The 288,358-nt window shown below is 37.6% G+C and overlaps 7 protein-coding genes and 3 long non-coding RNA genes across 16 annotated transcripts; 6 read left to right on the top strand and 4 right to left on the bottom strand.

Moving 5' to 3' along the window:
* Nucleotides 1–39,794: 39,794 nt before the first annotated feature.
* Nucleotides 39,795–40,599, bottom strand: LOC140884370 (uncharacterized). Its single transcript, XR_012150636.1, has 3 exons — nucleotides 40,433–40,599; nucleotides 39,989–40,081; nucleotides 39,795–39,875 (listed from the first exon to the last, which is right to left on the bottom strand). It is a non-coding gene; the product is annotated as an uncharacterized lncRNA (long non-coding RNA).
* A 2,303-nt stretch (nucleotides 40,600–42,902) lies between these two features.
* On the bottom strand, nucleotides 42,903–43,831 carry LOC140885531 (uncharacterized). The gene is made up of 3 exons (XR_012150985.1): nucleotides 43,780–43,831; nucleotides 43,253–43,314; nucleotides 42,903–43,149 (listed from the first exon to the last, which is right to left on the bottom strand). It is a non-coding gene; the product is annotated as an uncharacterized lncRNA (long non-coding RNA).
* A 6,803-nt stretch (nucleotides 43,832–50,634) lies between these two features.
* LOC140878377 (uncharacterized) lies at nucleotides 50,635–51,786 on the bottom strand. The gene has a single exon (XM_073281977.1). The coding sequence runs from the start codon at nucleotides 51,784–51,786 to the stop codon at nucleotides 50,635–50,637; it is 1,152 nt and encodes a 383-aa protein (XP_073138078.1).
* Nucleotides 51,787–60,852: 9,066 nt separating this feature from the next.
* Nucleotides 60,853–132,046, top strand: LOC140878378 (uncharacterized). The gene is made up of 7 exons (XM_073281978.1): nucleotides 60,853–60,895; nucleotides 130,858–130,893; nucleotides 131,034–131,133; nucleotides 131,362–131,535; nucleotides 131,618–131,773; nucleotides 131,874–131,965; nucleotides 132,037–132,046. The coding sequence occupies exons 2-7, from the start codon at nucleotides 130,886–130,888 to the stop codon at nucleotides 132,044–132,046; spliced, it is 540 nt and encodes a 179-aa protein (XP_073138079.1). The 5' UTR covers nucleotides 60,853–60,895; nucleotides 130,858–130,885.
* On the top strand, nucleotides 62,327–65,779 carry LOC140882467 (uncharacterized). Its single transcript, XM_073288492.1, has 10 exons — nucleotides 62,327–62,415; nucleotides 63,361–63,420; nucleotides 63,668–63,724; nucleotides 63,977–64,036; nucleotides 64,275–64,377; nucleotides 64,579–64,630; nucleotides 64,697–64,758; nucleotides 64,861–65,019; nucleotides 65,182–65,273; nucleotides 65,686–65,779. Exons 1-10 carry the CDS (start codon nucleotides 62,390–62,392, stop codon nucleotides 65,777–65,779), a joined length of 765 nt encoding a protein of 254 aa, XP_073144593.1. The 5' UTR covers nucleotides 62,327–62,389.
* A 105-nt stretch (nucleotides 132,047–132,151) lies between the features above and the next one.
* On the top strand, nucleotides 132,152–134,787 carry LOC140878379 (uncharacterized). Its single transcript, XM_073281979.1, has 8 exons — nucleotides 132,152–132,249; nucleotides 133,199–133,258; nucleotides 133,508–133,564; nucleotides 133,809–133,868; nucleotides 134,107–134,209; nucleotides 134,411–134,590; nucleotides 134,693–134,716; nucleotides 134,767–134,787. The coding sequence occupies exons 1-8, from the start codon at nucleotides 132,224–132,226 to the stop codon at nucleotides 134,785–134,787; spliced, it is 531 nt and encodes a 176-aa protein (XP_073138080.1). The 5' UTR covers nucleotides 132,152–132,223.
* A 10-nt stretch (nucleotides 134,788–134,797) lies between these two features.
* LOC140885448 (uncharacterized) lies at nucleotides 134,798–135,855 on the top strand. The gene is made up of 3 exons (XR_012150947.1): nucleotides 134,798–134,851; nucleotides 135,011–135,102; nucleotides 135,517–135,855. It is a non-coding gene; the product is annotated as an uncharacterized lncRNA (long non-coding RNA).
* Nucleotides 135,856–149,571: 13,716 nt separating this feature from the next.
* On the top strand, nucleotides 149,572–154,146 carry LOC140884545 (uncharacterized). 3 transcript variants are annotated; one of them, XR_012150663.1, is made up of 12 exons: nucleotides 149,572–149,739; nucleotides 149,822–149,977; nucleotides 150,173–150,264; nucleotides 151,488–151,547; nucleotides 151,795–151,851; nucleotides 152,098–152,157; nucleotides 152,394–152,496; nucleotides 152,698–152,749; nucleotides 152,816–152,877; nucleotides 152,980–153,112; nucleotides 153,301–153,392; nucleotides 153,808–153,854. XR_012150663.1 is itself a non-coding variant. In XM_073291327.1 (12 exons), the coding sequence occupies exons 1-12, from the start codon at nucleotides 149,641–149,643 to the stop codon at nucleotides 153,899–153,901; spliced, it is 1,086 nt and encodes a 361-aa protein (XP_073147428.1). In that variant the 5' UTR covers nucleotides 149,572–149,640; the 3' UTR covers nucleotides 153,902–154,146. The 3 variants fall into 3 exon arrangements, 2 of the variants coding, with proteins under 2 accessions (XP_073147428.1, XP_073147429.1); XM_073291327.1 differs by having other exon boundaries at nucleotides 152,980–153,138; nucleotides 153,808–154,146; XM_073291328.1 differs by lacking the exon at nucleotides 152,098–152,157 and having other exon boundaries at nucleotides 152,980–153,138; nucleotides 153,808–154,146.
* Nucleotides 154,147–175,097: 20,951 nt separating this feature from the next.
* Nucleotides 175,098–177,788, top strand: LOC140884546 (uncharacterized). 3 transcript variants are annotated; one of them, XM_073291331.1, is made up of 9 exons: nucleotides 175,098–175,187; nucleotides 175,437–175,493; nucleotides 175,740–175,799; nucleotides 176,036–176,138; nucleotides 176,340–176,391; nucleotides 176,458–176,519; nucleotides 176,622–176,780; nucleotides 176,943–177,034; nucleotides 177,450–177,788. In XM_073291331.1, exons 1-9 carry the CDS (start codon nucleotides 175,183–175,185, stop codon nucleotides 177,541–177,543), a joined length of 684 nt encoding a protein of 227 aa, XP_073147432.1. In that variant the 5' UTR covers nucleotides 175,098–175,182; the 3' UTR covers nucleotides 177,544–177,788. The 3 variants fall into 3 exon arrangements, with proteins under 3 accessions (XP_073147432.1, XP_073147430.1, XP_073147431.1); XM_073291329.1 differs by having other exon boundaries at nucleotides 176,340–176,519; XM_073291330.1 differs by lacking the exon at nucleotides 175,740–175,799 and having other exon boundaries at nucleotides 175,126–175,187; nucleotides 176,340–176,519.
* A 24,393-nt stretch (nucleotides 177,789–202,181) lies between these two features.
* On the bottom strand, nucleotides 202,182–241,591 carry LOC140884248 (uncharacterized). 3 transcript variants are annotated; one of them, XM_073290944.1, is made up of 9 exons: nucleotides 208,182–208,327; nucleotides 207,167–207,237; nucleotides 206,290–206,692; nucleotides 206,070–206,195; nucleotides 205,697–205,996; nucleotides 205,534–205,625; nucleotides 204,568–204,664; nucleotides 202,661–202,823; nucleotides 202,182–202,551 (listed from the first exon to the last, which is right to left on the bottom strand). In XM_073290944.1, exons 2-5 carry the CDS (start codon nucleotides 207,172–207,174, stop codon nucleotides 205,769–205,771), a joined length of 765 nt encoding a protein of 254 aa, XP_073147045.1. In that variant the 5' UTR covers nucleotides 207,175–207,237; nucleotides 208,182–208,327; the 3' UTR covers nucleotides 202,182–202,551; nucleotides 202,661–202,823; nucleotides 204,568–204,664; nucleotides 205,534–205,625; nucleotides 205,697–205,768. The 3 variants fall into 3 exon arrangements, with proteins under 3 accessions (XP_073147045.1, XP_073147044.1, XP_073147046.1); XM_073290943.1 differs by lacking the exons at nucleotides 202,182–202,551; nucleotides 202,661–202,823; nucleotides 208,182–208,327 and adding exons at nucleotides 203,736–203,947; nucleotides 241,522–241,591; XM_073290945.1 differs by lacking the exons at nucleotides 202,182–202,551; nucleotides 202,661–202,823 and adding an exon at nucleotides 203,736–203,947 and having other exon boundaries at nucleotides 206,290–206,458.
* Nucleotides 241,592–288,358: the final 46,767 nt, after the last annotated feature.

The following is a 288,358-nucleotide window of genomic DNA, read 5'->3' on the forward strand; positions in this document are numbered from 1 at the left end:
TAAGTCGATAGAGGAGTAATTGATTTTGATCACTCTAACAATTGACACATGATAAAACCAACTAGAAATAGTATTCAGTTTCAGTGTGCGGTTTTAGGTGAAAACTAAATTCTCATAGTTCTTCATGCATTTGAATTTGATTAGAATTAATCCGTCAATATTTGAATAGGATTGATTGTTCTAGAAATAGACATTTGAAGAAGTTCGGAGAATTCACTGTAATATAAGATTAAATCTGAGTCCAGAATCGACTACATGTTACATGCATGATTTGTTCGGTACCTGCGTGTGTCTTGGTTAGGGGTGCAAATGAACCGAATCGAGCCGAATAATGGTAAAATTTTAAGGCTCAAATTCGGATCGATAAGAGTATATTCGAGTTCGAGCTTGATTCGAAGTTCGATAATTTCAAATAATTTGGCTCGAGCTCGGCTCGAAATGAAGTTCGAGTTCGGTTCGAAATATTTGAACCTATTCGTGAAATATTCGGATATTATGGTTCGAAAAGCTCAAAATGTATATATATTTATTATATAATTATATTATATTAATTAAATATTAATGCTTGCGAACTATTCGCGAACTATCGAACAGAGTAATTTCGGCTCGAGCTCGGCTCGAAAAAAAGTTTGAACATGTTCGAGTTCGGCTCGAGTCCGATAAGCTCGAATACGAATCAAATATTTATCGTGCAGGAACGTAAAGCTCACGAACATATTCGGTTCGTTTGCACCCCTAGTCTTGGTTGTTTCGTTTTAATTAAATTTTCTTTTCAACTATTTTAATTCTTATTTTTTAAGAAGTTTTTATTTTAAATTCTTATTGTATTTAAATCAAATTGATTTTTATGATTTTGTCTAGATTAAGTAAAATAATTAATTCTTGAGAATTTAAAACAGTCCATGTGAGATCGATACTTGGACTCTCTGTCCACTTTACTATTACTTGACTTAGTGCACTTGCTAGTAAATACCGAATTAAGCGGTCAAGTTTTTGGCGCCGTTGCCGGGGATTGTTTAGTTAATATTAGGATAGATTATTTACTTGGTACTAGACGTTTTATTATTGTTATTTATTTATTTATTATTATTAATTTTAATTTTTCTTACTTTGTGAGGTATGACCGCTTAATTTGGTATTAAAAATAATTATTGGCAAGTGTACCAGGTCAAGTTATAGAGAGTGTACAAAGGTCCAGATGTCAAAATTGAGTTGTAAAATGTTGAAAATTAGTGTGTTATGATGTAGATGATTATGTAATAATTTTTGGACTAATCTCAAATGTGAATCTATAAATAAATTTTCATTTGTGATGAAAAATAAAATTGAATTGAGAGAGAAAAATTTGTGAAGTGTAGAGTTTGATATATTTTGAGTTTTGGAATTTTTAATTTTTACCATAAATTATTTATTTTTTCACATGTTATCAGCACGATCGCTCGGAGGTTCTCTATAATTTCCAAAGCTCCAAAACACAAGGAAAATGCAAAAATATTCAACAAGTAAGAATACTTATTTTACTGTTTATATATTTTTATTGTGTATATATTAATATATAATTTCAAGTTATTATATAAAAGGATGTTTATGACACCGACCTTATAATAACTTGATATGATATATATTTTACCGTGTATATATTAATATATAATTTCATGTTATTATATAAAAGGATCTATGAAACCGACCTTATAATAACGTGATATGATATATATTTTTATTGTGTATTTATATACTAACCATATTCGTATAATTTCATGTTATTATATAAAAGGATGTCTATGACACCGATCTTATAATAATGTGATATGATATACTATAACTGACTCTATACTAACTAATTATATAAAAGGATTTCTATGACACCGATCTTATAATAACATGATATGATATACATAATTACTTAATTATGATTACCATTATATGCATCACATGATTATTACAAATTTTTATGCAACACATAATCATTTTTTTCTTACCCCCAACGGTCACAAATGGTAATAAGCGGCTAGTTTTTTCCCTATAAATATGATCACTCGAATACATTTTCAATTACACAAAACTCACTCTTTCTCTCGATTATTTTTCCTCAATTTTTTGAAGAAAATGAAGATGGCATTTTGAAGCTATTTTTTATAACTTTTATGATTATCATAGTCACGAGTCTTGTATTTACCGGTGAATATCCACCACGCATGTTTTCTCTGTTTTTATACACACTTGTACTCATTGTTCTTCCATTATTTTGTATTGTCATATTAATGAAAATTAACTAATAAAATGCATTGTTATTTTTCTAGTACCACCATGTCAAATTTGGCAAAGCTTGAATTTGTTGCGCTCGATATTACCGGGAAAATTATATGCCATGGACTCTCGATGTAGAAATGAATCTTGAGTCATTAGGTCTAAGTGATACCATCAAAGAAAATAATATATCAACCTCACAAGATAAAGCAAAGGCTATGACTTTCTTATGCCGACATATTGATGAAGGGTTGAAATGTGAGTATCTCACAGAAAAAAACCCAATGATTTTATGGAAAGAGTTAAAAGAAAGATTTGAGCATATAAAGGAAATTATACTTCTGACCACCCGTGATGAATGTAATACATTGATATTTCAAGACTTTACAAAAGTCAGTGATTATAGTTCTGCAATGTCTTGAATAGTCTCTCAATTGAAATTTTGTGGACATGTTGTTACTGTAATGGAAATTTTAACGTCCCAATTTCTACAACCGGAACGTTACTCAATACATACATATTTAACTTATAATTTTTTTTTATTTTTTTATGAAAATAAACACTTTGCGGAAGCATCATCTTTTATTAAATAAGCGAATTAAAATGTGCACAAAATGAAGAATTAAATATTTAGAAGACTTTGCCAAACATGGCCATCAACATAAAAATAAACATGTTTCCCATCAAAACATAAAACTTAGCTTGATCTCTCTCATAACAACACTCACATTCATGCATCACCCATTGGACCGACCTCTGCCTCTTCTTCATGTCCAACCATGTAATCATCAATGAATGCATCAACATCATCGTTACATACACCATTCAAATATAGTGAGTCTAAAGACTAAACAAGGAAAAATGCATAGTAAAAAGGATTTCTTTTGTAAACTAAAAAATGAGAAATATAATTTTCATAAACTTCCTTGCTAAACATAAACATGAATAAATAATAATGGATCCATGACATAAACATTTAGGTTGATAAAATATGTGAATTGTGGTGACCGTCATAACGAGCCATTCATAGGTTCATGTTGTAAAACAATCATATGTCATTACGCCGAAAAATTTAATTCTTTGGATAGCCGCTTCGGAGCTCATTCCGAAGTGCATACCCCGTATAACTGATAAGTGCATTTTGTGCACATAATTTGTATATGGTTTTACTTGACTTTTGATATTTATTGATAGATATTGCGTGAAGTTGTTGTTGTTTTTGTGTTTATAGGAAGTTATGGACTTTGATGTGTTTAAGTGGAAATAAGCCTAAAAGTTGGAAGTTTAAAGGGAGATTCAAGAGTTGGAAAAGAGAAGAAAAAGGCTGATTTTGAACTGAAGGGGCGCCCGCCCTATTCAAGGCGCGCCCGCGCTGTTAGTAAGGAATTTAGGCAGAAAACTCGAGCTGGAGGCGCGCCCGCGCTGCTGAAGGAATTTCTGAAGGATTGTTGTGCGAATTGGAGGCGCGCCCGCGTCGTCGTCTGTATGGAAAATTAGAGTCCGATTGTTTATGGAAACTTTGGGGTTTTCTTGGGTTTATTTTGGACGATTGTTAGGTCATATAAAAGAGATTTTTCAGAGTCGATAAGCTATCTATCAGCCGCCAATACACAAGATTCTAGAGAGCACTTCTGTGAGTTTTTGAGTTGAAGAATTGAAGACGAGGACTTTTCGACCGGACACGGAAGAAAGACTACGGCTTTGTTTCTTCTTTGTTTCTAGATTTGAATGTCTTTTTAATTTACTGGCCATAAATTGAGTTGTTATATTTACTTAGAATCATTGCTCGGGAGAGGGGATTTTGAGTATGATCAATAGGAACTACACTATTAATTGTTTATATAGCTCGGGAGAGTATATAGCTTTAATAGAACCATTAATGAACATTGTTTTACACATATCGTTACATCTAGATTTTTGATAGGAATATTGAAATCAAACTGTAGTTGATACACTCTATTTGTTGCTCGGGAGAGGGAAATAGAATAATCTAAGTGTTGGTTATTAATCGAAGGAAATTCATAAAATAGATTAATTAGGATTTAATATTGTCGAGACCAAGTGAAATCAAAACCTCTGGACTATTTTTCTCTGATTGATAATTCTTAAAAATTTGTGTGTGTGTGAGCTTGATAATTCCTCATTATTGATTTAAGTTTTCAGCAAATTTTCCAAAGTTTGATTTTTCTAGATAAAATTAAGACTATTTTAATTACAAGTATTGAATATTTTCAAATTATTCCCTATGGGATCGACACTCTTTCTTTCACTATACTAAAACTTGACACTCGTACGCTTGTGAGTATTTTTCATAACAAGTTTTTGGCGCCGTTGCCGGGGATTAATTTTTATTTTGTTTAGTCTTGTTACCAATTAGTCGAAGTTTTAATTTAGAGCTTTTTTTCATTTTAATTTAAGTACTAATAAATTGCTGTTGTTCTTAACTGCAGTTTATGCGAAGATCTCAAAGTGCAAATTCTTTGCTCTTTGATCCAGAGATTGAACGAACTGCACGCGCTTTGAGAAGAGCAAGGAGAGAAGAACAACTAAACATGGCTGAAGAAGATGTTAATGAATTGCCCTTGGTGCCCATTAGAGATCATTTCAGGCCGACGATCCAGGCTCACTATTCTGGAATCGCTCGAGGGACAATAAATGCCAAAAACTTTGAGTTGAAGCCAGCATTAATCAACATGGTTCAGCAGAACCAATTCAATGGAACTGCCACAGCTGACCCTCACTTACATTTGCGCACCTTTTTAGAGATTACTAATACGGTAAAGATAAATGGTGTTTCTGAGGATATAATACGCTTACGTTTGTTTCCTTTTTCTCTTAGGGACAAGGCATGGAGTTGGCTGCAGGCATTGCCGCTAGGACGCATAACAACGTGGGAAGACATGGCTGTGAAATTTTTAGAGAAGTTCTTTCCACCATCCAAGGCAACCCAGCTGAAGATTGAGATCAGTACCTTTCAACAGCATGATGCAGAACAGCTATACGAGGCATGGAAAAGGTACAAAGATTTGTTATGGCGTTGTCCTAATCATAATTTTGTAGATTGGGAAGAAATAGAATTTTTCTACAATGGGTTGAATACACCTACAAGAATGTCTGTGGATTCGGCTACTGGCGGTACCGTATTCGCCAAGGACCCCACTCAGGATTATGATATGCTGGAACAGAAGACTATCAATAGCTATCAATGGCCATCAAAATGTATGGGAGTCAAGAAAGGAGTGTACAGTGTGGATCCTCTTACATCCATTACTGCACAACTATCTACGTTGAGTACACAAGTTGCTTCTCTGAACAAGGTGAATATCGCAGAACCTGCAGGTGTGTCGGTCGCCATAGAAGAATCTCATCCACCTGAGGAAGATCAATATATCAATCCCAGAGGCTATGGAAATTATCGAGGTAACCCTCCTCCTAATACTTATTATCCTGGTTTACGTAACCATGAAAATTTTTTATATGCCAACAAAAAAAATGTGTTGAAACCCCCTCAGGAATTCAATACAAATCAAGGGGAAGGTAAAGCGTCTTTGGAGGATGTTGTGTCTACATTTGTTACTGAATCGAACAAGAGAATGTCGAGGACTAAAACTCGAATGGATAGCATGGAGACACACATGTGCAATTTGGGAGCTATGATGAAATCCATGGAGACAGATTGGACATCTTGCACATTCTCTGAAGGATCAAAACAGAGGACAGTTTCCCAGCAATACTGAAGTGAATCCAAAAGAACAATGCAAAGCAGTTGAATTAAGAAGTGGGAAGAAGTTATAAGCTGAGGATAAGAGCAGAGCAAAAGAAGTAGTTGATCCAGTGGTTGAAGAAATTGTGGTTGAAGAGCCCAAGAAGGAATCTGAATCTAAACAGATTTACAAGCCACAACTTCCTTATCCACAGCGGTTTAAGAAGAAGGCACTTGATGAACAATTTTCCAAGTTTCTAGACATCTTCAAGAAGATACACATCAATATTCCATTTGAAGATGCCTTGGAACAAATGCCCAACTATGAAAAGTTCATCAAAGATGTAATGTCCAAGAAGAGAAGATTGCAAGACAATGAAATGGTGAATCTGACCGAAGAGTGTAGTGCAATACTGCAGAAAAAGTTGCCACAAAAGCTCAAGGATCCAGGGAGTTTTACTATCCCTTGTTTTATTGGTGGTTCTAAGGTAAATAGAACTTTATGTGATTTAGGAGCAAGTATAAATTTAATTCCTTTTTCTGTATACAGGACTTTGGAGCTTGGAGAAGTCAGGGCAACCACCATTACATTACAACTAGCAGATCGAAGTCTCACATATCCACGGGGTATTGTGGAGGATGTTTTGGTGAAGGTTGATAAGTTCATATTTCCAGCAGACTTCGTGATTTTGGACAATGATGAAGATGAAGAAACTCCCTTGATTTTTGGGAGACCTTTTCTAGCTACTGCACGCGCATTGATTGATGTCCACAAAGGAGAACTCACACTTCGAGTTGGTGGTGAAGGAGTAATTTTTAATATTTATCACACCATGAAGGGACCAAACGAGGTAAGTACATATAAAAGTATTGAAATTATTGATTCTCATAATTCCTTTTCATGTGCAGGAAGTACCGATCCACTCGAAATATGTTTGGTGGTAGATGAGGTGGTTGATAAGGAAGAAGATTGGGAGTTAAATGAGCAACAAGCAATCCTTGACAGCACTCCAAAAGAAAAAAGGTGAGTCCGAAGGAATCTGAGGCGTTGGAAAATAGTGCACCAGAGGTATCTACTGAAACTCATGATTTGAAAGAATTGCCTGCGTACTTATGCTATGAATTCCTTGGTGAAAATTCTACTTGTCCTGTGATAATATCTGCTCATCTGTCTGCTGTAGAAAAAGATAAGTTGTTGAGAGTTCTGAGAAATTTTAAAAATGCTTTAGGATGGTCAATTTCTGACATTAAGGGTATTAGTCCAACAATTTGCATGCATCAAATTTTGATGGAAAAGTCTTATACTCCTTATGTTGATCATCAGAGACGGTTGAATCCCGCCATGAAAGAGGTAGTTAAGAAAGAAGTTCTAAAACTGTTGAATGCGGGAGTGATTTATGCTATTTCTGACAGTAGTTGGGTATCTCCTGTTCAAGTGGTGCCTAAGAAGGGTGGGATTACTGTGGTTAAAAACGAAAATAATGAGTTAATCTCCACACGTACAGTAACTGGCTGGCGAGTATGTATAGATTATAGAAAGTTGAACAAAGCTACTCGTAAGGATCATTTTCCACTTCCTTTCATTGATCAAATGCTTGATAGACTTGCTGGTTATTGCTATTACTGCTTCTTAGATGGGTATTCAGGTTATAATCAAATTGCTATAGCATCGGAATATTAGGAGAAGATTACTTTTACGTGTCCCTATGGCACGTTTGCTTTCAGGAGGATGCCGTTTGGACTGTGTAATGCACCTGCAACTTTTCAGCGGTGTATGATTGCGATTTTTGCAGATATGGTGGAGGACGTGATGGAAGTTTTTATGGATGACTTCTCCGTATTTGGTACCTCTTTTGATCATTGCTTGCATAATTTGTCTCTTGTTTTGCAGAGGTGCCAGGAAAAGAATTTAGTTCTTAACTGGGAGAAATGTCACTTTATGGTTCAAGAGGGCATTGTCCTTGGACATAAAGTGTCATCCAATGGATTAGAGGTGGATCGAGCTAAAGTGGTTGCAATTGAGAAGCTTCCACCTCCAAAGAATATCAAGGGCATCAGAAGTTTCCTAGGCCATGCGGGGTTCTATAGGCGTTTCATTAAGGATTTTTCTAAAATCACAAAACCCCTTTGTAATTTGCTTGAAAAAGACTCTACATTCATTTTTTATGATGATTGTTTGCAGGCCTTTGAAAAGATCAAGACAACGTTGACCACAACACCCATCATGATTGTGTCGGATTGGAAGGAGCCCTTTGAACTTATGTGCGATGCTAGTGACTATGCAGTGGGCGCTGTATTAGGCCAGCGGAGAGATAAGATGTTTCGAGCCATATATTACGCCAGTCGCACCATGGATGCAGCGTAGCAAAACTACACCACTACAGAAAAAGAGATGCTTGCAGTAGTTTTTGCTTTTGATAAATTTGGCCCATATTTAATTGGTACTAAAGTAGTTGTTTATACTGACCATTCAGCGATTCGCTACTTGTTTGCCAAAAAGGACGCCAAGCCACGCTTGATAAGGTGGATTCTACTTTTACAAGAGTTTGATTTTGAGATCAAGGACAAGAAGGGTAGTGAAAATCAAGTGGCTGATCACTTGTCGAGATTGAAGCTAGAAGACGTGAGGAGGAGGAGAGCATAAAGTAATTGTTTCCGGATGAACAAATCTTTGAGGTAAGTTTCTTTATTCCATGGTTTGCTGATATTGCGAATTTCTTGTCTTGTGGTGCCATGCCTCCAGAATTGAACCGAAATCAGAAAAAGAAATTTTTCCATGACGTTAAGTTCTACTTGTGGGATGATCCCTATGTTTTCAAACGTTGTGCCGATCAAGTGATTCGGAGATGTGTGGCGGGGCAAGAGGCAAATTAAATTTTGGAACAATGTCATTCATCCCCCTATGGAGGACATTTTGGAGCCACCCGAACTGCTGCTAAGGTATTACAATCTGGTTTTTATTGGCCTACGTTGTTTAAAGATAGTTATACCTTGGTGAAATCTTGTGATAAGTGTCAAAGAACGGGAAATATTTCAAGAAGGCATGAATTACCCCTCACAAATATTTTAGAAGTAGAATTATTTGATGTGTGGGGTATTGATTTTATGGGTCCCTTTCCCCCTTCTTTTGGGTACACTTATATTTTATTAGCAGTTGATTACGTTTCAAAATGGGTGGAAGCCATTGCCACCTCGACTAATGACGCTCGTGTTGTAGTAAAATTTTTGCAAAAGAATATCTTTACGAGGTTTGGAACTCCACGAGCAATAATTAGTGATGAAGGTACGCACTTCTGCAATAAGATTTTTAATATCTTGCTCACTAAGTATGGTGTCAGGAATAAGGTGGCGTGTGCATACCATCCTCAAACAAATGGCCAGGCAGAGATCTCTAACCGGGAAATCAAGCAAATCTTGGAGAAAACGGTTAAGACAAATCGGAAATATTGGGCAATCAAGTTAGATGACGCCATTTGGGCCTACCGCACTGCATTCAAAACACCCATTGGGATGTCTCCCTACAGGCTGGTTTTTGATAAGGCATGTCATCTACCCTTGTAGTTGGAGCACAGGGCGTTTTGGGTTATAAAGAAGCTAAACATGGATCTCAAAGCATCCGGGGAGTTGCGAAAACTACAGTTGAATGAATTGGAGGAATTTCGAAGTGAAGCATATGAGAATGCCAAGCTATACAAAGAGCAAACAAAGAAGTGTCATGATAAAAATATTGTGCATAGGGAATTCGAAACGGGTCAGAAAGTTTTGTTATTTAATTCTCGTTTGAAATTATTTCCAGGAAAGTTGAAGTCGCGATGGTCCGGGCCGTTTCTAGTGGAGACAGTTTATCCACATGGTTCCATTGAATTGTGGTGTACAGATGGAAGAACTTTCAAGGTTAATGGGCAGAGAGTCAAGCACTAATTTAGCAACGAAATACCACCCGCATCCAGCGCATTACTTGATGACCCCAACTAAAGACTGGTGCAAGTCGGGCTGATGACTTTAAACCAAGCGTTTTTTGGGAGGCAACCCAAACCTTTTAGTTTATGTCTTTATTTTCTTGTTTTATTTTTGCTTTTTAGTTTTTACTATTAATTTTGTTTTTTTGGAAGTAATTTGAATTTTTTGTTTTGTTTTTCAGGATTTTGGAGCCGCAAATCGAGCCTAAGGGGCGCCCGCTCCACTAAAGGCGCGCCCGCACCGCTCCTGCATTCAAATGGTGATATTTTTTCGAGCTTAAGGCGCGCCCGCCCTGCAATAAAGCGCGCCCGCGCAGTTTTGTGCTCTGTTAAAAAATCGTTTTTTCGAGACGAAGGCGTGCCTGACCTTCTTTCCGCGCGCCCGCGCCGCTCCTGATGCTATATTTGTGAAAAATTTTCGACTCGAAGGCGCGCCCGCTCTTCTACATAGAGCGCTCGCCCTGATAGCTCAAACTTTCCTCGAACTGAAGGCGCGTCCGCCCCTCTTGCCACGCGCCCACCCCGCCCCTGCTAAAATAAATCCACATCCAGCGAATCGGAGGCGCGCCCGCTCCTCTTCATAGTGCGCCTGCCCCGCCCACGATTTCTTCCATATATCATAATATTTTCTTTCCTTTCTCCCAAATCTTTTCCCTAATTTCTCTTCGACCTTCCTCCTCATGATTCTTTCCCTTATTCTACTATTATAATCGGATCTTCTATCTCCTAATCTCCAACCTACTCAATCTAATTTCTTTCATCATCATCTCTTTGACGCGGGAAGGGTGTACCAACATTGTCAAGGGCACGCCTCGATTCATATTTCGGAGGATTCTACAAAGGAGAAACTTTTGCTTATCTACTCTTATCGGTCTACTTTGGAGTAAGTTCGTTGTTTTTGGTGCTTCTAAACGTGATTTGGGTGGTGAGTATTCCAAAATTCTATCTCTTGCGATTCGTGGGTTTTGACGTCTTATGTGATTAATCAATCTTTGGAGTTTGGATTTTATTGGATTGTCGTTGAGGCGATTGTTGTGTGTGGTTTGTGAATTCAAGTCAAGTTTGGGGGAGTTGTGATTGTGGCAAATTGGTTCATTGTTGTGATTATTGGGTTGCATACTAAGTGTTTGATACATGGCACCAAAGAAGAAACTCAAATCTGTTGCATCATCTTCTACTGCCGCTCCGGAGCCTGAGCCGCAGCGTTTCTGGAATGAGATTGCTGAGGAGCACTATCAAAGATGTTTAGGGAAAACGATACTACCGGAGCGTGGGTTTGATACGACATCGGGATTTGAGAATGATGAGTTTTTTAGTACAATTGGTCGGGCTGTCAATGGTCGTCAATGGTTAAATTTTGTTAAGCCACCTTAGGATGCGGTTGTCCCATTAGTTCGTGAATTTTATGCGAACTTTAAGGTCAAGCACATGCAACTTAAAGTGCTTGTCCGCGGAAATATGGTGCCTTTTGATGGCCACACTATTAACACCCTGTACAACCTCCCGCCAGTGTTTAACGATGAGTATGAGGACTACCGAGCTAATCACGTGGATTACGCGGCGATTCTGAGCCGTATATGTGTTCCGGGTGCGGAATGGCGCATGGGACGTGATCATTTGCCTTCTAAATTGAAGAAGACCGAGCTAATTTCTGATTCCAAGTTGTGGTATAACTCTTTGTGTGTGCTCGCCTTAAACCGACTGACCACGAGCATGAGGTGACACGAGAACGTGTGATTCTTGTGTATTGTTTTTTGGAGGGCAAAGCAATCGATTTGGGACAGATTTGTCAAGCAACAATTCAGGGAGTGGCGTCCGATAAGACGACTGGCGGATTTGCATTGCCCGCCCTTATCACTGATCTTTGTGAAGCGGTTGGAGTTGAGTGGGGCCAGAATGAAGAATTGTTGAAAGCTACTGCCCCTATTGTGTGTCATACTCCTTTTCGTATGATACCGACTTCTGAACACCGAACTCGCGCTGAGAGGCGATATTTTAATGAGCGAGCAGCTGCAAGAAGTGGCCCTGCATCCCGACCTCAGGCTTCCCATGTTGCGCCTGACCGTATTGCTATTGTGGAGGAGGAATTGCGCTTGCACCGACAAGAGTTTCGGACATTTCAGCAGACCCATGGTGTCTTTATGGACTACATGATGGATTTTACAGATGCTCTGCGACATCAGTTTCCACAGGCTGCTAGTTCGACTCATCCATTTCCTCCGTATCCACAATGGCCACCCACTTTTGGCTCTTCCGGTCCTGCCCATGATGATGTTGCTGGTGATGGCGACGACCACTGACGGTCGTCGTATGTGGTACATGTCCTTTATGCTTTCTTGTTTTAATTCCTTGAGTACAATGAATGTACTAAGTTTGGGGGGAGTTGTGTCAGTTCTGCCTTTTATCGTTTTGTTTATTTTTTTTTTGATTTTGTTTTTGTTTTTTTTTTGTTTTCTTAGTTGGTGTTTAGAAGTTGTGTTGTGTTGGTTTGTGGCTAAATCTGAGAAATTCATGTAATTGTGGTTTTTGGTGAATGATGTTGAGAAATCATGAATGAAATGGATTGATGGCCAATGATGTTAATTTTTGTTTTGTAATGGAAATCCATGACTATCTGCGTAGCTGACAAAATTTTTGAATAAACTGAACCAAATGAACAATTGAACTCCTATATACTATGTGATTTTGATTGAATCTGAATCTTGAGACAGACAAACATAAAAATGATTGAAGCATTGTTTGGATTTTTTGGGCCTGAATTTGATTGAATAATTTATCCTTAGTTGCCCAGTTGAGCCTACACGTATATTATTACTTCGAGGTACGAGAATTCTGAAATGTGTTGTGAAAATCATCGTTTACTGCTGATGATTATTCCTTTCTGCACTGATTGAGATTTGTATGATTTAATTGTGGATTGAGATTTGTCTAGAACTAGTTCGGACATCCCTTGAGGCGAAATACGGGTAAAACTGTGATTAGGAATGATTTAGGCAATTTTTCTGAAGTCGTTTGAGCCTTTCAAGCTACCTATTTATTTATTTTATCTATAATACCTTGTTTGAGCCTATTGAAAATTGAATGGCATGCGTGTAAATGTGTGATTAAACCCCCATTCGTCATTATTTCAAGGTCCTACATTGACTACCTGAATATCCTATACACTAATTCCTACCTTTAAGGGAGTAATTTGAATGCTAAAATGTTTTATGCTCCTAATTGATATTTGTGAATATGGAATGGTGTGATGGTGAATTGAAACGAAAAAAAAATGAAGAAGGTAGTAGAAAAAAAAAAGGAGATGAAAAAATTATGAAAGAAGTGGTTGAAAAGTTGAAAATTCAATGAAGTGAAGAGAAAAAGTGTGAAATTGTGAATGAAAAAGGAGTCGTAATTAGAGTTTGATGAATATAAATTACTCCTTATTTTGAATTCTTATCCTTCATTTGTAGCCATGAGCCAGGCCTTACAATATAAGCTTATTAAGTCCTATTGACCGAGTCACAGTTGCCCAATATACTAGTGGAGAGGGGTTGCGAGAATTTAGCATATGGACTGTTGATTGAAACTTTAATGATTATGAATTCTTGATTGATACACGCACACACTATGTTTCTTTGAATTAACCCGATTGAGAGTCGGTGTGATAATATTTCCTTGAATTTGATCATGTGCTACCATGAAAGTTCTCATGATTTGTGAATGTTTGAATTGAGTTAAGAGAAGAGTATTTTGAACTGTGAGTTGCGGAGTTTATGAGTTTATGAGGTTGAATTATTTTTCTGGCTAACTTATTTTTCAAAGTGTTAGTAGGATAGATATGATTGGATTTATATTGTTTTGGAATTTCAAACTGAGGTCATTGATCCATAGTAATTCCTGATGGTTGTTGTTCAAGTATGTGTGTTGTGTTGTGTTAGTTTTGCTCGAGACGAACAAAAGTTCAAGTTTGGGGGAATTTGATAAGTGCATTTTGTGCACGTAATTTGTATATGGTTTTACTTGACTTTTGATATTTATTGATAGATATTGCGTGAAGTTGTTGTTGTTTTTGTGTTTGTAGAAAGTTATGGACTTTGATGTGTTTAAGTGGAAATAATCCTAAAAATGGAAGTTTAAAGGGAGATTCAAGAGTTGGAAAAGAGAAGAAAAAGGATGATTTCGAACTGAAGGGGTGCCCGCCCTATTCAAGGTGCGCCCGCGCTGTTAGTAAGGAATTTAGGCAGAAAACTCAAGCTGGAGGCGCGCCCGCGCTGGTTATGGCGCGCCCGCGCCGTCGTCTGTATGGAAAATTAGAGTCCGATTGTTTATGGAAACTTTGGGGTTTTCTTGGGTTTATTTTGGACGATTGTTAGGTCATATAAAAGAGATTTTTTTAGAGGATAAGCTATCTATCAGCCGCCAATACACACAAGATTCTAGAGAGCACTTCTGTGAGTTTTGAGTTGAAGAATTGAAGATTGCTTGGAACGAAGACGTAGACTTTTTGACCGGACACGGAAGAAAGACTACGGCTTTGTTTCTTCTTTTTATTTTCTTTTGATTTGTGGATTATGTTTGAGATATTAAACATGATTTGGTTTTTATTGAATTTGAGCATGAACTAAACTTTTCTAGTCTAGAGGTTGACGTAGCTTGGTTGAGACATATTCATGAATCTTTGATTTTAATGAAATGAATTTATATAGATTAATTGTGTTTCTAGATTTGAATGTCTTCTTAATTTACTGGCCATAAATTGAGTTGTTATATTTACTTAGAATCATTGCTCGGGAGAGGGGATTTTGAGTAGGATCAATAGGAACTACACTATTAATTGTTTATATAGCTCGGGAGAGTATATAGCTTTAATAGAACCATTAATGAACATTGTTTTACACATATCATTACATCTAGATTTTTGATAGGAATATTGAAATCGAACTGTAGTTGATACACTCTATTTGTTTCTCGGGAGAGGAAAATAGAATAATCTAAGTGTTCTTGGTTATTAATCGAAGGAAATTCATAAAATAGATTAATTAGGATTGAATATTGTCGAGACCAAGTGAAATCAAAACCTCTGGGCTATTTTTCTCTGATTGATAATTCTTAAAAATTTGTGTGTGTGTGAGCTTGATAATTCCTCATTATTGATTTAAGTTTTCAACAAATTTTCCAAAGTTTGATTTTTCTAGATAAAATTAAGACTATTTTAATTACAAGTATTGAATATTTTCAAATTATTCCCTGTGGGATCGACACTCTTTCTTTCACTATACTAAAACTTGACACCCGTACGCTTGCGAGTATTTTTCACAACAATAACCATCCCTTGAGCCATGTTTGGATAGCCGCTCCGGAGCTCATCCCTAAGTGCATACCCCATGTAATCACCAAAAGACACATAAATCATAAAAATATTTTCCGTACATCATAACGTTCGTCTTATCATATCATGCTTTATGCACATCATCATTATTCTTTCAAACGTAACTTTCATAAAACAACGTCGTGCATGCATAAACCAATTTGAGAATAATTCATGCATAAAATACTTCCTACATTTCATGATTTTCAATGAAAAATTGGTTTCCATGAAGGTTGAAACATAAACATGCATTACCTAGTATAATCGGTCCGCGTGAGTCGTTTCGTCCGTCCCAGACGATTCATTTCGAAACTTTCCTCAATAGAATGTCTTAAAAACACATAAAAGAGTTTAAAAGGTCATAAAAAATAAATTTTGGACTTCAAATGCGAAAGCATAAAAAATCTGGACATAACATTTTCAGCTTATGCGGTAAAAAATTTCCTCCTAGGCGGTATAAAAATCCCGCCTAGGCGTGAAGCGTGCTGCCTGGAAGTTCCAGGCAGTCCAACGCTGCGCGAACTGAACGAAAAACTCAGCCATTTCAACCTCTTTCGAACCCTTTTTGATATAAATACACACCCACGCCTTTTAAAATAAAATTGCACTCCACAAAACTTCAAAAACGTGAAAATAATCCATAACAATTCATCTCTTCAAGAGTTTGAATCAAAACTCCCTACACACACACCAACATTCTAAAACCTTTCTTCTAGATCCATGAAAACATCAATAAAGTTACACCAAAGACATCAGGAACACATCACGCATCACGATTATAAATCATACTCATGAACCTTACAAAAACATGCATATATCATTATAGAAACCACTTAGGGTTAAAACTTCAAAATAGATATAGCCTTGAATGGGTTTCAAAGCAGTAAAAAATTGCCTGAATCGATTGCTTGGAATTAACCTAGCTGCGGAACGATCTAGCCTTGAGAAGTCGAAGAACCCTTGAAGTGACCCTGCAAGAAATCACCTACTAACTGGTAACTAATAGCATGAATTAAACTTAATATATCAAAATACTTAACAGAGTAAAACGTGCGGAAACATAAACCATAATTTACATATTAGCTTAGTAATAAATCCAGGCTTAATACTATAGTGATACAACCAAATCGAAATAACTAAAAATTAAAAATTATACAGCTATATCGAATCCTGCTGTATAATTAATTCCTCAAGTCTCCTGCTCCCTAATCCTGCCTTGAACTACCAGCTCCGTCCATCCTGCGACCTGCCTCGTGGAATAGGTTGTCCAAGATAACAACTAGGACGTGAGCGCTAACACCCAGTACATAAACATGAGTACAAGAATATATATGATGCATTCAACATGATGACTGGTAAAGGGTCATCTGAAAAGTCATGCTCAGTACCGGCGCCACATGAGTGCTGCCACCGCACGGATCAACCTCTGGGTGCAACCACACTCGTCTAGTACACCAAAGTAGTCAGACATACATGTCTCCACTGTCGCGGTACTCTTAGTGACAAACTATTGAGTATAGAGTTGAGCGGCTCTATAATCAGGTATATCAAGGTATAGGCTCAACGTGTATGTGCACATGATATGTGAGTATAGAAAACGGTAAAACATACATCATGCCACATAATAATGCCAAATAAATGCAACATATGAATATGTATACTCGCTGGCAATCTCAGTCAATGTGTAAGTACCTCTAGGCTAGTTCAAGTATAGAAGATCCTAGGTTCAAGCCTATATTCAAAAGTTCGCCGTATCACTACACAAGTTCTATAAGCCTTAACTAAGCTAATAAGTACTCCCAAAACTTAAATAGATTCCCGGACCATACCTTCGTCCATAGTAAGCCCTTTGATGTCCTAGTCCCGGATGACTATAACCACACCTTGGTTATTCCAGAACCTCTATTATAATCGATAGGGCCCTCAAGTGTATAACTCACACTATATAACTGAAGAAGGAAACTCGAAAATTTGTATTTGAAAATGAACTCTGGAGACCCCTATTTATAGGCCAAGACCCGGCCTAGGTTCGGATCCTCCGAACTCATGTTCAGAGCATCCGTTCCAGCTCAATGCATGCATGCAAGCCGCGTCGGGTTTGGAGCCTCCGAACTCAGGTTCGGACCGTTCGAACTATTCTACATCCGACACTTGTCAAAACTCAAGGCTTAGTCATCATGCATTGCGGGCTGAAGGAGTTCGGACCGTCTGAACTGGGCTTCGGATCGTCCGAAGCTGCCTTAACCCCGAAGTCATCAAGCTCAACTTCGGAGCCCCCAGTTGCTGAGTTCGGACCGTCCGAAGTCCTCTTCGGATCGTCCGAACTGACTAAAATATTTAAAGTTCAAACCTTGATTATGAAGTTCAATTAAGCCCCAAAATTGGTTAATTACTAAGCCTTTAATCATGTTTAACATATCATTATATTAAAATGGAATCTGGGTTACTACATTCTCCCCACCTTTAGATATTTTGTCCACCAAATAAAATCTAAAGACAAATCAAAATAACAATATGAAACATTGAACCATGTATTAATACAACAACTAGTGTAATTACTTCTTTACATGGTAATCAAAGTACAAAGCAAATAACTCAGGATATTCTGCTCGCATATGGCTCTCGGTTTCCCAAGTTGCTTCTTCAACGCCTCGGCGCTGCCACCGTACCATCACAAGTGGTATAGTCTTGTTCCGAAGAAATTTTTCCTTCCTATCTAGGATACGGAGTGGTCGTTCAACATACGACAGATCTGACTCTAGCTGAACATCAGTAGATTGAATAATATGAGATTCATCAGCTATGTACTGTCGAAGTAACGACACATGAAAAACATTATGTATACTGGAAAGAGATGGCAGTAATGCCAACCGATAAGCAACATCTCCGATCTTCTCCAGTATCTGGAAAGGCCCAATGTAACGAGGTGACAATTTGCCTTCCACACTGAATCTCATCACCTTCCTGAAAGGTGACACTCGTAAGAATACATACTCACCAGGCTCGAACTGAAGTGGCCTGCGATGAATATTAGCATAACTGGCTTGTCTATCTTGAGCAGCTTTGATTCTCTACTTGATCAAATCTACCTTGTCTACAATATTCTGCACCAACTCAGGACCCTCGACTTGTCGTTCTCCGACTTCATCCCAGAATAACGGAGTACGACACCGTCGACCATACAATTCCTCAAAAGGTGCCATATCAATACTACGATGATAACTGTTATTGTAGGAAAATTCGATCAAAGGTAATTGATCCTGCCAAGATAAACCAAAGTCCATAACAGAAGAACGTAGCATATCCTCCAGCGTACTAATAGTGCGCTCTGACTGCCCATCAGTCTCCGGATGATATGAAGTGCTCAAACTCAGAGTGGTACCCAACGCCTGCTGAAAACTACCCCAAAAACATGAGGTAAATCGTGGGTTTCTATCACTAACTATGCTCACTTGACTCCCATGTAATCGCACTATCTCCTGGATATATAAGCGTGACATGCGATCATAAGAATACTCCCGATTGTAAGGAATGAAATGTGCTGATTTTGTCAAACGGTCAACAACGACCCAGATAGCATCACATTGACGTGAAGTCATAGGCAAGTGGGTGACAAAATCCATAGTTACATTCTCCCACTTCCATTCGGGAATCTCAAGATTCTGCAGTAATCCACCTGGTCGTCGGTGTTCATCCTTGACCTGTTGACAAATCAAACATCTTGAAACAAATTGATATACACTCCGCTTCATCCCTTTCCACCAGAATCTAGTTCGCAAGTCCTTATACATTTTCATGCTTCCAGGATGAACTGACAATCGACTCCTGTGAGCTTGAGAAAGAATATCATTCCTGAGCTCCGCAACATTAGGTACAACCACTCGATTCGATAAGCACAATAAACCATCAGTCTGATAATGGAATCCAGATGTATTAACCCCATTGGCTAGACGTGCCAAACGCTGAGTCTTAACATCAGATATCTGAGCATCTCTGATCCGAGAATACAATGCTGGCTCAGATAGAATAGTATACAATCGAATTCCATTCCTCCCTTTCTTGTGCTTGAGCGTAAAACTCAATGAACAACACTCTTGAACCAAATGAGATATTTCACTAGTCTGAAGTGCAGAAAGTCTCACCTGCCGACTTAAGGCATCAGCAGTAAGATTAACAGAACCTGGATGATATTTGATTTCACAATCATAATCCTTCAAAAGATCCATCCAGCGTCTCTGTCGCATATTCAAATCCGTCTGTGTGAATAAATACTTCAGACTCTTGTGGTCCGTGAATATCTCAAATTTCTCGCCATAAAGATGATGCCTCCAGATCTTGAGCGCAAATACAATGGCATCTAACTCGAGATCATGCACTGGATAATTATTCTCATGCGTCTTCAACTGTCGGGAAGCATAGGCAATAACATGTCCATGCTATGTTAGAACACATCCTAACCCCTGACCAAAGGCATCAGTATAGACAACATAACCTCCCGATCCAGAAGGTAGAGCTAGCATAGGTGCAGTAGTAAGACGTCTACGCAGCTTGTGAAATGACTCCTCACAATCCGAGGACCATATGAAGGTAACATCTTTCCGTGTAAGCTGTGTCAAAGGCCTGGCCAACTGTGCAAAATTCTCGATGAACTGACGGTAATAACCAGCTAGACCCAAGAAACTACGAATCTCAGCAACCATCATCGAACGAGACCAGTTCAGCACTGCCTCTATCTTACTAGGATCAACAGATATTACTTCACTAGAAATCACATGACCGAGAAACACTACCCGATCAAGCCAAAATTCACACTTGCTCAATTTCGCATACAACTGCTTCTCTCTTAACGTCTGTAAAACAATCCTCATATGTTGTGCATGCTCATTCTTGTCATGAGAATAGACAAGAATATCATCAATGAAGACGATGACAAATCTATCCAGATATTCTCGAAATACCTGATTCATCAGATTCATAAATACTGTCGGGTGCATTCGTCAAACCGAATGGCATTACCAGAAATTCATAATGCCCGTATCTGGTGGTATCCAGATCTCATATCTATCTTTGAGTAAACAGAAGTACCCTGTAGTTGATCAAACAAATCATCAATTCGTGGCAAAGGATACTTATTCTTTATGGTGACACGATTCAACTGTCTGTAGTCAATACATAATCGCATCGATCCATCCTTCTTCTTGACAAACAACACAGGTGCTCCCCACGGAGAAACACTCGGATGAATATATCCCTTATCTAGCAGATCCTGCAACTTCTGTTTCAATTCCCTCATCTCTGACGGTGCCAGACGATAAGGTGCTCGGGATATAGGCGTCGTTCCTGGTACTAGATCAATACCAAATTCAACTTCTAGAACCGGAGGAAAACCAGGAATCTCATCAGGGAATAAATCAGGAAACTCGCTGACAACTGGTAACTGATCAATAACCGGATCGTGGACATATCAACAGCATAGATTGTTGGAGAACGCGGCGATCAGATCAATTAGGATTGATACCCGGTGCAGCGGAAGTTTAAAATTTTTATATGGAACGATTCCATAATGGGTATCAACCTTACGATTAAATTGTGTGTGTAAAAATTAAATAACTATTATAAAATTTTTACCTTTAATCTCGAATCGAGATTTTGGACACCAACAGATTTCTCTGCTCTTGTTGTATATCCCTGGAACTGATGGACGAACTGTTCTTCAATCAGGTCCACGAACGGATATTTAATCCCTCTGATAGATTGCACTAGAAAATCTATCAGAAGTTTCTATGAAGAGAATTAACGAATTTGATCCGTTAAACCAGACTGTAATTCAAAATTCACAGGCTGGATTTTTCGAGCAGAGGGAGGGAGGGGGCGGCCACTTATTAAAAACGCAGCTAGGGTTTTAAAAATATTTTGTGACCTGTTGTATGTAATTTCTGTACTGCAATAACTTATTTATAATGTAGGCCACTAACAGCTTAGGGCCCATTAGTCATAAGTTCAAGCCCGACAAGCAAAGCCCGCATGTTCAGAAATTAATATAAAATTCATTGTGACTCCGATTGATAAACCGATTTCACCAATGTGCACAGAAACCATTTCTGCACCTTTTAAAGTCAAGATAAATTTTTCTGAATCCGAATTCAGTGGTTTCCAAAAATGCCCATCCCTATGTCATTTTAGGAAATCTTACTCCTCTACTCATAATTAAGAAGTCCAACTCCTTTGTTCATTAAATTTAACTCTTTAAATTTAACTATCTCAATGGGGATTAAAAATCCATTACACTGTGTGACCCTCAATGGTTCAGGGATACAGCTAGCCGTGGGCTCACAACTCCTTGTGACTCGGAACAACGATTTCCGACTAGCCCATCAAATCATGGTAAGAGCGCCTAGCAACATCGCCCCATGATTCCCTAGGTATCACTGATAGTGCCTACAAGAACCAATAGATTTTGGTTAGCGTATAGTACGGTCCCTTCATCCATATATCCCGATCGAATCAACAACCATTGGTATATCGAGAGTCGTTTGAGATTCGATAACTATGCAATACATCTTGAAGATCAAATAGTGACATCGCATGTGCTACTAAGAAACCATTTCTTAAATCACATCATGTACTCTGGCCAGAGATTCGTCACACTAATATCTCCTCAGATCGCATAGGATATCCACACTCGCAAGTATGTGGTGAATCCTTGACAACAAAGCATCGACTCCTATATGTGTTGTAACTGTACCCAATCCCGACACCTGATGACCCCAATAGAGTCGGTAAACGAGTCAAAGCACAGTACTAGCATATAGAGTCTCAATGATGTTTCAAGTAGTAAGGACTAATGGTGTACAACCAAAACCGCGGACTTTATCCACTCGATAAGTGATAACCACTTGGAAAGTCCGGATAGGGTAGTAGTTCGATCATTCATCGTATGAATATCCATTTGCATGCTTCGAACATCTCCATGTTCCTTACCAATGAAACGTGGTACTCTGCATCGCAAATGCTAGTCTCAAACTCGAGCGATCCTTATCCTTATTATCGGACGGCTCAATCGACTAGGAACAGTTTAGAATATACAGTGACTATAAGATGTGTTTCATGATAGACATCCCCATGTTCTACCACATCTTACATACACTATAGTATATTCAAGGTCTTTATCAAAACAACAATAGTATATCACAATATAACAATATGAAGAAAGATAAAGTCATTGCCATTAATAAAAGTGTAAATAATATTAAACAAAAGATTGTTTATACAAAGAGTCATCAAATCCCTTAGCCACAAGTTGGCTCACCGGGCACCCACTCTTTCAATCTCCCACTTGCCCTAAAGCCAACTAGTCATACTACGTAGACCCATTGCTTCGCGATGTCTGTCAAATAATGGTCCTGGCAAGGGCTTAGTAAGTGGATCAGCGATATTGTCTGCAGAGGCCACTCTTTCGACAGTGATGTCTCCTCTTTCCACAATCTCCCGGATGATGTGGTATTTCCTCAGTACGTGTTTGGATCTTTGATGAGACCTTGGTTCCTTTGCCTGAGCAAAGTCACCCGTGTTGTCACAGTACACCGGGACTGGACCAACAACTTCAGGAATGACGCCCAACTCTTGGACGAAATTCCTCATCCAAACGGCCTCTTTAGCAGCAGCTGATGCTGCAATGTATTCTGCCTCAGTGGTGGAATCCGCTGTGGTGTCCTGCTTGGAACTCTTCCAAGAGATAGCACCACCATTGAGCATGAACACAAATCCAGAGGTTGACTTCGAGTCATCCACGTCACTTTGGAAGCTAGAGTCGGTATAGCCTTCCAATTTTAGTTCTCTTCCTCCATATACCATGAACATATTCTTAGTCCTTCGTAAGTACTTAAGAATGTCCTTCACGGCTTTCCAATGCATTTGACCGGGATTAGCTTGATATCTGCTCGTGACACTCAGAGCAAATGCTACATCCAGTCTGGTAGATATCATCCCATACATGATACTACCTATGGCTGACGCATATGGTACATGTGTCATTTTCTCTATCTCTTCATCAGTCTTGGGACACATAGACTTGGATAGAGAAACTCCATGACACATGGGTAGATGTCCTCTCTTGGACCCATCCATTGAAAACCGTTTCAATATGGTGTCGATGTAGGTTGATTGAGTGAGTCCTATCATTCTCTTAGATCTATCTCTATAGATCTGTATCCCTAGAATATAGGATGCCTCACCCAAATCCTTCATCGAGAATCTACCTGATAACCATATCTTTGTTGACTGCAACATCCCTACGTCATTCCCAATGAGTAGGATGTCATCAACATAAAGTACTAAGAATGTCACAGCATCCTTAACTACTTTCTTGTACACGCATGGTTCCTCCGGGTTCTTGATGAAACCAAAATCCTTTATTGTTTCATCAAATTTCTGGTTCCAACTTCTTGATGCTTGTTTTAGACCATAGATTGATCTCTGAAGCTTGCATACCTTATGCTCGCTTCCCATGGATGTGTACCCCTCAGGCTGCTTCATATAGATTTCTTCCTTAATGTCTCCATTAAGAAAAGCAGTCTTCACATCCATTTGCCATATCTCATAGTCATACCAAGCAGCTATGGCAATAAGGATTCTTATGGACTTGAACATTGCAACTGGTGAAAAAGTTTCATCATAGTCAACTTCTTGTCTTTGAGTATAACCTTTTGCCACCAATCGCGCCTTGTAGGTCAATACCTTACCATCAGGCCCAAGCTTTCTCTTGTAGATCCATTTACACCCTATTGGAACAATTCCATCGGGAGGATCTACTAAAGACCAAACTTGGTTTGTATGCATCGAATCTATTTCCGACTGCATAGCTTCAAGCCATAAATTTGAATCCGCATCAGAAATTGCTTCCTTGAAGTTTCTTGGATCACATCCAACATCGGGTTCATCTTGATCCCCTTCAAGAAGAAGACCATATCGAATAGGAGGTCTAGAAGTCCTCTCGGATCTTCTAGGTATAGGTGTGTCTATCAATGGTTCCTGAGGTGTAGGATCGTTATTTTGTATTTCGGGTTCTTCTCGAATTTCTTCGAGTTCCATCATCTCGCCTTTCTTATCCAATAAGAACTCCTTCTCCAAGAAGGTGGCATTCCTTGAAACAAACACCTTTGTTTCAGCAGGATAATAGAAATAATATCCGATTGAATTCTTCGGATACCCTACAAAATAACATAAGCTGGATCGACTATCCAACTTATCTCCCACTGTCCGCTTCACGTAAGCAGGACATCCCCAAATCCTCAAGTACGAATACTTAGGAGCTTTGCCATTCCATAACTCGTATGGTGTTTTGTCCACTGCTTTAGTGTGGACGTTGTTCAACAACAATACCGCCGTTTCAAGCGCATAGCCCCAAAACGAAGGTGGAAGCTCAGTGAAGCTCATCATGGACCGAACCATGTCCAACAAAGTTCGATTACGACGCTCCGATACACCATTAAGCTGTGGTGTCATAGGAGGAGTCCACTGAGAGAGAATCTCATTCTCTTTTAGATAGTCCAAAAACTCGGTACTTAAGTATTCTCCACCTCGATCCGATCGAAGTGCTTTAATACTTTTACCTGGCTTGTTTTCTACTTCAGCCTTGAATTCTTTGAACTTTTCAAATGCTTCAGACTTATATTTCATTAAATATAAATACCCATACCTCGAATAATCATCAGTAAAGGTAATGAAGAGGTGTGGCCATATTGAGTACCAACTCTAAATGGACCACAAACATCTGAATGGATCAAATCCAACAGATTTTGACTACGCTCAGGTTTCCCCTTAAAAAGAGATTTAGTCATTTTTTCTTTCAGGCAGGACTCACAAGTAGGTAGAGAGTTAATATCAGACATATCAAACATGCCCTCTCCCACTAGCTTGTTCATCCTCCTTGAGGAAATATGACCTAGCCTAGCATGCCAAAGGTTTGCCGGGTTTTGACTATCGATTTTCCTTTTGTTCGTTGTTACCGGTTTATCAACATAATTTATTGGAACGTCTTTTAATTTTAAGTTATATAGATCGTTTTCAAGTTGTCCATTTCCAATCAAACATTCATTCTTGTAAATATTGCAAATCCCATTCACAAAATTGCAAGAATAACCATCTCTATCAAGCATAGAAACAGAAATAATGTTTTTAATCAAATCTGGAACAAATAAAACATCTCTCAAAAATAACTTAAAATTGTTCTGCAAAAATAAATGTCTCCTATAGCTTTGGATTTATCTCTGGAACCATTCCCGAGCCTTGACTGGGTCTCACCCATCCTTAGCCTATTACTTCTTGTCATCATTTGCAACTCATTGCAAATATGAGATCTACATCTGGTATCCAATACCCAAGAAGTAGTATTAAGAAAAACATTTATTTTAATGTAAAACATACGCTTTGCAGTTCGCAACTGCTTGAGGTATTCCTTGCAGTTACGTTTCCAATGACCGGGTTTCTTGCAGTGATGGCAAACTTGTTTAGACTTGTCCAATTTTGCATGTAACATTTGGCCTTGAGATCATGGTCCAACCATTTCTCTAGTTCGGCCAACCTTTCGGCAGTTACATCAGCCGGGGCTGTTTTCGGAGAAGCCTTTTCTAACACTTAGAAAATCTTTTCCGAACTTAGGACAATCTTAACTTATGGAATCATTCTGTATTGTTTGCGCCAGTAAGTTTGTTTTGTTGGAGAATAGAAGCATGTGGATTACGAAGATTCATCATAATGAAATACTGAGATGAAACAGACAAATATCGATGATTGTTTAATTAATTTACTAAGACATAAAATAGGCGAAATTTATTTTATGAATCTCACTCCCACTATTTTAACGATTTCACTACCCTCTAGTGAAAACGGAAAACTGTTTTCCTTAGTGAGAACATGGAGTCCAATTGACAAACTATGGTCCCGAATAATATCATCCAACCATAATTTTCAAAAGGTAGAGCCCAATTGCTTCCAAAGCAACCTCCATGTTTTTACCTCATGTCCAATAAGGGCCCAATAATATGACGCCGTTTATTGTGACATGTCAAGATGACCCATCAATATTAAGTTGTGATGGACGGTCGCCATGTGGATCCCCCAATAATATGAGCCGATCCCATGGGAGTTCCTCCCAACTTACAACATGTGTTGATCCAATGTACAGCTTTCCGACGAACGGGCCCCCCCAATAATATGAGCCGGACCGTATCCGCGGGTAGCATCTCATACATTGATCGTTGATGGAAGGTAGGAACATTTAAACAAATTTAAATTTCCTTTATTTATCTTGATATCAATTTTAAATCATATTTAAAATGAGGGATTTTAATTATAAAAATTTGTCTCATCATTTTTAAAATTTTGTATGCTTGTCGGATTCACACAATTTTGTCTAAAACATGCATACAACAATAATATCATATATTATATAGGATGATCGATTTCATTTCTAATCGACCCGTGGTTGCCAATCACGAGTCTTAGTCCAATCCTAGGTAATATGCAGTATGCAATGCAATCCTATTACATTTTGCTTCCAATTTACATTTCTTCTGTCTTTATTGTCTGCTGGGCCCACCTCCATCTTCAAATCTTCATCTCCCACTAAATCTAATGTATTTACAATAAATAACAATGACAAGTAGGGGATACATTTTTAAGGGGGGGGGGGGGGGGACGGGCCATAAACCAAACCCACTTTTATTACATATGACAATTCATATTGGGCCATAAACCAGGCCCATTAATAAATCCAACAACAATAAAAGACAAATGTAAATTCCTAACATACACCTACAAAATTGGTCATGGCAATCGATCATCCTTATCCAATAACATTTAATTCAAAATTAATTTATTGGATAACATGCAATGGCAATTTAAATTTAAAAGGATAAAATCATATTTCATATATAAAATCTTATTTTACATACAAAATCATATTTTATCTTTTTATCAAATAAAATCATATTTTATCTATAAAATCCAATTTTATACATAAAATCATATTTTATCAATATATTCATAAGATCATATCTTATCATCAATTGTACCAAAAATAATTAATTTCAAAATTCAATTTAACGGATAAAATATTTAAATTTTCCAAAAATTCAAATTTATCCAAAAATCAATTTTAAAATTTTCGGACTCGAACAATTCGATCCGATGCCTCGTGGACCAATCAAAAACAATTTTCGATCGGACCAAAAATAGAATTTTAACATATTAAAATTTAATTTAAAATTAAAAATTTAATTTTTCCGCGGGCCGCCCGGGACATTCCCGGGCTGCCCGCGCCCTAACGGGCTCGGGCCGGGCAACGCTCCTGCGCAGCGCCGTGCGCCGCCCTGTGCAGCGCCGTGCGCTGCCCGGGTTTTTGCCCGAAATTTTTTTTTTTTTATTTTTAAATATTTATTTTGTTTCAAAAACCGAGGCTCAAAAAATTTTTGTACAATCGATTAATTTAATCGCTTGATCTGAGCAACCTGGCTCTGATACCACTGTTGAAGAACGCGGCAATCAGATCAATTAGGATTGATACCCGGTGCAGCGGAAGTTTAAAATTTTTATATGGAACGATTCCATAATGGGTATCAACCTTACGATTAAATTGTGTGTGTAAAAATTAAATAACTATTATAAAATTTTTACCTTTAATCTCGAATCGAGATTTTGGACACCAACAGATTTCTCTGCTCTTGTTGTATATCCCTGGAACTGATGGACGAACTGTTCTTCAATCAGGTCCACGAACGGATATTTAATCCCTCTGATAGATTGGACTAGAAAATCTATCAGAAGTTTCTACGAAGAGAATTAACGAATTTGATCCGTTAAACCAGACTGTAATTCAAAATTCACAGGCTGGATTTTTCGAGCAGAGGGAGGGAGGGGGCGACCACTTATTAAAAATGCAGCAAGGGTTTTAAAAATATTTTGTGACCTGTTGTATGTAATTTCTGTACTGCAATAACTTATTTATAATTTAGGCCACTAACAGCTTAGGGCCCATTAGTCATAAGTTCAAGCCCGACAAGCAAAGCCCGCATGTTCAGAAATTAATATAAAATTCATCGTGACTCCGATTGATAAACCAATTTCACCAATGTGCACAGAAACCATTTCTGCACCTTTTAAAGTCAAGATAAATTTTTCTGAATCCGAATTCAGTGGTTTCCAAAAATGCCCATCCCTATGTCATTTTAGGAAATCTTACTCCTCTACTCATAATTAAGAAGTCCAACTCCAATGTTCATTAAATTTAACTCTTTAAATTTAACTATCTCAACGGGGATTAAAAATCCATTACACTGTGTGACCCTCAATGGTTCAGGGATACAGCTAGCCGTGGGCTCACAACTCCTTGTGACTCGGAACAACGATTTCCGACTAGCCCATCGAATCATGGTAAGAGCGCCTAGCAACATCGCCCCATGATTCCCTAGGTATCACTGATAGTGCCTACAAGAACCAATAGATTTTGGTTAGCGTACAGTACGGTCCCTTCATCCATATATCCCGATCGAATCAACAACCATTGGTATATCGAGAGTCGTTCGAGATTCGATAACTATGCAATACATCTTGAAGATCAAATAGTGACATCGCATGTGCTACTAAGAAACCATTTCTTAAATCACAACATGTACTCTGGCCAGAGATTCGTCACACTAATATCTCCTCAGATCGCATAGGATATCCACACTCGCAAGTATGTGGTGAATCCTTGACAACAAAGCATCGACTCCTATATGTGTTGTAACTGTACCCAATCCCGACACCTGATGACCCCAATAGAGTCGGTAAACGAGTCAAAGCACAGTACTAGCATATAGAGTCTCAATGATGTTTCAAGTAGTAAGGACTAATGGTGTACAACCAAAACCGCGGACTTTATCCACTCGATAAGTGATAACCACTTGGAAAGTTCGGATATGGTAGTTCGATCATTCATCGTATGAATATCCATTTGCATGCTTCGAACATCTCCATGTTCCTTACCAATGAAACGTGGTACTCTGCATCACAAATGCTAGTCTCAAACTCGAGCAATCCTTATCCTTATTATCGGACGGCTCAATCGACTAGGAACAGTTTAGAATATACAGTGACTATAAGATGTGTTTCATAATAGACATCCCCATGTTCTACCACATCTTACATACACTATAGTATATTCAAGGTCTTTATCAAAACAACAATAGTATATCACAATATAACAATATGAAGAAAGATAAAGTCATTGCCATTAATAAAAGTGTAAATAATATTAAATAAAAGATTGTTTATACAAAGAGTCATCAAAGCCCTTAGCCACAAGTTGGCTCACCGGGCACCCACTCTTTCATAGATGAGGTAGCCCTCCCCACCTGACTCCAAAACATGACATGCCTTCAGAGCCTATACAAGTGGCATCGGAGGTCGTGCACCCTCACCATAAAAGTACCAGCTATCACCCTCAGCAGGATGAAAATTTACCAGACGCTGATAACAATCCACAGTAGCGTGATACAATGTTAGCATATCTATTCCCAAAATACAGTCAAAATCTGCCATCGCTAATATCAGCAAATTAGCCGATAATTACCCTCAAACTCTAGAAGGCAACCCCTCACTAGACTCTTAGTCACTACCTCCTGCTCCAGCGGAGTAGATACAACTAAATCCATATCTAATTATACATAAGGTAATCTATGTCTCTTAAGATGTCGGATCATCACAGACAACAACTTGTGAGTAGATATCTTGATTCAAGCCTTACAGAAAGATATCATACTTAGACGCATCACTGTCACTGATATGAGGACTGAAAGGTAGCAGATCAAGAAATCGTTGCTGATATTGATCAATAGTCATTGATCCTTGCCTCAGAGTCAGCAACTCCATAGATCGTGCCTATCGAACAGCTGGAGTAAAATACAGTTTCTGAAATTGCTGACAAAAATCCCCCCAAGTCACATGTCCCCTATCAGTACGTGCTTGAGAAACTTTGGCATCCCACCATAAGCGTTCTCGATCTTCTAGAACGAATTCTAAAACTTCCAGTTTCTGCTCATCAGTACACTCGAAAGCTCAAAACGCACTCTCGAGTTTAGACATCCAACCTCTTGCTTGTTCAGGATTCTCGCCTCCCACCAAAGGTTTCGGTCCTACTTGCATGAACTTATTGATATAGTAGCGACGTCTACCCTCATGAGGACGATATCTATCATCATGATGGCGATGGTAAAGATTATGATGACCACCTCCCTGGCCAACACTACCGTGACTCTCGTCAGCCAGATCCTAAAAAGAATTGCACATTAAAACCCCAAATGCGCAATAATTACTCAAGACTAGACTAAATCCCAAGTACTAATGCCCAAAATCTATGCATGCTCTGATACCAAAAAATGTAGTGACCCTGCAAGGAATCACCTACTAACTGGCAACTAATAGCATGCATTAAACTTAATACAGCAAAATACTTAACAGAGTAAAACGTGCGGAAACATAAACCATAATTTACATATCAGCTTAGTAATAAATCCAGGCTTAATATACAACCAAATCAAAATAACTAAAAATTAAACATTATACAGCTATATCGAATCCTGCTGTATAATTAACTCCTCAATTCTCCTGCTCCCTATTCCTGCCTTGAACTACCAGCTCCGTCCATCCTGCGACCTGACCCGTGGAATAGGTTGTCCAAGATAACAACTAGGACGTGAGCGCTAACACCCAGTACATAAACATGAGTACAAGAATATATATGATGCATTCAACACGATGACTGGTAAAGGGTCATCTGAAAAGTCATGCTCAGTACCGGCGCCACATGAGTGCTGCCACCGCACGGATCAACCTCTGGGTGCAACCACACTCGTCTAGTACACCAAAGTAGTCAGACATACATGTCCCCTCCGTCGCGGTACTCTCAGTGACAAACTATTGAGTATAGAGTTGAGCGGCTCTATAATCAGGTATAACAAGGTATAGGCTCAACGTGTATGTGCACATGATATGTGAGTATAGAAAATGGTAAAACATACATCATGCCACATAATAATGCCAAATAAATGCAACATATAAACATGTATACTCGCTGGCAATCTCAGTCAATGTGTACGTACCTCTAGGCTAGTTCAAGTATAGAAGATCCTAGGTTCAAGCCTATATTCAAAAGTTCACCTTATCACTACACAAGTTCTATAAGTCTTAACTAAGCTAATAAGTACTCCCAAAACTTAAATAGATTCCCAGACCATACCTTTGTCCGTAGTAAGCCCTTTGATGTCGCTAGTCCCGGATGACTATACCCATACCTTGGTTATTCCAGAACCTCTATTATAATCGATAGGGCCCTCAAGTGTATAACTCACACTATATAACTGAAGAAGGAAACTCGGGAATTTGTATTTGAAAATGAACTCTGGAAACCCCTATTTATAGGCCAAGACCCGGCCTAGATTCGGATACTCCGAACTCAGGTTCGGAGTGTAGTGACCCTTACCGAGATCACCTACTAAACAGAACTTAGGCATGAAATTAACTTAATTAAACAAATATCAAAATTAAACTGCGGAAACCATAAACATAAAACAATCCCAAGGAAAGGAATCTGTAAATACCCAAATATTTATACAACCAAATCGAACGCTGTATCAACCCAATAAAACAGAAATAAAAACCTAGACGAAGCTCCAGCTGGCCAACCACTGACTAGCCCCTCTTGGATCCACCCGCCTCGTCCAATCGCAAATTTGCCCCATGGAATAGGGTGTCCAGAAACGCAGAGTATGAGACGTGAGCATAAAACGCTCAGTACGAGAGTATGATTATACATGCATGCAAAGTGAACTCCCTATAACTCGAGGTCAAGGATCAGAGAACAAAGACAGACCGGGCCCTGGTATGTAGCACGTTGTGCCGTCGCTTCAGGAGGTGGCTCCCATACCAAAATACCAGTGTATACGCCGGACCCAATTCGATGGAAGTCCATCCACTAACAGGATAGGGTACAACCCTACTAATAGACATCTCGAAGGAGATAGCTCAATATGCAAATGAATGCAGCATAAAGTCATGGCATATAAATCATGCAGTCACATAATACATGCATACTCAGTCAGGATATCTCGAACAGTACTTTCGTACCTCAAATACTAGGCGCGCTCTACTAGCTCTAGGTCTACGCCTACAATCCGCACTACACTGCCAAATGATACTAATATCATTAAAGTGCTCTAAAAGCCTTAACTAAGCTATTGCATACTCATAAATATTTTTAGGAAGCAAAATCTATACCTTCGTCCGTCGTTAGCCCTTTGCTATCGATTGCCTCAAAACTAGGCCACAGCTCCGCTACGACGCCTGGACTGCTATGCCACTTTTGGATTTCCAAAGGGACGCCTGGAATGCCCTAGATCTAAGCTGAAAGACTGAAGAAATGAGAGAGAAGGGGTGATCAGTGTACTCAAATCTGAATCTCGGTCCTCCTATTTATAGACGGAGTTCGGATCATCCAAACTGGACTTCGGAGCATCCTAACACGATCAGACCTTCTGATCTCGACTTTGGGTCGTCCGAACCCAATAATAAGTCATTGCTTACGTCAGCACAATGACGTCATCAATGACGACTATTGACAGCTCGTTCGGACCATCCGAACCAATCTTTGGATCGTCCAAAACCTGACTTCGGACCTTCCGAACCCTAACTTCGGAGCCTCCGAACTCGACGACCCTCAAACCATTTTCAAGTGTTCCGAATCCAATTCCAGACTCCGATAACCCATTTATAGTTCCTTTAATCATGTTTACTCTTAATTAATAGTATTAATGATTTGATTAACACTTAATCACTGATTTTGGGTACGGGATACTACATTCTCCCCCACTTAAGATGTTTCGTCCTCGAACACATATCTTAAGTACCGAATGTAAAGTAACATGCAGAAACATTCTTTTATTTCAAAATCAGAGTTTACAACTGAATACAATGCGAAATGAAATCAAAATAACTCAGGATTTTCTGCACGCATCCTGTCCTCAAGCTCCCAAGTACTCGGCGCTGCCAGTGAACTAAAACTAGAGGAATGACTTTATTCCACAAGACCTTATGTAGCACCAAAACTTCTGAAATTTGAATTTCATGCCTAAAATTATTTTCAGTATTTATATTTTTAATTTCTTGAAGTTAATTGTTTAAGTTTTAGTTAAAAATAGAATTTTCTTGATTTATTTGGATTAAATGCCTTGAATTGTTTGGTCTAGTAAGTTTCTGTCCCGACAGGCGACGATGGTGGGTTTTGGTGGCATATTTTCCAGACTTTCACTTTTAAGATTTTAATTTAGAGGAAAAATGGGGGTTTTGGCCGGAAATGTAAATTTTAAACTTATAAGTTTTAGAGGTGCAAAAGTTTTGAGGTGAAAAGCTAATTTAGTGAAAGTAGCACTTTTATTTGTCTTTTAGCACTTTTTGGTACAAGATTCTCTCACACACACACACCAAAACCCTACACTCTCATTATTTTTCCCACTTAAAATTTCACTCCCATTATTTTTCCCCCTAGATATAAATCATTTACACTACAATTTAAAACCCTAGCCCCCAACTTAACCCTTGTAGCCGCCCCTCCCCTCCCATGGAGATTTTACCACGGCTCCCCCTCTCCTCCACCTCCTAGACGCCGCCGCCACCTTCCACCACCGCCCATCCACCGGAGAAGCTTCCCAAGGAGCTTAGCTTGGAGTTTGACCTAGAGTTCTTCCCTCCATCTCCCTTATTTTCGAAATTTTTGGGTAAAAGATTGAAAGGCAAGTATAAATTGTTCTTGGGCTTTCATTCAAGCAATATCTATCCCCACCCTTAAGTTTCTTTTGCAAAATTTCAAAATGCATGATGTATATGTATGTTTTTGCATGATTTAGTGGAGGTAGGGCTGTTTTTTTTAAGTAAAGCATTTGAGTTGTGTTTATGTGATTAAATGATGGATTTAGAAGCTATGGCATGGATTTTTATGATTGTATATGCATAATTTCGAAAAATCCAGAAGTTGTGTGCCCTAAATTTCGAGTTGTTGCATGTATAAGGACTGGAATTTTGTATGATGTTGAAGCATTTATTGGATTTGCATTGGTCTTGATTGATTAGTCATTACATTGAGACTTTTCATGCTTAAAAGTTGATGTTTTTGAAATGTGAAGTGAAAGTGTGGTTGAGTGTTGTCCAAGAGCTTGGGAAAAGTCCTAAGTGATGTTATTTGAGGTGTATTGATGTTTGGTATGGAGAAAAGTTAAGGAAAGAGGATTAGAGGGGTTGAATTCTTGAGTTAGAAGCAAGTTGAATGTTGTGAGTGTGCAGGGCAGCACTGTTCACGGGACAGGGCAGGGTCGTGGCTGAGGTCTGGGCAGGGGTAGGCTATTCCATGGTAAAGTTCATGACGTTGTGGTCATGTCGGTATAAAATGGGCGCATTTCGGATAAGTATTGAGTAAGTTATGAGTCTTTTAAGTTTGTGGTGTAAGTGCAGAATTTTTAGAGGCTAAGGGGCTGTCCGGGAATGCTTATGGTTTGGGATGCTTGGGAGGTCCTTGGAGGTTACAACCTGGTCCTAGAGGTATTTTGAAGTGTTTATTAAGTGTCGGTTCAAGCGGGACGGGTTTTGGTTAAGACATGATAGAGTTAAGGGTTTTACGGTTTGTTTGCTCGAATTAAGTCAAGTTTGAGGAAAGTGTTGAGTGAATTGTTTCTTTTGACTTAGGGGCAGCCACTCATCCACCTTTCACCCACATTTTTGAGTTGAGTCTCATGTCTTAAAGGTTTCTTATTCGTGTGCATATGTCATGTTCTTGAATTTCATAAAGTGAAAGGAAGTTTCTTTTTGTATTGCATGCTATCAAAGTGTGAGTCGAGTCTTAGTGAATGAAAAAGAAAAGAAAGTAATTTTTGAAGGAAGTGAATTGTTTGTGACGAGACGTGCAATGTTGGGTCGGGGAATGCCCTGATTCACTTGCCAAATGTGACGTGTAGTACGAGGTCGAGAGACATCTCGGGTTCCCTACCAATTAAAGGAAAGTAAAGGGGCAATGTGGGGTCGAGAGAAATCTCGGCTTCCTTGCCGGCATAGTGCACTGCAGCCATGATCATGATCGAAACAGAGGGTCACAATTCAATGATCTTATTTCAAAAGAAAAGAAAAAGGAAAGTGAAGGAAAAGTGAAGTTTCAAAGTATCAGTTGACTCGTCTTACGTATATGTCAGTCAGTCAGTCATGCATAAAGTTAAGTAAAGTATGAGGTTTAGGTTAAGAAAGTTGAAAGTCTTCTATAGCGTGAGTTCATCAGTGCATGTTTCTATACCTTCTAGTTTCATGCATATTACAGTTATAGTTGAGCTATTTCATCACGTATTTTAAACCCTTGTTATTATACTGTTTATGCTTGTTGAGTCTTTAGACTCACTATGCTTGAATGTTTGCAGGTGAGGAGTCTGATGTCGAGACGGAGGGGCGTGATCTACTGGGATGAGGCCATCGGCAGTGTAAGGCCCAGTGACCGTTGCTTATGAATGTTTACGTTTTTCCGCACATTACTCTGTTATGTAATAATGAAGAGTTATTTGAGTACTTTCAGTATTTATAGCCAGGATGTGCATTCCCTGTGCTTCATTTGATGATTTGTAGTATGGCTACGCCTAAGGATGTTTATGATTATTGCAAACTTTTATATGTCTTAGTTTACTTTATGCTGTAACCGGGAGGTGGTTACTAGGATTGCATGTTTATGTTTATCGCGAGATCTTATATGTCTTAGTTTACTTTATGCTGTAACCGGGAGGTGGTTACTAGGATTGCATGTTTATGTTTAACGCACTTAAGTTTTACGCCAGTTGCTTTTCCTTACTTGGACTGCTGTTTGGGTTTGATGGCTTGTTTGCTTTGCAAACAAGTCATGGCAAAAATTTTTTAAAATCCGCATTTTTTTTCCTTTAATTTAATTAAAGCTTAGAGGTTAGGGTCGTTTCAGTTGGTATCAGAGCACGGTCTTGGTTTGGGCTTAGCCTACTGCCGGTTGCGGAAACTCAGGGGATCTCGCCTCAAAGTTTGTAAGATTTAAGTTTAATGTCTTCTATCTGTTTAAGTTTTGATGCATTAGCTTCTTGAGTTATTGAAAAATTTAAATTTGAAGTAAAAATATTTTCTATGGCATGGGATTTGAATGTTGGATTTTCTCAATGCGTTTAGATGGCACCTCGTCGTGAGCACCGTGCAGTTACGCCTCCTCCACCGCCTCCACCACCACCTCCTCCACCGCCGCCGTCGGTGGATGTAGGAGGACAGGTGTTAGCGGGATTGTCCCGCATCCTCGAGCGTCATGTGGATGCTCCTAGGGCTGGAGTGGGGACTGTCTATGAGCAATTCCGGAAGATGAATCCGAAGGACTTCGCTGGCACTACTGATCCGTTGATGGCGGAGGGTTGGATTTGTTAGCTTGAGATGATCTTTCGCTATATGCAGCTGGGAGATCTAGATAGGGTGAGGTGTGCTGTGTTTCTTCTCCAGGATGATGCCGCCCTCTGGTGGGAGGGAGTGGAGAGGACTGTGGACCCAGCTACCCTACCTTGGACTGAGTTCAAGAAATTGTTCTTTGAGAAGTATTTCACCGCTGATGTGAGAACCCGTTTGAAGACGGAGTTTATGAGCTTACGACAGGGAGATTTGTCGGTGGCACAGTTTGTGGTGAAGTTTGAGAGGGGCTGCCATTTTGTGCCCCTGATTGGAGAGGATGAGAAAGAGAAGCTCGAGCACTTTCTTGTGGGGCTTCGACCTACCATTCGTAGGGACGTACTTATGGCGGAGCCGGCTGATTATGCTTTAGCGCTGAGGCGGGCCTTGAGGTCCGAGCAGACACTGCGAGATATTAGCGCGGAGGCGCATGGCAAGAGGCCCTTCCCTCATCAGGGCCACTCTCAGCAGCAACAGCACGGCAAGAAGCCGTATCATGGACCACCGAGGCAGCAGGTACCTCAGGGGTGTCAGGCCCAGAGACAGGCTCCTCCCAAGGCTGGGGAGAAGCCTATTTGTCGTGATTGCCACCGCCCACACTTTGGTAAATGCTTGATGAATGCTGGAGTTTGCTTCAAGTTCAAGAAGTCGGGGCCATCTCTAGGTACTCCTATAAATGATGAAGGTAATATTATGTGTTTTCCAACATCAATACCCATTTGACACCCTTGTGTAATACCATCCATTAAACCTTTGTATACTTTGTTTTGCAACCGATTTTGCATGTCCTTAGTTTTGAAAAAGTCTAATCTCGGTGTTTCAATTTTTATGTACATATCTACTATATATTGCTGCAAAAGCCTACCAATATGCAGTAAGAAAGATTTATAATTCTCTCTTATTTGTAGCTTATAACAATAATACTCACGGCATGACACCGTTGACCTTTTGTTTTTATTCTTCTCGAAATCTTCAGTGTGTGAAGTAATTTTCATTTGCGGGATTTCGGATGTCGTATATAGTTTGACCACCACATGTTGGTGTAGGAATCATTATTTTTTGTCTTTGATTAATTTTTCAATTTGTCGATGCCAACCAGGTTCTCCATTTGGAAATATAAGAGGATATTGCATAAGATCATAACAAGCAAAGTAATGTTTAATTATCTGAGGATGGCTGTCTTTTGGATACACTTGTATGTGTTGACTTGTATATTGCTCGTTTTCGTTATATTCTAGCCATATTCCAGCAATTTGAGACACAGTGGGCTTATTAAAGACACACTGGTCAATGTTAGGATCAGCTTGTAAAACAATTTTATATTTGTGTAGGTTTTGAATACTATTGAGACTCCGGAAGAAATTTGCATTTGGATTTATTGTTAAAATATGAGTTAATTTATCTACTAGAGTTTCCCTGAATTTTGAACTAATACTCATTCGATTGAAGATCTCATGTTCGGTATCAAAAAAATACATTTGAAGATTTTTAGGCTTTTTGTTATTTGATGGTATTAATTGATCCATGAAATGATAAACTTGACCTTGTACACGAAAAGTATAAATTCCATCATTTCTTGTAGCTAAAGATTTGTCACAATGTACACCGATTGATGTAAATGCAAACATGTTATTGTAACTACGAACACAATTATTGAATTCTTTAGCATATTCACCATTCCCAAGATACAACTGTATTAACTCAGCAGGCATTTCTGTGGGTAAAAGATTTATTTCTCCTGGTGAACAACAAAACATTGGTGGTTCTAGGTAAATACGTTTTGCTCCACAAAATTCACAGTTTTGTACATTAGGTAATGAATCTGGGCTGCTGACTATATAGCTTAATGGGTCAACCTCAACATTTTCATTGTCAATGGTATTTAGGATTGTTATTTGCCTTTGTTCTTTTCGTCGTATATTTTTTGTCAATATACGGTTTTCTAAGCAAACATATTTCCTTTTCTGAGATTTCATTAGCTTATTAGCGTCTAAGACATTCCCTTCACCACTTTCTGACATTATCGCCAATTTCAAGTATGAAACTAAACAAGGTAAAATAGTAAAACCTAAATATTTGCAAGTTAATCTTGGTGAAAACAGCTGAATAAAACACACTATGGTATAGAAATAAGTTTAGTAGTTGAGTACTTATTAAAGGTAAAGAAAAAGGTAAAGGATAAAACAGTGTACCTAAATATTCGTCAGTTTAATCTTCTTCGAAGCTACACAGCAGCACTATAAATCTGTTATTTTAATAGAAAGGCAAAAGTAAAGACCACAAGTGTAATTCGTGGGTCCATGAATAAAAAATGAACATACTGATATGATGTCTCGTGTTTTTTATTTATAATTTATAATTTTAAAATTTTAACATCTTTTTTTTATATATATTTGTTCGGGAAGTTATAAATCAAATTCTTATTCGCATTAATGATACTTTAATTTTAAAATTCTTCAAAGGGTTGCTATAAATATCTATCGCACACTGGTTATTCTTCGAGGATTGCTAACATACATTATACACTAATAATATTCGAAAATTATCTGTTTCATATATAACCAACATTATGAAAAAAATTCCGTTGATTGTTGGGATTAATGGAGGACATAGAGGAGACAAATGAATCAAAAGCATAAACGTAACAAATTAACTCAATACCCAAGCTTTATATTTACTACATGACATATCTAAGTTGACAAAACTATAAAGACAATCTTACAACCTCCATTCAAAAATCATATGAATCAGCAAAAACCACAGGCAAAAAATTCTTATTATAACCGAAAATATTGATTTTTTTTTCAACTCTCGGCTAAAAAAAATCATTCTATTTTCCAATCTTCATCTCTGGCTATTCATTTTCTTTTCCAGTGTAAGCCAAAGAAAACGTTAATCTAAGAAAATAGATCGTAACAAACCGCAAACAATTCACGGGATACTATTCGAAAGATTCCAAGCTAAAGAAATTGTAAAAAATTAAAGAAATTGCAGAAGATGAGAAAATGTGAAGACCGATGCAGAATAAGTTAATTACCTATCTTATAAGTTGATCACCTATCTTATGAGCCGCTTCCTTTTTTACGAGTTTTTTCTCTTGCAGCTGTGGAAAAAATAGACGTTAGACCATTTGAAAACAAACAACAAGAACACGTTTGCTAGTTATAACAGAAACCGATGCATCTTCAAACAGGGAAAAAGGCTACGAGAACAAACCCGTATGAAAAGTTACTAGTCCAAACCAGATATCACAAAACAAAAAAATATCGGATGATATAGGACGCTGAACACTTGGTTAATGCTAAACACCTGTTAAAAAAACATGCATCTTAAATTAGTAAAAATATCTAGGCATAACATTGTCTTTGTAGGCATAAGATCTTTTATAGGTAAACAAAAACGCATCTTTAAAAACCAAAAAACAACACATCTATGTGAAAATATTTACGTAAAACATCCTCTAAGTGCTTGATATTTTTCGAACATACAAAATATCAGATCTCGAAAATAAAAACGCGTATGAAAATAGACAAAGAAATAAGAAGACGACGTAATAAAAACTCAGATCTAGAAAAAAAAAAAATACATATCTATATGTAAAAGCAAGACTGAACGATTTACGACATTTGGGTTAAAAAAAATCGATGAGAACAAACCTACAAGAAGATTTGAAATCCCAAGCAGAAGGTAGAAGCTGATACGTTAGCAGAGAAAGATGTAAGAATGATAGACACTTGATTTACGAAAGAAAAGGCAATGAAATGCGGCAACCGGGAGAAACGGTAATCACCGTTTCCCTCTACCACTCATCCTTCAACATGTTTGTTCCGTCGGCGGTGGCTATAGAAAATCATAGACGCGTGTTTTTTTAACCTGTCAAGGTATGAAAATAGACAAAGAAATAAGAAGACGAAGCAATAAAAACTCAAATCTAGAAAAAAAAAAATACAGATCTATATGTAAAAGCAATACTGAAGGATTTACGACATTTGGGTTTAAAAAAATCGATGAGAACAAACCTACAAGAAGATTTGAAATCTCAAGCAGAAGGTAGAAGCTGATACGTGAGCAGAGAAATATAGAAGAATGAGTAGACACTTGATTTACGAAAGAAAAGGCAATGAAATGCGGCAATCGGGAAAAACGGTAATCACTGTTTCCCTCTACCACTCATCCTTCAACATGTAAGTTCATCCATGAGATTGATTATTTAATATTTTTTAAGGTATTTTTCGTTAAACGTTTTCATCATATGATAATTATTTAGTACTTTGCAAGATGATGGATTCTTGCCGGAATTTTATGGTAATACTTCCTTCATCCCATATATATTGTCTTCTTTGGATTTTCACACAGATTAAGAAAAATGTATTGAGAAAGAAAATTTTATATAAACTTCTTATTTTATCCCTATTCAACGTATTAAAAAATGATTACACAATTTTTAAGGTGTAGTTAATATGGGTATATTAGTAAAGAAGTGTAAAAAAATATTACTAAATATGGTATATAACTATATATTTGGGACCAAAAAAAAAAAAGAAAACGTGGACAATATAATTGGAACGGAGGGAGTATCTGTCAATTTCATTCATCCCTTTTTGTTTTTTAGCTTAATTAAAATTTTGTCCTATAAGACTTTTCTACTTAACAAATAACTTTAGAAATTGATTATTAGTTTTAAATGTTCTACCACTCATTATAATGTATTATTATAGTGTTAATTTAACTTGCACACAACATGAAATATAAATTTTTCAATGTTTATATCATTACATGTAGCGCAAATCAACATACTTACATGATAACTCATGTTTTGAATTTATAATTGAAAAATTGTCACTTAACACTTGTCAGTAGTCACCGTTGAGTCACTAAGCTATCATTGAATGTATAAAACACAACACAAATAATGTCATAATCATCTATGACTCATCATATTTGATACAATATATTATACTTTTTTAAGTTGAGTATCATTTACTTTATATATACCTATGTACGAAGAGTGCTTCATATGGAACCAAAGCTTTATGCAATTATGTAGGTGATATTAAAATAGAGGTAGATTTCAATAATATGCATTGAATTCAACGTGTATATAGTAAATAAATAAAAGGAAAGTTTTCTTAGATAAGAAATACTTGGCTGTAAAATATTAATATAAAATGACTGATAAATTATATTCTTACAGTATTTATGAAACTGAACCTTGTAAAATAAATATATGGTAATAGTTCGCAATTTTCATCTTAATGAGAATTTATATAAAATTACTTTTTTTATTGTTCATCCCTAAACTCGGTATAAGTTCCGCGGTACATGTTATTTCTACTTGTGAAATATAATATTGAATCTACTTGTGAAATATAATATTGAATCCAAGTACATCATAGGATTTAAATTTGGTGGATTGGATTTTGTTTAGTCTTAGTTTAATTTGAATGCAAGATGAACAATCCAAATATGAATAATAGTAAAAAAAAAAAAAAAAAACATTTCAGTCGAGCGACATTAGCATATGATCAGACAAACTTCGTTAAAATCAGAAGAATAATTTATTATAAACAATTTACTTGCATGAAACATTTGGACACAAACTTTAATTGGATAACAAAGCAATCAGAAATTAACTTTTGTTTTTAATGTTTGCGTTCACATAATAACACGAAAGATTTAAACATTTTTTAACTTCCTATGCTTATATTCATAAAAAAATATATATGAGCCATGCTTGAACCTAATTTATTTTATTTTTTCCCCAAGCTTAAAATAAAATTCGACGATTCCTCATTTTAAAGAGATTGCAATGGAAATCAAAAGCTTAAAACAAAATTCGTTGATTCCTCATTTTAAAGAGACTGCAGTGGAAATCAAAAGGTTGAACATTAATTGAAAATCCATATGTGGGAAAACTTTAGTCAAATACAATATTTGAAAGATCTCTGAGGACCAAGAAACATGGTTTCAATTCTCAAGTCTACTAAAGTCAATGTCTGACATTTTAAAACAGTAAACATGAGTTAAAAAGTCGGGAGGAAAACAAAAACCTTCTGAACTCATGTAAACAAAGTAATAGATATAAAGCAAACACGCTTAAAACGCATAAAACAGCTCAGGGCTGTTACTCTCGTCATTAAATTATCAACATAATCGTTAGTTAAGCACAACTAAAGTACAATTAGTATAACACACGCACTCTATACAAACGCTGTCGAACTCGAACTTAAGAGAGCTCGGTTCGAAAAATACAGTAAAAATCACACACAAGTTTCACAAAAAATAAAGTTTTACACCTGTTAGCAAAACACATACAAGAATTCCGACTAAATCCTTAGTCGGAGTAACATCCAAAGTACGCAAGATCACAGAAGAACCTACAAATCAAGCGTAACAACAAAAATTAAAATCTCGTTCTCTGAAATCTCAGATCAGACAGATTATAATGTTTATAAAGGAGACAAAAAGAAGAATCTTCACCTGGAGAAGATTTCTACAGCAAAAAGCAGCAGACAACCAGAAGGAGAACAACAACGCGGAGACTAATGAAAACAAAAGGCAACAAAGCTGTTCAATACGTGAAAAAAGATGACAAAAATCATAATCAAATGTTTAAAAAAGATCGAGAAAGAAAATATCAGTAAGAGCCTGTTACCGCCTATGTATGAAAAAAACACAAATCTAAAAAACACACAGATCTGCAGAGCATATTCAATGTACGATTTAGGTATTTATCCGACAAATAAAAGCAAAGATGTAAAAATAAAATAAACAGATCTATACGACTAAAACACTGATCTATGTCGATCCTCTTCTTTGGAACACAGATCTAAAAAAAACAGATCTTGGCAGAAAAAAGATGTCGTGACACCATTCAAAGTCAGCAAGTTGAAGACTTTAGTTAAATACGAAGCTGATAAAAGATGCAAATATATACAAAGCATTTAAACGTAGTTAAATTCATGTGAAAGAATGAACATGTACACCGGTCGAGTAGAAGAACTTGCCATTTCTTGTGTTATCCAATTTTCGGTGAATGTTTTCCGTACAATTTTAAAGAACAAGTGTTACTAATAAAAAAAAACCAGGAATATCATTGGAAGAAATGATAAAGGTAATATATAATTGGAAACTGGAGGTTAATAGTATTAGTAGTCAGATTTAAGCAACTTAATGAAACATAGGATACAAAATCAGTCTGATTGTATTTATTTCGTAGTCCCTTTAATTTCAGACTTCAGAAGTGACTAATAAAAGAGACAATTATTAAGTATTTATATTTTATCGTAATCTTAAATAACAAACCAGTTAATGGTTCGGTCTGTGACAGTCCTTTGATTCTAGATTGGAAAAATGATAAGTGAAGACACCGTAAAATGATAGCTGAATATTCCATATACATGTGTGGTTATGTTGTATTTAAAAACAATGTAAGTTACAGACAAAATAAGTAATCGAGAGTACTTTAATTAAGTTACATGGAAATAAGAGAAATGACAAACCAAAGTATTTCAAGTCAGAAAATGAGAGAAAAAAAAAGATACAAGATAAATGACATAACCCAAGCTGTTTGAAGTCAAAAAACCCACCACTGAGCAGATCGCTATCGTAACCTGGAGAAAAAAGAATTAGCTTGCAGTAAAGAAAATACAAGTAAATGTAAACCAAGCGAATCAAAATCGGAAGACTTACAAGTGAGCAGATCCGTGTCGTAAACACAGTCGGAAAACTAACCAGATAGCAGATCGGAGCAAATCGATGTCGTAACCTAAACAAGAAAGATTCCGATGCTAAGTGTAGAGAATAGAACACAACTAAATTCGTAAAACCAGAAGAAACCTAGCGTTTTGGAGGATGAGAACCCGACAGTGAGCGGATCGTGAAAAGCAGCAGGAGAGGCGAAGAATACAGTAAAAAACAAAAGATAAGCGATTGAAGAACGGAAGAGATTTGATGCGTACAACCGGTTGTCGCTTCACATCCCAACGAATAAGATCGAACCATAATTTTGTGTGAAGCAGTGGAGAAGTAGGACAGATGACACGTGTATTTGTGCAAAGAGGAAAGCTAAACGCGTGTAATTGGGGCAATTGGGAGACTGGGAGTAAACTGGGGCAAATGGGAGACCGGGAGTAAACTGGTCATTTTAAGAAATAGCACGCTTTCATATTTGTATATATATATATATATATATATACAGGGCCGATCCTAAAGGTTTTTAGGCCTGAGTCGATATTTTTTAAAAAAGGCCCTTAAATGACTTAATTAAGAATAATATGTGTTAACATTTTTTTAGTTCCATGTTAATCTTTTCAATTTAAATCAACACATTTAAGAGAATATAAATAACTAAACAATACTAATTTAAACTATTTTTTTTGAAACAAAGTACTTGTTGATATTTTCAGCTTGACTTAGAATTTGTTCTTCAATATTTAGCGTTCTTTTTCTTTTTTGAAACCCCGACATGTACTTAGGAGGCATCATAAACCTAAGAATTTAACAATTCAATGAAAATTTTAATAAATAAATCACACAGAGAAATTATATACACCTCTTCTTCATTGAAAATTTAGAAAAAATAAATCATAATTTCCAACTCACATCAGATTTCCTAACTATCATTTATATCATGTGATTAGAAAATTAATCAGAAGTTGAACTAAAATACCACAACTATTCTTCAATTTCCTTTGTGACAGCGTATTACCGAGGAAGAAAGAAAAGAAACATATCAAATCTTGTCAATGACTTCTTTTGGAATCTGAGTGACTATATGGTATATATGGACAATCAAATTCACAGTTTTCAATTATCATATTTTTTTATGAAAAATATATTAATCATTGTTATCATAAAACTAATTCAAACATTTCATCAAACAATTTACGTACAATAATTCAAACGTTTCATTCAAATAATTATACATTAATCCATTAAAATATCTCTATATCTAAATCTAGTTATGAAATAATCAAATAAACAAAAAAAATTAGGAAAATATAAAGCACGAGAGAATTGAGAAAAAAACCTTCGAAAGAAATCTAATTCCTGTCGTGAAATTTGAATATCTAATTTTTTTCTACCGAATCGCCGACTTCCGTTTAGCTTTGGAAAAGGCTGGATAAATAAATTTTAATTGGACTATAATAGTTCTCTCTATATTACTAGATTTTTAAAAAAATTTATGGGCCCCCAAATTTATCGGGCCTGAGTCAATGGACTTTTTTTACTCGCTAAAGGAACGGCCCTATATATATATATATATATATATATATATTATATATATATATATATATATAAAGTAAATTCAAAATTGTTATTTGGAATAAGGGATCTGGTTTCTTATCTTAAACTAGTAAAAAATGCACACACTTTGTGTGTGTAAAAAAAAGTTTTTTTAAAAAAACAAATCATGGAGTTAGTGAGAAGTTTTTAGTAAAATAATGGTTAGAAAAGAATAATTTTGAAATAAATTATTTTGGTGTCCCCAAGGTAATTATTCTAACGTACACATATTTTATATATATAGATATAGATAGATATAGATAGAGAGATAGATAAGAGGGTTAGATCCTAAACAAAACAAAAGAAAGGTTGTCTCCTAAAGCCGCCTCTCTTCGAAAACATTAGGTATTCTCTTGGATCTTTAGCTGATTTTTTAGATTTCTTCTTTTAGGTGGCAACCCATGGTCTACCTATGATCTACCCAAAGCTGGGTAAACCATAGGTTGACCATGGGTATGGTCTACCCAAAAATCTCTTGATCAAAACTTGGTAGAAGATGGATATGGGCAGCTCATGGTCTACCTATGATCTATCCAAAACTGGGTAAACCATAGGTAGACCACCCATGGACTACCAAAAATCTCTTGGTCGATCATGAGATTTTTAGGTAGATCATATTTATGGTCTACCCAGGACTGGGTAGACCATACCAAGGTTTACCTATGGTCTACCCAAAACTAGGTAGACCATGGGCTTCCCATCTCCATGGTCTACCCATAAATCTCATGGTCTATCAAGAGATTTTTGTATAAAACATGCTCATGTAGACCATGGGCATGGTCTACCCAGAACTGAGATTTAGATCATGATCTATCAAAAGATTGGGTCGACCATAAACCTTAAGTGCTTGTGTCGACCATAGCATACATATATGCTTGGGTCGACCCAAACACATATGCTTGGGTTGACCCAAACACTCAAGGTTTATGGTCGACCCAACTCAAGCATTTTAGGTCGACCCAAGCATATGCTTGGTCGACCCAAACAAAAGCTGGGTCGACCCAAACATTTTTTGGGTCGACCCAAGTCAAGTTAGTTGGGTTGAACCAAGCTTGTGCTGGGTTGACCAGACACAATTGGTATTTGGGTTGACCAAAGTCAATATTATTGTGAAATTAGCGGATTCATATGTTAATATATGTATAATTATATAACATACCTGTCATATTATTGGATTCATATGTTAAAACATGTATCATTGTAGGACATAATCGTGAAGTTAACGGATTCTTATGTTAAAACATATATCATTATAGAATATATTGGTAAAATTAGCCGATTCATGTATTAAAACACGTACGATTATATCACATACTTGTCAAATTAGCGGATTCATATGTTAATATATGTACGATTATATAATATAGTTGTGAAATAATTGGATTCATATATTAAAAAATGTATCATTATAGAACATACTTGTTATATTAGCAAATTAATATGTTAAAACATGTACGATTATATAACATATTTGTGAAATAAACGGATTCATATGTTAAAAGTACGATTATATAACATATTTATGAAATTAACGGATTCATATGTTAAAATATATATGATTCTAGGTCAACATATGCTACAACTTAAATTGTAATTCACTCAAGTGTAGGTTGTCTGCAAGTAATATACTCGTAAGTACGAGATCAATCCACGGAAAGGTTTATTTAAGATTGTTTAACAAAATAAATAAAAGAAACTAAAATAAGAATAAACTAACAAATAAATAAAATAAACTAAAATAAGAATAAACATATTTTAAAACATTTAAATATAAACACATAACACTTAAAACAATATAAATTTATAATTTTAATAAAACTTAAATCTTAAAACACATTTTTTAACATATAAATAATTACTAATTTTAAGTTTCATCAACATACTTGTGGTATTAGTGGATTCATATATTAAAACATTTACGATTATAGAACATACTTGTTAGATTATTGGATTCATATGTTAAAACATATATCATTGTAGAAAATAGTCGTGAAATTAACAGATTCGTATCTTAAAGCATATATCATTATAGAATATATTTGTGACATTAGCAGATTCATATGTTAAAACATGCATCATTATATAACATACTTGTGACATTAACAGATTAATATGTTAAAACTTGTACGATTACATAACATATTTGTCAAATTAACGGATTCGTATGTTAAAATATATACGATTACAGGTCAACATATTTGTGGCATTAGCGGATTCATAAGTTAAAAAATTTACGCTTTTAGAACATTCTTGTGAAATTAGCGAATTCATGTATTAAAACATATACGATTATAGAACATACTCGTGAAATCAGTAGATAAATTGTTAAAACATGTACAATTATCAATGAACATTGAAAAAATGGTGTTATAGAGGATAAATTTTTATAGTGGAAAAAACAATGAACAATTATCAATTATCAATGAACATTGATCGATTAATATGTTACAATATTTATAATCATACAACATAATCTTGAAAAATAATGGATATATATATATATATATATATATATATATATATATTATACTAACTAATGTTATAGTTTGTGAAATAACTGGATTCATATAACTAAACATGTATGATTATATAATATATTTGTGACATTAGCGGATTTATATGTTAAAACATGTACGATGATACATATTTGTGAAAGTAGTGAATTCATATGTTAAAACATGTACGATTATAGGTCAAAATACTTGTGAAATTATCGGATTCATGTGCTAAAATATGTACGATTATAGAACATACGTTTAAAATTAGTGGGTTCATATGTTAAAACATGTACGATTATAGGTCAAAATACTTGTGAAATTATCGGATTTATGTGCTAAAACATGTATGATTATAGAATATACATGTAAAATTAGTGGGTTCATATGTTAAAACATGTACGATTATCGGTCAACATTAGTGGATAAAAACATGCATGTGAAATTTGCGGTTTCATACGTTAATATGTACGAATATAAAACATACTCGTGAAATTAGTGGATAAATTGTTAAAAAATGTACAATTGTCAATAAACATTAAACACAATTGTGTAATTACATGTCAAAATTATGTAATTATCGGTCAAACTTATGAAATTAATTAATTCATATGTTAAAATATGTACGATTATAGAAAAAACTTGTGAAATTAGTGGATCAATATGTTGGAACATATACAATTATATGTCAAAATTATGTAAATTTTGATCAAAATTGTTAAATTACCAACGAAAAATTATTTAAATGCCTAATTTTTTTACAAATAGAAATGTTAAAAATACAAATAAATGTGTTACAAACAAAAATGTATTATGGAATTGATAATCAGCATAGTCCCTTATGTATGACATCCTAAATTTAATGAAATATGTTTTTTTCGCGACACGCAAAGCTTCGTTCCGCAGCGCGCATTTGCGCGCTGCGGAAAGGGTTTTCCACAGCACATGGGTGAAGCTCTTCGTGGATTACTCGAGATTCAGCTACGACATCCTGAATTGATGTCACCAAATGTGTCGCTAATGGATAGGAATTTCTATGTGTCGATGTCTGTAGTGGCTGAAGATGAAAATCGAATTCTCAAAACAAATGTGGTGGGGGTGGTGAAAGGGATTGATCCAAATTGGCCATGTGTCTCTTGGGGAAAGGCACGAATAATTCTCATCCCAGTCCACACAGATGGACGCTGGTTTTTACTAAAACTCGTGGCAGGGGTCAATAAGTGCACTATATATGACTTGAAGCGAAAGCACGATCCTAAGTGGAAAGATCTGGATGAGGACATAGGGCCTATACTTATCAACGTTGCTCGTCTACTATCTTTTGTTGGGAACAACCCACACCCTGAGAGGTCATGGTCTATAAAGATGTATGATGAATTCAAAGCCCAGATTAAACAATATGTTATCATATCTCTAATGTGTAATATGTTTACCATTGACAAATGACTAATAATTTCATAACTTTTGTAATTTTACAGTGAGGATTCAGGAGCATTTGTCCTCGCCGTTGCTGGATATGCTTTATCCAAGAAAAGTGATCACCTAGTATTAAAGTTAGATGACAGACTTGTAACTGAGTTTAGATATTTTTTACTCTGTAATATGTTTGATAATCAATGGACAATTCATTGATCTTTAACGATTTTGATATGTAAACTTGCAAGTTATAACATATGTATCCGCTATTTTCACGACTATCCTATATAATGATACATGTTTTAACGGTTGAATTCACTGGTTTAACGATTTTGATATATAATATTGCAAGTTATAACATATGTATCCGCTATTTTTACGATTATTATATATAATGATACATGTTTTAACGATTGAATCCACTAGTTTAACCATATTGATATATAATCTTGCAAGAGTTTATGTGTCAACCCCAAGAGAAGCTTGGGTCGACCCAGGAACTCTCTTGGTCAACCCAAGAGTTTTTGGGTCAACCCAACAAGCTTCTCTTGGGGTTGACCCAGTAACTCTTGGGTTGACCAAGAGAGATTCTTGGTCGACCCAAGTTGTTTTGGGCAATATGTAATTTTTCCCCGTAATTACAGAACACAAAGACTGCTTCTTCTACCTTCTGCTAAATTCTCCAATCCAAGGAATTCTATTTTGTTTTTTTCTACCCACTCTCTTTTCTACACAAGGAGGTAATACCACTGAAAAAATAATGTTACGTGGCCATTCACTTTCTTCGAGAACTGGATAGACAGTCTCTGAGTAAGCCATGAACCATGTCATCATAGAATAATACTCTGAACACAATTGATACAAGTCAATATTCGCCAACCAACTAGCTGCAATGGCATGGGCACATGTGAATCTATCCATATCAAAAACTCGGCAAGTGCATCTTTTAGATTCCAGGTCCACAATGGCCGAGTGTCGACCACTCCAAACATCAAACTCAAGACGGCCCAATTTAAAAAATTTCATTCCTTGGGCATCAGTGAACCGGCTACGAAGAATTCCCTCGATGGTAGGGGTCAGATTAGTGTTAGCTGCAATTGATGCGTTGCGATATCGGACAAACCAAGATGATGTCAGTCTCTGCAAAGAATCTAAAAGTGAAGTTATAGAAAGCTTTCTCTCTTCAAGTAGTCGAGCATTAATCGATTCAACCCCGTTTGTCGTCATAATATTGTAACGGGTATTTGGGCAATATGCTCGAGTCCATCGATCAAGTGTATCTCTCTCGTCCAAAAACTGCGCAGCCTCAGGATATCTCTTTCTAAAATCACTGTATGCAACATCAAACTTGTTTTGCTTATATATTTTTGCAATTTGCAGAAAAATTTCCGTTGCACCCTTCTTTTTGCACCTGGTTTTCAAGTTTTGGGATAAATGCCACGTACAATGGCCATGATGCGCATTTCTATAAACACTAGAAACCACATTAATTATTCCCTGATGTCTGTCTGAAATTATCACCAGTCCAGTCTCGTCTGGTACTACTTCTAACAACTTCGTCAAAAACCAACTCCACGAAGAAGTAGACTCAACATCGACGACTCCCCATGCCAAAGGATATTGGTGATAATTTCCATCCTGTGCGGATGCCACGAGTAAAACACCATTGTACTTTCCCTTCAACCATGTACCATCAATTGATACACATTTTCGCATGCTTCGATATCCCTTGACACATGCACCAAAAGCAAGAAACATATACTTGAATCGAATTTCCTCATCAACACATATGTCTGTTATGCTTCCTTGATTCATCTTCTCAACCATGTGCAAATAATAAGGCAATATCCGCATTTGAAACCGCATTTGCAACCACAATTGCCTCATTACTTGCAAGCACAATTGCCTCATTACTTGAAATCACAATTGTCTCGCTATCAATATCCACATTTGCAACCACATCTGCCTCATTTCTTGCAATCACAACTGCCTCATTACTTGTAATCACAATTGGCTCGCTATCAATATCCACATTTGCAACCACAACTCCCTCATTATTTTCAACCACATATGCCTCGTCAAAAGCCTCACTGATATTATTACGATCCAAAGAAACAATATTCAAATCAAAATAATCATCATAAGAGCTTTGGTATTTATAATCACTATTGCCTTCATCAATACCAACTTCATGCACACTATCAGAAACATCCAAAAAACCAACAACATGTTCAATTTCAACTTTAAGCACCGGACTCGTTTTGGGACAACCAAAATACAGATATGCTTTCAAATCTTGGTCATTCTCTATATAAATCGGTTGAATGTTGCACGGCAACTCTAGAAGGTAACTCAACCTCAGGTTGGCAAACTCTTCTATTTTCCCAGTTCTATATAGTTCACGATTTAAAGTTTCAAAAAGAAAAATTCATCATCTATTGGAATAGCAGCAAACTTTGAATTGGGCTCTGGATTCCATTTATATATGTTATCTTCACTCGTTTTTCATCTACCATCGAAATGAACAACGATAACTGTAGGCATAACCTACAAAATTCACAAAAAATTATTTTAATCACAAAAATTAACAAGAACTCTCCATGGTCTGCCATGGTCTACCCATGGTCGACCAAGAGAGTTTATGGTCGACCATGAGAGTTGTGGGTATACCATGGTTGACCCAGAACTCTCTTGGTCGACCATGAACTCTGGGTCAACCATAGTCGACCCAAAAATCTTTGGGTCAACCAAAAATTTCCTCATGCGCAGATAAAATCAAACCCAGCTTATTCCAACACATCACATAATTTTTTTACTGACAATTGCTGAATGAAAAAAAAATATAACTTAAATAGGATTAATGCTTACAATGCTTGCATTCAACAATAATGGAGAAAACTTACTTGCGCTTGTACTGAGATAAGTTTTTGTTTTTCTTCAAATACAGATGAATGAGCAATAAACGATGTGATGTTTGAAATACATTAGGTCTGCTTCACAGCTCAAGGATAGAAATGGATCTAATATAGGAGCAGCCACGTGAAAGATGAATGAAGAAGATGACTGGTTTTTCTTGCGGGAAAATAGGTTAGGCAAATTGGAAGATGGGTGGGAATTTTGAGAATTAAAAAATTTGTGAGAAGGAATAGATTTAGGTTTTAATAAAAAATTTTAAAAAGTTAAATACAAGGATATATTAAAAATTTAAATAATGAATCATTTTTTTTAAATACCATACAAAGGACGGAAGATTTAGAAAAATAAGCCTCTTCAAAAATTCAATTAATCCAATAGCCTTCATCTAACTTAATAAGTATTTAGTGTATCAATTTACTTATATACCCTTCACAAGTTCTATTAAAGAAAACGTCCAAAATAAAAAAATAAAAAAAATGAGAGAATGGACTCTAACTCTAAAAACAAAACAAATCCAAATAGTATTTATATAAAAATTCAAATTAAAATTAAAGAGCATAAACCATATCATATACATGCTTATGTAGATACATGATCAAGTATGTGTCTAGCAAGTAAACACATACTCCCAAATCATTATTGGAAGAAATACGATAAAGGATTAAAAGTTCGGATAGGAGATGGATCAATAATCATGCTTAATACAGTAGCAGAAAAATTAAAAATAGAAATTGAGGAAACAAATTTGTAATACTCATTATATACCAAATAGAATCAGGAATGGACATTATAATAGGAAATAACTTTTTAAGAGAATATCTTCCTTTTACACAGTTTGAAGATCACATAACTTTAAACAAAGGATCATCAATGATTTACATTCCTAAAATTCGAACAGCATTTCGTGTAGGAAATGAAAAATTTACAAAGAATTTTCATAAACGAAATACAAATCCAATAGAACTAAAAATAGAAAATATTTTAACGATTAATCCTGAAAAAGAAATCATGAAGAAATTTCATGATATTTGTTCTGAAAATCCTCAGGACAAAATTAAGAAAAAAAAAACAATTCATTGCTTCAATAAAACTCAAAGACCCTAATATCACAATTCGTGAAGCACCAAGAAGATGTAACATGGATGACGTAAAAATATTTGAAAAAGAGGTTCAAAAATTATTAAAACTTAAGATAATCATCCCTAGTAAGAGTCCACACTCTTCACCAGCCTTTTATGTCAGTAAGAAAGATACAAATAAGAAAAGAATGGTAATTGATTATTGAAAAATGAATAATGCAACAATTATGGATGGATACTACATCCCAAACAATAATGATTTACTATCTTATATAGGATGAATGAAATATTTCTCCAGTCTAGATTGTAAATCAGGATTCTGGCAAATCCATCTAGAACCACAAACACAATTACTTACAGCATTCAGTTGTCCAAAAGGACAGTATCAATGGACTGTATTACCTTTCGGACTCAAACAAGCACCAGGTATCTTTCAAAGATATATGGATGAATCTTTTAAATCATATGTAGATTTTTGCTGTGTTTACTAGATGACATATTAATTTACTCAAAAACACTAGATCAACATTATAAAGACCTCATGACTGTATTAGATATTTGTCATAAAGATGGAATTATACTTTCTGAAAAGAAAGCACAATTGTTTAAAACAAAAATAAATTATTTAGGACTACAAATAGAAGACGGAAAACATTGTTTACAACAGCATATACTTAAGAAAATTCACGATTTTCCTAGTGAAATCAAGGATAAAGATCAATTAAGAAGATTCTTAGGATTATTAACTTATTCTGGAAATTACATTAAGAAACTTGCAGAAATTAGAAAACCTCTTCAGGTAAACTTAAACAAGACTATAAGTGAAAATGGTCTAAAGAAGATACTAATTATATTGATACTATTAAAAAGAAAATGATTAGCAATCTTCCTGAGTTATATTTTCCTTCAAATAAAGATATAATAATAATTGAAACAGATGCTTCAGACGAATACAGAGGAGCATGTTTAAAAGCTTATACAAGAGAAAGAAATTTAGAAAAACTTATCAAAACAGCTACCAGAAATAATGAAGAATTATGTAATTATACATCGGGAACTTTTCAAAGTGCACAACTAAATTATCATTCAAACGAAAAAGAATTATTGGCTTTAATATTTACAATAAGAACTTATGAAATTTATCTTATTCCTAAACCGTTTTTAGTAAAAACAGATAATATGAATTTAACATATTTCAAGACAAGACAAATATCAAGAAATGCAGGGAGAAATGCAGCAAGACTAATCAGATGGCAATTGGAACTAAACCATTACCAGTTTGAGATCCAACATGTCAAAGGAACGGATAATTCATTACCCGATGCATTAACCAGAGAACTTCATCCAAATTATACTATCTGAAGTAACGTAATACCAAAAGAGATCCTAAGTGATCCAAAAAATGACTACGAGTCATCCGAACATGCCTCAGAAAGCATGGAGAATATAAATTGATGAAATGAGATTTATATTCAAAAAAATGAATTATTTATGGCGTTAAGTCATCCGAACATGCATCAGAAAGCATGGGGAATATAAATTGATGAAAAAATATTTATATTCAAAAACATAAATTACTCTATGAGTAAAACAATCAATCTCAGATTGGTTCAATTTTTGCAAAAGAATTTATAAATGCAATGATACGCATAATAAAACTACCCGAGTTACTCACGATAAAGAGTTAAATTTCTAACCAATTATCTATATATATATATATATATATATATATGTTTTTGCAGGATGGACACATTAAATCAATTAGAAGAAGTATTGATCGATATACAGGAAGAAATTCAAATTCTTCAACAGAAAGAAAAAAATGTAAAAGGAAAAATTCAAAGAATAAAAGAAAAGATGACAACCTCATCATCATCATCCTCACCAAGAACACCAATCAAGTTAGAAACTCCATTTGATAAAATAATGGAGATGAATGAAAAGCAATCAGTGGTCACAGCCAACACTGATAACAATGAAAAAAAAGAAGAAAGAACCGGTGATCACAGCCAGCACCGAGAAAAATAGAAAAGAAGAAAGGACATTTAAAAGCGCTCTTGAAACAAGAGAAAGAAATATGGTCAACCAATTTTTGAAAAAACAAAATTTTCAGAAAAACTCAAGACTGAATTTTTTGGAACACTAAACTATTTGAGAATAGCCAAACCATCTGCAGGATCTTGGCTACAAACTTGTGACACACAGAGCATATCAAGAGCAAGAACACTGCAAGGTGATCCAGTACATGAAGTTGCAAGATTCTTTTCAAATGGATTATTAAGTGGATTGGAAGTCAGTCCCAACAATCAAGAAATAGAACTATTTCCATATCAGTTGAGAAATAGTATCATCCAGTTCAAGAAAGCATTCTTTAAGGACGATCCAGTATTAACATTGAGTATTCATTCAACCCTTCCAGATTGGGAAAATGACAAATTCTATCAACCGATGATATACATTCAATGTCGAAAAAATAAAGACAAGTTCTTATTTGAAGGATCAAATGAAGAGAAACCAGTAATGGATATCTCAACACTTCATGAGATAAGAATAAAGACATTGATTGACATGATCTCAAAGACGGGAAAGATTGATGAAAACTCGAAGGTTAAAATAAATTTTGCAACTAGTAAAATTTTATTAACCACTGGACACAATGAGACAATCCAAAAGAAAGAACAAGCCATATTAGCTCAATTCGAAGCTCTAATCTATGAAGCAAGAGTTGACATGACCCGAGAAACCCAACAAATGCTATGTCAAAGACTAAGAACAATGATTTCCACTCACAAATGTGGACATTGCCAACCCATTCAGACAGAGGAAGCAGCTGTCAAAGAAGACAAACCAGCTGACAAAGAAAACAAACCAATAAAGAAATGGTCTGAATGTACCAGTGATTCAGAAAGTGACACAATGTAAAAACAAATAAAATAGTGGACCACACCACATGTGAAAGGCATCCACTCAGATGTAAAATGAGTTGTTTTCTATTATGTAGTGTCGGGTGGTCCCCCTATTTCTTTTATTTTAAATCTGTACGCGTTTCTCCACGCCTATAAAATGAGATGTTTGTGTTGTAAATAAGAGAGTTGAAGTTGGAGTATCTCTCTCTCTTCTTAAGTTTCTTACAATCTGGTTCTTACAAAACGTATGAAAACTATCAGAAACTAAGAAACATAAAATCAGAAACAAAATTAAGCCTTATGGATAATAAATAAACAAGCAGGGCATAAGGAGGATAAGGATGGAAGCCAACCATTGAAGATTCATGGTTAGAGTAACCTGGAAATCCGTAGAGCAAGTACCATCTGATCAAGGTGATCTTTAAGGGAACGCAAGGATTTGGCCTCTGCTCAAAACAAAATCAAGAATCAATCAATCAAGGTAACCTTCCTGAACCTCCTGTTGCCCTTAATTTAAAATTTATTTGAAACATTATCATGCCTGGAATGACTCTCAAGCAAGAAGTAATCATACTAAATAAGAAGTTTCGAAATTTGAGAAATACAATTCAAAATTTAGAAAGTACAGATCCAGAATATACTCAGATCTATAACGAGATGAATACAATAAATAAACAATTATTCATTATAGAAAATTATATAATTGTTCGATTCGGTGAGCATATTATGCAAGAAATATATAATGAAATTGACAATGAAAATAATAACGAAAATATTTAAAGTTTATTAACCATGTCACTATCCTTTATAAGAAATGGAAAATTAATAATTAAAAACTGGTTTGAAAAAGAAGATGATCATGAATATGATACATTTCATGAATTACATATAAATAATTTTGATTTAACCATTATTGAATCAATTTATCAATTAAAATTTATAATAATAACGAATGAATGAAACCAAATTGGATTCAAATCATTCATCTGTTACAAATGAATAACCTACTAGTTCTGAATAATCTACTAGTTCCGCAATCTGGTATCAAAGCCATTTAATTGATTAAATAGATCTATTAAATAGATCATGGCATCAGGATCAAAGAAGTCAAAATCACGTCTAGGAAAAGAATTTGAACAAACGTTTAAAGAAACAAATATGTTTATAAGATCTGGAAATGAGATTGAAGAACAAAAATACTGGATTAATAAACGATGTACTTCAGTACGATCAAAATATAAATTTAGCATATTCAATCTGACAACTAAGAATATTAGTTTCAGAATAGATATGACTAAGGAACAATTAAAGGCTCATGAAAGAGCCCTGAATCACTCTTCTAAGCTTGAAGAAGATGATTTAATAATTCAAGATATAGTAGATCTTGAACAAAAACTTATAAATCTTGAAAAGAAAAGATCTTCTGTTATTTATTGATGGCAGATCTTGTTATGTTTAAAAATAATCTTTGTTATCGAAATCCGATCAACAGAAACAAAATAGTAAGAATAACATTTTTTACTAAATGGAAAATATATGAAAATACAAAAATAAATATTTTTAATTTATATTCTCAAAATATAAATTTTGATATAGAAAATTGTGAAAACAATTTAAAACATCTTAAGAATTGTCAATCTTCAACTGATAGTTTCGAATAATTCCAGAATTTATTAGAACAAATAGATTCAACAAAAAGACTTTTAATAGCTTTAAAAAAATTAAGAAGTTCTATCATCTGTTAAAATGACAGAAGTAACAATTCCAAATCAAAACAGCCAAATTGACGAATCTGAAGAAAACCAAGAGTATAATTTGAATATTATATTTAATCAAAGTAAGTTTGCTGAAATACAGAAAACATAATTTTCTAATTCAAAAACTAATATAATAAATCAACCGGGAATATTAAGTAAGATTTCAAATTTTATTAATCCTAGGAAAAATTTAATTTATTATTCAATTCGTACAAAAGTCGACCATGTAAAATAAATAACGAATTAAGGTCTAATACTCTGAAGTTATTAACAACTCAAGATATTGATACCATCATGGCAAAAGCCAGTGAAAAAGAACAATCTGAACTAAAATATGTTCATATCGGAGGAATTGAAATAATAGTATCAGCTCACTACCGAGAAGGAATAGATACACCAATTGAAATCACAGTTCGTGACAAAAGGATACACAATTTTGAAGATTCTATCATTGGAAAAATTGAAGGAAACTTATGTTACAAAAAGATGAAATATTGTATTTATCCACAATACAATATATCTCTTTTTGATAAAAACATAAATGACGTCTTAACATTAGATTATTACTTTTATAGAAATAATCTTATGTTAACAGGAAACCATCCGAGCAATATAAATTATGTTGTTGGTTTAGCAATAAATAATAATTCTCAAACAGGAATAATTTCAACAAAACCAACTATTTCTGTTGAAAGAATGTTTGAAAATATTACAAGAATTGAACACCCTCGAAAAACATTTATTGAAGAAATAAATCCCTATAAAAGATGGAGTTCCGATGACCTCCAAATCACAAAACAATCTGTACCAAGAAGATCATTATCATTTGCTAGAAATGATGAAGATATTCTTGAAAAGATTGGAACCATGAATCAAAATATTCTTAAAATTAAACAAGCTATTGTTAATGAGTCAACCTCATCACAATGACGTCCTTAATAAAATTAAAAAAAGATCTAGGAGATTTAGAAAATAATATTAATAAGATCAAACTATCAATACAAGAATTAGAGAAGAATTTCAAAGAATATATTGATTTAGCAACGACTAGATTAATAATTGAACAAGAAAGACATAGTAATGAAATATTAAACTATCTTAAAGTTCTTCCAATAGATAAAGGAAAAAGGAAAATGGAAGAAGAACCAGCATTCAAAATTGAATCATGGTATAGAAATCCCCTTAGTTATGGCAAACATAAGTATGAAGATGTTTAGTGAAACAGACCAATCTGATTTTGAACAAATAGGAGTAAATACAGAAGAATTATATCATTCACATCAGGAATCAGAACAATACAGAGATATGAATATTTCAGAATCAGAATCTGAAGATAATTCTAGACCACGATTAAATCTACGAACGAATGTAGAAGGTAGTGGTGGAAGGGATGATGAAGAATTTAAATATAACAGAGACCAATACTCTGGATCTTATAAAGATGTTAGAGATATTCTTAGATAATCAAAAACATCAGGATTTGTGAAACAGAATATCTTAGATTTAGGTTGTTCAACAATTAAAGAAAGAAAATCAAAGATAGATCATTGGGCAAATGAACTATCAGTACAAATTCAATTAACACCATTATTAGATAAAAGTGAGAATATTCAAGTTTTAAATCATGTGATGATAAAAATGACATTGGTTAGAGCAGTAAGAACTTGAGCTGAAAACCTAGTAATTACTAATCTACCACAAGAAATGACAGGACATCGATATTTCGAACTATTTGTTGATGCCTTGTACCAAGAATTTTAGGAGTTTCTAATAATGACGCTAATTTAGTAGCCAAAAATATAGAACAAAATAGAGCAATCTTTATTCTGGATAATATAAAATTATGCAAATGAATGTCCAAAACGTAACGAAAAGAAAAACAAAATTAAACTTTTAGAAGAACTATACACTATTGGATTTTATCCAGTTGAAACAATGGAATATTCATCCGAAGATGAAAATAGTTATTATCTTACAGAATCAAGTGAATCTACTTTTGAATCAGATTCTACATTTGATGATATTATTTAAAGAGAAGGGCATTTATGTCATTAACAAATCAAATTTAAATAAGAAATACTATAAAAATCCAAAGGGCCTTGGACTTAAATGCATTTTGTAAGAAGGCCAATTTTGCAACTCACCCCAGCAAGGGACTCCTTCTACCTAATTTGCCGAGAGATAGACAAGAGGGTTAGATCCTAAACAAAACAAAACAAAACAAACAAAAGGTTCTCCTAGAGCCGCCTCTCTTCGAAAACATTAGGTATTCTCTTGGATCTTTAGCTGATTTTTTAGATTTATTTTTTTAGGTGGAAATCCGAGAATGAAAAGGTTGTTATACTTTTAATACACTTTTTTTGTGGTTTTATGTATTAATCGTTGTATGATTTTAGACGATTGTTTGAGTTTGTAAAACTGAGGATCGGTGATTTTTTATTATAATTCTGATTTTGGTTAATCTGAAATGTGCAGCGCTATGAAGCCCAGCCGCAAAAAAGCCTACGATTCAAAGTATCTAGCACTGTCAAAATCTCATCGAGTCCAGGGGATGTCGTTGTCTTAATTGCACAGCGTATGAAATTTGTTCCTTTTGCAGTCCATTTTATTGTATCATTTTGGATTATATAGATTTTTCCCATTAGGAAAATGGGAGAAACAAGACTTGCTTATTCTTTGGAAACTCATTTAACAGCTTAACTCTTGAATTTGCCTTGAATATTGGGTGGTTAACATCTTTATTATTGAAGACCGTGTTAAAATTGAATGTCAGAGACTAAAGTTTGGTTAAACTTGTTGACAGATGTGTGATGAATGTATTGCCGAAGTCAAACATGAAAATGTGGACGAAGGAAGTGATACTGAGTTTCAGCCGGAAATGCCGGTTGGTGGAGGGAGCACACACATAAATGCAGACAAAAATGCCACTCTGAGAAATCTGGCGGAAATAGCATTGGAATTTTACAATGACACCAAAGTTAGAAAAGTTATTTGATATATCTACATATCATTATCACCGCTATTATTATTTTTTTAACATTCTGTTCTGCATTTTTCAGTCCAAGAAGTTCAAGCTTGTGAAGATTTGTAAGGTCAACACTATTGCATTTAGATATAGCGGGGTGATTTTCAGGGCACGAGAAGATGGAAGTGAGGAGTCTCCTCTTTTTCGAGCTGTTGTCTTTTTGTGTAAGCCCTTGTTTTGTGAAATAAAGGTACCATATTCTTCTCATTCTCGACCTCAATTTATTTATTTTAATTGCAACTATTTTCTAGTTGAATGAGGAATTAAGTTAAGAATTTTGGAGTAGACTCTGAATATGCAATTGCGAATGACCATAATTGTATCACCAGAAGTCCAACATTTTGTCAGCGAAGAAGTTTAGCAGTTGGTGTTTGTTGTTTTTTAGGAGGATAATGAAGTCACACTTCTGCCCAATGACGATGATTATGCTGGTCCAAAGCGAGCATGTTAAATTGAAGATTTCCCCCTTTCCATTTGGTAAGATATCTCGAAAAATTATATTAAATGCCTTTCCGCTTATAAATTTTCACTTCTTGTGAATTTTTAAGGTGGTCGTAGTCGTGAAGGAAGGGATCTAATTATGTTATTCATTACTATATTATGTGATTAGTTGGACGCGATAATTTTGAAACATTATCCTATTCAGTCTTGAGGATATTGCTTGTGATGGCACTGATTCCGACAGCGCTACCGGTTATATTTATGTGAGTCCTTACCTCAATGAGACAATTCTAGATGTTCCGTGAGCATTTTATTCCTCTGTATGTCCTGCACTTGGTTATTCTTTTCTAAATCATTAGATATGATGTGTCTCGATTTATTGAACAGCCTTCTTTCAAATGAGATACGTTTTATGGTTTGGAGACGTTTTTCATGCTTATAAAGTAATTTTCTTATGAATATTTATTTGTTGAAATTTAATGGTTCAACACAAATCTTTAAACCATACAACTCAAACACCACGTTCTACTATTCGATTGCTTTACCTAGCACGCATAATCAACAATCTCCCTCTCAATAATTGCATTCGCTGCAATCAACGAGAATCATACTCGTCGCTCTATCAAAAACTATAGTCATTTGTAACATTGCAACTCATATTTCTTTATATATTGAAATTGAGAAAAAGAAAATGTGAATACAAATTGAATTTAAATTATTAAAATACAGATTTGTGGTTGCAATCTCTAAATGGTCTCTTGCTTCTTCTCTAAGGAAATTTCTTGATGATATCACTTACATACTCTTTAATTATATAAAGTAAAATTAGTTTCCAAGGATATCATTATTGAAAGGACTTGAAATCTATTTTATTTAACATTAAATATTGTATATTGTATACATATGAAAGAGGTGGATTTAAAACATATGATCATATTTATCTAAGCAACAAAAACAAGTTTAAATACTTTTGAAATTTATTTCTATGAAATCCTTCCATCAGAGCACATCCTTGCATCTTTAGTTGATCTTTTAGAATTTTCTTTTTCTTTTTCTTTTTGGAAATCTAAGAATGAAAAGGTTGATATATTGTATTATTGTTGATAAACATTGTTTCAGTTTTGATGTATTAATCGGCGCTTAAGTACCTTGTATGTGTGTGTGTGAGAGAGAGAGAGAGATTTTGGGCGATTGTTTGAGTTTGTATACTGAGGATCAGTGGTTCTTTATTGACTTCTGATTTGGTGTTAGTCTAAAACGTGCAGCGCTGTAGAGCCCGGTGAAAAAAAATCCAATGATGATTCAAAGTATCCTGAAGGAATGAGGCATTATCTTCTTTCTTTCTCTGATCTTTTAGATTTTTTCCCTTATTTTATTATTTTATTTTGAAATCAAAGAATAAAAAGGTTGATATACATTTGATACATAAATATTGTTTTGGTTTTGATGTCGTATTAATCGGCGTTTAAAGTACCCCATATATATGTGTGTGTGTGTGATTGGTTGAGTAATCCTTTAAGGATCGGTGATTGTTCATTGTCTTATGATCTCGTGTTAATCTTAAACATGTAGCGCTATGGCGTACATGATACAATCCTACTATGATTCAAAGTATCCTAAAAATACGAGGTACTCACCTGTTTCTCTCTCTCTCTCTCTCTCTCTCTGATTTTTTAGATTTCTTCTTATTTTGTTGGGAAATCAGAGAATGGAAAGGTTGATATACATTTGAAATGTGTTGTTTTTGTTTTGATGTCTCATTGGTCGGTGTTTGCATCACCTTATATATATGTGTGTGTGTGGGCGATTGGTTGAGTTTGTAAACTGAGGATCGATGATTGTTTATTGTTATATGATTTTGTGTTAATAAAAAATGTACAGCGCTGTAGAGCCCAGCGACATAAAATCCCTCAATGATTCAAAGTGTCCTGCAAAAACGAGGTATTATCTTGTTTTCTTTGCTGATTTTTTAGATTTGTTTTTATTTTGCTGGGAAATCAAAGAATGAAAAGGTTGATATACGTTTGATGCATGTAGTTTGGTTTTGGCGTTGGATTAATCGGCATTTGAACTACTGTTTTTATGTGTGTCTGACTTTGGGTGATTGGTTGAGTTTGTAAACTGAGGATAAGGGATTCTGCATTGTCTTCTGATTTGATGTTAATCTAAAACTGTGCAGCGCTATAGAGGCCAGGGACATAAAACCCTACGATGATTCAAAGTATCCTACACTGTCAAAATCTCATCGAGTCCAGGGGATATCATTGTCTAGGTTGCGGGAAGTACGGGATTTGTTCCTTTATATTTCATGTTACTTTATCTTTTCGATCGTATAGATACTTCCCATTTGGAAAATTGTTCTTCGGAACCCTTCAAACTCTTGAATTAGACATGGACACATTGGGCGGCTTAACTTCTAAATTATCAAAGACCATATTAAACATAAATGCCATGAACTAAAGTTTGGTTAAACTTGCTGACAGATGTGCGATTTATGTATGGAGATCCCACGTTATTGTCTGACCCGTAGAGCAGGTAGGTTAGATCCGAGAGATCTGCAGGGTTTACCCGCCGGTGGGACTTTGACACTTGTAAATGCAGGCAAACGAGCCGGTCTGATAAATCTGGCGGACATAGCATTGACATTTTACAACGACACCAAAGTTAGACAATTTATTTGTTGTATCTACATATCACCGCTATTATTATCATTATTGTTATTATTATTTTAACATTCTGTTCTGCATTTTTCCTACTGGTTACAGTCAATGAATTTCAAGCTTGTGAAGGTTTGTAAGGTCAACACCATTGCAGTTAATTATAGCGCCCTGACTTTCAGGGCACAGGAAGATGGGAGTGAAGAGTCTCTCCTTTTTCGAGGTGTTGTCTTTGGGATGCGTAAGCCCTTGTTTTGTGAAATCAAGGTTCCATATTCTTTGCTTTCTTGACCTCAGTTTATTTTAATATCTTTTCTAGACTTAAACGAGGAATTAAGTTAAGAATTTTGTTGTTTAGCTCAATTGCATCTTTGAGAGGTAGTAGTTCTCAGTGAAGAAGTTCAGCAGTTGGTTTTGTTGTTGTTTTAGGAGGATGATGAAGTTACACTCCTGCCATGGGATGATGATTATATCAGTTCAGAACTAGGGCGTGAAATTGAAGATATTCCATCTTCCATACGGTAAAATATCTCCAGAAATTATATTTAACAGCTTTCGTTTATAAATTTTGTCATGCACTGTGCATACCCATATTGTCGCATTGTAAAGGAATCTAATTTATGATATTCAATTTTTTGCTATTTTTCCAAATTAAGTCTTGAGGTGTGCTTGTGGTGGTTCTGAACCTGAGAATGCTTCTAGTTTTGTGATTCCTTTCCTCAACGAGATAACGTTAGATGTTTCCTGAGCATTTCACGCCTCTGTAGTTCCACCATTTGTCATTTTTTTTAAAATCATATAATGTATCTAGATTCGTTGAATGACCACCTTTCAGATGAGATATTGTGGTATGTGGTTTGTTGTGGTTTGGAGACTCTTCATGCTCAGAAAGTAATATTCTCATGGATATTTATTTGTTGAAATGAAATGCAGTAAAAATTATTCTGGAGATGGCTCCGCAACCGGTTCTGGAGATGTTGCAGGAAAAAGTAAGAGACAGAAAACTGATGTTTCACCAAGCATTTGAGAGGTTCAGAGTTAACATGGAAATCTGACAAGGGTTGCGGAGATCTCAGTAGGAAACAATAGTCGGATATAGTTAAACATGAATGTGGTAGATTCCCTGGGTTAAAATGTACAAATTTATGGAATCCATTCTACGAGAATATGGTGCACATACCAAACACGTTAATTTAGTATGCTTATATTTTATCAAATATGTTGTCTATATTACAAATTTAGAGAGGATATTTGTGTAAAAGCTTTTAGTAACGCTAAGTCGTGTCAGACCCAAATTACTCAACTCGAATCAGAGAAATAAAATATTCAGTAGTGCGAGTAGGGATCCTTTTCACGAGTAAAGTTAAATTTAGTATGTTCTAAAATAAAATAAAAGGGTTTTGAGGTATCAAATTAACTACTAAAAAGTAACAGCACTTAAATTCAAATTTTTATTACTAACATGCAAGATTAAAAATTATACTGAAGAAATCAATGAGAAACAAGCCTTGGTATAGTTCGACTACACCATATCTTTAATTCGATCATTGATTCTTTGAAAATAATCAATTATATCGAATATTTATAATTGAAAATTAAATTCTTGTTCTTAATCTTAGTTAACTAGACACAACGTTCTAAATTAACTCTTACCAATGAATTAACTCAATACAAGCGATTAGATTTAAATCCACGATAGCAAGCAAACTAGTGAAAATAATGAATCTAGACAACACATACACAAGCGAATGTATTTAATCTAGTCAATTGTTGTCCATACAATTTAATAGATTCACAAGCGAAAAATATCAATCGTAGTGCTTCATAAATTATTTGATTCTAACAATTACGGATTTGAATTCTAATCTAGAAGTAGATTATATTGCGAAATCCTAGAGTGATCAATCCGAAAATTTCACATACAAGCATGAAATAAATCAGAACTTTTGATACTCAATAATAATTAAACACTAAAATTCGAATATCACAAACAAATAAAATCAAGGGCTTGTCTTCCTCAACCAAGTTCTAAAGTCTAGCTAGAGCGATTCATGAAAAACGAAAGAAAAATCAAAAGAAAAAAAGAAATCTTAAGAAAAGATAAATAAAACCTAGCCTCTCAGAGAGTTTTTCAAGCTTTCTGCGTCTAAGAGATAATAATAATAATGAGAAAAATGGAATAAAAGACTAGAGTCCAAAATAAAAGAGTTTCCAAAAATAAAAATTTCTTCCCGAACAGCCCGTCTCGCTCGATCCGTAAATTTTGACGGATCGAGAGAGAATTTCTCAGTCTCGATCTGTCAATTTTCTTCATACGGCCGCTCGATCGGTAAAGTTTAACCGATCGAGCGTCCAACTCTCTGTCTTCAAATTAGCTCTTCTATATGGTGCCCGCTCGATCGGTAGAAGTTGGCAGATGGAGCGGCCGAATTCTGTTCTTCAAATTTTCCATCCAAAATGTTATATCCTTCACAATAAACCCGAAAATATGCAATGAAGATACGATAAATGAAAAACGAACAAAATACTAAATTAAAACACAGAAATGCATGCAAAACAACAACAAAATGATGTTAAAATATGCAACACAAACAACTATCAAATTCCCCCACACTTAAACCTTGCTCGCCCTCGAGCAGGTCAAGCAAAAAAAAAAAGCAAACAAAAGATCAAGAAATACTATGGAGCAATGACCTCGGCAATAATTTTAAAAATTTTCACATCCATCCATATCCAACCTACTAACACTCTATTGAAAATTTTAAATCACAGACTGGCTTCACCGCACAAACTTATAAACTCCGCAACTCACGTTTCAAAACACTCACTCCAAATTCAATTCACACATTCATAGATCATGAGGACTTTTCAAGGTATCACATGATCAAAATGAATGGGCAATCAATTCAACACACTCACAATCGGTTAAATGCAAAGAATACTAGTGTGTGCGTGTTTTGATTAAAAATTCATACTCATCAAAAGTGTCAATCGACAGTCCATAGGGAAAATTCTTGCAACCCCTCTCCACTAGTATATTGGGCGACTGTGACTCGGTCAATAGGTCTTGATCAGCTTATAATGTTAGGCTTGGCTTATGGTTACAACCGAAGGAATAAGAATTCAAAAGAGGGAGTAAATTATGATCTATCTCTAATTTTCACTCATTTTCATTCAAATCACTCATTTTCTTCATCTCATATAGATTTTTTTTCTTTTCTATCTTTTTCAACACTTTACTTTCCACCAACATTTTTTTCTTTTTCACCATCTTTTCATTTTCTACCCCTTTCACTACTACCTCTTTCTTTGCAATTCTTTCACCACACCATTCCATATTCACAATACAAATTAGGAGCATATAAAATTCTATCATTCAAATTACTTCCTTAAAGTTAGGAATTATTATTTAGGCTATTCACAGGTAGTAATTGTAGGACCTTGAAACAATGTCGAATGAGGGTTTATCACACGTTTGCACGCATGCCATTCGTTTTTTTAATCTGGCTCAAACAAGGTACTAGGGATAATTAATTCAGTGGGTGACTCGAAAGGCTCAAAAAATATTCAGAAAGATTGCCTACATCACTCCTAAGTCACAGTTTCGCCCGTATTTTGCCTCTAAGGGTGTTTGAACTAGTTTTAGACATGTCTCAATTCACAGTCAAATCATACAAATTTCAATCTGTGCAAAAATGAAGAATCATCAGCAGTAAACGGAGACTTTGCACAAAATTTAAAGTATGACCTAATGTGCTCATGTATAACGTGAAAGCTCAACGGGGCAACTAAGAATAATTCATTCAAGAAAAATTTAGGCCCAAAGAATCCAAACAATGCCTCAATCCTATCCATGCTTGTGTAACGCCTAGAATTTTCTATTTCATTGACCGTAATGCATAATTAGGATAATTAATATTTTCATTAGAATAAAATAATTATTTTAAGGTTTATTTCGTTGGAAAAATTTAGGTATTATATATATAAATATTTTAAAGTTCATTTTTCACTTTTTCGGGTCATTTTAAGGGTTTTTAGCATGTTTTTGAATTTGGGCCTGATTTAATTTCGAAAAATTTCATAAATATATATATATATATATATTTATAGATGGGCTAAAGTCCATAATTATTTACTTAGCCCATGTTTTGTTCTTGTTTTTTTTTTGGGCCCAATATCCATTCTATTTCATGTCTAACCGATGGAAGCCCTACTCGGTCATCTCCTTCACCGATTCTCTCTCAGAAACAAGACCTTCGTGCCGTCTCTCTCACTCGCACACACTGCACGAAAACTTTGTCCAAATTTCAATATTTTTGCGGATTCTTGATCACCACGTCACGAGCTTCGTTTCCATACCCTTATTTATCGATTTAGGCATGTTCGATTTTTTCCTTGCTATCGCCATTTAGATCGTTATATGTGATTTTGGGGTTTAAAAATCGTGTTTATGCTTGTGTGTGTGGTTTGAGCTCATGATTTTTACGATTTATGCACTTGTTTACATTGTTTTCTTTTCTTTCGATGGCTGGTTCGATTTGGGTGCTGGTTGGGTGGCTGCGTAGTGACCTCGCAGGGGGAGGGGGGGGGTTTCGAAGGAGAAAGGGTTTCACGTTGGTCTTGGACGGGGTTAGGGTCAGCAGGGGGCGCACATTGGTCTTGGGCGGGATTAGCTCCAGTAGGATGGAGTTGGCTCGGGTGGTTGTGCGAGGGGAGTGAGGATTTTTCAGAGCCACGGCTCGGCCCTGCGAGCCGTAGCTAAGGCCTTGGCTGGGTGAGGCTAGTTTGGCAGGACCCTGGGCGGTGCTGCCGGTGTGGCTCCGGCCATGGCTGACCGGAGCAGTTTAGGCGATGGGGAGGAAGTGGGCGACGCACAGATGGGCTCGAGGAGAGGAGATGATGTTGGGCCGTGTGTTGGGCTTGGGCAGCTGGGCTGGTGACTTGGGCTCGGTCCTGGTGGGATGGGTCCGATTCGGGTCCGGGTCTGGGTAGTGGTCCAAGTCATAGGTTAAGGATTTGGGCCTGGGTCAAATTATTTTGGGTCCGGGGCAGTTTATGCTATTTTGGGTCGGGTTAATTTATTAGGGCCCAATAGTTATTGGGTCAAATATCCTTGTTGGGCCTTACTAGATTTAATTGGACTTGACTCATTTTATTTTATGGGCTTAAGTCATTGAGCTGGGCTTAATTATTATTATATGGGCTTAAGTAGTAATTGAGTTTAAATTATTATTTGGGTCTATAGTGTCATAGTGGGCTTAAATAAATACTTGGGCTTAGGATAATATTAGGACTTTGGGCTTCTAAGAAAAATAAATATTAATTGGGTCAGACTTAGTTCAAGGTTTAAGTTAAGGGGCAGCAACTCGAACCAGCCACGCCAAATCAAATAGTCCGTAAATATATATTTAATAGACGTATATGTAATATTTTGATATGAATATTATTTTATAAAATGAATTAAATATATATTTACGGGCAAAATTTTAAGAAAATGATATTTCTAAGTTCATGATTCATGCATGTATTTTATGATGAGATAACGGGCATGTAAATAAAAATAATTTTGGGATAATTGATGTGATTTGTGACAAACACGGGACTGGAGGTCGGGATACCGGGCCCGATGACTTTTCCACTTACGATTATGAGCCTATGGATCCCCAAAGGTTGAGTGAAGTGGCATAGGGCGTTAGGGGTTACACCCCACAGGCCGCCACCACGTACGTTGGATTTAGATTGATCAATCGAATTAGGTTACACTTCACTAATATGACCCACAGCAAAGGTTTTTATGATTATGACATGCCATATTTATCTTATGTAATTATGATATGATTATGTTACGATTTATTATTACGCTTATGATTTTACGTTCATGCATGCATTAAACCCTCAGGTTATTTTTATATGCGACTTGTGCTTGCATGTGGTTTTATTTAGTAGTACTTGTTATGTATATTATAGAGCATTCTGGGCCTCTAGGCTCACTAGATCTAAATGGTGCAGGTGAGTCTGATTTCGTAGCTGATGTGGTCCCAACTGGCGGCGAGGACCTTTGAGCATCCACTGCTAGCTGGCTTGCCCGTGACCATTGCAGTATTTATTTCCGTACTTTTATGAGTTTATTCTGAGAATTGTATTGAACTATTTTCAGTGCATGTTTGTTATTTTACCACTCACGTTATGATTTGTCTATGTTTGGGTATTTTTAAACTATGCACTTCCGCATTTTGCGATATCGTATTTCGCGCGCTAGCATTTATTTTGAATTATTCAAACATTTTAAACTACTAGAGTTAAATCAATTTATATATATTATATCACGTGGAATAAAATTAATTTTAGTAATGACGCATATATGTATGGGCATATATGTGGTGTTTAAATTTTTATATATATAAAAAAAATCCCCCGAGTTTTCGAACGTTACAACTTGGTATCAGAGCATGGTCCTTGGAGGGTAAGCTAGCCTGCAACGTGGAGCTCAGAAGTCGCATCGCCAGTTTGTGAGTTTAAATGTTTTAAGTTTATGTTTATGATTGAGACCCATTAGTTAAATTTCACTGAAAGTTATTTTATAAGTGTTTAAATTAAATACTTAGTTATGCAATACGGTTACATGAGGATTTTTGGGAATTGCAGTATGGCTTCGAGGCGCATTTTGAGACAGGAGGACCCCGGGGGTGTGGGCCAGGGTGGTGATCAGCGGGAGCCACCTCCACCACCTCCACCAGCTCCGCCACTTACAATATTTGAGAGAGCTAGCGTGGACATGCTAGCAGGCATCACTAGGCTATTGGAGCACCAAACCGTTCAGCCTAGAAGGACTCGCGAGGAGGACATTGCGGAGAGGTTCCGCAAGCAGGATCCCAAGGAGTTTGCAGGGACCACTGATCCGTTAGTTGCTGAGGAGTGGATCCGATCCTTGGAGATGATTTTTGCTTATATGGGGATTCTAGATGCTGACCGAGTTCGTTGTGCCATCTACATGCTGAAAGATGACGCAACCCTTTGGTGGGAGGGCGCCGTGATTGGATTGGATGTGGCAGGGATGACTTGGAGGGACTTCAGGACCGTGTTATTCGAGAAGTACTTCACGGAGGATGCTCGCAGTCGACTGGTCCGCGATTTTCTGACTCAGGGAGACCGCTCTGTGGCCAAGTATGTGAGGCAGTTTGAGCGTGGGTGCCACTTTGTACCCATGATAGCCGAGGATGAGAGAGAGAGGCTTCGACACTTCACCGACGGCTTGAGGCCCGACATCAAGCATGATGTATTTATGGCCGATGTGGCGACATATAAGGCAGCGGTGAACAGGGCGTATCGGTCGGAGATAGGGAGGAGGGAGATGCAGGCCGAGTATCAGAGGAAGAGGCATTTCCAGCAGCTATCTCGGGGACAGTCTCAGCATCCTGCGAAGAGATCTTATCTTGGGGCATCTAAGGCCCCAAATCCTCCGAGACCGCAGCAGCCCCAGCAGCAGAGGCCACAGGGCCAGCCCAGAAAGCAGCAGCAGCAGGGGGCGGTTGCCCCTAACCCTGGAGGAGTGCCCGTCTGTAGGTCGTGTCAGAGGCCCCACTCCGGACAGTGTATGGCAAGTTCAGGCAGGTGCTATCACTGCGGGGAGCCGGGTCACATTTCGAAGAACTGTCCGAGGAGGAAGCAGACGACGGGGCGCCTGTTTGTGATGCAGGCTGAGGAGGCTGATCCCGACACTTCTCTTATCATAGGTAATTCTCATTTATGATTAGCCGCCACTCTTGAGTTGTTTAGTTAATGCTTTGCTTGGGATATTACTCTATCGCTTGTATTTGCGACATAGGATTGCATGCTTAAGTTTTGTTGGAATTGTTGAATTTGTGAATTTACGTTGCTGGGTTGGATCTTGTTGGTGACTGGGATGAATTATTATTCTTATTGGTATAGTCTATATATGTTTGGAAACTTTTCTGCGTGCAGGGAAATTAGAATTAGAGGGGTTGCGACCTTTGCGTTGTTAGATTCTGGAGCGACGCACTCTTTTATCTCTCAGTCTTTTGTTGAGAGGGCAGGTATTGTACCCGAGGTGTCTAGCTCGGGATATGATATTACCGTGCCTTCGGGTGAGGTTATTTCCACCACCAGTATTTTTAGTGGATTGGAGTTGGAATTTGAAGGGGTTGTGGTTAGAGCTGATCTAGTGGTTATGCCGATGACAGGGTTTGATCTTATTTTGGGTATGGACTGGTTGACAGTCAATGGAGCTTCGATTAATTTTCGAGAGAGGACAGTAGCATTGAAGTCATTGAGTGGGGATCCGATTCTCTTTCGTGCAGCCCACAGCAGTGGAGTTCCGCACGTCATCTGTTGCGTACGTGCGAGGAAGTTGTTACGTAGGGGTTGACATGGATTTCTCGCTAGTGTGGTTGTAGCGGCAGAGCCATATTTGGGATCAGTGGAGGATGTGGATGTTGTTCGTGATTATCCGGATGTTTTCCCAGAGGATGTTGCCGGGATTTCGCCAGTCCGGGAGGTCGAGTCCGGCATTGAGTTGCTTCCAGGTACTGTGCCTATCTCTAAGGCACCGTATCGTTTTGCTCCTACCGAGATGAAAGAATTGAAGGAACAGATTCAGGAATTGCTTGAGAAGGGCTTTATCCGCCCTAGTTTCTCACCTTGGGGTGCACGTGCTCTTCGTTAAGAAGAAGGATAGAAGTATGAGACTTTGCATTGACTATCGTGAGCTTAATCGGGTGACGGTGAAGAACAAGTATCCGTTGCCGAGGATTGATGATCTGTTTGATCAGTTACAGGGAGCTTCGGTATTCTCTAAGATCGATTTGCGGTCTGGATACCATCAGTTGAGGGTTAGGGAGGAGGATGTGTCCAAGACTGCATTTAGGACACGATACGATCATTATGAGTTTATGGTGATGCCTTTTGGTTTGACGAACGCCCCAGCGATTTTCATGGATCTCATGAACCGAGTGTTTCAGCCGTATCTTGATCAGTTTTTTATTGTCTTCATCGATGATATTTTGATCTGCTCGAGGAGCGTGGAGGATCATAGACAGCATTTGCAGACAGTCTTGCAGATTTTGAAGGAGCGGCAGTTGTATGCCAAGTTCAGTAAGTGTCAGTTTTGGCTGGATAGCGTGGCATTTCTAGGCCACATTGTTTCTAGAGATGAGATAGATGTTGACCCATCGAAGGTGGAAGCCGTTCAGAGTTGGAGGATCCCGAAGAATGCTTCGGAGATTCGCAGTTTCTTGGGTCTAGCGGGTTATTACCGGAAATTCATCAAGGGCTTTTCTTCTATTTCAGGGCCCTTGACTGATTTGACCAGGAAGAATGCAAAGTATTATTGGAGCTCGGAGTGTCAGCGGAGCTTTGATCGGTTGAAAGAAGCTCTTACTTCTGCGCCAGTTTTGGCAATGCCGGTGGATCATGAGGAGTTCGTGGTTTACACCGATGCGTCTCAGTTGGGTTTAGGCGCTGTTTTGATGCAGTGTGACAGTGTGATTGCCTATGCGTCGAGACAGCTGAAGATTCATGAGCAGAATTATCCGACGCATGATTTAGAGCTTGCTGCAGTAGCGTTCGCACTCAATTTGTGGAGGCACTACTTGTATGGTGAGAAATGTAAGATTTTCACTGATCACAAAAGCCTCAAGTACTTCTTCACGCAGAAGGAGTTGGATATGAGACAGCGCAGATGGTTGGAGTTGGTGAAGGACTACGACTGCGACATTAGCTACCACCCGGGGAAGGCTAATGTGGTGGCTGACGCATTGAGTCGGAAGACTTTAGTAGTAGCTTGTTTGTCTGTGCAGCGACCTCTCCAGGCGGAGATAGAGGTTTGATTTGGAGGTTTACTCGTGTGGTCTTGTGCCGAGTTTGTCCACTCTGACAGTACAGCCTACCTTACGAGATCGGATTAGAGATGGACAGTTATCTGATGAGCAGTTGGTTTTTTTGAGGCAGAGGGATGAGGCCAAGGGAGGCCTAATTTATACAGTCGATGATGGCATTGTACGATACAGAGGTCGGATGTGGGTTCCAAGTTTGGGACATTTGAGGACTGAGATTATGACCGAGGCACACGCGTCTCCGTAATCCATCCATCCTGGGAGTACGAAGATGTATCGAGACTTGCAGGCATTGTATTGGTGGCCAGGGATGAAGTAAGACATTAGTCGCTTCGTATCCGAGTGTTTGACCTGTCAACGGGTCAAAGCAGAGCATCAGCGACCAGCCGGGTTGCTTCGACCACTCCCTATCCCTGAGTGGAAATGGGAGAACATTACTATGGATTTCGTGGTTGGTTTGCCGAGGAGCTCCAGAGGATGCACAACGATCAGGGTGATTGTCGATCGACTCACCAAGTCGGCACATTTCTTGCCGGTGAGGACTACTTTCACCATGTTGCAGTATGCAGAGTTGTATATCCGAGATATTGTCAGACCTCATGGGATTCCTGTCTCGATTGTGTCAGACAGAGATCCGAGGTTTACTTCTTCTTTTTGGAAGAGTCTTCATGCAGCTTTAGGGACGAGGCTGCAGTTCAGTACTGCTTTTCACCCCCAGACTGATGGACAGTCGGAGCGCATTATCCAGGTCCTTGAGGATTTGTTGAGAGCCTGTGTGATCGACTTTCAGGGCTCATGGGAGTCGAGGCTACCTCTAATGGAGTTTACCTATAACAACAGTTACCAAACATCTATTGGTATGGCTCCGTATGAGGCTCTTTATGGGAGAAAGTGTAGATCTCCCATGCACTGGGATGAGGTTGGTGAGAGGATTCTCTTAGGGCCTGAGTTGGTGCAGCAGACTGCATATATTGTGCTGCGGATTCGAGACAGGATGAGGACCGCACAGAATCGTCAGAAGAGTTATGCTGATCGACGACGTCGCGACCTTGAGTTTGCTATAGGAGACCATGTATTCGTGAGAATCGCGCCCATGAAGGGCGTGATGCGTTTTGTTAAGAAAGGCAAGCTCAGTCCGAGGTTTATCGGTCCATTTGAGATTTTGGAGAGGATTGGTACCTTGGCTTATCGTGTAGCGCTGCCTCCTAGTCTGGCAGTGGTGCACAATGTATTCCATGTCTCGATGTTGAGAAAGTATATCTCAAACCCATCGCACATTTTGGATTTTGAGCCTCTTAAGCTGGCGTCAGATTTGTCGTTCGAGGAGCGACCGGTGGATATTTTGGCGCATGAGGAGCGGAGGCTGAGGAGGCGAGTTATTTCCATGGTCAAGGTCCGGTGGCTAAATCATTCTGAGGAGGAGGCCACCTGGGAGGCTGAGACCGACATGCGGACACGTTATCCGGATCTTTTCGGTACGTATCTCAATTTCGAGGACAAAATTTCTTTTAAGGGGGGAAGAATTGTAACGCCTAGAATTTCCTATTTCATTGACCGTAATGCATAATTAGGATAATTAATATTTTCATTAGAATAAAATAATTATTTTAAGGTTTATTTCGTTGGAAAAATTTAGGTATTATATATATAAATATTTTAAAGTTCATTTTTCACTTTTTCGGGTCATTTTAAGGGTTTTTAGCATGTTTTTGAATTTGGGCCTGATTTAATTTCGAAAAATTTCATATATATATATATATATATATATATATATATGGATGGGCTAAAGTCCATAATTATTTACTTAGCCCATGTTTTGTTCTTGTTTTTTTTTTTTGGGGCCCAAGATCCATTCTATTTCATGTCTAACCGATGGAAGCCCTACTCGGTCATCTCCTTCACCGATTCTCTCTCAGAAACAAGACCTTCGTGCCGTCTCTCTCACTCGCACACACTGCACGAAAACTTTGTCCAAATTTCAAGATTTTTGCGGATTCTTGATCACCACGTCACGAGCTTCGTTTCCATACCCTTATTTATCGATTTAGGCATGTTCGATTTTTCCTTGCTATCGACATTTAGATCGTTATATGTGCTTTTGGGGTTTAAAAATCGTGTTTATGCTTGTGTGTGTGGTTTGAGCTCATGATTTTTACGATTTATGCACTTGTTTACATTGTTTTCTTTTCTTTCGATGGCTGGTTCGATTTGGGTGCTGGTTGGGTGGCTGCGTAGTGACCTCGCAGGGGGGGTGGTTACGAAGGAGGAAGGGTTTCACCTTGGTCTTGAACGGGGTAAGGGTCAGCAGGGGGCGCACATTGGTCTTGGGCGGGATTAGCTCTAGTAGGATGGAGTTGGCTCGGGTGGTTGTGTGAGGGGAGTGAGGATTTTTCAGAGCCACGGCTCGGCCCTGCGAGCCCTAGCTCAGGCCTTGGCTGGGTGAGGCTAGTTCGGCAGGACCCTGGGCGGTGCTGCCGGTGTGGCTCCAGCCATGGCTGGTCGGAGCAGTTTAGGCGATGGGGGGGAAGTGGGCGACGCACAGATGGGCTCGAGGAGAGGAGATGATGTTGGGCTGTGTGTTGGGCTTGGGCAGCTGGGCTGGTGACTTGGGCTCGGTCCTGGTGGGATGGGTCCGAGTCGGGTCCGGGTCTGGGTAGTGGTCCAAGTCATAGGTTAATGATTTGGGCCTGGGTCAAATTATTTTGGGTCCGGGGCAGTTTATGCTATTTTGGGTCGGGTAGGGGGCTTAAGTCATTGAGCTGGGCTTAATTATTATTATCTGGGCTTAAGTAGTAATTGAGTTTAAATTATTATTTGGGTCTATAGTGTCATAGTGGGCTTAAATAAATACTTGGGCTTAGGATAATATTAGGACTTTGGGCTTCTAAGGAAAATAAATATTAATTGGGTCAGACTTAGTTCAAGGTTTAAGTTAAGGGGCAGCAACTCGAACCAGCCACGCCAAATCAAATAGTCCGTAAATATATATTTAATAGACGTATATGTAATATTTTGATGTGAATATTATTTTATAAAATGAATTAAATATATATTTACGGGCAAAATTTTAAGAAAATGATATTTCTAAGTTCATGATTCATGCATGTATTTTATGATGAGATAACGGGCATGTAAATAAAAATAATTTTGAGATAATTGATGTGATTTGTGACAAACACGGGACTGGAGGTCGGGATACCGGGCCCGATGACCTTTCCACTTACGATTATGAGCCTATGGATCCCCAAAGGTTGGGTGAAGTGGCATAGGGCGTTAGGGGTTACACCCCACAGGCCGCCACCACGTACGTTGGATTTAGATTGATCAATCGAATTAGGTTATACTTCACTGATATGACCCACAACAAAGGTTTTTTTGATTATGAAATGTCATATTTATCTTATGTAATTATGATATGATTATGTTACGATTTATTATTACGCTTATGATTTTACGTTCATGCATGCATTAAACCCTCAGGTTATTTTTATATGCGTCTTGTGCTTGCATGTGGTTTTATTTAGTAGTACTTGTTATGTATATTATAGAGCATGTCGGGCCTCTAGGCTCACTAGATCTAAATGGTGCAGGTGAGTCTGATTTCGTAGCTGATGTGGTCCCGACTGGCGGCGAGGACCTTTGAGCATCCACTATTAGCTGACTTGCCCGTGACCATTGCAGTATTTATTTCCGCACTTTTATGAGTTTATTCTGAGGATTGTATTGAACTATTTTCAGTGCATGTTTGCTATTTTACCACTCATGTTATGATTTGTCTATGTTTGAGTATTTTTAAACTATGCACTTCCGCATTTTGCGATATTGTATTTTGCGCGCTAGCATTTATTTTCAATTATGCACACATTTGAAACTACTAGAGTTAAATCAATTTATATATATTATATCACGTGGAATAAAATTACTTTTAGTAATGACGCATATATGTATGGGCATATATGTGGTGTTTAAATTTTTATATAAAAAAAATAAAAAATCCCCCGAGTTTTCGGACGTTACAGCTTGTATGTTTCAAAATTCAGATTTAAGGATAAATCACAGAGTATATGAGAGTTCAATCGTCTAATTTGTTCCATCAGTTCAAAATTTGGTCAGATAGGCTCGAAAATCAGTTAGTGAACAACACAAACATGAACTATATGCACATACACAACAAAAAATAGATGCAAAATAAATTACTAAACACTGAATTCCCCCCCCCCCCCCCCCCACCACTTAGCATTGCCCTCAATGCTTCAGAACATAAAAAAATAACTAACACAACAACACAATAAACAAAATGACAATGCAATGCAAATGTAAAACAAAACTCCCCTGGTTTACTGGTTGGCTTCGTCCTCCTCTTCATGCTTAGGAGGGGGAACAGGACTAGCGTACTGAAACGGAAAGGGTGGAGGGTAGGGCAAAGCAGAAGGAACAGCGGCCGTATCCATGCCTAGATGCAGAGATATACCCCGAATGAGAGAGTCTAGAGCTTGAGAGTTATGAGCAGCTACAGTATTGAACTCGTTCTGGCGATGAGCAAAAGCAGTGAGCTCACGAATGGAATCAGCTTGGGAGAAACGAGAAGGCGGAGGGGGCCTTGGAGGGTCCTGACGAAGAACAAATCGGTCGTCCTGCACAAAGTGTTTGATCCAGTAAGCTCTCTTGGCATCAATGGCAGCTTCGTCCACGGGCCGCATGGGTTGCAACCATTCTTCATCGGGACGAGTGGGAATGCCGACGTGGATACACAGTGCTGTAATAATAATAGGGAAGTAGAGACCTAAGGCGGTGGAAGTAATCGACCGACGGATCTCGCTGTGAATCATGCGTCCCAAATTTACCGTCCAACCCACATCGAGAGCGTAAAGAAGTAAGGCATGCTCAATATTAACTTCACTCATGTGCAATATTGGCATCAGATGCCGAGTCAGGAATATATATCAGGTGGCCAAAACCAAGTGCAAATTACGTTCCTTAAAATTCATGGAAGAAACATGGTCAATCCACGAAGCTCCTGGGTAGGCCAGTTGGCCTATTACCTCATCCAAATCGGGTCGATTTTGAGGCTTTGATACAGAGAGTCATCGACATCCGGCATTTCAAGCAAAGAATTCAATTCATTTGGTGCAAAAGAGATTATTTTCCCTCGGACAAACGCTTTCCCATGAGTCCTCTCCGCAACATTTGCATAAAATTCACGCACAATAGGGACGATCGCGGCTGGAGGTTGTTTACAAAATACTTCCCAACCACGTTGAACAATCATAGGCATAATATCGAGATTAAATTCATCATGTTCAAAGCCGCGTTCGGGAATAGGAGAGCAGTTTACCTTGGCGTGATCGTATCGATCACGGGCGGTTTGGCTAACAAATTTCCCTGTGATCTATTTTGAAGAACATTATGCGGCGGCTCCTTGAGAAGACGATTCCCCGGTGTAACGAACTCTCTTTGGTCCCATAGTGTATCAGAAGTAGAAACGTAGAAAATACCAGTGAGCTTGGAGTGATCGGAGAATACTAAAGCTAGCGGCGTAGCAGAGAGATCGGCCGGAGGCAGAGCAGGGAATCGGCTGGCGAAATAGGGCGAGAGAGAGATGGCGGCTGGAGATCCTTTGAGATGAAGGAGATTACCGGAGATAAATCGGTGCGGCGGTCGGGTGTGGCCCTGCGATTCAGATGAAAATTGGGTGAGAATTTAGAGGTGAAGGTTTGGGGGTTTAGGGATTTAGAAAATATAAAGAGAGAATGAGAGAGAGGAGATGGGAATCGCGATTATATTCGCGATATAAGGGTATCGCTCGATCGGTTAAATATGACCGATCGAGCGGGACATAAAATAACATGTAAATAAATTTTCGGAGGATTTCTCGCTCGATCGGTTAAAGTCTACCGATCGAGCGAGCCAAAACCGCAAACCATTCTGCCTTTCCAGATGGATTCTCGCTTGATCGATAGAGTTTAACCAATCAATCGAGCTTAAAAACCAAAAAAATATTTTTGTACTTTTCTAATTTCCGAAAAAAAACAATAAAAACAAGAAATGAACAAGAACTAAAAAAATAAACTAAGGGAAATGAAACGAAGAAAACTGCGTTGCCTCCTAGACAACGCTAAATTTTCAGTCTATAGCTTGACTGTATGCTGCGATTTACTCAATTTCTGACGGAGCCTCGAGTGTTAAATCATGTGCATCCTCTCCATCATTCGCTTGGACCCCTGCATAATAATGTTTCAATCTCTATCCATTGACATTGAATATTTTCGAGGTCTCCAAGAACTGAATCTCGACTGTACCATTAGGAAAGACATTAGTAATAACAAACGGGCCAATCCATCTAGAACGCAACTTACCTGGGAATAATCGAAGTTGTGAGTGATATAGCAGAACTTTTTGACCGACTTCGAACTACCTTATAGAAATCATCTTGTCATGGAAGGCCTTTGTTTTTTCCTTGTAGATTTTTGAGCTGGCATATGCATCATTGCGTATCTTTTCCAATTCTTGCAACTGCAACTTTCGATGCTCGCCACTCTCATCCATCTGCATGTTAAATTTCTTGATAGTCCAGTAGGCTCTATGCTCCAATTCCACAGGCAGATGACATGGTTTCCCCAAAATCAGACGATATGAGGACATTTCAATTGGTGTCTTGAACACGGTTCTGTAGGCCCACAAAGCATCATCCAATTGCAAGCTCCAGTCCTTCCTTGTAGGATTCACTGTTTTCTATAGAATAAATTTGATCTCTCGATTCGAAACTTCAGCTTGGCCATTCGATTGTGGATGATATGCAGTGGAGATCTTGTGCGTCACATGATATTTTTTCAGCAAACTCGCCACAGTTCCGTTGCAAAAATGCGTTCCTCTATCACTAATGATGGCTCTTGGAACCCCAAACCTAGAGAAAATATTATTCTTGATAAAATCTGCAACTACTTAAGAATCGTCAGTACGGGTGGCCTTAGCTTCCACCCATTTTGAGACATAATCCACAACAAGTAATATATATATAAATCCAATTGAACTGGGAAAGGGTCCCATGAAGTCGATGCCCCACACATCGAAAATTTCAAAAATTAAATAAGATGTTGAGGCATCTCCTTTCGCTGGGATATATTACCTGTCTTCTGGCATTGAGCGCATGACTTACAGAAATCGTAAGCGTCTTGAAATATGGATAGCCAGAAAAATCCACAGTCTAACACCTTCCTCGCTGTTCTTTTCTCCCAAAGTGACCAACACAAGCATATGAGTGACAAAATGTGAGAATATGTTTTACCTCGCTGGGATCGGCGCAGCGTTTTCATAAGTATGGGTCATCCCACACAAAGTACTTAGCATCGATTCAAACCTTATCTCTATGCGCCTTGGAAAATTCAGAGGAAAACCCATTAGTAACTAAATAATTCACAATAAGCGCCTATCAGGGTAATACTGTGCTCGCTAAAAATAGTTGTTCATCGGGAAATTCTTCTCGCAAGCTCAGCTCCTCATCATTATGAACCAGACGGCTCAAGTGGTCAGCCACTCGATTTTCTGTTCCTTTTTTATCTTTGATTTCCACATCAAATTTGCTCAATAGTAGTATCCATCTTATTAATCTTGGCTTCGTCTCCTTCTTCGCCTTCAGAAAACGAAGAGCTGCATGATCAGAATAAACAACAACTTTAGCGCCAAGTAAATAAGAACGAAATTTTTCTAAAGCAAAAACTACAGCCAAAAGCTCATTTTCTGTGGTAGAATAATTTTGTTGATCATCGTTCAGAATACGCGAGGCGTATTAGATAGCATGCGATACTTTCCCAATTTTCTGTCCCAAAACCGCTCCTACAGCATAATCGCTGACATCACACATGATTTCAAACGGTTTCCTCCAGTCCGATGGTTGAATGATTGGTGCCAAAATCAATGAGTCCTTAAGTTTGTCGAAAGATGTTTTGCATGACTCATCAATTCAAATGGCACATATTTTTGCAACAGTTTGCACATAGGAGATGCGATCTTGGCGAAGTCCTGAATGTATCTCCTGTAAAAACCTGTATGGCCAAGAAAAGAACGCACTTCCCGCACACAAGTGGGATAAGGTAGAGACTGAATAATATCAATTTTATCTTTGTATACCTCTATCCCTTTAGATGAGACGACATGACCCAAAACAATACCTTGCCCAACCATAAAATGACATTTTTCAGAATTTAATACTAGGTTGGTTTCGACACACCGCTTAAGGACTAGAGCAAGATTAGAAAGACATTTTTCAAATGAATCACCATAGACAGTAAAATCACCCATAAATACTTCTAAGATATGCTCAATAAAGTCAGAAAAAATACTAACCATACATCTTTGGAATGTGGCCGGTGCATTGCAGAGTCCAAAGGGCATACGTCGGTACGCGAAGGTGCCGAACAGAAAAGTGAATGTCGTCTTTTCCTGATCTTCTAGTGCAATCACGATCTGAAAATAACCAAAATATCCATCAATAAAACAGTAATAAGAATGACATGCTAACCTTTCGAGTTCCAGCATTTAACTTCCTATAGTTTATACAAACCCTCCACCCATTTTGAATTTGGGTGGGAACCAATTCGTCATCCTTGTTCTTCACCACAGTAATCCAGGTTTTCTTGGGAACCATTTAGACCGGACTGACCCACTGACTGTCATAAATTGGGTAGATGACTCCAACTTCAAGGAGTTTGAGAATTTCAGCCTTCACCACCTCCATCATAGGTGGGTTCAACTTTCTTTGCGGCTGACTCAAGGGGTTTGCTCTTTATTCCATCAAGATCCTATTATTGCACGTAGAAGGGCTGATTCCCTTGATATCAGCTATGGTCCACCCAATAGCAGTCTTGTGCTCCTTTAAAACTTTGACAAGTTGCTCCTCTTGTTCGGCCTCCAAACTGTTGGAGATGATAACTGGAAATATTTCTCCTTCCCCAAGGAAAACATACTTAAGATTTTTGGGAAATTTTTTCAGTTCAACAACGGGTGCCTGCAAAACAGATGGAAGACGCTGAGTATTAGATATTGGTAAAGAGAGATAAGCGATGTTACCTGATTGAGGTAGCGCAGGTGAACTGTTCAACGTGTTCAAAATTTCTTTCATCTCTCCATTGCAACAAATCTCATCATGCTGAATGGGTGCTGTGATAACCACCTCTAGCTCATCTTTTCCTGCATGCTCACAATGCTCTTGTGCCAAATAATCCACAATATCAACATAATAAACACAATCATCACTGTCAGGAAATTTCATGACATCATAAATATTAAACTTTACCATCTCACCATCAAATTCCATAGTAAGTGTGCCACTGTGAACATCAATTTTAGTCATCGACGTTTTCAAAAATGGTCTGCCTAACAGAATTGGACTATTATGATCACCATTTTCCATGTCGAGCACATAAAAATCAGCAGAAAATACTAAATCATTCACTTGCACTAACACATCTTCCACTATTTCTCTAGGGCATGTATTATACCTATCAGCTAACTGTATGACAATTCCAGTTTTATTCAAAGGACCAAGTTTCAAGGACGCATAAATAGAAGCATAACATTGATCGATGCTCCTAGATCTAACATGACATTTTCCAGTCTAACATTCACTATAGTGCATGAGATAGAAAACATACCTGGATCCTTGCATTTGGAAGGAAATTTCCTTTCGATCACAGCAGATACATTCTCACCTAACTCCACTTTCTGACATCCCTTCAATGTATGTTTCCTCTTTGCAGTACACAACTCCTTCAAGAACTTCTCATAGCAAGGTACCTTCTTAATGGCATCTAGCAATGGAATGTTTACTTCACATCTACGAAACATTTTGTAGAGTTCTTTGATCCTGTCATCCTTCCTAGATTCCCTAAGTGCTGCAGAAAAAGGGGATGCGGGCTTATAGTCAGAGAGAGGAGGGAATTACCTTTGTGCGCTTCACCCTGAGTTGCTTTTTGGTCCTCTACCTTAAGCTCTTCATTCTCATATTTCTCAGGTGAAACTTCAACCACCTTCTCCTTGACTTTAAGCTCCTTCCTATTCCTTAGTGTAATTGCACTTGCATTCTCCCTTGGGTTCGGAATTGTTTGAGATGGCAAAGCATTGTAATGTTGTGCTTCCAACTTGTTGATTGCCGTGACGAGCTGTCCCATATGGTTATTCAAGTTCTGGATACTTGCTTGGGTTTCTTTTTGAAAAGACAGAGTATTAGTTGCAATATCCTTAACTATGTTTTCAAGAAACTCACCAGGCGTAGGAATTTGAGGACGCTGATGTTGTGGAGGATACGGTGGCCTATAAGTTTGATTATGTTTTTGGTTCCGAGGTTCAGATTGATTCGCCGGAGGATTTCCGTATCTAAAATTTGGATGATCCTTCCAAACTGGATGGTATGTGTTGGAATACGAATCATACTTCCGCTGTGGTGGACCAGGAAATCTGTCAGTAGCATTCACCTGTTCAACTGACTCCTTTTGAAGTGTAGGACATATGTCAGTTGCATGTCCAACTGCAGTGCAAATTCCACATGTATTTTCAGTCTGTACATTCCCTACAGTCATTTGACACACAAGACACGCCATTTCAATCAGTTGTTGTTCAGGGGAAGAGACATTTACCTCATTATTTTTTTTTGGCGCATGGTCACTTCTGTTGGTGCCAAATTGCTGAGAATTGGCAGCCATGTTCTCAATAAAATTCCTTGCTCGTACTGGAGTTTTATCCACAAAAACTCCTCCACTGGCCGCATCTAACATACTCATGTCATGAGGTACAAACCTTCGTAGCAATATTTAATTAACAAGTTTTCACTTATCTGATGTTGCGGAAAATTAGCACACAACATTTTGAACCGCTCCCAGTATTCATGAAGTAATTCCCCTGTAAATTGCTTGATTCCATATATTTCCTTTCTGATATTTGCTGCTTTAGAAGTTGAGAAACATTTCTCCAAAAAAATCCTCTTCATCTCAGTCCAGGTCGTGATGGATCCAGAGGGTAAATAATATAGCCAATCCTTAGCATCACTCTACAAAGAGAAAGAAAAGGCTCCGAGTTGGATCTGCTCCTTGGTCAATCCATGAGGTTTCATGCTCGTGCATACCACATGGAATTCCATCAAGTGCTTGTGAAGATCCTCACCTGCGAGACCATGAAAAGAAGGTAGTTAGTGAATTAGTCCAGATTTAAGCTCAAATGTAGCATCATTTTCTAGAGTAGGAAAATTAATGCATAAAGACTGTTGATTTGGATCAGGAGTACCCAATTGTCTCAGGCTCATATTTGCGTTGGCAGTCATCTCTTTCTCAGGAATTTTAGTTCGAGTCTCGTCCTCTTCTTGTCTTCTACGAGCTTCTCTCCTTTTCTTGTGCAAAGTTCTTTCAATATCCGGGTCGTAAGGGAATTCTTCTTCAGAAGAGTCACCTGAAAGCATGAAAGACGGGAGAAGTACTAGAAACAAAGGAAATGAAAGAAAATGAGTAGAGATCGTTCTCACGAGAAAAGTGAAATTTAGTTTGTTCTAAAATAAAATAAAGGGGTTTTGAGGTTTCAAATTAAATACTAAAAAGTAACAGCACTTAAATTCAATTTTTTATTACTAACATGCAAGATTGAAAATTATACTGAAGAAATCAATGAGAAACAAGTCTTGGTATCGGTTGACTACACCCTTGATATCATTCATTCGCTCATCGATTCTCTAAAAATAATCAATTTTATCGACTATTCATCATTGAAAATTAAATTCCTGTTTTACTTTAATCTTAGTTAACTAGACACAAGCGTTCTAAATTAACCCTTATCAATGAATTAACCCAATACAAGCGATTAGATTTACACGATAGCATGCAAACTAGTGTAATAATGAATCTAGAAAACACATACACAGGCATATGTATTTAATCTAGTCAATTGTTGTCCCTACAATTTAATAGTTTCACAAGCGGAAAATATCAATCGTAGTTGCTTCGCAAATTAGTTGATTCAAACAATTACGGATTTGAATTCTAATCTAACAGTAGATTGCATAGCAAAATCCTAGGGTGATAAATCCGAAAATCTCACATACAAGCATGAAATAAATTAGAACAACTTTTGATACCCAATAATAATTAAACACTGAAAATTCGAATCTCACAAACAAATAAAATCAAGGCTTGTCTTTCTCAACCAAGTTCTAAAGTCTAGCCACAACGATTCATGAAAAACGAAAGAAAAATCAAAAGAAAATAAGAAATCTTAAGAAAAGATAAATAAAACCTAGCCTCCCAGAGAGTTCTTCAAGCTTTATGCGTCCAAGAGATAATAATAATAACAAGAAAAACGGAATAAAAGCCTAATAAAATACTAAATTTCAAAATAAAAGAGTTTCCAAAAATATAAATTTCTTCCCGAACAACCCGTCTCGCTCGATCCGTAAAGTTTGACGGATCAAGTGAGAAGTTATCTGTCTCGATTTGTCAATTTTCTTCATACGGCCGCTCGATCGGTAAAGTTTAACCGATCGAGCGGTCAAATCTCTGTCTTTAAATTAGCTCTTCTAAATGGTGCGTGCTTGATCGGTAGAAGTTGGCAGATCGAGCGACCAAATTATGTTCTTCAGATTTTTCATCCAAAATGCTATATCCTGCACAATAAACCCAGAAACATGCAATGAAGATACGATAAATGAAAAACCAACAAAATACTAAATTAAAACACACAAATGGATGCAAAACAACAACAGAATGATGTTAAAATATTTAACACAAACACAACTATCAGCTTTATTTATTGATGATACCCACACATCTAAATTTATATTTATCTGTTTCACAAGTAGTGGAATTTTGATAAAGAACAAAGGAGAAATAATATTCCTTTTCATAAGTTAGATATAGCTTGCTTCTCTACAATAGAAGAGAGAAGCTATTCACTAATATAAAGTGTCAATTTTCTCAATTAAAAAAAGCTATTCTTTCTTCTTCGGTGGAACATAGGCATGGGATAGCAATCATCAGTCCATCATATCCATCCATCTTCTAGATTGATATGTAATGTACCAACAGCATAATGGATATTCTTTGTTTTTTTGCCAAACTATTGTTTGGGTAATACCCTCAAAGTAGGAGAAAATAAATCTCAAACATGTATATCATAAAATTAAAAATTAGATATCGTGGGAGGGGAATAACCACAATTAATTGATCAATTTATTTATATTAAATTATTATCGATAGTTGAGTGGAAGAATTAAAATGAATGTATTTTCATTTTAAATAAATATTTTCATATTAAAAGTCTACATATGTATTTTTTTATTATTGTTTGATCAATAGAGATGAATTGTTTATTTTGTCTTGCCAAAAATAGAAAAAAATGCATTTCATCCATATTTTAGTAGAGATATTGATGTTCCTAAACAAATATGGGTTTGATCCGACCCATACCCAATAATTCATGTTTTTGGAAGCGTAATTTGCAGCCCATCAAACCTTATTTTATGAGCCCGAGCTGGAATAGTCCAGCTAGGGTAAAAAGCGATGGTTTGAAGATCAAGCCTTAAACATAAAGGCCCGTTGGGCCGATTTCTATCTAGGCAGGGCAAATTCCCAACCTGGGACTAACAAGAGGTCTAAAGGTGGGGAAAGGCCCAATCAATTATCCAGGGTGATTCATGGTACACCGCCTTAGTTGCCGAACCCATTGGCTTAAGCCAGAATTGGGTAGCATAGAGTCCCGACCCGGGCCCACCATCTGGAAGCTTAAATCATTTGAAATATCTGAAGATCTTTAACAGATAAGGATAAGATCCAACAAATATGTGGTTTGATACGGTTTGTAGGTTGGTTCAAGACTCCTAATTGCCATGGCGACTGAGTTCTTCTTGATCTAGTGGTAGCGTTTAGTCGTATCACGCCCAAATTAACCCAACTCAGATTAACTAAATAAACATGCAGTAGCGAGAGTAGGGATCATTCCCACGAGAAAAGTGAAATTTATTTGTGTTCTTAAAAATACTGGAATTAAATTAAAGGAGATTTTAGATTTTAAAGACTACTATGCAAGAATTAAAATAAGGAAGATCAATAAATTAACAAGACTTGGTATCAGTCGACTACACCCTTGAAATTATTAATTCGATCATAGATTCCCTAAAAATAATTAATTCACATTGAATATTCATCATTGGAAATTTAATTCATGTTTCACCTTAATTTTATTTAACTAGACATCACCGTTCTAAGTTAACCCTTACCCCATAAATTAATCCGATAACAACAATCTAGATTTAAATTTACGATAGCATTCAAATGAGAAAAACTAATGAAGCTAGACAACACAAACACCAGCGGTTGTATTTAGACTAGTCAATTGTTGTTCCTACGATTTAACAAATTCAACATCAGAAAATATTAAACGCAGTTGCTTCACAAATTAGATGATTCAAACAATTACGGATTTGAATTCTAATTTAGCAATAGATTGTATGAAAGAATTATCAGGTGATCAATCTAATAATCAAACAAACAAGCATGAAATAAACCAGAACAACTCTTGATACTCGATAAAAATCAAACAATGAAAATCTGAATCTCACAAGATAAATAAATTCAAGGGTTCGTCTTCCTCAACCAAGAATAAAAACTAGAAGAATTAAAATCTAAGAACAAGAAAGATAAAACTTAGCCGCCAGATGAATTCTCTGTATGTAGCCGTCTAAAGATCTTCAAAATTCATCAAAAGATAGTAATTTTTGAGTTATATGATGTATTTAGAGACTAGAGTCCTTCACAAGAAATTTTCCTAATTAAAACAGATTTCTCGGAAAATTCGGTGCGCTCGAGCGCACGAATTGGTAGGATCGAGCGCGCCTATTTATGCCTACTTTCTGTCCAGCTTTTCTTTCTGCGCCCGCTTGATCGCGTGAGTTCATCGGATCGAGCGCGCAGATTTTTTTCCAGCGAGCAGCAATTTTGAAAAATTCATATCCGAAGATCTAGCCGTTGGATTGAGCTGAAATTTGGACATATGATTCAAAACATCTTGAACTTTATTCTGAACGTGGAGATTGGATTTTAACTTCTCTAAAATTAAATATGATTTTCTGATTATTGCTGATTCGTAATTCTTCTCTTATGCGGCTCTTTCTTCCATCTTTAGCTCTATTTATTCTCTTTTCCTATATCAAATCACATACAATGATTAGAAACTATAACATGAATTTAGCCAATAAAAATACACCTAATCATCACAAATTAACTCAATAAAACATAGAAAATACCATCACATCAAACTCCCCCTACTTAAACCTTGCTCGCCCTCGAGCAACTCAAAACATAAACACAAAATAATGAAATCACAGCCTCGAAGAAGTTTGTACATACAAAACAAAATTATGAATACACTCGATTTTCCGTAATACACCATCAGTCAAGCGTGAACGTGTGTGTGTGCCATGTTATTCTAGCAACATGAAACTTCAAAAGAGTCAGTTTTAAGACTGTTCGCTGACGTATGACAAATTAGTGTGAGTATCCCCATCAAGAGCCCTTTCCTCCCAACAATCTTCAAACAAAAACACAACTCTCTTGAGATAAAATTACACACCCACTACTACAAAAAAGCAAAAAGACTACGGTGAAAAAACGTAGTTAATTGGGGGTGTAAAACCGATGTTAAAAGCCATGTAGTTAAAAGTACGGTCATAGACTACGGTTTAAAACAATATTCAAGCGTGAACGTGTGTGTGTGTGTGCCATGTTATTCCAGCTACATGCAACTTCAAAAGAGTCAGTATTAAGACTGTTCGCCGACCTATGACAAATTAGTGTGAGTATCCCCATGAAGAGCCCTTTCCTCCCAACAATCTTCAAACAAAAACACAACTCTCTTGAGATAAAATTACACAGTACCTCGGGATTTTGCACCCGGTATTTCTTTAGCCCCAATAATTACCCGTAAACTTAGCTATAACTAAGATAGGATTAGAATTTCAATCCCGTCATCTATAGCCCTGATGGAGCATCAACCCCATTTAAAGACATGCATATCATATTAATTATTGAACTTCTTGAATGTCATATCATGATATTGATATGCTATTTGATATTGTATGTCTTGTTGCTTTTACTGAGATTTATCATCACCGGAGTTATCTGGCTGTTGCTTTGTTTTGTATGTTTACTTGGCGACAGGTGGGACAGGATCGAGTCAGAGACGATAGGGTTAGAACGAGATCGAGGAATAGAAGTGGGACTTTGGTTTAGGAATTTCTAGCTTGTCGAACTTTTGATGTATTTGAAGCATGCCAATCTAGTTTATGTTTTGAGAGCATTTCTAGACTCGAATTGTATTTGATTTTGTTGTGTCGAATAGTCGATTATGGATTTTGAATATTGATGTTTGCATGTTGTTGAATTCGGATTCGAGCTCGCTATATTTTTATTAGATGGTTGAATGGGAGTTGAAGCATGTCCTGTTTTTCTGATCTTTTCTAGACACAGGGTGCGCTCGATCGCACGATTTGGCACTCAAGTGATTGTTCAAGTGTGGCTCAAGCCCAAGCTTTGAGCATGCGTTGTTTACAACTGAAAACTAATTTTGAGACCAAACAGTGCAGTGAACCTCTATTTCCCAACTAATGTTGAGCTTCTGTTGCTCGAGCTCAAGCCTCTTTTTAAATGCATGGAAAAAACTTGATTTTGAATACCCAGATAAATAATAGATTTGGCCAAGAACATAAGACTGGTCCAACTCGACATGTACATGCATTCTAATACCCAACTAATATTAGCAGCAACCATGTAGGTGACCATGACACATGGAAAAATGGGGTACTTTCATGAGATATGGCTGAAAGTTCATTTATAAAGCTGATTTCTATGGGTGAGACTATGTCGCACCTGGAGTTCTTATCCAGGTGCAGCATAGCCCTTGGATCAATAGGACCCACATTTTATCATGTGGGCCCTCCCTTGATCTAAGGTATTAGCTCCACCAGGTATAGCACACCTGGTGGAGCATAGTCTCACCCGATTTCTATGGTCAATTTTGTGGAAAATGATAAAATATTTCCCATCAAGAGTTGACAAAACTTTACGCTTGGGCGATCGACCTTGAAAATTCTCCAGAATCAGCATCAACGTTCCGAGCCACAATGATAGAATTGATTCCAAAAATTTTTGGTTTGTCTTTCAGGAAATAAATTTGTCTTTTGAGAATCAGTCCATTTACAATATCATTTTCTAAGCTCAGCTTCTCAGATTCTATAGGCTGCTCCAGTTCCTGTCTGTGTAACAAGAATGTTATTATATGACAGTTAAAACATCAAATATTTTCTCGTAGTTGACAGAATATTACTAATGTCATTATATGACAGTTAAAACATCAAATTTTTTCTCGTAGTTGACAGAATATTCCTCATATCAATCAGCAGATCTGTACACCAAGCCAGTATATTCTTCATACCCATTAATTTCAACTCGAATATATAGCCATTGAAATTCTGTGAAAAAACAAGTCTAATTATAATATTTAGTACACAAATATTAGAAAGTTTAAATCAAATAAAACTACAATCCTACCACGCTAGCATGAACAATACTTCAAGCGATACGCAGGTTATAGGCATTAGTTTACTTGAAGTAAGGTGTTCCATGGAAATAATTCTACCGCCAACCCATGGTATGACCTATCAGCAATTGGGAATTTAGTTTAGTGGTATGATTCTCAATTTGGGTGCAAGAGGTCTTTAGTTCAAATCTCGGAATGCCTTAGCTCAACGTAGAATGCAAAAATTAACTTTCACATAAGATGATCAGCTTGTATCAATTAATTTCATAATCTTTCAAGATATTATATTTTCAGCTATGGTAGATATTCACATTAATCTGTTGCACACCCAGGCTTATGGTATCTGTTTGATTTTATATTTACTAATTTCCATAAATTTACAGATTTTTTTGTCACTCTCAAGATTCTTTTTATCATTGACCAAGTAATGCACTGCTATGATGGTACTTGGTCAATGTCAACGGAATCTAATTAGTTATTACCCAAGGGAAAATATCCAAATATCTTTGATCTTTCTTTCTTTGTACAATACATATAGTAGTACTATAACAAGGACAGTCAATCACTTGAATTACTTCAACCCAAAGAAGAAAATGTCTTTAATTTTTGGATTTCTTGAAGGTTAAAATTATATTTACTTGTAATTAAGGTTAGAATATTATGACAGTAGTAGTTTTTTTCTTATTAACCATATTGGTAATCAATTAAGGAATATTTTTTGGTGACATTTTAGGTTTTTTTTGTGGGTGATATTCTTCATCTAATCCAGTTAGGTTGTATAGTAGTACTATAATAAGGACAGTCAATCACTTGAATTACTTCAACCCAAAGAATAAAATGTCTTTAATTTTTGGATTGATATAAGGTTAAAATTATATTTACTTGTAATTTAGGTTAGAATATTATGACATTAGTAGTTTGTTTCTTATTAACCATATTGTTAATCAATTAAGGAATATGTTTTGGTGACATTTGAGGTTTTTTGTGGGTGATATTCTTCATCTAATCCAGTTAGGTAGCGATCATAATAAATATATATTTCAGAAGTAATAATTAGAAACAAACATAAAATATTTCTAAAATAGTAAGAATTAATTTTAAAAGCTGTACAATGACATAATAGAGGTTTTCAATTACCATAAATTTAACTCCTCAGCTGCTTGTATTGGAGAATCAAATAGAATTATACTATTTGGTATCGTTCTCCCGATGGACAACCCTATAATAATATGTTTTTATGAGAAAAGTTGCATGTATTATAATATAATAATATCATTCAATTTATGTTCAGTTTCCTTTACATAATAAAGGAAGAAGGAAAAATATTTGACCGTAGAAAGTATTGACTGAAAGTCTCGTTCCTAAAATTACACGCATGTTATAAACATTTTCAGTCAAATAAGGCATACCTTACTTTGTAGGAATTCTTCCCATAATGTAAATATCAAAAGCCTATACCTGTATCCACATAAAAATTCGATATAATTGGATAGACTTTGAAGTGTATAACAAAATAGTATGTTCTGCAATAAAATGGCTTACTTTTCATTGACAATCACGAAATCTTGCAAATTTGTTTTAGTTTTTTCAACAAATCATGGTGGGAACACATATAACAGCACAAAGCAAATCTGGAGGAAAAATAAAGCTCAGGAATAAAATAAGCAACAATAGTACATATTTTAATTACAAAGAGATAAGGAGATTTGGAGAAGAACTTGGCTTATTTATATATTTGTCATATCTGCCAAGTGTGGAAACTATTTAACAGGATCTTAAATGTAAAATTATAATAAATGGAAAGAGAATAAGACAAGGATTTACCTGTATTAATGAGTACTCGCAGCTTTCAGAACATCGTGATATACAACATTTTTTGTATAGTTAGTACTTTGGGTTAATGGTGTTGATGGTCTAATAAGCACTTTTAATTGATCTATACTTTTCGCTCTTGACAATGCAACATAAAGTTGACCATGTGAGAAAACAGGTTCTTTCAAATAGACACCAACAAAATCTGAAGTTTGACCTTGTGCTTTTTTAATTGTCATTGCATAACATAACCGTACTGGAAATTGTTTTCTTTTAAATGGAATAGATGAGAAATTATCATGTGGAGCTTCTAATGTTATACGAGGAATAAATACAGGTTTTCTTGCATGGACGCCAACTGAAATTTCAGCGTAAATAATATTCGCACTAAAACCTTTGCAAAGTACCCGTGTACCATTACAAAGTCCTTCGGTAGGATTAATGTTTCTTAGTAATATGATTGGTGCATTTATTTTCAAAGTTAGTTTATGAGGAGGAAGTCCTTGAGGAGTTAAAGAATGAAACAATTCTTCTTGATCTGGTACAATACAAGTACTTGTGATTTCATCACAACTAAAATATGTGGTCTTTTCGCCAGGAAATCTATTAATTAGGACATCGTTTATTTCGTGAACAAACTCATTTCTTGTGGTAAGTATGGCTCGATTAACAAATAAAGATAAATCCAAACTGCAATCATCAATATTTGGAAATACCATGTCTACTAATGTATTCAAGGGCATTATATCATCTGCAAATGGAATGTTTGCTATAGAAGATATTTCAATTTCATCTTTTTCATTAGTATCTTCAACTCCATCACCAATTTTCAGCAAGTAAGTAGAGAAATTATGATCGAGTATTGCTCGCATATTTTGCTTAAGGTTTATTTTATCAAATTGATTCCATAAAGGTGACATGACAATCAAAGAATCAATAATATCATCTTTGGTACCTTTGAGAATTACTGGTAAAGTTTGACGAAAATCTCCACCAAATACAATAATTTTACCACCAAATATTATGTTTGAATTCATTATGTCTCTAAACATTTTGTCCAATTTTTCAATAATAATACGTTTAGCCATTGTAGCTTCATCCCAAATAATTAATTTTGAGAGCTTAATTATATGAGCTAATGTGCTTTGTTTACTTATGCTACAAGGTTTGGAATCATGTTCATATAAAGGAATATTAAATCTTGAATGAGAAGTACGTCCTCCTGGAAGTAAAGATGCTGCCACTCCTGAAGTGGCTGTAGCAAGTGCTATATGACCGGCTGAGCGAATTGTAGCAAGCAATGCTTTATATAAAAATGTTTTTCCAGTACGTCCAGGACCATCGACAAAGAAAACATTTGGTAAATTATTGTTGACATGATATAATATTCTATTGTATGCAAATTTTTGTTCTTCATTTAATTGATTGACAGCCAAAAGATCTTCATCAGGTATAATTATATCCCGTTCAGTTTGTAATTATTTTGTTAAATTATCATGAGAACTTATAATCACATCATCGTTCATAAAGAAAAAGTCCTCCAATCTTTTTCCCATCGAGTAAAGATAATAAGCAAGAATTTTTAAAACTTTATGTCTAATTACACAAGGAGTAAGAGTTGTTTCCTGCTCAAAATCTTGTGACAAGAAAGATTCAAACATCGACCACAATTGTTTTGGATTTTTAGGATTACAGTAAACAAGGATTGTTGCAAATAATTTTCGTAAGGCAGCAGACATCAGATAAGCATCGGATTCTTGGATACACAACTCAGCAGTACTATCATTTTCCATTAATTCTAACATTTGTGCAGCTTATCTAAATGTAGTAAAAGATTTCCCATTGATTGTTCTCAATTCTCTAAAGGAAGTTGGTTTTCTAATGTGCATTAGCAACAATTTGAGATAAAACTTCTTACCATCTGATGGGTGGAAACTAAAAATTCGACCTATGACTTCATGTTTTTTACGTGGTTCCATTCTTTTGATTCATTGTGCCATGTAAAGTGTTCAGGAAATTCGATATATAAGCAGTTCATTTTTTTGGCATATTCATTGTATTTGTTCATGTAGAAAAATTTGTGTTAGCATCGTTTTTCTAATTGTAAGGTTGTTAGCAATGTTGCATAGTGATTGATTAGCATGGAAAGTTACTAATTGCTCATTCTCTAAATGAATTGGTAAACATATTACATATGGATGCACAAAATTGAGATCAAATTTGAAAATTCGCCAAATTGTTTCAGGTGATGAAATTCATCTTGCACTTTGGAAATTTTTGATTTCATCAAGTATGAAGTCTCCTTTATCCGAAACTAATGTATATAAAATCTTGTCATGTCCTTTATAAATATATTTATATATATATATTATAGCTTGAATAGTTGAACATTTTTCAACATTAATGTGAAATTAAATTTAGCCAAAAGATATCGATTATAAGGCACAACCCACCAATTATCAAGCTCAAAACCCCTAATAATAACAACATGATTATTGTTTCGACGCCGATATATTGGATATGAGTTTGTTCCATATTTAGTATTTTCTGAGAATTCTTTAGGGTAATTGAATTTACAGGAACCTTTTTTCATACAAGGACATGTAGGATTAAGTAAACCACAAGGTCCATGCATCATATGCTTAATTACCAACGAAAATAAGTATGGATCAGTATGTGGATTAGGTAATTCTTCACAAAAAATTCTATCAAATGCTTCAGGGTGAAACATTTTTTATGCATGGTTTAAAATAAGCAAGAAATGAGCATGTGGTAAACCTCTTCTTTGGAATTCTATTACATAAGTGTAAGCAATAACAGGGCCAAAAATTTCATTATTGAACAATTCAGTTTTTAAGTCTTGAAGCTTCGCACGAAATATCCTTGCAATTAAATCAGGTCTATTTTGTATTTCATCAGAAGGTAAACACAAAGCTTTTATCTCTGACCAATTTGGATTTGAAGTTATTGTCAAAAAAATATCAGGTTTTCCATAACGTTGAACTAAAGTTATATCATCCATATACCTTTTACGCATATATCTAGGTCCTCCGATAAAATGATGAAGGTAATATTATGTGTTTTCCAACATCAATACCTGTAGTGACCCTGCATGTAATCACCTACTAACTGGCAACTAATAGCATGCATTAAACTTAATACAGCAAAATACTTAACAGAGTAAAACGTGCGAAAACAAAATCCATAATTTACATATCAGCTTAGTAAAACAAGTCCAGACTTAGTACTGTAGTGATACAACCATATCGAAAAACTTAAAAAATAAACATTATACAGCTATAACGAATCCTGTTGTATAACTAACTCTTCAAGGCCCCTGCTCCCTAGTCCTGCCTTGAACTACCAGCTCCGTCCATCCTGCGACCTGCCCCGTGAAATAGGGTGTCCAAGATAACAACTAGGACGTGAGCGCTAACGCCCAGTACATAAACATGAGTAAACATATGTATATAATCATGCAACATGATGACTGAAAAAGGGTCATCTGAAAAGTCATGCTCAGTACCGGCGCCACATGAGTGCTGCCACCGCACGGATCAACCTCTGGGTGCAACCATACTCGTCTAATACACCAGAGTAGTCAGACATAAATGTCCCCGCCGTCGCAGTACTCTCAGTGACAGACTATCGAGTATAGAGCTGAGCGGCTCTATAATCAGGTATATCAAGGTATAGGCTCAACGTGTATATGCCCATGTCATAGGAGTATAGAAAGCGATAAATCATATATCATGTCATATAATAATGCCAAATAAATGCAACATATAAACATGCATACTCTCTGGAAATCTCAGTCAATGTGTACGTACCTCTAGGCTAGTTCAAGTATAGTAGATCCTAGGTTCCAAGCCTATATTCAAAAGTTCACCGTATCACTACACAAGTTCTATAAGCCTTAACTAAGCTAATAAGTACTCCCAAAACTTAAATAGATTCATGGACAAGTTCTATTTATAGGAAATATTCTCAGCCACGATCGGAACTACCGAACTTGGATCGGAGCTTCCGATCCGTGCATGCGTGACACGTCGGGATCAGAACTTCCGATCGGGCGATCGAAGCTTCCGATCTGCTCTACGTTCAACACTTCTCAAAACTCATGGCTGAGTCATCGAACATTGCTGGCAGCTGGAGATCGAAACTTTCGTTCCTGGATCGGAGCTTCCGATCTCTGTGCTTCCGATCGGCTTCCGAAGTGGCTGGGATCGGAGCTTCCGATCTGGGTTCGGAGCTTCCGATCCGGCCCAAAATTCAAAAGCCCAATTTTTCTTCTGAATTCCAATTACACTCCGGGATTGGTTAATTACTAACCCTTAATCATGTTTAAAATATTATTATCTTAAAATGGATTCTGGGTTACGACATTCTCCCCACCTTTAGACATTTCGTCCGCGAAATAACATCTAAAGACAAATCAAGATAACAATATGAAACATCAAACCATGTTTTATTACAACAACTGTAATTACATCTTACATGGTAATCAAAAGTACAAAGCAAACAACTCAGTCTATTCCGCTTGCATATGACTCTCAGTTTCCCAAGTTGCTTCTTCAACGCCTCGGCGCTGCCACTGTACCATCACAAGTGGTATAGTCTTGTTCCGAAGAACTTTCTCCTTCCTGTTTAGGATACGGAGTGGTCGTTCAACAAAAGACAGATCTGGCTCTAGCTGAATATCAGTAGACTTAATCACATGAGATTCATCAGCTATATACTGTCGAAGTAACGACACATGAAAAACATTATGTATACTGGAAAGAGATGGCGGTAAAGCCAAACGATAAGCAACATCTCTGATCTTGTCCAGTATCTGGAAAGGCCCAATGAAACGAGGAGATAACTTGCCTTTCACACCGAATCTCATCACCTTCCTGAAAGGTGATACTCGTAGGAATACATATTCACCAGGCTCAAACTGAAGTGACCTGCGGCGAATATTAGCATAACTGGCTTGTCTATCTTGAGCAACTTTGATCCTATGATTGATGAAATCTACCTTGTCTACAATCTGTTGCACCAACTCATGACCCTCAACTTGTCGTTCCCCGACTTCATCCCAGAATAACGGAGTACGTCATCGTCGACCATACAATGCCTCGAAAGGTGCCATATCAATACTACGATGATAACTTTTATTGTAGGAAAATTCGATCAAAGGTAATTGATCCTGCCAAGATAAGCCAAAGTCCATGACAGAAGAACGTAGCATATCCTCCAATGTATGAATCGTCCGCTCTGACTGCCCGTCAGTCTCCGGATGATATGAAATGCTCAAAATCAAAGTGGTACCTATCGCCTGCTGAAAAATACCCCAGAAATGTGATGTAAATCGCGGGTCTCTATCACTGACTATGCTCACTGGAATCCCATGTAATCGCACTATCTCCTGGACATATAAGTGTGTCATGCGATCATAAGAATACTCCCGGTTGTAAGGAATAAAGTGTGCTGATTTCGTCAAATGATCAACAACGACCCAGATAGCATCACACTGACATGAAGTCATAAGCAAGTGGGTGATAAAATCCATAGTCACGTGCTCCCACTTTCATTCGGGAATCTCAAGATTCTGCAGTAATCCACCTGGTCGTCGGTGTTCAGCCTTGACCTGTTGAAAAACCAAACATCTCGAAACAAATTGATACACACTTCGCTTCATCCCTTTCCACCAGAATCTAGTTCGCAAGTCCTTATACATTTTCATACTTCCAGGATGAACTGATAATCGACTCCTGTGAGCTTGAAAAAGAATATCGTTCCTGAGCTCCGCAATATTAGGTACTACCACCCGATTTGATAAGCACAATAAACCATCTTCCTGAAAATGGAATCCAGATGTATTAACCCCATTGGATAGACGTGCCAAATGCTGAGTCTTAACATCATATATCTGAGTATCTCTGATCCGAGAATACAATGTTGGCTCAGATAGAATAGTATACAATCTAATCTCATTTCTCCCTTTCCTGTGCTTGAGCGTAAAACTCAATGAACAACACTCTTGTATCATATGAGATATTTCATTAGTCTGAAGTGCAGACAGTCTCACCTACCGACTCAAGGCATCAGCAGCAAGATTAGTAGAACCTGGATGATATTTGATTTCACAATCATAATCCTTCAGAAGATCCATCCAGCGTCTCTGTCGCATATTCAACTCCGCCTGAGTGAATAAATACTTCAAATTCTTGTGATCCGTAAATATCTCAAATTTCTCGCCATAAAGATAATGCCTCCAGATCTTGAGCGCAAATACAATGGCGGCTAACTCGAGATCATGCACTGGATAATTATTCTCATGTGTCTTCAACTGTCGAGAAGCATAGGCAATAACATGTCCATGCTGTGTCAGAACACATCCTAACCCCTGACCAGAGGCATCAGTGTAGACAACATAACCTCCTGATCCGGAAGGTAGAGCTAGCACATGTGCAGTAGTAAGACGTCTACGCAGCTCGTGAAATGACTCCTCACAATCCGAGGACCATATGAAGGAAACATCTTTCCGAGTAAGATGAGTCAAAGGCCTGACCAACTGTGAAAAATTCTCGATGAACCGACGGTAATATCCAGCTAGACCCAAGAAACTACGAATCTCAGCAACCGTCGTCGGACAAAACCAGTTCAGTACTGCTTGTATCTTACTAGGATCAACAGATATCCCTTCACTAGAAATCACATGACCGAGAAACACGACCGGATCAAGCCAGAATTCACACTTCCTCAATTTCGCATACAACTGCTTATCTCGTAACGTCTGCAAAACAATCCTTAGATGTTGTGCATGCTCATCCTTGTCATGAGAATAGACAAGAATATCATCAATGAAGATGATGACAAATCTATCCAGATATTCTCGAAATACTTGATTCATCATATTCATAAAGACTGCCGGTGCATTCGTCAAACCGAATGGCATCACCAGAAATTCATAATGCCCATATCTGGTCCTAAAAGCAGTCGTAGAAATATCTGAGTCTCGTACCCGCATCTAGTGGTATCCAGATCTCAGATCTATCTTTGAGTAAACAGAAGTACCCTGTAATTGATCGAACAGATCATCAATTCGCGGCAAAGGATACTTATTCTTGATGGTGACATGATTCAACTGCATGTAATCAATACATAATCGCATCGATCCATCCTTCTTCTTGACAAATAATGCAGGTGCTCCCCACGGAGAAACACTCGGACGAATGTATCCCTTATCAAGCAGATCCTGCAACTTCTATTTCAATTCCCTCATCTCTGACGGTGTTAGACGATAAGGTGCTCGGGATATAGGCGTAGTTCCTGGTACTAGATCAATACCAAATTCAACCTCTCGAACCGGAGGAAAACTAGGAATCTCATCAGGGAATACATCAGGAAACTCGCTGACAACCGGTAACTGATCGAAACGCAGACTACTCGTGGACATATCAAGTGCATAGATGAGGTAGCCCTCCCCACCTGACTCTAAGACATGACATGCCTTCAGAGCCGAAACAAGTGGCATCAGAGGTCGCGCACCCTCACCATAAAAGTACCAGATATCACCCTCAACAGGATGAAACTGTACCAAATGCTGATAACAAACCACGGTAGCGTGATACAAAGTCAGCATATCTATTCCCAAATTACAATCAAAATCTGTCATCGCTAGAATCATCAGATTAGCAGACAACACGTGACCCTCAAACTCTAGAAGGCAACCCATCACTAGACGCTTAGTTACTACCTCCTGCTCCAGCGGAGTAGATACAACTAAATCCATATCTAATGATACATAAGGTAATCTATGTCTCTTAACAAAACGACTAGAAATAAAGGAATGTGATGCTCCAGTATCAATTAAAACAAGTGCAGGAATACCACATAACAAAAAGGTACCCGCCAACATGCGATCGCTTCCCTCAGTAGCCTGGTCTTGAGACAGAGCAAACACGTGCCCTTGAGTCTGTGGACGGTAACCAGAAGAACTCTGTGGTGCTGGCTGCTGACGTGGAAAAGTAGAAGCCTGAGATCCAACCTGTGATACATATCCACTAGCAGAACTCATACGCTGAGGACAATCTCTCCGCAGATGTCCATGCTCACTAAAAATATAACAAGCACCAGTAGCCCTCCTACATGAAGCTGCAGGATTCTTCCCACCACGGTGGCTGCAAAATTCTTCCTCCTCCTTCTTCTTCCCGAAATGGAAAGTACCTCGTGAACCACGAGAACCAGACGAAGTAGTAGGAGTAGAAGAAGACATAGGTAAAGATTGCACAACAGATTGAGCTCTAGGCTCAAAATATCCAATAGGTTGTGCTGGCATCAACAACTGTGCCCCCGCCTGTTGCTGGTCTCCACAAGACGGCAACGGTTCACCAAAGTCTCATAAGATGTTGGATCATCACAGACGAAAACTTGTGAGTAGATATCTTGGTTCAAGCCTTGCAGAAAAATATCATACTTCGATGCATCATTGTCACTGATATGAGTACTGAAAGGTAGCAGATCAAGAAATTGTTGCTGATATTGATCAATAGTCATTGATCCTTGCCTCAGAGTAAGAAACTCCATCGATCTTGTCTGGCGAACAGCTGGAGGAAAATACAGTTTCTGAAACTGCTGACAGAAATCTCCCTAAGTCACCTGTCCTCTCTCAGTACGTGCCTGAGCAGCCTTGGCATCCCACCAAAAACGTGCTCGATCCTCTAGAACGAATTCTAGAACTTCCAATTTCTGCTCCTCAGTGCAATCGAAAGCTCGAAAAGCACTCTCGAGTTTGGACATCCAGCTTCTTGGCTGTTCAAGATTCTTGCCTCCCACCAAGGGTTTCGGTCCTACTTGCATGAAATTATTGATAGTGTAGCGACGTCTACCCTCATGAGGACGATAAGGATCATCACGATGGCGATGATGACGATGATGACCACCTCCCTGGCCAACACTACCGTGACTCTCGTCAGCCATATGCTGAAAAGAATTGCACATTAAAATCCCAAATGTGCAAGAATTACTCAAGACTAAACTAACTCCCAAGTACTAATTCCCAAAATCTATGCATGCACTGATACCAAAAATGTAGTGACCCTGCATGGAATCACCTACTAACTGGAAACTAATAGCATGCATTAAACTTAATACAGCAAAATACTTAACAGAGTAAAACGTGCGGAAACAAAATCCATAATTTACATATCAGCTTAGTAAAACAAGTCCAGACTTAGTACTGTAGTGATACAACCATATCGAAAAACTTAAAAAATAGACATTATACAACTATAACGAATCCTGCTGTATAACTAACTCTTCAAGGCCCCTGCTCCCTAGTCCTGCCTTGAACTACTAGCTCCGTCCATCCTGCGACCTGCCCCGTGAAATAGGGTGTCCAAGATAACAACTAGGACGTGAGCGCTAACGCCCAGTACATAAACATGAGTAAACATATGTATATAATGCATGCAACATGATGACTGACAAAGGGTCATCTGAAAAGTCATGCTTAGTACCGGCGCCACATGAGTGCTGCCACCACACGGATCAACCTCTGGGTGCAACCACACTCGTCTAATACACCAAAGTAGTCAGACATAAATGTCCCCGCCGTAGCGGTACTCTCAGTGACAGACTATCGAGTATAGATCTGAGCGGCTCTATAATCAGGTATATCAAGGTATAGGCTCAACGTGTATATGCACATGACATATGAGTATAGAAAGCGTTAAATCATATATCATGCCATATAATAATGCCAAATAAATGCAACATATAAACATGCATACTCGCTGGCAATTTCAGTCAATGTGTACGTACCTCTAGGCTAGTTCAAGTATAGTAGATCCTAGGTTCCAAGACTATATTCAAAAGTTCATCGTATCACTACACAAGTTCTACAAGCCTTAACTAAGCTAATAAGTACTCCCAAAACTTAAATAGATTCTCGGACCATACCTTCGTCCGTAGATAGCTCTTTGAAGTCGCTAGTCCCGGATGACTATAACCACACCTTGGTTATTTCAGAACCTCTATTATAACCGATAGGGCCCTTAAGTGTATAACTCACACTATATAACTGAAGAAGGAAACTCGAAATTCATAATTCAAAATTAACTTCGGAGACCCCTATTTATAGAAAAAATTCTCGGCCACGATCGGAACTACCGAACTTGGATCGGAGCTTCCGATCCGTGCATGCGTGACACGTTTGGATCGGAACTTCCGATCGGGCGATCGAAGCTTCCGATCTGCTCTACGTTCAACACTTGTCAAAACTCATGACTGAGTCATCGAACATTGCTAGCAGCTGGAGATTGGAACTTTCGTTCATGGATCGGAGCTTCCGATCTCTGTGCTTCCGATCGGCTTCCGAAGTGGCTCGGATCGGAGCTTCTGATCTGGGTTCAGAGCTTCCGATCCGGCCCAAAAGTCAAAAGCCCATTTTTTCTTCTAAATTCCAATTACACTTCGAGATTGGTTAATTACTAACCCTTAATCATGTTTAACATATTATTATCTTAAAATGGATTCTGGGTTACTACAATACCCATTTGACACCCTTGTGTAATACCATCCATTAAACCTTTGTATACTTTGTTTCGCAACCGATTTTGCATGTCCTTAGTTTTGAAAAAGTCAAATCTCGGTGTTTCAATTTTTATGTACATATCTACTATATATTGCTGCAAGAGCCTACATGTGGGGACCTGGTTTGCTCATCTTATCTTAGGGCAATTTATAATAAATAACAATACAACAAGTACTCAAAGGCAATAAATATCCAAGTGCTAAAATAAAATTTTTTTTTTTTTAAAAGCTACAGTGTCTCGCTCAATCGGGTAAACTTGCCCGATCGAGCTAGCTCAAAAGAAAAGCTCTCGGGTTCAAAAATAATTGGCCTTGCTAGATCGGTGAACTTCACCCGATCGAGCGGGCACAAAACTAAAATTCTTTGTTTTGCACAAACAGGCCTCGCTCGATCGGGTGAACTCACCCGATCGAGCGGGCTTCAATTTCTGAAAATTCTGCTGCTAACAAAGTGTTTTCAAAGTTAAAACAATAAACCAACAAGTCTTGTACAAGCTACAAAAATATATACATGTTATCTCATAACATCTTATAATCTTCCATACGCAAGATATCTAAACTAACATGTATTCCACAACATTATACAATGTTCTTATATTATTTCTAGCATGGTTCATCAACTCAAAGTACAAGACATTCTGCTACAACCCGAGTTCTCACGTGCTATGACTTTATCTCGAGCTAGCATTGTCTCTTCTGACTAGCTCCTGCCCCACCTATTTCCATGCACACATACAAAACAAATCAATAGCCGGATACCTTCGGTGAGAATAAAATCCCAGTATAAACCACATAAAGCGCGAGATAATAAACGTGAATGCAATGCATATGACAAAAGAGGCTATCAAGCTGATATCAATAGGACATAAGTTCTTGGGATCACGAGGAAATAAAATCTTCAACTAACACCAACTCACCCAGTCGAGGTGAAGTCAAATAATTTATTTCCTCTGACTTTGGTGCAACTATAGTGAGTCTTCTGGCTCTGGAAGTAAGTCTACATTCTGTGCCACTCAACTACAGTCCGCCAAACGTCATACGCACTCTAGGCCTTTCATCCCTCTGTGCTTTTCAGGCTGGAGTTAAAGATGAATGCAACATGTTTTGTATGCATTAAATGCTATAAAACATCTTGAACACTTAATCAAATAAACAAGCAAAGAAGTCAAATCATCTAATCACATAAAACGCATAAACAACCAAGTATGTGATTAACAAGGGAATACTCGAAACAATAGCTATTTCGAGCGTTCTATCCCATCTGGATTAGCTGTCATTTATACATTTCAATAGCACGTCTGAAAGTACTTAAAATCTACAATTACATGACATGATGAACATATATCAAAATCTGCTCGAATTCGTTGCAATTTAATTAATCAAACTACTTCAAACCTCAAGCTTTTTCTATTCCGATTCGAACGTTGAATTCCCGAGTTTCGAACACTTCAAACCAAATCTGAAAATGAAGTTTCACAAGCTCAAAGATCAGTTTATCATTCAATCTCAAGCATAGCCAACTCAACAAGATCGAAAGTGTATCAATTCGGAAATCGTCGGCGTAACGGCTAAAAACCTGCAACCGAATCAATATCACAATCAATCCAACAAGCAATATAACTCATAATCTCTAATATATCATCTCAATACCATCAAAATTAGTATCATTCAAACATGGTAGTGTTCGAATTATTCTTCCCAACTTCATATAAAATCCGAACGACAGTCTTTTTCCGAATCGTCTGCGAATACACAATCGGTACAACTCATATATGACTATATCTTAAAATCATAAAATTCCATCTTCAACATAAAAATAAAGTCTGATAAAAATGAATGAAACTTGTACCAAAACGTATCTCTCAAAACGATGATCGCAGATATATATTTATCTGGAATTTCTGACAACCGGAGCACGAGATATCGAAGCTTTTACGGAGCAAAAATGGCGTGGGAAGGGTTCAGCCGAGTTTATGCCTTTTATTTTCTGATCTTCACGTGTAAAATGGCTGAATAATGTATAAGTGTAGATAAATATTAGCCAAATTGTAGTTTAGTCCCTGAACTTTTGGCTATTTGCAATTCAGTCCCCGAAAAAGCGATTTAATTCAATTTCAATCCTTATTCATTTAAGAATATTAGAATTTAATTCTAAACTCCAAATATTCCCAAATTAAATAGTCTTGGATTAAAATTAAATAATCTCGGGCCTTACATTTCTCCCCCACTAAGGCATGAGTTTGTCCTCGAAATCATAAGCAAGCTGTATAGACAATCTGTATATACATAAGATAATGAAACAACACAAAGTAGAATAAGAACTCACATCAATGAAACAACTCTGGAAATCTTTGTCTCATATCTGACTCAGTCTCCCAAGTTGCTTCTTCAGTGCCATGTCGACTCCACTGAACCTTGACTAGCTGAATTGTCTTATTTCTGAGCTGTTTATCTTTGCGATCAAGAATCTGAATAGGTAGCTCAAAATAACTGAGAGTCTCGTCAAGTTCAGCTTCATCAGGTTGAAGAATATGGGAAGGATCAGGCTGATACTTTCGCAGCATAGAGACATGGAATACATCATGAATACCAGACAAAGATGGAGGAAGAGCGAGTCGATAAGCAAGATCGCCTATCTTCTCGATAATCTCATATGGACCGATAAAACGCGGAGATAACTTTCCTCTCTTGCCAAATCTGACTGTACCTCTAAACGGAGAAATCTTCAAGAAAACTATGTCTCCTTGATCAAAATATAGAGGTCGCCGTCTGATATTTGCATACTTTGCTTGTCTGTCTTGAGCTATTTTCATTCTTTTCTGTATAAGATTTACCTTGTCAGTCATTTCTCTGATCAAATCTGGCCCAACATCAGGAACTTCTAAGATATCATCCTAATATAACGGTGATCTGCATTTATTTCCGTACAGTGCTTCAAAAGGAGCCATCTCAATACTGGTCTGATAGTTGTTATTATAAGAAAATTCTGCAAGTGGTAATGAATCTTTCCAACTAGTACCAAAATCTAGTACTACAGCTCTCAGCATATCCTCAAGTGTCTGGATAGTCCGCTCTGACTGTCCATCTGTTTGAGGATGATAAGCTATACTCAGATGCAATTGAGTACCAAGAGCTTGTTGCAAGCTATGCCAAAAGTGTGATGTAAATCTAGGATCTCGATCTGAAACAATAGATTTAGGCACACCATGTAATCTTACCACTTATCTGACGTAAATCTCTGCCATCTGATCATGTCTGTACGTCATTCTGTACGGAATGAAACATGCTGATTTCGTCAAACGATCAATAATCACCCAAATGGCATCATACCCTCTGGATGAACGTGGTAGATGTGTAACGAAATCCATGGAAATGTGATCCCATTTCCATTCTGGAACTGATAGACTCTGTAATAGACCACCTGGCTTCTTTCGTTCAGCTTTCACCTGTTGGCAATTCAAACATCTGGATACAAATTCAGTCACATCTGACTTCACCTGTTTCCATCAATACTGCATTTTCAGATCATTATACATTTTTCTGCCACCAGGATGAATACTGAATCGACTGTTGTGAGCCTCTTTCAGTATCTGGTGTTTTAAATCTGAAATATCTGGAACAAAAAGTCTGTTATTCACATGTAACACATCATCAGCACTGACCTGATATTCAGATTGATGTCCAGATCTGACAATAGCAATCTAATTTTGAATATTCTGATTCTCTTTCTGTGCTTCTTTGATTCTCATTGACAGTTCTGGCTCAGCTTTTATAGCACAAACACGAATAGGTCGCATATCTATTTCAAATACTAATCCAGAAATACAACAATCTTCCACCAATTGAGATACACCTATCGTAGACAAGGATAAAGAACATACCTTTCTACGATGTCTCATATTCAATTCTGATTGCGAAAATAGATATTTCAAACTTTTGTGATCAGAAAAGATGTCAAACTTCTCACCATAAAGATAATGTCGCCATATCTTCAATGCAAAGACGATAGAGGCAAGCTCCAAATTATGGATAGGATACCGAGTCTCGTGTGGCTTCAACTGTCTTGAAGCATAAGCGATAACATGTCCTCGCTGCATGAGCACACAACCCAGACCCTTGTGAGAAGCATCACAATATACAACAAAATCACCTGTATATGATGGAATTGTCAAGACAGGTGCACTTGTAAGCCTTTTCTTCAATTCCAAGAAACTCGTTTCACAAGCTTCAGTCCAGACATACGGTATATTTTTCTGAGTTAATTGCGTAATAGGCTTCGCAATGCTGGAGAAATCTCTGATAAAGCGTCTATAATACCCTGCCAAGCCCATAAAACTCCGTATTTCTGGCACTGACGTAGGTCTAGGCCAATTCAGTACAACCTCTACCTTGCTTGGATCCACTGAAATCCCATCACCTGAAATAATATGCCCAAAAAACACAAATTTCTGCAACCAAAACTCACATTTCGATAACTTGGCATATAATTTCTCATTTCTCAAAGTCTGTAAAATGATTCTGAGATGTTCAGCATGATCATCCACATTCTTGGAATATATCAAGATATCATCGATAAAAATAATGACAAAGTCATCCAAGTATTTCTGAAATACCCGATTCATCAATCCCATAAACACTGCAGGAGCATTGGTTAACCCAAAAGGCATGACGATGAATTCATAATGTTCATACCTTGTTCTAAAAGCAGTTTTTGGGATATCTTCATCTCGTACTCTCAACTGATGATATCCGGATCGCAAATCAATCTTAGAATAGATAGCTGAACCCTGTAGCTAGTCAAATAAATCATCTATTATAGGCAGTGGATATTTATTCTTGATTGTTACCTTGTTCAATTGACGATAATCAATACATAAGCGCATTGAACCATCTTTCTTTCGTACAAACAGTACCGGAGCGCCCCAAGGTGAAACGCTCGGCCTAATGTACCCCTTGGCCAACAAATCTTCCAGATGATCCTTCAACTCCTTCAATTCAATAGGTGCCATTCTGTAAGGAGTTTTGGATATTGGTTGTGTACCTGGAATTAAATCAATGCTGAAATCTATCTCTCGGACTGGAGGTAAACCAGGAATTTCATCAGGAAATACATCAAAAAATTCATGTACAACTGGAATATCTATTACAGCTGGACTGGATTTCAATACATCAACTGCATAAATTAGAAATCCATCTACACCTCTCTGCAATAAATGGTTCATAGATAACACAGATATCAAAGGGATCTTGGCTCGAGAACCCTTACCGTAGAATTTCCATTCAGATGCCATTTCTGGTCTAAATCTTACCACTTTCTGGAAACAATCTACAGTCGCCCTGTACTTGGTTAACATGTCTATACCAACAATACAATCGAAATCTGATAATCCAAGTACTATACAATCTATATCAATCACATTCTCGTCATATTGCAAAGCACAATTTCGAATCATTCTAACAGAGATAATACCTTCACCCAAAGGTGAAGAAATAGAAACAACAGTAGGCAATGGCTCAGACAATAAAGAATGCATCATAGCAAATTTTTCAGATATGAATGTATGTGATGCACCTGTATCTATCAAAACATAGGCAGTATAACCATAAATAGAGCAGTTACCTACTATGACATCGTCAGGTGCTGCCTGAGCCTGCTCCTCAGTAAGTGCAAATACTCGAGCCTGTTGCCTAGGAGGTTGAGTCACAGTCTGGCTTCCTCCTACTTTGGTCTGTTGCTGAGGTTGGAATGAATGCACTGATTGCCTTTTTGCCTGAGGTGCTGGTCGAGAAGAACTTTCACCAATAGCTCGTTGGAGACATACCTTGGCATAATGACCTGGTTGGCGACAAATATTACAATTTCCTGACACACCTCTACACTGTTCAATAGCGTCGTCCACCACACTTACCACAAAATACTCCTGACTCACCAGTTCTCTGCCCTGTACCAAACTGTATCTGTCCACTAGAACTGGAAGAACTACTGCCTGCCCTCTTGAATTGCTTCCCTTTAGGCCTGAATCTTGAATCCTTTCTACCACTGCTTCCTCCCTCAAATCTGGGAGATGGTTGTTGAAACTATGGCAGATTCTGTGGAACTGATGCTGATACAGGCTGTGGCAATGGCTGTGGAATAAACAGTGCTCCTCTTTGTCGCAATAATCCCGCTTCTGCTCCCTTAGCTTTATTCAAGGCGTCAGCAAAAGTATTGGGTCGTCCACTATTCACCAACGTAAACGCATATTGATTAAGGCCATTGATAAACTGATCTGCAATTGCTTCGTCAGTCGCTGCTATATGTGGAGCAAAATTCAAAAGACTTGAAAATTTGGCCACATATTCTTCAATATTCAAATTGCCTTGCCTTAGATTGGCAAATTCAGCACCCTTATCCTTCTTGTAAGAGACTGGAAAGAAACATTGATAGAACTCAGTTTTAAATACAGTTCATGTGATAATCGTACCTCGTTGTTCCAACGCCCGTTTTGTTGTAATCCACCAACTTTTGGCAACTTCATGGAGTTGATGTATAACTAATCTGATACGACGGTCATTTGAATAGTCGAGCGCTCAAACAGCTGTTCAATATCTTCAATCCAATTTTCACAATCAACTGAGTTTTCTGTTCCTTTCAGTTTTGGTGGTTTGAATGATTGAAATCGTTTCAGCAAAGTCTCCATTGGAGTTGCAGTAGGATCCATAGGATCAGCAGATGTACTACCTTGTGCATTCTGAGGTTCAGCAACTGGCGGTGGTACTGGTGCTGGTTCAGCCTGAGGAACCACTAATGGATGTCTAACGGCCGGTGCATTACGAGGAGGCATATCTTATTGTCAAACAGATTAGTGCATAAACAATATCATATGCAGCAATTTATTCCATCCTTCTCTGATAAGCATTCTCATGCATTCTCATGAGAATTCAGGTTCTGACTGAGGATAATCTGGAATACGATTGCATATATAGCATGCAATAGCAATAAAAGCACATAATCATGCAATCACATAATTATTGCAATATAAAGCATCCTAGCATATAATGCACATAATCAGATACAACATGTCATCTCATGTAATATCAAACAGTCAGACAGACTCAATCTTATCTTATCTTAGGGCAATTTATAATTAATAACAATACAACAAGTACTCAAAGGCAATAAATATCCAAGAGCTAAAATAAAAAAAAATTTAAAAGTTACAGTGTCTCGCTTGATCGGATAAACTTTCCCGATCGAGCGAGCTCAAAAGAAAAGCTCTCGGGTTCAAAAATAATTGGCCTCGCTCGATCGGTGAACTTCACCCGATCGAGCGGGCACAAAACTAAAATTCTCTGTTTTGAACAAACAGGCCTCGCTCGATCGGTGGAGTTCACCCGATCGAGCAGGCTTCAATTTCTGAAAATTCTGCTGCTAACAAAGTGCTGTCAAACAAGCTACAAAAATATATACATGCTATCTCATAACATCTTATAATCTTCCATACACAAGAGATCTAAGCTAACATGTATTCCACAACATTATACAATGTTCTTATATTATTTCTAGCATGGTTCATCAACTCAAAGTACAAGACATTCTGCTACAACCCGAGTTCTCACGTGCTATGACTTTCTCTCGAGCTATCACTGTCTCTTCTGACTAGCTCCTGCCTCACCTATTGCCATGCACACATACAAAACAAAGCAATAGCCGGATAACTTCGGTGAGAATAAAATCCCAGTATAAACCACATAAAGTGCGAGATAATAAACGTGAATGCAATGCATATGACAAAAGAGGCTATCAAGCTGATATCAATAGGACATAAGTTCTTGGGATCCCGAGGAAATAAAATCTTCAACTAACACCAACTCACCCAGTCGATGTGAAGTCAAATACTTTATTTCCTCTGACTTTGGTGCAACTATAGTGAGTCTTCTGGCTCTGGAAGTAAGTCTACATTCCGTGCCACTCAACTACAGTCCGCCAAACGTCATACGCACTCTAGGCCTTTCAACCCTCTGTGCTTTTCAGGTTGGAGTTCAATATGAATGCAACATGTTCTGTATGCATTAAATGCTATAAAACATCTTGAACACTTAATTAAATAAACAAGCAAAGAAGTCAAATCATCTAATACATAAAACACATAAACAACCAAGTATGTGATTAACAAGGGAATACTCGAAACAATAGCTATTTCGAGCGTTCTATCCCATCTGGATTAGCTGTCATTTATACCTTTCAATAGCACGTCTGAAAGTACTTCAAATCTGCAATTACATGACATGATGAACATATATCAAAATCTGCTCAAAGTCGTTGCAATTTAATCAATCAAACTACTTCAAACCTCAAGCTTTTTCTATTCCGATTTGAACGTTGAATTACCGAGTTTCAAACACTTCAAACCAAATCTGAAAATGAAGTTTCACAAGCTCAAAGATCAGCTTATCATTCAATCTCAAGCATAGCCAACTCAATAAGATCAAAAGTGTATCAATTCGGAAATCGTCGGCGTAACGGCTAAAAACCGACAACCGAATCAATATCACAATCAATCTAACAAGAAATATAACTCATAATCTCTAATATATCATCTCAATACCATCAAAATCAGTATCATTCAAACATGGTAGCACAATCGGTACACCTCATATATGACTATATCTTAAAATCATAAAATTGTAAAATGGCTGAATAATGTATAAGTGTAGATAAATATTAGCCAAATTGTAGTTTAGTCCCTGAACTTTTGGCTATTTTCAATTCAGTCCTCGGAAAAGCGATTTAATTCAATTTCAATCCTTATTCATTTAAGAATATTAGAATTTAATTCTAAACTCCAAATATTCCCAAATTAAATAGTCTTGGATTAAAATTAAATAATCCCGGGCCTTACACTACCAATATGCAGTAAGAAAGATTTATCATTCTCTCTTATTTGTAGCTTATAACAATAATACTCGCGGCATGACACCGTTGACCTTTTGTTTTTATTCTTCTCGAAATCTTCAGTGTGTGTGAAGTAATTTTCATTTGCAGGATTTCGAATGTCGTATATAGTTTGACCACCACATGTTGGTGTAGGAGTCATTCTTTTTTGTCTTTGATTTAATTTTTCAATTTGTCGATGCCAACCAGGTTCTCCATTTGGAAATATAAGAGGATATTGCATAGGATCATAACAAGCAAAGTAATGTTTAATTATCTGAGGATAGCTGTCTTTTGGATACACTTGTATGTGTTGACTTGTATATTGCTCGTTTTCGTTAGATTCTAGCCATATTCCAACAATTTGAGACACAGTGGGATTATTAAAGACACGCTGGTCAATGTTAGGATCAGCTTGTAAAACAATTTTATATTTGTGTAGGTTTTGAATACTATTGAGACTCCAGAAGAAATTTGCATATGGATTTATTGTTAAAATATGAGTTAATTTATCTACAAGAGTTTCCCTGAATTTTGAACTAATACTCATTCGATTGAAGATCTCATGTTCGGTATCAAAAAAATACATTTGAAGATTTTTAGGCTTTTCGTTATTTGATGGTATTAATTGATCCATGAAATGATAAACTTGACCTTGTACACGAAAAGTATAAATTCCAGCATTTCTTGTAGCTAAAGATTTGTCACAATGTACACCGATTGATGTAAATGCAAACATGTTATTGTAACTACGAACACAATTATTGAATTCTTTAGCATATTCACCATTCCCAAGATACAACTGTACTAACTCAGCAGGCATTTCTGTGGGTAAAATATTATTTCTCCTGGTAAACAACAAAACATTGGTGGTTCTAGGTAAATACGTTTTGCTCCACAAAATTCACAGTTTTGTACATTAGGTAATGAATCTGGGCTGCTGACTATATAGCTTAATGGGTCAACCTCAACATTTTCATTGTCAATGGTATTTAGGATTGCTATTTGCCTTTGTTCTTTTCGTCGTATATTTTTTTTCCAATCTACGGTTTTCTAAGCAAGCATATTTCCTTTTCTGAGATTTCATTAGCTTATTAGCGTCTAAGACATTCCCTTCTCCACTTTCTGACATTATCGCCAATTTCAAGTATGAAACTAAACAAGGTAAAATAGTAAAACCTAAATATTTGCAAGTTAATCTTGGTGAAAACAGCTGAATAAAACACACTATGGTATAGAAATAAGTTTAGTAGTTGAGTACTTATTAAAGGTAAAGAAAAAGGTAAAGGATAAAACAGTGTACCTAAATATTCGTCAGTTTAATCTTCTTCGAAGCTACACATCAGCACTATAAATCTGTTATTTTAATAGAAAGGCAAAAGTAAAGACCACAAGTGTAATTCGTGGGTCCATGAATAAAAAATGAACATACTGATATGATGCCTCGTGTTTTTTATTTATAATTTATAATTTTAAAATTTTAACATCTTTTTTTTATATATATTTGTTCGGGAAGTTATAAATCAAATTCTTATTCGCATTCATGATACTTTAATTTTAAAATTCTTCAAAGGGTTGTTATAAATATCTATCGCACACTGGTTATTCTTCGAGGATTGCTAACATATACATTATACACTAATAATATTTGAAAATTATCTGTTTCATATATAACCAACATTTTGAAAAAAAATTCTGTTGATTGTTGGGATTAATGGAGGACATAGAGGAGACAAATGAATCAAAAGCATAAACGTAACAAATTAACTCAATACCCAAGATTTATATTTACTACAGGACATATCTTAGTTGACAAAACAATAAAGACAATCTTACAACCTCCATTCAAAAATCATATGAATCAGCAAAAACCACAGGCAAAAAATTCTTATTATAACCGAAAATATTGAATTTTTTTTTCAACTCTCGGCTAAAAAAATTCATTCTATTTTCCAATCTTCATCTCTGGCTATTCATTTTATTTTCCAGTGTAAGCCAAAGAAAACGTTAATCTAAGAAAATAGATCGTAACAAACAGCAAACAATTCACGAGATACTATTCGAAAGATTCCAAGCTAAGGAAATTGTAAAAAATTAAAGAAATTGGAGAAGATGAGAAAATGTGAAGACCGATGCAGAATAAATTAATTACCTATCTTATAAGTTGATCACCTATCTTATGAGCCGCTTCCTTTTTTACGAATTTTTTCTCTTGTAGCTGTGGAAAAAATAGACGTTAGATCATTTGAAAAAAAAAACAACAAGAACACGTTTGCTAGTTAGAACAGAAACCGATGCATCTTCAAATAGGGAAAAAGGCTACGAGAACAAACCCGTATGAAAAGTTACAAGTCCAAACCAGATACCACAAAACAAAAAAATATTGGATGATACAGGAGAACACTTGGTTAATGCTAAACACCTCTTAAAAAAACACACATCTTAAATCAGTAAAAAGATCTATGCATAACATTGTCTTTGTAGGCATAAGATCTTTTATAGGTAAACAAAAACACATCTTTTGTAACGCCCCAAAATTATCTTAATGAACTTTATTTTAGATAATCAGAGATTTTAGAAGTCGAGGGCCGATTCGTTTTTGATCAGGGACTAGAATGCAATTTTTGGAAATTTCAGGGACTAAAACGCAATAAATGGATTTATTAGATATTTAAGAACCTTTTGACTTTCTTTTCCACTCCATCTTCCCCTCCATCTCGCCTTCCTCCATTTTAGGCGTGAGAAAAGCTTTCCAAGCTTTTGTGATTTCGGTTCTAGCTCAATCCGTCCGATAGAATTTATTTCTGACTGGATATCTGCGATCACAGCGACGAGTGCTCCGTTTAGAAGTAAGTTTATCTTATTTCTGAGATGTTTGAATTTTTGGATGTCTTTAGTTTTGATTTATATTCGGAGAGGATGATTATGTGATAGCTGTGATAGTATATCTAAGACGGTTCGAAGATCTGACGACGATTGGAATTGATATAAATTTTCTAGTCATTTTCAAAAATTGGAGTTTTGTGATGTGTTGGGATTGTGATGGAATTGATGTTTGAAGATTGAATTGAGTATATTGAGTTGTTTTTTTTATGTCTGCATTTCCCGTTTGATCAGTTTATAGCTGTTATGCCGTCAGTTTGAGTTTTGTAAATCGTTTCGATGTTTTGATCGTATCGAGTTTGATTGAGATTTTAGATGTCGATATTGATCCTTTTGACTCCTTCTGATAGATTGAAGTGAAGTCAACAGAGTTGCGAGATAGCAGCTGTGGTCAGTTTGGAAGATTGAAGTCGGTACAGTATCGATTTTCTTATTTATCGATTTAAGAAGTTGATTGATTTTCGAATGAAATTGTTGGATATTGACTATTATCCTTATTATTGTTGTTTCATATTTCAGTACCTTCGAAGAGAATAAGGTAAAAGATGACTTAGAATTGAATGGAACGATTAACTCGAATTAGACTTTATTCGAGTGTTCCGAAGAAATCACATACTTGAATGATTGAATGCTTATTTGAAATCATTTTTGAATGTTTATTTGAATGCATAAGATTATATATGCCTTTATAATTATGAAATCATGTTTGAATGATTATTTGAATTGATTAATGAAAGCATGATTGAATGTTAACATGAACTGATGATTGAAATGATATTAGAATGCATGAGATGACATATGCATTCATATTGAGCCTTGATTCATTTCAATTTGATTAGACGATCTAGAGATTGTAGTTGAGTGACTTGGTTGGAGATTTTATACCTTGTCAAATAAAACTCTCTATAATGCTCTGGAGTCTAGAGGATTAAAATATGCCTCGTCCACCTCGAGAGGGGAGTTCGGTGTGATTGTTGGATATTTTAACCTCGGGATCCCAAACCGAAGAAAGAAAGAAAGAAGAATTCCCTTTGATTATCTGAGTCTGATAGTCCAGAAGTTTTAAAGACATACATATCATTTTAATTTAGTACTTGAATGAATTACTCGAATTATATCTGAAGTTTATATATGACTTGGATTGATTGCATGTATTGATTTATATGTTTAATTGATATGCATGATAGTCTCTCTTTTATTGGGAATTATATTCTCACCGGATTATCCGGCTGTTGTCTTGTTTTTGGATGTGTGCATGGCAACAGGTGGGGCAGGATCGAGTCAGAGACGACGGGGATAGAACGAGAATGAAGATTAGAAGTGAGACTTCGAAATAGAAATTGGAAATGCATGTCAATCTAGTTTATGTTTTGGAAGCATGTTCTAATAGTTGGTTGAATGTATAATGTTAGAACTACCTGGTATTGTTATTGCATGTTGATCGAATTTATACATGTGGTTGGTGTATATGTTGGAAGAGTTGAGGATTTATTTTGAAGAAGATAAAAACCAGAGTTTTCTGGGCAGTTGGTCTCGCTCGATCGGCAATATATTGCGGATCGAGCGAGCACCCATTTCAGCGAGGCAGAGGTTTGATTATGTTGTTCTCGCCCGATCGGTAAAGTTTTACCGATCGAGCGAGCACCTCCCGAGCTGAGGCAGAAGCTATTTGTTTTTGTTCTCGCTCGATCCGCATGATCTTGCGGATCGAGCGAGCACTGTTCCTTTTTTAAAAAAATTAAAAATTTATTTAGTCTTTTAATTAGTTGCTTACCTTATGGATCGTGTATGTTTAGTGATGAGATTAGCACTTGATTAGATGATTAGAATCGGGGTCTCACATCTTTAAAAACCAAAAAACAACACATCTATGTGAAAATATTTACGTAAAACATCCTCTAAGTGTTTGATATTTTTCGAACAGACAAAATATCAGATCTCAAAAATAAAAACGCGTATGAAAATAGACAAAGAAATAAGAAGACGACGCAATAAAAACTCAGATCTAGAAAAAAAATACAGATCTATATGTAAAATCAAGGCTTAACGATTTACGACATTTGGGTTAAAAAAATCGATGAGAACAAACCTACAAGAAGATTTGGAATCCCAAGAATAAGGTAGAAGCTGATACGTGAGCAGAGAAATATGGAAGAATGATAGAACCTTGATTTACGAAAGAAAAGGCAATGAAATGCGGCAACCGGGAGAAATGGTAATCACCGTTTCCCTCTACCACTCATCCTTCAACATGTTTGTTCCGTCGGCGGTGGCTATAGAAAATCATAGACGCGTGTTTTTTTTAACCTGTCAAGGTATGAAAATAGACAAATAAATAAGAAGACGACGCAATAAAAACTCTAGAAAAAAAATACAGATCTATATGTAAAAGCAAGACTGAACGATTTACGACATTTGGGTTAAAAAAATCGATGAGAACAAACCTACAAGAAGATTTGCAATCCCAAGCAGAAGGTAGAAGCTGATACGTGAGCAGAGAAAGATGGAAGAATGATAGACACTTGATTTACGAAAGAAAAGGCAATGAAATGCGGCAACCGGGAGAAACGGTAATCACCGTTTCCCTCTACCACTCATCCTTCAACATGTTTGTTCCGTCGGTGGTGGCTATAGAAAATCATAGACGCGTATTTTTTTTTAACATGTCAAGGGCAAGTAACTGGCCCATTTTGAGTTATTCGCGCTTTAAGAATAGTACTAGGTTATGCACACCTCAAATCTTGAGGTGTTTTACCCAGGTTTGTAGATTAATAAATGGCTATATACTATTTTGTTATGTGAATGTATATGCATGCAATGTGTCTATAATCAAAAGTGGTTATGCATAGATGTTATCGAATTGAACACACACACCATATTATATATATATATATATATATATATATATATATATATATATATATATATATATATATATATATATATATATGTTTACCAAAACTTATAATACTAAATTAAACATATGCTTAATTTTATAAGCCATTAAAAATAATGTTAAAGCAGCAATCTTTTTTTTTTAGTATTAACTCAGTTATAACAGTTGAGAGTAAGTTCATCCATGAGATTGATTATTTAATATTTTTTAAGGTATCTGTCGTTAAAATTTTTTGTCATATGATAATTATTTAGTACCTTGCAAGATGATGGATTCTTACCGGAATTTTATGGTAATACTTCCTTCATCCCATATATATTGTCTTCTTTGGATTTTCACACAGATTAAGAAAAATGTATTGAGAAAGCAAATTTTATATAAACTTTATATTTTATCTCTATTCAACGTATTAAAAAATGATTTCACAATTTTCAAGGTGTAGTTAATATGGGTATATTAGTAAAGAAGTGTAAAAAATATTACTAAATATGGTATATAACTATATATTTGGGACCAAAAAAAAAAAAGAAAACGTGGACAATATAATTGGAACGGAGAGAGTATCTGTCAATTTCATTCATCCCTTTTTGTTTTTTAGCTTAATTAAAATTTTGTCCTATAAGACTTTTCTACTTAACAAATAACTTTAGAAATTGATTATTAGTTTTAAATGCTCTACCGCTCATTATAATGTATTATTATAGTGTTAATTTAACTTGCACACAACATGAAATATAAATTTTTCAATGTTTATATCATTACATGTAGCGCAAATGAACATACTTACATGATAACTCATGTTTTGAATTTATAATTGAAAATTGTCACTTAACACTTGTCAGTAGTCACCGTTGAGTCACTAAGCTCTCATTGAATGTATAAAATTACACAACACAAATAATGTCATAATCATCTATGACTCATCATATTTGATACAATATATTATACTTTTTTAAGTTGAGTATCATTTACTTTATATATACCTATGTACGAAGAGTGCTTCATATGTAACCAAAGCTTTATGCAATTATGTAGGTGATATTAAAATAGAGGTAGATTTTAATAATATGCATTGAATTCAACGTGTATATAGTAAATAAATAAAGGAAAGTTTTCTTAGATAAGAAATACTTGGCTGTAAAATATTAATGTAAGATGACTGATAAATTATATTTTTACAGTATTTATGAAACTGAACCTTGTAAAATAAATATATGGTAATATTTTGCAATTTGCATCTTAATGAGAATGTATATAAAATTACTTTTTTTTATTGTTCATCCCTAAATTCAGTATAAGTTCCGCGGTACATGTTATTTCTACTTGTGAAATATAATCTTGAATCCAAGTACATCATAGGATTTAAATTTGGTGGATTGGATTTTGTTTAGGCTTAGTTTAATTTGAATGCAAGATGAATAATCCAAATATTTAAAAAAAAAACATTTCAGTCGAGCGACATTAGCATATGATCAGACAAACTTCGTTAAAATCAGAAGAATAATTTATTATAAACAATTTACTTGCATGAAACATTTGGACACAAACTTTAATTGGATAACAAAGCAATCAGAAATTAACTTTTGTTTTTAATGTTTGCATTCACATAATAACACGAAAGATTTAAACATTTTTTAACTTCCTATGCTTATATTCATAAAAAAAATATATGAGTCATGCTTGAACCTAATTTATTTTATTTTTGCCCCAAGCTTAAAATAAAATTCGACGATTCCTCATTTTAAAGAGATTGCAATGGAAATCAAAAGCTTAAAACAAAATTCGTTGATTCCTTATTTTAAAGAGACTGCAGTGGAAATCAAAAGGTTAAACATTAATTGAAAATCCATATGTGGGAAAACTTTAGTCAAATACAATATTTGGAAGATCTCCGAGGACCAAGAAACATGGTTTCAATTCGCAAGTCTACTAAAGTCAATGTCTGACATTTTAAAACAGTAAACATGATAGTATTATTTTGTTTGATGTTTAGTGTAATTTTGTTAAGTGTTTTGCATGCATTTTGTGTCATTGTTCATGTTTTATTCTTATTTTATTTTATGTCATGCATTGAGCTTCTTAACTTAGTTTTGATTTATTGTGTAGGAATTTTCATGTTTTGATTAAAGAAATCGAAGTGTGTCCTTGCATCCAAAGAAAACCACAAAGCAGATTTTTCATCATAGAAGCATTCGCTCGATCCTGGCATTTTCCCAAATCGAGCGCGGTCATGAGATTTTCAAGACAGTAGGTTGCCTCAACTCTCCCGCTCGATCGCACATTCTTCCCGGATCGAGCGCGACCAAGGAATTTTCAAGGCAGAAAGTTGGCCAGTATTGCGCGCTCGATCGGGTATATTTCTAGGATTGAGCGCGCGGGTCTGTTGCGGAAGAAATTTTTAATTTTGGAAAATCTTTTAATTAATGCTCTAGACTTTTATTATACTTTTAATTCCATTTTGGAGACATTATCAGATATTCTAGACGCATAGAATGTGAAGAACTCTTTCTGGACGGCTAGGTTTCATCTATCTTTTCTTAATTTTATTTTCTCTCATGAATTTTTGTAGATAATTCATGAGTATTGTTGGCTAAACTTTTTATACTTGGTTGAGGGAGACGAAACCTTGATATATTTTATTCATGAGATTCGATTTGCAGAATTTAATCTTTATTAAGTATCAATATTTGATCTGTTTTATTTTATGTTTGTATGCGAGATTTTAGGATTGGTCATCTTAGGATTTTGTATTGCGAGCGATAACTAAATTAGAATTCAAATCCGTAATTGTTTGAATAATCTAATTTGCGAAGCAACTACATTTGATATTTTCTGTTGTTGAATTTATTAAATTGTAGGATCAATTATTGACTAGGCTAAATACAACCGCTGGTGTTTGTGTTGTCTAGGTTCGTCAGTTTTACTAGTGTGAATGCTACCGTGGATTTAAATCTAGATTGCTGTTATCGGGTTAATTCATTGGTAATGGTTAATTTAGAATGTTGTTTTCTAATTAACTAAAATTACGGTAAAACAGGAATTTGATTTTCAATGAAGAATATTTATTAGGATTGATTATTTTTAGGGAATCGATGATTGAATAAATGAATATCAAGGGTGTAGTCGACCGATACCAAGTCTCGTCTCTTATTTATTTCTCTAGTCAATTATTTAATCTTGCATGTTAGTGAATTTTCATTGATTAAAGTTTTCAGTAGTTAACCTCAAACTTCAAAACCCCCATTTTATTTATTTAGAACAAATTGAATTTGTCTTTCCTCGTGGGAACGATCTCTACTCACACTACTGCATTATTTGTTTATCTGATTGAGTCGGGTAATTTGGGCGTGATACGACTAAGCGCTAAAAAATTTTGGCGCCGCTGCCGGGGAACGGTGTTAATTTATTGTGTTTGCTGTTTATTTTTACTTTATTTTATTATTTCTCGTAGTGCTACTCTGGTTTGTTCATGCTTTCAGGTGAATCTTCGGGAGAAGAAGAATTTCCATACGACCCAGAGATAGAAAGAACTTTGAATAGACGAAGGAGAGAAGCTCGTAAGAGACTAGAATAGGACGAGCGCGTGGTTGAAGATCTGACAAGATCAATGGCTGACAACGCCAATCTGAGTTTGAGACAATTGGGCACTCGTGATCCCAATCAGCAACCTTTATGCATTACTTTTCCTACATTAGAAAATAATACTAATTTTGAGCTTAAGTATGGATTAATTCACTTATTACCCTCTTTTCATGGTCTTGTAGGTGAGGATCCGAATAAACACCTGATGGAATTTCATGTGGTGTGTACAAGTATGAAACCCCATGGAGTGACAGATGAACAGATTCAGCTGAGAGCTTTTCCATTCTATTTGAAGAGTGCTGCTAAGGATTGGCTATACTACTTGCCCTCTGGTTCTATCACAACGTGGATGGAGATGAAAAGAACCTTTCTGGAGAAATACTTTCCAGCCTCTAGAGCTGCGAACATCCGAAAGGAGATCTACGGAGTCAAGCAATACTCCGGAAAATCACTGCATGAATACTGGGAGCGGTTCAAGAAGCTTTGTGCTAGCTGTCCGCAACACCAGATAAGTGAAAATCAATTAATACAATTTTTCTATGAAGGTTTGTTACCTCATGACAGGAGTATGCTAGACGCAGCCAGTGGAGGAGTGTTTGTAGATAAAACTCCGGTACAAGCAAGAAACCTGATAGAAAATATGGCTGCCAATTCCCAACAATTTGGCACTATCAGTAATGAGCATGTACCAAGGAAGAACAATGAGGTAAATGTATCTTCCCTTGAACAACAATTAATTGAATTGACGTCTCTTGTGCGTCAGATGGCTGTAGGGAATGGACAAACTGCAAAGGCATGTGGAATTTGTGCTGTAGTGGGACACGCTACTGATATGTGTCCCACACTTCAAGAAGATTCGGTTGAACAAGTCAATGCTACTGGAGGATTTTCTGGACCACCACAGCGGAAATATGATCCTTATTCCAACACATACAATCCTGGTTGGAAGGATCATCCAAATCTGAGATATGGAAACCCTCAAGCAAATCAATCGGGGCCTCAAGCACCACCACAAAATCAAACTTATAGGCCGTCGTATCCTCAACAGTTGCAGTGTCCTCAAATTCCAAATCCGGGTGATTTTCTTGAAAATATTGTTAAGGATCTTGCTACTAATACTGTAGCTTTGCAACAGGAAACTCGATAAAGTATCCAACAGTTGAATACCCAGATGGGACAACTCACAACCGCAGTCAACCGGTTGGAGGCACTGAATTCGAATAGCTTACCATCACAGACTGTGATAAACCCAAGAGAGAACGTGAGTGCCATAACTTTGAGGAGTGGAAGAGAGTTGAAGATCCATGAGGAGGAGGTTCACACGCCGACAAAGAATGAATAAGTTGAGAAAGAGCGAGCACAGAACGAAGAAGCACCTAGAGGCAAGTTCTCTCCTCTATCTGAATATAAGCCTGTTGCCCATTTCCCCATGGCACTTAAGGATTCTAGGAAAGGTGAGGGGATTAAGGAACTCTATGAAACTTTTCGTAGATGCGAGGCAAATATTCCACTGTTAGATGTTATTAAGCAAGTACCTCGCTATGCTAAATTTTTGAAAGAATTATGTACTGCGAAAAGAAAACAAAAGTTGAAGGGGTGTAAGAGATTTGAATTGGGAGAACATGTCTCTGCCGTCATTCAAAGAAAGGTACCTACAAATGCAAGGACCCAGGTATGTTCTCAATTCCATGTAAAATAGGAGATAGTCAGCTTGATACGGCCATGCTAGATTTAGGAGCATCGATTAATGTTATGCCATACTCTGTTTATGCTTCCTTAAATCTTGGGCCTTTGACTGAAACTGCAATCGTTATCCAAATGGCTGATAGATCTACTATTTATCCTAGGGGTCTGTTAGAAGATATTCTTGTGCAAGTTGGAAATTTGGTCTTTCCTGCTGATTTTTATGTGCTTGATATGAAGAATAATGATTTGAATAGTCCAATTTTGCTAGGAATACCATTTTTGAAAACTTCAAAATCCATTATAGATGTTGATAATGGTACTCTCACTATGGAGTTTGATAGGGAGATTGTTAAGTTTCATATCTTTGATACCCTGAAAACTCCTAGAAGTGAAAGTGTTGTTAATTTTCTTGATGTCAATGACCATGTCTCACAAGGAAAGAAGAAGTTTGTACTTGAGGATAAGTTGAAAGAGACTATTGCAACGTCTGCTGAAATTTTTCTCTCTGATATGCAGGTACCTATAACTGAGACAAAACATCCTCCTGACCGAGCGAAAAGAATCGCCAAGAAGTCGAAGCAGAATAAGCATGGGACATTGACTGGAAAATTTCTGAAGTGGGTGAAGGTGGACAAAGGAACCAGATTTATACCACCTTGAGGAACTGTAGCATTCAGTCGAGCCAACGACCGTAAACAAAGGTGCTTACTGGGAGGCAACCCAGTGTTTTTTTTCTTTTCGTTAGTTTTTATCTTTCATTTTGTTTTTGAGTTTATTTTTTATGTTTTCAGAAACCGAATGTCGCTACCTCCGCAGTCAAAGTTCCAATATGATTCTTCTGTGATGTTGCCAGATGATGAAGAGGACAGTGCCAACACTTAGACCAGGGGAGTTTCGTTTTTAATTTTTCGCATAGCATATTGTTTAGTTGTTTGTTTGTGTTTTGTCTTGTAATGCATTGAGGACAATGCTTAGGTTAAGTGTGGGGGGATGTATTCATATTGTTGCATTTGTTTTGTTTTGTTATTGCATGTAGTTTGTGATTTGTTGTGTCATTATTCGTTTGTGTTGAATGCATAAGTAAAGGATGATTTCTAGCCTTTCTAGCCTATGATGAGATAGTTGAAAAATTATGAATTTTTGAAAAAAATTTACTCTTGATTGGATATGAGAAACCGTAGGTTGTTTGTTGAATATTCTTAAGCACGCATGTTTAACCGGTGAATTGTAGCGATGTATTAGATATTGTGGATGTCTGTTGGACCATTGCACGACAATAGGTAGTTTGTGGATCTTGATTGTGTTCTATGAATTTTGATGAGGCTCTAGTTTACACTTATGATCTTGGGCGCACATAGAAAATTTTTTTTATACAATTCCATCCGGGCCTTGAAAGGATTAAAATCCTATTAAAGATTAAATTTAAGGCTAAATATGCAGATTAAATGGGATTGATGCTCCATCTGGGCTATAGACGAGGGGATTAGAAAGAAAAAATAGAATGATTTTTCGTATCCTAGCCAGTTATAGCTAAGTCAGGGGATAATTATTCGGGCTAAAGCAATACCGGGTGCAAAATTCGGAGGTGTGTAATTCATTATCTCAAGGGAGGTGGGTATGTCTAGAGGTCGTTGGAAGGAATGGACACTTGAAAAAGTGAAGCTTACACTGAATTGTTCTTGGTCGGCGAACAGTCTTGAAACTTTGTCTTTTGAAGTTGCATGTAACTGGGGGTAACATGACACACACACACGTTCGCATTCGACTGAAGGTGTATCATTGATGATTGAGAGTTGCTATGAACTTGTTTTTAATAAAGTGGTTTTCTCTGAGGCTATTTTAAGCATTATCATCCTTACTTATCTGCTTGTTTGTTGTTTCATTTTGTTTTTGCATGACTTGCTTGAGGGCGAGCAAGGTTCAAGTGTGCGGGTATTTGATAGTATTATTTTGTTTGCATTTTTAGTGTAATTTTGTTAAGTGTTTTGCATGCATTTTGTGTCATTGTTCATGTTTTATTCTTGTTTTATTTTATGTCATGCATTGAGCTTCTTAACTTAATTTTGATTTATTGTGTAGGAATTTTCATGTTTTTATTAAATAAATCGAAGTGCATCCTTGCGTCCAAAGAAAACAGCAAAGCAGATTTTTCATCATAGAAGCATGCGCTCGATCCTGGCATTTTCCCAGATCGAGCGCGGTCATGAGATTTTCAAGACAGTAGGTTGCCTCAACTCGCCCGCTCGATCGCACATTCTTCCCGGATCAAGCGCGGCCAAGGAATTTTCAAGGCAGAAAGTTGGCCAGTATTGCGCGCTCGATCGGGTATATTTCTAGGATCGAGCGCGGGTCTGTTGCGGAAGAAATTTGTAATTTTGGAAATTCTTTTAATTAATGCTCTAGACTTTTATTAGACTTTTAATTTCGTTTTGGAGACATTATCAGATATTCTAGACGCAGAGAACATGAAGAACTCTTTCTGGACGGCTAGGTTTCATCTATATTTTCTTAATTTTATTTTCTCTCATGAATTTTTGTAGAGAATTCATGAGTATTGTTGGCTAAACTTTTTATACTTGGTTGAGGGAGACGAAACCTTGATATATTTTATTCATGAGATTCGATTTGTAGTGTTTAATCTTTATTAAGTATCAATATTTGATCTGTTTTATTTTATGTTTGTATGCGAGATTTTAGGATTGGTCATCTTAGGATTTTGTATTGCGAGCGATAGCTAAATTAGAATTCAAATCCGTAATTGTTTGAATAATCTAATTTGCGAAGCAACTACATTTGATATTTTCTGCTGTTGAATTTATTAAATTGTAGGATCAATTATTGACTAGGCTAAATACAACCGCTGGTGTTTGTGTTGTCTAGGTTCGTCAGTTTTACTAGTGTGAATGCTACCGTGGATTTAAATCTAGATTGCTGTTATCGAGTTAATTCATTGGTAAGGGTTAATTTAGAATGTTGTTTTCTAATTAACTAAAATTACGGTGAAACAGGAATTGGATTTTCAATGACGAATATTTATTAGGATTGATTATTTTTAGGGAATCGATGATTGAATGAATGAATATCAAGGGTGTAGTCGACCGATACCAAGTCTCGTCTCTTATTGATTTCTCCAGTCTATTATTTAATCTTGCATGTTAGTGAATTTTCATTGATTAAAGTTTTCAGTAGTTAACCTCAAACTTCAAAATCCCCCATTTTATTTATTTAAAACACATTGAATTTGCCTTTCCTCGTGGGAACGATCCCTACTCACACTACTGCATTATTTGTTTATCTGATTGAGTTGGGTAATTTGGGCGTGATACGACTAAGCGCTACCAAATCAGAATCAAATGTTTAAAAAAGATCGAGAAAGAAAAGATTAGTAAGAGCCTGTTACCGCCTATGTATGAAAAAAACACAAATATAAAAAAAAAAACACACAGATCTGTAGAGCATATTCAATGTACGATTTAGGTATTTATACGTCAAATAAAAGCAAAGATGTAAAAATAAAATAAACAGATCTATACGACTAAAACACTGATCTATGTGATCCTCTTCTTTGGAACACAGATCTAAAAAAAACAGATCTTGGCAGAAAAAAGATGTCGTGACACCATTCAAAGTCAGCAAGTTGAAGAATTTAGTTAAATACGAAGCTGATAAAAGATGCAAATATATACAAAGCATTTAATCGTAGTTAAATTCAAGTGAAAGAGTGAACATGTACACCGGTCGAGTAGAAGAACTTGTCATTTCTTGTGTTATCCAATTTTCGGTAAATGTTTTTCGTACAATTTTAAAAAGTGTTACTAATACAAAAAAACCAGGAATATCATTAGAAGAAATGATAAAGGTAATATATAATTGGAAACTGGAGGTTAATATTATTAGTAGTCAGATTTAAGCAACTTAATGAAACATAGGATACAAAATCAGTCCGATTGTCTTTATTTCGTAGTCCCTTTAATTTCAGACTTCAGAAGTGACTAATAAAAGAGACAACTATTAAGTATTTATATTTTATCGTAATCTTAAATAACAAACCAGTTAATGGTTCGGTCTGTGACAGTCCTTTGATTCTAGATTGGAAAAATGATAAGTGAGGACACCGTGAAATGATAGCTGAATATTCCATATACATGTGTGGTTATGTTGCATTTAAAAACAATGTAAGTTACAGACAGAACAAGTAATCGAAAGTACTTTAATTAAGTTACATGGAAATAAGAGAAATGACAAACCAAAGTATTTGAAGTCAGAAAATGAGAGAAAAAAAAAAAAGATACAAGATAAATGACATAACCCAAGCTGTTCGAAGTCAAAAAACCCACCACTGAGCAGATCGTTATCGTAACTTGGAGAAAAAAGAATTAACTCGCAGTAAAGAAAATACAAGTAAATGTAAACCAAGCGAATCAAAATCGGAAGACTTACAAGTGAGCAGATCTGTGTCGTAAACACAGTCGGAAAACTAACCAGCTAGCAAATCGGAGCAAATCGATGTCGTAACCTAAACAAGAAAGATTTCGATGCTAAGTGTAGAGAATAGAACACAACTAAATTCGTAAAACCAAAAGAAACCTATCGTTTTGGAGGATGAGAACCCGGTAGTGAGCGGATCGTGAAAAGCAGCAGGAGATGCGAAGAAGACAGTAAAAAACAAGAGATAAGCGATTGAAGAACGGAAGAGATTTGATGCGTACAACCGGTTGTCGCTTCACATCCCAACCAATAAGATCGAACCATCTTTTTGTGTGAAGCAGTGGAGAAGTAGGACAGAAGACACGTGTATTTGTGCATAGAGAAAATCTAAACGCGTGTAATTGAGGCAAATGGGAGACCGGGAGTAAACTGGTCATTTTAAGAAATAGCACGCTTTCATATATGAAGATATATATATATACAGGGCCGATCCTAAAGGTTTTTAGGTCTGAGTCGATATTTTTTAAAAAGGGCACTTAAATGACTTAATTAAGCATAATATGTGTTAACATTTTTTTAGTTCCATGTTAATCTTTTTAATTTAAATCAACACATTTAAGAGAATATAAATAACTAAACAATACTAATTCAAACTATTTTTTTTTTGTTTGAAACAAAGTACTTGTTGATATTTCCAGCTTGACTTAGAATTTGTTCTTCAATATTTAGCGATCTTTTTCTTTTTTGAAACCTCGACATGTACTTAGGAGGCATCATAAACCTAAGAATTTAATAATTCAATGAAAATTTTAATAAATAAATCACACAGAGAAATTATATACACCTCTTCTTCATTGAAAATTTAGAAAAAGTAAATCATAATTTCCAACTCATATCAGATTTCCTAACTATCATTTATATCATGTGATTAGAGAATTAATCAGAAGTTGAACTAAAATACCTCAACTATTCTTCAATTTCCTTTGTGGCAGTGTATTACCGAGAAAGAAAGAAAAGAAACATATCAAATCTTGCCAATGACTTCTTTTGGAATCTGAGTGACTATATTGTATATATGGACAATCAAATTCACAGTTTTCAATTATCATATTTTTTTTTATGAAAAATATATTAATCATTGTTATCATAAAACTAATTCAAACATTTCATCAAACAATTTACGTACAATAATTCAAACGTTTCATTCAAATAATTATACATTAATCCATTAAAGTATCTCTATATCTAAATCTAGTTATGAAATAATCAAATAAACAAAAAAATTAGAAAAATATAAATCACGAGAGAATTGAGAAAAAAAACCTTCGAATGAAATCTAATTCCTGTCGTGAAATTTGAATATCTAATTTTTTTTCTACCGAATCGCCGACTTCCATTTAGCTTTGGAAAAGGCTGGATAAATAAATTTTGATTGGACTATAATATTCTTTCTATAATACTAGATTTTTAAAAAAATTTATGGGCCCCCAAATTTATCGGGCCTGAGTCAATGGACTCTTTTGACTCACTAAAGGAACGACCATATATATATATATATATATATATATATATATATATATATATATAAAGTAGAGTCAAAATTTTTATTTGGAATAAGGGATTTGGTTTCTTATCTTAAACTAGTAAAAAATGCACACACTTTGTGTGTGTAAAAAAAAAACTCTTAAAAAAACAAATAATAAAGTTAGTGATAAATTTTTAATAAAATAATGGTTAGAAAAAAATAATTTTGAAATAAATTATTTCGGTGTCCAAGTAATATCTATAGATAGATAGATAGATTGATAAGAGGGTTAGATCCTAAACAAAACAAAAAGAAAGGTTGTCTCCTAGAGCCGCCTCTCAACGAAAACATTAGGTATTCTCTTTAGCTGATTTTTTAGATTTCTTTTTGTAGGTGGAAATCCGAGAATGAAAAGGTTGATATACTTTTAATACACTTTTTTTGTGGTTTTATGTATTAATCGTTGTATGATTTTAGACGATTGTTTGAGTTTGTAAAACTGAGGATCGGTGATTTTTATTATAATTCTGATTTTGGTTAATCTGAAATGTGCAGCGCTATGAAGCCCAGCCGCAAAAAAGCCTACGATTCAAAGTATCTAGCACTGTCAAAATCTCATCGAGTCCAGGGGATGTCGTTGTCTGAATTGCGCAGCGTATGAAATTTGTTCCTTTTGCAGTCCATTTTATTGTATCATTTTGGATTATATAGATTTATCCCATTAGGAAAATGGGAGAAACAAGACTTGCTTATTCTTTGGAAACTCATTTAACAGCTTAATTCTTGAATTTGCCTTGAATATTGGGTGGTTAACATCTTTATTATTGAAGACCGTGTTAAAATTGAATGTCAGAGACTAAAGTTTGGTTAAACTTGTTGACAGATGTGTGATGAATGTATTGCCGAAGTCAAACATGAAATTGTGGACGAAGGAAGTGATACTGAGTTTCAGCCGGAAATGCCGGTTGGTGGAGGGAGCACACACATAAATGCAGACAAAAATGCCACTCTGAGAAATCTGGAGGAAATAGCATTGGAATTTTACAATGACACCAAAGTTAGAAAAGTTATTTGATATATCTACATATCATTATCACTGCTATTATTATTTTTTTAACATTCTGTTCTGCATTTTTCAGTCCAAGAAGTTCAAGCTTGTGAAGGTTTGTAAGGTCAACACTATTGCATTTAGATATAGCGGGGTGACTTTCAGGGCACGAGAAGATGGAAGTGAGGAGTCTCCTCTTTTTCGAGCTGTTGTCTTTTTGTGTAAGCCCTTGTTTTGTGAAATAAAGGTACCATATTCTTCTCATTCTCGACCTCAATTTATTTATTTTAATTGCAACTATTTTCTAGTTGAAAGAAGTTTAGCAGTTGGTGTTTGTTGTTTTTTAGGAGGATAATGAAGTCACACTTCTGCCCAATGACGATGATTATGCTGGTCCAAAACGAGCATGTGAAATTGAAGATTTCCCCCTTTCCATATGGTAAGATATCTCGAAAAATTATATTAAATGGCTTTCCGCTTATAAATTTTCACTTCTTGTGAATTTTTAAGGTGGTCGTAGTCGTGAAGGAAGGGATCTAATTATGTTATTCATTACTATATTATGTGATTAGTTGGACGCGATAATTTTGAAACATTATCCTATTCAGTCTTGAGGATATTGCTTGTGATGGCACTGATTCCGACAGCGCTACCAGTTATATTTATGTGATTCCTTACCTCAATGAGACAATGCTAGATGTTCCGTGAGCATTTTATTCCTCTGTATGTCCTGTACTTGGTTATTCTTTTCTAAATCATTAGATATGATGTGTCTCGATTTATTGAACAGCCTTCTTTCAAATGAGATACGCTTTATGGTTTGGAGACGTTTTTCATGCTTATAAAGTAATTTTCTTATGAATATTTATTTGTTGAAATTTAATGGTTCAATACAAATCTTTAAACCATACAACTCAAACACCACGTTTTACTATTCGATTGCTTTACCTAGCACGCATAATCAACAATCTCCCTCTCAATAATTGCATTCGCTGCAATCAACGAGAATCATACTCGTCGCTCTATCAAAAACTATAGTCATTTGTAACATTGTAACTCTTATTTCTTTATATATTGAAATTGAGAAAAAGAAAATGTGAATACAAATTGAATTTAAATTATTCAAATACAGATTTGTGGTTGTAATCTCTAAATGGTCTCTTGCTTCTTCTCTACTAAGGAAATTTCTTGATGATATCACTTACATACTCTTTAATTATATAAAGTAAAATTAGTTTCCAAGGATATCATTATTGAAAGGACTTGAAATCTATTTTATTTAACATTAAATATTGTATATTGTATACATATGAAAGAGGTGGATTTAAAACATATGATCATATTTATCTAAGCAACAAAAACAAGTTTAAATACTTTTGAAATTTATTTCTATGAAATCCTTCCATCAGAGCACATCCTTGCATCTTTAGTTGATCTTTGAGAATTTTCTTTTTCTTTTTCTTTTTGGAAATCTAAGAATGAAAAGGTTGATATATTGTATTATTGTTGATAAACATTGTTTCAGTTTTGATGTATTAATCGGCGCTTAAGTACCTTGTATATGTGTGTGTGTGTGAGAGAGAGAGATTTTTGGGCGATTGTTTGAGTTTGTATACTGAGGATCAGTGGTTCTTTATTGGCTTCTGATTTGGTGTTAGTCTAAAACGTGCAGCGCTGTAGAGCCCGGTGAAAAAAAATCCGATGATGATTCAAAGTATCCTGAAGGAATGAGGCATTATCTTCTTTCTTTCTCCGATCTTTTAGATTTTTTCCCTTATTTTATTATTTTATTTTGAAATCAAAGAATAAAAAGGTTGATATACATTTGATACATAAATATTGTTTTGGTTTTGATGTCGTATTAATCGGCGTTTAAATTACCCCATATATATGTGTGTGTGTGTGTAATTGGTTGAGTAATCCTTTAAGGATCGGTGATTGTTCATTGTCTTATGATCTCGTGTTAATCTTAAACATGCAGCGCTATGGCGTACATGATACAATCCTACTATGATTCAAAGTATCCTAAAAATACGAGGTACTCACCTGTTTCTCTCTCTCTCTCTCTGATTTTTTAGATTTCTTCTTATTTTGTTGGGAAATCAGAGAATGGAAAGGTTGATATACATTTGAAATGTGTTGTTTTTGTTTTGATGTCTCATTGGTCGGTGTTTGCATCACCTTATATATATGTGTGTGTGTGGGCGATTGGTTGAGTTTGTAAACTGAGGATCGATGATTGTTTATTGTTCTATGATTTTGTGTTAATAAAAAATGTACAGCGCTGTAGAGCCCAGCGACATAAAATCCCTCAATGATTCAAAGTGTCCTGCAAAAACGAGGTATTATCTTGTTTTCTTTGCTGATTTTTTAGATTTGTTTTTATTTTGCTGGGAAATCAAAGAATGAAAAGGTTGATATGCGTTTGATGCATGTAGTTTGGTTTTGGCGTTGGATTAATCGGCATTTGAACTACTGTTTTTATGTGTGTCTGACTTTGGGTGATTGGTTGAGATTGTAAACTGAGGATAAGGGATTCTGCATTGTCTTCTGATTTGATGTTAATCTAAAACTGTGCAGCGCTATAGAGGCCAGGGACATAAAACCCTACGATGATTCAAAGTATCCTGCACTGTCAAAATCTCATCGAGTCCAGGGGATATCATTGTCTAGGTTGCGGGAAGTACGGGATTTGTTCCTTTATATTTCATGTTACTTTATCTTTTCGATCGTATAGATACTTCCCATTTGGAAAATTGTTCTTCGGAACCCTTCAAACTCTTGAATTAGACATGGACACATTGGGCGGCTTAACTTCTAAATTATCAAAGACCATATTAAACATAAATGCCATGAACTAAAGTTTGGTTAAACTTGCTGACAGATGTGCGATTTATGTATGGAGATCCCACGTTATTGTCTGACCCGTAGAGCAGGTAGGTTAGATCCGAGAGATCTGCAGGGTTTACCCGCCGGTGGGACTTTGACACTTGTAAATGCAGGCAAACGAGCCGGTCTGATAAATCTGGCGGACATAGCATTGACATTTTACAACGACACCAAAGTTAGACAAATTATTTGTTGTATCTACATATCACCGCTATTATTATCGTTATTGTTGTTATTATTTTAACATTCTGTTCTGCATTTTTCCTACTGGTTACAGTCAATGAATTTCAAGCTTGTGAAGGTTTGTAAGGTCAACACCATTGCAGTTAATTATAGCGCCCTGACTTTCAGGGCACAGGAAGATGGGAGTGAAGAGTCTCTCCTTTTTCGAGGTGTTGTCTTCGGGATGCGTAAGCCCTTGTTTTGTGAAATCAAGGTTCCATATTCTTTGCTTTCTTGACCTCAGTTTATTTTAATATCTTTTCTAGACTTAAACGAGGAATTAAGTTAAGAATTTTGTTGTTTAGCTCAATTGCATCTTTGAGAGGTAGTAGTTCTCAGTGAAGTTCAGCAGTTGGTTTTGTTGTTGTTTTAGGAGGATGATGAAGTTACACTCCTGCCATGGGATGATGATTATATCAGTTCAGAACTAGGGCGTGAAATTGAAGATGTTCCACCTTCCATACGGTAAAATATCTCCAGAAATTATATTTAATAGCTTTCGTTTATAAATTTTGTCATGCACTGTGCATACCCATATTGTCGCATTGTAAAGGAATCTAATTTATGATATTCAACTTTTTGCTATTTTTCCAAATTAAGTCTTGAGGTGTGCTTGTGGTGGTTCTGAACCTGAGAATGCTTCTAGTTTTGTGATTCCTTTCCTCAACGAGATAACGTTAGATGTTTCGTGAGCATTTCACGCCTCTGTAGTTCCACCATTTGTCATTTTTTTTTTAAAATCATATAATGTATCTAGATTCGTTGAATGACCACCTTTCAGATGAGATATTGTGGTATGTGGTTTGTTGTGGTTTGGAGACTCTTCATGCTCAGAAAGTAATATTCTCATGGATATTTATTTGTTGAAATGAAATGCAGTAAAAATTATTCTGGAGATGGCTCCGCAACCGGTTCTGGAGATGTTGCAGGAAAAAGTAAGAGACAGAAAACTGATCTTTCACCAAGCATTTGAGAGGTTCAGAGTTAACATGGAAATCTGACAAGGGTTGCGGAGATCTCAGTAGGAAACAATAGTCGGATAAAGTTAAACATGAACGTGGTAGATTCCCTGGGTTAAAGTGTACAAATTTATGGAATCCGTTCTACGAGAATATGGTGCACATACCAAACACGTTAATTTAGTATGCTTATATTTTATCAAATATGTTGTCTATATTACAAATTTAGAGAGGATATTTGTGTAAAAGCTTTTAGTAACGCTAAGTCGTGTAAGATCCAAATTACTCAACTCGAATCAAATAAATAAAATATGCAGTAGTGCGAGTAGGGATCGTTTTCACGAGTAAAGTGAAATTTAGTGTGTTCTAAAATAAAATAAAAGGGTTTTGAGGTTTCAAATTAACTACTAAAAAGTAACAGCACTTAAATTCAAATTTTTATTACTAACATGCAAGATTAAAAATTATATTGAATAAATCAATAAGAAACAAGTTTTGGTATCGTTCGACTACACCCTTGATATCATTCATTGGATCATTGATTCTTTGAAAATAATCAATTATATCGAATATTTATCATTGAAAATTAAATTCTTGTTCTTACTCTTAGTTAACTAGACACAAACGTTCTAAATTAACTCTTACCAATGAATTAACTCAATACAAGCGATTAGATTTAAATCCACGATAGCATGCAAACTAGTGAAACTTATGAATCTAAACAACACATACACAAGCGGATGTATTTAATCTAGTCAATTGTTGTCTCTACAATTTAATAGATTTACAAGCGAAAAATATCAATCGTAGTTTCTTCGCAAATTAGGTGATTCAAACAATTACGGATTTGAGTTCTAATCTAGCAGTAGATTGTATTGCGAAATCCTAGAGTGATCAATCCGAAAATTTCACATACAAGCATGAAATAAATCAGAACAAATTTTGATACTCAATAATAATTAAACACTGAAAATTCGAATCTCACAAACAAATAAAATCAAGGGCTTGTCTTCCTCAACCAAGTTCTAAAGTCTAGCCACAACGATTCATGAAAAACGAAAGAAAAATCAAAAGAAAAGAAGAAATCTTAAGAAAAGATAAATAAAACCTAGCCTCCCAGAGAGTTTTTCAAGCTTTCTGCGTCTAAGGGATAATAATAATAATAATAATGAGAAAAATGGAATAAAACACTAGAGTCCAAAATAAAAGAGTTTCCAAAAATAAAAATTTCTTCCCGAACAGCCCGTATCGCTCGATCCGTAAATTTTGACGGATCGAGCGAGAATTTCTTTGTCTCGATCTGTCAATTTTCTTCATACGGCCGCTCGATCGGTAAAGTTTAACCGATCGAGCGTCCAACTCTCTGTCTTCAAATTAGCTCTTCTATATGGTGCCCGCTCGATCGGTAGAAGTTGGCAGATGTAGCGGCCGAATTCTGTTCTTCAGATTTTCCATCCAAAATGTTATATCTTGCACAATAAAGCCGAAAATATGCAATGAAGATACGATAAATGAAAAACGAACAAAATACTAAATTAAAATACAGAAATGCATGCAAAACAACAACAAAATGATGTTAAAATATGCAACACAAACACAACTATCAAATTCCCCCACACTTAAACCTTGCTCGCCCTCGAGCAAGTCAAGCAAAAAAAAATGCAAACAAAAGATCAAGAAATACTATGGAGCAATGACCTCGGCAATAATTTTAAAAAATTTCACATCCATCCATATCCAACCTACTAACACTCTTTTGAAAATTTTAAATCACAGACTGGCTTCACCGCACAAACTTATAAACTTCGCAACTCACGTTTCAAAACACTCACTCCAAATTCAATTCACACATTCATAGATCATGAGGACTTTTCAAGGTATCACAGGATCAAAATGAATGGACAATCAATTCAACACACTCACAATCGGTTAAATGCAAAGAATACTATGTGTGCGTGTTTTGATTAAAAATTCATACTCATCAAAAGTGTCAATCGACAGTCCATAGACAAAATTCTTGCAACCCCTCTCCACTAGTATATTGGGCGACTGTGACTCGGTCAATAGATCTTGATCAGCTTATAATGTTAGGCTTGGCTTATGGCTACAACCGAAGAAATAAAAATTCAAAAGAGGGAGTAAATTATGATCTATCTCTAATTTTCATTCATTTTCATTCAAATTTCACACCTTTTCTTCATCTCATTTAGATTTTTTTTTCTTTTCTTTCTTTTTCAAAACTTTACTTTCCACCAACATTTTTTTCTTTTTCACCATCTTTTCATTTTCTACCCCTTTCACTACTACCTCTTTCTTTGCAATTCTTTCACCACACCATTCCATATTCACAATACAAATTAGGAGTATAAAATTCTATCATTCAAATTACTCCCTTAAAGGTAGGAATTATTGTTTAGGCTATTCACAGGTAGTAATTGTAGGACCTTGAAACAATGCCGAATGGGGGTTTATCACACATTTGCACGCATGTCATTCGTTTTTTAATCTGGCTCAAACAAGGTACTAGGGATAATTAATTCAGTGGGTGACTCGAAAGGCTCAAAAAATATTCAGAAAGATTGCCTACATCACTCCTAAGTCACAGTTTTGCCCGTATTTTGCCTCGAGGGGTGTTTAAACTAGTTCTAGACATGTCTCAATTCACAGTCAAATCATACAAATTTCAATCAGTGCAAAAATGAAGAATCATCAGTAGTAAACGACGACTTTGCACAAAATTTAAAGTATGCACCTCATGTGCTCATGTATAACGTGAAAGCTCAACGGGGCAACTAAAGATAATTCATTCAAGAAAAATTTAGGCCCAAAGAATCCAAACAATGCCTCAATCCTATTCATGCTTGTATGTTTCAAAATTCAGATTTAAGGATAAATTACAGAGTATATGAGAGTTCAATCGTCTAATTGCTTCCATCGGTTCAAAATTTGGTCAGATAAACATGGAAATCAGTTAGTTAATAACACAAACATGAACTATAACCTAGATGCAGAGATATACCCCGAATGAGAGAGTCTAGAGCTTGAGAGTTTTGAGCAGCTACAGTATTGAACTCGTTTTGGTGATGAGAAAAATCAGTGAGCTCACGAATGGAATCAGCTTGGGAGAAACGAGAAGGCGGAGGGGGCCTTGGAGGGTCCTGACGAAGAAAAAATCGGTCGTCCTGCACAAAGTGTTTGATCCAGTAAGCTCTCTTGGCATCAATGGCAGCTTCGTCCACGGGCCGCATGGGTTGCAACCATTATTCATCGGGACGAGTGGGAATGCCGACGCGGATACACAGTGATGTAATAATAATTGGGAAGTAGAGACCTAAGGCGGTGGAAGTAATCGACCGACGGATCTCGCTGTGAATCATGCGTCCCACATTTACCGTCCAACCCACATCGAGAGCGTAAAGAAGTAAGGCATGCTCAATATTAACTTCACTCATGTGCAATATTGGCATCAGACGCTGAGTCAGGAATATATACCAGGTGGCCGAAACCAAGTGCAAATTACGTTCCTTAAAATTCATGGAAGAAACAGGGTCAATCCACGAAGCTCCTGGGTAGCCCAGTTGGCCTATTACCTCATCCAAATCCGGGTCGATTTGGAGGCTTTGATACAGAGAGTCATCGACATCCGGCGTTTCAAGCAAATAATTCAATTCATTTGGTGCAAAAGAGATTATTTTCCCTCGGACAAACGCTTTCCCATGAGTCCTCTCCGCAACATTTGCATAAAATTCACGCACAATAAGGACGATCGCGGCTGGAGGTTCTTTACAAAATACTTCCCAACCACGTTGAACAATCATAGGCATAATATCGAGATTAAAGTCATCATGTTCAAAGCCGCGTTCGGGAATAGGAGAGCAGTTTACCTTGGCGTAATCGTATCGATCACGGGCGGTTTGGCTAACAAATTTCCCCGTGATCTATTGTGAAGAACATTATGCGGCGGCTCCTTGAGAAGACGATTCCCCGGTGTAACAAACTCGCTTCGGTCCCATAGTGTATCAGAAGTAGAAACGTAGCAAATACCAGTGAGCTTGGAGTGATCGGAGAATATGAAAGCTGGCGGCGTAGCAGAGAGATCGGCCGGAGGCAGAGCAGGGAATCGGCTGGAGAAATAGGGCGAGAGAGAGATGGCGGCCGGAGATCCTTCGAGATGGAGGAGATGACCGGAGATAAAGCGGTGCGGCGGTCGGGTGTGGCCATGCGATTCAGATGAAAATTGGGTGAGAATTTAGAGGTGAAGGTTTGGGGGTTTAGGGATTTAGAAAAGATAAAGAGAGAATGATAGAGGGGAGAGGGGAATCGCGATTATATTCGCGATATAAGGGTATCGCTCGATCGGTTAAAGATGACCGATCGAGCGGGACATAAAATAACATGTAAATAAATTTTCAGAGGATTTCTCGCTCGATCGGTTAAAGTCTACCGATCGAGCGAGACAAAAACGCAAACCATTCTGCCTTTCCAGAGGGATTCTCGCTTGATCGATAGAGTTTAACCGATCGATCGAGCTTAAAAACCAAAAAAATATTTTTGTACTTTTCTAATTTCCGAAAAAAAAAACAATAAAAACAAGAAATGAACAAGAACTAAAAAAATAAACTAAGGGAAAGGAAACGAAAAAAACTGCGTTGCCTCCTAGACATCGCTAAATTTTCAGTCTATAGCTTGACTGTATGCTGCGATTTACTCAATTTTTGGCGGAGCCTCGAGTGTTAAATCATGTGCATCCTCTCCATCATTCGCTTGGACCCCTGCATAATAATGTTTCAATCTCTGTCCATTGACATTGAATATTTTCGAGGTCTCCAAGATCTGAATCTCCAATGTACCATGAGGAAAGACATTAGTAATAACAAACGGGCCAATCCATCTAGAACGCAACTTACCTGGGAATAATCGAAGTCGTGAGTGATATAGCAGAACTTTTTGACCGACTTCGAACTACCTTCTAGAAATCATCTTGTCATGGAAGGCCTTTGTCTTTTCCTTGTAGATTTTTGAGCTGGAATATGCATCATTGCGTATCTTTTCCAATTCTGCAACTGAAACTTTCGATGCTCGCCACTCTCATCCATCTGCATGTTAAAGTTATTGATAGTCCAGTAGGCTCTATGCTCCAATTCCACAGGCAGATGGCATGGTTTCCCAAAAATCAGACGATATGAGGACATTTCAATTGGTGTCTTGAGCGCGCTTCTGTAGGCCCACAAAGCATCATCCAATCGCAAGCTCCAGTCCTTCCTTGTAGGATTCACTGTTTTCTATAGAATAAATTGGATCTCTCGATTCGAAACTTCAGCTTGGCCATTCGATTGTGGATGATATGCAGTGGAGATCTTGTGCATCACATGATATTTTTTCAGTTGTGGAAAAAATAGACGTTAGATCATTTGAAAACAAACAACAAGAACACGTTTGCTAGTTAGAACAGAAACCGATGCATATTCAAACAGGGAAAAAGGCTACGAGAACAAACCCGTATGAAAAGTTAGTAGTCCAAACCAGATACCACAAAACAAAACAATATCGGATGATACAGGACGTTGAACACTTGGTTAATGCTAAAAACCTGTTAAAAAAACACACATCTTAAATCAGTAAAAAGATCTATGCATAACATTGTCTTTGTAGGCATAAGATCTTTTATAGGTAAACAAAAACGCATCTTTAAAAACCAAAAAACAACACATCTATGTGAAAATATTTACGTAAAACATCCTCTAAGTGTTTGATATTTTTCGAACAGACAAAATATCAGATCTCAAAAATAAAAACGCGTATGAAAATAGACAAAGAAATAAGAATACGACGCAATAAAAACTCAGATCTAGAAAAAAAAATACATATCTATACGTAAAAGCAAGACTGAACGATTTACGACATTTGGGTTAAAAAAATCGATGAGAACAAACCTACAAGAAGATTTGCAATCCCAAGAAGAAGGTAGAAGCTGATACGCGAGCAGAGAAAGATGGAAGAATGATAGACACTTGATTTACGAAAGAAAAGGCAATGAAATGCGGCAACCGGGAGAAACGGTAATCACCGTTTCCCTCTACCACTCATCCTTCAACATGTTTGTTCCGTCGGCGGTGGCTATAGAAAATCATAGACGCGTGTTTTTTTTAACCTGTCAAGGTATGAAAATATACAAATAAATAAAAAGACGACGCAATAAAAACTCTAGAAAAAAAAATACAGATCTATATGTAAAAGCAAGACTGAACGATTTACGACATTTGGGTTAAAAAAAATTCGATGAGAACAAACCTACAAGAAGATTTGCAATCCCAAGCAGAAGGTAAAAGCTGATACGTGAACAGAGAAAGATGGAAAAATGATAGACGCTTGATTTATGAAAGAAAAGGCAATGAAATGCGGCAACCGGGAGAAATGGTAATCACTGTTTCCCTCTACCACTCATCCTTCAACATGTTTGTTCCATCGGCGATGGCTATAGAAAATCATAGACGCGTGTTTTTTTTTAACCTGTCAAGGGCAAGTAACTGGCCCATTTTGAGTTATTTGCGCTTTATGAATAGTACTAGGTTATGTACACCTCAAATCTTGAGGTGTTTTACCCAGGTTTGTAGATTAGTTTGTAGATTAATAAATAGCTATATACTATTTTGTTATGTGAATGTATATGCATGCAATGTGTCTATAATCAAAAGTGGTTATGAATAGATGTTATCGAATTGAACACACACACCATATTATATATATATATATATATATATATATATATATATATATATATATATATATATGTTTACCAAAGCTTCTAATACTAAATTAAACATATGCTTAATTTTATAAGCCATTAAAATTAATGTTAAAGCAGCAATCTTTTTTTTTTAATATTAACTCAGTTATAACAGTTGAGAGTAAGTTCATCCATGAGATTGATTATTTAATATTTTTTAAGGTATCTGTCGTTAAAATTTTTCGTCATATGATAATTATTTAGTACCTTGCAAGATGATGGATTCTTGCCGGAATTTTATGGTAATACTTCCTTCATCCCATATATATTGTCTTCTTTGGATTTTCACACAGATTAAGAAAAATGTATTGAGAAAGCAAATTTATATAAACTTCATATTTTATCCCTATTCAACGTATTAAAAAATGATTGCACAATTTATAAGTAAATATGTGTAAAAAATATTACTAAATGTTACGCCTTAAACGCATATAAATCTCGGATTATGAGATTAATGTTTTTAATGCATTAACAAGTCTTATTTCTCTATGTTTTGATGATTAACAAAACTAGGTTAAAATGTACTAATATTTACATTGAGTTTATTACAGAGTTAAAATTTTCAAGATGAATTAAGACTAAATTCATACTCAAGATCATAAACAAAATTCGAAGAAGTATACTGCTACGGGATCGGAAGCTCCAATTGGAGATCGGAACCTCCGATCATGATCAGAAGCATCTTCGGAAGCTAAGGGTAGATCGGAAGCTCCGATCAGGTTCGGAAGCTCCGATCTATTTAAGGAAATTTTATATAGTTCGGAAGGAAGAACAGAAGCTACGAAGAACGAGTTCGGAAGCTCCGATCTATGATCGGAAGGTCCGATCATTTTCTAAAGATTATTATATTGTTCGGAAGCAGATCGGAGGCAACGAAGTGAAGCAGTTCGGAAGCACCGAAAGTGATCGGACGTTCCGATCTTGAGCGGCCGCCTGATAATCTTGTCCGGAAGACTTTTGCCCGACAACACAATTAATGCGCCGATCGGAAGCTCCGAAGGGGATCGGTCGTTCCGATCCAGTACACCCGCGTGTCTCAGAATTCAAATTTCGGAAGCTCCGATGCAGGGATCGGATGTAACGTCCCACTGTATCAAGACGGGTCTTTCCAGCGTGCTTATGTCCTCACTCACACGCACCCTGAGAACACCCGCGTGTCTCAGAATTCAAATTTCGGAAGCTCCGATGCAGGGATCGGATGTAACGTCCCACTGTATCAAGACGGGTCTTTCCAGCGTGCTTATGTCCTCACTCACACGCACCCTGAGAAACTTCCCAGGGGTCACCCATCCTAAAATTGCCCCAAGTTAAGCACGCTTAACTTTGGAGTTCTTATGTGATGAGCTACCGAAAAGAAGATGCACCTTCTTGATATGAGTAGTACATATGAAATCTTTTAAGCTCTCCTCAACTATGCAGTCCCATACCTACACAGTCTCAGAATCCCCTCTCATTCCGGCAAGATCGGTTCATTCATGTCTCCCTCCGCCTAGAAGCCTTTCAGGAGCCGCTCATTGTCCGTGCAACCTCTTGGCACCGGCGATCACTCCCCGCCTCTTCAGCCCCGGGCGTCACATGCCTACCAGCTTCCGCTTGGTTCGTCCCCGAACCATACCGTACTAAGAGAGGTCGTCTCTGATACCATTTGTAATGTCCCACTGTATCAAGACGGGTCTTTCCAGCGTGCTTATGTCCTCACTCACACGCACCCTGAGAAACTTCCCAGGGGGTCACCCATCCTAAAATTTCCCCAAGTCAAGCACGCTTAACTTTGGAATTCTTATGTGATGAGCTACCGAAAAGAAGATGTACCTTCTTGATATGAGTAGTACATATGAAATCTTTTAAGCTCTCCTCAACTATGCAGTCTCATACCTACACAGTCTCAGAATCCCCTCTCATTTCGGAAGGATCGGTTCATTCATGTCTCCCTCCGCCTAGAAGCCTTTCAGGAGCCGCTCATTGTCTGTGCAACCTCTTGGCACCGGCGATCACTCCCCGCCTCTTCAGCCCCGGGCGTCACATCGAAAGTTCCGATCGATGCCAAATTTTCAGCTATAAAAGGAGGCATTCCGAGGCCATTCAATCCATCCCACAATCTTCAAGTTATTCAATCCTCTCAAGCTTTATTCAATCCATTTGTTGAGCAATTTGTAGCCCCTTTTGAGTGTTCAAAATATATTCTCATATCGAGTTGTATACGGGGTTGTAAAATCGAGGGTTGTTAGTTTGTGCGTTGGGTACTCGGTTTTGTAAACACTTGTGTGTGAAGCCAAGTGTATTTTACGAGTGTTGAGGCTATCCTTGGAGCCCTTAAGGCCAAGAGTGTTGAGTTGTATCGGCGCGGTGATCGTGTCAAGTTGTAAGGCTATTCTTGAAGCCATCAAGGCCAAGACGTTTGAAGTGCTAGTGGATCCTTGGTTAATCGACTTAACCAAGAAGGGGAGACGTAGACGATTTATCGTCGAACTTTCATAAACATCTCTTATCTCTTTTACTGCTTTATTTACTTACGCATTTATTTATCGCACTTATTATTTGATTGCTTTAAGTCTTCTGCTTGCGTACTTGCATAATCGCTTTAAATTGCTAAAGTTTCCAATAGAACCTAAATCCCCCCCCCCCCCATTAGGTTCTAACAAGTGGTATCAGAGCCACCTTTTTACAAAATATTTTCAAAAAGGCTCTATGGCAAATCTAGCGAGCGACTATGCTCAAGGGCAATCAACAAATCGTCCTCCTCTTTTCAATGGCATAAACTACGGGTATTGGAAAAACCGAATGTCCCTATATATCCAATCCGTAGACTATGACCTTTGGAAGGTTACTGTGAAAGGTCCTTACATACCTCTCAAGAAGAAGATTGACAAGGGAAAGAAGAAAGCACTTCTAGCCACTTGGAGCGATAGCGACGATGACGAGGAGGAAGCCAACATCTGCCTCATGGCTAAAAGTGATGATATCGTCTCCGACGACGATGACGAGGTACCTTCTTATGATGAACTTCTTCATGCTTATAAACATATGTATGACATGGCTAAATCTCTTAGAAAAGAAAATAGAAATCTTAAAGTTGAATTAGAATCTAAGGGGCATGAGAACCTAAGATTAAAGGATGACATAGCCCAATTAGAAAAATCTTTTGATAAATTCAATATTAGTAGTAACAATTTGAATAATTTACTAAGTATGCAAAAATGTAGTTTTGATAAGGGTGGAATAGGATATGGTAAGAAAACAATAGACTTCACTAGTTTAATTGCTAAAGCAAAAATGAGATCACCCCCAACATGTTCTTACTGTTGTAAATTAGGACATGTTAGACATAAATGTAGATCCTTAAGATTTCAATATAATCAAAAGAGTTATATGAAATGGAGGCCTAAGAGTTCTTAACAACTCATCAGTTGACATTATGAGATCATGATCTAAGGGAGTTCATCATAGACCGGTTTAAATTGCCTTGATGCGACTGGTCTTCCTGATGAACGCTGCTCTGTCCAAGAAAATAGGTTTTTAAAGAGGCATAGCCCTACCTACTACTGGGAGCACTCTTAGAAAGTGGCGATGATGTTGCTATGAGAGACTGAACTCTAAGAAGTCTATTTTGTATCTCTCTTTTCTAAAACTGTGGACCCAAAAGAACTAAAGGGTACCAAAATAAATCTTTTGTAGGGAGATAGGAAAAATGTTCTCCCTAGCATATGGTATCTAGACAGTGGATGTTCTAGACATATGACGGGAAACGAGGAGCTTCTACAATCCATCAAACCAAAGGAAAAGGGAATTGTCACCTTTGGAGACAACAGCAAAGGAGTTGTCGAAGGAATCGGCTCAATAGGTATATCTGAATCTTGCTTGATTGATGATGTACTCCTGGTGAATGGGCTTAAACATAATCTACTAAGCATAAGTCAATTGTGCGATAGAGGTTATGAAGTCAAATTCACTCCCCAACACTGCACCATATCACTCATGACTGACAAATCCATAAATTTCAAAGGTTATATAAGTGAAAACGTATACAAGGTTTCTTTAAATAATTTATCTTTATCAAATATTAAAAGCCTTGTATCTTTGAATGTTGATGACAACATTCTTTGGCATAGACGACTAGGTCATGTTGGTTCTAGTACCATAGAAAAACTTTTTAAACTTGATTTAGTTGTTGGTATGCCAAAACTCAATTTAAAATTAGATTCTATTTGTGATGCGTGTCAACTTGGCAAACACACAAGGGAATCTTTTAAAAGCAAAAATTTTATATCAACTTCTATGCCCCTTGAACTTCTTCACCTAGATCTATGTGGTCCCTCGAGGAACGCTAGCCTAGGAGGGAAGCTTTATGCATTTGTCATTGTAGATGATTTTTCACGTTACACGTGGACATTGTTTTTAGCCCACAAAAATGATGCCTTTGATTATTTTAAAACTTTTGTGAAACGTGTTGAGAATGAGAAAAATCTTTCAATAAAACAGATCCGTAGTTACCACGGAACTGAATTTCAAAATGAGAGTTTTTCAAACTTTTGTGAAGATAAAGGCATCGGTCATAATTTTTCTTGTCCTAGGACTCCTCAACAAAACGGGGTCATTGAGAGGAAAAATAGGACACTTGTGGAGATTGCGAGGACCATGATATGTGAGCATTCTCTACCAAAATATTTTTGGGCTGAAGCAATGAACACTGTCTGTTACATTATCAATCGCGTATCAATAAGGCCAATTCTCAAGAAAACTCCATATGAATTATGGAGAGGGAGAAAGCCTAACATTTCATACTTTCGAGCTTTCGGTTCCAAATGCTACATTCATAATAACGGTAAGGACAACCTTGGAAAATTTGATGCCAAATCCGACAAAGGTATCTTTCTCGGTTATTCTACCTTAAGTAAGGCTTTTAGAGTTTTTAATAAACGCACTTTACTTGTTGAAGAATCTATGCATGTAATTTTTGATGAATCTATGTCTACTATTGTTCGCACTAACATTGATGATGTAGAATTACTCGAAGAAGAGTTGGCTTCCTCAAGCCTAAATGATATAGATGTTTCCGTTGAGGAAACACCACTTTCGAAGGATTGGACGCTTCACAAAGATCATCCAATAGATCTCATCATTGGAAGTCCTTCGAAGGGAGTAGCCACTCGCTCTTCTCTTAATAATATTTGCAATCATCTTGCTTTTATTTCGCATGTTGAACCTAAGTGTATTGATGATGCTTTATTAGATGATTCTTGGATTATTGCTATGCAAGATGAATTAAATGAGTTTAAGCGCAATGATGTTTGGAATCTTGTTCCTAGGCCACATGATAGATCTATCATAGGAACTAAATGGGTGTTTAGGAATAAACTTGACGAGCATGGCACTATCACTAGAAATAAAGCTAGGCTTGTAACGAAAGGATATAGTCAAGAAGAAGGCATAGATTATGATGAAACTTATGCGCCTGTTGCTAGACTAGAATCTATTCGCATGCTACTTGCTTTTGCTTGCTCTAGAAATTTTAAACTATTTTAAATGGATGTCAAAAGTGCTTTTCTTAATGGTGAATTGAAAGAGGAGGTTTATATTGAACAACCTGATGGCTTTGTTGATACTGCTTTGCCTGATCATGTGTATAGACTAAACAAAGCATTGTATGGGTTGAAACAAGCTCCTCGAGCTTGGTATGATAAACTGTCTACTTTCTTGCTTTCAAATGGTTTTTCAAGAGGAAAGATCGACATTACCTTATTTACCAAGAATGTCAAAAATGATCTTCTGATTGTGCAAATTTATGTTGATGACATAATTTTTGGTTCTACTAATGAAACTCTTTGTCAAGAATTCTCTAAGTTGATGCAGGAACACTTCGAGATGAGTATGATGGGGGAACTTAACTATTTCCTCGAATTACAAATCAAACAGTGCAAGGATGGGTTCTTTGTGAACCAAAGCAAATACATCAAGGAGATTCTAAAGAAGTTTGGAATGGAGAACACAAAATCTTCATCTACACCGATGAGCACATCAATCAGACTCGACAAGGATGAAAATGGTAAATCTGTAGATCAATCTTCCTTTCGTAGTATGATTGGCTCCTTACTTTATGCTACTGCTAATAGACCGGACATTATGTTTAGTGTTTGCTTGTGTGCACGATTTCAATCATGTCCAAAGGAATCACATTTGTTCGCCTTAAAACGCATTTTCAAATATCTTTCAAATACTCCAAATCTCGGCTTGTGGTATTCGAAAAATTCTTTCTTTGATTTAAAAGCATATTGTGATGCCGACTTTGGTGGATATAAGGTGGACCGTAAAAGAACTAGTGGAACCTGTTTCTTTTTAGGAAACTGTTTTGTTTCTTGGTTTTCCAAAAAGCAAAACTGTGTTGCGTTATCAATGACCGAAGCCGAATATATGGCTGCTGGTAGTTGTTGTGCGCAAATTCTTTGGATGAAGCATCAATTGCTCGACTATGGCGTCTCTTTTTCAAAAATTCCTATTTTCAGTGACAACACTAGCGCCATATGTCTAACAAAGAATCCGATTCAACATTCGCGCACCAAACATATTGACATTCGTCATCATTTTATTCGTGACCACATCGAACGAAATGAAGTTGAACTTCAATATGTTGACACAACTAATCAAATTGCTGATATTTTTACAAAACCACTAGATGAAAATACTTTTATTCGTTTGCGTGGTGAACTTGGCATGATTGAGTTGTAATCACTTGTAGGCATAAATTAAATTTAATGTCATATTAAGGGGGAGCTTAATATTAAATTCGAGCAAATTAATTTTTGGATAATACAAATCAATTGTATTTATTCAAAATTAAGAAGCTCACATTTTTATGTGAATTATTTGCTTAAATGTTAAATAAATTAATTTTTAAAGAGTCGAAATCTTGCTTTCTTCCTAAGGCAGATCGGAATCACCGATCCAGATCGGATCCACTGATCCAGATCGGATCCACCGATCCAGATCGGAACGTCCGATCTGAATCCCACCACTTTTCATCTTGCGCGGTAAATTTTCCCTCCAAGACGAGGATAGGAACCACCGATCACGATCGGAAGGTCCGATCCCCATCTGATCCGGCTTTTCAAATTACTTTTATTTATTATTGAAGACCGTGTTAAAATTGAATGTCAGAGACTAAAGTTTGGTTAAACTTGTTGACAGATGTGTGATGAATGTATTGCCGAAGTCAAACATGAAATTGTGGACGAAGGAAGTGATACTGAGTTTCAGCCGGAAATGCCGGTTGGTGGAGGGAGCACACACATAAATGCAGACAAAAATGCCACTCTGAGAAATCTGGCGGAAATAGCATTGGAATTTTACAATGACACCAAAGTTAGAAAAGTTATTTGATATATCTACATATCATTATCACTGCTATTATTATTTTTTTAACATTCTGTTCTGCATTTTTCAGTCCAAGAAGTTCAAGCTTGTGAAGGTTTGTAAGGTCAACACTATTGCATTTAGATATAGCGGGGTGACTTTCAGGGCACGAGAAGATGGAAGTGAGGAGTCTCCTCTTTTTCGAGCTGTTGTCTTTTTGTGTAAGCCCTTGTTTTGTGAAATAAAGGTACCATATTCTTCTCATTCTCGACCTCAATTTATTTATTTTAATTGCAACTATTTTCTAGTTGAATGAGGAATTAAGTTAAGAATTTTGGAGTAGACTCTGAATATGCAATTGCGAATGACCATAATTGTATCACCAGAAGTCCAACATTTTGTCAGCGAAGAAGTTTAGCAGTTGGTGTTTGTTGTTTTTTAGGAGGATAATGAAGTCACACTTCTGCCCAATGACGATGATTATGCTGGTCCAAAGCGAGCATGTGAAATTGAAGATTTCCCCCTTTCCATTTGGTAAGATATCTCGAAAAATTATATTAAATACCTTTCCGCTTATAAATTTTCACTTCTTGTGAATTTTTAAGGTGGTCGTAGTCGTGAAGGAAGGGATCTAATTATGTTATTCATTACTATATTATGTGATAGTTGGACGCGATAATTTTGAAACATTATCCTATTCAGTCTTGAGGATATTGCTTGTGATGGCACTGATTCCGACAGCGCTACCGGTTATATTTATGTGATTCCTTACCTCAATGAGACAATGCTAGATGTTCCGTGAGCATTTTATTCCTCTGTATGTCCTGCACTTGGTTATTCTTTTCTAAATCATTAGATATGATGTGTCTCGATTTATTGAACAGCCTTCTTTCAAATGAGATACGTTTTATGGTTTGGAGACGTTTTTCATGCTTATAAAGTAATTTTCTTATGAATATTTATTTGTTGAAATTTAATGGTTCAACACAAATCTTTAAACCATACAACTCAAACACCACATTTTACTATTCGATTGCTTTACCTAGCACGCATAATCAACAATCTCCCTCTCAATAATTGCATTCGCTGCAATCAACGAGAATCATACTCGTCGCTCTATAAAAAACTATAGTCATTTGTAACATTGCAACTCATATTTCTTTATATATTGAAACTGAGAAAAAGAAAATGTGAATACAAATTGAATTTAAATTATTCAAATACAGATTTGTGGTTGCAATCTCTAAATGGTCTCTTGCTTCTTCTCTACTAAGGAAATTTCTTGATGATATCACTTACATACTCTTTAATTATATAAAGTAAAATTAGTTTCCAAGGATATCATTATTGAAAGGACTTGAAATCTATTTTATTTAACATTAAATATTGTATATTGTATACATATGAAAGAGGTGGATTTAAAACATATGATCATATTTATCTAAGCAACAAAAACAAGTTTAAATACTTTTGAAATTTATTTCTATGAAATCCTTCCATCAGAGCACATCCTTGCATCTTTAGTTGATCTTTTAGAATTTTCTTTTTTTTTTTGGAAATCTAAGAATGAAAAGGTTGATATATTGTATTATTGTTGATAAACATTGTTTCAGTTTTGATATATTAATCGGCGCTTAAGTACCTTGTATATGTGTGTGCGTGAGAGAGAGAGATTTTGGGCGATTGTTTGAGTTTGTATACTGAGGATCAGTGGTTCTTTATTGACTTCTGATTTGGTGTTAGTCTAAAACGTGCAGCGCTGTAGAGCCCGGTGAAAAAAAATCCGATGATGATTCAAAGTATCCTGAAGGAATGAGGCATTATCTTCTTTCTTTCTCTGATCTTTTAGATTTTTTCCCTTATTTTATTATTTTATTTTGAAATCAAAGAATAAAAAGGTTGATATACATTTGATACATAAATATTGTTTTGGTTTTGATGTCGTATTAATCGGCGTTTAAATTACCCCATATATGTGTGTGTGTGTGTGATTGGTTGAGTAATCCTTTAAGGATCGGTGATTGTTCATTGTCTTATGATCTCGTGTTAATCTTAAACATGCAGCGCTATGGCGTACATGATACAATCCTACTATGATTCAAAGTATCCTAAAAATACGAGGTACTCACGTGTTTCTCTCTCTCTCTCTCTCTGATTTTTTAGATTTCTTCTTATTTTGTTGGGAAATCAGAGAATGGAAAGGTTGATATACATTTGAAATGTGTTGTTTTTGTTTTGATGTCTCATTGGTCGGTGTTTGCATCACCTTTTATATATGTGTGTGTGTGGGCGATTGGTTGAGTTTGTAAACTGAGGATCGATGATTGTTTATTGTTATATGATTTTGTGTTAATAAAAAATGTACAGCGCTGTAGAGCCCAGCGACATAAAATCCCTCAATGATTCAAAGTGTCCTGCAAAAACGAGGTATTATCTTGTTTTCTTTGCTGATTTTTTAGATTTGTTTTTATTTTGCTGGGAAATCAAAGAATGAAAAGGTTGATATGTTTGATGCATGTAGTTTGGTTTTGGCGTTGGATTAATCGGCATTTGAACTACTGTTTTTATGTGTGTCTGACTTTGGGTGATTGGTTGAGTTTGTAAACTGAGGATAAGGGATTCTGCATTGTCTTCTGATTTGATGTTAATCTAAAACTGTGCAGCGCTATAGAGGCCAGGGACATAAAACCCTACGATGATTCAAAGTATCCTGCACTTTCAAAATCTCATCGAGTCCAGGGGATATCATTGTCTAGGTTGCGGGAAGTACGGGATTTGTTCCTTTATATTTCATGTTACTTTATCTTTTCGATCGTATAGATACTTCCCATTTGGAAAATTGTTCTTCGGAACCCTTCAAACTCTTGAATTAGACATGGACACATTGGGCGGCTTAACTTCTAAATTATCAAAGACCATATTAAACATAAATGCCATGAACTAAAGTTTGGTTAAACTTGCTGACAGATGTGCGATTTATGTATGGAGATCCCACGTTATTGTCTGACCCGTAGAGTAGGTAGGTTAGATCCGAGAGATCTGCAGGGTTTACCCGCCGGTGGGACTTTGACACTTGTAAATGCAGGCAAACGAGCCGGTCTGATAAATCTGGCAGACATAGCATTGACATTTTACAACGACACCAAAGTTAGACAATTTATTTGTTGTATCTACATATCACCGCTATTATTATCATTATTGTTATTATTATTTTAACATTCTGTTCTGCATTTTTCCTACTGGTTACAGTCAATGAATTTCAAGCTTGTGAAGGTTTGTAAGGTCAACACCATTGCAGTTAATTATAGCGCCCTGACTTTCAGGGCACAGGAAGATGGGAGTGAAGAGTCTCTCCTTTTTCGAGGTGTTGTCTTTGGGATGCGTAAGCCCTTGTTTTGTGAAATCAAGGTTCCATATTCTTTGCTTTCTTGACCTCAGTTTATTTTAATATCTTTTCTAGACTTAAACGAGGAATTAAGTTAAGAATTTTGTTGTTTAGCTCAACTGCATCTTTGAGAGGTAGTAGTTCTCAGTGAAGAAGTTCAGCAGTTGGTTTTGTTGTTGTTTTAGGAGGATGATGAAGTTACACTCCTGCCATGGGATGATGATTATATCAGTTCAGAACTAGGGCGTGAAATTGAAGATGTTCCACCTTCCATACGGTAAAATATCTCCAGAAATTATATTTAATAGCTTTCGTTTATAAATTTTGTCATGCACTGTGCATACCCATATTGTCGCATTGTAAAGGAATCTAATTTATGATATTCAAATTTTTGCTATTTTTCCAAATTAAGTCTTGAGGTGTGCTTGTGGTGGTTCTGAACCTGAGAATGCTTCTAGTTTTGTGATTCCTTTCCTCAACGAGATAACGTTAGATGTTTCGTGAGCATTTCACGCCTCTGTAGTTCCACCATTTGTCTTTTTTTTTTTAAAAATCATATAATGTATCTAGATTCGTTGAATGACCACCTTTCAGATGAGATATTGTGGTATGTGGTTTGTTGTGGTTTGGAGACTCTTCATGCTCAGAAAGTAATATTCTCATGGATATTTATTTGTTGAAATGAAATGCAGTAAAAATTATTCTGGAGATGGCTCCGCAACCGGTTCTGGAGATGTTGCAGGAAAAAGTAAGAGACAGAAAACTGATCTTTCACCAAGCATTTGAGAGGTTCAGAGTTAACATGGAAATCTGACAAGGGTTGCGGAGATCTCAGTAGGAAACAATAGTCGGATAAAGTTAAACATGAACGTGGTAGATTCCCTGGGTTAAAGTGTACAAATTTATGGAATCCGTTCTACGAGAATATGGTGCACATACCAAACACGTTAATTTAGTATGCTTATATTTTATCAAATATGTTGTCTATATTACAAATTTAGAGAGGATATTTGTGTAAAAGCTTTTAGTAACGCTAAGTCGTGTCAAATCCAAATTACTCAACTCGAATCAAATAAATAAAATATACAGTAGTGCGAGTAGGGATCGTTTTCACGAGTAAAGTGAAATTTAGTGTGTTCTAAAATAAAATAAAAGGGTTTTGAGGTTTCAAATTAACTACTAAAAAGTAACAGCACTTAAATTCAAATTTTTATTACTAACATGCAAGATTAAAAATTATATTGAATAAATCAATAAGAAACAAGTCTTGGTATCGTTCGACTACACCCTTGATATCATTCATTGGATCATTGATTCTTTGAAAATAATCAATTATATCGAATATTTATCATTGAAAATTAAATTCTTGTTCTTAATCTTAGTTAACTAGACACAAACGTTCTAAATTAACTCTTACCAATGAATTAACTCAATACAAGCGATTAGATTTAAATCCACGATAGCATGCAAACTAGTGAAACTAATGAATCTAAACAACACATACACAAGCGGATGTATTTAATCTAGTCAATTGTTGTCCCTACAATTTAATAGATTCACAAGCGAAAAATATCAATCGTAGTTTCTTCGCAAATTAGGTGATTCAAACAATTACGGATTTGAATTCTAATCTAGCAGTAGATTGTATTGCGAAATCCTAGAGTGATCAATCCGAAAATTTCACATACAAGCATGAAATAAATCAGAACAAATTTTGATACTCAATAATAATTAAACACTGAAAATTCGAATCTCACAAACAAATAAAATCAAGGGCTTGTCTTTCTCAACCAAGTTCTAAAGTCTAGCCACAACGATTCATGAAAAACGAAAGAAAAATCAAAAGAAAAGAAGAAATCTTAAGAAAAGATAAATAAAACCTAGCCTCCCAGAGAGTTTTTCAAGCTTTCTGCGTCTAAGGGATAATAATAATAATAATGAGAAAAATGGAATAAAACACTAGAGTCCAAAATAAAAGAGTTTTCAAAAATAAAAATTTCTTCCCGAACAGCCCGTCTCGCTCGATCCGTAAATTTTGACGGATCGAGCGAGAATTTCTTTGTCTCGATCTGTCAATTTTCTTCATACGGCCGCTCGATCGGTAAAGTTTAACCGATCGAGCGTCCAACTCTCTGTCTTCAAATTAGCTCTTCTATATGGTGCCCGCTCGATCGGTAGAAGTTGGCAGATGTAGCGGCCGAATTCTGTTCTTCAGATTTTCCATCCAAAATGTTATATCTTGCACAATAAAGCCGAAAATATGCAATGAAGATACGATAAATGAAAAACGAACAAAATACTAAATTAAAACACAGAAATGCATGCAAAACAACAACAAAATAATGTTAAAATATGCAACACAAACACAACTATAAAATTTCCCCACACTTAAACCTTGCTCGCCCTCGATCAAGTCAAGCAAAAAAAAAAATGCAAACAAAAGATCAAGAAATACTATGGAGCAATGACCTCGGAAATAATTTTAAAAAATTTCACATCCATCCATATCCAACCTACTAACACTCTTTTGAAAATTTTAAATCACAAACTGGCTTCACCGCACAAACTTATAAACTTCGCAACTCACGTTTCAAAACACTCACTCCAAATTCAATTCACACATTCATAGATCATGAGGACTTTTCAAGGTATCACAGGATCAAAATGAATGGACAATCAATTCAACACACTCACAATCGGTTAAATGCAAAGAATACTGTGTGTGCGTGTTTTGATTAAAAATTCATACTCATCAAAAGTGTCAATCGACAGTCCATAGACAAAATTCTTGCAACCCCTCTCCACTAGTATATTGGGCGACTGTGACTCGGTCAATAGGTCTTGATCAGCTTATAATGTTAGGCTTGGCTTATGGCTACAACCGAAGAAATAAAAATTCAAAAGAGGGAGTAAATTATGATCTATCTCTAATTTTCATTCATTTTCATTCAAATTTCACACCTTTTCTTCATCTCATTTAGATTTTTTTTTCTTTTCTTTCTTTTTCAAAACTTTACTTTCCACCAACATTTTTTTCTTTTTCACCATCTTTTCATTTTCTACCCTTTTCACTACTACCTCTTTCTTTGCAATTCTTTCACCACACCATTCCATATTCACAATACAAATTAGGAGCATATAAAATTCTATCATTCAAATTACTCCCTTAAAGGTAGGAATTATTGTTTAGGCTATTCACAGGTAGTAATTGTAGGACCTTGAAACAATGCCGAATGGGGGTTTATCACACGTTTGCACGCATGTCATTCGTTTTTTAATCTGGCTCAAACAAGGTACTAGGGATAATTAATTCAGTGGGTGACTAGAAAGGCTCAAAAAATATTGAGAAAGATTGCCTACATCACTCCTAAGTCACAGTTTCGCCCGTATTTTGCCTCGAGGGGTGTTTGAACTAGTTCTAGACATGTCTCAATTCACAGTCAAATCATACAAATTTCAATCAGTGCAAAAATGAAGAATCATCAGTAGTAAACGACGACTTTGCACAAAATTTAAAGTATGCACCTCATGTGCTCATGTATAACGTGAAAGCTCAACGGGGCAACTAAAGATAATTCATTCAAGAAAAATTTAGGCCCAAAGAATCCAAACAATGCCTCAATCCTATTCATGCTTGTATGTTTCAAAATTCAGATTTAAGGATAAATCACAGAGTATATGAGAGTTCAATCGTCTAATTGCTTCCATCGGTTCAAAATTTGGTCAGATAGGCATGGAAATCAGTTAGTTAATAACACAAACATGAACTATAACCTAGATGCAGAGATATACCCCGAATGAGAAGTCTAGAGCTTGAGAGTTTTGAGCAGCTACAGTATTGAACTCGTTTTGGTGATGAGAAAAAGCAGTGAGCTCACGAATGGAATCAGCTTGGGAGAAACGAGAAGGCGGAGGGGGCCTTGGAGGGTCCTGATGAAGAACAAATCGGTCGTCCTGCACAAAGTGTTTGATCCAGTAAGCTCTCTTGGCATCAATGGCAGCTTCGTCCACGGGCCGCATGGGTTGCAACCATTATTCATCGGGACGAGTGGGAATGCCGACGCGGATACACAGTGATGTAATAATAATTGGGAAGTAGAGACCTAAGGCGGTGGAAGTAATCGACCGACGGATCTCGCTGTGAATCATGCGTCCCATATTTACCGTCCAACCCACATCGAGAGCGTAAAGAAGTAAGGCATGCTCAATATTAACTTCACTCATGTGCAATATTGGCATCAGACGCCGAGTCAGGAATATATACCAGGTGGCCGAAACCAAGTGCAAATTACGTTCCTTAAAATTCATGGAAGAAACAGGGTCAATCCACGAAGCTCCTGGGTAGCCCAGTTGGCCTATTACCTCATCCAAATCCGGGTTGATTTGGAGGCTTTGATACAGAGAGTCATCGACATCCGGCGTTTCAAGCAAAGAATTCAATTCATTTGGTGCAAAAGAGATTATTTTCCCTCGGACAAACGCTTTCCCATGAGTCCTCTCCGCAACATTTGCATAAAATTCACGCACAATAGGGACGATCGCGGCTGGAGGTTCTTTACAAAATACTTCCCAACCACGTTGAACAATCATAGGCATAATATCGAGATTAAAGTCATCATGTTCAAAGCCGCGTTCGGGAATAGGAGAGCGGTTTACCTTGGCGTAATCGTATCGATCACGGGCGGTTTGGCTAACAAATTTCCCCGTGATCTATTGTGAAGAACATTATGCGGCGGCTCCTTGAGAAGACGATTCCCCGGTGTAACGAACTCGCTTCGGTCCCATAGTGTATCAGAAGTAGAAACGTAGCAAATACCAGTGAGCTTGGAGTGATCGGAGAATATGAAAGCTGGCGGCGTAGCAGAGAGATCGGCCGGAGGCAGAGCAGGGAATCGGTTGGAGAAATAGGGCAAGAGAGAGATGGCGGCCGGAGATCCTTTGAGATGGAGGAGATGACCGGAGATAAAGCGGTGCGGCGGTCGGGTGTGGCCATGCGATTCAGATGAAAATTGGGTGAGAATTTAGAGGTGAAGGTTTGGGGGTTTAGGGATTTAGAAAATATAAAGAGAGAATGATAGAGGGGAGAGGGGAATCGCGATTATATTCGCGATATAAGGGTATCGCTCGATCGGTTAAAGATGACCAATCGAGCGGGACATAAAATAACATGTAAATAAATTTTCAGAGGATTTCTCGCTCGATCGGTTAAAGTCTACCGATCGAGCGAGACAAAAACGCAAAACATTCTGCCTTTCCAGAGGGATTCTCGCTTGATCGATAGAGTTTAACCGATCGATCGAGCTTAAAAACCAAAAAAATATTTTTGTACTTTTCTAATTTCCGAAAAAAAAACAATAAAAACAAGAAATGAACAAGAACTAAAAAAATAAACTAAGGGAAAGGAAACGAAAAAAACTGCGTTGCCTCATAGACATCGCTAAATTTTCAGTCTATAGCTTGACTGTATGCTGCGATTTACTCAATTTATGGCGGAGCCTCGAGTGTTAAATCATGTGCATCCTCTCCATCATTCGCTTGGACCCCTGCATAATAATGTTTCAATCTCTGTCCATTGACATTGAATATTTTCGAGGTCTCCAAGATCTGAATCTCCACTGTACCATGAGGAAAGACATTAGTAATAACAAATGGGCCAATCCATCTAGAACGCAACTTACCTGGGAATAATCGAAGTCGTGAGTGATATAGCAGAACTTTTTGACCGACTTCGAACTACCTTCTAGAAATCATCTTGTCATGGAAGGCCTTTGTCTTTTCCTTGTAGATTTTTGAGCTGGCATATGCATCATTGCGTATCTTTTCCAATTCTGCAACTGCAACTTTCGATGCTCGCCACTCTCATCCATCTGCATGTTAAAGTTATTGATAGTCCAGTAGGCTCTATGCTCCAATTCCACAGGCAGATGGCATGGTTTCCCAAAAATCAGACGATATGAGGACATTTCAATTGGTGTCTTGAACGCGGTTCTGTAGGCCCACAAAGCATCATCCAATCGCAAGCTCCAGTCCGTCCTTGTAGGATTCACTGTTTTCTATAGAATAAATTGGATCTCTCGATTCGAAACTTCAGCTTGGCCATTCGATTGTGGATGATATGCAGTGGAGATCTTGTGCATCACATGATATTTTTTCAGTTGTGGAAAAAATAGACGTTAGATCATTTGAAAACAAACAACAAGAACACGTTTGCTAGTTAGAACAGAAACCGATGCATATTCAAACAGGGAAAAAGGCTACGAGAACAAACCCGTATGAAAAGTTAGTAGTCCAAACCAGATACCACAAAACAAAAAAATATCGGATGATACAGGACATTGAACACTTGGTTAATGCTAAAAACCTGTTAAAAAAACACACATCTTAAATCAGTAAAAAGATCTATGCATAACATTGTCTTTGTAGGCATAATATCTTTTATAGGTAAACAAAAACGCATCTTTAAAAACCAAAAAACAACACATCTATGTGAAAATATTTACGTAAAACATCCTCTAAGTGTTTGATATTTTTCGAACAGACAAAATATCATATCTCAAAAATAAAAACGCGTATGAAAATAGACAAAGAAATAAGAATACGACGCAATAAAAACTCAGATCTAGAAAAAAAATACATATCTATACGTAAAAGCAAGACTGAACGATTTACGACATTTGGGTTAAAAAAATCGATGAGAACAAACCTACAAGAAGATTTGCAATCCCAAGAAGAAGGTAGAAGCTGATACGTGAGCAGAGAAAGATGGAAGAATGATAGACACTTGATTTACGAAAGAAAAGGCAATGAAATGCGGCAACCGGGAGAAACGGTAATCACCGTTTCCCTCTACCACTCATCCTTCAACATGTTTGTTCCGTCGGCGGTGGCTATAGAAAATCATAGATGCGTGTTTTTTTTAACCTGTCAAGGTATGAAAATATACAAATAAATAAAAATACAACGCAATAAAAACTCTAGAAAAAAATACAGATCTATATGTAAAAGCAAGACTGAACGATTTACGACATTTGGGTTAAAAACAATTCGATGAGAACAAACCTACAAGAAGATTTGCAATCCCAAGCAGAAGGTAAAAGCTGATACGTGAGCAGAGAAAGATGGAAAAATGATAGACACTTGATTTATGAAAGAAAAGGCAATGAAATGCGGCAACCGGGAGAAACGGTAATCACCGTTTCCCTCTACCACTCATCCTTCAACATGTTTGTTCCATCGGCGGTGGCTATAGAAAATCATAGACGCGTGTTTTTTTTTAACCTGTCAAGGGCAAGTAACTGGCCCATTTTGAGTTATTCGCGCTTTATGAATAGTACTAGGTTATGTACACCTCAAATCTTGAGGTGTTTTACCCAGGTTTGTAGATTAGTTTGTAGATTAATAAATAGCTATATACTATTTTGTTATGTGAATGTATATGCATGCAATGTGTCTATAATCAAAAGTGGTTATGAATAGATGTTATCGAATTGAACACACACACCATCTTATATATATATATATATATATGTGTGTGTGTGTGTGTGTGTGTGTGTGTGTTTACCAAAGCTTCTAATACTAAATTAAACATATGCTTAATTTTATAAGCCATTAAAAATAATGTTAAAGCAACGATATTTTTTTTTAGTATTAACTCAGTTATAACAGTTGAGAGTAAGTTCATCCATGAGATTGATTATTTAATATTTTTTAAGGTATTTGTCGTTAAAATTTTTCGTCATATGATAATTATTTAGTACCTTGCAAGATGATGGATTCTTGCCGGAATTTTATGGTAATACTTCCTTCATCCCATATATATTGTCTTCTTTGGATTTTCACACAGATTAAAAAAAATGTATTGAGAAAGCAAATTTTATATAAACTTCATATTTTATCCCTATTCAACGTATTAAAAAATGATTGCATAATTTATAAGTCAAGATGTGTAAAAAATATTACTAAATATGGTATATAACTATATATTTGGGACCAAAAAAAAAAAAGAAAACGTGGACAATATAATTGGAACGGAGGGAGTATCCGTCAATTTCATTCACCCTTTTTGTTTTTTAGCTTAATTAAAATTTTGTACTATAAGACTTTTCTACTTAACAAATAACTTTAGAAATTGATTATTAGTTTTAAATGCTCTACCGCTCATTATAATGTATTATTATAGTGTTAATTTAACTTGCACACAACATGAAATATAAATTTTTCAATGTTTATACCATTACATGTAGCGCAAATCAACATACTTACATGATAACTCATGTTTTGAATTTATAATTGAAAAATTGTCACTTAACACTTGTCAGTAGTCACCGTTGAGTCACTAAGCTATCATTGAATGTATAAAACACAACACAAATAATGTCATAATAATCTATGACTCATCATATTTGATACAATATATTATAATTTTTTAAGTTGAGTATCATTTACTTTATATACCTATGTACGAAGAGTGCTTCATATGGAACCAAAGTTTTATGCAATTATGTTGGTGATATTAAAATAGAGGTAGATTTCAATAATATGCATGGAATTCAACGTGTATATATTAAATAAATAAAAGGAAAGTTTTCTTAGATAAGAAATACTTGGCTGTAAAATATTAATGTAAGATGACTAATAAATTATATTTTTACAGTATTTATGAAACTGAACCTTGTAAAATAAATATATGGTAATTGTAACGTCCCAATTTCTCAATCGAAACGTTACTCAACCATTCATACTTAAAATTTGGATAAAATCAAAACTTTACGGAAGCATCATCTTCTTTATTAAAAGTGCGTATAAAATGTGCACCAAATAAAAGAAAACATCTAAAATTATTTGCCAAACATGGCCATTAACTTAAAATTTTAAAACTTGTTTGCCTCATCAAATAAAATGTTTAAAACATCTCCCATCCTGAAACATTCGCACTCATGCATTTCCCGTTGGACCGACCCCTGCCTCTTCTTCATGTCCGCCCGCATAATCATCAATAAATGCATCCACAGCATCATTACCTGCACCATTCAAGTATAGTGAGTCGAAAGACTCAACAAGAACATGCAGAAAAGGTTTTCTAGCTTTAAAAGAGAAAAAAAAAACTTAAACTTATACTTCCATGCAGTTAAACATAGTTTAATATAGCCACGTCATAAAAATATTTGGGGAGATGAAGTATGAGTAGTGTGGTAACCGTCATAATGAGCCATTCATAGTTTCCTGCTGATCAGACAAGCATATGGCATTACGCCCGTAAACTTTCATTCTTTGGATAGCCGCTCCGGAGCTCAACCCGAAGTGCATACCCCATATGATCACCACAAGATGCATAAATCATCAAAATATTTTCCATGCATAATATCATTCATCTTATCATGTCATTTCATAATTTATGTACATGCTCATAAAATTTCCTCAAAACATTTCATGAGAAAAATCCCATAATCATGCAATACATAACTTGACCGATCCACGTGAGGCATTCCGTCTGTTTCGGACCTTCAAAACTTTAAAAATTCTTCATGAACATTCTTAAAAATAATAAAAATACATTATAGTGTCAAAATCATGATTTTTAGGACTTAAAAACTCATAAAATGGGATAGGGGTTTCGAACCAACGGCGCGGGCACGCGCTCAACCGGCGCGGGCGCGCCGTTCGTTCGTACATTTTGGCGCGGGCGCGCCTGCTTCTCGAAAGAAACTACGCGACGAAGGCGCGGGCGCGCGCTCAACAGCGCGGGCGCGCCGTCGCTATGTCTGACTCTGAAAACTGATCTTTTCTGCATTTTTTTCAAAACCTACAATACTTAGGGACGATTTTCCATCAAAAAAATACCATTCAACAACATCATAGTTTCAAAATAACTTGTACCCATACCACAAACACTTCAAATGTTTTGAATCAAAACCCTTCAATACAACTTTTCCCAAAAATCTGATCTAATGCATTCAATCTTTCAAAACTCAATAAACATGAGCCGAACTCCTCAAAAATGCTTCACGTATCACAATCAAGCAACATACTCATAGAAATTTTTTAAAAAATACATTCATAGATCATCAATCAAACACCTAGGGTTTTACCTTGAAGATAACTATATTCTTGAATGGGTTTAAAAACAGTAAAAACTTGCCTGAATTGTTCGATTGGAATTAACCTGGACGACAAAACGATCTAGCCCCGAGAATCCTGAAGAACCCTAGCCTTGATGCAGAGTTTGAGCGAGAAAGATTTGAGAGAAAAGAGAGCGTTCAAAGATGAGAGTTCAGATTAGAATTCTGAACGCTTATTTCTTTTGTGACTAATGGGCTCCAACACGGCCCATTAGTTACATTAAAATACTTTTAAAATTTTCACTCTCCCAATTTAATAAAAATATACTGCATCCCTTTGAACTTAGTTTGCAATATTTTCTTACTCTTTTCAAGGCTAGACTCGTTCTTGCGACCCAAAATTAATTCCAACATGAAAAACTTTAAAATCAAACTCATCACATAAATCCCAGGCATTACAATAAATCACATAATTAAACATAATAATTAAGCATACTAAATAATCATGCATTAAATCATATAATTAATTCAAATAAACCGTGATTAAGCTAGTGGACTTTTTGGACCTTACAACTCTACCCTCCTTAAAAGAATTTTGTCCTCGAAATTCGACTTACCAAACAGTTCAGGGTAGCGTCCTTGCACGTCTTGTTCCGTTTCCCAAGTAGCTTCTTCAACCAACTGGTTACTCCACAAGACTTTCACCATTGGAATCTCTCTGTTTCTCAACCTGCGAACTTGTCTGTCCAAGATTCGAACAGGCACCTCCTCATACGACAAGTTTGGCTTCCAATTCACTGGCTCATGGCGGATAACATGAGAAGGATTTGCCACATACTTCCTAAGCATAGAGATATGGAAGACATTGTGGACACCCTCCAAGTTTGGCGGTAGTGCCACTCGGTATGCTCGAGCCCCAACTTTTTCTAAGATCTCGAAGGGTCCTATATATCTTGGACTCAATTTACCTTTCTTCCCAAATCTCATAACACCTTTCCAAGGTGACACCTTTAGAAATACATGGTCTCCTATTACAAACTCCAAATCTCTACGTCGCTGATCGGCGTAACTTTTCTGTCGACTTTGAGCTGTCAACATTCTATCTCTGATCTTGGCTATCACATCTACTGTTTGGGTCACTATATCCGGCCCCAAAACAGCTCTCTCTCCAACTTCATCCCAATGTAGGGGAGTTCTAAATTTTCTTCCATACAACGCCTCATAAGGAGCCATACCAATAGTTGATTGATAACTATTGTTGTAAGTAAACTCCACTAAAGGCAATTTCGATTCCCAATTCCCTCCAAAGTCGATCATACAAGCTCTCAACATGTCTTCTAGTATTTGGATCACTCGTTCTGACTGACCATCTGTTTGAGGGTGGAAAGCTGTACTGAAAGCTAACTTCGTCCCCAAACCTCTATGTAAACTTCCCCAAAAGTTTGAGGTGAACTTAGGATCCCTGTCAGATACTATCCTCGCTGGAACTCCATGCAATCTGACAATTTCTTGAATATACAGCTCTGCATACTGATTCATCGAGAAGTTATTCCTGACTGGAATAAAATGAGCTGACTTAGTTAACCTGTCAACTATCACCCATATCGAGTTCATCCTTCGCGGCGAGACTGGCAATCCTACTACGAAATCCATAGTGACATCTTCCCACTTCCATGTGGGTATTGGCAAGGGTTTTAGGAGTCCCGCTGGCCTTTGATGCTCAATCTTTACCTGTTGACAAGTCAAACATTCACTCACAAATTTTACAATGTCCTTCTTCATACCGGGCCACCAATATAAGGATTGTAGATCCTTATACATTTTCGTACTTCCTGGATGTATGGAATATGGGACAGCATGGGCTTCAGTCATCACTTCCACTCTCAGTGAGCCTACTACTGGCACCCACATTCTACCTCGGTGATGAACAATTCCATCTTTGACAGTGTACAATGTACCACCCTTGGCTTCATCTCTGCTCCTCCATAATGTCAATTGTTCATCAGAAGCTTGGCTTTCTCTGATTCTCTCCAGCAAACTAGGGACTACTGCTAAAGCTGATAGAGTGCATAACTCCATTGGTTCAAATACCTCCAAACTCATACGTTCAAATTCAGCAATCAACTCCTGCTGCACTGTCAATTGGTTCAATGTTGCAGACTTGCGACTCAAGGCATCTGCTACAACATTAGCCTTACCAGGATGGTAGTTAATGTCACAGTCGTAGTCTTTCACTAATTCCAGCCATCGTCTGTGCCTCATATTCAATTCCTTCTGAGTGAAGAAATATTTTAGGCTTTTGTGATCAGTGAAAATCTGACATTTTTCTCCGTACAAGTAGTGTCTCCATAGCTTCAAAGCAAAAACAACTGCCGCTAACTCGAGATCATGAGTCGGGTAGTTTCTCTCATGCACTTTCAGTTGTCGAGATGCATATTCTATTACTTTATCATCCTGCATCAGAACAGCTCCTAATCCACTCTTAGAAGCATCGGTGAAAACCACAAAGCGACCCGTGCCTTCGGGAATTGCTAGTACTGGCGCTGAAATCAATCTTTCCTTCAACTCTGCAAAGCTTCATTCACACTGTTCTGACCACACAAACTTCACTCCTTTTCGAGTTAAGGAAGTCAGTGGTAGAGCTATCTTGGAGAAGTCTTGAATAAATCTCCTGTAGTAGCCTGCTAACCCCAAGAAACTCCGTATTTCTGTAGCATTCTTCGGAGCAACCCAATTCCGAACCGCTTCCACCTTAGACGGATCCACCTCAATCCCCTTAGCTGAAACTATATGACCCAAAAACAAAATCTGCTCCAGCCAAAATTCACACTTACTGTACTTAGCATACAATTGCTTTTCTTTCAAAACTTGCAAAACTGTAGCCAAGTGCTGACGATGCTCCTCTCTACTGCGAGAAAATATCAGTATGTCATCTATGAAGACTATGACAAACTGATCCAAGAAAGGTTGAAACACCCTGTTCATCAAATCCATAAACACAGCTGGTGCATTGGTCATTCCAAACGGCATTACCAAGAACTCATAGTGACCATAGCGAGTCCTGAATGCTGTCTTCTGCATATCTGCATCCTTTACCTTCAGCTGATGATAACCTGATCGCAGATCAATTTTTGAGAACACCTCTGCCCCTTGCAATTGGTCGAACAAGTCATCTATTCTGGGCAAAGGATATCTATTCTTCACTGTAACCCGATTCAGTTCTCTGTAGTCAATGCACAATCTCATTGACCCATCTTTTTTCTTGACGAACAACACCGGTGCACCCCAAGGCGATACACTCGGTCTGATGAACCCCTTATCCAGTAATTCCTGCAATTGATCCTTCAATTCTTTCATCTCGGTCGGTGCCAACCTGTACGGTGCCTTAGAAGCTGGCTTAGTTCCAGGTAACAATTCTATCCCAAATTCAACTTCCCTGACTGGTGGCAATCCCGCAACATCATCGGGAAAAACTTCTGGAAAGTCCTTCACTACCTCCACTTCCACCAGTTTTGGTCGTGGAACTTCTAGATCACCAATTAGACTCGCAAGAAAGCATGTACACCCCTTACTCAATAATTGCCAGGCTGTTCCTGCAGAAATCATACCTGGTGCGCTCTTCTTAGAGGTAGTGCGTAATGCAAACGGTTCCCCGTTCTGATCTTTCAAAGAGACAGTTTTTCGTTTGCAGTCAATAATGGCCTCATGACGAGACAACCAGTCCATCCCAAAAATCGCATCAAAGTCCACCATTTTCAAAACAATAAAATCTGCACACAAACTTAGACTCTGTATCTGCACCTTGCAATTTCTTACTACACTACTACTTTCCAGTTCTTCTCCTGAGGGTAACGACACACAAAATTTCGAAATAGACTCATCCGGCAAGACCCCCAATTTCATCATAAAATTAACAGATATAAAAGAGTGTGTAGCTCCTGTATCAATCAACACGAAAGCAGGTAAACCAGCGATACGGATCATACCTATGATAATTGCAGAATCTGGGTCAACCTGATCATGAGTCATAGCAAACACTCTTCCCTTGATAGGATCCTTTGACTGCGGGCAATCCCTGGCGAAATGCCCTGGCTTCTTGCAAAGGAAACAAGTATTGGTTCCAAGCATGCATTGACCTGAATGTGACTTCCCACACTTTTGACAGATAGCTGCATTCGCTGGACTTGGAGCATTGGCGTTTGGCTGATTCTGTCCCTGAGGTCGTGCCTGATTGGGGTTTTGGCGCTGCTGCTGCTGCGGTCTTCCCTGAGCTGGGTCTTGGTATGGCATCTTCTGACTGGACCCCTGTTGTTCTCTCCCTTGGTAACTGGCTCTTTTCGCTTGCGATTCCTTGATAATATCATTCCCATCTTTTTCTGATAGCATAGCCTCATCGACTGCTGCTCGGTACGTTAGTGCCCCACTCAATCTGACATCACGACGAATAGTGGCATTCAGTCCCTCTGTAAAATGTTTCAACTCTTCTACAGCATTACTCGAAATCATGGGTACAAAATACCTCCCCCTTTCAAACTTCTTTACATACTCAGCAATGGACATGCTCCCTTGACGGAGCTCTAGGAATTCTCTGGCAAGTCTAGTCCTGGTGCTGATAGTGAAATATTTTCCATAGAACACATCCTTGAATCCATTCCAAGTCAAGGTAGCCATATTCACAGCAGAACGGGCTCCCTGCCACCAAATCCTTGCATCATCACGAAACATAAAGATGGCACACCTCACACGGTCTGCGTCAGTGAGCTGCATGTAGTCGAAAATGGTCTCCACAGACTGTACCCATTCTTCGGCTACAAGGGGATCAGCCCCTCCTCTGAATTCCTGCGGCCCTAGATCCTTAAACTGTTTAAAGATCGGATTTGTAATTAGCGATTGATTATTGTTCCGTCCTCCTGCTTGTGCTTGGATTAGCTGTTGAATCTGCTCCCCTTGAGCTCTACTCTGCTCTTGCAATAACGTCGCCAATCCAGTCAAAAACTGATTATTCTGATTGTCCTCATTGTTCTGATTACTACGGTTAGCCATAATCCTGGTGTCCATATAGTCCACATGCTTAATTACGTTATTTAAACATAATATCCTACTCAATATGCATACATTATTAATCAAAACATTAACATGCATCTTAAACAGTTCATATCATAAAACTTACAGACATGAAGACGAAGCGTAGGGTCGCGGCGAGAATACATGCGTGCAACATACCCAGAGCGAACTGCTCTGATACCAAGCTGTAACGTCCCAATTTCTCAATCGAAACGTTACTCAAACATTCATACTTAAATTTGGATAAAAATAAAACTTTGCGGAAGCATCATCTTCTTAATTAAAAGTGCGTATAATGTGTGCACCAAATAAAAGAAAACATCTAAAATTATTTTCCAAACATGGCCATTAACTTAAAATTTTAAAACTTGTTTGCCTCATCAAATAAAATGTTTAAAACATCTCCCATCCTGAAACATTCGCACTCATGCATTTCCCGTTGGACCGACCCCTGCCTCTTCTTCATGTTCGCCCGCATAATCATCAATAAATGCATCCACATCATCATTACCTGCACCATTCAAGTATAGTGATTCGAAAGACTCAACAAGAACATGCAGAAAAGGTTTTCTAGCTTTAAAAGAGAAAAAAAAAAACTTAAACTTATACTTCCATGCAGTTAAACATAGTTTAATATAGCCACGTCATAAAAATATTTGGGGAGATGAAGTATGAGTAGTGTGGTAACCGTCATAATGAGCCATTCATAGTTTCCTGCTGATCAGACAAGCATATGGCATTACGCCCGTAAACTTTCATTCTTTGGATAGCCGCTCCGGAGCTCAACCCGAAGTGCATACCCCATATGATCACCACAAGACGCATAAATCATCAAAATATTTTTCATGCACAATATCATTATTCTTATCATGTCATTTCATAATTTATGTACATGCTCATAAAATTTCCTCAAAACATTTCATGAGAAAAATCCCATAATCATGCAATACATAACTTGACCGATCCACGTGAGGCATTCCGTCTGTTTCGGACCTTCAAAACTTTAAAAATTCTTCATGAACATTCTTAAAAATAATAAAAATACATTATAGTGTCAACATCATGATTTTTAGGACTTAAAAACTCATAAAATGGGATAGGGGTTTCGAACCAACGGCGCGGGCGCGCCTCCTTCTCGAAAGAAACTACGCGACGAAGGCGCGGGCGCGCGCTCAACAGCACGGGCGCGCCGTCGCTACGTCTGACTCTGAAAACTGATCTTTTCTGCATTATTTTCAAAACCTACAATGCTTAGGGACGATTTTCCATCAAAAAAATACCATTCAACAACATCATAGTTTCAAAATAACTTGTACCCATACCACAAACACTTCAAATGTTTTGAATCAAAACCCTTCAATACAACTTTTCCCAAAAATCTGATCTAATGCATTCAATCTTTCAAAACTCAATAAACATGAGCCGAACTCCTCAAGAATGCTTCACGTATCACAATCAAGCAACATACTCATAGAAATTTTAAAAAAAACATTCATAGATCATCAATCAAACACCTAGGGTTTTACCTTGAATATAACTATATTCTTGAATGGGTTTAAAAAAAGTAAAAACTTGCCTGAATTGTTCGATTGGAATTAACCTGGACGACAAAACGATCTAGCCCCGAGAATCCTGAAGAACCCTAGCCTTGATGCAGAGTTTGAGCGAGAAAGATTTGAGAGAAAAGAGAGCGTTCAAAGATGAGAGTTCAGATTAGAATTCTGAACGCTTATTTCTTTTGTGACTAATGGGCTCCAACACGGCCCATTAGTTACATTAAAATACTTTTAAAATTTTCACTCTCCCAATTTAATAAAAATATACTGCATCCCTTTGAACTTAGTTTACAATATTTTCTTACTCTTTTCAAGGCTAGACTCGTTCTTGCGACCCAAAATTAATTCCAACATGAAAAACTTTAAAATCAAACTCATCACATAAATCTCAGACATTACAATAAATCACATAATTAAACATAATAATTAAGCATACTAAATAATCATGCATTAAATCATATAATTAATTCAAATAAACCGTGATTAAGCTAGTGGACTTTTTGGACCTTACAGTAATAGTTTGCAATTTGCATCTTAATGAGAATGTATATAAAATTACTTTTTTATTTTTAATCCCTAAACTCGGTATAAGTTCCGCGGTACATGTTATTTCTACTTGTGAAATATAATCTTGAATCCAAGTACATCATAGGATTTAAATTTGGTGGATTGGATTTTGTTTAGGCTTAGTTTAATTTGAATGCATGATGAACAATCCAAATATGAATAATAGTAAAATAAAAAACATTTCAATCGAGCGACATTAGCATATGATCAGACAAACTTCGTTAAAATCAGAAGAATAATTTATTATAAACAATTTACTTGCATGAAACATTTGGACACAAACTTTAATTGGATAACAAAGCAATCAGAAATTAACTTTTGTTTTTAATGTTTGCGTTCACATAATAACACGAAGGATTTAAACATTTTTTAACTTCCTATGCTTATATTCATAAAAAAAATATATGAGCCATGCTTGAAGCTAATTTTTTTTATTTTTGCCCCAAGCTTAAAATAAAATTCGACGATTCCTCATTTTATAGAGATTGCAATGGAAATCAAAAGCTTAAAACAAAATTCGTTGATTCCTCATTTTAAAGAGACTGCAGTGGAAATCAAAAGGTTAAACATTAATTGAAAATCCATATGTGGGAAAACTTTAGTCAAATACAATATTTGAAAGATCTCTGAGGACCAAGAAACATGGTTTCAATTCGCAAGTCTACTAAGTCAATGTCTGACATTTTAAAACAGTAAACATGAGTTAAAAAGTCGGGAGGAAAACAAAACCTTCTGAACTCATGTAAACAAAATAATAGATATAAAGCAAACACGATTAAAACGCATAAAACAGCTCAGGGTTGTTACTCTCATCATTAAATTATCAACATAATCATTAGTTAAACACAATTAAAGTACAATTAGTATAACACACGCACTCTATACAAACGCTGTCGAACTCGAACTTAAGAGAGATCAGTTCGAAACATACAGTAAAAATCACACACAAGTTTCACAAAAAATAAAGTTTTACACCTGTTAGCAAAACACATACAAGAATTCCGACTAAATCCTTAGTCGGAGTGAAATCCAAAGTACGCAGGATCACAGAAGAACCTACAAATCAAGCGCAACAACAAAAATTAAAATCTCGTTCTCTGAAATCTCAGATCAGACATATTATAACGTTTATAAAGGAGACAAAAAGAAGAATCTTCACCTGGAGAAGATTTCTACGGCAAAAAGCAGCAGACAACCAGAAGGAGAACAACAACGCGGAGACTGATGAAAACATAAGGCAACAAAGTTGTTCAGTACGTGAAAAAGGATGACAAAAATCAGAATCAAATGTTTAAAAAAGATCGAGAAAGAAAAGATCAGTAAGAGCCTTTTACCGCCTATGTATGAAAAAAAACACAAATCTAAAAAAACACACAGATCTGTAGAGCATATTCAATGTACGATTTAGGTATTTATCCGACAAATAAAAGCAAAGATGTAAAAATAAAATAAACAGATCTATACGACTAAAACACTGATCTATGTCGATCCTCTTCTTTGGAACACAGATCTAAAAAAACAGATCTTGGCAAAAAAAGATGTCGTGACACCATTCAAAGTCAGCAAGTTGAAGACTTTAGTTAAATACAAAGGTGATAAAAGATGCAAATATATACAAAGCATTTAATCGTAGTTAAATTCAAGTGAAAGAATGAACATGTACACCGGTCGAGTAGAAGAACTTGCCATTTCTTGTGTTATCCAATTTTCGGTAAATGTTTTCCGTACAATTTTTTTTAAAAAAGTGTTACTAATACAAAAAACCAGGAATATCATTGGAAGAAATGATAAAGGTAATATATAATTGGAAACTGGAGGTTAATAGTATTAGTAGTCAGATTTAAGCAACTTAATGAAACATAGGATACAAAATCAGTCTGATTGTCTTTATTTCATAGTAACTTTAATTTCAGACTTCAGAAGTGACTAATAAAAGAGACAACTATTAAGTATTTATATTTTATCGTAATATTAAATAACAAACCAGTTAATGGTTCGGTCTGTGACAGTCCTTTGATTCTAGATTGGAAAAATGATAAGTGAAGACACCGTGAAATGATAGCTGAATATTCCATATACATGTGTGGTTATGTTGTATTTAAAAACAATGTAAGTTACAGACAGAATAAGTAATCGAGAGTACTTTAATTAAGTTACATGGAAATAAGAGAAATGACAAACCAAAGTATTTGAAGTCAGAAAATTAGAGAAAAAAATATACAAGATAAATGACATAACCCAAGCTGTTCGAAGTCAAAAAACCCACCACTGAGCAGATCGCTATCGTAACCTGGAGAAAAAATAATTAGCTCGCAGTAAAGAAAATACAAGTAAATGTAAACCAAGCGAATCAAAATCGGAAGACTTACAAGTGAGCAGATCCGTGTCGTAAACACATTCGGAAAACTAACCAGATAGCAGATCGGAGCAAATCGATGTCGTAACCTAAACAAGAAAGATTTCGATGCTAAGTGTAGAGAATAGAACACAACTAAATTCGTAAAACCAGAAGAAACCTAGCGTTTTGGAGGATGAGAACCCGGCAGTGAGCGGATCGTGAAAAGCAGCAGGAGAGGCGAAGAATACAGTAAAAAACAAGAGATAAGCGATTGAAGAAAGGAAGAGATTTGATGCGTACAACCGATTGTCGCTTCACATCCCAACCAATAAGATCGAACAATATTTTTGTGTGAAGCAGTGGAGAAGTAGGACAGAAGACACGTGTATTTGTGCAAAGAGGAAAGCTAAACGCGTGTAATTGGGGCAAATGGGAGACCGGGAGTAAACTGGGGCAAATGGGAGACCGGGAGTAAACTGGTCATTTTAAGAAATAACACGCTTTCATATATGTAGATATATATATATATATATATATATACAGGGCCGATCCTAAAGGTTTTTATGTCTGAGTCGATATTTTTTAAAAAGGGCCCGTAAATTACTTAATTAAGCATAATATGTGTTAACATTTTTTTAGTTTCATGTTAATCTTTTCAATTTAAATAAACACATTTAAGAGAATATAAATAACTAAACAATAATAATTCAAACTATTTTTTTTTGTTTGAACAAAGTACTTGTTGATATTTCCAGCTTGACTTAGAATTTGTTCTTTAATATTTAGCGTTCTTTTTCTTTTTTGAAACCCCGACATGTACTTAGGGGAGGCATCATAAACCTAAGAATTTAACAATTCAATGAAAATTTTAATAAATAAATCACACAGAGAAATTATATACACCTTTTCTTCATAAATCATAATTTTCAACTCACATCAGATTTCCTAACTATCATTTATATCATGTGATTAGAGAATTAATCAGAAGTTGAAATAAAATACCACAACTATTCTTCAATTTCCTTTGTGACATTGTATTACCGAGAAAGAAAAGAAAAGAAACATATCAAATCTTGCCAATGACTTCTTTTGGAATCTGAGTGACTATATGGTATATATGAACAATCAAATTCACAGTTTTCAATTATCATATTTTTTTATAAAAAATATATTAATCATTGTTATCATAAAACTAATTCAAACATTTCATCAAACAATTTACGTACAATAATTCAAACGTTTCATTCAAATAATTATACATTAATCCATTAAAATATCTCTATATCTAAATCTAGTTATGAAATAATCAAATAAACAAAAAAATTAGGAAAATATAAAGCACGAGAGAATTGAGAAAAAAAACCTTCGAAAGAAATCTAATTCCTGTCGTGAAATTTGAATATCTAATTTTTTTCTACCGAATCGCAGACTTTCGTTTAGCTTTGGAAAAATCTGGATAAATAAATTTTGATTGGACTATAATAGTTCTCTCTATATTACTAGATTTTAAAAAAAATTTATGGGCCCCCAAATTTATCGGGCCTGAGTCAATGGACTCTTTTGACTCACTAAAGGAACGATCATATATATATATATATAAAGTAAATTCAAATTTGTTATTTAGAATAAGGGATTTGTTTCTTATCTTAAACTAGTAAAAAATGCACACAATTTGTGTGTGTAAAAAAAAGTCTTTTAAAAAAAACAAATCATGGAGTTAGTGAGATATTTTTAGTAAAATAATGGTTAGAAAAGAATAATTTTGAAATAAATTATTTTGGTGTTCCCAAGGTAATTATTCTAGCCTACACATATTTTATATATATAGAATATATATAATATAGATATAGATAGAGAGATAGATAAGAGGGTTAGATCCTAAACAAAACAAAATAAAGGTTCTCCTAGAGCCGCCTCTCTTCCAAAACATTAGGTATTCTCTTGTAGGTGGAAATCCGAGAATGAAAAGGTTGATATACTTTTAATACACTTTTTTTGTGGTTTTATGTATTAATCGTTGTATGATTTTAGACGATTGTTTGAGTTTGTAAAACTGAGGATCGGTGATTTTTATTATAATTCTGATTTTGGTTAAAACATATGATCATATTTATCTAAGCAACAAAAACAAGTTTAAATACTTTTGAAATTTATTTCTATGAAATCCTTCCATCAGAGCACATCCTTGCATCTTTAGTTGATCTTTTAGAATTTTCTTTTTTTTTTGGAAATCTAAGAATGAAAAGGTTGATATATTGTATTATTGTTGATAAACATTGTTTCAGTTTTGATATATTAATCGGCGCTTAAGTACCTTGTATATGTGTGTGCGTGAGAGAGAGAGATTTTGGGCGATTGTTTGAGTTTGTATACTGAGGATCAGTGGTTCTTTATTGACTTCTGATTTGGTGTTAGTCTAAAACGTGCAGCGCTGTAGAGCCCGGTGAAAAAAAATCCGATGATGATTCAAAGTATCCTGAAGGAATGAGGCATTATCTTCTTTCTTTCTCTGATCTTTTAGATTTTTTCCCTTATTTTATTATTTTATTTTGAAATCAAAGAATAAAAAGGTTGATATACATTTGATACATAAATATTGTTTTGGTTTTGATGTCGTATTAATCGGCGTTTAAATTACCCCATATATATGTGTGTGTGTGTGTGATTGGTTGAGTAATCCTTTAAGGATCGGTGATTGTTCATTGTCTTATGATCTCGTGTTAATCTTAAACATGCAGCGCTATGGCGTACATGATACAATCCTACTATGATTCAAAGTATCCTAAAAATACGAGGTACTCACGTGTTTCTCTCTCTCTCTCTCTCTGATTTTTTAGATTTATTCTTATTTTGTTGGGAAATCAGAGAATGGAAAGGTTGATATACATTTGAAATGTGTTGTTTTTGTTTTGATGTCTCATTGGTCGGTGTTTGCATCACCTTTTATATATGTGTGTGTGTGGGCGATTGGTTGAGTTTGTAAACTGAGGATCGATGATTGTTTATTGTTATATGATTTTGTGTTAATAAAAAATGTACAGCGCTGTAGAGCCCAGCGACATAAAATCCCTCAATGATTCAAAGTGTCCTGCAAAAACGAGGTATTATCTTGTTTTCTTTGCTGATTTTTTAGATTTGTTTTTATTTTGCTGGGAAATCAAAGAATGAAAAGGTTGATATGTTTGATGCATGTAGTTTGGTTTTGGCGTTGGATTAATCGGCATTTGAACTACTGTTTTTATGTGTGTCTGACTTTGGGTGATTGGTTGAGTTTGTAAACTGAGGATAAGGGATTCTGCATTGTCTTCTGATTTGATGTTAATCTAAAACTGTGCAGCGCTATAGAGGCCAGGGACATAAAACCCTACGATGATTCAAAGTATCCTGCACTTTCAAAATCTCATCGAGTCCAGGGGATATCATTGTCTAGGTTGCGGGAAGTACGGGATTTGTTCCTTTATATTTCATGTTACTTTATCTTTTCGATCGTATAGATACTTCCCATTTGGAAAATTGTTCTTCGGAACCCTTCAAACTCTTGAATTAGACATGGACACATTGGGCGGCTTAACTTCTAAATTATCAAAGACCATATTAAACATAAATGCCATGAACTAAAGTTTGGTTAAACTTGCTGACAGATGTGCGATTTATGTATGGAGATCCCACGTTATTGTCTGACCCGTAGAGCAGGTAGGTTAGATCCGAGAGATCTGCAGGGTTTACCCGCCGGTGGGACTTTGACACTTGTAAATGCAGGCAAACGAGCCGGTCTGATAAATCTGGCAGACATAGCATTGACATTTTACAACGACACCAAAGTTAGACAATTTATTTGTTGTATCTACATATCACCGCTATTATTATCATTATTGTTATTATTATTTTAACATTCTGTTCTGCATTTTTCCTACTGGTTACAGTCAATGAATTTCAAGCTTGTGAAGGTTTGTAAGGTCAACACCATTGCAGTTAATTATAGCGCCCTGACTTTCAGGGCACAGGAAGATGGGAGTGAAGAGTCTCTCCTTTTTCGAGGTGTTGTCTTCGGGATGCGTAAGCCCTTGTTTTGTGAAATCAAGGTTCCATATTCTTTGCTTTCTTGACCTCAGTTTATTTTAATATCTTTTCTAGACTTAAACGAGGAATTAAGTTAAGAATTTTGTTGTTTAGCTCAACTGCATCTTTGAGAGGTAGTAGTTCTCAGTGAAGAAGTTCAGCAGTTGGTTTTGTTGTTGTTTTAGGAGGATGATGAAGTTACACTCCTGCCATGGGATGATGATTATATCAGTTCAGAACTAGGGCGTGAAATTGAAGATGTTCCACCTTCCATACGGTAAAATATCTCCAGAAATTATATTTAATAGCTTTCGTTTATAAATTTTGTCATGCACTGTGCATACCCATATTGTCGCATTGTAAAGGAATCTAATTTATGATATTCAACTTTTTGCTATTTTTCCAAATTAAGTCTTGAGGTGTGCTTGTGGTGGTTCTGAACCTGAGAATGCTTCTAGTTTTGTGATTCCTTTCCTCAACGAGATAACGTTAGATGTTTCGTGAGCATTTCACGCCTCTGTAGTTCCACCATTTGTCATTTTTTTTTAAAAAATCATATAATGTATCTAGATTCGTTGAATGACCACCTTTCAGATGAGATATTGTGGTATGTGGTTTGTTGTGGTTTGGAGACTCTTCATGCTCAGAAAGTAATATTCTCATGGATATTTATTTGTTGAAATGAAATGCAGTAAAAATTATTCTGGAGATGGCTCCGCAACCGGTTCTGGAGATGTTGCAGGAAAAAGTAAGAGACAGAAAACTGATCTTTCACCAAGCATTTGAGAGGTTCAGAGTTAACATGGAAATCTGACAAGGGTTGCGGAGATCTCAGTAGGAAACAATAGTCGGATAAAGTTAAACATGAACGTGGTAGATTCCCTGGGTTAAAGTGTACAAATTTATGGAATCCGTTCTACGAGAATATGGTGCACATACCAAACACGTTAATTTAGTATGCTTATATTTTATCAAATATGTTGTCTATATTACAAATTTAGAGAGGATATTTGTGTAAAAGCTTTTAGTAACGCTAAGTCGTGTCAAATCCAAATTACTCAACTCGAATCAAATAAATAAAATATGCAGTAGTGCGAGTAGGGATCGTTTTCACGAGTAAAGTGAAATTTAGTGTGTTCTAAAATAAAATAAAAGGGTTTTGAGGTTTCAAATTAACTACTAAAAAGTAACAGCACTTAAATTCAAATTTTTATTACTAACATGCAAGATTAAAAATTATATTGAATAAATCAATAAGAAACAAGTCTTGGTATCGTTCGACTACACCCTTGATATCATTCATTGGATCATTGATTCTTTGAAAATAATCAATTATATTGAATATTTATCATTGAAAATTAAATTCTTGTTCTTAATCTTAGTTAACTAGACACAAACGTTCTAAATTAACTCTTACCAATGAATTAACTCAATACAAGCGATTAGATTTAAATCCACGATAGCATGCAAACTAGTGAAACTAATGAATCTAAACAACGCATACACAAGCGGATGTATTTAATCTAGTCAATTGTTGTCCCTACAATTTAATAGATTCACAAGCGAAAAATATCAATCGTAGTTTCTTCGCAAATTAGGCGATTCAAACAATTACGGATTTGAATTCTAATCTAGCAGTAGATTGTATTGCGAAATCCTAGAGTGATCAATCCGAAAATTTCACATACAAGCATGAAATAAATCAGAACAAATTTTGATACTCAATAATAATTAAACACTGAAAATTCGAATCTCACAAACAAATAAAATCAAGGGCTTGTCTTCCTCAACCAAGTTCTAAAGTCTAGCCACAAAGATTCATGAAAAACGAAAGAAAAATCAAAAGAAAAGAAGAAATCTTAAGAAAAGATAAATAAAACCTAGCCTCCCAGAGAGTTTTTCAAGCTTTCTGCGTCTAAGGGATAATAATAATAATAGTGAGAAAAATGGAATAAAACACTAGAGTCCAAAATAAAAGAGTTTTCAAAAATAAAAATTTCTTCCCGAACAGCCCGTCTCGCTCGATCCGTAAATTTTGACGGATCGAGCGAGAATTTCTTTGTCTCGATCTGTCAATTTTCTTCATACGGCCGCTCGATCGGTAAAGTTTAACCGATCGAGCGTCCAACTCTCTGTCTTCAAATTAGCTCTTCTATATGGTGCCCGCTCGATCGGTAGAAGTTGGCAGATGTAGCGGCCGAATTCTGTTCTTCAGATTTTCCATCCAAAATGTTATATCTTGCACAATAAAGCCAAAAATATGCAATGAAGATACGATAAATGAAAAACGAACAAAATACTAAATTAAAACACAGAAATGCATGCAAAACAACAACAAAATGATGTTAAAATATGCAACACAAACACAACTATCAAATTCCCCCACACTTAAACCTTGCTCGCCCTCGAGCAAGTCAAGCAAAAAAAAATGCAAACAAAAGATCAAGAAATACTATGGAGCAATGACCTCGGCAATAATTTTAAAAAATTTCACATCCATCCATATCCAACCTACTAACACTCTTTTGAAAATTTTAAATCACAAACTGGCTTCACCGCACAAACTTATAAACTTCACAACTCACGTTTCAAAACACTCACTCCAAATTCAATTCACACATTCATAGATCATGAGGACTTTTCAAGGTATCACATGATCAAAATGAATGGACAATCAATTCAACACACTCACAATCGGTTAAATGCAAAGAATACTGTGTGTGCGTGTTTTGATTAAAAATTCATACTCATCAAAAGTGTCAATCGACAGTCCATAGGCAAAATTCTTGCAACCCCTCTCCACTAGTATATTGGGCGACTGTGACTCGGTCAATAGGTCTTGATCAGCTTATAATGTTAGGCTTGGCTTATGGCTACAACCGAAGAAATAAAAATTCAAAAGAGGGAGTAAATTATGATCTATCTCTAATTTTCATTCATTTTCATTCAAATTTCACACCTTTTCTTCATCTCATTTAGATTTTTTTTTTCTTTTCTTTCTTTTTCAAAACTTTACTTTCCACCAACATTTTTTTCTTTTTCACCATCTTTTCATTTTCTACCCCTTTCACTACTACCTCTTTCTTTGCAATTCTTTCACCACACCATTCCATATTCACAATACAAATTAGGAGCATATAAAATTCTATCATTCAAATTACTCCCTTAAAGGTAGGAATTATTGTTTAGGCTATTCACAGGTAGTAATTGTAGGACCTTGAAACAATGCCGAATGGGGGTTTATCACACGTTTGCACGCATGTCATTCGTTTTTTAATCTGGCTCAAACAAGGTACTAGGGATAATTAATTCAGTGGGTGACTAGAAAGGCTCAAAAAATATTGAGAAAGATTGCCTACATCACTCCTAAGTCACAGTTTCGCCCGTATTTTGCCTCGAGGGGTGTTTGAACTAGTTCTAGACATGTCTCAATTCACAGTCAAATCATACAAATTTCAATCAGTGCAAAAATGAAGAATCATCAGTAGTAAACGACGACTTTGCACAAAATTTAAAGTATGCACCTCATGTGCTCATGTATAACGTGAAAGCTCAACGGGGCAACTAAAGATAATTCATTCAAGAAAAATTTAGGCCCAAAGAATCCAAACAATGCCTCAATCCTATTCATGCTTGTATGTTTCAAAATTCAGATTTAAGGATAAATCACAGAGTATATGAGAGTTCAATCGTCTAATTGCTTCCATCGGTTCAAAATTTGGTCAGATAGGCATGGAAATCAGTTAGTTAATAACACAAACATGAACTATAACCTAGATGCAGAGATATACCCCGAATGAGAGAGTCTAGAGCTTGAGAGTTTTGAGCAGCTACAGTATTGAACTCGTTTTGGTGATGAGAAAAAGCAGTGAGCTCACGAATGGAATCATCTTGGGAGAAACGAGAAGGCGGAGGGGGCCTTGGAGGGTCCTGATGAAGAACAAATCGGTCGTCCTGCACAAAGTGTTTGATCCAGTAAGCTCTCTTGGCATCAATGGCAGCTTCGTCCACGGGCCGCATGGGTTGCAACCATTATTCATCGGGACGAGTGGGAATGCCGACGCGGATACACAGTGATGTAATAATAATTGGGAAGTAGAGACCTAAGGCGGTGGAAGTAATCGATCGACGGATCTCGCTGTGAATCATGCGTCCCACATTTACCGTCCAACCCACATCGAGAGCGTAAAGAAGTAAGGCATGCTCAATATTAACTTCACTCATGTGCAATATTGGCATCAGACGCCGAGTCAGGAATATATACCAGGTGGCCGAAACCAAGTGCAAATTACGTTCCTTAAAATTCATGGAAGAAACAGGGTCAATCCACGAAGCTCCTGGGTAGGCCAGTTGGCCTATTACCTCATCCAAATCCGGGTCGATTTGGAGGCTTTGATACAGAGAGTCATCGACATCCGGCGTTTCAAGCAAAGAATTCAATTCATTTGGTGCAAAAGAGATTATTTTCCCTCGGACAAACGCTTTCCCATGAGTCCTCTCCGCAACATTTGCATAAAATTCACGCACAATAGGGACGATCGCGGCTGGAGGTTCTTTACAAAATACTTCCCAACCACGTTGAACAATCATAGGCATAATATCGAGATTAAAGTCATCATGTTCAAAGCCGCGTTCGGGAATAGGAGAGCGGTTTACCCTGGCGTAATCGTATCGATCACGGACGGTTTGGCTAACAAATTTCCCCGTGATCTATTGTGAAGAACATTATGCGGCGGCTCCTTGAGAAGACGATTCCCCGGTGTAACGAACTCGCTTCGGTCCCATAGTGTATCAGAAGTAGAAACGTAGCAAATACCAGTGAGCTTGGAGTGATCGGAGAATATGAAAGCTGGCGGCGTAGCAGAGATATCGGCCGGAGGCAGAGCAGGGAATCGGCTGGAGAAATAGGGCGAGAGAGAGATGGCAGCCAGAGATCCTTCGAGATGGAGGAGATGACCGGAGATAAAGCGGTGCGGCGGTCGGGTGTGGCCATGCGATTCAGATGAAAATTGGGTGAGAATTTAGAGGTGAAGGTTTGGGGGTTTAGGGATTTAGAAAATATAAAGAGAGAATGATAGAGGGGAGAGGGGAATCGCGATTATATTCGCGATATAAGGGTATCGCTCGATCGGTTAAAGATGACCGATCGAGCGGGACATAAAATAACATGTAAATAAATTTTCAGAGGATTTCTCGCTCGATCGGTTAAAGTCTACCGATCGAGCGAGACAAAAACGCAAACCATTCTGCCTTTCCAGAGGGATTCTCGCTTGATCGATAAAGTTTAACCGATCGATCGAGCTTAAAAACCAAAAAAATATTTTTGTACTTTTCTAATTTCCGAAAAAAAAAACAATAAAAACAAGAAATGAATAAGAACTAAAAAAATAAACTAAGGGAAAGGAAACGAAAAAAACTGCGTTGCCTCCTAGACATCGCTAAATTTTCAGTCTATAGCTTGACTGTATGCTGCGATTTACTCAATTTCTGGCGGAGCCTCGAGTGTTAAATCATGTGCATCCTCTCCATCATTCGCTTGGACCCCTGCATAATAATGTTTCAATCTCTGTCCATTGACATTGAATATTTTCGAGGTCTCCAAGATCTGAATCTCCACTGTACCATGAGGAAGACATTAGTAATAACAAATGGGCCAATCCATCTAGAACGCAACTTACCTGGGAATAATCGAAGTCGTGAGTGATATAGCAGAACTTTTTGACCGACTTCGAACTACCTTCTAGAAATCATCTTGTCATGGAAGGCCTTTGTCTTTTCCTTGTAGATTTTTGAGCTGGCATATGCATCATTGCGTATCTTTTCCAATTCTGCAACTGCAACTTTCGATGCTCGCCACTCTCATCCATCTGCATGTTAAAGTTATTGATAGTCCAGTAGGCTCTATGCTCCAATTCCACAGGCAGATGGCATGGTTTCCCAAAAATCAGACGATATGAGGACATTTCAATTGGTGTCTTGAACGCGGTTCTGTAGGCCCACAAAGCATCATCCAATCGCAAGCTCCAGTCCTTCCTTGTAGGATTCACTGTTTTCTATAGAATAAATTGGATCTCTCGATTCGAAACTTCAGCTTGGCCATTCGATTGTGGATGATATGCAGTGGAGATCTTGTGCATCACATGATATTTTTTCAGTTGTGGAAAAAATAGACGTTAGATCATTTGAAAACAAACAACAAGAACACGTTTGCTAGTTAGAACAAAAACCGATGCATATTCAAACAGGGAAAAAGGCTACGAGAACAAACCCGTATGAAAAGTTAGTAGTCCAAACCAGATACCACAAAACAAAAAAATATCGGATGATACAGGACATTGAACACTTGGTTAATGCTAAAAACCTGTTAAAAAAACACACATCTTAAATCAGTAAAAAGATCTATGCATAACATTGTCTTTGTAGGCATAAGATCTTTTATAGGTAAACAAAAACGCATCTTTAAAAACCAAAAAACAACACATCTATGTGAAAATATTTACGTAAAACATCCTCTAAGTGTTTGATATTTTTCGAACAGACAAAATATCAGATCTCAAAAATAAAAACGCGTATGAAAATAGACAAAGAAATAAGAATACGACGCAATAAGAACTCAGATCTAGAAAAAAAATACATATCTATACGTAAAAGCAAGACTGAACGATTTACGACATTTGGGTTAAAAAAATTGATGAGAACAAACCTACAAGAAGATTTGCAATCCCAAGAAGAAGGTAGAAGCTGATACGTGAGCAGAGAAAGATGGAAGAATGATAGACACTTGATTTACGAAAGAAAAGGCAATGAAATGCGGCAACCGGGAGAAACGGTAATCATCGTTTCCCTCTACCACTCATCCGTCAACATGTTTGTTCCGTCGGCGGTGGCTATAGAAAATCATAGACGCGTGTTTTTTTTAACCTGTCAAGGTATGAAAATAGACAAATAAATAAAAAGACGACGCAATAAAAACTCTAGAAAAAAATACAGATCTATATGTAAAAGCAAGACTGAACGATTTACGACATTTGGGTTAAAAACAATTCGATGAGAACAAACCTACAAGAAGATTTGCAATCCCAAGCAGAAGGTAAAAGCTGATACGTGAGCAGAGAAAGATGGAAAAATGATAGACACTTGATTTATGAAAGAAAAGGCAATGAAATGCGGCAACCGGGAGAAACGGTAATCATCGTTTCCCTCTACCACTCATCCTTCAACATGTTTGTTCCATCGGCGGTGGCTATAGAAAATCATAGACGCGTGTTTTTTTTTAACCTGTCAAGGGCAAGTAACTGGCCCATTTTGAGTTATTCGCGCTTTATGAATAGTACTAGGTTATGTACACCTCAAATCTTGAGGTGTTTTACCCAGGTTTGTAGATTAGTTTGTAGATTAATAAATAGCTATATACTATTTTGTTATGTGAATGTATATGCATGCAATGTGTCTATAATCAAAAGTGGTTATGAATAAATGTTATCGAATTGAACACACACACCATCTTTTATATATATATATATATATATATATATATATATATATATATATATGTGTGTGTGTGTGTGTGTGTGTGTGTGTGTGTGTTTACCAAAGCTTCTAATACTAAATTAAACATATGCTTAATTTTATAAGCCATTAAAAATAATGTTAAAGCAGCAATCTTTATTTTTTTAGTATTAACTCAGTTATAACAGTTGAGAGTAAGTTCATCCATGAGATTGATTATTTAATATTTTTTAAGGTATCTGTCGTTAAAATTTTTCGTCATATGATAATTATTTAGTACCTTGCAAGATGACGGATTCTTGCCGGAATTTTATGGTAATACTTCCTTCATCCCATATATATTGTCTTCTTTGGATTTTCACACAGATTAAGAAAAATGTATTGAGAAAGCAAATTTTATATAAACTTCATATTTTATCCCTATTCAACGTATTAAAAAATGATTGCATAATTTATAAGTAAAGATGTGTAAAAAATATTACTAAATATGGTATATAACTATATATTTGGGACCAAAAAAAAAAAAACGTGGACAATATAATTGGAACGGAGGGAGTATCCGTCAATTTCATTCACCCTTTTTGTTTTTTAGCTTAATTAAAATCTTGTCCTATAAGACTTTTCTACTTAACAAATAACTTTAGAAATTGATTATTAGTTTTAAATGCTCTACCGCTCATTATAATGTATTATTATAGTGTTAATTTAACTTGCACACAACATGAAATATAAATTTTTCAATGTTTATACCATTACATGTAGCGCAAATCAACATACTTACATGATAACTCATGTTTTGAATTTATAATTGAAAAATTGTCACTTAACACTTGTCAGTAGTCACCGTTGAGTCACTAAGCTATCATTGAATGTATAAAACACAACACAAATAATGTCATAATAATCTATGACTCATCATATTTGATACAATATATTATAATTTTTTAAGTTGAGTATCATTTACTTTATATATACCTATGTACGAAGAGTGCTTCATATGGAACCAAAGCTTTATGCAATTATGTTGGTGATATTAAAATAGAGGTAGATTTCAATAATATGCATGGAATTCAACGTGTATATATTAAATAAATAAAAGGAAAGTTTTCTTAGATAAGAAATACTTGGCTGTAAAATATTAATGTAAGATGACTAATAAATTATATTTTTACAGTATTTATGAAACTGAACCTTGTAAAATAAATATATGGTAATTGTAACGTCCCAATTTCTCAATCGAAACGTTACTCAACCATTCATACTTAAAATTTGGATAAAATCAAAACTTTGCGGAAGCATCATCTTCTTTATTAAAAGTGCGTATAAAATGTGCACCAAATAAAAGAAAACATCTAAAATTATTTGCCAAACATGGCCATTAACTTAAAATTTTAAAACTTGTTTGCCTCATCAAATAAAATGTTTAAAACATCTCCCATCCTGAAACATTCGCACTCATGCATTTCCCGTTGGACCGACCCCTGCCTCTTCTTCATGTCCGCCCGCATAATCATCAATAAATGCATCCACATCATCATTACCTGCACCATTCAAGTATAGTGAGTCGAAAGACTCAACAAGAACATGCAGAAAAGGTTTTCTAGCTTTAAAAGAGAAAAAAAAACTTAAACTTATACTTCCATGCAGTTAAACATAGTTTAATATAGCCACGTCATAAAAATATTTGGGGAGATGAAGTATGAGTAGTGTGGTAACCGTCATAATGAGCCATTCATAGTTTCCTGCTGATCAGACAAGCATATGGCATTACGCCCGTAAACTTTCATTATTTGGATAGCCGCTCCGGAGCTCAACCCGAAGTGCATACCTCATATGATCACCACAAGACGCATAAATCATCAAAATATTTTCCATGCATAATATCATTCATCTTATCATGTCATTTCATAATTTATGTACATGCTCATAAAATTTCCTCAAAACATTTCATGAGAAAAATCCCATAATCATGCAATACATAACTTGACCGATCCACGTGAGGCATTCCGTCTGTTTCGGACCTTCAAAACTTTAAAAATTCTTCATGAACATTCTTAAAAATAATAAAAATACATTATAGTGTCAAAATCATGATTTTTAGGACTTAAAAACTCATAAAATGGGATAGGGGTTTCGAACCAACGGCACGGGCGCGCGCTCAACCGGCGCGGGCGCGCCGTCCGTTCGTACATTTTGGCGCGGGCGCGTGCTCAACCAGCGCGGGCGCGCCTGCTTCTCGAAAGAAACTACGCGACGAAGGCGCGGGTGCGCGCTCAACAGCGCGGGCGCGCCGTCGCTACGTCTGACTCTGAAAACTGATCTTTTCTGCATTTTTTTCAAAACCTACAATACTTAGGGACGATTTTCCATCAAAAAAATACCATTCAACAACATCATAGTTTCAAAATAACTTGTACCCATACCACAAACACTTCAAATGTTTTGAATCAAAACCCTTCAATACAACTTTTCCCAAAAATCTGATCTAATGCATTCAATCTTTCAAAACTCAATAAACATGAGCCGAACTCCTCAAAAATGCTTCACGTATCACAATCAAGCAACATACTCATAGAAATTTTAAAAAAAACATTCATAGATCATCAATCAAACACCTAGGGTTTTACCTTGAAGATAACTATATTCTTGAATGGGTTTAAAAACAGTAAAAACTTGCCTGAATTGTTCGATTGGAATTAACCTGGACGACAAAACGATCTAGCCAGCGGGAAGAACTGCCCTTTTTGTTTAGACGTTTGGGAACTATGATTGAGTGGCCTAGGTTGTAGTCGTTTCGCCTAGTGCTAGCATACTAATTATGGTTGCTCAAAGTCTAGAGGAGTGAGATACGTGGCACCACCTCGATTGGGAGTGTTAGTGAGTTGTTACGTGATCTTATCATCGGGATCCCAAAAGCACAGCAGCAATCCCTCGTTTATCAGATTTGATATCCCGATTTAAAGACATGCATTTCATTACGTTGTTATTGATTACGTTATTGTATTGAAAGAATGTTTATTGTTGTATTACTTGATATGTTGTTTTTACTGGGAATGTCATTCTCACCGATTATCCGGTTGTTGCTTTGTTTTGTATGTGTACTTGGCAACAGGTGGGACAGGATCAAGTCAGAAAAGGCATGTTTAGCTTCAAGAGGGAGAGCTAGTAGTGAGACTCGGTTTAGAAGTCGTGTCAACATGTCTACCTAGTGATATTGGAACATGTTTAGATAACGAACTTAGTTATTATGTTGTATTTTTATGCAAGCCTTGTCGAGTTATTATCGTTGTTTGTCCTACTTTGGAGTAGTTGTTAAACATTAGCACTTCATGTATTAATTGGAGGTTCCGTGTTTGTAATGCATGCTTTCGAGTTTGATGCATTGGAATAGCTTTTAGTTGAGTTGCTATGCATTTTTCTGCTGTTCTGTTTCTGCTGCAGGGGGCGCCCGCGCTGCAATTTTTAGCAGCCCGAGCGCACCCCACTCTGAGAATCCAGTAGCGCCCCTGTCCAGGGCGCGCTCGAGCGGCAGTTTTTGGCCGCCCGAGCGCGGCCCTTCTTTAAAAAATAATAAAAAAAATTCTTTGCTTGGCTTTACTTTTAGTCCTTAGATCTTGTTTACTTAATCATTGTTTACTCCTTAATTAGATGTTTAGAACCGAGGTCTCACATTAAGTGGTATCAGAGCATTAAGATTCTTGGTCGAACTAGAGTGAGCGGGGTAGATCGAGTCTGCGTGTATTGGCTCCTCGCATGTGTTTGAATTATTTAACTGTTTATTTAAATTTCATGCGAGCATGATTTATTGTTGAGAATTAATTGAATTACATGGTTTTGTGATTTAATATATAAAGCATGATCTACTTGAGATATAACTGTTTCTGTTACCGATGGGTATCCGGTATTCCAAGCGGTTGTAAGGGCACTGAATTGCAGCAATTGAGATATCTCGTGTCCTAACCTTTGATTATCATATGGGTCCTCGTCGAGAGATAAACAGAAACACACCGCCAGTTATTCTTACAACTGAGCAGGCTAGTACTGAAACGGTTGTGATGGATGCTACAGCGACGCCTATGGAAACCTTGTTGAAGAGGTTCCAGTCGTTTAATCCGCCGTTGTTGATGGGTTCAGAAAATCCAGTTGACTGTGAGAGTTGGTTGGATGATATTGACCAGTTGTTCAATTCCATCGATTATACAGATGACCGCCGAATCAGGTTAGTCATTCATCAGCTTTGTGGTGTTGCTAAGAGCTGGTGGATCATGACAAAGAAAGCATTTGAGAGTAGAGGTACGGAAGTTACTTGGACTCTTTTTAAATCTGAGTTCTATAAGCGGTTTTTCCCTATCTCGTATCGTAAGGATAAGGGAGCAGAGTTTGCCAATCTTAGGCAAGGGAATCAGAACATTGAAGAGTATGTAGCGAAGTTTGATAGTCTGTTGCGTTTTGCACCGCTAATTGCCGGAGATGAAGAAGCTAAGGCAGATCAGTTCATCAATGGGTTGAATCCCGATGTCTTCACTTTGGTTAACACCAACAGGCATAACAACTTTGCGGATGCTATGAATCACGCAAAGGGAGCAGAAGCAGGCTTGTGGAGACAAAGAGGTAATCAAGTGGCACCTCAGCAGCAGAGGCAGTATCAGAACCAACCATTGCAGTATCAGAATCAGCCACCTCAGCATCAGAACCAGCAGCAGAGGTATGATGGTGGAAACAGTGGGGGAAACAGAAAGGATCAGTATAAGGCAAGAGGTAAGCAATTTAAGAGGCAGGGGAACAGTTCGTCTAGTTCTAGTGGTTTCCGACAGTTTGGTTCCGGACAGAGTTCTGGACCATCCTCCTTGTACTGCAGCAAGTGTGGAGGAAGACACTTACCAGATCAGTGTGTAGGAGTCTTTGGAAACTGTAACACCTGTCAGCAACCGGGACACTTCTCTAAGGTGTGCCCTCAGCGTAACAGAGCTCAGAGTGGGAGTTCGTCTAGACCGGTAGCTCAGCCTGAGAGACAGTCTTCTGCAGCTCACTCTTTCCAACCTCAGCAGCAGCAGAACAAACAGGGAGGTAATACTAGTGCAAATCAGCCTCCGAGATAGCAAGCACGTGCCTTTGCTCTGACAGAGGATCAGGCTCAGGCGGCACCTGAAGATGTTATAGCAGGTAACCGTTCGATTTTTGGTCATTCTGCTCATGTCTTGATAGATACAGGTGCTTCTCATTCTTTTATCTCTGAGAAGTTTGTGTTATTGCATGTTTTGCCAACTGAATTGTTGCCTACAGTAGTAGATGTTACTTCACCTTTGGGTGGAGGAAATGTTTCTGTCAGATTAGTCAGGAGCTGTGAACTGTGTTTTGAAGGAAATATGTTAGAATTTGACTGTATTGTACTGGGACTGTCAGATTTTGATTGTATTATCGGTATAGATGCTTTAACCAAGTACAGGGCAACAGTCGATTGTTTTCTGAAAGTTGTCAGGTTCAGACCTGAAATGGCAGACGAGTGGAAATTCTTTGGTAAGGGTTCTCATTCTAGAATTCCTTTGATTTTAGTGTTATCTATGACTCGTTTGCTACAGAGAGGTGCAGAAGGATTTTTGGTGTATGCAGTTGATGTACTGAAATCTAGCCCAGCTTTGGTAGATTTACCGGTGGTTAGAAAATTTGCTGATGTGTTCCCGGAAGATGTTCCTGGATTGCCACCTATTCGAGAAGTCGAATTCAGCATTGACTTAGTGCCAGGTACTCAACCTATTTCCAAAGCTCCTTATCGTATGGCACCTATTGAACTAAGAGAGTTGAAGGAGCAACTTGAGGATTTGATTTCCAAGGGATACATCAGACCTAGTCTATCACCTTGGGGTGCTCCTGTTTTGTTTGTTCGGAAGAAGAATGGTTCTATGCGGCTCTGTATCGACTATCGTCAATTGAATCAGGCTACAGTTAAGAACAGGTATCCTTTACCCAGAATAGATGACCTTTTTGATCAACTGCAGGGTTCTTCTGTCTATTCTAAAATTGATTTGAGGTCAGGCTATCACCAGCTGAGAGTGCGAGAGGAAGATGTTCCTAAGACCGCATTCAGAATGAGGTATGGTCATTTTGAGTTTATAGTCATTCCGTTCGGTTTGACTAACGCTCCAGCGGTTTTTATGGGTTTGATGAACAGTATCTTTCAGCGTTATTTAGATGAGTTCGTCATTATTTTCATCGATGATATTCTTATCTATTCTAAGAACCGTACTGAGCATGCAGAGCACTTGAGAACCGTATTGCAGATTTTGAGAGTTGAGCAGTTGTTTGCCAAGTTGTCTAAGTGTGAATTCTGGCTCGATCGAGTAGTCTTTTTCGGTCACATTATTTCAGGAGATGGGATTTCTGTTGATCCCAGCAAGATTGAACCGGTTATGAATTGGCCTATACCGACATCAGTACCTGAGATCCAAAGTTTTATGGGTTTAGCTGGTTATTATCGCCGATTCATCGAGGGTTTCTCGTCTATTGCCAAGCCAATTATCCAGCTGACTCAGAAGAATGCGCCTTTTTTCTGGACTGCAGATTGTGAGGCTAGCTTTGTTGATCTGAAGAGGAAACTGACCAGTGCTCCTATTCTTTCTATTCCGAAAGGTACTGGAGGTTTTACAGTGTATTGTGATGCTTCTAACCGAGGCTTGGGTTGTGTTCTTATGCAGCATAAGCATGTGATAGCGTATGCATCGAGGCAGCTGAAACCGCACGAGACTCGTTATCCGGTTCATGATCTTGAACTAGCTGCAATTGTATTTGCTCTGAAGATCTAGCGTCACTATCTTTATGGTGAGTCTTTCGAGATCTTTTCTGATCATAAAAGTCTTAAGTACTTGTTTTCACAGGCAGAACTGAATATGCGACAGAGAAGATGGTTAGACCTGTTGAAGGATTTCGACTGCGAAATCAAGTATTATCCGGGAAAGTCGAATGCAGTTGCAGATGCCTTGAGCCGAAAGCTTTGTTCTTTATCTTTATCTACTATCGGTGTTTCTCAGTTGATCGATGATTGTTGCACTTCTGGTTTAGAGTTTGAAACAGATAGGGAGACTATCAGAGTGTTTGCTATTCAAGCCGAGCCAGAGTTGTTTGTTGCGATCAGAGAAGCACAGAAGTCTGAGCCGAGCATTCAGATTTCAGTAGAGAAAGTCAGATCGGGACATCAGTCTGAATTCCAGGTTAGAGATGACGTCTTGTTTGTGAATAACCGTATTGTTGTGCCTGATATTTCGGAGTTGAAACAGCGTATTCTCCGAGAGGCTCATTGCATTCGGTTTAGTATTCATCCTGGAGGTCGTAAGATGTATAACGATCTGAAAAGTCAGTTCTGGTGGAAGAGAATGAAGAGCAATGTAGAGAGGTTTGTATCTCAGTGTTTGAATTGTCAGCAAGTGAAAGCAGAGCGGAAGCGACCAGGTGGTCTATTGCACAGTCTATCTGTTCCTGAATGGAAATGGGATCACATTTCTATGGATTTTGTCACGAAGCTACCACGATCCGTTCGAGGATGTGATGCTATTTGGGTAGTGATCGACCGATTGACGAAGTCTTCTTGTTTTATTCCGTACAGGATGACGTATCGTCACGATCAGATGGCTGAGTTGTATGTTAGCAATGTTGTGAGATTTCATGGTGTGCCGAAGTCGATTGTTTCAGATAGAGATCCTAGATTCACGTCGCACTTCTGGCATAGTCTTCAAGCGGCACTTGGTACTCGATTGCATCTGAGTACAGCTTATCATCCTCAGACAGATGGACAGTCAGAGCGGACTATCCAGACGTTAGAGGATATGCTACGAGCGGTAGTGCTAGACTTTGGCACTAGTTGGCAAGATTATTTGCCTCTTGTCGAGTTTTCTTACAACAACAGCTTCCAAGCGAGTATCGGTATGGCGCCTTTTGAGGCATTGTACGGTAAGAAATGCCGATCTCCGTTGTTTTGGGATGACTTGTCCGAGTCACCAGATTTGGGACCGGATATGCTTAGAGATATGGCAGAACAGGTTAAGGTCATTCAGAACAGAATGAAGTCAGCTCAAGATAGACAGGCGAAGTATGCGAATGTCAGACGTAGACCTATGAGTTTCGAGTAGGGAGACTATGTTTTCCTTAATATTTCTCCGTTCAGAGGCACTGTCAGATTCGGTAAGAGAGGAAAGTTGTCTCCGAGATTTATCGGTCCGTACGAGATTCTCGAGAAGATAGGCGATCTTGCCTACAGACTTGCACTTCCTCCGTCTTTATCTGGTATTCACGACGTTTTTCACGTCTTTATGCTGCAAAAGTATCATCCAGATCCTACTCACATCCTTTAGCCTGACGAAGCCGAGTTAGACGAGACTCTGAGATATTTCGAGCGACCAATTCAGATCCTTGATCGGAAATAAAAACAACTCAAAACCAAATTGATTCCATTAGTGAAAGTGCAGTGGAGCCGTCACGGAGTCGAAGAAGCGACTTGGGAGACAGAGTCTGACATGAGACAGCGTTTTCCAGAGTTATTCGGATGACGTGAGTTCTTCTTACAGTCTTTAGTTCTTTATTCTATCTTATGAGTTGTGGTTCTCGTTGATTTCAAGGATGAAATCTCTTCTTAGTGGGGGAGAATTGTAGCGTCTCATTTTTATCTTAATTGAGCTTATTTGAGATAATCAGAGTTTCTAGAGTTAAAGAGCCGACTTTTTATTGATCGGGGTCTATTTTGCAAATTTTGGAAATTTCAGGGACTAAAGTGCAAATTTGAGTTTTTATATATTATCTACTCAACTTTTGACTTTCTCATTCCTCCTCCTCCTTCCTTAGCCGGCTTCTCCTCCATTGAAACGCCCCATCACCTTTTTTAGATTTGTGATTTCAATCCAAGCTCGATCCGGCCGTTGGAATTTATTTCTGAAGGCAGTTTAGCGATCACTGCAGCGAGAGCCCCGTTATACCGTAAGTATTTCTCTGATCGGATATGTTTTGTTTTTTTGAGGTTGTTAGAATCGATTTAGATTCTAGTATGTTGTTCTCGACAGAGTTCTGATCGTTTATTATCTGTCGGTTTTGAAATAGAGCGACGTTCGGAATTGTTATGATTTTTGGAAGCCATTTTCGAAAATATGAGTTTTGAGATTTGTTGAGATTGCCTTGTCGTTGTTGTATTAGCATTGAATCGAGTTGATATCGGTATTGAACTGATGTCTGCGTTTCCAGTTTGTTCAGTTATAGCCGTTATGCCGTCGGTTTGAGTTTTTAGAGATTTGAGCCGTTTGAGTTGTAATGTTGGGCTTGTGTATTGATCGTCGTTGTTGATCGTTTATTGCATCTGAACAGATTGTTTGGAGTTTGTCAAGCCTGGTGTTAACAGCCTTTGATCGTCAAGAGTTTGGAAGAAGAACGGTAAAAAGATTCACCTTGTGTCGTGGTTGTTGTTTAGATTGTATAGCCTTTGATACAATATTTTATTGTAGCTTATCCAGAGTTGGAGCTACTGCCTTGAAAGGTAAAAGCAGTCATCGTAGCGGGATAGCATACTCGGGACAGTTGGTTCTCGAGTTTCCCTTTCAAATCACATATTGCATCAACACTTGTTCTAGCATGAGGAACTTGTGTTTTGTTGATTGATTTTGCTTTTAATTATGTGGCTTATGTTTATGTTTCTGTTATGCATTCATTTTGAGCCTATCTTTGATTCAGCGGGCAGAACCGCCCTTTTTGTTTAGATGTTTGGGAACTATGATTGAGTGGCCTAGGTTGTAGTCGTTTCGCCTAGTGCTAGCATACTCATTATGGTTGCTCAAAGTCTAGAGGAGTGAGATACGTGGCACCTACTCGATTGGGAGTGTCGGTGAGTTGTTACGTGATCTTATCCTCGGGATCCCAAAAGCACAGCAGCAATCCCTCGTTTATCAGATTTGATATCCCGATTTAAAGACATGCATTTCATTACGTTGTTATTGATTATGTTATTGTATTGAAAGCATGTTTATTGTTGTATTACTTGATATGTTGTTTTTACTGGGAATGTCATTCTCACCGGTTATCCGGCTGTTGCTTTGTTTTGTATGTGTACTTGGCAACAGGTGGGACAGGATCAAGTCAGAAGAGGCATGTTTAGCTTCAAGAGGGAGAGCTAGTAGTGAGACTCGGTTTAGAAGTCGTGTCAATATGTCTACCTAGTGATATTGGAACATGTTTAGATAACGAACTTCGTTATTATGTTGTATTGTTATGCAAGCCTTGTCGAGTTATTATCGTTGTTTGTCCTACTTTGGAGTAGTTGTTAAACATTAGCACTTCATGTATTAATTGGAGGTTTCGTGTTTGTAATGCATGCTTTCGAGTTTGATGCATTGGAATAGCTTTTAGTTGAGTTGCTATGCATTTTTCTGATGTTCTGTTTCTGCTGCAAGGGGCGCCCGCGCTGCAATTTTTAGCAGCCCGAGCGCACCCCACTCTGAGAATCCAGTAGCGCCCCTGTCCAGGGCGCGCTCGAGCGGCAGTTTTTGGCCGCCCGAGCGCAGCCCTTCTTTAAAAAAAAATAAAAAAAAAATTCTTTGCTTGGCTTTACTTTTAGTCCTTAGATCTTGTTTACTTAATTATTGTTTACTTCTTAATTAGATGTTTAGAACCGGGGTCTCACAGGAATGGTTGAAGATCACTTTAAGGGATGCTACAATATTATTGAAGTACAAAGACGTCAAGACAGTGGAGAAAATGTCAAAGAGAACACAAAAATAGGTGACACAGCCCGAGACGCATGCGCGCCCGCGCCTTGTTCCACGCGCGCCCGCTCGTCCTTGCGGATTTGAAGACTTTGAGGCAGAACGTCATGCGCGCCCGCGCCACTTCCAACATGCTCCCGCACGTCAGTCCAGAGAGCTATGCCCGCCCGCGGCAATCCACGCGCGCCCGCGCTTCCGAGTTTTACACACAGTTCGGCGTGTTTGTGTGTGTGCGAGACTTTTTGATATTTTGGCATTATTTTCTATATTTTGAGTCTTTAAATTATACTAGGAAACTTTCTAGATGATATTTTTGATATCTTTAGGCTATATTTTGCATTATCTTTTATTTTTTATCGTAAACTATAAATACTTTTGTTTATTTCATTAATAATAGTTCAGATTCAGGTTTTACACAAATTATTGAAATTTTCTCTAGAATTTTTTACAAAGCTTTGCTTTGGCTTTTCAAATCAAACTTTCTCAGTTTAATTACTTGGAAGCGTTTGTCGATTGTTACTCACTGAAGATTGTCAGATACAAGTTATCTGAAGGTTTTCTTTGGTTTCAATTGTCGTGATTTCTTTTGTTAATCGTATCGTCGATTAAAGGTGGAAATCCCAAAATCCTATCAATTTTACTTGTTTCAAAGATTGGGCAAAACTTTGGGTCTTTTGTTTATTGATTAGAGGGTGCGATTCAAATTGTAATCGTGTTTGCTAATCATACACATCCAGATTCATATCAAACCATCTCACTGCATCAGAGGTTATCTCATTGAACTTAAACGTGTCGCAGATCAAAAGGAATCACTCCAGATGAGCGCAAGGATCCTCCAGAGAAGTTCCCCCAAATCGTGATTGAAGCTATATGATCTGAATAATTGAAGGTTCAGCTCAAAGCAACAGCAGGACGAACAATGCTAAATTCATATCCAGCAACAGGTGGACGAATTAGATCTAGAACTGTACGATTGTCGGTCATCTCTTCCTCGGTCTTTGATTCAGGCTCTATATTAAGATTTATCTTAGCTTTCCGAATTCTGCGGAGTATGCGTTCGATCTCCAAGTCAAGCGGTAAGAGATCTTTGGACGATTATGTGCTATGCATACACAAACAGAGAGTACCTGAAAATCAAAGACAAGAGACAAGAATCAGAATTTAATAAATAAAAACACGAAATAAGAAGTTTGGTCTCAAGTAAAATAAAAACACTGATATTGTGGGGCCTCGGGTTGCTAATCTCATATTTAGGGCAATTATTAATTAAACATCATTAATTAATAAAGGAAGGAAGAAGATCAAACAAAAAAATTCAAAGGGGGTGCGCGGGGTCGGTCAAAAAGAGCAGACCATTCGCCCCACCCCCCCAACCCAACTCTCGGGTTGGGAAAAAATGGGCTGCGCTCGATCTGCTAAAAAGAGCAGACCGAGCACAACTCTTGGCAGTATTATGCTCTGGTTTTTTACAGCAAAATTTGATCCCGTCAACCCCTCCAATCCAACATAATGATGTCCCAAAACATGTAAACATAAATAGAACAAGATCTAAACATGTTTATAACAAGATCGATACATCAACTAGAAGATTAAAGTCTAGCAAAAGTTACAATTTACATATTTTGTCCACTTACAACTCAAGACCAACTACTTCAAGTTTTTTTCCAACATTCATGCTAGAACTTAAACACCTCGATTCAGCTAGAAACAACCCGATTCCACATCTAATCTTTACTCATGAGCTACCCTCGGCGACTTTGGCCAGCTCCTGCCACATCTGTTGTCATGCACACATACAAAACAAGACAACAGCCGGAAACGTCCGGTGAGAATACAATCTCAGTATAATCAACATATATACGCGTTAAATAAAAATATATCAACTCTAAACATTTAAACTCAAGAATAGAGTAAACGCATATATAAATAATTGATTCCTATCACACTATTTGCCATCATGATTCGTATACGATCTTGACATGGATATTCATCTATCGTTGTCTTATCAGACTCGAAAATAAGGTCGCCTCATACCTTGGCATAAGAATCAACTCATATCTCATATCATATCATATCATATCAAATAAAGATCCACTATCTGATATGGATCGACAACATCAATAATCTAAATACAAGCAATAAACAAGTATGTGATTTTGGCGGGACAACTCAAAAAGCTTCATTCTCGAGTTTAAAATCCCTGAATTGCGATGTCGTCTTATACCTTTCATTTTCTTCTCAGTCCTTGAAATACTTAAAATCTGAAATAGAATATCAAGAACTCGTATATCAACTTTATTCGAATTCACAACTCAAATTTCATTCAATCTGTACAAACAAATCAATCCCAACCTAGCTCACTTCTTCTTCGATTTGAAATCGAACTTCTTGACGCCGTCACTCTCTTGACAGGCTGAAACAAGGTGAGCATAAGCTCAATATATCAGCAAAACATCATATCAAACTCAGCTCAAGCAACAAGATATCAAAACGTCTTAAAATCATCAACCGACGGCATAGCGACTGAAAATAGGTAATCGAAACGATATCGACTTCGATCCAAAAATCATACACCACATATATCAGCATACTAAAATAAAAAATCAGCATGCCAGCAGCTATATAGGTCGAACCACCAGTTGGAAATCATAAGAACTCAAAACAATAATCGTTCGTCGAGCCGGTGTCGATACGATACAACAAATAATCTCAAAAACATGCATACATAAACGAATTCTGATCTATAGCATATCTCAATCTTCAAACCATGCTGGAACACAAAGATACTTACATCAAATCGAAGCCCTTGTTGTAAGGATCGCAGCGCTATTTTTGGAATTGAAATCGAACAATCGGATCAAAAGTTACGAGGTTTTGAAAATCATAAAATCAAAAGAAATAGAAGGTCTCGGCTCTTTGCTTCAAATTTTCTGAATGAACATAACCTTTACACGTATGAAAGCCGAGTAAGTACTTCAATTTTCAGATATCTTCAATTTTAGCTGCTATTTAGTCTCTCAAAACTTCAGAAATTGCAATTCAGTCCTCGGCCCTTATTTTAATTCAATTTCAATCCTATATAATTTAAGAATATTAGAATTTAAATCAAAACTCTAAATATTCCCAAATTAAATATAATCGAATTAAAATTAACTAATTCCGGATTAAATCAATAATCTCGGGCCTTACAGATATCACTATCAGTCCCCGCCAACGGCGCCAAAAACTTGACCGCTTAATTCGGTATTAAAAATAATACTGGCAAGCGTACCATGTCAAGTTATAGAAAGTGGTCAGAGAGTCCAAGTTTCGAACCCACGGGGACTGGTTTTTATAAATACAAAAATAATTAATAAAACTTAATCTAGACTAAGAAATAAAATTTGATTTATTCAATTAAACTAAAATTTCATAAATAATTTAATAACTAAACAAATAAAAACACGGCAAAAGATTTGGGTAATGAATTCAATTTAAAAAGATTCGATCAAGGCGCACGCAGGTACCGAACAAATTATGCAAACACATGGCAAAATCTAAGATACAATTTTAATCTAAATCACGGTGAATTCTCTTAATTTGTTTAACAATCTTTTTTTAAAATTTGTTAAACATATTCAAGTTATGACAGGTTAATTTTCATAATTTTAATCAAACTCAAATGCATTAGGAACCATGATAATTCAATTTTCACCTAACGTCGCATACTGAAACCGAATATTATTTCTAGTTGATTTAACCATATGTCAGTTAATGGAGTGATCAAAATCAATTCCTAATCCTTTGACTCAGAATTAATTAACAAGCAAGTAAATAATAGATCAGTTTATTCACAAGAACAAAATATAAATCCAACAATCAATAATTTTGATAAAAACCAAAAATCCTAAATAAACATCCACATGTTTGACAATAATCTGTTTGGCCCAATCTTGTGGCCTCAATCGAATAAAAACGACTACTCAATAATCAAAAACATGATTCAAACCAGTTTTTAAATCATGAACTGAAAATCAAAAGAAGAAAAGAGAAATCTTCCTTCCCAAAGCTTGTCGTAGCCGTCTCTCTGTCCTTCACATTCTGATGCGATCTTATCTCTCTTCTCTGCTCTCCAATCTCGAATTTATATGTCTTATAAAATCCAAGAAATAAAGCCCGCAAAATAAGAGTTTTAAGTTCCGAAAAAAAAAAATTATTCGCGATTTCTTGCTCGAGCGAGACATGTTCTGCCCAAATATATTTTTTTTCACGCTTTGTCAGGCTCGCTCGAGCGCATAAATGTGCGCTCGAGCGAGATATTTTTTGCATAGTTAATTCTTCACAACACAGACCATGCGCAGATTAGGGGTGCAAACGAACCGAATCGAGCCGAATAATTGTAAAATTTTAAGGCTCGAATTCGGCTCGATAAGAGTATATTCGAGTTCGAGCTCGATTCGAAGCTCGATAATTTCAAATATTTTGGCTCGAGTTCGGCTCAAAATGAAGTTGAGTTCGGCTCGAAACATTCGAACCTGTTCGTGAACTATTCCTCGGATGTTATGGTTCGAAAATCTCGAAATGTTCGAAAAGGTTCGAAATATATATATATTTATTATATAATTATATTATTATATTATATTAATTAAATATTAAGGCTCGCGAACTATCGAACATAAATATTTTAGCTCGAGCTCAGCTCGAAAAAAAGTTCGAACATGTTCGAATTCGGCTCGAGTTCGATAAGATCAAATAAAAATCAAATATTTATCGAGCGGGCTCGTAAAGCTCACGAACCGGTTCAGTTCGTTTGCACCTCTAGCGCAAATGCTCATCTTTCAATTGCAAAAGCGTGTTTCTTCTTGATTCTCGACTTGCGCAGATGCGCATCTTGGCACGCAGAAGCGTATCTTCTTTTCTTGCTAAGGCGCGGAAGCGCGGCCTTGTTTCTCTCAGAGCGCAGAAGCGCAACTTCATTCTTCTCCTCAATTTTCTCAGCTTGCGCAGCTACGGCCTTCTTCCAGCAGACGCGCAAATCATTGCGCAGAGGCGCGTCTCCTTTTACATTCTTCATCGCTCGCGCAGCTATTCTTCTTGAAAACGCAATTGCGCTGGTGTCTTATTTATAAGTTTCATGCGCAACAGCATAAATCTTTAGCGCAATTGCGCATCTTTTCTTCTTTGATCTCTTCCGTAGTTTGTTTTTTTATTATCTTTACTTGCATCAGATCGATGTGAAATCATCCTTCTTGCATGTTGAACTTGAAGAAACAATCTTTATGGGACAAGCGAAAGGATATGTGAGCAAGGGAATGAGAACAAGGTCTGTTTATTGAAGAAGTCCTTCTATGGAATATATCAAAGTCGTAGGCAGTGGAATAAGAAATTTGATTATTAAGAGGCACATATAGGAATGAGAATGAGTGATTTTGATAGCTGTGTATACTTCAAGAGAGAAGGGGCTGTATGTGGATGATATACTCGTTGCAAGTGTCAGAAAATCAAAGATTGAAACACTCAAGAAACAATTAATTCTCAGTTTGAAATGAAGGATCTGGGAGAATCAAAGAAAATTCTAGGGATGGAAATAAAGAGGCAGAGAAGAGACAGAAGTATGTTTCTTGGTCAAGGAGATTACTTGTGGAAAGTTTTATTGAGATATAACAACCACTCCACTTGGTCAACATCTAAAATTCTCGAAAGAACAATCACCAAGCAGTGAGGAAGAAACATAAAGGAAAAGTGTGTCATATGCAAGTGGAGTGGGTAGTCTAATGTATGGAATGGTCTTTAGTAGACCTGACTTGGCATATGCCATGAGCATGGTATTAAGGTTCATGGCCAATCCAGGGCCTGATAGTTGGGAAGGTTGAAGTGGGTGAAGAGATACATAAATGGGGCAGTCAACATTGGACTACGGTTCACACACACAAAGGAAAATGAAAACCCAATTGTGGGATATGTAGATTCAGACTTCGCATAAAACTTGGACACAAGGAAGTCACTAACTGGATACATCTTCACTGTGTATGGAACAACCATTACATGGAAAGACAAGACTCCAATTAGTGGTCGCATTATCAACCACTGAGGCAGAGTTTATTGATGTCACAATCGCCATCAAAGAGGCGCTATGGTTGAAGGGATTCATCAGTGAGCATGGCATAAGACAAGACAAGGTGATGGTGTATTGTGACAACCAAAGTGCTATCCACTTATCCAAGCACCAAGTGTACCATGAGAGATCTGAGTTAAAAAAAAAAAGGAGTGTCATTGGACAAATTGCTACAGAAGAAAAACTGCTGATATGCTAACTAAGCCATTGCCTTACACTAAGTTCAAATACTTTATGGACTTGGTGAATGCAGGGGGGCGATTGAAGCTTGATTATATTTCTTGTAAAGAGTGTTTATCTTTGTATCTCTGAGGTATTGTACTGTGTTTGAACCGGTGAAATAAATAAATAAATAAAGAGCTGCTGTTTCTCTCCATGGATGTAGGTCTTTTGAGGCCAAACCACGTAATTGCGCATTGTGTTGATTCTTGCTTGCTCAGTTCTGTGTGTGTTTTGGTTATATTGTGGTAACGGTAGTGCTGTGAGTTGGGTGTATTCTTGTTGTTGTTAATTGTTTCTGTGCTCTGAGTAATCCGTCACTAGAACTAACAGGTTTACTATGATAAAACTTGAAATATTAGTTTTCATTTAGTTAAATTCTTTAATTTCCATCTTTTTTATGTTCTGCTGCTCAAAATTTCTCTTTTTTACATTCCAAATTTGACTGCCAAGTGAAGAAATCATTCTTTGGGTTTAGCCATTCTTCGTGGTAATGGGAAACGCTTTTATAAGATTTGTAATGGACCGGATGTAGAATTTTGTACGGAAAAATGTTGCGAAAGAAAAACGAGGAGTGAACTACACAACGAAGCGCCAAACTGAGGAAAACAAGGAGCGAACGACGTAATACCTAAGAAAACAAGGAGGATCGAATTCTGCACCAATACTCTCTCCTTGAGAATAACCGAAAACTTCAAATAAGAAGAGTAATGACCCCAAAGTCAAAGAGAATCTGTGGGTTGTGTTTGTCTCTTTCGACGGTTATTCATTGAAACGGGATTGGAATTATATGCGTTATGGATATGGTGTTGGGTGAAATGGAATGTGTTTTTCATGAAATTTTGAGTTTAGTACAGAGAATAACTATTTTTAGAAAATACCAGTCTTATCTTTAGTACATCCACTAACATACCACATGGTCACGTGCATTCCATTCTCCCAAACCAAAAATTGGTACAAAATATATGTACTAACAAGGAGAGTGCTTATGTTGACGGCAGTTATACTCCATCTTCCATCCGATGTTGTTGGACATGGTAATGAAATCATCCATTGGACAGACAACCAAGGAGCTATAGCAAACAACCGCTCCAAAAAACAAAAACAAAAAAACGTTCCCTTATCCTTTATCAAGTGATTCTTCAGTTTCACACGGGCTCTTCCCTCTCTGGTTAGAAGTTGACTCGCAGGCAGCCTTGGCCATCATCCTTTCCGACAATTCTAGTTGGGATCTCCGAGCTACCTTGAGTAAAATTCAGTCAATTCTCGCTAATAATCAGGTGTTCAAATCTCATGTCTACAGGGAGGGTAACTCAGCGGCTGACGAGCTTGCGAATATGGGACTCACCAATCCTGATTTAAACATTTTCAGTCCAGCGGAAAACTTCGGGGCATTTGCCTCTTGGATAAAGGAGGATTTCCTTATGTTAGAATCAAATCATATTAGTTGGTTGTATCTGTTGATCTTGAAAGGTTTTGACATAGTCCCCCTCTCGTGTTTCCTTTGCGTTCTATGATATTTTCGGATTTTGGAAAAAAAAAAAACAAAAAAAACAAGTCCAAAGGGGAATGTACCTCAAATATATCAGAGTTGGCATAAAAGAAATATCAAAACTGGTAAATATATCATTAAAAGCAATGAATTGAATTAAGATCTGAATGATTTTATATATATATGCACTCCAAAACAACTAAATCTAAGACAAGTACACATGTACATGATCCAGAACACCTTCTCCATCAATATCAACATGAAGACCAGCTTCTTGAATATGAAGCTGGATGTGTGATCATGTGAATATCAAATGGCTGCTGACAATATGGGAGAATGTTATCGATATAGGTTGTTCATAAAAACACAAATGCCAAAACAAACTAAACGAGACTATGTTAGTTTCACAGCCACAAGGAGGATACATATCGATTTATCATTTCCAGAAACATAATTTTATTTATTTGTTTTTTTTTTTAACTTACGATGTATCAAACTATCACCCCTCCTTTCAAGCATAGTTTGTGTTAAGTCAATCCAGGGTTAGTCTATGCTACACCGGAATTGTTTCTCCCCCTATTTCAATACCATTAAATCATGTGAAACCCATATATTTTTATAAAAATTGACACGTCTTAATAATCAAATGGTTGATATTTGACCACATCATAGGAGGAGAAGTACTCCAGATGTAGCATAAAATAATCCGTCAATCCAATGGATGTTGTCAGAGAATGTTCTGACATGCAAATCAAAATTTGGGAAGAATACCCAAAACCAATTATCCTAGCTTTAGTCTGTAGTAAAAACTCAAAATCAACTATGCCTTTTCGTATTAAGTTTCTTTAATCAAGCAATATCCAACAAAGAAAATAGTTCCTAAATTAGAACTCAGATTCATTTGTGCCCTAGTGTAAATTTAAACATGATAGATAATAGTATGAAATTTTTCCATGATGGGATTTAAAGAATTATAAAAACAATTCGCAGTTGAAACAAGTAAATAAATCGTTGAATAACAAATGGAATGTTTTGGAATTTGAAAAGAATTATGGCAAAAGAATGCTTTTCTTTCAGCTTGTGAAAAGGGTATTTGCTGATCTTTCCAGGTGATTTCTTCAGCAAAGTGTCTTCACGGTTATCCTGTTAAATAGGTAATTCCAGAAAATATCAGGATCACAGTAGGCAATACAAGACATAACCAATGGTGTGGCATGACTCCAAGAACAGATTCTCTGAATTGCCTGCGCTCAAACTATTGCTTAAATAGTTCAATGAACTCATTTCTAAATATTGTAATTAGAGTTCAAAAAACTTAATCCTGACCCCAATAAGAACAGTTTCATTTAAACTGTGATTTTGTGTTGTAGATGTAGCCCTTACAAATAGAATGCCGAGATATCATTTCTGGAGTAAAATTTTCTTCCACCTTCTGCTAAAAGAATCATACCACCTCAAACAGTATGTCTGGGAAGCATAAAAGTAAGTACACTCTTGAATTGTTACTATCTCTGAACGCCCATGAATTCATTTATTTAAGCCCATAAACGAAATATTCACTTGGAAACAAACGACATGACCAGTTCATCAACAATTCAAAAACCTTTTTTCCCATAACTTCTTGGGAGATTTTCCACCCCAGCTGAGGAATCTATTCCATGAATGGCTAATCAAAATGAAGCGGTATGATTTCAAAGGAAATATTCAAGTGAAAAATCATCTCTCTCCTGCAATAATCTCACATAAATAGATCAGAGGTATACCTCTTGTGCTTGACGGATATTCAATTCATGAACATAGAGCTTCTGGTTGTGCTGTTTGAATCAACGGTGAGGCATCCAATGACTGAGCATCAATATTCTGCATATTCATCAAAAAGTTGAATAAGAAGAGAAAAAGAAACCCACCTCAAAATGACAAAGGCAGAGGGAAAAACAAAATTTTGTTTATTCTACTAAAACAGTTTTGATATATGCCACATAAAATAAATAAATTCCTACCCACTTCTCCATAAAATATTTGAATGCTCTTTGACAGCACGTCATCTCAAATTATTCTCAAAATGTGTCTGGCAAAAGTGTTATTGTTGGAACGAGCTTTCAAGTAATGTAAAAATCATCTCAATGCCTCCAGACTTCCAGTTGACAAATATCATCGCAAGGAATATTTGAATAGGTTCGAGTGAATGTATAACCATTTTGAGTTATCTGTCATCCATTCCATGCATCCTTATTTTCCTTCTACACTCTTTCACTATCAAACATTTTACTTCAGTATGAACAAGAAACTAAACGATATAAAGCTACGCTTTCCAAGAATATACACAACCAAATCAGCTGTATAGGTCTCAACTAATCATCACAACCAAAAGATACCCTTTGCTTAGTTTTTTGTCATAAGTTTTGTATAAAAACAACGATAAACATGACTTCGCCAAAATTGTTCACAAGAGACAACGAATTAAATGGGGTGGATAAACAAACAATAGCTACAGTACTAACAAAATTCTCTGCCAAAGAAAGATGTGCTTCATATTTCGGTCTTTTGGGAGTGAGTACAATGTGTTACGAGAAACAAAGAAATTGATCATTGTTTCAAACGGCTACTTCCTTGTGATTCTTAACAAAAAAAAATCCAGAAATCAAATACATGCTGAAGTAGACAGAAAATTAATTTTTGAAAATTTTACTCTTTACATTTCTTCAAATGAAGATTAATCATTAATGTACCTTCGATCGAGACATAATTTCAGTACTTTATGGACTTAGTAGCTGGTTCATCTGATTCAAATTGTGAAGTACTACCAAACTCTTCTTTAAAACTGAGAAAAAGTGCAAGAAAATTGATTAGCAAGATAAATTTTTAAATGTAAATCTTCAAAATAACCCATACCTTCTTTTACGAAAAATTGTATCTTCCATGTCTTGAGACAACGCCGGTATCCAAAAATCACTAGATTCGATGTCAGGTTGCATCAGTACATATCCCATGTACCCAAAATCTGTTCCCCAACAATTTTGTAAAAAGAAGGAACTCGAGCGTTTCATCATTATGGTTGAGCGTGGCATTCCCAACAACTAACATCGTATGTAGCTTAACTTCCTCAAATTCCTCATCTACCATCTGTAGGTTGTCAACTTCCTCATCTATGTGGATATATTTCTCTTCTATTTCTTTACTGAGATATATAATCTGATACCAATATTTCTTAATTTAAACAATCAGCAATGCAACAAAAATTATATAAATGTTGATCCAAACAAACCTCGTTAAAATTACGGTTAAATGATTGTTTGATACCAAAAGTCGCAATGACTGGAAAACGTGATGAAATTCTGAATGCCTCGTCCATCGAAAGTTTCTTGTATGAATAAATAAGTTTTCTATAAACCTGGAATGAAGAATAAAGTATTTCTTCAAAACAGATACATAAATTGATTGTTATATACAAGTATAAAATAGCAGGTTATAATCTGAAGTTTTACCTCCTGGCAAAAAAAAGCATGAATGTTACGTTTCCTTGGATTCCATGCCGCACTTGTCCCTCGAAGGCCAACTTCTTTCATATATTGCAAGATTTCGTATACACCAGTGTTCATGTCGCCTTCTATGTCATTTAACCTAACTTTGTTGTAATATTTGACGAAAATATTGCTGAAGACCTCATCAATGTCAAAGTAATATCTCCCATTGCAACCAGGGATTTCAACGTTTTCCTTTCGGCAAATCATTTCAGAACATGCTACTGATGAAATGTAAGAACTCGTTCCTAAATCTCCTTGATCTCTCACCGGAGATACTAGATCGTCGAGAAAGTTCAGTTCAACTAACTGAAAATTAGGTAAATTCTGATTGAGATGATGACGTAATTTTTTTTCAAAAGAATCCCTGGATGAAAAACAGATATAATGTGTAAATTATACAATAAAACAATACATTGTTTCTACAATTTACTTACTTTTAAGTTATATATTGATGCTGAACGCAGCATCAATATATAACTTAAAAGTAAGTAAATTGTAGAAACAATGTATTGTTTTATTGTATAATTTACACATTATATCTGTTTTTCATCCAGGGATTGTTTTGAAAAAAAATTACGTCATCATCTCAATCAGAATTTACCTAATTTTCAGTTAGTTGAACTGAACTTATCTAGTATCTCCGGTGAGAGATCAAGGAGATTTAGGAACGAGTTCTTACCTTTCATCAGTAGCATGTTCTGAAATGATTTGCCGAAAGGAAAACGTTGAAATCCCTTACCAAATTGGTGGTCTGGCCAGTTAATTCCTATTTTTTTCCAAATTCCGAAATGGAAAACAAACAAACAGTGTTTAAATAAATGCAGGAAATATACATTACCTATCCATATTATTGTGAAGCTTTGGGGGGAGTAGAATGATTTGCAGGCAACTTGAGTATCTTCCTTAGTCCTGAAAAATAATATTACCTAGATTATTATAATTCAAGCAAAAGTAGGTGTATGCCCTCACACATTCAAGCAAAAGTAGGTGTATGCCCTCACACAAAATAGCCAATAAGATGAGGAACGGAGGCTCAACGTGTATGTGTTTATCAAATAATTCTTCACAAAAACGCAATCATTTCACATATTCACATCCATAAGGTAATTTTATCTATCGCATATTAACATGTAATATATTTAACTCTTTGGGCCCAACTACAAGACTAAACTTGGACCCTAAACCTATTGGACCCGACCCGGACCGACCTAAGACCCAAATAACTAACCCAGACCCAAAACCCAACTTGGACCACTAATCAAGACCCGGCCAGACTCGGACCCAACCCACATGGGGTCGAGTCCAAGTCACCCGTGCAACCCATACCATCCCCTTCACCTAATCTCCTACACCTCGTCGTCTCCCCCCTGAATCGCCTCCAGTCTCATCCTCACCACCCAGCTCCGGCCGCCCAAGACCGGAGTCGCGCCGGCAGGACCACCCCGAGGTCCTGCCGGTGCCTTCTCAACTGACCCCTGGCTCGAGGCCCCGCCAAGCATGGCTCAGCCGATAGCCAAGACCCATGACTCAACACCCGAATCTCCCCTGCGCTACGCATAGCTCGCTCCATTAACCTCGGCCCTCTTGCTCGCCCCTCTCCAGACCGAGCCACCCCTTACGAACCAGCCCCCATCGAGCTCACTGACCAGCCACCCAGAGACATCAACTACTCGAACCCGCCATAGTCAAGAAGAAGAAAAACATCCGACCCATCCAAAAACAGAGGTAAAACGATATGACATGGTGCAAAAATCTCAAAATCACGGGTTAAAGATCACACACGCACATATTTTTCTCAAACAAGCAAACATTATATCGATCGAAATGGCGCATAGTAAGAAAAATGAACATGCCTCAAACGGGAAAATAAAGGTATAAAAAAGAAGCTCGCGACGTGACGATCGTTAAACCGTAAAAATCTTGAAAAATGAAGAAGATTTGCGTGGAGTGTGTGCAAGTGAAGGAGACGGCATTCTCCCTGTTTCTCCCAGATAGAATCGCGAAGAAGATGAATGAACGATTGGGTTAGGGCTTTTCTCCTACAGGTTTTTAAAATGCAAGATCTTGGGGCCCAACCAAAAAAATTGCTATGGGCTTGCAAAAACAATTAAAAACTTAGCCCAACTAATAATTTGGACCCAAACTAAAAATAAATTTCGGTTTTAATAAAAATCCCAATTTTAGAGTGTCCTATAAATCCTTAAAATAGCCCAATTAGGTGAAAAAAATGAATTTTAAAATATTTATATATATGGAACCTAAATTTTTTATGAAATAAACCTTAAAATAATTATTTTAGGCTCTTAAAATTCTTGGACAAAAATTTAAATAAAATTTTTATCACGATCGACCACAGTCTAGTCTACGCGCTCAAAATAATATTTTTCTTCAAAATTTCATAACACTAAAAAAAATACCCTCATTAAAATCCTAAATAAATTTAAAACACCTAATCATGATAAATAAAAGTCATTTAAACCTTCAATTTAATTTATTATTTTATTCTATTTAAATTATTAATTATCCTAATTATGCATACGGTTAACGCACGAGAAATTCTAGGCGTTACAATTCTCCCCCCTTAAAAGAAATTTCGTCCTCGAAATTGAGGTACGTACCGAAACGATCCTGATAACGCATCCGCATATCGGTCACAGCCTCCCGGGTGGCCTCCTCCTCAGAATTATTTAGCCCCCGGACCTTGACCATGGGAATAACTCGCGTCCTCAGCCTCCGCTCCTCACGCTCCAAAATCTGCTCCGCTCGCTCTTTGAACGACAAATCTGACGCCAGCTGTAGAGGCTCAATATCCAGGATATGTGATGGGTTCGAGATATACTTTCTCAACATCGAGACATGAAATATGTTGTGCACCCCTGCAAGATTAGATGGTAGCGCTACACGATAAGCCAAAGTATCAATCCTCTTCAGGATCTCAAACGGACCAAGACATAACTATTTGAATCGACTGCGAATCTGCTCCAAAATCTAACTCCGAATACAAAAATTCATCCTCGATATCATCAGACTCACAGTCTTATCTAGTGTCCGCGAAACACTAAATTTTAATGGTGTTGTCTATATCTGTCAGTTACGAGCCAAAACAATGTCAAGACGATGTTCAATATAAATCAACTCAAACAGTAACTTGCTGGGTGATAATCAAATTGGAATCGAATAGATATGGTTCAGAACGATATCAAAATACAATATTCTCGAAGACGAATCTACAAAAGGAACAATTCGCTTGCAGTTAAATACAAGGGGTGAGTAGATCAAACTCATGGCTCCATGAACAAAAGATGCGAGTCAATAAATCAATATCGATTTAGGTGATCACCCGTCAACAGGTTTGATGTCATGCCCATCATCAAGACAAGTCAAAGTCAGGGCTGTCAGCGTGATCTCACATGCGAGGAAATCCACACGCACTCATCAAAAAAAAAAAAAAAAGAAATAGAATCTCAAGGCATAATCCGATGTCAACAAAAATAAAATTGAGATCATAATGGAATAGAATAAAAATACTCACCCGAATCAATATCCATGTCCAGATTTTCAATTCAAGTTTCCAAGAATGTGAATTTTTTAGATTTATAATCGGAATATCAATCGATGCCAGGTTGACTAAGCCTTCAATGACCAGTGTCATGCGAATCAAGGAATGCATGAACCACCAAAAAGATTACAATATTTCAGAAAAAATCAATAAAATGATTCAAGTAACTAATTTTACGCTATACCAAGAACACGTTCCCAATCCCTCACAAATACAACTAAGCTTTAATCAATGCTTAATTAATCGATTAGGACTATCACCAATTTCCCAAATTTCATATCTGCAGCAAACTAACTCATCTCTATTAAGTACCTTTATATCGAATAATTTGGCTCAACTATTTCTGAGAAAAAAAATATAAATCCCTCCATAAAAATCAGTCAAATTCCTAAGATAATTCTCAAAACATTCTCTTCATCCCAAAATAAGATCACATCTTGATATCAGCAAAAATCATTAGATCAGCTCTAACCACATACCCCTCAAACTCCAACCCCAACTCACTAACAACACTGGTAGTAAAAAGGAACCTCACCAGAAGGCACGGTAATATCGTACCCTGTACTAGACACCTCGGGTCCGATACCTACCCGCTAAAAGAAAAACTAGGAGATGAAAGAATGTGTCGCTCCAGAACTAACATTGCAAAAGTCGCAACCCCTCTAATACTAATTGTTTTTTTCCCTGCACGCAGAAAAATCCCCAAACAGATATAGACTATACTATCAAGAGTAAAAAATCCAACCCAATTACCAACAAAATCCAACCTAAATATGCGAATCCACAAATTCAACAATTCCAACAAAACTTAAGTATACAGTTCTAAATCACAAGTACAAACAATAGAGTAATCTCCCAAGTAAAGCATTAACTAAACATCCCAATAGTAGCGAATAATCATAAATAAGAATTATTAGCGATAAAAAAAGTGTCGGGGTCAGCCTCCTCAGCCTGCATAACAAACAGGCGCCCTGTCGTCTTTTTCCTCCTCGGACAGTCTTCAAAATGTGACCCGGTTCTTGGCAATGATAGCACTTGCCGAAACCGACCAAACACTGGCCAAAATGAGGTTTTTGACACTCCTCGCAGAAGAGCACCCTCCAACGCTGGGGGCGACTGCACCCTAATGTTGTCGTCTCTGCTGGCCCTGTGGCCTCTGCTGCTGCTGCTGCTGTAGTGACCCGTATCCGTAATTAATGATTAATGAGTATATTAATCATAGGTCATGTTTAGATTAAGTAAAACATGATTAAGAGAGTTTTTGTTGGATTAAGGAACTTAAAAAATGGACTTAGAATGATCGAAAATGGTCCATAGAATCAGGAAGAACGGAAGCAACGTCCAGGAACGGATGCAACGTTCTGGCAACTGATGTCATCTGTGACGTCAGCAAGATGACGTCATTGCTTACGACCATGATGTGACCATCGGAAGCAACGATGGCGAACGGACGCAACGATGGTGCGAACGGACGCAACGATGGAGAACGGACGTTCCGTTCTGCGTGTATAAATATAGGGTACGAGGCTTCATTTTAACTCGCACCTTTCCTCTCTTCTCTCTGATTTCTTAGCCTTCTAACTCAGATCTAGGGAGTTCTAGGCATCCTATTGGGAATCCGGAAGCGGCAGTGAGATCCCGACGTCGTAGCGGAGGCATGCCTAAGTTTTGAGGCAATTCGCCATCAGCGGGCTGACAACGGATGCAGGTATAGCTTTGGTCTCCTAAAAATATTTAGGAGTATGCAATAGCTTAGTTAAGGCTTTTAGAGCTTAATGAATGATGCATGGGTATTTGCATTTGTGGAGTTGATGACAGGCTTGGAACCTAGAGTGGGACTGCTAGGAACTGCCTGTAGTAAGGTACGTAAGTACTGACTGAGATTGCCAGCGGGATTGCATGCTTATATGTTGCATTTGTGTGTGTCATATTATTATGCAGCATGTGCATGTCATATTGTGCCTGTTCATCTTTTGAGATGAGCCATGTAGGGCCGCTCAGCCCTGTCTGGACGGTGGATGTCTAGGGCCCAGTGACTGACGGATCATGGGTGACTAGCATCTGGGGACACGGTCCACGTCCTGTAGGAATGAGCAGTGTACGCAGGGTTTGCTCCCCGGGTTGTACCACTCATGTCCTAGGCGCCATTACTGAGCAATTGTATACAGTTATCCCAGATATGGATACCCGATCATTTGCATGCATCATATTTGTATGTTTTACCCGTGCTTTCGTATTGAGCTTAGAGCTCACGTCCAGTCTTTTCTGTGTACCTGGACACCCCATTCGACGGGGCAGGTGTAGGTGCAGGTTTGAGCACCCGGAGCTTGGAGTAGCCAGCGACCAGTGAAGCCAGTAAGATTAGCTGTAGGTTTTGCCTTTAGGCTTATTAATTCGATTGGGTTGTATAATCGAATTTGTTTAACCGGTTGTATTATGCCGGTCTGTTTTTATTTAAGTCTTCCGCAGCGATTTATTTAATGCATGTTTAATTATGCTCTTAACTCTGATTAGGTAGTGGATCCGGGTAGGGTCGCTACATTTATTGGTATCAGAGCATATGCATGCAAGAGACTTGGGATATAGTACTGAACTTTGGGTTATCCTTGTAGGATGATTGAGATCTAGCGGATGAGGGATTGGTTAATCATTGCCAAGGTTGGCATTAGTTTCTTCCAGTATGTGAAATGCAATAGTGATGAGAACATCGGTATGGGCGTATCAGTAGTTAGGCTGTCTGCGGTGGGCGACTCGTCATTGAAGCATTGTATAGTTGATCGAAGATCGTCTGGATTCCAGCAAGATAAGACTGGAAAAGAAGATCAAGTATTTTTCATCATATGCATCTGAGGACTTTTTGGAGCGTATGGTGTGTAGTAACCCATGTGGCTTCAGTCCGAAGAGATTCTCCACGCGTAGTTGGAGAGATTATCATATAGACCTTCACCAGGAAATACTTCGAGTGTCTAAAGCATGACAAGTTCCGAGCGTAAGGTAAATAAATTCATGCAGAACATGGTTTTGCTGGTATGCTTGTATCGATGCTTTTGGTACATGATAAGTGCATTTTATGCGCTTATATTGCTTAGTATTTAACTTGAATCTTGTGTTTTATTTGTCGTTGTTACGCGCTTTTGTGTTGTTTTTGTTGTTTGAAGGAATCAAGTCTTTGAATTTGAATTGTTGGATTTAAATGCAAAAGAGAGAAGAAAAGATCAAGAGTTGAAGACTTGAAGATATTTGAAAGGAAGTGAATTCGAAGCCATGGCGCGCCCGCCCCATCCTATCGCGCGCCCGCGCGATCTAATATAGGAAGAAAGATTTTTTGCGTGAACATCGCGCGCCCGCGCCCTTGAGAAATGCAAATTGTGCGATGCTATTGCGCGCCCGCGCAGTCCCATCGAGCGCCCGCGTGACTCCTTAAACTTGAAATGCGTGAACACTGCGCGCCCGCGCAGTTGAATCGAGCGCGCGCGCCACTCTTAAATTTTGGAATGCGAAGGTACCGTGCGCCCGCGCTGTCGGCAAAATAATGATATTTTTATTTGATGTTGATGTTTTGGGCATGCTTCTTGATGTCTAGACTTATCTTAGACGAGATGGAAGTCTAGGAAAGGCAGAATGGGGAGTCTAGACAAGAGGAGAACACTTCCAAGGAGAGCTTGAAGATTGATCTTTTGCAAGGACTAGGTTCTATCTTAAATTTGTAGAATTATTTCTTTTCTTATGCTTTGTAATATGTTCTTCATGAATTGTATTGGCTAGTTTTTATTACTTGGTTTAGGAAGACGAAGCCTTTGATTAAACTCTTCGTAAGATTTATGTTTTACAAAGTTTGATTATTGTTTAGTATCAAGAGTTATTCTAAATTATTTCATGATTTTATGTTTGATTGTTAGATTGATCACCTAATGATTTCTATATAAAATCTATGGCTAAATTGGAATTCAAATCCATAATTGTTTGAATTTTCTGATTTACGAAGCAACTACGATTAATAATTGTCCGCTTGTGAGATTATGAATTGTAGGGATAATAATTGACTAGGCTAAATTCATCCGCTTGTGTATGGGTTGTCTAGATTTATCAGTTTCACTAGTTATATGCTATCGTGAGTTTAAATCTAATCGCTTGTATTAGGTTAATTCATTGATAAGGGTTTTCTTAGAACGCTTGTGTTTAGTTAACTACGATTAAGGTGAAACGGGAATTTAATTTCCAATGATAAATATTCAACATGAATAAATATTTTTAGATAATCGATGATCGAACGAACGAAATCAAAGGTGTAGTCGATCTAAACCAAGGCTTGTCTCTTATTAGATTCTCCATTGTAATTTACTTTTGCATGATATTTTGTAAAATTGCTTTGATAATTGTTTTTAAAATTGTAGTGTATAATTGCCAAACCAAAAATCCCCATTTTTACTATTCTAGTAATTTTTAAAGAACACGGAATTTTACCTTTTCTCGTGGGAACGATCCCTACTCACACTACTACATATTTTTATTTATCTGAGTGAGTCGGGTAATTTGGGCGTACACGATAAGCGCTACCAGTACACATACGGGAAACTTCATGTTCAAAAGCATGATTTGATTACAAGAAGAAAGCTGATGGTAGATCGTGAGCAGAAGAGGTCGATTGACAGGCACTGATGCAGAGCATAGCTGGTTAGCTATCACGTGCCATTTCTCCGGAGTTCTTCACGGGAGGACATGTAGAGAGACTTGGACGAGGGTACGCTTGCATTGATGCACGTGTCGATTAGAAGCTTCATGCTCAAGAAACGAAGACTAGTGCGATGATTTAAATACTGTAGTGTGTAATTGTAAACAGTATTTCAGTTGTAATAAATCATCAGGATTTGATTGTATGATTTCAAGTTAATGTTGTACATTTCATTGTATTTTGGGATACGGATTTATATTACATGAGATTGTAATAAAGAAAATGTACATAACTTGAAGCAATGATATTGTTTTATTTATCCAGCAATTTGTGATGATTGCAAGTGATTTTGCTAAGGTTGTCTTGGCGTTAGTTGATTTGTGTTCAACTATAGTAACTCATGGGGTTTGAGTGGATCGACTGTAATTGTTTAACTTGTGGTTAGTCGAGGTGTTTTCCTAGGATTGACCTAGTTAGTCAGTAGACTAAGATAGTGCCAGCGATGAGTGGACTCATCTAGAGGCATTAAGGTATTGTTCGGTTTAGAACATTGGGCTTTGTTCTAGGTTGTTTTCTTAGAACAGTAGGTTGTCTGACCTTTTCTAGGTTGATACTAGTGATGATGGGATTTCATCAGGATACCAGGTCGAGTATATGCCGAGAGTTGTGGACTATGACCATGACTAGACGTAATGGGGCGCGACCCTATGCCAGTGTTACTCTGGGGGTCCTTGTACTTCAGAGGTTACCTGGGAGCCTTTGTGCTTCAGGATATGGCGGTGGGAAGGCTACTCAGTCTAGGGATTTGGCGACAGTCGCAACAGGGTATGACCTTGGATTAGATAGCAGGTTTGATATCGATGGTTCGATATTGTCTGGTGTGCCAGAGATATATGTTGAGTATTCTGCTGTGGGAACCAGTCTTGGAGAGATTTCCTTGACGATTGTGTACTCTGAGCAGATAGATTTTACCTTTGGGTTACTGCTAGACGTTTGGATCTAGTAGATGGACGGATTTCTACCAGCGATGACTAGGGGTTGTCATCAGAGTCGTGGTTAGAGTTTTCCTGTTATAGGAGTCATCCAAGATACTGGATGAGATGCTGTTTCGAGACTTTGACTCGAATAGGAGAATTGCTTCATGATGATTGACTTCATCTGAGATAGATTATATAAGGTGTTAAGGATTGTCCAGAACTATTTGAGATGTTATGGAATCATGGCCTATGCCCGTGAAACCTTGGTGATTGTCCAGGTGGGTTATCGAGGTAAGCTACCTTAGTCTCGAATTGTTGCACAATATTAACGAGGGATATAATCAGGAGCGTGTCCGAAGATTGTAGAAATCTTTGGGATTCTGTAGTTATGATTTTTTTTTTGACTTGACAAGTCATGATGTTCATCTTGAATGAATGAGGTAAGGATAGTGAGTCCAGTGGTTGCGCTAAGTACTGTCTGATATTTCAGAGGTTGAGCGTAGGATTTTCCATGGAATGGAAATGATCTAAGTAAATAGATCGCAATCGAATCTTGGGTTAGTTCTTCTTGATATTACAAGACAACGATTGATAATGCTAAGGTGGCACGGGATCTGTGCTAATGACTACCAATGGCTATTGGCTAACTCTGTCAGAGTTAGGTTGATTAAGTTCAGTGTACGTTGCAGCTGTAATTAAGGCATGAGATTGTGTCGATAGGATACTAATAACTAGTTTCTGGCTATCAAGTATGGTTGTGTTGAAACCGGATCGATTTGGATATTCCAAGTGTTTGGAAACATTCTTCGTAGCAGCTGAGTCATGGTTATTGATTGAGCCACGTAGTTTTAGATGATCAATAGTAGTCTGATCTGATAAGTGCAAGAATCAGTGGTTCAACGAGATCGATAGGGTAAATCCAATCAGTGACGATTTGGAGATGGCAATTAGGAAATACTTGGAGTAGTATTTTTCGATTGGTGCTTAGGAGATGAGTACTTGGTACAATCTCAGAGCATTCGATAATTTGGATGATTTAGAATCTTTATGATTACCGGAGATGAATAATTTGGGATTGCTGTAATCGGGGACGATTGCAACTGGACTTGTATTATCAAGTTAGGTGTTAACTTGACGATAAAGACAAGCAAGAAATTGGTAATTTCCAATATAGTGCTTTCTTGTAAGGAGAAACTGAAATTGATCCAATCAATTTCTTAGTGATAGCAATTGTCAGAAAAGGATCATGTTGTTGTTTTGTGCGGGATTTGTCCATTAAACAACAATAGTGAAGGTTGTCGATCGGACATTTCGATGAAGTGTTCCTGTGAGGACATCTATGTATACCGTTGTGTTTGGATCCGACGAGTAGTTAGAAATGCTAATGGACATTAGCAATGGAACATCAGTTGTCTGATCCTGAGATGTGACATTAGTTGGGATCTAGTTCTCGAGATCTAACAGAGTGTGTCACAAATTTTTTTCGGCATGTGGTGCGCAAGGTCATTGAAATGACTGTGTAAGTCAATGATCGACTTATTAACCAACGAGGTTTGCCTTTGGGATCGAGGACTTCGCAAGATCGTGATGGATTGAATTTGTTCTTTCGAGCCAGCAAATAACATCTGTGGACTGTATGTCAAGGATATTGCGTTTCAGAAATGGACGACAATCGGGAGTGTTTTGTGTGTCAAGTTATTTCGAGCACAAGTGATTTCCCGGAATGACTAGGGAATAGATGAATCAGTCTTTTCAGCGCTAAGGTTGATGCATTCGGCGAAGGAGCGATTTGACTGTTGAGAATCCGTTGGAATTTAGTTTCCAGGATCTTTTTGTTCAACCTTGATAGGTTGGGACGAACGATGATGGTATCATCAGAGACTCCGAGTTGAGTTATACGAGGCGCATGTAACTGTCGAGTTTCGAGACGTAATAGGAAGCATTTCCATATGTCTGTGCACTGTGGAATGTCCCAGTCGAGCATATTGGTGGGAGCTTGCCTTAATCTTGATTTGTGTACAGTGATTGCGAGTATGTGTAACTATCAGGAGGATGTTTATCGATTGAATTCATGATATGAATAACCTATGGTGGAGATGATGTGGATCATCAGAGACGTGAGGAATTCGATTGCAGGGTATGCGTGGTTTCGCAGACCAATAGTTCAGAAAGGAATTGTGTCATGAGTGTCACATGAGGGGATTTCCTTAAGGACACAGTGATTGGTTATACTAAGGAACGTAGACTGTGATTCGCATTAGACTTGGTGGACCGAATTTCCAATATTGCTTGGGAAGCTTGTTGCTTCAATGGATCATGGGAAGGGTAACCGGTCTGGAGAGTGTGTTAAACAGTTGCGTTGGGGTATAGTTTTGTGTCAACTGGGTTCTCTTGACGAGAAATTCGTGATAGGATGTGTCAATGCAGTATTGGGATTGGTGTTTCTTGACTAGAGGTGTTGTGCACCAAAAGCTTCTGAGACCATTAGATGGTTAAGTTCGTTTGGCGAATCGACGGATGTGGTAAGCCAATCAGGTTATGACTTGGTTTTCGTCAGAGTAAGATTTTTACTCGATACGATAATCTTGATCAAACGGAACATTTGTATCCTTCGTGATCAGTGAGATCATAGTTAGGATGGAAGATGTGTGAGTGATGAGATACATTAGTGCCGGAAGAGTTGACTGTGGTCAAGTAGCGCAATAATTTTTAGCTGGGAAAATGTTAATGCGGTTCAGCATTAGTGGAGCTCGCTAGAGCCGTCAAAACAGGTCGGGCCCGTCGGGCCAGCCCGCCCCGCCATGAAAAATTGGCGGGTTGGGTTGGGGTTTTACTGGCCCGTTTGGAGGCGGGCCTAAACGGGCCGCGGGTTGAGGCGGGGCGGGGCGGGTTTGGGGCGGGCCGGCCCGCCTGTTTTATTAAAAAATAAAATTTTTAAATATTTTTTAATTATGGGTGCAAAAACACTTATTTTTAAATAATGTGATTTTAAAATTTTAAAACTAGTATTTAATATATTTTTAATATCTTACATTATTATTTTTTATGGTTACATATTTATTTATATTATTTAAATTATTTGAAAATATGACTTTTTATCCAAAATATAATGGTTAACATCAAAATTTTACATAATTTGTTTGATTTTTTTGATTGTGACATTTATTATTTGTTATTATGTAACATTGTTGATATATATTTTTCAATATCAAATATTAATTTTGTTTTTTTTTATTTTTTAATTTTTTAAAATTTTGGCGGGTTGGCCCGCCTAGCCCGCAACCCGCGGCAGGGCGGGGTGGGTTGGGGTTTTTATGGCCCGTTTGGAGGCGGGCCTAAATGGGCCAACCCAAACGGGCCGCAGGTAATGGCGGGGCAGGGCGGGGCGGGGCGGGCTGGCCCGTCTGACAGCTCTAGAGCTCGCAGGGAATTAGTCAGGATTCTGAGTGTGTCGGAAGTTGTTTCGACTAGACACTCGAGTAAGGATCTTTAATACGTTCTCGAGGTTCTACCCTAGATTTCGAGGACGAAATCTTTTAAGGGGGGGAGAATGTAGTGACCCGTATCCGTAATTAATGATTAATGAGTATATTAATCATAGGTCATGTTTAGATTAAGTAAAACATGATTAATGGAGTTTCTGTTGGATTAACGGACTTCAAAAATGGACTTAGAATGATCGAAAATGGTCCGGAGAATCTGGAAGAACGGAAGCAACGTCCAGGAACGGATGCAACGTTCTGGCAACTGATGTCATCCGTGACGTCAGCAAGATGACGTCGTTGCTTACGACCATGATGTGACCATCGGAAGCAACGATGGCGAACGGACTCAACGATGGTGCGAACGGACGCAACGATGGAGAACGGACGTTCCGTTCTGCGTGTATAAATATAGGGTACGAGGCTTCATTTTAACTCGCACCTTTCCTCTCTTCTCTCTGATTTCTTAGCCTTTTAACTCAGATCTAGGGAGTTCTAGGCATCCTATTGGGAATCCGGAAGCGGCAGTGAGATCCCGACGTCGTAGCGGAGGCATGCCTAAGTTTTGAGGCAATTCGCCATCAGCGGGCTGACGACGGATGCAGGTATTGAAAGAGTGGGTGCCCAGTGAGCCAACACTTGGCTATGGGCTTTGATGACTCTTTGTATAAACAATCTTTTGTTTAATATAATTTACACTTTTTGGCAATGACTTTATCTTTCTTCATATTGTTATATTGTGATATACTATTGTTGTTTTGATAAAGACCTTGAATATACTATAGTGTATGTAAGATGTGGTAGAACATGGAGATGTCTATCATGAAATACATCTTATAGTCACTGTATATTCTAAACCGTTCCTAGTCGATTGAGCCGTCCGATAATAAGGATAAGGATCGCTCGAGTTTGAGACTAGCATTTGCGATGCAGAGTACCACGTTTCATTGGTAGGGAACATGGAGATGTTCGAAGCATGCAAATGGATATTCATAGGATGAATAATCGAACTACCCTATCCGGACTTTCCAAGTGGTTATCACTTATCGAGTGGATAAAGTCCGCGGTTTTGGTTGTACACCATTAGTCCTTACTACTTGAAACATCATGGAGACTCTATATGCTAGTACTGTGCTTTGACTCGTTTACCGACTCTATTGGGGTCATCAGGTGTCGGGATTGGGTACAGTTACAACACATATAGGAGTCGATGCATTGTTGTCAAGGATTCACCACATACTTGCGAGTGTGGATATCCTATGCGATCTGAGGAGATATTAGTGTGACAAATCTCTGGCCAGAGTACTTGATGTGATTTAAGAAATGGTTTCTTAGTAGCACATGCGATGTCACTAATTTGATCTTCAAGATGTATTGCATAGTTATCGAATCTTGAGCGACTCTCGATATACCAATGGTTGTTGATTCGATCGGGATATTTGGATGAAGGGACCGTACTGTACGCTAACCAAAATCTACTGGTTCTTGTAGGCACTATCAGTGATACCTAGGGAATCATGGGGCGATGTTGCTAGGCGCTTTACCATGATTCGTTGGGAAAGTCGGAAAGTGTTGTTCCGAGTACAAGGAGTTGTGAGCCCACGGCTAGCTGTATCCCTGAACCATTGAGGGTCACACAGTGTAATGGAGTTTTAATCCCCGTTGAGATAGTTAAATTTAAAGAGTTAAATTTAATGAACAAAGAAGTTGGACTTCTTAAATAAGAGTAAGGGAGTAGGATTTCCTAAAATGACATAGGGATGGACATTTTTGGAAACCACTGAATTCGGATTCAGGAAAATTTATCTTGACTTTAAAATGTGCAGAAATGGTTTCTGTGCACGTTGGTGAAATCGGTTTATCAATTGAAGTCACGATGAATTTTATATTAATTTCTGAACGTGCGGGCTTTGCTTGTCGGGCCTCAACTTATGACTAATGGGCCCTAAGCTGTTAGTGGTCTGCATTATAAATAAGTTATTACAGTACAGAAATTAGACACATCAGGTCATTATTTTGAGAGACAGAAAACGAAACCCTAGCCTCTCTCTCTAGTTTTCGGCCGAACCCCTCCCTTTTCTCTGCCTGAGTTTTTCCGGTCTGTGATTTTGAATTGCAGTCTGGAATAGCGAATCAGATTCGTATATTCTCTTCGCAGAAAACTTCTGATAGATTTTCTAGTGCAATCTATCAGAGGGATTAAACCTCCATTCGTGGACCTGATTGAAGGAGTTCATCAGTTTCTGGGAGATACAAGAAGCGCAGAGAAATCTGTGTGGTGTCCAATAATCTCGCTTCGAGATTGAAGGTAAAATTTAATAATTGTTATTTAAATTTTACACACACTTATAATTTAATCGTTGAACGGTTGATACCCACACTATGGAATTGTTCCATAATAAAATTTTTAAACTTCCGCTGCACCGGGTATCAATCGTGATTGATCTGAACGCCGCAGTTTTCCAACAGTGGTATAAGAACCAGGTTGCTCAGATCAAACGATTAAATTAATCGATTGTACAAAAAATTTTGAGTCTCGGTTTTTGAAACAAAATAAATATTTTTAAATAAAAAAAAAAAATTTCGGGGCAAAACCCGGGCAGCGATTGGATCGCTGCCCGGTGGGGCAGCAATTGTTGCTGCCCCGGGCGGCGCACGGCGCCGCCCAAAGGGGGCGCACGGCGCCGCCAGGGCAGCGCTGGGCGCTGCCCAGGGGGCGACGCTCGGCGCCGCCCAGGGCGGCGCACGGCGCCGCCAGGGCAGCAACTGTTGCTGCCCTAAAGGGGCAGCCGGGCTGCCCCGGCCCGCGCCCACGGGTGCGGCCCGGCCCGAGAGTGTCCCGGGCGGCCCGCGGGAAAAAAATTAAATTTTTTATTTAAAATTAATTTTAATGTGTTAAAATTTTATTTTTGGTCCGGTCAAAACTTGTTTTGATTGGTTCACGAGATTTCGGATCGAATTGTTCGAGTCCGTAAATTTTAAAATTGATTTTTGGATAAATTTGAATTTTTGGAAAATTTTAATATTTTATCCTTAAATTGAATTTTGAAATCAATTATTTTTGGTACAATTGATGATAAGATTTGATCTTATGGAAATATTAAGTAAAATATGATTTTATCTTTAAAATTGGATTCTGTAGATAAAATATGATTTTATTTGATAAAGAGATAAAATATGATTTTATGTGTAAAGATTTTATATATAAAATATGATTTTATCCTGTTTAAATTTGAATTGCCACTGCATGTTATCCAATAAATTAATTTTGAATTAAATGTTATTGGATAAGGATGATCGATTGCCATGACCAATTTTGTAGGTGTATGTTAGGAATTTACATTTTGTTTTTATTGTTGTTGGTTTTATTAATGGGCCTGGTTTATGGCCCAGTATGAATGTCATATGTAATAAAAGTGGGCTTGGTTTATGGCCCGTTCCCACCCCTAAAAATGTATCCCCTACTTGTCATTGTTATTTATTGTAAATACATTAGATTTAGTGGGAGATCAAGATTTGAAGATGGTGGGCCCAGCAGACAATAAAGACTGAAGAAATGTAAATTGGAAGCACATGTAATAGGATTGCATTGCATACTGCATATTACCTAGGATTGGACTAAGACTCGTGATTGGCAACCACGGGTCAATTAGAAATGGAATCGATCATCCTATATAATATATGATATTATGATTGTATGCATGTTTAGACATAATTGCGTGAATCCGGCAAGCATGCAATATTTGGAAAATTGATGAGACAAATTTTTATAATTAAAAATCCCTCATTTTAAATATGATTTAAAATTGATATCAAGATAAATAAATGAAATTTAAATTTGTTTAAATGTTCCTACCTTCCATCAACGGTCAATGTATGAGATGCTACCCGCGGATACGGTCCGACTCATATTATTGGGGGGGTCCGTCCGTCGGAAAGCTGTACATTGGATCGACAAATGTTGTAAGTTGGGTGGAACTCCCATGGGATCGGCTCATATTATTGGGGATCCACATGGCGACCGTCCATCACAACTTAATATTGATGGGTCATCTTGACATTTCACTTTAAACGGCGTCATATTATTGGGCCCTTATTGGACATGAGGTAAATACATGGAGGTTGCTTTGGAAGCAATTGGGCTCTACCTTTTGAAAATTATGGTTGGCTGATATTATTCGGGACCATAAGTTTGTCAATTGGACTCCATGTTCTCACTAAGGAAAAAGTTTCCCGTTTTCACTAGAGGGTGGTGAAATCGTTAAAATAGTGGGTGTGAGATTCATAAAATTAAATTCGCCTATTTTATGTCTTAGTAAATTACTTAAACAATCATTGATATATGTCTGTTTTTCTTTTCAGGATTTCATACGATGAATCCGCGTAATCCTTTATTCTCGATCCTCGAACAAAACAAGTTAACTGGCGCAAACTATACGGAATGGTTCCGGAAGTTGAAGATTGTCTTGACTTCGGAGAAGATGCTCTACGTGTTAGAGAAATCACCTCCGAAGGAAGCACCAACTGACGTAAGTCCGGAGGAATTGGCCAAACTTGATGCATGGTGGGACCATGACATCAAGACCAAATGCTATATGCAAGCCTCGATGTCTGATGAACTCCAGAGGCGATTTGAGGACACCGTGAATGCTGCTGACATTCACGCTCAACTCAAGGAACTTTTTGGGGCTCAATCGAGGGCTGAAAGGTTCGCTACTGTTAAGGAGCTGATGACGTGTCGCATGCGTGAAGGGACTTCGGTCCGTGATCATGGGGTACAAGTGATTTGGCTCATACAGAAATTAGCAACCCTTGATTTGGTGTTGGAGCATGAACTCAACGTGAATTTACTGCTTCTGTCTCTTCCTTCTTCGTTTGACGGATTTGTGGTAAATTTCAATATGAACAAGATAGAGGCCACCCTTGAAGAGATGGTCAATATGCTTGTAACATATGAATCCACACTAAAGAAGGATAAGCCAGCTTTCTTGGTGGGCTCCTCATCTTCTGCTAAGAAGGAGCCAAGTATGAAGGGCAAGAAACGTTCTGCCCCACCCAAGAAAGTCGAGCCCGAGAAGAAGCACAAGACAAAGGCTTCAAAAATGGAAAGATCCAAGGATGTTTGCCATTACTGCAAGAAGCCGGGTCATTGGAAGCGCAACTGCAAGGAATATCTAGAGCAGTTGGGAACTGCAAAGGCTATGTTCTATATTGAAATAAACATTTCACTTAATACAACTTCTTGGGTATTGGATACCGGATGTGGATCTCACATTTGCAATGATTTGCAGGTGATGACAAGAAGTCGCAGGCTTAGAATGGGTGAGACCCAGCTGAGGCTCGGGAATGGTTCCAGAGTTGAAGCTACGACCATTGGAGATGTTTGTTTAACTTTGCAGAACGGTTTTAAGTTATTATTAAGAGATGTTTTATTTGTTCCGGATTTAATTAAAAACATTATTTATGTTTCTATGCTAGATAGAGATGGTTATTCTTGCAATTTTGTGAATGGGATTTGCAATATTTACAAGAATGAATGTTTGATTGGAAATGGACAACTTAAAAACGATCTATACAACTTAAAACTAAAAGACGTTCCAATAAATTATGTTGATAAACCGGCGACAACAAACAAAAGGAAAATCGATAGTCAAAACCCGGCAAACCTTTGGCACGCTAGGCTAGGTCATATTTCCTCAAGGAGGATGAACAAGCTAGTGGGAGAGGGCATGTTTGATATGTCTGATATTAACTCTCTACCTACTTGTGAATCCTGCCTAAAAGGAAAAATGACTAAATCTCCTTTTAAGGGGAAACCTGAGCGGAGTCAAAATCTGTTGGATTTGATCCATACAGATGTTTGTGGACCATTTAGAATAGGGACTCAACATGGCCACACCTACTTCATTACCTTTACTGATGATTATTCAAGGTATGGGTATTTATATTTAATGAAATATAAGTCTGAAGCATTTGAAAAGTTCAAAGAATTCAAGGCTGAAGTAGAAAACAAGCTAGGTAAAAGTATTAAAGCACTTCGATCGGATCGAGGTGGAGAATACTTGAGTACCGAGTTTTTGGACTATCTGAAAGAGAATGGGATTCTCTCTCAGTGGACTCCTCCTATGACACCACAGCTTAATGGTGTATCGGAGCGTCGTAATCGAACTTTGTTGGACATGGTTCGATCCATGATGAGCTTCACTGAGCTTCCACCTTCGTTTTGGGGCTATGCGCTTGAAACGGCGGTATTGTTGTTGAACAAAGTCCACACTAAAGCAGTGGACAAAACACCATAAGAGTTATGGAATGGAAAAGCTCCTAAGTATTCGTACTTAAGGATTTGGGGATGTCCTGCTTACGTGAAGCAGACAGTGGGAGACAAGTTGGATAGTCGATCCAGCTTATGTTATTTTGTGGGGTATTCAAAGAATTCAATCGGATATTATTTCTATTATACTGCTGAAACAAAGGTGTTTGTTTCTAGGAATGCCACCTTCTTGGAGAAGGAGTTCTTATTGGATAAGAAAGCCGAGATGATGGAACTCGAAGAAGTTCGAGAAGAACCCGAAATACAAAATAACGATCCTACACCTCAGGAACCATTGCTGGACACGCCTGAACCTAGAAGATCCGAGAGGACTTCTAGACCTCCTGTTCGATATGGTCTTCTTCTTGAAGGGGATCAAGATGAACCCGACATTGGATGTGATCCAAGAAACTTCAAGGAAGCAATTTCTGATGCGGATTCAAATTTATGGCTTGAAGCTATGCAGTCTGAATTGGATTCGATGCATACAAACCAAGTTTGGTCTTTAGTAGATCCTCCTGATGGAATTGTTCCAATAGGGTGTAAATGGATCTACAAGAGAAAGCTTGGGCCTGATGGTAAGGTACTGACCTATAAGGCATGATTGGTGGCGAAAGGTTATACTCAAAGGCAAGGAGTTGACTATGATGAAACCTTTTCACCAGTTGCAATGTTCAAGTCCATAAGAATCCTTATTGCCATAGCTGCATGGTATAACTATGAGATATGGCAAATGGATGTGAAGATTGCTTTTCTTAATGGAGACATTAAGGATGAAATCTATATGAAGCAGCCTGAGGGGTTCACATCCATGGGAAGCGAGCATAAGGTATGCAAGCTTCAGAGATCAATTTATGGTCTAAAACAAGCATCAAGAAGTTGGAACCAGAAATTTGATGAAACAATAAAAGATTTTGGTTTCATCAAGAATCCGGAGGAACCATGCGTGTACAAGAAAGTAGTTAAGGATGCTGTGACATTCTTAGTACTTTATGTTGATGACATCCTACTCATTGGGAATGATGTAGGGATGTTGCAGTCAACAAAGATATGGTTATCAGGTAGATTCTCGATGAAGGATTTGGGTGAGGCATCCTACATTCTTGGGATACAGAGCTATAGAGATAGATCTAAGAGAATGATAGGACTCACTCAATCAACCTACATCGACACCATATTGAAACGGTTTTCAATGGATGGGTCCAAGAGAGGACATCTACCCATGTGTCATGGAGTTTCTCTATCCAAGTCTATGTGTCCCAAGACTTATGCAGAGATAGAGAATATGACATATGTACCATATGCGTCAGCTATAGGTAGTATCATGTATGGGATGATATCTACCAGACCGGATGTAGCATTTGCTCTGAGTGTCACGAGCAGATATCAGGCTAATCCTGGTCAAATGCATTGGAAAGCCGTGAAGGAAATTCTTAAGTACTTACGAAGGACTAAGAATATGTTCATGGTTTATGGAGGACGAGAACTGAAATTGGAAGGCTATACCGACTCTAGCTTCCAAAGTGACATGGATGACTCGAAGTCAACCTCTGGATTTGTGTTCATGCTCAATGGCGGTGCTGTCTCTTGGAAGAGTTCCAAGCAGGACACCACAGCGGATTCCACCACTGAGGCTGAATACATTGCAGCATCAGCTGCTGCTAAAGAGGCCGTTTGGATGAGGAATTTCGTCCAAGAGTTGGGCGTCATTCCTGAATTTGTTGGTCCAGTCCCGGTGTACTGTGACAACACGGGTGCCGTTGCTCAAGCAAAGGAACCAAGGTCTCATCAAAGATCCAAACACGTACTGAGGAAATACCACATCATCCGGGAGATTGTGGAAAGAGGAGACATCACTGTCGAACGAGTGGCCTCTGCAGACAATATCGCTGATCCGCTTACTAAGCCCTTGCCAGGACCATTGTTTGACAAACATCGCGAAGCAATGGGTCTACGTAGTATGAATAGTTGGCTATAGGGCAAGTGGGAGATTGAAAGAGTGGGTGCCCAGTGAGCCAACTTGTGGCTATGGGCTTTGATGACTCTTTGTATAAACAATCTTTTGTTTAATATAATTTACACTTTTTGGCAATGACTTTATCTTTCTTCATATTGTTATATTGTGATATACTATTGTTGTTTTGATAAAGACCTTGAATATACTATAGTGTATGTAAGATGTGGTAGAACATGGAGATGTCTATCATGAAATACATCTTATAGTCACTGTATATTCTAAACTGTTCCTAGTCGATTGAGCCGTCCGATAATAAGGATATGGATCGCTCGAGTTTGAGACTAGCATTTGCGATGCAGAGTACCACGTTTCATTGGTAGGGAACATGGAGATGTTCGAAGCATGCAAATGGATATTCATAGGATGAATAATCGAACTACCCTATCCGGACTTTCCAAGTGGTTATCACTTATCGAGTGGATAAAGCCCGCGGTTTTGGTTGTACACCATCTAATCTATTAAATCCATATGCACACTTAGTTCCCAAATTTCGATATCTCAAAAGTCATGTTTCTGCTGCACACTTTGATAAAATAAAATATCTTATCCTTCCCGTGGGTCTACTACATCTCAATCAAGACATTTATAAACTTTCGTTTCTAATCACAATGCAAGGCGAACTTTTCAATTTCCTATAGTCCATTGTAACCCAATTTTGATATTTTTAAGCATTTCGTAGTGCCATAAGTAAAAAATTCAAACAAAAATCTTATATTAACTCAAAACTAGAACCCAAATGTAATCAAATGTTCATTTTCCAGTTACAACAATTGAATTTACCACAACTTCACTGGTTGACCAAGTTCGTACGATCCAATTATTTATTCTAAACATCTGCAAGCCAACCTTTATGTTCCCAGAATTTTTTTCATTTAACATAGCAATTAAAACATAAACTCCTATAATAAATTAACTTAGCAAAACTTAGCGACGCAACTCAAAAACAATCATCACAAATCCACTGAGTCCCTAGTCGAACTAAATCCATCTTCTTTATTTCTAGAGTTCAGAGCAACCAAAACTAGAAACAATCTTTATCAGCGTACGAATCCTAAGCGCCCATGGCAACCAAGAGGACAATCAACCATAGCACTACATTCCCTAAAGTCTAAGTGCATACTCCAAAAAAAAAAAAATAATCCAATCTATAACGCCCATAGGTAAAATCTCTTCTACAATTCTACGCTAACACAAAATTCCTAGAACAAAACTAATTGAATCCAAAGCGAATGGAAGTAATTCTCCAAACAATCACTTAGTTTTAAATAAAGTAAAACTCACCTTAGGCCTAGCGTCTTCGCTGGTTCCCTTGAATGCCAAGAGTGGAGAAGTTACAAGTAGAGGTGGATCCTGATTACCAGCATATCAAACTTCACGTCTTGGAGGCATAACGCAATTATCATCAATCTCTCACGCAACCGTATTGAATAACTAAGTATTTTAATTTAAAACGCTTATAACATAAATTTCAGTGAAAATCTAACTCATGAATCTCATTCATAAACATATACATAAAACATTTAAACTCACAGACTGGCGATGCGACTTGTGAGCTCCACGTAGCAGACTAGCTTACCCTCCAAGGACCATGCTCTGATACCAAGTTGAAACGATCGGTGTGAGGACCTCGGGTTGCTAATCTTGTTTTAGAGCAACTAATGATTAATTAAAACAATTAATCAAACAATTAATAATAACAAACCAAGAGCAGAAACTTTTTTTTTTAAAATCAGAGCCTCGCTCGATCGGGCAAAATCAGCCGATCGAGCGAGCCATAAAATCAAGCTCTCGGGTCTTCATACAAACTGGCCTCGCTCGATCGGTCAAATCCTACCGATCGAGCGAGAAAGTTAAATCAAGTTTTTGCTCAAGAAAATCCGGTCTCGCTCGATCGGTGAACTTCACCCGATCGAGCGGGCACTGAATCCAGAAAAATCCTGCAGATTTCATTTTGCTGTCAAACTTGATCATGCATTCTAAATCAATCAAATATCAACTCAAATCTTGGTTTATCAATTCTAAAACATGCATGTATACATTTAAGAAGTCTCGAGTATCAAATCATGCATTTATTACATCAAACAAATAGCATAAAAGCATGAAACAACAAGCTACACTAAGTCTCAAAAGTGAGCTTCTAAAACATAAGTTTCATGTCAAGTTCAATGCTATCTCAATACCATTCTTCGACTTAAACCCGAGTCCACATTGCTAATTCTCGCTTCCGAGCTATCAATGTCGTCTCAGACTAGCTCCTGCCCCATCTGTTGCAATGCACACATACAAAACAAAGCAACAGCCGGATAAACTCCGGTGAGAAATCATCCAAGTATAAGCAACATATCAAAAGCATTAAATAAATTATATCGACTCTATTTAACTCGACTCAACAAATAGAGTAAATAACGCTTCAATCGATCGATCAAGAATTGATTCATATATCATCGTTACCATCAAGATTCGTATCCGATCTTGACATGAATATTCATCTATCGAAATCATTCCGGAATTCAAAAATAAGGTCATCCTCCGACCTTGGCATAGAATCAATTAGTATCATTCTCGTATTAATATCGACTCAAAATAAAAGATCCACTACCTGAGATGGATCGACAACATCATAATCAAATCAAAACAATAAATACGTATGTGATTTTGACGGGATAACTCAAGAATAATCGTTCTTGAGTTTCAAAGTCCCTGACTCGCGATGTCGTCATTATACCTTCGTATATCTCCATTCTGACCATTGTAAATCTGAAATAAAATCATCGAAACAGATATATCAATCTTCATTCTAATCATTCATATCAGAATCAATTCAAATTCATCAATCTATCTTCAATCAAACTCATTCAAACCTTCAACTTCTTCATATTCGATACAATTCAGAGTCGTGAGTCGTTAGCCTTCGAAATTCATCCGAAACTGAGAAATAAAATTGCTATATCATCAATAACAATTAAAAGAACATCTCATCTCAGTCATAGGCTATCAAAACGGCTTCAAACCATCAATCGATGGCGTAGCGATTCAAAATTGGAAACCAACGCAATATCGACTTAGAATCTAACTTATACCAAATATATCATCATATATCTGATAAAAAAAGTACTAAATCAGCATACCAGCAGTTATAAACATCGAATCACATGCTGGAAATCGTACTAAGTTCAATCACTATCAGTTCGTCAAGCCGTTTTCGATATCGGAATACATATACATGCAAGAACATGTACAAACATACAAATCTGATCTCTTAATTTTATTGAGCTCATATCACATCTGAAATGTAAATATTATCATCTCACAAAATCAGAATACGATCCTCAGATCATAGGCTCAATTGTATACTAGAAATCTTGTTGCAAAACATAATCGAGCATCGTAGCGATTGAAAATCGGTAACCGATACGATATCGAAATCAATTCTAACTTTTCTATCATTCAAACGTGCATTTCAACTTCATAACCCGCTGATATGTTATACAATTCTTCATCACAACAGCAATAACAATATATATACATGCTGGAATCGAGGTCGAATACAAAAAGCACAAGTTCATCAACCCGGTTTCGAGATATAACCGCATATCAACTCAAGAACATATTCAACATTCAGAATCTGATCTCTGCCATAATATTGGGTTCAAAGGTCATATAAAACATCATAAAACTTAAACTAAGTCAAATTCCTCGTTGCAAGGATTCCAGAACATCTTTCGGAATTGAAAACGGACGAGCGGATCAAAAGTTACGGCTATTCGAAAATCGGAAATCAAATGAAATACAAAGCTCTCGACCTCTGCTCTGTAGCTTTCTCTCCATTCTAAATAACATATCTCCACTACACGTTGATATTCTGACTCATTCAAGTGCAAAGAAATCGGATATGTATTTAGAAAGCGCAATCTAGTCCCTGAAATTTCATAAATTACAATTCAGTCCTCGACCCTCGTTTTAATTTAATTTCAATCCAAAATAATTTAAAAATATTAGAATTTAAATCGAAACTCTAAATATTTCCAACTTAAATATCCTCGGATTAAAATTACATAAATTCAGATTAAATTCAATAATCCCAGCCGTTTGCACTTCAGCCCTTAAACCTTCGATATTTCCAAATCAGTCTCTGATCGAGTTGCATCGTCACAATCAATCATATTAATTCCCGAAACGTGGAATTTACTCTCAAATTCCATAAATATTCAATTCGAATATTTATTCTTTTAATTTAAGAATTCCCGGAATTTAATTCTCAAAATCCGTAAAATCTCAAATTAAATATTCTTGACTCGGAAATTAAATCTATAATTTTCGTAGCTTCTCAAATAAGTATTATCCCATAATATGAAATTTAATTTTCAAATTCCATAATTAATAATTTAATATTTTCGGGCCTTACAACCGAAAACTCGAGGGATTTTTTTTATTTAAAATTTAAACACCACATATATGCCCATACATATATGGGTCACTACTCAAAATAATTTTATTCCACGTGATATAATATATATAAATTGATTTAACTCTAGTAGTTTAAAATGTTTGAATAATTTAAAATAAATGCCAGCGCGCGAAATACGATATCGCAAAATGCGGAAATGCATAGTTTAAAATATCCAAACATAGTCAAATCATAACGTGAGTGGTAAAATAGCAAACATGCACTATAAATAGTTCAATACAATCCTCAGAATAGACTCATAAAAGTGCGGAAATAAATACTGCAATGGTCACGGGCAAGCCAGCTAGCAGTGGATGCTCAAAGGTCCTCGCCGTCAGTCGGGACCGAATCAGCTACTGAATCATACTCACCTGCACCATTTAGATCTAGTGAGACTAGAGGCCCAGCATGCCCTATAATATACATAACAAGTACTACTAAATACAACCACATGCAAGCACATGACGCCTATAAAAATAACCTGAGGGTTTAATGCATGCATGAACGTAAAATCATATGCATAATAATAAATCGTAACCTAATCATATCATAATTACGTAACATAAATATGGCATGACATAATCATAAAATCTTTACTGTGGGTCATATTAGTGAAATGTGACCATAAACATAAGCGATTGATCAATCTATAACCAGCGTACGCGGCGGCGAGGTTCACCCAACCTTAACACGGGGATTCCCTACGCCTCTTATGCCACTTCACCCAACCTTAACACGGGGATCCGTAGGCTCCTGAACATAATTGTCACAATTCACATCAACTTCCCAAAAATATTTTCTTTACATGCCCTTAATATTAACATAAAATACATGCATGAATCATGAACTTAAAAATACCAATTTTTTATAAAATTTTGCCCGTAAATATATATTTAATTTCTTTTTATAAAAATAATATTTATATCAAAATATACATAAACATCTATTAAATATATATTTACGGACTATTTTGGTTTGCCACAGCTGTTTCGAGTTGCTGACCCTAAATGTAAGCCCTGAAACTAATCCTGGCCCAATTACACTTGTCTAATTCCTCAAGCCCACACTTATACCTTAAGCCCAAATAATAATTTTGTTTAAACACTAATAAAACAACTTCTAGGACCAAATAATAATTAAAGCCCAATTTCCAACTTAAGCCAAAATAATGATTAATTAATTAATTAAGCCCAGTAATATATTTAACTCTTTGGGCCCAACAGTAGTCTCAAGCCCAAGACTAAACATGGACCCTAAACCTACTGGACCCGACCCGGACCGACCTAAGACCCAAATAACTAACCCAGACCCAAAACCCAACTTGGACCGCTAACCAAGACCCAGCCAAACTCGGACCCAACACACATGGGTTGTAGTAACCCAGATACCATTTTAAGATAATAATATGTTAAACATGATTAAGAGTTGATAATTAACCAATTTCGGAGTATAACTGGGCTTTTGACTTTGGGCCAGATCGGAAGCTCCGATCCCAGTTCGGAAGCTCCGATCTCAGCCACTTCGAAAGCTCAGCGGAAGCACCGAGATCGAAAGCTGGAACGGAAGTTCCGATCTCCGGCTGCCAGCTTTGCCCAAATGACTCAGCCGCGAGTTTTGACAAGTGTTGATCGGGGGTGAGATCGGAAGCTCCGATCCGACGATCGGAAGTTCCGATCCTGGCGTGTCCTGCATGCACGCAGTGAGCTGGATCAGAAGCTCCTATCCCGAGATTGGTGGTTTCGATCCTGGCCGGGAATTTTGCCTACAAATAGGGCTTCACAGATTCATTTCTAAATACGAATTCCCGAGTTTCTTTCTTCAGTTATATAGTGTGAGTTATACTCGCCCTATCGGTTATAATAGAGGTTCTGGAATAACCAAGGAGTGGTTATAGTCATCCGGGACTAGCAACTTCAAAGGGATATTAACGGACGAAGGTATGGTCCGAGAATCTATTTAAGATTTGGGAGTACTTATTAGCTTAGTTAAGACTTATAGAACTTATGTAGTGATACAGTGAACTTTTGAATATAGGCTTGAAACTTAGGCTCTACTATACTTGAACTAGCCTTGAGGTACGTACACATTGACTGAGATTACCAGCGAGTATACATGTTTATATGTTGCATTTATTTGGCATTATTATATGACATGGTATATGATTTACCATTTTCCATATTCATATGTCATGTGCATATACACGTTGAGCCTATACCTTGTTATACCTGATTATAGAGCCGCTCAGCTCTATACTCGATAGTCTGTCACTGAGAGTACCGCGACGGCGGGGGCATTTATGTCTGTCTACTCTGGTGTACTAGACGAGTGTGGTTGCACCCAGAGGTTGATCCGTGCGGTTTCAGCACTCATGTGGCGTCGGTACTGAGCATGACTTTTCAGATGACCCGTTACCAGTCATCATGTTGCATGCATTATATACATATGTTTACTCATGTTTATGTACTGGGCGTTAGCACTCACGTCCTAGTTGTTATCTTGGACACCATATTCCGTGGGGCAGGTCGCAGGATAGAAGGAGCTGGTAGTTCAAGGCAGGACTAGGGAGCTGGAGCCTTTCAGGGGATTTTATACAGCAGGATTTGTTTAGCTGTATAAATGTTTTAGACAGTTTACTTTAAGTTTTCAATATGGTTGTATCACTACAGTATTAAGTCTGGATTTATTACTAAGCTGATATGTAAATTATGGTTATGTTTTCGCACGTTTTTACTCTGTTAAGCATTTTGCTATATTAAGTTATTGCATGCTATTAGTTGCCAGTTAGTAGGTGATTCCATGCAGGGTCATTACATTTTTGGTATCAGAGCATGCATAGATTTTGGGATTAGTACTTGGGATTTAGTCTAGTCTTGAGTAATTCTTGCGCATTTGAGATTTTAATGTGCAATTCTTTTCAGGATATGGCTGACGAAAGTCACGGTAGTGTTGGCCAAGGAAGTGGTCATCATCATCGTCACCATTGCCATCATGATTATCGACATCATGCTCACGAGGGTAGACGTCGCTACACTATCAATAAGTTCATGCAAGTAGGACCGAGAACCCTGGTGGGAGGCGAAAATCCTGAACAGGCGAGGAGTTGGATGTCTAAACTCGAGAGTGCTTTTCGTGCTTTTGATTGCACTGAGAAGCAGAAACTGGAAGTTCTAGAGTTTGTTCTAGAGGATCGAGCACGTACTTGGTGGGATGCCAAAGCTGCTCAGGCTCGTACTGAGAGAGGACAGGTGACTTGGGGAGATTTTTGTCAGCAGTTTCAGAAACTGTATTTTCCTCCGGCTGTTCGCCAAGCACGATCTATGGAGTTTCTTTTTCTGAGGCAAGGATCAATGACTATTGATCAATATCAGCAACAATTTCTTGATCTTCTACCTTTCAGTCCTCATATTAATAGCAGTGATGCATCGAAGTATGATATCTTTCTGCAAGGTTTGAACCAAGATATCTACTCACAAGTTGTCGTATGTGATGATCCGACATCTTATGAGACTTTGGTGAACCGTTGCCGTTTGGTGGAGACCAGCAACAGGCGGGTACAGATGATGATGCCAGGACAGCCTAGTGGATATTTTGAGCCTGGAGCTCAATCTATTGTGCAATCTGTACCTATGTCTTCTTCTACTCTAGTACTTTGTCTGGTTCTCGTGGTTTACGAGGTACGTTCCGTTTTGGGAAGAAGAAGAAGAAGGAGGAATTTTGCAGTCATTGTGGAGGGAAGCATCCTGCAGCTTCGTTTCAGAAGGCTACTGGTGCTTGTTATATTTGTGGTCAGCAGGGACATCTGCGGAGAGATTGTCCTCAGCGCATGGGATCTGCTAGTGGATCGGGATCACAGGTTGGATCTCAGGCTTCTGTTTTTCCACTTCAGCAGCCAGCACCAAAGAGTTCTTCTGGTTATCGTCCACAATCACAAGGGCAGGTGTTTGCTCTGTCTCAGGATCAGGCTACTGAGGGAAGCGATCGCATATTGGCAGGTACCTTTTTGTTATGTGGTATTCCTGCACTTGTTTTGATTGATACTGGAGCATCGCATTCCTTTATTTCTAGTCGGTTTGTTAAGAGACATAGATTACCTTATGTATCATTAGATGTGGATTTAGTTGTATCTACTCCGCTGGAGCAAGAGATAATAACTAAGCGTCTAGTGATGGGTTGCCTTCTAGAGTTTGAGGGTCATGTGTTATCGGCTAATTTGATGATATTAGCGATGACAGACTTTGATTGTATTTTGGGAATCGATATGCTGACTTTGTATCACGCTACTGTGGATTGTTATCAGCGTATTGTACAGTTTCATCCTGAAGAGGGTGATAGCTGGTATTTTTATGGTGAGGGTGCGTGACCTCCGATGCCACTTGTTTCGGCCCTGAAGGCATGTCATGTCTTAGAGTCAGGTGGGGAGGGCTACCTCATCTATGCAATTGATATGTCCATGAGTAGTACGGGTATTGATCAGCTACCGGTTGTCAGTGAATTTCCTGACGTATTCCCTGATGAGATTCCTGGTTTTCCTCCAGTTCGAGAGGTTGAATTTGGTATTGATCTAGTACCAGTAACGACGCCTATATCCCGAGCACCTTATCGTCTGGCACCGTCAGAGATGAGGGAATTGAAACAACAGTTACAGGATTTGCTGGATAAGGGATATATTCGTCCGAGTGTTTCTCCATGGGGAGCACCTGTGTTATTCGTCAAGAAAAAGGATGGATCGATGCGATTGTGTATTGATTACAGACAGTTGAATCGTGTCACCATCAAGAATAAGTATCCTTTGCCACAAATTGATGATCTGTTCGATCAATTACAGGGTATTTCTATCTACTCGAAGATAGATCTGAGATCTGGATACCATCAGATGCGGGTACGAGACTCGGATATTTCTACGACTGCTTTTAGGACCAGATACGGGCATTATGAATTTCTAGTGATGTCATTCGGTTTGGCGAATGCACCGGAAGTCTTTATGAATCTGATGAATCAGGTATTTTGAGAATATCTGGATAGATTTGTCATCGTCTTCATTGATGATATTCTTGTCTATTCTCATGACAAGAATGAGCATGCACATCATCTGAGAATTGTTTTACAGACGTTACGAGATAAGCAGATGTATGCGAAATTGAGCAAGTGTGAATTCTGGCTTGATCGGGTAGTGTTTCTCGGTCATGTGATTTCTAGTGAAGGGATATCTGTTGATCCTAGTAAGATAGAGGCAGTGCTGAACTGGTCTCGTCCGACGACAGTTGCTGAGATTCGTAGTTTCTTGGGTCTAGCTGGATATTACCGTCGGTTCATCGAGAATTTTGCACAGTTAGCCAGGCCTTTGACTCAGCTTACTCGGAAAGATGTTACCTTCATATGGTCCTCAGATTGTGAGGAGTCATTTCATGAGCTGCGTAGACGTCTTACTACTGCACCTGTGCTAGTTCTACCTTCTGGATCTGGAGGTTATGTTGTCTATACTGATGCCTCTGGTCAGGGGTTAGGATGTGTTCTGACACAGCATGGACATGTTATTGCCTATGCTTCTCGACAGTTGAAAACGCATGAGAATAATTATCCAGTACATGATCTCGAGTTAGCCGCCATTGTATTTGCACTCAAGATTTGGAGGCATTACCTTTATGGCGAGAAATTTGAGATATTTACGAATCACAAGAGTCTGAAATATTTATTCACTCAGGCAGAGTTGAATATGCGACAGAGACGCTGGATGGATCTCTTGAAGGATTATGATTGTGAAATCAAATATCATCCAGGTTCTGTTAATCTTACTGCTGATGCCTTGAGTCGGCAGGTGAGACTTTCTGCACTTCAGACTAATGAAATATCTCATATGATTCAAGAGTTCTGTTCATTGAGTTTTACGCTCAAGCACAAGAAAGGGAGGAATGGAGTTCGATTGTATACTATTCTATCTGAGCCAACATTGTACTCTCGTATTAGAGATGCTCAGATATCTGATGTTAAGACTCAGCGTTTGGCACGTCTAGCCAATGGAGTTAATATATCTGGATTTCATTTTCAGGCAGATGGGTTATTGTGCTTATCTAATCGAGTGGTTGTACCTAATGTTGCGGAACTCAAGAATGATATTCTTTCTCAAGCTCACAGGAGTCGATTAACAGTTCATCCTGGAAGTATGAAAATGTATAAGGACTTGCAAACCAGATTCTGGTGGAAAGGAATGAAGCGGAGTGTGTATCAATTTGTTTCAAGATGTTTGGTTTGTCAACAGGTCAAGGCTGAACATCGACGACCAGGTGGATTACTGCAGAATCTTGAGATTCCCGAATGGAAGTGGGAGCACGTAACTATGGATTTTGTCACCCACTTGTCTATGACTTCACGTCAGTGTGATGCTATCTGGGTCGTTGTTGACCATTTGACAAAATCAGCACACTTTATTCCTTACAACCGGGAGTATTCTTATGATCGCATGACACGCTTATATATCCAGGAGATAGTGCGATTGCATGGGATTCCAGTGAGCATAGTCAGTGATAGAGACCCGCGATTCACCTCACGTTTCTGGGGTAGTTTTCAGCAGGCGTTGGGCACCACTCTGAGTTTGAGCACTGTATATCATCCGGAGACTGACGGGCAGTCAGAGCGGACAATTCGTACGTTGGAGGATATGCTACGTTTTTCTGTCATGGACTTTGGTTTATCTTGGCAAGATCAGTTATCTTTGATCGAATTTGCCTACAATAACAGTTATCATCGTAGTATTGATATGACACCTTTCGAGGCATTGTATGGTCGACGGTGTCATACTCCGTTATTCTGGGATGAAGTCGGGGAACGATAAGTCGAGGGTCCTGAGTTGTGCAGCAGATTGTAGACAAGGTAGATTTGATCAAACATAGGATCAAAGTTGCTCAAGATAGACAAGCCAGTTATGCTAATATTCGGCGTAGGCCACTTCAGTTTGAGCCTGGTGAATATGTGTTTCTACGAGTATCACCTTTCAGGAAGGTGATGAGGTTCGGTGTGAAAGGCAAGTTGTCTCCTCGTTTCATTGGGCCTTCCGAGATACTGGAGAAGATTGGAGATGTTGCTTATCGTCTGGCTTTACCGCCATCTCTTTCCAGTTAACATAATGTCTTTCATGTGTCGTTACTTCGACAGTATATAGCTGATGAATCTCATGTGATTCAGACTTCTGATATTCAGCTAGAGTCAGATCTGTCTTTTGTTGAACGACCAATCCGTATCCTAGACAGGAAGGAGAAGGTTCTTCGGAACAAGACTATACCACTTGTGATGGTACAGTGGAAACGCCGAGGCATTGAGGAAGAAACTTGGGAAACCGAGAGCCGTATGAGAGCAGAATATCCTGAGTTGTTTGCTTTGTATTTTTAATTACCATGTAAAGATGTAATTACAGTTGTTGTAATAAGACATGGTTTGATGTTTCATATTATTATCTTGATTTGTCTTTAGATGTTATTTCGCGGACGAAATATCTAAAAGTGGGGAAAATGTAGTAACCCAGATACCATTTTAAGATAATAATATGTTAAACATGATTAAGAGTTGGTAATTAACCAAGTTCGGAGTATAATTGGGCTTTTGACTTTGGGCCAGATCGGAAGCTCCGATCCCAGTTCGGAAGCTCCGATCTCAGCCACTTCGGAAGCTCAGCGGAAGCACCGAGATCGGAGCTCCGATCCTGGAACGGAAGTTCCGATCTCCGGCTGCCAGCTTTGCCCAAATGACTCAGCCGCGAGTTTTGACAAGTGTTGATCGGGGATGAGATCGAAAGCTCCGATCCGACGATCGGAAGTTCCAATCCTAGCGTGTCCTGCATGCACGCAGTGAGCTGGATCGAAAGCTCCGATCCCGAGATCGGTGGTTCCGATCCTGGCCGGGAATTTTGCCTATAAATAGGGCTTCGCAGATTCATTTCTAAATACAAATTCCCGAGTTTCTTTCTTCCGTTATATAGTGTGAGTTATACTCTTGAGGGCCTTCGGTTATAATAGAGGTTCTGGAATAACCAAGGAGTGGTTATAGTCATCCGGGACTAGCAACTTCAAAGGGCTATTGACGGACGAAGGTATGGTCCGAGAATCTATTTAAGATTTGGGAGTACTTATTAGCTTAGTTAAGGCTTATAAAACTTATGTAGTGATACAGTGAACTTTTGAATATAGGCTTGGAACTTAGGCTCTACTATACTTGAACTAGCCTAGAGGTACGTACACATTGACTGAGATTGCCAGCGAGTATATATGTTAATATGTTGTATTTATTTGGCATTATTATATGACATGATATATGATTTACCGTTTTCCATATTCATATGTCATGTGCATATACACGTTGAGCCTATACCTTGATATACCTGATTATAGAGCCGCTCAGCTCTATACTCGATAGTCTGTCACTGAGAGTACCGCGACGGCGGGGGCATTTATGTCTGTCTACTCTGGTGTACTAGACGAGTGTGGTTGCACCCAGAGGTTGATCCGTGCGGTGGCAGCACTCATGTGGCGCCGGTACTGAGCATGACTTTTCAGATGACCCGTTACCAGTCATCATGTTGCATGCATTATATACATATGTTTACTCATGTTTATGTACTGGGCGTTAGCGCTCACGTCCTAGTTGTTATCTTGGACACCCTATTCCGTGGGGCAGGTCGCAGGATGGACGGAGCTGGTAGTTCAAGGCAGGACTAGGGAGCTGGAGCCTTTCAGGGGATTTTATACAGCAGGATTTGTTTAGCTGTATAAATGTTTTAGACAGTTTACTTTAAGTTTTCAATATGGTTGTATCACTACAGTATTAAGTCTGGATTTATTACTAAGCTGATATGTAAATTATGGTTATGTTTCCGCACGTTTTTACTCTGTTAAGCATTTTGCTTTATTAAGTTATTGCATGCTATTAGTTGCCAGTTAATAGGTGATTTCATGCAGGGTCACTACATGGGTCGAGTCCAAGTCACCCGTTTAACCCAAACCAGCCCCTTCACCTAATCTCCTACACCTCGTCGTCTCCCCCCTGAATCGCCTCCAGTCTCATCCTCACCACCCAGCTCCGGCCGCCCAAGACCGGAGTCGCGCCGGCAGGACCACCCCAAGGTCCTGCCGGTGCCTTCTCAATTGACCCTGGCTCAAGGCCCCGCCAAGCATGGCTCAGCCGATAGCCAAGACCCATGACTCAACACCCGAATCTCCCCTGCGCTATGCATAGCTCGCTCCATTAACCTCGACCCTCTTGCTCGCCCCTCTCCAAACCGAGCCACCCCTTACGAACCAGCCCCCATCGAGCTCACTGACCAGCCACCCAGAGACAGCGACTACTCGAACCCGCCATAGTCAAGGGCGGACCCAAGTGTAGTGCTACCCGTGCTTTAGCCCGGGCGGTCCGGAAAAATTTTAAAATTTTATATATATTAATTTTGGAAATTTTTGGATTAATTTGATAGTAGCCCGGGTGGTTCGATTCAAAATGTTAAACAATTCTAGATTTTAAAATTTTAGCCCGGGTAGTTTAAAAATTCTGGGTCCGCCATTGGCCATAGTCAAGAAGAAGAAAAACATCCGACCCATTCAAAAACAGAGGTAAAACGATATGACATGGTGCAAAAATCTCAAAATCACGGGTTAAAGATCACACACAAATACAGGCACATATTTTTATCAAACAAGCAAACATTATATCGATCGAAATGGCGCAAAGGAAGTAAAATGAACATGCCTCAAACCGGAAAATAAAGGTATAAAAACAAAGCTCGCGACGTGACAATCGTTAAACCATAAAAATCTTGAAAAATGAAGAAGATTTGCATGTAGTGTGTGCAAGTGAAGGAGACGGCATTCTCCCTGTTTCTCCCAGATAGAATCGCGAAGAAGGTGAATGAACGATTGGGTTAGGGCTTTTCTCCTACAGGTTTTTAAAATGCAAGATCTTGGGGCCCAACCAAAAAAATTGCTATGGGCTTGCAAAAACAATTAAAAACTTAGCCCAACTAATAATTTGGACCCAAAATAAAAATAAATTTCGGTTTTAATAAAAATCCCAATTTTAGAGTGCCCTATAAATCCTTAAAATAGCCCAATTAGGTGAAAAAAAATGAATTTTAAAATATTTATATATATGGAACCTAAATTTTTTATGAAATAAACCTTAAAATAATTATTTTAGGCTCTTAAAATTCTAGGACAAAAATTTAAATAAAACTTTTATCACGATCGACCACAGTCTAGTCTACGCGCTCAAAATAATATTTTTCTTCAAAATTTCATAACACTAAAAAAAATACCCTCATTAAAATCCTAAATAAATTTAAAACACCTAATCATGATAAATAAAAGTCATTTAAACCTTCAATTTAATTTATTATTTTATTCTATTTAAATTATTAATTATCCTAATTATGCATACGGTTAACGCACGAGAAATTCAAGGCGTTACATGTTTGGAGGGTGAAAGAGAAGGAAAAGACCTCCAACAATGTGGAACCAGGCTAGAATAGGAATATAGTCAGGCTATGGACTATAAACTAAGAGCTTCTTGGGAGACAACCCAAGCTAGTATTTTTATTTGTTTATTTTATTTTATTTAGTAGTTATCATTTTTATTATATTTATTTTTTGTGCATGTAGAGACTAGACATCAATACTAATTTTGAATTGTGTAGGTTAAAAATGTGAAGCGGTGAAAGTTTAGGCGTCAGCCCTGTAAGAAGAGCTTTGAGTGATTAAGATGGTTCCGAGTACTGACGCTTGGTGCCCAAGGTGTGTGTCCATTATTTTTATTTAATCTTGAATATTGAGGACAATGCACATTTTAAGTTTTGGTGGTGTTTAAAATTTTTGAAATTTTTTGATTAGTTAGTTTGAGTTAGCATGATGTGTAATTGTGTTGGCCTATGACAAAAATAATTTTTTGTGTTAAAAAAATTCAATGTTAGCTATATTTAATCTTTAGTTCTTACTCATATTGCACTATGCCTTGATTGTTTAGACCCTAGTGATTAGAGAAGCTTTGTGATTTTGTGTGTGAATTGGATAATTTGATTTTTAACTTTGGTGATTTAAACGTGAAACCTGGGTAGACTTCTACGAGAATAGAAATGATTTAGAATTTTTTTTTAAATGAATAACTAAAAAGTTGCCAAAGAAACATAAAAAAATTAATTTTACAACTCCATCCGGGTCTGGAATGGGATTGAAATACTAATCACCAATCCATGGCTAATATGCGGACAAAAATGGGGTTGATGCTCCATCCGGGATATAGAAGAGGGGATTGAAATTCGAATTATATATTTAGTTATAGCTAAGTCTGCAGGTAATTATTGGGGCTAAATAAAAATCGGGTGCAAAATCTGGCGTTATGAAAAAACTATGAAAAAAATTTGAAAAGTCCTTTTGATCTTAGTGAGTAGAAGTTGAACTTGGTAAATAGTGTTTTGAAACTAGAGAGTGGAGTTGATGATTCTGTGAAACAAACTTGTTGAATTAGTGTATCGAAAGCGAGGAGGATAGACAAGATTGGCAAATCACACACACACGCGAGAACTCCTGAAAAAATTAGCCTACATGTGGATTGAATCTTGGAATGTTAAATTTCGGAGGCTAATAATATTACTCATTATTTTTTTGCTCGGGACTAACAAAAGTCTAAGTTTGGGAAAATTTGATAAGTGTAATTTATACACTTAATTTATATATGATTTGACTTGAATTTTGTGATGTATCGAGTGAATTTTATGCATATTAGTTGTTGTTTTTGCGAGATGCAAGGAGGGATGCAAAAGTGCCGAGAAAAAAGCGGAAGGATGAATTTTGGTGCAGCAACTTCAAAAAATTACTAGAAATTTTTGAGACATTCAAATCTCATCTCCACCGTTCATAATAAAGAAGCTGCTGTCAAAATTTTAGCTCAATCCGATAGGTACATTGTGAGATATAATTTTTTGAAAATTATCGCGTGCTGCAGAATTTCACACCCGAGAGCTATGCGCGGGCTCACCTTGAGAAATTTTGAGCTTGGAGAAGTCAGAGAACCATGCGCAATCTCCCTTCTTCTCAAGCGCGCCCGCGCCATCGCGAAAGTCAGATTTTTTGATTTCTTGTGAAGGAAACCTTAGGACTTTTGTGGGCTTTTATTTATTAGATTGAAATCACATATAAAAGAGACTTGGATGTATATAATTGGGGAGAAAGCCGCCGCACAACACAAGATAAAATTGAGAGAGCTTGATCGTGAACTTTTGGGAGAGAAATCTAGACAAAAACGTGAAGAACATCAATCAAAAAATAAGAAGATCGATCGACCAGACACGAAAGACCGACTACGGATCTGTTTTCTTTCTTTTGAATTACTATTATTGATTTGATGCCTAGTTTGATGAACATGTTTTGGTTTTATTTATATTTGATCATGAACTAAATTTTATTAGTCTAGAGGGATGACGGAACCTAGTGTAGACTCTTCTACGACTTTTTGATATTTTTGGATTGAATTCTATTAGATTAATTGTTTTTTATAGTATTAATTTTCGGTTCAATTACTTGATCAATAATTGATTTGTTATATTTATTTGGAATCTGGAACTTGGGAGAAAGGATTTTGAATAGGACCAATAGAAAACACAATGTTAATTGTTTATATAGCTCGGGAGAGTATATAACGTTAATGGAGCCTTAGGAAGAACATTGTTTTACACATATCACTACGACTATATTTTTAATAAGGATATTGATATTGAATCTTAGTTGATACATATTATTTGGCACTCGTGGGAGGAAAATAATACACTTAAGTGTTCTTGGCTATTAATTGAATGTAATTCATGAAAATAATTTAATTAAGAGCATTTGTTGTTGAAACCAAATGAAATCAAAACTTATAGATCATTTTTCCTCTGATTGATTAATTTCTAAAAATTGTGTGCGTGCTATAAAAAAAATTCATTACTTATTTTATTTTTATGCAAGCCTTTAAAATATTGAATTTTTAGATAAATTTTAGATTATTTTAATTACAAGTACTTAATAATTATCAATTTTACTTCTCGTTGGAACAATACTCTACTCATCATTTTATTAAAACTTGACACTGTGCACTTGCAGACACAAATTTTGCAACAGATGTGGTGGAACAAGAATTTATTGGTCTAGTTATGATTTTGTAGACAGATAAACTCTTGATAATGGATAGGATTCGAAACAAATAGGGAGTGAAGAATGAGTTGATAAAGATCACAATAGCTGCATGTTTTGAGATTCATGTTTCAAAATCTAAAAAAATATTTATGAAGTTCAATGTGTGACCAATGAATGTACCTAGAGAGTGAGAGCTGGACAAATGAATGATTCAACTCATTTTCGTATCAAAACTTATTGCAATACACTCACATGCGACCTTGTCGATAGAAGAAAAAGACATAGGCAAGTGAAATATGTTGTTTTTGCTAATATGCTATTGGAGAATTATGAAGCTATACACGACACCTACACCAAAATTGATAATGACAATGATGCAAAATAGAGGACTTGATGTTTCCAACTATAAGGCACATAAAGGCAAAAATATTTCTCAAAACAAATTAAGAGGTGATCCGATGAGAATTTTATGTGGCTACCTTCATAATTGGAAATGATAAAGCAAGTGAATGATGGTAGCGTAACTCGTCTAGATTTGGATAAGAAACATAGATTTAAATATGTGTTTGTAGCTTTTGGTGCATGTGTCAGTGGTTTAAAATTTATGAGAAAAGTTATCGTCATTGATGGTACATTTTTTAATGGTAAATACCAAGGTGTGTTGCTTGTTGCAACTGCCCAAGATGGAGATTTTCATCAATATCCTATGGCATGGGGTGTTGTTGACTGTAAAAATACCGAATCATGGACATGGTTTCTAAAATACTTCCAAGAACTGATAACTGATGATAAAGGATTGTTGATTATTTCTGATAGACATTATGGTATAATAAATTTTGTTGCGAATGTGTGAAAATGCACATCATGGTTATTGTGCGTGGAATCTTTCACAAAAAATAAAATCCAAATTTAGAAAAATAGGTTCTTCTGAGTCATTCACAAGAATAGCGCACTTATAGAAACATTCTGAATTTGATTCACAATACAATTATATGAAGAACAAATATCCACAACTAGCAGCCTATTTGGAGGAGCATGCTAGTTTTGAAATATGGCGTCACTTGTTTTGAAAAACGGTGTATAACATATTGTCCGAGATCGAGGTATAATATAATGAAAACAAATGGGGTGAATCGATCAATTCTAGATTATGGTATGATAGGGAATTTTTAGTGACCCGCAATTATAATTAGTGATTAATGAGTAATTAATCACCTAATCATGTTTGTAATTGATAATACATGATTAAGGAAGTTCCTGTTAGGTTAACGGACTTCAGTAATGGATTCAGAACACTCGAAATAGTGGAGTTGGTCCGGGAGGATCGGACTCTCTGAAGAGGAGTTAGGAGGATCCAAAGTGGATCGGAAGCTCCGATGCCAAGATTGGATGCTCCGATCGAGATCGGAGGCTCCGTCGGCAGAATCGGAAGCTCCGATCAGACTCAGGGTACACGTCATCGTTTACGTCAGCAAGGTGACGTCATGGCTGACATAATATAGGGGGATCGGAAGCTCCGAAGTCGGGATCGGAGGTTCCGATCGTGTTCGGACGTTTCAAACTGGGTTCGGAGGCTCCGAACGTCGCCTATAAATATAGGGTCCGAGAAGCTCATTTCTCACACCAATTTCCTCTCTTCTCTCTCGATCCTTAAGCCTTGTAACTCAAATCTAGGGAGATCTAGGCGTCCTACGGGGAATCCGGAAGTGGCTTAGTGATCTAGGCGTCGTCGCGGAGCTGTGGCCTAGTTTTGAGGCTATCGACAGCAAAGGGCTAATGACGGACGCAGGTATAGCTTTGGCATCCTAAAAATATTTAGGAGTATGCATTAGCTTAGTTAAGATTTTTAGAGCTTAATTGTTGATGCATGGGTATTTGCTTTGTAGTAGCATTAGACTGGGCTTGTAGGCTTGGAGCTAGGTTGTGACCAGCAGTGTTAGATATACGTAAGTACTGACCGAGATAGCTGTCATGATATATTTGCATGTATGTTGCATAAGTATGTGCTACTTGTTTTACCATGTTTTACGGTTTTAGCACATGCATGATTTTACGTGTGGCTGCATTTGGAGAGATATGAGTCATTGACAGTTTCCATAGGGAACGATGATCTCATTTTGGACTCGAGTCAGGTATGAAAGTTTCCATATGGGGCTTGTATCATGTTTTGGATTCGGGTCAGGATGGGGTTGGTTCAGCCCTAATATGGAATATATGAGTACCCCACGGAGTTGCTCTTTAGCCGGTATTGTGTATTCTTGGCGCCATGAGCAAGTGTTTTACCTGAGTTTTAAATCATCTGTGTGCGCATATTTGTATTTATATCATTGCTTACCGTATTGAGCGTAGTCGCTCACACCCCTATTTTTGGTATTCTGGTGTACCTTGTGGCGGGGCAGGTTTGAGGCTGGACGGTCCAGGCGGCTCCTAACAGGATTGAGCTTTGGGGAGAGTTTGAGTTGTAGAGGGTAGGGATTTGTTTACCTTGTACCTTCGATTTGGTTGTATAACAGTATTTATACACTATTGTTATCGTCAGTTGTATTCTGCTGATTGGATTTGTTGCACTTTAATTATTCGCTTCTTTACGCTTTAAGTTAATTACATGCGCCTTTTACTGTTAACTCTGATTAGGTAGTGGATCTGGGTTGGGTCACTACACTTTTTGTTATCAGAGCGCGTTGCATTGGGAATTTTGTAAAGCGGATTAAGTAATTATCTGTTCTTATGCAACCGATGGCAGACTACGATAAGAGCCACGATAGCGGAGGCGGCGGTCGTTGGGGAAATCCGGATGATCATAGACGTCGTCAAGGTCAGCCTGAGAAGCGCAAACGAGTGAGTATGCGCAGATTCAAGGAGTTCAGCCCGAAGCCTTTGCCGGGAGGTGAGACAGCCGAGGAGGCGGAGGATTGGCTCGAGATGATGGAGCAGTATTTCCAGGAGCTCCGTTGCACGGACACTGATATGATGGAGATTCTTTCCTTTATTCTCGAGGGCAGAGCGAGGAAGTGGTGGAGATCTACTTCAACACCGTTCATAGCGGCAAGAGGAGCAGCTACTTGGGCAGAGTTCCGTACTGCTTACCACAGATTGTATTTCCCTCCAGCTCTTCGTTAGGCGAAAGCCAGTGAGTTGTTGAGTTTGCGACATGGGACGATGACGATCGAGGAGTATCAGCCGAAGTTCTTTGATCTGCTACCTTTTTGTCCTCACATTGCTGATAGTTCTATGGCAAAGTTTGACCATTTCCTTCAGGGTTTGAATCCTGAGATTCATCGGATGGTTGTTGTGGGCGGTGATGGGACTTACGAGGATTTGGTGGACCGTTATCGCCAGGCCGATGACAGTATTCGAAGGAACCGTGGACTTTTCTCTTCTTCTTCCAGATCAGCGAGTTCCAGTGCTTTGGGCCCTAAGGGGCAGTCGTTCAAGAAGCCAAGAGGTACTTCTTCTTCTTCCTCTGGATTTGGTGGAGTGCATAATTTTGGTGGTCAGAGGCCGAACCGTTGTCGTCAGTGCAGACGCAGGCATCCGCCAGGTCAGTGTGGTAGATCGACCAATGCATGTTTCCAGTGTGGCCAGGAGGGTCACATGAAGAGGGATTGTCCGATGCTGTTGGGGCAGCGAGTGGTTCCGAAGATTCTCAGGCATCTGTTCAGCCACCTCAGTACCAATAGCCACCTTTTCAGCAGCAGTATTTGCAGCAGCGTCAGCAGCCGCAGCAGTCTCCGAGGCAGTCTGCTCAGACTCGTTCTTGGGGTCATTCTTCTTTGCGGCCACGTGCCCAGGGTCAGGTCTTTGCTCTTAACCAGGAATAGGCAGAGGCTGACAGCGATCGGATGATTGCAGGTATCTTTAGTTTATGTGGTTTTCTTGCATATGTTTTAATTGATACCGGTGCATCGCATTCTTTCGTCTTAACACGTTTTGCTAAGAAGAATAAGTTTCCATATATTTCTTTAAACGTATTGCTAGTGGTTTCTACCCCTATGGGTAGCGAATTTTTAGCCAAGCGTCTAGTTTTGGGTTGTGTTTTGGATTTCGAGGGGCATCAGCTTAGTGCTAACCTGATGATCTTAGCGATGGAGGATTTCGACTGTATCATTGGGATAGATCTCCTGACTACCTACCGAGCGATAGTGGATTGATATCAGAGGTTTGTTCAGTTTCGACCAGAGGATGGCAAGTCATGGTATTTCTATGGTGAGGGAGCGCGACCCCCAATGCCAGTGGTTTCTGCTCTGAAGGCCCGGCGTGCTTTAGAGTTTGGCGGGGAGGGCTACCTTATCTACGCCATTGACACATCCTTGGGAGAGCCAGATATCCAGGAGATACCAGTGTTTCGGGATTTTTCAGATGTGTTTTCGGAGGAGATTCCAGGTTTGCCACCAGTTCGGGAGATCGAGTTTGGCATTGAGTTATTGCCAGGGACTGCACCGATTTCCAGGAATCCTTACAGATTGGCACCGTCAGAAATGAAAGAGCTGCAGAAGCAATTGCAAGATCTTCTTGACAAGGGTTACATTTGACCCAGTGTTTCGCCATGGGGAGCCCCAGTACTGTTTTTCAATAAGAAGGATGGTTCGATGCGGTTGTGTATTGATTACCGTCAGTTGAACCAAGTGACAGTGTCCTCTTCCCCGGATATATGATCTCTTTGATCAGTAGCAGGGTACTTCTGTCTATTAGAAGATTGATCTTTGGTCTGGGTATCATCAGTTTCGAGTTCGACAGGAGGATATTTCTAAGACAGCATTTCGTACACGGTATGGACACTATGATTTTTTAGTGATGTTGTTTGGTCTGGCGAATGCTCCCGCTGTTTTCATGGATCTGATGAACAGGGTGTTCCGTGACTTTTTGGATAAGTTCATGGTAGTGTTCATCGATGAAATCTTGGTGTATTCTCGCAGCATGGATGAGCATGTCTATCATCTCTACACGGTACTGCAGGTTTTGAGGGAGAGACAGTTGTACGCAAAGTTGAGCAAGTGTGACTTCTGGATTGATCGAGTTGTGTTCCTTGGTCATGTAATTTCTCAGGAGGGCGTATCCGTTGATCCTAGCAAGACAGAGGATATTCTTAATTGGTCGCGTCTGACTACAGCTTCTGAGATTTGTAGTTCCTTGGTTTTGGCAGGATACTATCGGCGTTTCGTGGATAAATTCTCTCAGATAGCTAAGTCGTTGACACAATTGACAAAGAAAGATGATTCTTTCGTGTGGTCTGATGCATGTGAGGACAGTTTTTGTGAGTTGAGACGTCATTTGACGACAAATCCAGATCTTACTTTGCCGTCTGGATCAGGTGGATTTGTAGTCTTCACTAATGCTTCTCTCCAGGGTTTGGGGTGCGTGTTGACTCAGAATGGTCACGTGATTGTTTATGCATCCAGACAGTTGAAGACTCACGAGGAGAATTATCTCGTACATGATCTAGAGCTAGCAGCCATTGTCTTTGCTCTGAAGATATGACGTCACTATTTGTACGGAGAACGATTCGAGATCTTCACCAATCATAAGAGTTTGAAGTATCTGTTCACTCAGGCTGAGTTGAACATGCGGCAGCGTCGATGGATGGATCTGTTGAAGGATTACGACTGTGAGATCAAGTACCATCCAGTTTCTTCTAACCCCGTTGCTGATGCGCTTAGTCGCAAGGTCTATGTGAGTTCCCTTCGTACCAGTTCGGTTTCGAAGGCTGTGGAAGAGTGTTGTTCTTTGGGATTCACATTCCGTCATAAGAAAGAACAACAAGGGATTCGTGTTTCTTCTGTGCTTGCAGAGCCAGTGTTGTATCGACGAGTCCGGGAAGCTCAGAATTCTGATATGAAGACTCAGAAGTTAGCCCTTTGGTTGAGGGTGGTAATACTTCTGGTTTTCATCTACAAGGAGATGGTCTGTTGTGTCTTTCTGGTTGAGTAGTGGTACCCGAGGATTCTACTTTGAGGGATGAGATCTTATCGCAAGCTCACTGCAGTCGATTTTCCGTAAATCCAGGCAGCATGAAGATGTATAAGGATCTTTGCACACGGTTTTGGTGGAAAGGGATAAAGCGCAGCGCTTACCAGTTTGTATCCCGATGCCTTGTGTGTCAGCAGGTCAAGGCAAAGTTTAGACGACCCGGAGGGTTACTTCACAGCTTAGAGATTCCTGAGTGGAAGTGGGAGCATGTGACGATGGATTTTGTCACCCACTTACCTATTTCTTCCAGGAATTGTGATACTATTTGGGTTGTCGTGGATTGACTATCGAAGTCAGCGCATTTTCTTCCCTATAACCGCGATTATACCTTTGATAGGATGGCGCAATTGTACGTGCGGGAGATTGTTCGATTGCATGGGATTCCATTGAGCATTGTCAACGATAGAGATCCGAGATTCACCTCGAGATTTTGGGGTAGTTTCCAGCGAGCCCTTGGTACTACGTTGAGCTTTAGTACGGCTTATCATCCAGAGACAGATGGACAGTCCGAGCGTACTATTTGTACCTTAGAGGATATGCTTCGTGCGGCAGTGATGGATTTTGGCTCAGCATGACATGATCATCTACAATTAGTAGAGTTCGCTTACAACAATAGTTACCATCGCAGTATTGGCATGGCACCATTTTAGTCTCTGTATGGACGTCGTTGTCGTACACCTTTGTTTTGGGACGAGGTTGGCAAGCGTCAGGTTGAGGGTCCTCGGATGATTCAGCAGATGATTGATGCGGTGGATTTGATCCGACGCAAGATTAAGGTGGCCCAGGATCTATAGGCTAGTTACGCGAACACTCACCGGAGGCCGTTATACTTAGAGGTAGGAGAGCATGTATTCTTGCGTGTATTACCTTTCCGGAAGGTGATGAGATTTGGTCGCAAGGGTAAGCTGACACCGAGATACATTGGTCTTTTTGAGATTCTCGAGAAGATTGGAGACGTGGCTTATCTTCTAGCTTTGCCACCAGATCTTTCGGGGATCCATGATGTGTTTCATGTGTCCTTGTTGAGACAGTGCGCAGAGGTACAGAGGAAGCTACTTGGGAGTTGGAGAGCCGGATGCGAGCCGAGCACCCCGAGTTGTTTTGAGCTTTTATGTATCTTTGTATCAAGCTTGTACTTGTCCAGTTGTAATAAAGAACATTTGATTGTTTATTCATATTTCCTCTAAGACTTAAATTTCGAGGACGAAATTTCTTAAGTGGGGGAGAATGTAGTGACCCGCAATTATAATTAGTGATTAATGAGTAATTAATCACCTGATCATGCTTTACGATTTTAGCACATGCATGATTTTACGTGTGACTGCATCCGGAGAGATGTGAGTCATTGACAGTTTCCATAGGGAACGATTATCTCATTTTGGACTCGAGACAGGTATGACAGTTTCCATATGAGGCTTGTATCATGTTTTGGATTCGGGTCAGGATGGGATTGGCTCAGCCCTAATATGGAATATATGAGTACCCCGCGGAGTCGCTCTCTAGCCGGTACTGTGTATTCTTGGCGCCATGAGCAAGTGTTTTACCTGAGTTTTAAATCATCTGTGTGCGCATATTTGTATTTATATCATTGCTTACCGTATTGAGCATAGTCGCTCACACCCCTATGTTTGGTATTCTGGTGTACCTTGTGGCGGGGCAGGTTTGAGGCTGGACGGTCCAGGCGGCTCCCAGCAGGATTGAGCTTTGGGGAGAGTTTGAGTTGTAGAGGGTAGGGATTTGTTTACAGTGAACCTTCGATTTGGTTGTATAACAGTATTTATACACTATTGTTATCGTCGGTTGTATTCTGCAGATTGGATTTGTTGTACTTTAATTATCCGCTTCATTACGCTTTAAGTTAATTGCATGCGCCTTTTACTGTTAACTCTGATTAGGTAGTGGATCTGGGTTGGGTCACTACAGAATTCCTATTATTTCATTGCTTAATGCACTTCAAAAGGTTACTTAGGGTTGGTTTACTAGATATCGTAATGCTGCAACTGAATGCACAACATTATGACACCCCGGTGGAGTATATTCTTTGGTAAAGGTTCATTTTATCTCAAACTATGCATGTGTAAGAATTGAATGGGATGGGTTCAGATTATTATCCTCAGAACGACGGACAACCAAGAATAAGCGATATAGACTTTAAGAGTATATGTTGAGCTGTAGTGCTTGATTTTGGCACTAGCTGGATGGATTTCTCATCTTTTGTGAGGTTTCTATACAACAGCTATCAGTCGAGTATATTAACTGAAAGAGTGGGTGCCCAGTGAGCCAACTTGTGGCTATGGGCTTTGATGACTCTTTGTATAAACAATCTTTTGTTTAATATAATTTACACTTTTTATTAATGGCAATGACTTTATCTTTCTTCATATTGTTATATTGTGATATACTATTGTTGCTTTGATAAAGACCTTGAATATACTATAGTGCATATAAGATGTGGTAGAACATGGGGATGTCTATCATGAAACACATCTTATAGTCACTGTATATTCTAAACTGTTCCTAGTCGATTGAGCCGTCCGAAAATAAGGATAAGGATCGCTCGAGTTTGAGACTAGCGTTTGCGATGCAGAGTACCACGTTTCATTGGTAAGGAACATGGAGATGTTCGAAGCATGCAAATGGATATTCATATGATGAATGATCGAACTACCCTATCCGGACTTTCCAAGTGGTTATCGCTTATCGAGTGGATAAAGTCCGCGGTTTTGGTTGTACACCATTAGTCCTTACTACTTGAAACATCATTGAGACTCTATATGCTAGTACTGTGCTTTGACTCGTTTACCGACTCTATTGGGGTCATCAGGTGTCGGGATTGGGTACAGTTACAACACATATAGGAGTCGATGCTTTGTTGTCAAGGATTCACCACATACTTGCGAGTGTGGATATCCTATGCGATCTGAGGAGATATTAGTGTGACGAATCTCTGGCCAGAGTACTTGATGTGATTTAAGAAATGGTTTCTTAGTAGCACATGCGATTGAAAGAGTGGGTGCCCAGTGAGCCAACTTGTGGCTATGGGCTTTGATGACTCTTTGTATAAACAATCTTTTGTTTAATATAATTTACACTTTTATTAATGGCAATGACTTTATCTTTCTTCATATTGTTATATTGTGATATACTATTGTTGTTTTGATAAAGACCTTGAATATACTATAGTGTATGTAAGATGTGGTAGAACATGGGGATGTCTATCATGAAATACATCTTATAGTCACTGTATATTCTAAACTGTTCCTAGTCGATTGAGCCGTCCGATAATAAGGATAAGGATTGCTCGAGCTTGAGACTAGCATTTGCGATGCAGAGTATCACGTTTCATTGGTAGGGAACATGGAGATGTTCGAAGCATGCAAATGGATATTCATAGGATGAATAATCGAACTACCCTATCCGGACTTTCCAAGTGGTTATCACTTATCGAGTGGATAAAGTCCGCGGTTTTGGTTGTACACCATTAGTCCTTACTACTTGAAACATCATGGAGACTCTATATGCTAGTACTGTGTTTTGACTCGTTTATCGACTCTATTGGGGTCATCAGGTGTCGGGATTGGGTACAGTTACGACACATATAGGAGTCGATGCATTGTTGTCAAGGATTCACCACATACTTGCGAGTGTGGATATCCTATGCGATCTGAGGAGATATTAGTGTGACAAATCTCTGGCCAGAGTACTTGATGTGATTTAAGAAATGGTTTCTTAGTAGCACATGCGATGTCACTAATTTGATCTTCAAGATGTATTGCATAGTTATCGAATCTTGAGCGACTCTCGATATACCAATGGTTGTTGATTCGATCGGGATATTTGGATGAAGGGACCGTACTGTACGCTAACCAAAATCTACTGGTTCTTGTAGGCACTATCAGTGATACCTAGGGAATCATGGGGCGATGTTGCTAGGCGCTTTACCATGATTCGTTGGGCAAGTCGGAAAGTGTTGTTCCGAGTCACAAGGAGTTGTGAGCCCACGGCTAGCTGTATCCCTGAACTATTGAGGGTCACACAGAGTAATGGATATTTAATCCCCGTTGAGATAGTTAAATTTAAAGAGTTAAATTTAATGAACAAAGAAGTTGGACTTCTTAAATAAGAGTAAGGGAGTAGGATTTCCTAAAATGACATAGGGATGGACATTTTTGGAAACCACTGAATTCGGATTCAGGAAAATTTATCTTGACTTTAAAATGTGCAGAAATGGTTTCTGTGCACATTGGTAAAATTGGTTTATCAATCGGAGTCACGATGAATTTTATATTAATTTCTGAACATGCGGTCTTTGCTTGTCGGGCCTCAACTTATGACTAATGGGCCCTAAGCTGTTAGTGGCCTGCATTATAAATAAGTTATTGCAGTACAGAAATTACACACAACAGGTCATAATTTGAGAGATAGGATTTTCGAAAAACCCTAGCCTCCTCTCAAAACAATTCGGCCGAACACCCTTCCCACTCTGGTTGAGATTTTCCGGTCTGTGATTTTGAATTGAAGTCTGGAATAGCGAATCAAATTCGTTTATTCTCTTCGCAGAAAACTTCTGATAGATTTTCTAGTGCAATCTATCAGAGGGATTAAACCTCCATTCGTGGACCTGATTGAAGAAGCGTTCGATCATCAGTTCCAGGGAGATACAAGAAGCGCAGAGAAATCTGTGTGGTGTCCATAAATCTCGATTCGAGATTGAAGGTAAAATTTAATAATAGTTATTTAAATTTTACACACACAAATATTTAATCGTATGGTTGATACCCACACTATGGAATTGTTCCATATTAAAATTTTTAAACTTCCGCTGCACCGGGTATCAATCGTGATTGATCTGAACGCCGCGTTTTCCAACAGTGGTATCAGAGACAGGTTGCTCAGATCAAACGATTAAATTAATCGATTGTACAAAAATTTTTGAGTCTCGGTTTTTTTAAAAAAACAAAATAAATATTTTAAATAAATAAAAAAAATTTCGGGCAAAACCCGGGCAGCGATTGGATCGCTGCCCGGGGGAGGCAGCTATGGTCGCTGCCCCGGGCGGCGCACGGCGCCGCCCAAAGGGGGCGCACAGCGCCGCCCACGGCGGCGCACGTCACCGCCGCCCAGGGGCGGCGCTGAGCGCTGCCCAGTGCAGCGCAGGGCGGCGCCGTGCGGCGAATGTCGCTGCCCTAATGGGGCAGCCGGGCTGCCCCGGCCCGCGCCCACGGGTGCGGGCCGGCCCGGGAGTGTCCCGGGCGGCCCGCGGGAAAAATTAATTTTTTTATTTAAATTAATTTTAATGTGTTTATTTTTGGTCCGGTCAAAAATTGTTTTTGATTGGTTCACGAGGCTTCGGATCGAATTGTTCGAGTCCGTAAATTTTAAAATTGATTTTTGGATAAATTTGAATTTTTGGAAAATTTTAATATTTTATCCTTAAATTGAATTTTGAAATCAATTATTTTTGGTACAATTGATGATAAGATTTGATCTTATGGATATATTAAGTAAAATATGATTTTATCTATAAAATTGGATTTTGTAGATAAAATATGATTTTATTTGATAAAAGGTAAAATATGATTTTATATGTAAAATATGATTTTATATATAAAATATGATTTTATCCTGTTTAAATTTGAATTGCCACTGCATGTTATCCAATAAATTAATTTCGAATTAAATGTTATTGGATAAGGATGATCGATTGCCATGACCAATTTTGTAGGTGTATGTTAGGAATTTACATTTGTTTTATTGTTGTTGGTTTTATTAATGGGCCTGGTTTATGGCCCAATATGAATGTCATATGTAATAAAAGTGGGCTTGGTTTATGGCCCGTTCCCACCCCTAAAAATGTATCCCCTACTTGTCATTGTTATTTATTGTAAATACATTAGATTTAGTGGGAGATCAAGATTTGAAGATGGTGGGCCCAGCAGACAATAAAGACAGAAGAAATGTAAATTGGAAGCAAATGTAATAGGATTGCATTGCATACTGCATATTACCTAGGATTGGACTAAGACTCGTGATTGGCAACCACGGGTCAATTAGAAATGGAATCGATCATCCTATATAATATATGATATTATGATTGTATGCATGTTTTAGACATAATTGCGTGAATCCGGCAAGCATGCAATAATTTGAAATTGATGAGACAAATTTTTATAATTAAAAATCCCTCATTTTAAATATGATTTAAAATTGATATCAAGATAAATAAAGGAAATTTAAATTTGTTTAAATGTTCCTACCTTCCATCAACGGTCAATGTATGAGATGCTACCCGCGGATACGGTCCGGCTCATATTATTGGGGGGGCCCGTTCGTTGGAAAGCTGTACATTGGATCGACAAATGTTGTAAGTTGGGTGGAACTCCCATGGGATCGGCTCATATTATTGGGGGATCCACATGGCGACCGTCCATCACAACTTAATATTGATGGGTCATCTTGACATGTCACTTTAAACGGCGTCATATTATTGGGCCCTTATTGGACATGAGGTAAATACATGGGGGTTGCTTTGGAAGCAATTGGGCTCTACCTTTTGAGAATTATGGTTGGCTGATATTATTCGGGACCATAAGTTTGTCAATTGGACTCCATGTTCTCACTAAGGAAAAGGTTTCCCGTTTTCACTAGAGGGTAGTGAAATCGTTAAAATAGTGGGTGTGAGATTCATAAAATTAAATTCGCCTATTTTATGTCTTAGTAAATTACTTAAACAATCATTGATATATGTCTGTTTTTCTTTTCAGTATTTCATACGATGAATTCGCGTAATCCTTTATTCTCGATCCTCGAACAAAACAAGTTGACTGGCGCAAACTATACGGAATGGTTCCGAAAGTTGAAGATTGTCTTAACTTCGGAGAAGATGCTCTACGTGTTAGAGAAATCACCTCCGAAGGAAGCACCAGCTGACGTAAGTCCGGAGGAATTGGCCAAACTTGATGCATGGTGGGACCATGACATCAAGACCAAATGCTATATGCAAGCCTCGATGTCTGATGAACTCCAGAGGCGATTTGAGGACACCGTGAATGCTGCTGACATTCACGCTCAACTCAAGGAACTTTTTGGGGCTCAGTCGAGGGCTGAAAGGTTCGCTACTGTTAAGGAGCTGATGACGTGCCGCATGCGTGAAGGGACTTCGGTCCGTGATCATGGGGTACGAGTGATTTGGCTCATACAGAAGTTGGCAACCCTTGATTTGGTGTTGGAGCATGAACTCAATGTGGATTTACTGCTTCTGTCTCTTCCTTCTTCGTTTGACGGATTTGTGGTAAATTTCAATATGAACAAGATAGAGGCCACCCTTGAAGAGATGGTCAATATGCTTGTAACATATGAATCCACACTAAAGAAGGATAAACCAGCTTTCTTGGTGGGCTCCTCATCTTCTGCTAAGAAGGGGCCAAGTATAAAGGGTAAGAAACGTTCTGCCCCACCCAAGAAAGTCGAGCCCGAGAAGAAGCACAAGACAAAGGCTTCAAACATTGGTAAATCCAAGGATGTTTGTCATTACTGTAAGAAGCCCGGTCATTGGAAGCGCAACTGCAAGGAATATCTAGAGCAGTTGGGAACTGCGAAGGGTATGTTCTATATTGAAATAAACATTTCACTTAACACTACTTCTTGGGTATTGGATACCGGATGTGGATCTCACATTTGCAATGATTTGCAGGTGATGACAAGAAGTCGCAGGCTTAGAATGGGTGAGACCCAGCTGAGGCTCGGGAATGGTTCCAGAGTTGAAGCTACGGCCATAGGAGATGTTTGTTTAATTTTGCAGAACGGTTTTAAGTTATTATTAAGAGATATTTTATTTGTTCCAGATTTAATTAAAAACATTATTTCTATTTCTATGCTTGATAGAGATGGTTATTCTTGCAATTTTGTGAATGAGATTTGCAATATTTACAAGAATGAATGTTTGATTGGAAATGGACAACTTGAAAACGATCTATACAACTTAAAACTAAAAGACGTTCCAATAAATTATGTTGATAAACCGGCGACAACAAACAAAAGGAAAATCGATAGTCAAAACCCGGCAAATCTTTGGCACGCTAGACTGGGTCATATTTCCTCAAGGAGGATGAACAAGCTAGTGGGAGAGGGCATGTTTGATATGTCTGATATTAACTCTCTACCTACTTGTGAATCCTGCCTAAAAGGAAAAATGACTAAATCTCCTTTTAAGGGGAAACCTGAGCGTAGTCAAAATCTGTTGGATTTGATCCATACAGATGTTTGTGGTCCATTTAGAGTAGGGACTCAACATGGCCACACCTACTTCATTACCTTTACTGATGATTATTCAAGGTATGGGTATTTATATTTAATGAAATATAAGTCTGAAGCATTTGAAAAGTTCAAAGAATTCAAGGCTGAAGTAGAAAACAAACTAGGTACAAGTATTAAAGCACTTCGATCGGATCGAGGTGGAGAATACTTAAGTACCGAGTTTTTGGACTATCTAAAAGAGAATGGGATTCTCTTCAGTGGACTCCTCCTATGACACCACAGCTTAATGGTGTATCGGAGCGTCGTAATCGAACTTTGTTGGACATGGTTCGATCCATGATGAGCTTCACTGAGCTTCCACCTTCGTTTTGGGGCTATGCGCTTGAAACGGAGGTATTGTTGTTGAACAACGTCCACACTAAAGCAGTGGACAAAACACCATACGAGTTATGGAATGACAAAGCTCCTAAGTATTCGTACTTGAGGATTTGGGGATGTCCTGCTTACGTGAAGCAGACAGTGGGAGACAAGTTGGATAGTCGATCCAGCTTATGTTATTTTGTGGGGTATCCGAAGAATTCAATCGGATATTATTTCTATTATCCTGCTGAAACAAAGGTGTTTGTTTCTAGGAATGCCACCTTCTTGGAGAAGGAGTTCTTATTGGATAAGAAAGGCGAGATGATGGAACTCGAAGAAGTTCGAGAAGAACCCGAAATACAAAATAACGATCCTACACCTCAGGAACCATTGCTGGACACGCCTGAACCTAGAAGATCCGAGAGGACTTCTAGACCTCCTGTTCGATATGGTCTTCTTCTTGAAGGGGATCAAGATGAACCCGACATTGGATGTGATCCAAGAAACTTCAAGGAAGCAATTTCTTATGCGGATTCAAATTTATGGCTTGAAGCTATGCAGTCTGAATTGGATTCGATGCATACAAACCAAGTTTGGTCTTTAGTAGATCCTCCTGATGGAATTGTTCCAATAGGGTGTAAATGGATCTACAAGAGAAAGCTTGGGCCTGATGGTAAGGTATTGACCTACAAGGCGCGATTGGTGGCGAAAGGTTATACTCAAAGGCAAGGAGTTGACTATGATGAAACCTTTTCACCAGTTGCAATGTTCAAGTCCATAAGAATCCTTATTGCCATAGCTGCATGGTATGACTATGAGATATGGCAAATGGATGTGAAGACTGCTTTTCTTAATGGAGATATTAAGGAAGAAATCTATATGAAGCAGCCTGAGGGGTTCACATCCATAAGAAGCGAGCATAAGGTACGCAAGCTTCAGAGATCAATTTATGGTCTAAAACAAGCATCAAGAAGTTGGAACCAGAAATTTGATGAAACAATAAAAGATTTTGGTTTCATCAAGAACCCGGAGGAACCATGCGTGTACAAGAAAGTAGTTAAGGATGCTGTGACATTCTTAGTACTTTATGTTGATGACATCCTACTCATTGGGAATGATGTAGGGATGTTGCAGTCAACAAAGATATGGTTATCAGATAGATTCTCGATGAAGGATTTGGGTGAGGCATCCTACATTCTAGGGATACAGATCTATAGAGATAGATCTAAGAGAATGATAGGACTCACTCAATCAACCTACATCGACACCATATTGAAACGGTTTCAATGGATGGGTCCAAGAGAGGACATCTACCCATGTGTCATGGAGTTTCTTTATCCAAGTCTATGTGTCCCAAGACTGATGTAGAGATAGAGAATATGACACATGTACCATATGCGTCAGCTATAGGTAGTATCATGTATGGGATGATATCTACCAGACCGGATGTAGCATTTGCTCTGAGTGTCACGAGCAGATATCAGGCTAATCCTGGTCAAATGCATTGGAAAGCCGTGAAGGACATTCTTAAGTACTTACGAAGGACTAAGAATATGTTCATGGTATATGGAGGACGAGAACTGAAATTGGAAGGCTATACCGACTCTAGCTTCCAAAGTGACATGGATGACTCGAAGTCAACCTCTGGATTTGTGTTCATGCTCAATGGCGGTGCTGTCTCTTGGAAGAGTTCCAAGCAGGACACCACAGCGGATTCCACCACTGAGGCTGAATACATTGCAGCATCAGCTGCTGCTAAAGAGGCCGTTTGGATGAGGAATTTCGTCCAAGAGTTGGGCGTCATTCCTGAATTTGTTGGTCCAGTCCCGGTGTACTGTGACAACACGGGTGCCGTTGCTCAAGCAAAGGAACCAAGGTCTCATCAAAGATCCAAACACGTACTGAGGAAATACCACATCATCCGGGAGATTGTGGAAAGAGGAGACATCACTGTCGAACGAGTGGCCTCTACAGACAATATCGCTGATCCGCTTACTAAGCCCTTGCCAGGACCATTGTTTGACAAACATCGCGAAGCAATGGGTCTACGTAGTATGACTAGTTGGCTATAGGGCAAGTGGGATATTGAAAGAGTGGGTGCCCAGTGAGCCAACTTGTGGCTATGGGCTTTGATGACTGAAACATTCTAGAACTTCTACTGAATTTTTTTTTTTTTAAATCTCTTATTATAAAATAATGAATATAAATATATATATGCCCATACATATATATTGTACTTAAAAATAACTTTACTTAATTTAATATAAATTTACACATTAAACATAGATAATAACGAAAGTACATGCATGCAAATAAATACCTAACATAAATTACTAAATAATAATCCATAAAATTGTCATAATAAAATTCCTAAATAATATTTCCTTGACAAAAATCCATGCAAACTTATAAAATAAATACTAAAAATCTAATAATAAAACATATGCGGAAATAAATGTTCGAGTCTCAACATAAAATTTATCTTAGAGCAATGGTCACGGGTTCTAGCCGCCTGGATACTCATACGCCCTCGCCGCCAGTCGGGAACACATTAACTTCATTATTATTCTGCTCACCTGCACCATTTAAATCTAGTGAGCCTAGAGGCTCAGCACGTTCTATCCTTATTTAACAAAATGAAACCACACACAAGCACACATCATATAAAATACGTGAATAATAATTATACGTGCATGCTCTTAAAATATTATGAATATAAACATGAAATAAAATCATACTATTTAATCATCATACTATAACATGTATCATCATAAATATCATAAATTAACTTATCATATTTTTCTTAGTTCTCAACAGGTCGTATCCATGTCGGTGGCATCATACTAATCGATTGATCAATCTATAAACCAACGTACGCGGCGGTGGGGTTTCCACCTCTGTGCTGCCACTTCACCAGCCCTCTCAGCTGGATCCATAGGCTCATCATACTTATACATCATTAGGAAGGTCACCGGGCCCAGGTATCCCGGCCTCCAACCACATCACTTTCCACCTTCACTTCAACTTCCATAAAAAAATATTTTTCATAACATGCTCTTAAACTTATCATGAAAATTCTTAATGATGCATGAACTTAAAATTCTCATTATTTCTTTATTTTCATGAAAATTTGTCCGTAAATATATATTTAATTTATTTTCTTAAAAATAATACTTATATATCTAATAAAAATTCATGCATGAATTAAATATATATTTACGAATATTTATTTTTTCAAGGACTTGTTCGAGCTGCTGACCACTAGACTTAAACTCAAAAATTCTTAGACTGGCCCAAAAATCCAAAAGCCCAACCTGACCTAGCCCATTAAGCTTCTTGGGCCCTCAAGCCCAAGAGAAACTTATGGGCTCACTTAAAATATAATTTAAGCCCATTAACTAATTAACTTAAATTTAATTAATAAAAGCATTGTTTACCCATTAATTATAAATTAGACCGATAAAATTATTAAACCCGACTCCACTTGGCCCAATAATTCTCATGGATCACACGGTCCATGACAAATTAGTGGGCTCGCTTTCATAATTATTTAATCTCATTAAACTAGTCCAATTAATTAATTAATCAAGCCCAAACCCATTAATTGTTAATTAATCTCTCATTTAATTAAAATAAAAACACCCGAGCCCAAATAATAAAATCAAAACTTGGACTAAAATTATTTTTGACCCATAACGACTTGACCCAACCCGGACTCGAACCCAAAGACTCGAGCCCGGCTCACTTGAAACCATCGAACCCGACCCTAACCTATCCTCAAACCCCCTTGCGGCAGCTGCCGCCTTAGCCCCTTAAACACCTTGCTTTGGCCACCACCGGCCGGAGCTCCGGCGCCTGGACCACCCCAGGGTCCAGGTGCAACCCCAGCCTAGGGCCTGGCTCGAGCCAAGCCCTGCTTGGCTCGGCCACAGCCCCTAAATCCCAAGAAACCCCCGCAGCCCCTCCCATGGAACAGCCCTTACTCCCCTTAACTTTCTGACCAGCTCCGGCCACCCATGGCCGGAGCTCCGACATCTGGACCACCCCAGGGTCTAGGTGCAACCCCTGGACCAGGCCTGGCTTGAGCCAAGCCTTACATGGCTCGGCCAAGGCCCCTAAACCCCATGCAAGCTGCGCAGGCCCCTTTTCTGGACAGCCCATGATACTTTGCATGTTCCGACCAGCTCCGGCCACCAACGGCCGGAGCTCCAGCACCTGGACCACGCCAGGGTCCAATTGCATCCCTCGGACCAGGCCTGGCCCGAGCCAAGCCTTGCATGGCTCGGTCAAGGCCCATAAACCAGACAGCTCCCTCTGCCCGCCTAGCTGCTGTCCCAGCCCCTTTTCCCTTGGTTCCAGCCCTTCCAGCCGTGAACCACCCATCCAAAACCGACCCTAAGGACCCTAGATCAGACCCCAAACCATTGGTCCAGCCCCTCGAACCGTCCTTACTCAGAAACATGATGAAACGTGAGCACACAACCAAAAAACGTGAAACTGTGCATGAACAATGAATCATCTCATTCAAATCTGTAAACACATGCATAATCTGATCATTCATCTTAAAAACAATGTAATATGATCTAAATGGTGTTCAAGAATGGAAATCAAACGTGCCTTGTTGAAGATTTGAACAAAACGTTGATATCGACACGTATCGGGCTCGCCGGGACGACGGGACGACGAAGAACACCAAAACCTTGAAGAGATCGGCTAAGAGCTAGTGTTTTCTGTCAAAAGTCGTGAGAATGGTGGTGAGGAAGAAAGGGTGTCGGCTGAGTGGGGAGAGACGTAGGGTAGGGAGAAATTTGGGGTTTAATATTGGGTAGATTAGGTAGAAAATAGGATAATAACCAATATAAATTGATTAGGTAGATAATATAACATAAATATAAGATTTTTAACTTTTAAAAATATCTACTAATCTGATATATAATAGTAAATCACGAAATATAGAATTAAAGGATTTTTAAAGATCAATAAAAGTCATTAAAATGACTTATTTTGGCTAAAAATAAATCCTTAAATAAATATATTATTAAATACTAAAATTTTCTTGACAAAATACCTTAAAATAATATTTTAAAGCTCCTAAAAATTCATAAAAGAATTTGGGTGAAAATAACATCTCGTCCGTCCACGGCCCCGCCTACGCGATCATAAAGTAAACTTTCTCAAATAAATTCATAAATCACATCATACCGATTTAAATGCCGAAACAATATTTTAAACATGCCAATAAATCACATAATTCATATAATAACATATAAAATTAATTTAACACATTTTCACATTATTTTAAAATTATTAAATCCCCTAGTTATGCATGCGGATTTACGTGCCGAATTTTTGGGCGTTACAATTCTCTCCCCCTTAAATGGAATTTCGTCCTCGAAATTAAAACGAACTCTAGGCAAGAACATGTTTCCTCGTGTAGTTCCGAATCGAGCAATCCAAATACGACAAATTTAATTCATTTAAATAAAATTACCCGTGATGCGCAAAGTATCCGGTGCTGCTTCCTCTGCCTGCATCACATAGACTCGTCCAGCAGCATTCTTCTTGGGACAATGCAGCATAATGTGTCCCGGTTCCTTGCAATGGTAGCACATGCCTGATCCCTTCATGCACGGTCCTGGATGGGGCTTCTGGCATTTCTGGCAGAGAGGTAGTGCTTCTGCACGAGGAACGATAGCTCCTTGCTGTCTCAGTGGATTTGGGCCTTTCGACGGCCCAGTAGACTGCTTCTTTGCATCCTGCTGTGGATACGACTCATGGTACGATGTTTGTAGCTGCCTCTTCCTCTGTTGCTCCCTCAAGATATCCTTCCTACCCTCCTCGGATCGTAGTGCCCTACTAACCGTTGCCTCATAAGTGGTGACGTCCAACATGCGTACATCATGCTTGATGTCCGCCCTAAGCCCATCAACAAACTGTCTCAATTTCTCTGGTGCACTGTCAGCAATAAGGGGTACGAAGCGACACCCCCTCTCGAACTGTGTAATGTACTCCACCACAGACTTGTCCCCCAGACGGAGACTCATGAACTCCCGGATCATGCAGCTGCGCACATCCTCAGTGAAATACTTGGCAAAGAACATACGTCTGAACTCTATCCAAGTCAAAGTAGGTAGGTTCACGCCTCTAACAGCGCCTTCCCACCACGAGGCTGCATCCCCTCTTATCATATAAATTGAACACTTGACTCTGTCGACATCTGTAATCCCCATGTAGTCAAAGATAGACTCTAGTGATTGGATCCATCCCTCGGCAATGAGCGGATCAGTGGTGCCTGTAAACTCCTTGGGTCCCTTCTTTTGGAACCGCTCAGCCACATCCTCATCGTGTGAAAGCCTCGGACGTGCCGCCTGCTGCTCCAACAGAGCAGTAATCCCAGCCATCATATTCGCATTGGCCTGCTCCAATGCTGAAAGAGGATTCTGTGGAGGTGGAGGTGGAGGTCCCCCAAGTCTGTTCACTGGTCTCGGAGGCATTCTGTACCACCACATATTTCTTTACGTAAATCGCCATGCATAACTAATATTTTTGACTTTAAGACTGTCGTAGCTTTAAATTCACATTTTCATAAATAAATAAAAACATAACTCATGTGTCCCATGCATAAATCATAATTTAAAACACTTAAAACTTACAGACTGGCAGTGCGGCTTCTGAGCTCCGCGTAGCAGGCTAGTAACCCTCCAAGGACCAAGGCTTTGATACCAAATGAAACATTCTAGAACTTCTACTGAATTTTTTTTTTTTTTAAATCTCTTATTATAAAATAATGAATATAAATATATATATGCCCATACATATATATTGTACTTAAAAATAACTTTACTTAATTTAATATAAATTTACACATTAAACATAGATAATAACGAAAGTACATGCATGCAAATAAATACCTAACATAAATTACTAAATAATAATCCATAAGATTGTCATAATAAAATTCCTAAATAATATTTCCTTGACAAAAATCCATGCAAACTTATAAAATAAATACTAAAAATCTAATAATAAAACATATGCGGAAATAAATGTTCGAGTCTCAACATAAAATTTATCTTAGAGCAATGGTCACGGGTTCTAGCCGCCTGGATACTCATACGCCCTCGCCGCCAGTCGGGAACACATTAACTTCATTATTATTCTGCTCACCTGCACCATTTAAATCTAGTGAGCCTAGAGACTCAGCACGTTCTATCCTTATTTAACAAAATAAAACCACACACAAGCACACATCATATAAAATACGTGAATAATAATTATACGTGCATGCTCTTAAAATATTATGAATATAAACATGAAATAAAATCATACTATTTAATCATCATACTATAACATGTATCATCATAAATATCATAAATTAACTTATCATATTTTTCTTAGTTCTCAACAGGTCGTATCCATGTCGGTGGCATCATACTAATCGATTGATCAATCTATAAACCAACGTACGCGGCGGTGGGGTTTCCACCTCTGTGCTGCCACTTCACCAGCCCTCTCAGCTGGATCCATAGGCTCATCATACTTATACATCATTAGGAAGGTCACCGGGCCCAAGTATCCCGGCCTCCAACCACATCACTTTCCACCTTCACTTCAACTTCCATACAAAAATATTTTTCATAACATGCTCTTAAACTTATCATGAAAATTCTTAATGACGCATGAACTTAAAATTCTCATTATTTCTTTATTTTCATGAAAATTTGTCCGTAAATATATATTTAATTTATTTTCTTAAAAATAATACTTATATATCTAATAAAAATTCATACATGAATTAAATATATATTTACGAACATTTATTTTTCCAAGGACTTGTTCGAGCTGCTGACCACTAGACTTAAACTCAAAAATTCTTAGATGGCCCAAAAATCCAAAAGCCCAACCTGACCTGGCCCATTAAGCTTCTTGGGCCCTCAAGCCCAAGAGAAACTAATGGGTTCACTTAAAATATAATTTAAGCCCATTAACTAATTAACTTAAATTTAATTAATAAAAGCATTGTTTACCCATTAATTATAAATTAGACCGATAAAATTATTAAACCCGACTCCACTTGGCCCAAGAATTCTCATGGATCACACGGTCCATGACAAATTAGTGGGCTCGCTTTCATAATTATTTAATCTCATTAAACTAGTCCAATTAATTAATTAATCAAGCCCAAACCCATTAATTGTTAATTAATCTCTCATTTAATTAAAATAAAAACACCCGAGCCCAAATAATAAAATCAAAACTTGGACTAAAATTATTTTTGACCCATAACGACTTGACCCAACCCGGACTCGAACCCAAAGACTCGAGCCCGGCTCACTTGAAACCATCGAACCCGACCTTAACCTATCCTCAAACCCCCTTGCGGCAGCTGCCGCCTTAGCCCCTTAAACACCTTGCTTTGGCCACCACCGGCCGGAGCTCCAGCGCCTGGACCACCCCAGGGTCCAGGTGCAACCCCAGCCTAGGGCCTGGCTCGAGCCAAGCCCTGCTTGGCTCGGCTACAGCCCCTAAATCCCAAGAAACCCCCGCAGCCCCTCCCATGGAACAACCCTTACTCCCCTTAACTTTCTGACCAGCTCCGGCCACCCATGGCCGGAGCTCCGACATCTGGACCACCCCAGGGTCTAGGTGCAACCCTTGGACCAGGCCTGGCTCGAGCCAAGCCTTACATGGCTCGGCCAAGGCCCCTAAACCCCATGCAAGCTGCGCAGGCCCCTTTTCTGGACAGCCCATGATACTTTGCATGTTCCGACCAGCTCCGGCCACCAAAGGCCGGAGCTCCGGCACCTGGACCACGCCAGGGTCCAAGTGCATCCCTCGGACCAGGCCTGGCCCGAGCCAAGCCTTGCATGGCTCGGTCAAGGCCCATAAACCAGACAGCTCCCTCTGCCCGCCTAGCTACTGTCCCAGCCCCTTTTCCCTTGGTTCCAGCCCTTCCAGCCGTGAACCACCCATCCAAAACTGACCCTAAGGACCCTATATCAGACCCCAAACCAGTGGTCCAGCCCCTCGAACCGTCCTTACTCAGAAACATGATGAAACGTGAGCACACAACCAAAAAACGTGAAACTGTGCATGAACAATGAATCATCTCATTCAAATCTGTAAACACATGCATAATCTGATCATTCATCTTAAAAACAATGTAATATGATCTAAATGGTGTTCAAGAATGGAAATCAAACGTGCCTTGTTGAAGATTTGAACAAAACGTTGATATCGACACGTATCGGGCTCGCCGGGACGACGGGACGACGAAGAACACCAAAACCTTGAAGAGATCGGCTAAGAGCTAGTGTTTTCTGTCAAAAGTCGTGAGAATGGTGGTGAGGAAGAAAGGTTGTCGGCTGAGTGGGGAGAGACGTAGGGTAGGGAGAAATTTGGGGTTTAATATTGGGTAGATTAGGTAGAAAATAGGATAATAACCAATATAAATTGATTAGGTAGATAATATAACATAAATATAAGATTTTTAACTTTTAAAAATATCTACTAATCTGATATATAATAGTAAATCACGAAATATAGAATTAAAGGATTTTTAAAGATCAATAAAAGTCATTAAAATGACTTATTTTGGCTAAAAATAAATCATTAAATAAATATATTATTAAATACTAAAATTTTCTTGACAAAATACCTTAAAATAATATTTTAAAGCTCCTAAAAATTCATAAAAGAATTTGGGTGAAAATAACATCTCGTCCGTCCACGGCCCCGCCTACGCGATCATAAAGTAAACTTTCTCAAATAAATTCATAAATCACATCATACCGATTTAAATGCCGAACCAATATTTAAAACATGCCAATAAATCACATAATTCATATAATAACATATAAAATTAATTTAACACATTTTCACATTATTTTAAAATTATTAAATCCCCTAGTTATGCATGCGGATTTACGTGCCAAATTTCTGGGCGTTACAATGACACTTTGTATAAACAATCTTTTGTTTAATATAATTTACACTTTTATTAATGGCAATGAATTTATCTTTCTTCATATTGTTATATTGTGATATACTATTGTTGTTTTGATAAAGACCTTGAATATACCATAGTGTATGTAAGATGTGGTAGAACATGGGGATGTCTATCATGAAATACATCTTATAGTCACTGTATATTCTAAACTGTTCCTAGTCGATTGAGCCGTCCGATAATAAGGATAAGGATCGCTCGAGCTTGAGACTAGCATTTGCGATGCAGAGTACCACGTTTCATTGGTAGGGAACATGGAGATGTTCGAAGCATGCAAATGGATATTCATAGGATGAATAATCGAACTACCCTATCCGGACTTTCCAAGTGGTTATCACTTATCGAGTGGATAAAGTCCGCGGTTTTGGTTGTACACCATTAGTCCTTACTACTTGAAACATCATGGAGACTCTATATGCTAGTACTGTGCTTTGACTCGTTTACCGACTCTATTGGGGTCATCAGGTGTCGGGATTGGGTACAGTTACGACACATATAGGAGTCGATGCATTGTTGTCAAGGATTCACCACATACTTGCGAGTGTGGATATCATATGCGATCTGAGGAGATATTAGTATGACAAATCTCTGGCCAGAGTACTTGATGTGATTTAAGAAATGGTTTCTTAGTAGCACATGCGATGTCACTAATTTGATCTTCAAGATGTATTGCATAGTTATCGAATCTTGAGAGACTCTCGATATACCAATGGTTGTTGATTCGATCGGGATATTTGGATGAAGGGACCGTACTGTACGCTAACCAAAATCTACTGGTTCTTGTAGGCACTATCAGTGATACCTAGGGAATCATGGGGCGATGTTGCTAGGCGCTTTACCATGATTCATTGGGCAAGTCGGAAAGTGTTGTTCCGAGTCACAAGGAGTTGTGAGCCCACGGCTAGCTGTATCCCTGAACCATTGATGGTCACACAGAGTAATGGATATTCAATCCCCGTTGAGATAGTTAAATTTAAAGAGTTAAATTTAATGAACAAAGAAGTTGGACTTCTTAAATAAGAGTAAGGGAGTAGGATTTCCTAAAATGACATAGGGATGGACATTTTTGGAAACCACTGAATTCGGATTCAGGAAAATTTATCTTGACTTTAAAATGTGCAGAAATGGTTTCTGTGCACATTGGTAAAATTGGTTTATCAATCGGAGTCACGATGAATTTTATATTAATTTCTGAACATGCGGGCTTTGCTTGTCGGGCCTCAACTTATGACTAATGGGGCCTAAGCTGTTAGTGGCCTACATTATAAATAAGTTATTGCATTACAGAAATTACACACAACAGGTCATAATTTGAGAGACAGGATTTTCGAAAAACCCTAGCCTCCTCTCAAAACAATTCGGCCGAACACCCTCCCCACTCTGGTTGAGATTTTCCGGTCTGTGATTTTGAATTGCAGTCTGGAATAGCGAATCAAATTCGTTTATTCTCTTCGCAGAAAACTTCTGATAGATTTTCTAGTGCAATCTATCAGAGGGATTAAACCTCCATTCGTGGACCTGATTGAAGAAGCGTTCGATCATCAGTTCCAGGGAGATACAAGAAGCGCAGAGAAATCTGTGTGGTGTCCATAAATCTCGATTCGAGATTGAAGGTAAAATTTAATAATAGTTATTTAAATTTTACACACACAAATATTTAATCGTATGGTTGATACCCACACTATGGAATTGTTCCATATTAAAATTTTTAAACTTCCGCTGCATCGGGTATCAATCGTGATTGATCTGAACGCCGCGTTTTCCAACAGCGATGTCACTATTTGATCTTCAAGATGTATTGCATAGTTATCGAATCTCGAGCGACTCTCGATATACCAATGGTTGTTGATTCGATCGGGATATATGGATGAAGGGACCGTACTGTACGCTAACCAAAATCTATTGGTTCTTGTAGGCACTATCAGTGATACCTAGGGAATCATGGGGCGATGTTGCTAGGCGCTTTACCATGATTCGATGGGCAAGTCGGAAATCGTTGTTCCGAGTCACAAGGAGTTGTGAGCCCACGGCTAGCTGTATCCCTGAACCATTGAGGGTCACACAGAGTAATGGAGTTTTAATCCCCGTTGAGATAGTTAAATTTAAAGAGTTAAATTTAATGAACAAAGAAGTTGGACTTCTTAATTAAGAGTAAGGGAGTAAGATTTCCTAAAATGACATAGGGATGGACATTTTTGAAAACCACTGAATTCGGATTCAGAAAAATTTATCTTGACTTTAAAAGGTGCAGAAATGGTTTCTGTGCACATTGGTGAAATCGGTTTATCAATCGGAGTCACGATGAATTTTATATTAATTTCTGAACATGCGGGCTTTGCTTGTCGGGCCTGAACTTATGACTAATGGGCCCTAAGCTGTTAGTGGCCTGCATTATAAATAAGTTAATGCAGTACAGAAATTACACACAACAGGTCACAATTGAGTCAGGTTTTTCGAAAACCCTAGCCTATTCTCTCAAGTGTGGCCGTCGCCCCTTCCTTCTCTGCCTGAGATATTCCGGTCTGTGATTTTGAATTGCAGTCTGGAATAGCGAATCAAATTCGTTATTCTCATCGTAGAAAACTTCTGATAGATTTTCTAGTGCAATCTATCAGAGGGATTAAACCTCTATTCGTGGACCTTATTGAAGAAACGTTCGACCATCAGTTCCAGGGAGATACAAGAAGAGCAGAGCAATCTGTTTGGTGTCCATAAATCTCGATTCGAGATTGAAGGTAAAAAATTTAATAATCGTTATTTAAATTTTTACACACACATAATTTAATCGTAAGTTTTGATACCCATATTATGGAATCGTTCCATAAAATAAAATTTTTAAACTTTCGCTGCACCGGGTATCAATTCTGATTGATCTGAACGACGCGTTCTCCAACATTAACATCATTTCTGTAAATGAGTTTTACGAGAAGAAATGAGAATCCCACTTGAATTGGGATGATTTTATGAGTTCCCTTACTTGGGATCAGTTTTGATTCGAGGTTCAATAGACAGATGGAAAATTCCTGTCTAAGATGAAGAAGATTGAGAAGAAGGATGAACAAAGTATTCGAATTCTGGCGCAGATATCTGTGCTTAGGTTCAGGGAGGCCGAGTAATTCAGAAAATTTCTCTGTTAAAGGTTGTGGCAGTTATGATAAGAGAGAGAACCGTCTCGATGAACTCACGGGTTCCATTGAAATTTTAGAGGAGATAGGAGATCTCGCCTACCGACTTTTACTCCTTCAGTTCTCTTTGTTTTCCACTACCTTGATCTTCCGTAATCATCAGGTATTCTCAACGTGCTTCTCGTCTTTTGTTGCCAATTCACCGATTTTCTTTGATGTCGAGACATAAATTGATGAGTCGCCAGTTTTGTTTGAGACGACCGATTCAGAGTTGACCGAACATAGTAACAGCTCCTTAGCGAAACCGATTAAGACGAGTTTATGCAGTCGAGCCGATTCAGATTTGAAGAAAATGGTGCAAGAATGTAGTTTTATTAGAACCGCGATTTTAGAATTATTTTGAGAGAAGGATTATTATAGCAGGCTTCGAACTCTATCTTGTTTTCTATGAGATGTAACTGCTTTGATTTCGAGGACGAAATCGATTCTTAGAGGGGGAGAATTGTAAGGCCCTGAAATTAATTATTTCGAGATTAGCAGAGTTGATTATTAATTATTTTGGAATTAATGGGAATTAATTGAGCCAGGATTAAATCGATTGAGTTTGGAGTTTCAGGGACTGAATTGCAATTGAAGAGTGGACAAAGTCAAAGCTTGACTTATTATTATTATTATTATCATTACCCATCTCCATCACCACTCCATTCCTCTCTCCTTGCCTCTCCCTCCATCACGCCAAGAGCCGAGAAAGCCATTAATGATTTCTCAAGCTTTCCTCCGTCCGATTCGCTCGATCTGACCATCATATTTTGATTCCGAGTTGAGTTTCACGATCACCGCAACGAGGGCTTCATTCTGACGTAAGTTTTGGTACGATCCACGAACTTTGAATTTTTTTGGGTTGTTATAATTTGATAATCTTGGAGTATGTTGTTCTCGAGCTAGCATAGATCGTGTATTCGAAGTCGGTTTGGAAAAAGAACGAAGTTTGAATTTTATATGATTTTTGAGGCATTATTTCGAAAATGGGTCTTATGATTTTGGTTGGATTTGTTGTGTTTTGATGGATTGGAAGATGATATGAGTTGTTTGGAATGGTTTGATGATGTTGATTGTTTTTGGTTTGACCGTTTATAGCTGTTATGCGTAGAAATCGAGTTTTGGATTATCGATTGTTTGTTTCGGTTTTATTTCCGGGATTGTTTGAGTTGATGAATTGATATCGATCCGTATATCCACATTTTCAGATTTGAGTTGAAAGATTCGGATTGGGATCGAACTTGGAAGTTGAATCGATCGATAATTGAAGACGGTATATTGATTGAGTTTCTTTGTTTCGATTGATTGTTTATTTGAGTTCGTTGTTATTTTCATATTTGAATCATCAACGGACTTAAAAATTAAAATACGACATTGATTCTAATGGGGTTGAATACTCGAGTTCGATGGATTCTCGAGCCCCGAAAATCACATACTGCGTGTTATTTGCTTGTGTGAACTTGTTTGATTATTTCGTTTACACTTGCATTCATATTGAGCCGATTATTTGATTCGTTTTGAAGTTAGACGATTTAGAGGGCTATACTGAAGTGGCTTTGGATTTCGAGTTTTTCCAAGTGCCAGAATACTTCCTATAGTTGCTCTGAAGTCTAGGGGTTTGAGTAGAGCGACATCCACCCCAAATGGGAGTGTCGGTGAGTTGTTCGTGAAAACTTGACCCCGGGATCCCAACCGAGTACCGATTGATATTCGATTATCCGATTAGATAATCCCGAGTTTTGAAGTCATGCATTGCATTTTAATGTATTTCGAGTTGAGAGCCGATATGCCTTGATGAATTGATTGACTCGTTGTTCTATATTATTTGAAATTGCTTTATTGTCTCTTTTACTGGGAATTATATTCGCATCGTATTATCCGGATGTCGTTTTGTTTGTATGTGTACTTGACGGAAGGTGGGGCAGGATCGAGTCGAAGCTGCATGGCTAGATCGAGTTGGGAGTGATAGAGTGAGACACCGTTTAGAAGTTTGTCATTTTAGCAATCTTGTAGAGTTGACGGAATTTCATGTCTTGATTTATGTTTAGGAAACTCAAATTCATTCGATTGTCGAATGTTTATCTCGTCAATTTGAATTGTTGAATCGTTTTGATGGTATTCCGAATCCCTTATTCCTCATATGAGCTTTGGATTGAACTTTGGTTGCTGGAATTATTGATTTGAGTTTGTAAAGATGTTTTTCGTGCCCTGGTTTTTCTGCAGCTCGAGAGGGCGGCGCGGGCGCTCCGTTGTTCCGCGAGGCGAGGGCGCGGGCGCGAAGAATTTTGCGAGGTTCCGGCGCGGGCGCGCCTAATTTAGGCGCAGATGCGCGATCTTTCAAAAAAATTTTGATTTGATTTTTCCGCGGCTCTTCGTGATTGTTTGTGTTTAATTATTCGAGATTAGACGATTAGAAACGTGGTCTCACAGACCAGATATGAGTCAAGAAAAGATAGAGAATGTGAAGATTGATTTGAACAGAATAAGAACAGATCAGCATAGACATAATTAGCCAATGAGCAATAGATATAGATTTTGAAGCCTGGACAGAATGATCAGAAAAGAAGTTCTTTCCCGAGCATCATTAGGTTCAGAAAGATTTCAGAAGTGAATCAAGAATTGATCCATGTGAGTATTTAATCTAGCCTATTGATTAATACTCAATCTCGAATTGTCGAAGAAATAAATTGTTATCCATATGCATTGGCTGAAGAATATCAGCTAGAATATGTATATGCATTCAATTCAGATAAACCGAAGCATTAATTTCCGAATATCAGCTAGAATATGTATATGCGATTTCTTAAGTTCTTAATGATGGGATTTAAGATTTAAATTCCGAATGAGAGTGAAAAGATAAATTTAAGAATTTATGAAAATTCGAGATTTTAATTTCGGGTCAAAAATATTTAATTTGAGGATTTTTCGTAATTTAAGATTTTAATATCCGGAATTCTTAAATTAAAAGATTAAAACTATTTGAATTGATATTTATGAAATTTAAGATGTAAATTCCAATAGTATAAATATCAAGGATTTAATTTGAGGATGAAATATGCGCAAGGACCAATTTGCAAATATTGAAAAGTTCAAGAACTAAAATGCGATAAGGTCCGAAATTATTTCATTTTAATCCGAGAATATTTAATTTGAGAATATTTAGAGTTTAGAATTAAATTCTATTATTCTTAAATTATTTAGAATTGAAATTAAATTAAATCGCTTGTCCGATGACTGAATTTTAATTAGGCCAAAGTGCAGGGGCCAAAATGCAAATTCCTTGCAACTTGGCCATAAAAAAACGTGTAAAGAAGGGGAAAGGCATCAGAATCTCAGCCAAGAAAACCAAGAGAGAGGGAGAAAGGGTTCCAAGCCATTTTTGAGATTTCAAGCTCCGATAAAAATCGATCCGCCCGGTAGAATTTCCGATTAAGCATATATTTGCGATCACAGCTTCGAGTGATTCGTTTTGACGTAAGTTTTATGAAGTTTTACCATGTTTGAATTTTATTATGTTGTTAGAATTAAGATTTGATTGTATAACATGTTCTAGCATATACGACGATAACATATCTAAGACGGATCGAGAAAAGATCGTCGTTTGAACATGTTTCCAATTTTTGAAAGATTTTTCAGAAATATGATTTTTAGGGGCTGAATATTTCGAAATTCAGCTGAAGAATTGAGGATGATATCATGTTGAGATCATAGTATTGATGATGTTCATGTGTTTAGAATTTCCGGTTTTGATCCGTTACGCCGTCGGTTTGAATTCCGGTCACGAGATCAAGTTATTAGATTGTGTAATCCTAAATAAGAATGAAATGATATTGAAAGCTCATCTTGAAGTATATATCAATGCATTTCAGATTTGGATTGTAATATATCGATTTCGAGTCGGCGAGCTCGAGACGGTAGCCTTTGAACCATGAAAGATGAAAGAAGGTTTGAAGCTAGTTTGCCTTGAATGATTGTAATGATTTGAGCAGATTTTGATAGAAGTTCTTTGATGTTATTTGTCCAGAATTGGAGCATCTAAACTCGAGATCGAAAGGTATTAATAGACATTAATAAGTTGGGCAGAATAACTCGAGATTGATTCTGATTATCGAGTTGCCTAAAATCACATACATGCATGTTTAATGTTATTGTGTACGTTTACATAAATGGGATAGATTATTCAAGATAGATATCTTCTTGAATTCCCAGAATATTTATGTAAATGTTTATTTGTCTTCTTTGATTTATATTATTTTCTGTATTGAACATGTTTTACGTATTTCATTTGATGCTTACAGATTTGTCAGTATCCTTGAGTGATTATGATTGATGTATTCAAGATGTTGTTTTAGCCTATGTATGATTTGATGCATACAGGTTATGTTGCACTCATCTTGAACCCTACCTTGATAAGCATAGAGGGCTGAATGACCTAGAGTGCATATGACGTTTGGAGAACTGTTGTAGTAGCCCGTACCCTAATTGAGTAATTAAAGGATTAAATGCTAATTAAATAAATTGGGTATCGGACGGATCGAAAGCTCCGAAGGGACGATCGGAAGCTCCGATTGGGATCGAAAGCTCTGATGAGGATCGGAGGCACCGATAGTATTACGTCATCCATGACGTGTGGTTGGATCGGAAGCTCCGATCAGGATCGGAGGATCCGATCACCTCTATCCGAAGTCAACAAATGATATTTTGACACGTGGCAGATCAGGATCTTCGGAAGCTCCGATGTCAGGATCGGACATTCCGATCGAGGTTCGGACGTTCCGATCAAGGATCGGAGGCTCCGATCGTTGTCTATAAATAGAAGGCCGAGAATTCATTTTCAATTGCCAATTCCGGATTTCCTCTCTACTCTAGTCATATTCGAGTTGTTCTAGCCTTCTTAGGCTTGTCCCGGGGGTCGTCAAGGCGTTCAATAGTCGTAGCGGAGTTGTGCCCAAGTTCTGGAGGCATCGACATCAAAGGGCTAACGACGGACGGAGGTATAGCTTTTGCTTCCTAAAAATATTTAGGAGTATGCGATAGCTTAGTTAAGGCTTTTAGAACACTTTTATGATAGTAGTATCATTTGGCAGTGTAGAGCAGACTATAGGCGTGGACCTAGAGTTGGTAGAGCTTGCACTGATTTGAGGTACGAAAGTACTGTTCGAGATATCCTGACTGAGTATGCATGTATTACGTGACTGCATGATTTTATATGCCATGATATTATGCTGCATTCATTTGCATCTTGCTGTATCTCCTTTGAGATGTCTGTAGTAGGGTTGTACCCTATCTTGTAGTGGATGGACTTCCATCGATTTGGATCCGGCGTATCCACTGGTATTATGGTATGGGAGCCACCTCCTGAAGCGACGGCACAGCGTGCTACATACCAGGGCCCGGTCTGTCTTCTGTTACCTGATCCTTGACCTCGAGTTATAGGGAGTTCACTTTGCATGCATATATACTCATACTCTCGTACTGAGCGTTTTATGCTCACGTCACGTACTCTGTGTTCTGGACACCCTATTCCATGGGGCAGGTTTGCGATTGGACGATGCGGGTGGGTCCAAGAGAGGCTAGATGGTGGTTGGCCAGCTGGAGCTTCGTCTAGGTTTTATTTCTGTCGTTTTGGGTTGATACAGCTATTCGATTTGGTTGTATATTATTTGGATAATTACATATTCCTTTTCTTGGGATTGTATTATTTTAATGGTTTCCGCAGTTTATTCTGATATCTGTTTAATTAAGTTAATTGCATGCCTAAGTTCTCTTTAGTAGGTGATCAATCAGGATTAAGTTTTATTTCTGTCGTTTTGGAGAACTCGGCGTTCAGATCAATCAGGATTGATACCCGGTGCAGCGGAAGTTTAAAAATTTTTATATGGAACGATTCCATAATGGGTATCAAACCTTTACGATTAAATTGTGTGTGTGTAAAAATTAAATAAGAATTATAAAATTTTTACCTTTAATCTCGAATCGAGATTTTTGGACACCAACAGATTTCTCTGCTCTTGTTGTATATCCCTGGAACTGATGGACTGTTCTTCAATCAGGTCCACGAACGGATATTTAATCCCTCTGATAGATTGCACTAGAAAATCTATCAGAAGTTTCTACGAAGAGAATAACTAATTTGATCCGTTAAACCAGACTGCAATTCAAAATCACAGACTGGATTTTTTCCCGAGTAGAGAGGGGAGGGGGCGGCCACTTAGAGAGAAAAAACTAGGGTTTTTCGAAAATTGTGGCTCTGTTGTGTGTAATTTCTGTACTGCAATAACTTATTTATAATGTAGGCCACTAACAGCTTAGGGCCCATTAGTCATAAGTTCAAGCCCGACAAGCAAAGCCCGCATGTTCAGAAATTAATATAAAATTCATCGTGACTCCGATTGATAAACCGATTTCACCAATGTGCACAGAAACCATTTCTGCACCTTTTAAAGTCAAGATAAATTTTCCTGAATCCGAATTCAGTGGTTTCCAAAAATGTCCATCCCTATGTCATTTTAGGAAATCTTACTCCTCTACTCATAATTAAGAAGTCCAACTTCTTTGTTCATTAAATTTAACTCTTTAAATTTAACTATCTCAACGGGGATTAAAAATCCATTACTCTGTGTGACCCTCAATGGTTCAGGGATACAGCTAGCCGTGGGCTCACAACTCCTTGTGACTCGGAACAACACTTTCCGACTTGCCCATCGAATCATGGTAAGAGCGTCTAGCAACATCGCCCCATGATTCCCTAGGTATCACTGATAGTGCCTACAAGAACCAACAGATTTTGATTAGCGTACAGTACGGTCCCTTCATCCATATATCCCGATCGAATCAACAACCATTGGTATATCGAGAGTCGCTCGAGATTCGATAACTATGCAATACATCTTGAAGATCAAATAGTGACATCGCATGTGCTACTAAGAAACCATTTCTTAAATCACATCATGTACTCTGGCCAGAGATTCGTCACACTAATATCTCCTCAGATCGCATAGGATATCCACACTCGCAAGTATGTGGTGAATCCTTGACAACAAAGCATCGACTCCTATATGTGTTGTAACTATACCCAATCCCGAAACCTGATGACCCCAATAGAGTCGGTAAACGAGTCAAAGCACAGTACTAGCATATAGAGTCTCAATGATGTTTCAAGTAGTAAGGACTAATGGTATACAACCAAAACCGCGGACTTTATCCACTCGATAAGTGATAACCACTTGGAAAGTCCGGATAGGGTAGTTCGATCATTCATCATATGAATATCCATTTGCATGCTTCGAACATCTCTATGTTCCTTACCAATGAAACGTGGTACTCTGCATCGCAAATGCTAGTCTCAAACTCGAGCGATCCTTATCCTTATTATCGGACGGCTCAATCGACTAGGAACAGTTTAGAATATACAGTGACTATAAGATGTGTTTCATGATAGACATCCACATGTTCTACCACATCTTACATACACTATAGTATATTCAAGGTCTTTATCAAAACAACAATAGTATATCACAATATAACAATATGAAGAAAGATAAAGTCATTGCCATTAATAAAAGTGTAAATAATATTAAACAAAAGATTGTTTATACTAAGAGTCATCAAAGCCCTTAGCCACAAGTTGGCTCATTGGGCACCTACTCTTTCAATCTCCCACTTGCCCTAAATCCAACTAGTCATACTACGTAGTCCCATTGCTTCGCGATGTTTGTCAAACAATGGTCCTGGCAAGGGCTTAGTAAGTGGATCAGCGATATTGTCTGCAGAGGCCACTCTTTCGACAGTGATGTCTCCTCTTTCCACAATCTCCTGGATGATGTGGTATTTCCTCAGTACGTGTTTGGATCTTTGATGAGACCTTGGTTCCTTTGCCTGAGCAACGGCACCCGTGTTGTCACAGTACACCGGGACTAGACCAACAACTTCAGGAATGACGCCCAACTCTTGGACGAAATTCCTCATCCAAACGGCCTCTTTAGCAGCAGCTGATGCTGCAATGTATTCAGCCTCAGTGGTGGAATCCACTGTGGTGTCCTGCTTGGAACTCTTCCAAGAGACAGCACCGCCATTGAGCATGAACACAAATCCAGAGGTTGACTTCGAGTCATCCACGTCACTTTGGAAGCTAGAGTCGGTATAGCCTTCCAATTTTAGTTCTCTTCCTCCATATACCATGAACATATTCTTAGTCCTTCGTAAGTACTTAAGAATGTCCTTCACGGCTTTCCAATGCATTTGACCGGGATTAGCTTGATATCTGCTCGTGACACTCAGAGCAAATGCTACATCCGGTCTGGTAGATATCATCCCATACATGATACTACCTATGGCTGACGCATATGGTACATGTGTCATTTTCTCTATCTCTTCATCAGTCTTGGGACACATAGACTTGGATAGAGAAACTTCATGACACATGGGTAGATGTCCTCTCTTGGACCCATCCATTGAAAACCGTTTCAATATGGTGTCGATGTAGGTTGATTGAGTGAGTCCTATCATTCTCTTAGATCTATCTCTATAGATCTGTATCCCTAGAATATAGGATGCCTCACCCAAATCCTTCATCGAGAATCTACCTGATAACCATATCTTTGTTGACTGCAACATCCCTACATCATTTCCAATGAGTAGGATGTCATCAACATAAAGTACTAAGAATGTTACAGCATCCTTAACTACTTTCTTGTACACGCATGGTTCCTCCGGGTTCTTGATGAAACCAAAATCTTTTATTGTTTCATCAAATTTCTGGTTCCAACTTCTTGATGCTTGTTTTAGACCATAAATTGATCTCTGAAGCTTGCATACCTTATGCTCGCTTCCCATGGATGTGTACCCCTCAGGCTGCTTCATATAGATTTCTTCCTTAATATCTCCATTAAGAAAAGCAGTCTTCACATCCATTTGCCATATCTCATAGTCATACCATGCAGCTATGGCAATAAGGATTCTTATGGACTTGAACATTGCAACTGGTGAAAAGGTTTCATCATAGTCAACTCCTTGTCTTTGAGTATAACCTTTCGCCACCAATCGCGCCTTGTAGGTCAATACCTTACCATCAGGCCCAAGCTTTCTCTTGTAGATCCATTTACACCCTATTGGAACAATTCCATCGGAAGGATCTACTAAAGACCAAACTTGGTTTGTATGCATCGAATCTATTTCCGACTGCATAGCTTCAAGCCATAAATTTGAATCCGCATCAGAAATTGCTTCCTTGAAGTTCCTTGGATCACATCCAACATCGGGTTCATCTTGATCCCCTTCAAGAAGAAGACCATATCGAATAGGAGGTCTAGAAGTCCTCTCGGATCTTCTAGGTATAGGCGTGTCCAGCAATGGTTCCTGAGGCGTAGGATTGTTATTTTGTATTTCGGGTTCTTCTCGAATTTTTTCGAGTTCCATCATCTCACCTTTCTTATCCAATAAGAACTCCTTCTCCAAGAAGGTGGCATTCCTTGAAACAAACACCTTTGTTTCATCAGGATAATAGAAATAATATCCGATTGAATTCTTCGGATACCCTACAAAATAACATAAGCTGGATCGACTATCCAACTTATCTCCCACTGTCTGCTTCACGTAAGCAGGACATCCCCAAATCCTCAAGTACGAATACTTAGGAGCTTTTCCATTCCATAACTCGTATGGTGTTTTGTCCACTGCTTTAGTGTGGACGTTGTTCAACAACAATACTGTCGTTTCAAGCGCATAGCCCCAAAACGAAGGTGGAAGCTCAGTGAAGCTCATCATGGATTGAACCATGTCCAACAAAGTTCGATTACGACGCTCCAATACACCATTAAGCTGTGGTGTCATAGAAGGAGTCCACTGAGAGAGAATCCCATTCTCTTTTAGATAGTCCAAAAACTCGATACTCAAGTATTCTCCACCTCGATCCGATCGAAGTGCTTTAATACTTTTACCTAGCTTGTTTTCTACTTCAGCCTTGAATTCTTTGAACTTTTCAAATGCTTCAGACTTATATTTCATTAAATATAAATATCCATACCTTGAATAATCATCAGTAAAGGTAATGAAGTAGGTGTGGCCATATTGAGTCCCAACTCTAAATGGACCACAAACATCTGTATGGATCAAATCCAACAGATTTTGACTACGCTCAGGTTTCCCCTTAAAAGGAGATTTAGTCATTTTTCCTTTCAGGCAGGATTCACAAGTAGGTAGAGAGTTAATATCAGACATATCAAACATGCCCTCTCCCACTAGCTTGTTCATCCTCCTTGGGGAAATATGACCTAGCCTAGCATGCCAAAGGTTTGCCGGGTTTTGACTATCGATTTTCCTTTTGTTTGTTGTTGCCGGTTTATCAACATAATTTATTGGAACGTCTTTTAGTTTTAAGTTATATAGATCGTTTTCAAGTTGTCCATTTCCAATCAAACATTCATTCTTGTAAATATTGCAAATTCCATTCACAAAATTGCAAGAATAACCATCTCTATCTAGCATAGAAACAGAAATAATGTTTTTAATTAAATCCGGAACAAATAAAACATCTCTTAAAAGTAACTTAAAACCGTTCTGCAAAAAAATAAATAAACATCTCCCACAGCTTTAGCTTCAACTCTGGAACCATTCCCGAGCCTCAGCTGGGTCTCACCCATTCTAAGCCTGCGACTTCTTGTCATCACTTGCAAATCATTGCAAATGTGAGATCCACATCCGGTATCCAATACCCAAGAAGTAGTATTAAGTGAAACATTTATTTCAATATAGAACATACCCTTCGCAGTTCGCAACTGCTCTAGATATTCCTTGCAGTTACGCTTCCAATGATCGGGCTTCTTGCAGTAATGGCAAACATCATTGGATTTTCCATTGGTTGAAGCCTTTGTCTTGTACTTCTTCTCGGGTTCGATTTTCTTGGGTGGGGCAGAACGTTTCTTACCCTTTGTACTTGGCCCCTTCTTAGCAGAAGAAGAGGAGCCCACCAAGAAAACCGGTTTATCCTTCTTTAATGTGGATTCATATGTCACAAGCATGTTGACCATCTCTTCAAGGGAGGCCTCTATCTTGTTCATATTGAAATTCACCACAAATCCGTCAAATGAAGAAGGAAGAGACAGAAGTAGTAAGTCCACGTTGAGTTCATGCTCCAACACCAAATCAAGGGTTACCAACTTCTGTATGAGCCAAATCACTCGTACCCCATGATCACGGACCGAAGTCCCTTCACGCATGCGAAACGTCATTAGCTCCTTGACAGTAGCAAACCTTTCAGCCCTCGATTGAGCCCCAAAAAGTTCCTTGAGTTGAACGTGAATGTCAGCAGCATTCACGGTGTCCTCAAATCGCCTCTGGAGTTCATCAGACATCGAGGCTTGCATATAGCATTTGGTCTTGATATCATGGTCCCACCATGCATCAAGTTTGGCTAACTCCTCCGGACTTACGTCAGCTGGTGCTTCCTTCGGAGGAGATTTTTCTAACACGTAGAGCATCTTCTGAAGTCAAGACAATCTTCAACTTACGGAACCATTCCGTATAGTTTGCGCCAGTCAACTTATTTTGTTCGAGGATCGAGAAAAGTGGATTACGCAAATTCATCTTATGAAATACTGAAAAGAAACAGACAAATATCAATGATTGTTTAAGCAATTTACTAAGACATAAAATAGGCGAAATTTATTTTATGAATCTCACTCCCACTATTTTAACGATTTCAGTACCCTCTAGTGAAAACGGGAAACTGTTTTCCTTAGTGAGAACATGGAGTCCAATTGACAAACTTATGGTCCCGAATAATATCAGCCAACCATAATTTTCAAAAGGTAGAGCCCAATTGCTTCCAAAGCAACCTCCATGTTTTTACCTCATGTCCAATAAGGGCCCAATAATATGACGCCGTTTATTGTGACATGTCAAGATGACCCATCAATATTAAGTTGTGATGGACGGTCGCCATGTGGATCCCCCAATAATATGAGCCGATCCCATGGGAGTTCCACCCAACTTACAACATGTGTTGATCCAATGTACAGCTTTCCGACGAACGGGCCCCCCCAATAATATGAGCCGGACCGTATCCGCGGGTAGCATCTCATACATTGATCGTTGATGGAAGGTAGGAACATTTAAACAAATTTAAATTTCCTTTTATTTATCTTGATATCAATTTTAAATCATATTTAAAATGAGGGATTTTTAATTATAAAAATTTGTCTCATCATTTTTAAAATTGTGTATGCTTGCCGGATTCACACAATTATGTCTAAAACATGCATACAAACATAATATCATATATTATATAGGATGATCGATTCCATTTCTAATCGACCCGTGGTTGCCAATCACGAGTCTTAGTCCAATCCTAGGTAATATGCAGTATGCAATGCAATCCTATTACATTAGCTTCCAATTTACATTTTTTCTGTCTTTATTGTCTGCTGGGCCCACCTCCATCTTCAAATCTTGATCTCCCACTAAATCTAATGTATTTACAATAAATAACAATGACAAGTAGGGGATACATTTTAAGGGGTGGAAACGGGCTATAAACCAAGCCCACTTTTATTTCATATGACATTCATATTGGGCCATAAATCAGGCCCATTAATAAAACCAACAACAATAAAAACAAATGTAAATTCCTAACATACACCTACAAAATTGGTCATGGAAATCGATCATCCTTATCCAATAACATTTAATTCAAAATTAATTTATTGGATAACATGCAATGGCAATTTAAATTTAAAAGGATAAAATCATATTTTATACATAAAATCTTATTTTACATACAAAATCATATTTTATCTTTTTATCAAATAAAATCATATTTTATCTATAAAATCCAATTTTATACATAAAATCATATTTTATTTAATATATCCATAAGATCATATCTTATCATCAATTGTACCAAAAATAATTAATTTCAAAATTCAATTTAAGGATAAAATATTAAAATTTTCCAAAAATTCAAATTTATCCAAAAATCAATTTTAAAATTTTCGGACTCGAACAATTCGATCCGATGCCTCGTGAACCAATCAAAAACAATTTTCGATCGGACCAAAAATAGAATTTTAACATATTAAAATTAATTTAAAAATTAAAAATAATTTTTTTTCCGCGGGCCGCCCGGGCCTTGAGATCATGGTCCAACCATTTCTCTAGTTCGGCCAACCTTTCGGCAGTTACATCAGTCGGGGCTGTTTTTCGGAGAAGCCTTTTCTAACATTTAGAAAATCTTTTCCGAACTTAGGACAATCTTAACTAGTTTGCCATCACTGTTGGAGAACTCGGCGTTCAAATCAATCAGGATTGATACCCGGTGCAGCGGAAGTTTAAAAATTTTTATATGGAACGATTCCATAATGGGTATCAAACCTTTACGATTAAATTGTGTGTGTGTAAAAATTAAATAACAATTATAAAATTTTTACCTTTAATCTCGAATCGAGATTTTTGGACACCAACAGATTTCTCTGCTCTTGTTGTATATCCCTGGAACTGATGGACTGTTCTTCAATCAGGTCCACGAACGGATATTTAATCCCTCTGATAGATTGCACTAGAAAATCTATCAGAAGTTTCTACGAAGAGAATAACGAATTTGATCCGTTAAACCAGACTGCAATTCAAAATCACAGATTGGATTTTTTCCCGAGTAGAGAGGGGAGGGGGCGGCCACTTAGAGAGAAAAAACTAGGGTTTTTCGAAAATTGTGGCTCTGTTGTGTGTAATTTTTGTACTGCAATAACTTATTTATAATGTAGGCCACTAACAGCTTAGGGTCCATTAGTCATAAGTTCAAGCCCGACAAGCAAAGCCCGCATGTTCAGAAATTAATATAAAATTCATCGTGACTCCGATTGATAAACCGATTTCACCAATGTGCACAGAAACCATTTCTGCACCTTTTAAAGTCAAGATAAATTTTCCTGAATCCGAATTCAGTGGTTTCCAAAAATGTCCATCCCTATGTCATTTTAGGAAATCTTACTCCTCTACTCATAATTAAGAAGTCCAACTTCTTTGTTCATTAAATTTAACTCTTTAAATTTAACTATCTCAACGGGGATTAAAAATCCATTACTCTGTGTGACCCTCAATGGTTCAGGGATACAGCTAGCCGTGGGCTCACAACTCCTTGTGACTCGGAACAACACTTTCCGACTTGCCCATCGAATCATGGTAAGAGCGCCTAGCAACATCGCCCCATGATTCCCTAGGTATCACTGATAGTGCCTACAAGAACCAATAGATTTTGGTTAGCGTACAGTACGGTCCCTTCATCCATATATCCCGATCGAATCAACAACCATTGGTATATCGAGAGTCGCTCGAGATTCGATAACTATGCAATACATCTTGAAGATCAAATAGTGACATCGCATGTGCTACTAAGAAACCATTTCTTAAATCACATCATGTACTCTGGCCAGAGATTCGTCACACTAATATCTCCTCAGATCGCATAGGATATCCACACTCGCAAGTATGTGGTGAATCCTTGACAACAAAGCATCGACTCCTATATGTGTTGTAACTGTACCCAATCCCGACACCTGATGACCCCAATAGAGTCGGTAAACGAGTCAAAGCACAGTACTAGCATATAGAGTCTCAATGATGTTTCAAGTAGTAAGGACTAATGGTGTACAACCAAAACCACGGACTTTATCCACTTGATTAGTGATAACCACTTGGAAAGTCCGGATAGGGTAGTTCGATCATTCATCATATGAATATCCATTTTCATGCTTCGAACATCTCTATGTTCCTTACCAATGAAACGTGGTACTCTGCATCGCAAATGCTAGTCTCAAACTCGAGCGATCCTTATCCTTATTATCGGACGGCTCAATCGACTAGGAACAGTTTAGAATATACAGTGACTATAAGATGTGTTTCATGATAGACATCCCCATGTTCTACCACATCTTACATACACTATAGTATATTCAAGGTCTTTATCAAAACAACAATAGTATATCATAATATAACAATATGAAGAAAGATAAATTCATTGCCATTAATAAAAGTGTAAATAATATTAAACAAAAGATTGTTTATACAAAGAGTCATCAAAGCCCTTAGCCACAAGTTGGCTCATTGGGCACCTACTCTTTCAGACTGCTATCAGAGATTAGTTCGCTTTCATCCGGAAGGGAGTGATAGCTGGTTTTTCTATGGTGAGGGAGCGCGACCCCCGATGCCTTTGGTATCAGCTTTGAGAGCCTGTCGAGCTTTAGAGTCTGGCGGGGAAGGCTACCTTATCTATGCAGTTGATTTGTCCGCTGAGAGCATTGGAATAGAGAGTATTCCGGTTGTGGATGAGTTTCCAGATGTCTTTCCAGATGAGATTCCGGGTTTTCCTCCTGTTAGGGAAGTCGAGTTTGGCATAGAGTTGATGCCGGGGACTTCGCCTATTTCCCGAGCATCGTATCGTCTGGCTCCGTCAGAGATGCGTGAGTTGAAAGATCAGCTACAGGATCTGTTGGACAAGGGGTACATCCGTCCTAGTGTATCTCCTTGGGGAGCTCCTGTTCTTTTTGTGAAGAAGAAAGATGGGTCTATGCGCTGTGCATTGACTACAGACAGCTGAATCGTGTTACAGTGAAAAACAAGTATCCGTTGCCTCGCATTGATGACTTGTTTGATCAGCTTCAGGGTACTTCTGTCTA

This window comes from Henckelia pumila, chromosome 2 (genome assembly GCF_033568475.1).
Source record: "Henckelia pumila isolate YLH828 chromosome 2, ASM3356847v2, whole genome shotgun sequence".
Lineage (NCBI taxonomy): Eukaryota > Viridiplantae > Streptophyta > Magnoliopsida > Lamiales > Gesneriaceae > Henckelia > Henckelia pumila.

What these genes read in the sequence shown, in the direction of transcription:
- LOC140878377 (XM_073281977.1), bottom strand. Translation starts at nt 51,786, where the DNA reads ATGAATCAAGGAAGCATAACAGACATATGTGTTGATGAGGAAATTCGA.
- LOC140882467 (XM_073288492.1), top strand. Translation starts at nt 62,390, where the DNA reads ATGTTCCGTGAGCATTTTATTCCTCT. An exon ending in AAGTATCCTAAAAATACGAG is followed by an intron (nt 63,725 to 63,976) that starts GTACTCACCTGT and finishes AAAAATGTACAG; the next exon opens with CGCTGTAGAGCCCAGCGACA. An exon ending in CCTTGTTTTGTGAAATCAAG is followed by an intron (nt 65,020 to 65,181) that starts GTTCCATATTCT and finishes TTGTTGTTTTAG; the next exon opens with GAGGATGATGAAGTTACACT.
- LOC140878378 (XM_073281978.1), top strand. An exon ending in CGTTGTCTGAATTGCGCAGC is followed by an intron (nt 131,134 to 131,361) that starts GTATGAAATTTG and finishes ACTTGTTGACAG; the next exon opens with ATGTGTGATGAATGTATTGC. An exon ending in CCTTGTTTTGTGAAATAAAG is followed by an intron (nt 131,774 to 131,873) that starts GTACCATATTCT and finishes GTTGTTTTTTAG; the next exon opens with GAGGATAATGAAGTCACACT.
- LOC140878379 (XM_073281979.1), top strand. Translation starts at nt 132,224, where the DNA reads ATGTTCCGTGAGCATTTTATTCCTCT. An exon ending in AAGTATCCTAAAAATACGAG is followed by an intron (nt 133,565 to 133,808) that starts GTACTCACCTGT and finishes AAAAATGTACAG; the next exon opens with CGCTGTAGAGCCCAGCGACA. An exon ending in AAGTGTCCTGCAAAAACGAG is followed by an intron (nt 133,869 to 134,106) that starts GTATTATCTTGT and finishes AAAACTGTGCAG; the next exon opens with CGCTATAGAGGCCAGGGACA.
- LOC140884545 (XM_073291327.1), top strand. Translation starts at nt 149,641, where the DNA reads ATGCCGGTTGGTGGAGGGAGCACACACATAAATGCAGACAAAAATGCC. An exon ending in AATTTTACAATGACACCAAA is followed by an intron (nt 149,740 to 149,821) that starts GTTAGAAAAGTT and finishes TGCATTTTTCAG; the next exon opens with TCCAAGAAGTTCAAGCTTGT. An exon ending in AAGTATCCTGAAGGAATGAG is followed by an intron (nt 151,548 to 151,794) that starts GCATTATCTTCT and finishes TTAAACATGCAG; the next exon opens with CGCTATGGCGTACATGATAC.
- LOC140884546 (XM_073291329.1), top strand. An exon ending in AAGTATCCTAAAAATACGAG is followed by an intron (nt 175,494 to 175,739) that starts GTACTCACGTGT and finishes AAAAATGTACAG; the next exon opens with CGCTGTAGAGCCCAGCGACA. An exon ending in AAGTGTCCTGCAAAAACGAG is followed by an intron (nt 175,800 to 176,035) that starts GTATTATCTTGT and finishes AAAACTGTGCAG; the next exon opens with CGCTATAGAGGCCAGGGACA.
- LOC140884248 (XM_073290944.1), bottom strand. An exon ending in ATGCTTTTTTTTGCCAGGAG is followed by an intron (nt 206,196 to 206,289) that starts GTAAAACTTCAG and finishes TCTTCATTCCAG; the next exon opens with GTTTATAGAAAACTTATTTA. An exon ending in TTAACCGTAATTTTAACGAG is followed by an intron (nt 205,997 to 206,069) that starts GTTTGTTTGGAT and finishes TATTGGTATCAG; the next exon opens with ATTATATATCTCAGTAAAGA.